Source organism: Oenanthe melanoleuca, chromosome 3 (genome assembly GCF_029582105.1).
Source record: "Oenanthe melanoleuca isolate GR-GAL-2019-014 chromosome 3, OMel1.0, whole genome shotgun sequence".
In the NCBI taxonomy this organism is placed as follows: domain Eukaryota; kingdom Metazoa; phylum Chordata; class Aves; order Passeriformes; family Muscicapidae; genus Oenanthe; species Oenanthe melanoleuca.
In genome coordinates, this window is record NC_079336.1 from 71289970 (window position 1) to 71578327 (window position 288358).

At 40.1% G+C, this 288358-nt stretch overlaps 4 protein-coding genes across 4 annotated transcripts; all 4 read left to right on the top strand.

Moving 5' to 3' along the window:
- Window positions 1-27537: 27537 nt before the first annotated feature.
- Window positions 27538-173693, top strand: RPS6KA2 (ribosomal protein S6 kinase A2). Its single transcript, XM_056487929.1, has 21 exons — window positions 27538-28084; window positions 87332-87448; window positions 91260-91341; window positions 105095-105175; window positions 105939-106018; window positions 108583-108689; window positions 116325-116362; window positions 116987-117129; window positions 123413-123483; window positions 124289-124377; window positions 129099-129163; window positions 135425-135527; window positions 140095-140225; window positions 141853-141978; window positions 156008-156097; window positions 157543-157701; window positions 158867-159028; window positions 162949-163025; window positions 165320-165437; window positions 166351-166488; window positions 166863-173693. Exons 1-21 carry the CDS (start codon window positions 27986-27988, stop codon window positions 166986-166988), a joined length of 2202 nt encoding a protein of 733 aa, XP_056343904.1. The 5' UTR covers window positions 27538-27985; the 3' UTR covers window positions 166989-173693.
- An 11692-nt stretch (window positions 173694-185385) lies between these two features.
- Window positions 185386-196302, top strand: MPC1 (mitochondrial pyruvate carrier 1). The gene is made up of 5 exons (XM_056486524.1): window positions 185386-185559; window positions 188989-188992; window positions 192676-192772; window positions 194425-194557; window positions 195297-196302. The coding sequence occupies exons 1-5, from the start codon at window positions 185489-185491 to the stop codon at window positions 195313-195315; spliced, it is 324 nt and encodes a 107-aa protein (XP_056342499.1). The 5' UTR covers window positions 185386-185488; the 3' UTR covers window positions 195316-196302.
- Window positions 196303-203155: 6853 nt separating this feature from the next.
- SFT2D1 (SFT2 domain containing 1) lies at window positions 203156-221018 on the top strand. Its single transcript, XM_056486523.1, has 8 exons — window positions 203156-203324; window positions 208456-208542; window positions 210274-210356; window positions 213681-213762; window positions 216029-216064; window positions 216812-216870; window positions 218222-218251; window positions 220308-221018. The coding sequence occupies exons 1-8, from the start codon at window positions 203262-203264 to the stop codon at window positions 220345-220347; spliced, it is 480 nt and encodes a 159-aa protein (XP_056342498.1). The 5' UTR covers window positions 203156-203261; the 3' UTR covers window positions 220348-221018.
- Window positions 221019-222132: 1114 nt separating this feature from the next.
- On the top strand, window positions 222133-224480 carry PRR18 (proline rich 18). Its single transcript, XM_056486969.1, has 2 exons — window positions 222133-222165; window positions 223110-224480. Exons 1-2 carry the CDS (start codon window positions 222133-222135, stop codon window positions 224136-224138), a joined length of 1062 nt encoding a protein of 353 aa, XP_056342944.1. The 3' UTR covers window positions 224139-224480.
- Window positions 224481-288358: the final 63878 nt, after the last annotated feature.

A 288358-nucleotide genomic window follows, 5' to 3' on the forward strand; every position in this document is an offset into this window, starting at 1 on the left:
ATATTATGTGACTTGATGTTAGTTCAAATTCACTGCCTTGAGGCACTCATCATGACCTAGCATAAGCAAGGGTGTATGACTCAAGGAATGTGTTGGCTGCCATCTGTCCTGGCTGGTGCATGCTTTCAGATGTGTCCCCTAAGGCTAAGCAAAAGAATAAAGCATCTGGAACGTTTGGACCAGCTTTAAATGCCCTCCTATTATCTAGGCATGACTTAATCTTTTGACCATTAATTTATTATGCAAAAAAGTAAAACATCTGTGGTTGAAATTCACTGGAAGTCATATGTTGCTATAACGTTATTTGAAATAGCAGTGCCTTGGTTTGAAGTTGTTATTCTTAGTAATTTTCTATGGAAAAGGAGTTGACCAATCCAATTCATTTACAGCTGCATGAATGTTAGGATATCTGTGCAGTTTCACCACCACACTCTTGAAGCAAACCCTCTGTCAGCATGATTTACATGAGAAAACTGCTTCCCCTTTGAGCTGCTCCTGTAAGGGGAGAGAAGAACCATTGCTGCAGTGAGCTCTGTGCTGCATCTCAGGGTCTGGCAGCAGCTCCCAGAAACTCACTATCTGTGTAGCTGTGCATGCCTGCCATTCATCAGGGCATTCTTCCTAGTTCCCAGCCATTTCCACTGCCTGTCTTCCCTTCCATTTACCTGTGATACCATGTGCTCAGCCTGTAGAGAATTTGGAAGCAAAAATAATAGTGGTGTGTATGCTGGATTGAGTGAAAACTGAGCTCCAAATCCTTTCTGGGAAGACATATATTTAGAATTGTACTCATTTTTCAGCTTTGACAAGCAGCACTGACAGGTACAGTCTGAGGTACCAAATGATTTGATTTCTCAAAAGGGAGCAAGAGTTACATTTACAGTTTTCCCACTTGCAGGTAATTTCCCTCAGCTTGTGAGGAGAAAGGGAGCCTGTTTGAGGACTTGTAAAAAGAGATTTCAGCAGCCTTAGGGTACTGTAGACCTGGTTCTTTCTGTCCCTGGGTCCTTCCATGTGTGCTCTTCTACAAATCACTTTTCTGTTCAGGGAATAATCCATATAGCAGCAGGTATGATTAAAGGGGCTAGGCAGACCAAGCTTAGGGTGATGTTGTCTGGCCCTGAAAATTATTTAGGTGCTTAATTGAAATTCTGAACTGTCTCCAGAGTTATTCTTAAAATAGCTGCTCTTGTTGACTGGACATCTAGACATCAGTGAGAGCTGCTGCTGTTTCAGTGCCCTTCCTCAGACAGCTTTTTTTTCTTATCCCTGTGTCTTTTCTATTTTCTTCTTCTCTACATATATATTTCACATGCTTCCACACATTACATTGCAGACTCTAAGGGCAGGAAAACTGTTTTGCAAGGGGAAAATTCAACTGTTACTTGTTTTGAACTGTAACAAGTATTGTAAAATATGTTTCTGGGTTTTACAAAAAGTTTACAAACCACTTGTATAAATATGGATGACTTTCCCAATATATTTTTTTAAATTTTGATTTAAGTTTTGCTTTCCTGAATAGTGAAGATAGTAGAATGACAGAATTAACTACAGGAAGAGCCATGAACAAAACTGCAACCCATGAATATTGCATTGACTCTGAGATGCAAGTTTAAAGAGTCCCTAAAGATGCTATTTTGTAAAGAGTGCTAGTGTAAAACAGGTTTAGGAAATAAGTGCTGTTGCTTAATGGCTTTCCAGCAACATTAAGTGCTCTTCCACCCAGAAAAACAACTGGAAATTTAAAGTGGCTTTTATTTATATGATTTGTACCAAAGCAGAATTTTTTAAACATTTAATGATCCAAGCAGTTATAATTTCATGAAAAATATTCTAACCTCGTGTTACTGACATAATTGGCAACATATTTTAAAAAAACATACTCTTGAAAAGTCTCTTCTGATATGCCTAAGTACTCCCCATTAATTTTACCATATTCACCAGTTCTGATATACATGTTCTTCCCTAATATCTCCATATTACCATACCAAGTAGTTTTGCCTTGTTTTTGTACATTTTAATTCTGTCAGCTACTTCTTAGTTCTTTATGTATATAAAGAGAAAAGTAAAATAGAATTGCTGTCATCTCATTTAATCCTTGGAGTTAACCTTTGCTTTTGGAATAGCAAGTAAGGGCTGTTCAGAGGATGGTCAGAAGTGAGGAGGTTTATATATTTGCCCTGAGAATTTAACCCATAGCAGCAGCAGCATGCTTTTGTCAGAGATGCTGTTCAAGGGCTTGGGAGAGGGTGCTGTGTGCTGCTCTTCTGAGATGCTGCCTAGAGGCTTCTTAGCTCTTTTCCCCCACTAAAAGTTGGAGTTATTCTCCAAGAGATGGTGCCCCAGCCCTCCTTAGATGGCATGATCTTACTAAGTCACCAATGCATCATAAAAATGTTGCAGAAAAAGTCCTGAATGTAATAAATCTGTTACCGGGGCCTGAATTTTTATTTTTTTAGTTCACAGAAGCATAGAATAATAATTGCAGTTATAGGAAAAGAAATGTACTGTGTGCCATGCTGAACCTGTGTTGCAGAATCTGCTGGCTGTTCTTGTGCCACCATCCTTGTGTGGGACTTCATCAGCCACCTTGCTTCTGAGGAGGCAGTGATCAGGAGATAGCTGATTCTCTACATGGTACCTCTGACACCATCCTAAATGCAGAAACCTCCCTTATTAGAAACACCCCACACCAGCCAAAACCATTAAAAAATGTGTATAGCTCAGTAAATGTGTGTGTGTATGTGTGTGTGTGCCTAGGTACCCAGCATTTCTTTTGAAGAAAACAGCAACAGCAGAACCATTTTGTCTGGTTAACAGCTGAAATTCCTTCTGCAGCTTGTGTGATAGCTGTGACTTTGCACACCAAAAGAAGCAATCTCTGCTCCTGCTAATCCTTTCAGCCTCTCCTGAGTAATTCTGGGGCTGCACAGGCTGAGTTCATCAATGTTAACATGAAATCAAATATTTTTCAGAGAGTATTAAAAACGTTGTTTATACTAGAAGTCCCGTAGTTCCCTCCTTAGTCTGTTTTGAATGTGCTAGCAGATGGAAAGCTCTCCATGCAGGCTGTGCTGGGAGAGCACCATCTGCTAGGCTGGGCCACCATCTCTGTGCCTCTCTTGCCAATCTGGTTCTGAAGTGTGGTCTGAAAACACTCAGCTTTTTGCCTCCCTTTTGTGGATCCTATTCCAACTGTTATGTTTGGGTCTTTTCCTCCTGTATCTCTGTGATTCTGCTTCTCCTCCTGCCCCTACAGATCACAGCTCTGCGTGCTCTTGCTGCCACATACCCTTAGCAGTGATGGCAATCTTGGCCCCCCAGTAGCTCTCAGGCTGTCCTCTCCCAGGACACACAATACTCCTGGCAGAGCAAGGCAGTTTTGAGACTTTTCAAGGTAGTATAGCCTATATAAAGTTGAAAAATTATTATATTTCTATTCAGCCTATTTGGTTTTCTAACCTGAAAATGTGATGGAGACAAAGAGTGTTACCAGCAAAATCTGGAGTATAAATGCAAACAATTCTCTATTTTATTCTAAAATGTAAAACTATAAATTGAACTGGCATTATATTATCCTGCTGGTGGCACAAGAAAACAACATAATGGATACCTGCTTAGAAGAATTCCATGTCTTAGAGATATCATGCTGTGTCCTAGGAAAATCTTTAGAGATACACTATTTTCTCACCACATTTACCAAATAGGACATGAACATTAGTTTCATTTTCCAAGACATTGATTAAACAGCATAAATATTAAAATGTATCAACATACTGAGTCACCTAGTTACACTCACAGCATTGTATGTTTTCATTTCTCTGATCTAGAGCAAAGCAGGGCAGCAGTAAAATTGCAGCAAACTGCTGAGATTCAGTTTCTGGCAAACGACCTTGCAGGGATACATGTTCATTAATCTTTCAGGATTATGACCCATATCCCTGTTCATCCTGTGTTGATTGGGCTCACCTAATTGCATCAGCTGTCACCTGATTCCTGGTGGCATCACAGGTTGGACCTGACATAAGCCCTGTTCTTGAAACAGGTGAGAAAAATGAGCAGAAAAGAGCAGCAACTTGAAGACAAGCTGGCAGAGATGCTTCAGTTTCTGTCTCTTTTCAGGAGTGTAGTTTCAGGGTGTTTAAGGAAGTGACACAGCTCACTGAATAGCTCTGTGGGCTTTTCTTGGGCTGTTTTGGTTTTTAGAAAGGCAGCAGGAAAGCAGCATCAATCTTCCCCTATTTACATGGTCTTGTATCTAGGTAGTCTTCCCTACCTCCAGCCTCTTCCTAGGATGCCTGCCTGGCTTCCCTCAGTACTTCCAGATGCAGTGTACACGACTTTGGCAGTGTTCTCTGGTGGAGCAAGGTGCCTAAAGATTGCACCCTAAAGGCCTGGAGACTTCCATTGTGTATTTTTGTTGCTTTTCCCCAGGTGTGAGGAGGGTTGCAGGGGGTCTGCTGGACATGCTTCATCCTTAGGAAAGCCTATACTTAATTTCTCAGATGTAGTGTTCAACAAACATATGCCTGCAGTTAGATTGGGAAATTCTCATTTTATTCAAGGCAAAGGCAGCCTGCACCTTCAGAAGTAGTCAAGGGAGTAGTAATTTTGACCTGAATTCAGAGTATACTGCTTTCTTTTCCACAGTGTAGGTAGACTCCCAGAAAGGTTTCTTCCCTTCTATGAAAACACAACAATCCTTCTACTCCTGTTCAGCCAGTCCTGGCCCTTTTCCTGCTCATTTCTCTCCACCTTGGATGGACCCAGCCCCTAAGAAGCACATGCCAGAGAATAAAGGGGCACTGGATATCTCAGGTTTGTTGTGTGTCAGCTTGTAGGCAGGAGAAGCCAACAAGGTGTATTTGCATAACTGAATAGCAAATATTCCAGTAGGAAAACATATGTTTAATGATATACAGGGATCCCAAGCAACAAAAGATTTGCTGGTTCAGGGTGGGATTTTTTTCATGCTATCTTTATTTCTTTTGAAGAAAACCACTTTCTTTAAAAATTGTCTGAATTTCTGCCCCCAACCCCACCAAACCTTGCTCATCTGGAGAATGGGAGTTTGACTGCCTTTGCAACCCCCCTTATCTTCATTAATCTTGTGGTGTTTAGTTCTGAAAATTATTGCTCTTGTTCTCATCTGTCTATATTTAAAGTATTAATTCTTGAAAATTAGTTTTCCAGCTAATGTCAGGAAGAACTATTTAAAATGTATTCAATCTGTACAATGGATTTATAGGTTGATTTGGGTACATACAGCAGGTTTAGATGGAAGATTGTTAAATGCATGTATGTATATCTAGATTACTAGCTATGAAAGATCCATTTTGCACTGCTTAAAATTGAAAAGTAAGTCTTGGTAAGCCACTTCCCAAGCAGAAAAATCTTCATTTTGGCTGCAGTGCCACAAGGTCGTTTCTGACCTCCAGACAGAACTCTTTATTTTTTATAATTCATCTCAGAAGAAAGAACACGGAGTAATCACTTCATGCCACGATGTGCAATAGAGAAGTCACTTGAAACTCTCTAGACAGATGATTTTAAATGCCTTTTCAGTATGTATTAAATAGTAATCCAGTATGTATTTAATGTAATTCCTTCATTGATTGTTTTACTTTTGACTAAGAGGTCAGAGTCCTTGAAGCAAATATTGGTTTAAGCTATTATTTTCATCGTGTTAGAAACAATAAGGAATGGACAGGCCTAAAATTGTCAAATTGTAGCTTGTTCTCAAATTTCCTCTTGCTTTGGATAGGAGCAGATTTGATTATGCATCAAAATAAAATTTAAAGATATTGCATACTGTCTGCTAGCTCATACTTTTTCCATTTTGAAAAGCTCAAAAGGTCTTATTATAGCTCCTGGCTGCACATTACATTTTAGTGTAATACATGTTACAGCATTTTACATCATCTTGGTTCCCTGTTACACAGTCTACTCTTGCTTTGCAGACTCTGACCCCTGAACTTCTTCATACAGATTGAAAATATTTCTAGTAACAGTGTAAGGTCAGCTGGTTAGTACTGGGGCTGTGCTGGGCTTGCTGAGCAAGCTGAATCTCACAGTGAGAAGAAATTACACAAAACAAGTAATGTCAGGTCTCTGATTCCCTGCTGCACACTGTAGCTAGTCCTGTCATGAGCAAGGTTGGGGAGTCCTGAGGAGCCTGTAAAATATTCCTGGAGCTCTGCCAGATGTGTAATAAGTGCTGTCTGGACTTTGACCTTCTGCTGATTTTTTTTTCACAAGTTATTAGGTCATATATAGTGCCTGACCCAGTTGTGTTCTGCAATAACAGTTTCTAACAGTAGAAACTTCTATGTTGTAAAGTTAGGGGAGTATTTTTCTCTCTAAGTTGCATTGAGGAGAAAAGGGGATAGTGAGCAAACAGAAGCAGTTTCTCCAGTTTCAGGTTCTGCCTCCTGATTTGCAGAGAGGATCGCTGCTGTCACCCTCATGTAGTCATGAGTGTTTCCCAATTGCTGGTGCTTGGACAATTTATTTTCTCTTCTGACCATTGCTTCTGTGGAGGTCATCACAAACTTCTTCCTCTTCCTCCTCATCCAGTGACTTTGTAGTGCTGTCACTGACAATTTAATTTACTGCTCCATTTTTTAATCTGACAAAATATGCAAACTGCTTATTTTTCTTCAACAGACTGGTACCAAAGAAACATGTCTGAATTGGGGTAGAAATGACAAATTTGAAGTTAGCATATTGTATACCACATGTTGATGGGTGTTAATGAATTCCCTGTTCTCCTAGCCTTGTCACCTCTGATTCATTCATTAAATGACAAGGTTCCAAAAAACAAAATAAATCCAGAGTACCAGCAATTTGTTTTCTGCCATCAGAGCAGATTAATCTCTGTGCATCTTTGGAAGAGAATCAACTCAAATTAAATTTTATACTTTCTTATAGGGGATGAAATTACAGCAGGTGGTGGTATTTTCAGGACAGGGAGGGGCAGATGATCCTGCCTGGAGCTGATGTCTGGGAATAGAGCTTGTGTGGGACCCAGCACTCTCTGGGGGTCCGTGGCCATTGTGGTACTCCCCCTTGTCCTCTGTATTTGCTGCTTCCTGTCCTTGTAGCCCTTCAGAGGTGGGAGTAGGCTGTGTGGTTTGCTCTTTGAAGTTGAGGTGATACAGATAGATCATGTTAATGGCTGGAGTGATCAGAGTCTTTGTCTTGTGTAGTCTGATGCTGTCTCTGCTTTGCTTGAGTTCCTTGTGACCAAAGACAGGACCTGGAAGCAGAACCTGGCAGTGGGGGCATGTCTGTCAGCAGGCTGGGCACATGTGGGTGTGCTTGAAAAAGAGAGAAGCCCCTTCCATGCCCTGGTGCCCCTGTTAGGGACTGACCTTTATATCACACAGGCAGATGTGCAGAGTCAAACACAGATACTATCCCACTAAACTTCTTGTTTTCCAGTTACTCTTGGCCTTGTACTAAAGGCTTAGGTGGGACCAAGGATTATTGTGCTTTGCCTTAGCCCAAAACTCAGTGTTTTCTGGAAAGCTTGAGCTCAGTCACACAGCTGGCCAAAGTAATATTTTTCTCTCTTTAGTTTGGTTTTGCTGTGAGTCAGTGTGAATACAAACTGCATTATTAGCAGCTCATATTAACACTCTTTGTGACTAATATATTATTTAAGGTGAAGATGAGACTAAATGATCATGCATTCCCTATACAAATTATAATTCAAGTGTATTAGATTATTTCCTTGTTTTAAGAGTTTTGATTACTGCGAGATAATGATGTCTTAACACTATGAATAAAACAGTAATTAATATGCAAAATAAGTTAAATTTTATTTTATAGTCCACTGATAGATACTTGGAATAATGTAGAACATAGCCCAAAGTAAAAATTCTTGTTCAGTGGTGCGAATTTATTTTCACATAATTTTTCAAGGTCATACTAGCTTTTTCACTTGGGATTTTTAAAAAAATAAATGAGGGTGAGATCATAAAATTATATTGAGTTCATATATACAGGTTTTATACATATGTTGGATGACTATATAAAGTAATTGTAGTAATTTGTAGTGTAGTCAAACAGAAAAGAGAAATGTCTTTGTGAGCACTGGGAGCTTCATCTGTTTTAACTGGCTGTTTATCTGGTGATTAGCAGTAGGTATAGCTTGGTGCAAACTGAATTTCCATCCACCTTTAGGTATCTTTCTGCTGATGGGGCAGGTCAAGGGAGGTTTTAGTTAAAGGGTAATAGTTCTGCTAATTGTAATGTTCTGCCCTGTGTTATTTTAATGAAGAGAAATTTCATATGTGAGTGTGAATTTGCTCAGCTGTTGGGGATGTCATCTATATTACCCTTTCTTGAAGAATAACCCTGGCTAATGCATGTAAAGTGCTTTGATTAGGGAAGGGGCTAAACTTGGAAGGTGCTAAAAAGCACTCTGTGATGGATGTGGCAAGTGAGTTTTATGAAGGCACTTACAGACCAACTTCTGAGCATCACACACCTCATTGCCTTTGCATGCAAATTTCTTTTGCCTGAAAATTGAGGTGCAAGGGGGAGTAAGTGCCATTCAGGATCACATCCTAAATCTGCAAGCAGAGAAGCACAGAAATCCTTGAGATCTGTTGATAAGGGACTGAGTACTGACCCTGTTTTGATTTTGAACCTCTCTATAATTGCATAGCTGTCTTTTCAGATGATGTGTCTAATTCTGCTGTGTCATCTGCATAGTGGTTTAGGGAATTAGAAATAGATTAGAGTATTACAGGACTCAGTCCTGCAAAGATTTATGTGGAACATTTTGCTCTCATTATGGGGTCATCTATGTCATTCTGTAGGAACAAAATTTACATTTGTTTTCCTTGCTATGAGACTATTGCAGGAACAATAGTGAAGAGCATCATAAGAAGGATACTTAGTATTGGTTCTCAAGTTGTTTTTTTCCCCATCAAAAACAGCTTAAGTACTATATTCTGAAATGAAGTTTTATATTCTGAATATTCTGTTATTTTCTGTAAACGCGTTTGTACTTCTCACTCTCTTTAATTTTTTTTTTTTTTTTTTTTTTTAAGCAAAACCTGCAGTTTCATTCTGGAGCAGAAAAAAGTAACCCAAAATTTTAACAACCTAGAAGTTATCCACCCATCCAGTTAATTCTTATCTGAAGCCTTTTCTAATTTTCACTGTTCTCCTGCTCTCTCTCTGAGATGCCTGAAGAAAAGTAAAAAGCACTACTTTCTCAGGAACTAAGAGAAAATCTGCTCTCCTGACTGTTTCTCTAGCAGAAAGTCCAAGTGAATTTGCTGCTGGGTAGCTTCTGAAAGCTGTGGTATTGAGAAGAAATCAATCTGACCTCCTGAGTGGGTGCTGATACTTGTTTGGTTTACCAGTCTAGTAAAATGAAACTAATATTTGAAGATGCCTGAATTGCTTATAGTTACCTCTGTGACAAGAAGTATATAATCACATAATAATATAATCACATAAATCCTTAAGCATCTTCATTCTGTGATCTCTTTTGATTTTTATATTTTTTTTTTTTAATTTTTATGAAAATGCTTAAAACTGTAAGGAAGTTTCAACTTTTGCATAGGGACTTGCTGATTGCATTGGCTTCCAGGAGGAATCTTTAGCTTCTGAACACAAGCATCATTTCCCCTGCATGCCATACCTTTTCTGGCCTTGCAAGTTTATGCCCTGTTTTCTGAGCTGGGAATATGCCTTTCCCCATGGTTGCCTGTCAGTTAAGTCCACTGATTAGCATATGTCAAACTTCTGCAGCTTATAAGGGAGAGGGAAAAATGCTCCAAATGGAAATTGTCATTTCAATGGAGGAAATTTTTAGAAGACACTGCCTTTGGTACAGAACTAAAGCACTGCTTTAACTGAAAGTCTAATTAAACTTGAGAACAATGAAAACCTGAAGCAGAAGTGACACTGCTTTTACTCACTTTGTCTGCAGCAGAGCTTTGGGGAGTGCAGGGGAAAGAGTTGTATTTGTGCATGGCTTTCCATGCAGTGACAATAACATGAAATTAATATGTGTTGGTCATTCAGAAACCAAACGAGTAACATTACTGCTCCCCTTGCTGGTGTGTGGGTTCATGTTCTGTGAACATGAGCAATGCCCTCCACTGCACTAGCTGACTTTGATTTCAAATGGACAAATTTATCTACTTGGCATAACCCTGCCCAGCTGGCAGTGTACTCAGAGTGAAGAATATAAAGCTAATTCTTCTTGTGCATGCTCCTGAGTCATTCAGCCTAATAGATTCCAGTAGTGTTCCAAGCACTTTATAGAGCCAATTACTGTTAGTGAAAAGTGAAAGCTGCAAAACTTAGGAATTTGTCTTTGAAAAATAGTTGACATTATGTGAATTCTTAGCAGTGTCACCCAAGTAGCAAGTGAGACAGCTGTACTCTGGTCTAATTAAGTTTTTCAGGCCAGGTGTGCAAAACCAAAATATCAAAAGCTCATCTATTTTAATGACTTAATCATCTTCTAATCTTGTGTTTACCAGTCCTGTGGGCTGAAATTAAAGTGTTACCTTTCTTTGTTCTGGACTCTGTCTGATCCCCTCCTCATTTAATTTGGGCATGTCTATTTTACACATTCAGCTGTTGCTGTTGGACCACATGTGGCTGTGCATACTCAGTGTCTGTCATATCTATACCACTGGGCAGAAATTCCTATTAAAGGAAGAGTCCTTAATTCATGGATCCTTCACAACAAAACAGGCACTTCTGTGGGGGCAGTGGCAGTGAAGTCTTTGATATGACAGAGAATGAGGACTCCACTCAAATATCCAGCTTTACCTTTGGAAAAACCTAGTTTAAAAGGGGAAAGGATGATGGTAATGAAAATTGTGCTTAGAGGCAAAGCAAGCAGTAATTGGTAAATGTGTGTGTGTCATGTTATCTGTTGTTAACTATTGCTGTGGAAAGATTCATTGCAAAGTAAATGTGCAGCATCTTACCTAGGTCCAGGAAAGAGTATGGAACAGATAAAATTGACAAAAGGCATTTTAAACAAAAGGCTAATCAAAATAAGCTTTAAAATTAATTATTACCATTCCATCTCATTTTCTAGGTATGACAGATACTACTTTTCACTTAGAGAATTTTGTCTTTCTTTTTCTGACCTTTCTCAAATATATATCCTTCTAAACATTGAATCTCTAGTGCCTGGATTGTTAAGAAAGTCCCCTAGGAGCTGTAATGAGCTGAATGCTGTGATGACATGAGTCTGGTATGGCAGCTGTAGAGTGACTCTATATCTCCTCAGACACAGTGGAGTTCACATGTATGTATATTGCTATATGAGGAGGTCATATGCTAAAAATACAAGAAAATAACAGTCCTGCAAAAGCTAATTCTTTCAGAAATTTATGTTAGAGCCTTTTTAGCATGTCCTGACAAATCTCTGTGAGCTGACAGAAGCAGTGACATAGGAAATCTTAAATACGATGTAGAACAATAGAAGTATGCACGGATAATGATTTCTCATGGTAGATTTAGTATTTTTTTTTTTATTTTTTTAATTTTTTTTTTTTTGTGTATCTCATGAAGAGATTAGGAAACTAAACTAAATTATTTTGGAACTCCATGTTTACTCAAAATTTTTATAGACTGAAACATAGGGGCACTTACTACCACTTATTTTCTCACTTTTAAGTTTACAGGACCTAAGACAAATTTTGGAAAATTGTTTATAATGAAGCTGAATCATCAGTTCCTTACACGAACTTTTTTTTTTTAGTATAAAATGGCTTTTAAGGGAAAGGAAAAAATGGTTTTTAAGGGGCAGTGCATAAAAGCAATGATTTCTTAAGATCTGAGAGATTTTTCAGGCACCTAAGCTTTTCACTGAAAAAGGAAATTCTTCATTTGGAGTATAACAAAGATTCAGTGATAAATGAAAAATACAGCGATGATTGTGCTGGTTATTGAGCCTTAGATGTGCTTGAAAGCTGAGTATAGCTTACACTCCAGCATGCTTTGATTATCTTGGACTTCTCTGAATTGTATTTAGGTGGCTGTTAACTTAAAGAGAGATTTTCTTTAATTTGGGATCTGGTAAAACTCAGATCAATGAATAAGACAAAAAAGCGTTTGAAAGCATAATCAACCACTATTCTAGTGAGTGAAAAAAAAGGAAAGATAAGCTCATACTGTTAAATATAACATGTTATTATTAGATATACAGTGAAACCAGCTATATGAAATGCAAATTGTTGAAACATGCAATTATTAAATAATCTGTAACTGTTTTCCTATATTTGAGATAATTAAAGGTTCTGATTTCTTTATCTGTGCTTTTACACATTAGTCATAATCTTCGATTAGTTGTTTCTATGTTTTGTGAAATGTTGTTGTTTCTCAAATTAGGTTGCAGTAATTATTGATTTTTACACTGTTATTTGTGGGTTACTCAAGTACCTAATATGTGCTTAATGCTTATATAGAGAACATGTGTCCTCTCTGAAGAGCTGACAGCTTGATCCTGGGAACACTGAATGATGCACATAGCTTTGGGCAAAGCTCTGCTGGCTTATATTTCACTCTGTTGAATTCAGTGAAAAAATGACACTGTGTATTGCCATGAGTCCTAAATGAGAAGTAAGGCTAAATATTTGCATTTATGTTGTGTACTCTCTTTTCCGTCCACTCAATTTAATCCAAGATTTAAATCTGTGTGTGTTTGGGGGGGAAAGGAGATGATGGTGTTTGATGTTGATTGGTTTGGTTTGGGTTTTGTTGGTTGGTTGATTTGTTGGCTTTTTCTGCATACACTACTGGATGAGGAGACTGAGAGGGAGGTTTAATTGTTTGCGTTTGGAGGTTTAATTGTTTGAGTTTTTCATCAATTAGTGCTTTTATTTTCCCTCAGTAATTCACAATATTGAATCCTGCAAATCTATATAATCTTAGGGAATTTTGTGGTGAACTTTCAGATGGCCAAATGCCATTGCTGCTTCAAGATATCATTCTCCATTCCTTCTTTTCTAAAGAGAGATAGAGGTGTTGTGTCATTGCCTGTATCAATTGGCAAATTAAGAGCTTCTCATCAAGTGTTTAGAATGCAGTAGTTAATGTCACTTTCAGGTCATGGCAACCCTGCAGTTCAGTGATGTTTTGCAGCTGCCTGGGGTCACAGGAAGAGACCTGGTGGCAGAATGGACAGAAGAGGTTGCTGTTGGTCCTGGTGTGTGTGATTGCACTCTCTGGATCTCCACTGTGCATCAGCACAGGGTGCACACAGTGAATTGTGTGGCTGGTGTGAGCTCCTGTGTGCACACACTGTACCTGGCCACGTGTGTGTATTTGCCATGGGCAGTCCTGGAAGGAAGTGTGGTAGCCCCAGCATTGCTGCCCTAGGTCAGCACTGGGTTCATCAGGGCATAGGGCTACTGACAGCTGCTGGCATTATCCATGCAGCTCTCCTGTGAGCTGCTGGCATTATCCATGCAGCTCTCCTGTGTGCTGCTGGCATTATCCATGCAGCTCTCCTGTGTGCTGCTGGCATTATCCATGCAGCTCTCCTGTGTGCTGCTGGCATTATCCATGCAGCTCTCCTGTGAGCTGCTGGCTGCACAGGCTGGCCTGCCTTGCCTGTGGAAAGCTTGGCATGGACCTCTGACAGCTCTAAAACAAAACACCATGTTTTTGTCAGTGATGAGGGTAATTATTTTCAATCCAGTTTAAAGAAGGCTTCAAGTAAAATAGATGCTGAAAAAGTGAGATCCTGTTTAGCAGTGCAGTTAAGCCCACCCCATGGTCAGTTGTTCTGAAGGGCACAGACTTGCCATTCTACTCCTGCATGTGCCCAGCATCTCCTTTTGCTCAGGTACTGAAGCTCATCCAGATCCTTGGACCAATTCACTGTAAGCTCCCCAGCAAAAGGCAAGAGAAGGTGTTAAGGGAAATGAAGAGGGAAAGTGACAGAGCATGGAAATCCCTTTATCAGTAGCAGTGGGTCATTATAGTGTCAAACAGTACCACTGTAATGATTGTAACTAAAGCAGTGAATGCCCATTGGTGTAGCAGATGGTGTCCTGTGATGAGGCATGGAGATGTAAGGGGATAATCCTGTATTTAAAATGAACCTAGTTCTGTTCATTACTCTATCACAGACTTGCTGAGAGGCCTGGAGCAAGCAGCTTCTCATCCCATTGTGTGCTTCTCCAATTAAAGAGACAATCATATTGCCTTCTTATCAACAGCTGCTATTCAGGTGCTTAGCTGTCCTCTGGTAGGGAACATTATGAAAGTAAAACTATAAAGTGCAGCATTCTAAATATGGAAAATTAGTGAAATATGCTAATTTTCTGTACTTCAGTATTGCTTGGACCTACAGGCTTAAAAAAAAGCTTTCTTTTAATTAAAATTAAAGCTTCATTACTCCTGAGTACATAAGAGCTCAATATGAAAATATCATTGCTATTCAGAACTACCATAATCTATTGCAAGTCATCTGTGAATCATCTCTAATTAACAAGGTGCTCTATTACAGGGCTTTCTGAATAATGGCAGGCTATTCTTTGCAACCCTCTAAGCTAAAGCCTATTAGCTTTTCATTATCTCAATTACTTTTAATATTCTGGAAAAACTGTTTGTGGGGTTTGCCTGATGAAAAACTCCAAAAAGTAAAGTTCCACTGGAAAACAAGAGCAGGAATTTTGCCTCCCAACTCTCCAAGAAGGATATACAGATTCCCTGAAATATCTAGAAATCAAAGTTGATGGGAAGTTTTTGGGAAATCTTGATGCATGAGCCAGAGACCCACTATTTATTTTCAGATGGTATCATCAGAAGGTGGGCATCAGAAGTAGTCACTGAAGGCTTAAGGCAGCTGCATACCCATTGTGACCCACTTGGTAGGAGTCAGATGTACCTACATATGTTGCTCTTGTATTTTCCAAACTTTGTTTGCCCAATCCTCATGCTGTTCTTCACAGATGTTCTCAGAGTTTTTCTGAAACTTTACAGGAAATTTTGCAAATGTCTCTTTTGACTGTTTTGTCTTGCCTATTTTTTAAAAATACCATTTTAACCACCTCTGACCGAGGGTGTTCTACTGAGCCACTGGGTTTGAAACATCAAAGTTTAAACAGTGATTTAAGAGTTGTATGTTTATCTAAGAAGTATTAGATGATATTATTTATACTGTAATTGCTTAGTGTCATTCTATTTCAAATGAAAATCCCCAGGAAGTATCCAAGCAAAACTCAAATCAGGGTTAGGGAAAAATTCAGGTTAAGCATTAGTGGTTGAGCAAGGGAATTTTCTTGGGGTTGTCAGCAAAACAACCACTATTATGTTAAAGTTAGTAGTATGCTGAAAAGATATGGTTATTTATCAAGGGAAGAGAATGGAATAATAGAATGGTTTGGGTTGAAAGGCACCTTAAAATTCGTGTAGTTCCAGCCCTCTGCCACGGGCAGAGGTGCCACCCAGTAGATCAGGTGCCCAGGGACCCATCCAACCTGTCTTTGGATGCTTGTAGGGATGAGGGAGCCACAGCTCTGGGCAAGCTTTTTCTGTGTCTCATCACCCTCTGAGTAAAGAATTTCCTCCTAAATATCTAACCTAAATAGTTCCTCTCTTAATTTAAAACCCTTTTGCTTTGTCCTATCACTATCTGCTTATGTAAAAAGTCCCTCTCCATCTTTTTTTACCAGCCCTCTTCAGGTACTGGAAGGCTGCTGTAAGGTCTCCCCAGAGCCTTCTGTCCAGGCTGAACAATCCCAACTCTCTCAGCCTTTGGAGGGGAGGTGCTTCAGGCCTCTATCTACTTAGTGGTCATCCTCTGGACTTATTCCAGAAGTCCATTTCCTTCTTATGTTGGAGGATCTGGAAAGGGGACCAGAGAACTTTGTCTTGTTCCATTGAGAACAACTTCTAAACAACAGGTTTAGAAGTCCCAGTCAGAGTATATCACCAAGAAAGACTGACTAAGTTTCCTGATTAGTTTACAGGACAACAGTGAACTAAAAATTTGAAATAGTAATGGAAAAGTTGAAGAAAATCCTAAAGCATTTCTTCTGATGATGAATTACTTATTATTGATACTACTGAGGCTCCAAGAAAAACTCTTCTGTTCATGACATCTACAAAGAAGATGAACATAGACATGGTCAAGTCTAGGACAGGGCTGTGTATTGGGACACAAACAGGGAGAGATGGCTGAGTGAAGGGAGGTTAAAATCTCACTCTCATTTAGCATGGGCAAGTCAAAACTGTGAGGAGAGGACTCTGAAACAGAATCTGCCTGGAAGGGTGCTAGTATAAAAGATTTTAGCTGTGGTGTGTGCATCTAAGGTAGGCCTAGAGGGAACAGGAAGGTGACTTTCTAGACAGCCTCCCAATGGGACCAGTAAGCACTGAAAACTTAAATGATGCTGATTTTGTGATGGCATTTAAGCAACTTCATAAGAGTTCAAGAATGTTGTGCTGCCTGTGGTTACATCCATGTTGCATTTGGTATTTCTCAAATTCACTGAGAAACGTGCATCAAACATATCCAAACTGTACAGTTCAGGTCATGCTGTTTGCATCCACACAGGGTCTCAGACCTGTAGCATCCAACCTGAACTCAAGTTCTGCATATGTGCTGGCACAAATACTGCATACCTACAGAGATATGTAAGAGCTGCATACTTGAGTGTGCAGTTATATGGTTCTGGGAGAACATGGAGTTGCCTGACAGGGAAAGCATTAGCACCTACAGAAGATTGAATCAGATAAGTGTCAGAAAATTCTGCTCAGAAAAGCAATTAAAGTGGAGCCAGTTAACACCACTGGAACTTGCAGTCTTAGTTCTAGGAGTCTTACTACACTCCCAATGGTTGGGCTTCAACACTGAAGGGAAGCCCAGTCAGTTCTAGTGGGATTCTTGACTTTAAAGAGCCTTCTGAATTTCTGCAGTGCAGCTATAGGTTACTCTCTCACCCTTTTTGGGATCTTTTTCCTTTTAAACAATCCAAGGACCTTTTATAGACTCAACTTTTTGGAAAGCACATTATCTTAAAGCATAATTCCAAGTTTTGCATCTTTCTAGCTGAATCATTTTGGCCAATTTTGTAATAAAGAAAAATACTTTAGGACATTTTAAAATGTCCTTTCTATACTAGGGCTTTTATTTTAACCTTCACTGTGACTGAAAGGGTAGTTTGACATGGCCTGCTCAGTGATCCCAGCTCTGCCAGGCAGCTCAGTGTGAAAGTTCTGTATCTGGGAAGCCTGCAGCTGGTGTTGGTGTTGGTGTTACCCATCCCTGCCAATGGAGGAGGCAGAGCCACCTCACAGGCACACAGTTTCCTGCCCCCACCACTGGAAAAAAACATTGAGTAGCAGAGATATTTGTTTAGTGATTCAGATGAGGGAACTGAACTGGTTTAAGCTTAGCATTCTGGGGTGGTATTTGGACCAGTTCTCCAGTTTGTTTCATTCTGTGGCTGTGGGGATACTTGTGCCAATAGAGAGGAAGAAGAAAATGATGGCCTGGAGATGGCAAAGTGAGGCCACAAGTGAAGACTTATGCCAGGACTAATGATATTCCTCTAATGAGCCAAGATCTTTTTGTCTAAAATACAACAAACCTCTAGCTACACAGCCTCCAAACCCATATTTATCTCTGTGAGAAGCAGGTGGCTTTAGCTCCATTCCTCCTTCCCATGAAGAACTGGTTTCTGCTGTTTCCCAGCATCTCATATCTGCACTCATCTTCCAGCAGGTTAACTGGACCAGGGCTGTTATATTTTCTTCTTCAGTTAAGTCAGAGAATCATTTAGGTTGGAAAATACCTCTAAAATCCTTGAGCCTAATCATGAACCTGGTTCTGCCAAGTCCATGACTAAACCATGTCCTGAAGTGGCACACTTACACATCATCTAAATACTTTGAGGGGTGGTGACTCAACCACTTCTCTTGGCAACTTGTTCCCATGCTTGACAACAATTTTTGTGAAGAGATTTTTCCTAATAGCCAATCTGAATCTTCCCTGGCAGAGCTTGAGGCCATTTCCTATTACTAGTTGCCTGGGAGAAGAGACCACACAACCTCATCTCTTCAGGTATTTGTAGAGAGTGGTAAAGTCTCCCCTGAACCTCCTCTTCTCCAGACCAAACATCAGCCACTCCTCACAGGAGTTGTGCTCCTAACCCTTCTCCACCTCTGTTGCCCTTCTTTGGACTCACTCCAGCACCTCAGTGTCCTTCTTGCCCAGAATTGGAACACAGGATTTGAGGTCCAGCCTTACCAGGACTGAGTACAAAGCATGGCCCTCATCCTGCTGGTCAAAGGATGGTCACTTGTATTCTTGATACAGGCCAGGATGACATTGCCCTTCTTGGCCAGCTGGGCACACACTGCCTCATGTCCAGCTGGCTGTCCAGCAGCACCCCCAGGTCCTTTTCCACCAGGCAGCTTTCCAACCACTTGTCCCAAAGCTTGTAGCACTGCAACAAGTCAACACTCCCCCTTGACTTGGTGTCATTTGCTGCAAATTTGATGGGGGTGAACTCAATCCCCTCATCCAGACCATCAGTAAAGATATTAAATAGGAATAGCCCCAATACTGAGCCATGGGAGACACCACTGGTGACCAGACACCAGCTGGATTTGTCAGTGCTGGTGTTTCCCATTAATCACTATGGCTCCAGAAATCAATAGATTTTAAAGCTTTGTGTGCTTAAAGACACACGGTAATGCTTCAAAATTCAGTCATGCTGCTAAAGGGATTTATTTCCATCTAATACCAGTTTAAGTGTTACTACATGACCGGGATAGTCCCCTGAAAATCCCTTTCTGATTTGTTCTGTCTCATGTTTCTTCTTGCGTGTTTTTGGATCTTCTGAAATCCAGATACATGTCAAAAAATAGTCCCTAAAAATCAAGTATCAGGAAGTAATCCTCTTTTCAAGCTCAAGTTTTGCTATTTAATATTTTTTATTGCTATTTTTATTGTTTCAACTTTCTTGAGTTAAGAAGAGTGAGTCATGAATTTGAAGAGAAGATCTGGGGAACTAGGAAGAGATGAGGAGAGGACTCTGGAATGAAGGAAGGGACTAAACATGTTAATATTAAGAACATAGTAAAATCACAGTGGAAAAAACCTAAGCATTTTTCAGTCCCCAAGGCATACAATAACAAGGCTGTGCTGTGCCTTTTGGAAATGTTCCTTTATGTCCTTGCTTGCAGTTCCCAAGCAGCCCAGCTAGATCAAGATGCCCTTGAAAAGCTTTTAGGAAGCTGTAAAAGTTCTCTTTTGTCTGTGATGATGGGAGGGAGAACCTTGTTACAAGTCTGTGTAGTAGTTGCATTATTTGTTTCTCCTATCTGATGTGTGCATCTGTTTTCTCCTTTGGGAGTTGAAGCAAGAGAACAATCTCAGACTCCTAATTGGTAGATGTTCTTCCCCACATCATGGTAAGATTTCATATGTTTCAGATGTTAAAGGAAGTATCAGAAAATGAAATCAGATCCCAGTAGCATATTAGGGCACAGGTGTCACATTCCAGTGAATGTATATCATGTGAATCACACACCATACACTACAAACTTTATGAATTTGAGATGATTGCTTTGTGGCATTAACAGAAGTTTATGGTTCAAAGGTAAGTGGTTCTTACAGGATTTATGATTGGCTAAAAAATATTGGAATCAAATAGCAGCATTGCTAGAGTAGTAACAAATTTAATTTTTTTTTTTGTATGTTAAAAGATGTTTCCTTTTGTTTGAAGAATGTCACTGTATTTAGGTAGACAATATTGCTTGGAAAGCATTTTATAACATCTTGGCCACAACTGTACATCTCCCCTGTATATCCTGTATATTGAAGCATATGAATGAGTATTTGAACCTTTATTAAATTGCATGGCTTATTTTAGGATAGGATTAATTGCACATTTTAATTTTTAGTTGATAAAAAATAGATAAAACTGCCACTTTTGTGTTGTACATACAGGGAGTTAGATTTTTTTTTTTGTGCTATACATTGTGTTGCTTATTTGTATATCTCATGGTAGGGTTATTTCAGGATTTGAAAACAGATAGGAAAGTCACAGAAAGATGTCAAAGGATTAAATTGACTTAATGTGATGAGTTGCCATTTTTTTTGTCCATTAGGTTAATAAAAAAATTTGATGTTGAATATTCCGCATGTGCTCTTTATAACATATTTTGCACACTGGTTAGATGAGTAGGAAGATGTTGAAATTTCTTGCAGATATTTGTTGATGCATCAGCCAGGAAAACCCACTTCCAGTGTGGGCAGGCTCAGTTAGGCAGGAAGAGCCTGAAGCACTTCTTGCTGCCTGGTGACTTCAGTGAGAGAAGAGACACTGCACTTAAGAGAAGGTGATACTTTGAGTATCTGAAATTAAATAAGGAAAAGCTCATCTAACATAATAAATGTATCCAAATAATAGTGCAGTGTTGTGATAACAATCAGTCCTAAGATATTTTATGGTTTGTCTTTCTTGCCTTTACTTGTCAGTAGTAAAACAGGACCTCAGACTACAATGTTCTGGATGAATGAAGAAATCATTTTGTGTCTTGGTGAATATCAAATGGAATCTAACTAACTTTTAGAGAGTTAAACTGATACTGTATTTTTTACCAGTTTCACACTTCCTATGTTGCTGTATTAGACATATTAGACACAGAATTTAGATTTTTTTTCCTCTGTTTCTTTACTTTGTATTTCAAAGACAGGCAGGGATAGATGTGCCTGTAATCTGGAGTTAAGTACTGTCACTACGTTAGTTTAAAGCAGTCCTTCAAAATTTGTCTCAAAACCCATACAAGTCCAACTAGAGTGAAACTAATGCTAAAGATTTCAAGAGAGATTAATAATTATTTTATTTACAAATCTTATTTTTATTGTGTCTGTTGTAAGGTAGGAGTTCATACAACCTCAAGCCAAATTTTCAGTGTGTTAGGTGTGTAATATATTTTGAAAATATTCCATGTGTCATTTGTCCTGCTAGATGTAATGTCTACCAATGAAAAGTTGCATATCCCATTGGTTTATTCTTTGACATTACTCACAGTTAATCTGTTTCTGTAAATAAAACTAGCAAAAATGTGACAGCCTTCAACTAAAATTTCAGCTGTGAAACACATAATATCAATCATTGTGTTTTCTCTGAAGGAGCTGTCATGCAGTGGCAGAACATTCCAGCTCCATTTTATGGAAGGAGATTTGAAGCAGAGTTTTTTTCTCTGCATTGCAGTGCAGGAGCAAACCTTTAGGGTCCTGAGTTTACATACCCACTTGTCAGAGTGCACTCTGTCTCCTTTCTGGCTGAAAATACCAGGAGGTATTTTCCTCACTGGGACAGGAGATGCCAGTTAGGAAGAATAAGAGGAAAATGGTGCAATCTGTGCCCCCATTCTGATAGAGGAACCAGGATGTGGCTGGATTTTGTATAAGCCCTGGAGCTAGGCATAGCTAGAGAGTTTAAGGTACTTCAAGGTCATACAAATATTTTCAGATATAAAAGAAGGATATTAATGCAGGTCACTCAGTTCAACTAAATATGATGCTTTTGTATACCTCATTAGATTTTGTACCTCTTGGGTGTGGTTTCTTTAAATAATTAAAGGGAATAATTTTACCTAAAGTTTTCCTGAATAAAATTCACAAGCCCATTACATGTTTTTCTGTTTCTCAGGGTTTCAATGACAAACAGTGGTCTGGTTTTTCTGCTCACTGCAGTGTCAGCTTGCTCTGTCAATGATTATTAGAAGTAGAAATGCGTGCTCCAGTAAATGTTCCATACACTATTTCTCCTGTTAGGTGTAGAATATCTTTCAGAGTCTATTAAGGGAAAATTGCCTATTAGCAGATATTTAATAAATGCCTCTCTTTTTAATATTGTTCTCAGCTAGTCTGAATAAACAGTAAACATATGCTGTGCATAATGAAACTCTTCCATCCAATTTTCTATTGTATAATGTTCACTCAAAGTGATATTCATAAATATTCATGTGATAAGACTGTTCATATTTCAGTCACTAAATAGCATCCTTCCTTCCAGAAAACTTCCAGTCCTTTATAGAACAGTATGACTTTCTGATTGTCCAAAGGAAAGAAAGCAGAATTTTATCTTCAGCAGTCTCCTTCATGTTGGAGTAGGAGCTTACGTAATATGAAGGAAATTGGATTTTTGGGTTCTTTTTCTGATATTTCTGTCTAAGCAAACAAGATCCAGCAAGACCAGTATTGCAGATTGCTAGGCATTGTAATCTCCACCCTAAAAGTAGTCCACAGCTGACTGATCTGTGGCCAGTGAAGCTGTTGCACGTTCAAGCAAAGCACATATGGGAGCAATCAATACAGCAGCTGTGACACTTGCCAATCTGATGTTCCAGCACTGACACAAGCACTGCTTTTGTGAGAGCAAAAATGTCTGTCATCTGGTGAAAATTCAATCAAATATTACTTTTTTTATTTCTGGAACTATTATTTCTGCAGGACTCCCGGGTCCCCCTGCACAAATAAGAACAACCCACACGTCCTTGAAGTGCAGCTCATTTGGTAGCCTGAAAGTAACACTACAATCATGAGACTGGTAGGTGCTCAGGAGGGATTGAGGAAGATTTTTAGGCAACTGAACCAAGGAGACCTCAGTGGTATGAAGCAGAGTCAGGAGAGATTTAACTTGTATATTAATAAAAGGTTTGTCACCCAGAGAGTGGTTGGGCACTGGAACAGCTCCCCAGGGAAGGGGTCACAGCACCAGCCTGAGAGAGCTCAAGAAGTGTTTGGACAATGCTCCTAGGCACGTGGGGGAAATCTTGGGCTGTCACATGCAGTGCCAGGAGTTGGACTCAATAATCTTAGTGGGTCCTTTCCAGCTCAGGATATTATGTGATTGTTCTGCTCCAGCATGGCACAGAGATGGTCCACCCTCTTAGGTGAAAAATTTTTTATTTTAATTTTACTGTTGATGTAGTCTATTGAAAACTCTTCAGGACTTTTGTCTCCATCTAAGCTACTTGCATCTCTGCAAAATACTGATTTCAAATCTGTCAAGAACTTATTTTGATGCCCATTTTGAAGAATGCTTAAAGGTGTTGAATGGAATCCACTAAGTGGAATATCACCATATCAAACAAAACAGATCTTTTTAAGGTCACTCTCCTGTATTTGATGCACTTCTATTTAAACTAATTACTCTTTATATAACTGCCAGTATGTTAGATCATGCTTTCAGCAACAAGGGAATTACATAGATGTGGGTATAAGGGATACTCTGCTTTTGCCTTGAGGTTACAAGTGCAAGATTAAACTGGCATTGTAGGACTGTTATGTTTCTCTTGGGATTAGAGAAGACTGTGTCCAAGGAGCCTGTGTTCTGCCAGTTCATCAGACCCAGTTAGATAAGATGTATGACTTTGCTTTTTCCTTCCTTCTGAGCAGTGATTTTAATTTGCAAGATGGCTGAAGGGGCCTGCACCTCCACTGGAATAATACATATACAGAAAAGGATCAAAATTACTGAAGTCTGTGATACACAGCCAGGAGGTGAGAGAAAGGGGAAGAAGCACTTTCTTTCCTGCTTATTCCCTTGCATCCCCATGCAGCCAGCATTGGGTGATCACTTGTCAATGCTGGTGAGAGATGGCAAGTCACTGCCTGTATTCTGCAGTGCTGGCAGGGCACTGTGCCTTTTTGAGAGAGAAAACTCCAGTGAAGTAAGTGTGTGCTAAAGAGGACAAGGTACTTAACTATGGACAGCAGCTGGAAAGGCTGGGACCCACACTGGTGCACTAGTGTAATGAGAGCAAAGCCCAAGCACTTCTGTGGGCAAAGCCCATCATATATTATTGAAAGAAACATCAATAAGAAAAAATAGCCACCTTAGGTATTCATTGAGGAAACAAAAGCCATTTGTTCAGCATTCAGGATGAGGAAACAGCAGTCACTGAAAGAGTCATATACAATCTAACCACCGGGGGAAAGTGTTGTTCCTTATTCAGCTGATTGGTGTCTCTTGGAAACATCTGCTCTTGCTCCTGAGCTTCTTTGATGAGAGAATAAATGGCACTGTGTAATTCACCTTTTCTCTAGCATTGTCTCTTGGGCCTCTATTGTGGGAGCCTCATTTTCCTTTTCTCTGCATGTTGTGTTCTGATAATCTTATTTGTTCTATCTGTGGTGTCTCTGCTTCTGATGCTTTCTTATTTCTCTCTGGATATTTTTTCTGGCTTTCTAATGGACTTACTGAGGAAGGATTGCTAATACTGATTGCATTTGCAAGGAAGATACTATCAATTCATAGTTTTTTACTTTTACAGTGATCACTAAATTTACTCAAGTAGCAGAGTCATTCTGGGTTTGATCGTAAATTGTTGATTCACATAAAAAAATAGAAGGCCTAGTTTTGACACAGGGCCTGATGTTCTGTGTAATACAAAATTTCTCTGGGTAATTATATCATCCAGTTTGTGGTAGATATCTTGGACTTGCATGTTCTATCATTTAGAAATTGATGACTCATCTGGCATTGGCTACTGGCATCCTTCTCACTTGGGTGCTGTTCAGGCCGTTCTGCTGCCCCCTGGTAATTTTCTAAACTGGGTCCTTCAGTCTGTTACTGCTTTTGCAATGGTCCATCTGAACATGTGAGGAAAGGACCTTTTGCTCTCATTAGATATTAATTGGGAATTCTCCATTTATCTTTTGAAAATTCAGACCTAGGCTGTATAATATCTAATTTTGATGATCCCTTTTGGAGACTTTGTCTTGAAACCTGGCTATGAGCTTTTTGGTTTGGAGTTTTTTTAAGCCTTTTTCCAGCTGAAGTAAACTTTATTTTGCTATTAAGCTCACTGGGAGGAGGAGCAGCCATGATATTATATTTATTTATTTTGTGTTATAGCATATATGATTTCAGTTAGAATAAAGATGAGTATTACTGTTTGAAGCCAATGTGTCAGTCATATGCCCCCTCCACCATTTTTATTATTTATTGTTGTCTTAAACAGAGACATTTGAAGATTTTTTTTCTCTGTCAAGTTCCCCAGCAGTTAAAATTGCTCAGAAAAGATCAGTAAATTAAAGACATTAATTCCTAAGTGCAGTTAATATTTCACATTGTAGATTGATCTGAAAGTAGTATATTTATAAATGTTATGCTGAATGTTCCAATTTAATCAAATTTATTTTTAGGCTTGCACCTTTTTATTAAAATCACTGTGAAAAGTGATTATTGTCTGACTTATGTGAAAGTTTGAGCTCATGTTTTTGATGCCTCTTATTTGTTTTTCTGAAGAAATGTTCAATTAAGTCTTGAAGTGTGCCACATGGAACTGTAGTACAATTTGCTTTTCACATATCTATCCCTATCCTTTAATTTTGCACCCATATGTATTTTGTTTAATTCCTGCTTTTGTATTTTAATGTAAATTTTAAATGTAAATTTTGTATCTCAGTTGCTTTTGGTCTTTTTCTAAAGTTGGAGTATATTCTGCAGTATTTCTGCTGCTCTGCTGCCCAGTAGAGTGAAAGAGGTTGATTGTCCTTCTGTATTTAATCCCTAATAACATGTCTGAAAGCAGAGTAAGAAAAGAAGAGAAGCATTCCTACTTCCATGCTTGTGCCATGTCAGGGATGTAAGAGTTACTTATAGTCTAACCTTTAACATACAAGGCTGGTTTTTGCTCTGATGTGCACAATAAATTGCCAGTACATTATGATGGATTTTTAAAAAAAATATTTATTTTTGTGGTAAAGAACAAGATTCTGAATGTAATAAGCATACCTGATAGGTATTAAGTCATGGCCTGTGTAATTTTATTGGAAGTTTATTGCAGTGCAGGCATATTTAATGGTGAATGCACGTCCCTGTATGTGAAATCACCAGTGATGTAATGAGAAGGGAAGGCTGTGATAAATCTGCCAGTGTAATAGTAACAGGCACTCATATACTTCATATTATTGCTCACAGCCTGTGTATTCAAAGCTGGGAAATTATCACCTCCTCTGCATTAGTAAAGATGTCAGTGACCAGGGATGGATCTGTGATGGGAAGGGTTCTGGGACCTTACCCTGGACTTGTCTGTTTATTGTTTAAGGCTCGAGTGGCTTACACAGCTGGGAATGTGTGAGGCTGGTCCAGCTTGTGCCAGGACCCCTCTTTGCCAGGGAAAAGGCAGGACAGAAGTAGCAGCAGCTGTGAGGTGTGTCAGGACAGGTGAGGGGGAGCTCAAGTAATCAGCTGAGTGCCTGAGGCCTTTGTGGCACTGCAGATTGCACTGCAGCAAGGTTATGAGGAGACACAAAACTTGACCAGAGAGGCTTTATCAGCAAGTAATTTTGGCATTGACCAACTAAATTGCCTTTTAGCCTATTCATTGTTTTGCCTGTGTAAAGAAGTACCTATACATACCTGAGGTTTTCTTCTTGGACACTTGCTTCTGCTCCAGGATCTTCAGTTGGGGAAACAAGGGAACTGTGATGGCAAAGGGCTCCTGGGCTTGACAAGTCTTGCACTGGGGCAGCACAGTGAAAGCAACCCCCAAAGTACTTTTGTTGCAAACCAAGAGAATCAGAGAAGCAATCAGAAGGTGTGCTGAGGAGGGGTAAGGAAAAAGCAGACTGTCCAGAATGTCACTGTGAAGCAGCTGCCTTAGTCTGGGGTAGCACCAGGGTCCAGGTATAGCAGAGTCAGGTTCTATGAGATTATAGAGCCCAGCACTAATGGCAGCCTTTCCAATCTAGCCTTCTTTTAATTAAACCATAAATGCCAAAAATTTTTTTCCTTTCTTTTCTCTTGTTAATACTTTGCTGGGTGCATAGTGAGCTTTAGGCAGAAGAATGGGACAGAGAACCTGAGACAAAAGCAGATGCTGACAGGCATTGCTAGCCAAGGTAGTTCACAGTAGAGCCCAGATATGCAAGTAAAGCAAAATGCAGTTCTCTTTTAGAGCAGATGGACTTGAGAGGTGGTGTCATTTAATTTCCAAGTCTTCTCAGGCTGCAGTGATATCTGCTCTCCCTGAGCTTATTTATCTCAGTCATTAATAAGTCATCAGAGTAATTCCCTTTTCATGTGAGGCTATGGGAGAGAGGCATGTTTGGGTGCTCCTCAGTAGTCAGAAAGGAAAGGCTGCCATGGAAAAGGAGCCTGAATTGTGTGCAATAGGCAGAGGAAGCTCTTTGGTCTCTGGAACACACTGAGATTCCTTCATTTTTGAAGAAAAGCTGTAAAATGTGATTTTGTTGGGGGAGGTGGGGGTGCAGCTGTAAGTCTGCCCGCTTGCCATGCAGCTCAAAATTACAGCCCGTAAATAGATGTACATACTTAACCTCCTGGAAGGGCTGTAGCTCCCTGCTGTAGTACAATGAGAATAGTAATGCTTACCATTTAGATTGTGATTTCTATTTTCAGGGCTGTGCCTGTGTTAGGTATTTCAATGTAAAGCGGGTGGGTGATTGTGAGCAGGATGGTGAGCTTTTCAATTTCGGGGGTGGGAGGGGGGACTGCTATTTTGCATACTCCCCGGAATAAAAGGAGATTCAAACCCTTCTGTTCTGGCAGTGGGGGCGCGACATCTTCCAGGAGCGACTCTCACCGGGGAGCCGATTCCTTCTCGAGTCTGACCACCACAGCCCTCAGTAATTATAGCAGCGTCTGAATTCTGAGCTAAAAACAGAAGTGCAGCATGTGCCTATCCCCCATGTGATTCAGCGAGCAGGAAATTGAAAGAGCCTGGCGGCGAGCGGAGGGAGCGCAGCGCGGGCGGCGGGCAGTGCCTGTGTGCGCGCCGCTCCGCCCGGGACGCGGGGCTGGCACCCTCGGGAGCCCGGGATGTGACACCGCGCCCGGGGACACCGAGCACAGCGCCTGCATGCTCCGGACCCCCGGCACGGCCGGCTCCATGAGCAGCGCCGGGGCATCTCCCGCCTGTGGATGCGAGCGGGGCGCGACCGGGATGCGCTAGCTCTGCTCTCCTCCGCGCTCCGCGCCGCCGGGACAGGGCGATGGACATGAACATGAAGAAGTTCACAGTGCGTCGCTTCTTCTCCGTCTATCTCCGCAAGAAGTCTCGGTCAAAGAGCTCGAGCCTGAGTAGATTTGAGGTAAAATTCGCCTTAACTTTGTTAAATGCAGCAAATGCTGTTAGGAGCAGGTAGCAGGGGTACAAGAGAATGCCTGCGTTTACTGATGTGATAAGTAGTTAAAGGTGCTCTTTCCCTTCAGGTGGTGATATTCGCACCTAATGTTCTTTGTTTCAGTGTAATTCAGTGCTTTTTCTCGGTAGCATTCAATACATTGCATAATATATTTAGTGTGTTGCCAAGAGTCGTTTTATCAGCCTTGCAGGGGAGGAGGAGGCTGGTTCAGGACATCATGAAGTTGTAGGAAATAATTACAGATCCACTTAAATTAGCACAAATGACACTACAGTTTGAAATAGCCTCATCTTTTAGTCTTCACCTGCATGCATACCATTCTTTCTTAGTGCTAGGTTTCCAAATAGTTAATCAATTTGCTAGTAGCTTTCATATATATGTGGTATGTAAGACAGGGATTCTCTTGATTATTTCTCCATAGGTTCTCATGTTTGCACATATTTTGCATTTATCTTCTCTCCCCATGCATCTCTCCTGGTATTTTTTCATTTACTTGGTTTTAGGAGAAGTTGTTCTTTAGGAGCTGGGGGGACAATGTCAAATTAAACCTTTCATGATTTAGCAGTGTGGGGAGATGAAGGCAGTTCAAGTAGGAGGTATTGGCAAATTCGAATGTGTGAATGGGTTAGAACCCGGATTTCTGCCTGCCTTCCTCAAACCATTGTTCTTCAGCCCAGTATTTGGAGCTGTGAATAGTCGGCAGGATGTGAGATCAATTGAATAGATGTCAGTTATATTTATGTTGCTCACTTTACCATTGCAGATGATCTGCAACCTCTGCATTAAAACAGAGGTAGATGGGGCCTGATTCCCTTCTGTCTCACATTTATTTTGTGCTGGTGTACTTCAATTGACCTCTGAGGAGTTACTCTGATTTGCACTGGTACTCCCAGGAGGAGGATTAGTCTTATGCTGTGTGAATACATTTTGAAATGTTATTCCCTTAGTGTCCTATTTAAAGCACCAGGTAATTGTTTGAACATAAAGTTCTTCATGTGTCATTGCTTAAGCAGAACATGCCAAAAAGCCAAGTTTTTACCTGTGTGTTTTGTTGGTTTTAATTTTCTTTCCTAAATATTTAAAATCAACTTTCTTGGAAAATGAGCACGTAAAAATTTATTTCCATCATCAAACAGGCATGCTATACATTTAGAACAAGCTAATAACTCCCTCCTTGGAACAGTGGCATCCCAATAGGACTAAGGGGAGAGATGGGGGTACCTCTCCTTTCCTGATTGTGTACTCAGAATCACAGAGTTTAACTCTGTGTAACAGAGTTTAAGCTAGAATAAGTGTTCCTTGTAACACATTGTAAATTGTCTAAACTCATGCTCCAACAGAGATCTGGAGTTACATGAAAGAGTTCTGAGACAAATGAGTGTCTTCTCAGGCCACCAGTGTCAGGATGGGATGTTAGGAGGGGAGCAGAGCCCCACCAGACCTCATAACATTCATTTGACAGTGCCATACTTTGGGAGAAGCAGATTCCACCATACTAATTATTTAACTTATCTAGTGAATGACCAGTACAACTTAGCATTTGTATCAGGCTAGACTCAAGCTTCACTTACAAAAAAAAAAAAGCCAAAAGTGAAAGAAAAAGTCTTTGCAATCCCTTTGACCACCAGTGTTAGATTTACTGGACTTTCTCAATAATTATGAAATAATTTTCCCTTATGTAAGTTGTATTGTAATGATTTTTTTTCTCATTTTAAATCATTTCCCGATACATATCCTGTCACACATATAGCTTCAGAGCATTTAATCCACTGCTCTCCTTTCTTCCCTGGCTTGTCAGTAATGACCAACTTGATGCAAAGTGACTCAGTATTATAATGGAGTGGAGAATAGGGTCTGTTCCAGCTATGAAGAAAAAATTATTCATAAAATCTGTTCTGCTATTTAAGTGTGAAAATCATCAGAGTTGTTTCTTCTTTGGGCGGGGGGTGATGACCAAACATGAACATCAAAACCTCTGTGGTTTCCATCCCTGAGTACTCTGTGTATAAATTTGTAATTGCAGGCTAACAAGTGCTTATCAGACAAACAGAAAGTGTGAGGAAGCCTGTTGGTAGATTTTTTTTTTTTAGAAGTGACAATATTCTTCACCCCAGTAGGTAGGTATTTTTAAAGATGCAGTAAAATGGTACAGGTTGTTACATTATGGAGTAAGTAAAAGTAAAATAAAGAAATTTGGAAAAAACCCCATGGGGCATTGCTTTGCTTAGTGTGCTTTAGCTAATGTACCTGGCAGAAATTGTGTTGCACGATGTCATTTGAAATTTGGAAGGGAACTGTTTTCACTGTTGTGTGGGATTTTTGTTATGTTGTTCTTTTGGCAAGCTGGGAAGAAGGGTTGAATGGTTTAAGATAGATGCTCCTAGGCTCAGGCATTTAATATGTTAAAATATCACTATTAGAGTAGATTCAAAAATAATACAATATTAGTTATTAATATCATGATTAATTACTTTTTCTACTGTGGTCTTCTACATTTCAAATTCACTTGTAATGAGAGTCATAGTTTACAGAGCCAGTATACAGCTGCAGAAAAGGACTTAGCAGATCACAGCTTGTAACCCAACCTTTACTTGATTGTTTTAGATGCCAATGTCATTGCTATACCTGAAACAACAAGATCATCACCTTGTGTAAATAGTTGGGTTTCACACTTTGTCCTGATAAAAGAGGCAGAGTGCACTCTGGTAAATTAGATGGTATTAGGGTTTCATTCCATCTTGCCTAAAATGCATGCCCTTTTTATTATTCTGGAAAAACCTGGCTGAAATTTGAATTTATTTGGCTGCAGTTTAGGGGTTTCAGTTTATATTATTTTTCAGTATGGTCTGCATTGCCCTTCATTTAAAAAGTATCTAGTGATGTAATTTTATTGAATGTGCAGAGCCAAGTTTTGCCCTTCTGCATGTGCAGAGTTCTGATTGAAGTCAGCTGAAAATGCAGCAAAGTCAATGGGAACTGCATGTGTGCATCTGAGGGCTTTGTTTATGGCTCTTGCTGAGTGTTGATGAACATGAATGTGAAACCATCAGGATAAAGTACACAGAGTGGGGATCTGCTAAAGACTTTGAGACCCAGTGGAATGCATCTTATGGCTGTGAGCAATATCCCTTGATTTATAAATCAAAATTTAAGGATGCCATTGGAATAAGCTAGGAAATACCTAAGCATATAAAGAATTTGATAATATTTATTCCAATGATGCAGGAGCATATTTTTATTTTTTTTCTTCTGTAAAAACAACCAATTAAAACATTGCCTTTTATTCTTTTTGGAGATGTTTCTGACTTTTGTATTCCTGACATATTTTTAATTCATTATTCTTACACTTTAATTATTCTAATTAGCTCTTAGTCTTACTGGTAATGACGAATCCAAATTATGTTTAATCTGTGTGTGGGGCTTAGAGCCTAGCAGAGTTCTTGGAAATTAATTCAGAATTAATTTGGAGCCTGTTGTGCCTCAGCATGGTCAGCTTGAGAGGCAAGATCTCCTGTGGATGATTCAAGCTTGGGTCCTCCTTTGGCTCCAGCACTGGCACACAGGAAATGGAGGTGAGCCTATGCAGGCTTGTAAGTAGTAGTGCAAAAGGACTGGCACTGGCTTTGTAATATTTTACAAAGGGGGATTTTTGGTTCTAATCCTAGGCTCTGATTCTGATTTCCTACAAGCTAAAGTTACAGCAGCCTTAGGAAAGGGCCCAGGAAATGCTGAGCCAGACTGCTCCTTTTCCACAGTGGGCTGGAACAACAGCCCACTTCTGCACTTGTGTGAAGAGCAGTTCTGCTCCTGATCAGCAGTATGTCCTTCATTCTGTCCTCTTTTTAAATTATTTATGGTTACTCACTTGGTAAAGGAAGAAAGTCTCTCTGTCAAATGTTAGCCAGAAGGAAGGCAAGTTAAAGAAAGGAGATGGGGCTCATCAGCCCAAGGACATCTCTGCAAGGTGTGAGTCCTGAGGCAGTTTAGTTTTTATTTACCCCCATGGTAATGATCATCTTTGTGATGTGTGTTCTTGTTACAGCAGAAGGTACTGACACTGTTGTAGTGTCTAACTTTCCCCAGCTGCAGGCAAGACTTTTATGAGGAAGTGCTGCAGTTCTTGTACTCTGGCTGGGGGGAAGGGAGGCAGGGAGGGGAGAGGGAGCAGGAGGAGTGTGTAGTCCCTCAGGTCACTTGAGGAGCCAGGAAATCCATTTCTCAGGCTCATTTTGACAGCTTGCTGTGTCATTACAGATGGTTTGTGCTTTGCATTTCCCATTTGAAAAAAGAAAAATGATGATAAATATTAAAGTCCTTTGATACTCTTCTACCTATTTACACTGGGTTTGAGGGCAATACTCATATGTGTACACTTTCATAATAAAGGAATTGCTCCCAATTCCCCAAGTGCTTCTTACTTTATCCCATAGAATCTCATGTGCCTCAGGCTTGATATGTGCTCCTTGCAACAAGCCTCAAATTAACTGCTGAGGTACAGAAAGGGAAAATTAAGCAGGTAGATGTAGGGATAACTTGTACACAGGAAAATCACAGAAAATTGGGACTGGAAGGCATCTAAAAACCCTTAATCTGGACTCCTCTTCCTCCTTAGGCAGCATCAGCTATATCTAAACTCTTCCACCAAAGACGTTTTCTGTATGTGATATATTTTGCATTATTGTAAGCATCTGAGGGTTTTCCTACTATCTAACACAAGTTTTGTTAACGCAGTTTAAGCCTGTGTCTTTTTGTCCTCCCCATTGTAACTGTGAAAAGGAGTTTCCTTTTCTTTCCAGTAGGATTTTTATGCAAAAGCTGTTCAGGTCTCTTTCCTCAGTCTTTCTGGCAGGGTGAGAAAAATGTCTCTTCTCCTTTCTGAAAGTTAGAGACTTCCAGGAACAAGACCCTGGGCCAGTTACAGTGACACTGCTAGGCAGTATCTCTTCCTTTTTTGGATGCTAATTGTCCCTTGTAAAAATCAATTCTATCTCAAAGGCCCCTACCCTGCCAAATACCAATCCAAATTGTCATTTTATGCTCCATTTCCATCATCTCAGTGTCTGCATGATTCCTTGATCTGATGGTATTTGGCATCCAAGCCAGGGCTGGCAGAGTTGATCCATGGGCTCTAGTGTCAGATGAATTCTGGCACAGATCACACAGCTAAACCCAGGCTCTGGTCACACAGCCAGGGTACACAAATGTTTGGGCATGGAGCAGGGGCATGGGATCCTCATATAACAGAAGAGGGCTTCATGTGGCTGAGGGATGAGTGCTGTCTGATCCACTGGTGGGACACACACATGCCTACAAACCAACGATGGAATGACTGGAAGGGAGAGGGCAGTGCCCTTCCACTCTCTGAGCCAGGCTCCCTGTGCCTGGAGCATCTGTGTGTGGGTGTGCAGAAGATGCAGAGCTGAACCTCAGGGACTGGCTGGAACCTGTGGGCAGCTGAGCTCCTGCCTAGCATTTATTTGGAGTAATGTAGCTTTATGCAAGTGAAAAGCATGTAATTTAATTTTAAGTTTTAGCTCATAGTGTAATGACCTGTCTGACCCTGCGGCACAAGAAGTCTCTTCTCAGAGGGTTTAGCTCTCCCACATCTATTTTTATTATTAGTAGCATTTGCTTCATGCATTTTTCTGCTAGCCTCAGAAGACTCCTTTTGTGTGTGGTTTCTGCATTTGTGTCCTCACAGGTAACTGGAAGTATTTCTAAAGACAGAAATCAGAACAAAAACCTTCCTTATGTTGATTTACCAGTTACTCTAGTACAAATAATTGTCATCTAAATATTTGCTAGTCGTTTTCTTTTGTTCACTTAACAAGACTTACTCTCCCAGTTCAGCAAGGATTCTGTATTTGCTGTTAATAAAGACTCCAAGTACAGCAGAGAAGCAGCAGTTGGTTCTGCACACAGGACACACTCTGTGTGTGTAACCATCAGCTCTTACAAAGTACAGTTTTTCTTCCTGGAGAACAAAGCTTCAGGAAATTACAAGAAAAAAAAAGATCAGATCACTAAATCTGCCTTGAAAATAGCTTTCTGACTGAGGATGTGTAAGGAAGCAGGTGATCCATCCATTCAAGGTCCAATTCACACGCAGGGAAGTGCCTTCCAGGCAAACAGGTTGGGGTGCACGTTTCCTCAGTGAGTGCATGGATGGTGATGGGCTGGCTTTGGAAGGCTTTGAAGGGAGCAGTCGTGCTTTGCTGCTCAGTCTCTCTACTTTGAAGTGTACTGTATTTGAAAGGTATCAATATTTCAGCAGAGCTGCTTTTACTGTGAGAGGTTAGAGAACTTACAGCTCTCTTCTAGCTGAGAGCCAGGAGTTCAAGGGTACTGGAAATGCAAACCTTTCAGAGCACAGAAGACAAAACCACAAAGTTTCTAATGAAGAAAATATTTTCATCAGATTGCAGTATATTACTAGGAATAGTGTGGCAGTGCACAGGCAAGAAGGAAGATGCAGTTTGCCAGTATGCCTTCAGGTGGTAGGTAATGATACTAATTGGCAAAATGACACTTAACTCATTAAACCTGAACACATGAACTCATATAAAGTCTAGATGTAATTCAAGGGTGTCACGCCTCTTTCCTGCAGGGAAATAATGATAGTGTTCTATTTTAGTTATTTAATCCTCTTTTGTTCATGGTGAAGTTTTAGCAATTGTAAGAAAATACATAAAGCTAATAAAGCAAGAGTTGGGTCAAACTAAGCTGAGGGGGATTGAGGGGAGGCTTTGCTTTCTCCTTTAAAAAGTTTTAATGTGCATTTTCCTTAGCTTCGTGGCTAAATTAAGCTGTTATGTCATAAGGATGAGCACTTTGGGGGCATTTGCTCTGGTCTGAAAACAGAGAGTTGTATGTACCATGTTAACTGCAAACTGATCCAAGACAAAAAAAATCACCCATGATAGCAGAGCTGGAGACAACCCAGTTTCTCAAAATCAGTTGCTGAAATTTGTTTTTTTCCCCCCATAATTTCAAGTTTTTTATGCATTTGCAGAATTGAAGAATCCATACTAAAAGCATAGTTCAAGTACTCCTACTTTTTCTTTTCATGATTTTGTGGAAAAATTAATGTCACAACATAATATACCAATGGGCAGTGCTGATAAGGATGGTAGGCCACAGAACTTACTCTGCAAAGTAGATAATATTTATTCACCCACCTTCCCCTGTTCCACCAGTACAGTTATGGCAGCATCCAGATGGTTTCCTTTCCTATGGCTGTTACTGCCATCAATGCTACAGCATCCCTTCTCACACACCAGAGAATTTCATCTGTATTTGCTTCTCTCTCTGAAAGAAAACTGAAAAAAAACCAAAAAACCCTAATAGCATCTTTTGCCTGATAGTATGAAATGTATTTCTGAAAGTCTTCTCTACAACAGGGATTTTGTGTTCTAGCAAACAAATGTTTCATTTTTCCCAGACAGGAAAACCCATATGGGACGTTAGAAGAAATACCACTAATGATTCTGAGGATTTTCACTTCCAAAGCACAGACTACCTCTTGTGATTATCTGCCAAAAGATACATGTTTTATCCCTACTGCCTTTTTGAAAATCTCTCCACACATCAGAATAAATCTTACACAGCAATTTACTCTTAGAGATGGGTATTGCACTATGAAAGAGTGTAAGTTACCCATAACAAAGATAATTATGTGAATGATGCCAACTGCAGTTTTTCCCTTGCTTGATTTAAAACCATTTTCTATCTCTGTTGAGAAAGAGTTGTAAAAGAAGCCATAAAATTAATTTGAGTAATGTCTGTATTGAAAGAAATGCTATAACAGGTAGGCATTTGTGATGTTATGGGAGAAATTGTTTCCCTGGAGTTGTAAGGAAAGCTTTAATGTTTTGACTTAGTATTTCTGTCTTTTTCATAATGTGTCAAATGAGTGAATTAAAACTGAGATATTTTCCAATGCAGATGATCTGGGTCGTTTTGAAAACTTAACTTTTTTGAAGAATCTTATTTATGAAAAATAGATCATCTGTTTTGCTTCTTTACTTCTGCTCTTGACCACTTATTCTTCTATTGATCAGCTTAGGGTTTGCTTTTTGCCTCATTTTTTTGTGTTCATCTCTTTCTCCTTGTTGTTAACTGCAGGCACAACCATGGTAATTATAACCAGTCCTCAGGGAAGTGGGGACTTACAAAACATCTAACAGGCTGTATGCACCACAGCCAAGAGAAAGTTTGCCCTTTTACCCTATCTTTTAAAATCCTTCTGCTGGTGTGAAATTCGTGTGGCTGAGAGAGAAATAAGAATAGAGCTCTCTCCATGGAGTACAACTGTGGTCTACAAGCACTGATTTATCTTTCTGTGGTCAGAGAGCTGCTGTTGTCTGGGATTTTGAATCGTCTCTTCAGGGAGGCACATCAACTCCCCATTTTTCAGTCACTGAAGAGAAGAAATTAAGTTGTTTTGCCCTCCTGGGCTGTGATTCTTTACTCTTGTCTGCAGGCTTTTCTTCCCCCTTGTAACTAAAGGCTGAAGATTTGAATGTGCTGGTGTAGAATCACACAGCTGGACTGCGGAAACGCCGAGCTCCACACTCATGGAAACTGTGCCCTTGAGACCAGGCTCTTGCCTCCTGGTGTCCACTGAAACTCACTTTGCCTTCTCAGATGTTTCCCTTGTAATGTTACAGTTCTGCTTTTTCCTTCTCCTTCACCCTATCATTCATCTGGTTCAGCTTTTTTTGTTTTACACTTTAGCCTCAAACAATGCAATCACATGTGTTTGCTTTTCTTGTGCTGCCTCTGTTTTGGTGCTTTCCACCCTCACTTTACTGAGGTAACTGGGCAGTCATCAGTAAAAGCAAAGCTTTGTTTGAGGAAGTGCTGATTCAGAGATGATACTCACCTCTGAGGCTGGCCAGTGGTCAGATGGCTCTGGAGCAAATCCCAGATGCAGTTCTTACCACATATCTCATAAACGTCCCCATCTCACATACTACAGCCCTTCCCTATTTCTCTTCAAATACCTCTGCATTCTGGCTTTCTCTAGTTTCTTGTGATCATTTCTCCTTCAGGGAGACCAGCATAAAAAACTCCTAGGGAGTCTCCTTGTCTCACAGCTCCCGAGTGTGTTGCTGAGGGTTTCATCCCTGTGACTCAGCTCTGCTCCCAGTTAAGCACGAGTGTCTGGCTGGCTGGGGTTTCAGCTTTATATAGTACCATTTACACAGCACCTCTACTCTGAATTTAAAGCAATGTTACTATGACATCTACAATAGCTTAGAAAATAGTGCAATAAAGAGATCAGTGTTGACATTCTGTGTTGCATGACAGCTTTTGTGCCTGTTTTGCCTCTGTGTTTTCACCCTCTATGGTTTCTTTTGAACCTTAATGAAAAAAACTCACAGTGAAAATGAGATGATGATTTGGTCCCTTGTCATTCTGGATATTTGAAATCATGTAAAGTTTCATGGTTTCTGCTCAGTCATCATCCATTTCAGCTTTTTGAAAGAAGTAAACTTGTGTAGTTGTTCATCTTGGGATTTTCATGACAAAGTTAGAACTAGCCTGTGTTAATTTAGTAATTTATGATAAAAATATCTTCCATTGGAAGCACCTTACCTTTGTAGTTAAGAGCTAACTCTGTTATATTTACAATGCCATAAAGCCTAAACCAGTGCAAACCTACATGATTCAAATGAAAAGCAAATCAAATTGCTCTTTTTCCTTCCCTGGAACTGTAATGAGATCTGAATCAGAAGAAAACTTGTAATGCTTTTGTTGGAACACTTAATACCATAGCAGACTGGCATTGTTTCCAAAAGCTTGTAGTTTAAGGTTTAAGCACATCTTGTATTATTGCCAACTTTTGAACTAGCACAAAATTAGTGTCCTCATAACTGAATGTGTAAAAAGTGTTATCCCCTGGCCAAGCGTGCGAACCTAGAAGGATAAATTTGGTAGTGTTGGAGGGTAAAGTGCCCATGGCAATACATCTGGATCTGAAATCACAATATTTTATCCATGTGGACTCTGAAAAAAAGTATATTGAGACTGTCAAATCAGGAATCTCTCTTTTTCTCAGTGTAATTCAAACTCTTGTCATGGATCTTAAAGAGTGTCTTGCTCTTTCCTCTTAAACTAAATTAAATAAAACCAGCAAAGAATCTTGAACTGCTGATGTTCCCAGCTAGCAGTGGGTGAACGAGGCATTCTGTTACTCCTGCAGGGATGCAACCCAAAATGTCAGAGTATTACACTGGTTTTCCTTTAGTTTTCTGAAAAGGTGACTTGTCAGTGTGCTGTGTGTCATGTAGTCATCTGTGTGAGCACAGGAAAAACTAAATTGTTGATTTGGATTCATTTTTAGCCTAGGTTCCTAAAAAAAAATGGGGCTTTGTACATGCCCCCACACTCATTTCTGGCCCTTTGCTTTGAAAGCATTGTCAAATTTAACAGAGAAAGGGAGAAAAAAATGGTGTTCTTGAACACATAATGTTCCTGTAAGATTCTTGAAAATGGGGTCCTAGATAAAGGACAACAGAGCTGCCCCAAAACGAAGGAATAGGGAGTGGGAGCATATTTCTTTGCCACTGAAGAAACCAAACAGAGGGAGATGATGGGAGAGAAGGGGGGCAGCTTGGTAAGAAATGGGGATTTCTCACTCCACTCTTTTCAGAACATCACTAGACTTTGCCAGGAAGCAAAATAGGATCATTTTTGTGTGTGTGTGTGAGAAGTGTATTTGGATTTGCTGCAGAAACAAATAGATTAGTCTATTTACCTGTGTAAATATTTGAGCTTTTAAATACTATTGTCCCAACAATGATGTCATTTGTCATAACAATGTTGCCTTTTACTAATGTTTTTCCCTCTTAAAGCTCTTTTGCTTTAGCAATTCCTGCTTCTAATGTAATGGCTGAGGCAGGAGAAGTCACTAGCAGTGCTATTTTATCAAGGTTACTGAGATGCTTTTGCTATGAGGGGCAGGCAATGTAGTATAATACTGGTTGTTTTTCCCTTTGGAATGCAGTGATCATCTTTGGGAATATATTAAAGATACTTGTTTGAAGTCACTTAAAATGTGATGTACCAAGGGGGAAAAAGAGGCATTTAGCTATAATTTATGGAGCAAAAAACTCAGAGAACTTAAAAAAAAAAACCCAGACTAATTTATCAGTAGAATAATTTTAAAAATCCTATGGAAGTTAGTAGAAAGTATAAACTGACAAAGAATTCATGAGAAAAAATTATCACGGTATAATAACTTACAAGGTTTCAGAATCCTTCAGAATTATAATAGAATATCAGTGTTTGCTTGAAACATCCTGTCTTGCTAGCTGATTGTTGCTTTGATGACATGAATAATTAATTTCTTTGGATAAAAGTGGATATTTAGCCTGGCAAGAAAGGCTTTGCAGGTGCAATGAGGAGTCCTCAGGCAGGAAAATTTGGAGTAAGGAAGTCTGGGGAGAATATTATTGTTTACTGATGCTGTAATTGAAACAGTACATTATAATAATTGCTTTTAAATTCTGTTGCATATAACTAAACACTATCACATCACTTATTACTTAGTTTGGTGTTTCACATCTGCACGCACAGTCAAGTGGGTCAATCTGCAAAACTTTGACATTTTCTGATGTTTGCAGGATGTTTAAATAGCGAAGCAAGATTTCTGCTTGGTGACACTTCACTTGGTGAAGCTGCTAAATTTCTTAGCCAAGACTTGACTACACACCTGTGTCCCACAAACAGGAGTGAAAACTGACCAGTTTAGCACAGCCTCCTTACACTTTGCCTCTGAATTGCAAATGAGACATCAATACATGCAGGAGAGAAGGGGACTTGTGTGGGCACATATAACAAATGTTTTACACTAACCAGATTATGCACATCTTTTTTAACAGACAGTCTGTTCTGTTGTTTGCAACATAAGCAAATAATGTCTAGTGGTCTTTGCTCTTTTTCAGGACAGTTTCTGAAAAGGATTCAGATAATACAATTTCTAAGGGATATGTTGTAATTACAGCCATATTTTGTGTGTATATATATATATATGTCATTTACATGAATAATGCATTTAACGGTGTAAATACATATACTAGGGCAGTTTTTCCATGGAAAATGCTACTAAGAGGATTAGAGTTTGATCTCATAATACTGTACACAGCCTCTCATTGACTCAGAGTGGAGGATTGTTTAGTTCTGGCAGTCACCAAACAGACCATCAGCTCACATTCTTGTTGAAATTCTGTTTGAACTTAAATTGCTAAAAACATAACATCTTTTTTTTAAACTCAGTAAAAACTCTCCCCAAACTGATATTATTTTAAGCATATTTTAAAAGTATTTTTTTCCATTTCAAGGTTTAAATTCCTCTTTAAATGATTTTCAGGGCATAAATGAACAATTTCTGATCTTGTTCTTTCCCTTTTGTTCTCAGGGTTGAGCCATTTTTCTATATTGTCTCCTGTCCCCACAGGTGTAGATTTTTCCCTTTTGGTCTATAAGAGGCTCTTCCTGTCCCTGAAAAGTGCTTCTAATGAAATCATATTTTTCCCAGCTGCTTCAGATGCATCTTCTGTTCCACTGCTGAAGCCCATCCTGTAGACTAAGCCTCTTACCTCTCCTTGTTTAAATATCTTATAAACAACTATTCTTGCCACTAGCTGAAGCAAACAAGCTCAGCAGAGCATTTCATGCTGCTAATGTACTTTTCTTGAAACTTCTGAGGTTTTTCTGCTGCCCTCACTTCTACTCTGTAGCCCTTCCCTTTGTCATTGAATGGCAGAATGCCTTGGCTTGGAAGGGTCCCTAAACACCATCTTGTTCCAAGTTCCCTGCCATGGCCAGAACACCTTTCACTAGACAAGGTTGCTCAAAGCTTTATCCAGCATTATCTTTAACACATCCAGGGATAGGGCAACCATAACTTCTCTGGGCAGGCAGTTCCAGAGCCACAACACCCTCACAATAAAGAATTTCTTCCTAATATCTTACCTAAATCTACCCTCTTTCAGTTTAAAGTCATTATCCCTTTTTCTGTCACCACATATTCTCCCTCCTGGTGTTGTACCAGACTGAGGACCCCCTTTGACCAAGGAATGTCTGCAGGTCAGGGAGGGCAGCTCATCATTCATATTTAAGTCCTAACCACTGAGAGTTGTTTTTGCCTTTGCACTGACATTTTTCTATACACATTGCACCATCTACTAGTGACACACATGGCTTAAATGAGATCACCAGTTGCATACCTCTTTGGTTTTTCAAATATTTGTGCTGCTTTACAAAGCCTTCTTGCTTTTCCTTTCATAGTTCATCATGCTAGGGAAGTGAATGGCTTGCACCCAAAATTCTCCCTGGGCTGCCAATGCATTTATTAGCATAATGTTAAGGACTATGAGAATTTTTGATTCTGTATGCTAATCAAAATGATCTGCATGGATTATAATGGTAAAACTCCAAAGCAAAATTCAGGCTTTTTTTCTGGGTCAAATAATAGATGTATGTGCTCTCCACTGGGCTCCATTTCTTACTGGTAAATAGCTCTCACTTTCAGAGATACCCACACTATCAAGCTTCCCCAGTGTTAGTACACCTGTGCTTTATTTCACAACTGTCTGTTCACAAGCTCCTTACTTTTCTTAGAAACTTGAAGATGGGAAACACTCCATTTATTTGTTGTGCAAGTGTCCCTCAGACCAGCCAGCCACTCCCTGGTCACTGCACTGGAGTTCTTTCCTGTGCCAACATGGTGAGCTCTTGTGCTCGTGTCTGTCCTGATTTCAGGGGTACTGCAGGCACCTTCTAGAGAACCAGGTTTGTGCTTACTGCTCCTACACTAAAACCACTTTGGTTCTGGACCAACCAACACTGAACTCCCCAGCAGTCTCTAAGTACACTTTTCCTAGAGCTTACTTCATGTATCACTCTGGGTTCATATTCGGGGCTTCCTGGTAGTTTGAGCAAAGAGACACAAATACTGTAAGGTTTCCAAACCCAGAGTTTTATCTTACTGAGGCAAAAAAAGCCCAACATGCAGTGTCAGAATAAACTTTGCATGTGTTTCCTTGCCTTTGTTCCTTCCCCTGCTTAGGTATTGTTGGATTTTGATCAGGGTCCTCTAAGAGGATTTATGGATTTATATTCAGATCTCTGCATCTGATTAATCTTGAGAAGTTTTTTATCCTACCAAGTCCTGCACAGCTTCCCATACCAGATACTCCTCAGAAAGGATTTGTGCTCTGACCACATTGTTTCTCTTCCTGACTAGTCACATTCAACAATACCCCTCTCTGGAGGGGTGTATAAACAGGAAAACAACTAAATATAGATCACAGAGAGAGAAGGAATAGAATGCAACAGCATGAATAAAGAGAAGGGCTGCTTCCACAGATGGTGTAGGGCCTGGAGGAAATGTGGAGGGGAGAGATGCTTGAGAATGAACAGAGATGGGGAAAAAAATTACCTGTGGCATAAACTGTTTATGAGAGAAAGGAGGCAGACAGAACCTCCCTCTGCTGCCTGGAGCAATCTGTAATGAACTGGGTTAGCATGATCAGAGAATAGAGGCCAAACTAGACTTGAAATCTTATTTCTTTCATGATTATCTGCTTCCTTGATTAGAAGCTGATCAGCAGAACAGTCTTCAGTGCTGCAGCTACCTCCTTGTGGGCAGCATGCTTTGCTGGAGCAGAAGGCAGGGGAGGTCAGCCTTCATATTAGACAGAACATAAATAGAATCTCATGGAATGGCACACCATGAGAAATTTAGGGAGGTGCTATTTCAGGCATCTCCCTGCCTTGGTCTATTACATTTTTTACTTTTATTCTCCTACGTATTAATGCAAGTTGCTGTCCCAGAGCAGTCTAACAGCCTCTGATCAACAGACTGGCTCACAGGAGAAAGAGGAACCTTGCATCTCTCCTTCTCCCTCCTGCAGCCCTTATCCAGCTCTTACCCTGCCTGCCCAGACAGGTGGGATGTGACTGTGGCACACTGCTGTGCCCTTACATATATGCAGCAGGACCCATCTGTATTCCCAATTTCCACTTTCTCTGCAGGCATTGTTTGAGTGCCTCTGTAAATTGGGAAGATGAAGTGTTTCTGTGGTCAATTACCCACTTTGCAGCAGTGGCAGCAGGGGGGAATGGGTGGCTGTGCTTCGGCAGCCTGCAGACAGCACCTTGGTGTCTTGGCTCAGACCATGGAGGAAGCAGGGCTGGCACTGGTACCCCAGCTGTGGACTAGGGCAGAGATGGGCAGATCTCTGTACCACTGCCTCTGACATGGGAGCAGTCATTTCCAAGGGAGATGGAGAGACATATTTGATTGGGAAGCAGAAACATATGAGATTGCCATTGCTAAGTCTGCCAAACCCTGATGGTTGGAGCCTTGGTTCATTTTTGGAAGAATACACAGAAATCTCTGTAAATTATGGCTGGATTCAAAACCTTCTGCTGCTTCTTTCTGTGCACAAATAGCCTCTCAACAAATAATGTGTTGTCTGTCTTTCTCTTTCCCATCATTCTTCTGAACAATCTGCACAGGCTAGACTGTTAGTTGCTGATGGCCTCTTTTTGGAATTGATGGTTATGTGCAGATTTTCATATTGGCAAGCAATTTTATACTGTTTTGTTTTCTGTTCTATGTATAAGTCTGCAATTACTCATATTTTTTGTCTAGAAATACATTTGGAAAAAAATTGTAGTGATAGAAAATAGCCATCCAATAACCCATTTAAGTGGTAAAGTCATTCATCATTCTACCTTTTATTTGTGAAATGAGGCACATGTTAATTTGAGGAAATTTTTTCTAGTTTGAGAAAGAATGAGGAAAAAGAAAGACCATTGTAGAAAACTCTAAGGGGTCAATTTTTCTGGAAATTAAGTAAACAGCACATTTTATAGTGTCCCAAAATGGGGAATAAGTCTGTTCGGTTTTTTGTTCTTTGTTTTTTTTTTTTTAATTTAGCCAACTTGTTTAGAAGAATATTGTTGGACAGTTAATTTTTTTTTTTTTTTTTTTTACAAATTAAATATAACTGTATTAGTATTGTTGGATTTAAAGCACCAGAGAACTAAGTCTGATATTCATCTGTTTGTGGAAAGATCATCTTTAAAGAGATTATACTGCTAGTTTTTTGATGAGAAATGCTATTTATTATTGAGAAAGAGACAGTAATTGCATTTATATTAAAGCAGAAAATTATGGGCAGTAAAATCAATGTATACCAGTTCAGTTGTCTTCAAAATGCTGCAGACTGACTCCATCCTGTATTCTTCTGCAGGGTAAAATCTATTGTGTGTACCTGCACAGTTTTGGATTAATTTTGTTTCTTTTTCTGACTGTCAGGAAAGGTGTCTTACTGTTTGAAAAGATTAGACTGATTATAGAACAGTCATGAAAGATGGAACATCTCACCCCTTCTGTCCCCAGTAAGACCAAGGTGGCCCAGCAGTAGAAGCAGTGCAGAAAAGGCTGTACAGACATTCTGTACCCCTCCAGTGCCCAGTAGAAATATGCTCTTGGTCCTTTAGAGATGGGGGTCTGGTGCAGACTCCAAATTGTCCTGTGAGTTTTGTTCTTTTCCTTTTAACAAGGAGGCTCTCTAAGGTAGAATTGGAATTGTTTTTGAATATGGTATTATCTGGCATTACTTCTCAGGTCAAAACTCTTTAATAATAACACCTGCTATGTACTTCTAACCTAATGCTGGTTAGACAAATAACTGTGAATTAACAAATAGGTAAATGGCTAAGAATGTGTTTTGAATCTACCAAATAAAGGCTATTGTCAGTTACTGTTAATGGAGATCTGCATATTTGTGGCTCTATATATTATCTGTTATACTAAAAGTATATAATGTCTTATGCAGCTTTAAATGTTCTATATTTATGAGAATTGCACTTCAAATTGAGTGGTGATGAGTTGAAGACTTCAGTTTCGTTATTCAGCACATACAGAGAGCTGTAGATTCTCCATAGCCCCTGCCTCCTTTCCCCAGTTCTGGCCCCTGATGCCATCAGCAGTCCTGGTGCAGTCCCTGGATGTACACAGGCATGTGCATGCAGATTAACACACATATATATAACATATATATATATATATATATATGTATATGTTATATAACATATATAACATGTGTGCCTGTGCTACCTTGTCCATGCTCCAGACAGCTCATTTCACAGATTTCAAGCTTGTCCCCACCTGGGGATCACAACCACCACAGCCTGACACCTTTGGTCCATAACCTGAGCCTTGAGTGTGTCTGAGAAGAGGCTGTGATGCCTTTCTTTTAGGGATGCAAGAGGAGCAGTGGCCTGTCAGACCAGTTGAGGAGCTATTTCTGTGGCTGTGGCTGCTCTGTGTTGGTACCCACCAACAGGACACATCTGTGCCAGATGCTTTGATTGTGAAGATAGAAAATGCCCTGTGGACTTAGTAAGGGGTGTGATGGTGGGGCTGGCAATAGCAGAAAGAGGAGAAGTTCAGCAAAACTCAGACTAAAGTTTCAGTGCTTCAGAAGAGAGGAAGGCTCCCTTTGAGCTCTATTTAAAATGAGAGACGGAAGGAGAGAGGAATGTGGCAGAGGGAGGAAAGGAGACACACTGAAATAGAAGACAGAGAAACAAGGGTGTGGAGGTGATTGAACACTCAACACAAGGCTGAGAAACGTGTCAGAAGCTTACAGAATGCTGGATGTCTGGAAACCTGTTTTGACTGTTTCTGCAGCTGTTCCTGCCAGCTGGTTTTGTACTCTGCAAGCCTTCCCCCCTCCCCTGCACCTTCCCCAAAGTGCACTGTGGTGAATCACAGCTGGTAACTCCTCCAGTTTGAACAGAGGAAAGCTAATATCCTCTGGTCCTTCCAGGTTTTGGCTGGAAATCCTGTGAATGATAGACAATCTACAGGGTCCTGGTTTTTCTAGCATAGCAAGGTCCAGCAAAGAACATGCAGATTGCACCTGCAATATTACAGAGGAATGCAACAAAAATCTTCCTGGAAGAGGAGTCCTCCAACTGGAGGACTGTGTTTGGTCAAAGTTACATCTCTGTACCAGACAACATTTCTTTTTCATGCTCACAAATAACAAAGCTAGGCAGCAAAGGCTTGATGTTGCAGATCAGACCTTAAATAATAGTGACATAAGCCCAGCAAACTCAATTTCCCATTTTCAATGACATCTTTTCCAAGTTAGATACTACTGTTCTGTAATGCCTTCAGTAGAGCATCACAGGCAATCTGCCATTTGAAATTTTGTTTAAGGGCTTTGCTGGAAGAATAACCTGTCTTTTGCAGCATTCAGGGCACATGTATGGGACCTCAGTCACAATCTGGAAAATATCATTATCGTGACGTTACTAGGTTATGATCCACCTTTGTTTTTCTAAATTATATTGTTATCCTTCTGTAACACAAAAATACTAATAATTCTTACAATCTCACTATTATTTTTGCATGGTTCATGTACTTTGCATTCCCCAAAACTTGGATAATGAACCTAAACTGACAGATCTGGGGTTGATTTTGTTTGGTTTTATTTTTCTTCAGAGTCAAAAGTTCCCTGACTTAATTTTCTGGGGAAAGCCCACAGACTGAAAGGCTCATTTGTCACTATATGGTCCATGCCAGTTTTTAAAAAGATGCTGGGTAATTTCTGTAGAGTATATGGGATTAGAGAGAAAAAATATTTATGTACCTCCGTTATTGCAAAGTATTAAAAATACGCACACATGCAAAAAAAGTTCCTTATTTAACACCTCAATAATTAATTCATTTATTAAAATTTCCACCAAAACTTTGAAAGGCAATGCTATTTTTTTCAAAGCTACTTGTGCTGACTTTAAAAGTCCATTTTAATATAACTTCAATTTATACTATGTTTAAGCAAAGCCTTCAACATATAATTTTAAATTCAAGTTGTAAATTTCAACATGCATTTTCAAGACCTAAGCCAAAACTACTTGCTGAGACCAGGCTGCATTTAACATGGAATATTAAAGTAGTACTTTAGGGTACAATGAAAACTGAAGCTCAAGCTCAGCTATTACAAATTCACTCTGAGCCCTTGAGTGAGACTTGGACCAACATGATGGCCTTTGGGATCAAGTTTTCATCTGAAGGGAACTTTTTTCCTACTTTTGTGGACTACTGCAAGCTGTGTAAAGCAGCAGTGCTAAATTACAAATGCATGCTCCCAGTCCTGGGTTTCCAGTGGCATGCAAGGCAATAAGCAGCTGATAGCAAATTGGGCTGTGCACAGAGTGATGTTTGCAATTTCAAGTTGGAAGAATGAGTTCTTTTCAGTGTGCATGAGGTGCATGCAGATGATCAATTTTTGTTTGGGATGGCAGGTTGAGGTGAAGCTGTTCACTGGGCTGCCCAGGGAAGCCCAGGTCAGGGCTGCTGATGTGTGAGTTCACTGCCACAGGCAGCATGGGCTGCGTTTATCTAAACCTTCCTCAGTACTTCTAGCAAATATGATTCTCTTCCTCTGAGCTCTATGTCTGTAAGATCATGAGATCTATAATGTCATGTGAACTAAGAATTAGTGTGGAAAAACAAATCAGTAACACACAGCACACTTGTGCAAGCAAACAGCTGCCCAGTTCTTAGGCTGTCCTGTGCACTAGATTTACCACCAGTTAATGTAAAAGCCTAATGCATCCTCTTCCTGGTAGTTTTCTCCCTTCATTGTTGACAGGATGTGCTAAAAATAGTCTCCAGTCTATAGATATCTAAACAATGAAACTACAAATACAATTTTGGGAGTGGGGATGTTTCCACAAACTATTTATTTACACAAAGCAGCAGCAGGAGGCAAAACTAGTTTCTGTACATGTAGCTCGGTAGTAATTTCTCCTGAGGTTAGAATATAATTTATTCCTCATTTTGTTTTCAGAAAATAGTTGAGATAGGGTAGAAATATACTTTCCCCCTGGGGAGTGGAACAATTTGTTTTAAATTTCCTTGGTAGTCTGTACACAGATCAGAAATTTATCTAGAAGGCCTGAAGGAAAACTCAACTCCAGCATGCAGAAAGTAATGGACTTTCGAGTTATGTTTTGGACAATTGTGGTTTTTCCAGCTATGGTGCCTGATTAAAAGGCTGTTAGTCTTAAGTGGTATGAATAAATTTACCCTAGAATTAGGTGAGTTGTTCCTGCATCATATTCTAAAATTAAGTAAGGTAGGGATGATTACCTGTGGTCACCTCCAGACATAGAGTGAGATTCTGCCTTCTTAATGTTTCCTGTACCAGTCTCTGTTGAAGAAGTTCGTACTCATTCCACTTGTTGTATTCCTACTACTTGCAGTGAGCATGACTAAGACTTGCAGCCTCTATGCCAATGTCCCCAAAATGGCTACAGCTGAAGTCTCTGGCCATTTCCCACCACTGCAGGTCAGTGCTGGGGTATGTCAAGCTATTATTGAGAAGTATTCATGGAGGAGGGGAGCACGTGGGAATGGAAGCTGTTACCTGCTAGATCTGCTGGAAGGATGTGTGGGGTCCAGGTAGGACAGCAAAGTCACCAAACTGTGGCCATGGGACAAACATAACCCACATTGAGTTTATGAGAGAGGCAAATTGGTTTCTTTCCCCATCATATTATAAAGTGGATGTAATGTGTGTTGGAATGTATAATCTGAACTGTATTTATGATGGTGAACAGGAGATAGCAAAATGTTTTACTGTGAAAAGCAGTCTGTGATCGTGTAATGCTATTTTCATGCTCATTATTAATGACATAGCCTGTTGCATACTAGGAAAAGAATGCAGATTTTATAATGCTGCATTTGTCATACAAGTCATAATCCCTAGACAAGTCCAGGCAAAGACTGCTAATATTTTTATGAATAATGCAGAACTATGTCTTAGTTGTGTCTGTCTTTCTACAAAAATTTTCACTAGTTCGGGAAAGTGAACGAGCTGCCTCTTAAACAGCACTTGCTGGTTCTCAGAAAGAAAAGGATTTGTTGGTCTGCACATCCTGTAGCTCTTCTTGCTGCCACCCACTACTTTGTCCAAGGATTGTTTTTTTTATTGTTGATGGTTTTTTGTCTTTTTGGGTTTTTTTTGGTTTTTTTGGTTTTTTTTTGTTTTGGCATTTTTTGTTTGGTTTTGCTCCTTTGTTTTTGTTGAACTCAGGCTATCTTTTCTGCTTTGTCTTCTTCCTCTGTTACCTTCTGAATGGTGCCCTGTGCATTCACCACTGCTGATTTCTCTGGATTTCCAGTAGGTCAAAATCACTTTCCCTCTTGCATGGAGACACATGCTGCTCAAGCAAGGAGACTGCCTATATGGCATGCAAGCTTCTTACTGTCTATACCCATGAATACCAGTGTAGACATGAGAGGGAGAAAGATATCTGGGAATTTGTTTTAGACACACAAGCAGTTGGAAACCAGAAGCCTCCTCTCATCATTTCTGCTCCCAGATTAATTTATGTCATGAGGCTGAAGAGATGCAGTGTCACCCTGTGCCCCAAAGCCCCCTCTAGCCATGACTGTGCACAGCTTGGTGCCATGCCCCAGACAGAGGCAGGAAATTTCAGGAGCCCTCCTTGCCCAATGGAGTAGGCATACAAACTGTCCTTAAACATCCTGAGCTTTCTTTTCAGGCAAGATAGCAGAAAACTAAAACTGAAGAGTTTATTTTAGGAATAAAACAGTAATCTGAATGTAAATGAGACTGAATTCTGGAAGCAGCCTAAAAAAAGGAATGTTACAAGAGGGGATTTACATCTTGATGTTGGATCCCAGTGTTCTGCTTCTGTAGTTGTTTAAGGGATTTCCTGCAGCATGAGTCAAAAACGTGCTTCTAAGCACTTGGCTGGTGAATTGTTCCTTCGTGATGAAGTGTGCCTGGAGTGTTTTACTCTCCTGCTATCCTTTGGTAGAACGGTGTTTGTGGGGAGTGGGTACCAATTGTGATGAAAAGCTGACTTGAGAGCATCTTACAGTGTCAGAGATGGTCTGTTCCACTTGGCCTCATTGCCTCTGGCAGTGCCTTTTACAGCTCAGGCTCTTCATGCAGGAGCACTTCACGTGCCTTGCTGTGGTCTCGGTGTGGATTCTGTGTGCTGTGGTGGAGTTCCCCTGAGGGAGCATGAGGAAGGAAGCCAAGTCATGGGCTACTTCACACCTTCCACCCTGAGGAAAAGCACTCACTTCCTAAATCAAGTGACAAAAATTGCCATGGACAGCTTCCCAAGGTAAATGAAATGATTTGCTGCTTTATCTAAAGTTGTACACAGGACTATGACTGTTCAAAAATCAGGTGAACTAACTTTAAAAGTATGTTTGAGAACATCTTAATTCTGAAATGGTCAGGTATTACTTGCAGGCCTCATCTTTTTTCTCTATTACTAAAAACAGAACTTTCCTCAGTAATAATTGTCATGAATCATTGAATACAGGGATTTTGCCTGACAGACAAATAAGTATTTATAATATTTTCATCAATAATAAGGCCCATTGTTTTCTACTGTGGTTTTTTTTTCTTTTTTTCCTCTTGTCTTTTGTGGAGGACTGCAGCAAGAAGAAACATTTTAATTGAATTTTCTAGGTGCCATGTCACATCTGACTGCCTTGCAACATGTTGGTTCCAATAGACATATGAGTAGTAGCACAGTCCAAGACTGCCATAACAGAATGACACATTTTAATACATCATTTGGGAAGTGTGAAAAGGGCAGCAGTCTGTGGAGCAGACAATCAAACAACTTGGGGTTTCAAAGAAAGAATGACCTTTAGACAACCATGCCTCTTGTTCTTGGAAGGAGTTGGAGTGGAGAATGTAGCTACTCAAATAAGTTGGAAAGTGAAGGAGATTTTTACTCTTGCAATTTCTTTTCCATTCTTCATCCTTTTCTTGGCATTTTCACTCTCATCCTTGTGATGCCTTTTACAATTGGAATTACCATCTGTTTAGGAAAAAAAACTGAGCTAAAGTGGTGACCTCAAACAAAAAATTACCCTGTGCATAGATACTGGGTAAGTCCAGGGCACAGAAGACCTAGTACAAATGTGCAAACTGACTTGCATGTTCATGGATTAACAGGCTGAATCTTGTCTGCTGAACCAAAAACTCAGCATGGCCGAGTGACAAATGGAGAGGAGGCAGCCTGTGTGTCACTGTGCCATTATTAAAGCTCACACAAGCCAGTGAAGCTGCCTGCACAGGGGCTGTTGTATTACAAGGGTAAATATGTGGTTTAGAAAGCAAGCTGGTGATGCTGCTGGCTTTTTCTCTGTCTTACAAAATATCTGGCATGCAAAAGGCACTGAAGAACTTTGCCAGCTGCAACAAGGTGGAATTGCCACTCAAGCTGTCCCATATTTCTGGAAGTGATGGATGAACATCAGGACATTTTGAATTGGCCTGAATGTCCAGCAGAAGACAAGGAGGATGTTCAGGTGCTTTAAGTTGCCTTAGCTCACATCACTTCCCAGAGGTTTACCCAAGCCTTATGAACAGTGACTGTTTCCTTCACTCCTTGGAGGAATTTAGTGTGGGGAGGAAAATCCATGGGTTCACAGCTTTGGAAACCAACAAATCATTTTGTTTATGAAGGGCAGAAACAAGCATCTCTTTGCTCGGTTACCATTGCCTTCTAACAGAAACAAGACAATATAGCAATTCAGTTTTTTTACCCAGTTGTATAGCTGCTGATCATATGCCATGTGGTATTGGTGTTTAACAGACACAAATTTACAGGGAATTCATTGCAGAGCATAAAAGTCATCTCCACAGCTCAGTTTGTTTCTGATAACTACAATCTGTTGGCATTTTAATGAGCGATAAAATTAATATCACCAGTCAGTTTTGTAGGTTTGGCCTCTGAAGGTAGCAGTCTTGCTTTATATATTATATTTCTGTGTTCAGGAAGGGGGAGCTTGTTCTGCGTCTCAAAAATAGTCAGCAGCTGCAGCTGAAAAAGTAATAGAAGTATTAGTAGTATTAGAAGAAAAAGTAGTATTAAAGAAGTATTAAAACTGTTTCAGAGGTTTTGTTCTCTCTATTTTTTTCCTTCTGTTTCCCTTCTTGCATGTTGTTACTGTCTCCCCTTACCATGGTCTAGGGATAAACCAGCTGCTTATGGTAAGCTGTGTGCAAACTGAAACAGGACCTGGAGGCAGCTGCCCATAAACATCTGGGGGGGGGTTAGTTTTTTTTTTTAAATTTTACTTTTTTTTTTAATCTTCCTGACAGCTCGAAGGTACCACAATTTTATTTCAGAGAGTAGATAGCAGCTCATTAAGAGTCTTCTTATAAAGGCAAGTCATATGCTGCTGGTGACCTCTGTCACAACACTTTTGTTCTTTGTGACTACTGTCTGGGTTTGCTAATGAAATAAGGCTTTTGAAGGCGTATACTGCACTGCTAGCAGTGCTTCTAAGGTGGCAGCAATTACAATCACAGAGCAACAGCAGCCAGAGTGAAAAGTTTGGGTTTGTTTTTCATCCTTTGTTAGTGCCTCTTTAATGAAGTTGTCAAGAGAGATTCATAATTATGAATAAGATTGTTGTATTTGGCATCAGGACCAAATTACAATAAAAAAAAAAAAAAAGGAAAAGAAATGTGGAAATACCAATCTTTCACGTGGGCAAGAGCAGTAAGAAGGAATAACAGAAGCCAATTGTATTGGACAAGCACAGTCATAAAACTGCAGAGAGAAGGGCCCTCAGTTTCCTCTTGCGTCACTGGAATTCTTTATCTGCTTCATGGCACTGAAAAATAGTAAAAGGTCATGGAAAAAATGTATCTCTGCTCTCTCTCTCTGTTCCATAGATGAGAAGGATGAATGGGAGGTGCCCCCTCGGAACTGATGACTGAATTTGACTCATTGTATTTACTTAATTTTTTCAAATGTTGGTTTAGTGGTGATTTTAACAGTTTACTTGAAGCACGCAGGGACTAGGGATATTCTGTCAGAATTGCTGAGCTGTGCCTCACCCTCTTGGTTCCCATGAAGTTTTGGTGTGCTGAACATTTCTGCCTCTCAAATATACCAAATTAGGCAGAATTGGGGAACTGTTTCTCAGTACATTTTCTTTCTATTTATCAAATTTATGTTATAAAGTCTTGCTTCAAGACTGTATCTGCCATTTCCTTTTATGAGACAATATACTACCACACTCTTTTCCACCAATTGATTTGCAATTGATCGCTTTCTTTCTGTGAGGCTGGAAAATTAACTTGGATACACATGAGAGTACATTTAAAAAATAATACATTTCTGTTTCAGTGGATGGGAAAAAAGGCTGAATGAAATTAGATAGAGTACTCTCTGAACATGTTTTTTACTAAATGCAAAGCCTTTGTTTTGTTGCAACAAAGATGCAAATTTTGCATTTTTTTTGCTCACTTATTAAGGCTGCGGATGAGGAGGCAGGAGTTGGGCATCCTATTGCAAGACTATGATAAATATTTTCAGGCATATATAGCAGAAGGCACAGTGTGTTACTGTGTTCTTGTAGTGGCTGGAGTCTCAAGAAGGCTATAAATCATCAGCACAGGCCTGCACAGTCCGGTATAGAGACAGGATGAATGGCTCTGGTGAAGTGCTGGCAATAATGTGATCCCTGCTTTTCAGGTCCCAAGCTGGAATCTTGGTTTTATCTCCGTGTTATGTGAGGTACTCGTGTCCCTGACTCTCGTGTAATTGTTCACAGAGTGATTTGGCACTCTGGTGTACTGTGAGTGACTGGAGTTACTTATTTTTGTTCCAAAGTATGGATGTGAAATATGAGTGAATTGAAAGGAGACTGGGAATTAGGCCCATGTCCTGCAGATATTTCTGCAGATGAGTAGGCATGCTTATATTTAATCATGTGTATAAATGTTTACATGAATAGCTCTTCAGTTTCTGTTTTTAAAGACAGGAGGAACATTTAAATTGTTGCCTTTTCTTAATTCGATACATATATTCCAAAAATTTAATACCTTTATAGATTCTTGAAAAATTTGCTTGTAGCACAAAAAGTCAATTCAGTTTTATTGCAATATCAAAGGAACTAGAATAGAGCAATGAACATTGTACTAAGTATGTAGTGGAGATAGCAAAATTATCCAATATAGTAATTTTGGTCAAATCAGAGTCAGAAATCAAATACATTTCAAGTAAGAAGAGTGTTCAGCATATACTTTCTGACTTTCTAAATGAAAGCCCTAAATATTTGCAAATACAGACACACAGGATGCAGGTAAGTTGCTCCCTTGAACTTCAGACTACTGTAAATTGCTTTAGAAGAGTCAATTTGGAACATCACAAATATGTGAATGTGGTGGATGGACCCTGGCTGGATGCCAGGGGACCACCAAAATCCCTCTATCACTCCCTCTTCTGCTGGAGAATAAAGAGAAAATACACTGAAAAAATCTTATGGGTCAAGGTAGAGGCAGTTTAATAAAAGCAAAGGCTGCTTGTTGAAGCAAAGGAAAACAAAAGTTGCATCAGCAAGAAATGTAAAACCACTTACTTCCCTGAAAGCAGCACTGCAGTACATGTAGTGGTTGGTCTGAAAGACAAATGTTGTGATAATGCAACCCTGGGACCAAAGTCATTGTTTCTGCTCTTCTGTGACTGCCTTTGCTTTGTAGGGAGGATTGCACAAAGTAGCTAGTTCCATGTCTTCTTCCAATAGAAGTGGTCCTAAACATCTGTAATTACTTGGATGAGAGAGATCAACAGGTATGTTATTAAATAAACATAGCAGTTTTTCATCATACTGCATAAACTGAGAAAGTTGATGTTTTAGCCTTTATATCACAGCTGATCATGGGGATTCACTTATTCTGCTAGTTTGAATCAAATATGTATGTATGAAACAGTCTCTAAACTTCATTTGTGGGTTGGTGGGCAGGCAAATATTTGCGGAATTTATTTGGTTTTAAACATTAGGGTTTAAATAGAGGAAGTTGACAGCATGATTTATTTTCCTACAAATAATTTTTCAAAGATATGAAAGATAAGGGAAAGCAGCAGACTTGAAGCAGTAAAAGTATGAGCTATGATAAGTAGACACATTGTCTGGAATTTACAGAGGATTCCCAGGAATTAGCTAACTCCATTGAAAATCCTGGCCATTGTATTTATATAAGCTGTTGTATACTATATCAGCTTTATTTTTTTTTTTTTTTAATGTATCTTCTATGACTCATCATTCTTAAAATAGTTCCTCTCGTAATTCAGCAAAGACAATACATCACTGAGAATTTTTTTTTTCCTGCAGGTCTGCAGGATGGTAATGACAATGTAGGATTGGTTTGGGGGAAATATGCAAATTTACAGGTCTGTCTATAGAAGAGAGTAGGGCTGAGGCTGGCTGCAAGGAACAGTAAAAGTTATGTCTCCTGAATAAAACACACATTAAAAAAAAAAAAAAAAAGTCTCTTTCAGTATTTAAAAGAAGAAAATTGAAGTGTTTAGCCAATGGGAGACTGCCAGACAAATCAATATTTACTTCTGGTATCAGTCCATCTAAAGGAAGAATATGCAGCCAGAAAAAAGAAAGAGGACTTGGGCTGTTTTGTGATTTTAATAATCAAAATACCACTGAAGAACATGCCCAAATCCCATTGTACTCTGATGAACTGCAGAAGACAGCAGAAGCAGTAGGAGAGAGAAAGCCAGCAAGGGCAGAGTAACAAGTTACAGGAATGAAAACTATTTTCAGAATCACATATCCAGTGAATGAGTTCAGCTCATACAGGGACAGGGGAAAACCAAGGGATTAAAAAACCTCTGTTTTTTTCTGTTGTTGATACTGTGCAGGATATTTAAGTTACTAGCATGTAATAGGACCACAGTCTTGATGTTTAAAGCATGCAATATAACACATATGTCTATCAGCGTGTATTACATTCACATTTTGTTTTCATGTTCTGGCTGTATTTGGAAAGACTTTTTTTAATGAAATCTTTATGAAGAAGTGAAATCCGGATTAGAAATTACTGTCAGCCAAAGGCAGGGACTTAACCAGATGTCCAGCTACTGCAAGAGGCTTAGAGAAAACTACCTAGTGTGCCAACTTGGAGTTGAGGGGTTGGCCTTTTGTTTGTCTGCAAGTTTAAAAGCTCAGGAATTTGATTGAAGTTACCTACTATAAATTAAAATAGATCTGTTCCTGCTGTGAAATTACTGTCAAATGTGCTCTTTCCAATGTCAAATTAAGATTACTACAGCCTGTAAATCATAAAATGTATTAAATATCACAATTGCCACTTTTTTCTTCCTTTTCATAAGATGTAGAATCTGGCCAAAAAGTCTTTGCTTGGAACTCAAATGCCTGGGTATATTTAAAGTATGGTTTACAGTTTCCTATGTTTTTGGAGGGGTTTTAAACAGTGTTATTTCTGCTGTATTAAAGGGTGTACAGTCTTTGAATATCTTCAGGACAAGCAGGAATCTAGGTAGTAGTCACAGTCAGTTTCAACATCACTTTTGAAACCACAGTTTGAAAACCTATCCCCCCCTTACTTTTTTCCTAACTGCAGGTTTCCACCTGGCCACATTTTGAGATACAGTGAGTAATTTTAACGTAACAGAAGGCAATTTGAAACCAATTGAACTGTGGAAGTCATGACATTCAAGGCTTGAGCTGCCCTAGTCTACTCTGTTGGACCTATTGAAAAAGACCGTGAGAATGTATTTGTGCATCATCCACACTTTGCTGTGATTTTCATTCCTCTGGATGACAATGCTGGTGCAGTGAGCAGGTGTGTGTTAAGGGCCAGCTTATAGTGGTGTGTAACTGGGTGTAGTGTACCTGCTTCTAGTTCTTGTGAGCTTGAGTACTCCTAGCAGGTAATAATACAAAGTCCTACAGCCTGCAGCAAGCACTCGAATCAGTCTCTGAATCCCTTATTTAGGCACTTGCTTGAAGATAGATTTGACAGTAGCAGCAGCTATCTCCCTGTAGTTAGTTGTCAAATATATTTTTTATTTGCTCGGCTACAAGTACAGCATTGCACTACATATTGCTTCCTCTTTCCCCACTTCCCCACACTCATGAGAAGTGGCAGACTGTAAACAGTTATGACATTTTTGTGAAAAGAGCTTGCTTAGAGGATGAAGCTGCTACCTCACCAAAGTATTTGAGTTCTTTATCGTCAAAATACTGGATTATTTTGTGGATTGACTTGCCAAATGCATTTACAAGTATGTATCTCTCACTAATAATTCGAGCCAGCCTGCTGCTGCTGCCCTAATTGTCTTTGGTTCCAAGTGTACAGGACAGGAAGTGCATCCACATCTCTGCTGAGGAAGTGCTAGGGCTGAGTCATGTGGTTGTCTTTTCTTTGACTCTGTAGAAATGTGTTGGTGGATAGCATACACCAAAGTGATTTATTCACTCTACATTGATGGCATATTTGTATACACACAGGGTGTAAATGAAAGTTGCCTGACAACGTTATATGATTCCATAATTTCCCAGTCCAAGGTGGAAACCTTGGAGCTAAGTCAGAGATGGAGCTTGTGAATACAGGAGCTCAGTATGACCCCAGATACAGATTAGGTTTTGTTTGTATACTGTGGCATTTCTTTACAATAAAGGACTAAAACAGAGTTTAAGAGGTTAGCAGCATGTGTCTTCCATGGAAGCCAAAAGGAGTACACAGTGGAGACTTCCAATGTCTTATACATTGAGAGTGTCTGTTTTTGTTTTTGTTTTTTTACCTCACCCTGAAATGCAGTGCTTTACTTGGGTCTGAGTTTTTGCAAATCATAGGGCTCATTTGTCTTTCAGGTCCTTTGTTGCCACCTTTTTGTATATGCAAAGTGGTTCATGTATTAACTTCTTTATCATCATTCAGAAGTGAAAATAAAACTAATGTTTTGTCAACTAATTGTACTCTTTCCTGGATTACCTTGGAGTAATAAAAAGCACTGAGGTGTTACTAAACAAATAAATAAACATGCATATGTGTGTGTATATATATGTATATATATATATATATATGGAGAAGGATTTAGAAGCTAATAGATGCAGAGTGCAATGGCAAAAGTTAGGAAGTGTTTTGCATGTGGTATTTTAATTGCTTAGGTGGATTCCAGGAGCACCTAGTGAAGTACCTTGGTTAGGCTATATAGCCAAAGCAAACAGGATTGCCAAATACAGTCCACATTTTTCATGCTTTTCAGATGAAAATCAGCACAGGAGAAAGAACACTATAAGAAGATTAAAGAAGACTATTCTAAGTCTTGTTAATCACTGGAAAAAAATAATTTTTAGTGTTTTACCCTCTGAGAACTACTTTCACCTTTTAAAGAAGAGGAGAAAATCTCATTGAAGCAGATGCAGAATGACTCTGGTTTTCTACTTAAATACTGATATTTTGTCTCATTAAATCAGGACCAAGAGCAGTGCTTGGATCTTGATTTAAATCTATATGCAGGTTTGGGAGAAAACAAACAAAATAAAAGATATTTAAGTAAGGTAAAGTTTGATGGCCATTTGGGTTTTGAGCCATGGGGTCTTTATTTGAGAAAGGAAATGTATAGCATTTGGGAGGATGAATAAATAGTAGATGACCCAGCAATGACTGAAAATAAGCTTCATGGTGTCAGGTTAACTAAGTATATTAGTAACAGCTGCTTTTCATGTATGCCAAACAGGATCCCTGACTATCAGCTATCCACTTTTCTAACAGGCATCTGCACTTCCCAACGTGATATGCAACAGCCCATTAGTATTTTGAACAAGACCTCATATTTCTCCTTCTGGTGATATATGAGAAACTGCAGTTCTGGTGACCTCTAGGAGACCTGTATGACTTAAGCACCCAGGATCTCATTTCTTCCTTGATAATTGTTTTTATGTTCTATATCTCCCTTGAAAATTGAAGGTATTAGCTTGTTTCAATCATGTGTGACAGTGGTACTCTCTATGCTCTGCATTAGAAATCAGTGATGTGAAGCCATCCTGGCTCGCCACAGGAGATTCTAGGTGATGGAAAGTGGAGGGGTCTTTGCTCAGAATCCCTCCTTGGTAATCCCAATCAGTAACAAAGAACTTGCTGAAGTGGAATTTGTGTATAAATTAGCTCAGTTTTTAGCATAGAGCGTGTACAGTAGAGTAATACCAGAATACTTAAAGCAAGTAACTTACAGCAACTACTTGTATAAATACCTTTCTTATTCTGTGCTGAAGTAATGAGAGAAGATGAGAGAGTTGCAGCAAAACAGAGAAACATGAGTTGCTTTCCAATGGTTGATTCTCTTGAGGCAGCCAGTGAGTTCTCTTCATGGGCCCAGACCATACTCAGAAAAAAAAATTATGTTGACTAAGGCACAGATGTGTGTCTCTAGCTCTGGGAATAACTTGTCCCAGAGTGGCACAGAGGATTTGCATTCAATTTTTATGAACCCTCATAAGGCCATTGTTCTCCAGTTTCTGATTGATTGTCTTTATGTAATAAGGACAACTAATATAGAATTGTCAGAGTGGCTGAGGAAGGTCAGCTGCTACTGGTTCAGTTTAACACAAGCTGCTAAGGTTGCAGGGTGAATTACGTTTTGTTGCACACTGCAAAAAGCACATTATTTAAGAGTTTTTTTTGGTTTGTTTTTTTTTTCACTGATGCCTGATGACTTTTCTCTTTAGATCTTATTCTATCATACAATAGTCCTAATCACAGCTTAACTTAGGTTGATGGATGTCCTCTGGCCACAGTCTCTCTGTCAGTTATGGAAAGCTGATGTGGAGTAAATATTTTCAAAAGTGCCTGATTAGGGGTTTTTATGAGGAGGGATGTCCATTTTCAGAGCAGGTAGTCAGTCACAGCTATGAATGAACAGGATCTGTAAGTATTTAGCATCTCAGAAAGTTAAGCCCAAGTTTTTTCTTGTGGGCACCTGATATTATTAATTGTTTGTTCTGGCAGGGTGTAGGGGTAGGAAGCTTGAGAGGCCATAGACTCTGCAGCAAAGTTGTGGTAATCCCAGCTCAGTTGCATTACATTAATTAGAGGGTAATGCCAAAGGGTGTTTTAATGTGGGTGTGACAGTGGTGTTTGAATCACCTGTCTGGACTTCCACAATAAAATAATTCCTCACTTCTGCCAGACTGCCTTGGTCACTGACCCAGAGCCCATTGCATCAGCCCTCCACAAAACATAAGAACAAAGTAAACAGTTCTGCAGGAAGAAAAATAGTCTTGGGTGCACCCCTGTTCCCAGGCTGCAGTAGCAGAAGGAGGTAGTGGCTGCAGTTAAGCTCCAATGAGATTCCCAAAAGTCTTTTCATGGAGTCTTTTCTGTTCCTTCCCCTGCACAGTTCAGTCAAGGCCCCCACAGCAGCCCCAGAGCCTCCCAAAACTTCCCCACTGATCCCAGCTAAACCTCTTAATAGTCCTTGAGCCACCAACCTCAGCTGTTGTAGGTCCCCCCAGCTATTTCCACCCACTATTGTCCCTTCCAGTCCCAAATCCCTGCCCACCTACACCATCTCCCCAAAGCCAACCTTCCTCTTGCATTTCTCTCCATCCTCATCTCTATTTCCCTAGGGTGCTACACCCATCTCACCCCTCTTTGCTGCTGCTACTACTGTACTCTTGGTGGCCACTGCTGCATTGCTGTGGCCACTGTGAGCTCTCTCCTGGCCACCTCCATTCTGAGCTTCTCTTTCAGAAGAAAATCCTGTCTCCTGCTGTGAAGCTGATTACTTGGAAGTTGGCTTTTCTTTCCATTTGCTCTGCTTCCTTTTCATTGTGCACCTCAGAGAAGTTTGTTTGGTGGGCCACTTGTGACTGTGGAACAGGTGTCTCAATTCTTGAGGCTCTACAGCTATCCCACAGGTCTCCCCAGTTTGTGAGCCCTTCTACTTCAGCCTTAGTCTGCCTGTCCAGTGGGCAAAGCCACCTCTTGGACAGGATGAGAGCCACACAGTCCTAATGTCTTAAAGGGAAGGGATCCTTCCTCATTGAAACATTTCTTTCCCTTGAGGAAAGGACTCCTGAAGTCAACTTTGCCTAGCTGTTCTTCACACCAGCAGTGAAAACAGCAGCTGTTCATGGCTGGAGCACAGACAGAGAATGGTTGGGCTTTGTTTTTTTTCTGATAATGACTATAAATGTCATAGTTTTGTGGGCACCAGTCAGCTGTTTTTAGCAGGAAATTACTCTAGATGTGGCAAAAAATACTGCCCATTGCAAGTAGTTCCTGTTTTTCAAGAGTGGCCAGATAAATTTGCCTCTCCCAGCACATAGGAATAGATTGCATTGCTTTCTCTGGTGACATGCTGCTAGGCTTGTGAAAAGCATAATAACTTTGTCTTTCCACACTTAAATTTATGGTTCTGAGGCTATTTTTGGGGATCTGATTTAGTTTCCAACCCTCGGAGCAGAGAAATTGGAAAACCATTCATGGAAGTCCCATCAGGGAATGAGGCTTTTCTAAGTGGATAAAGAGAGAGTTTCTTGTGAAAGGCATGTTACTGTCTCATTTTTATAGCTGACTGGATCTTGATTCTGTTGTAATGTGAATTACTTTTACAATATAAATTCTGCTGTTAGAGGTGGTGCACATTTTGGTGTAAGCTGGCATTCAAGTTGGCTTTTTCTCTAGGCCTGTGGCAAGAAGGATTTAGATTTATTGCAGTGGTGGGTAGTGACTGGTACCCTGGGGTTTGGCAAGAAAAGCTTTGGAAACCTTCTTGGACACTGCCTGTACAGCATGGCTGCTTTTGTGTTTTTTTGACACCTAGTGACCACAGCATTTCTGTCTGGACTATTTCTCTGTCACTGTAGAAACCTTTGGTGGGAGTCATGTTCACACAGGTGAATATGAAGTTTAACTACTTAAAAATGAACCATGAAATAGGTACTGCCTGTAAATGAAACCTCTGTTAAAATAATGGGATAAATAACTCCATGGATTGCTATTTGCAAACAAAGCTCTGCAAAAACTGCCTGGATTAAAGTTGCATAATCCATGAGTGTGTTGTGCTAATTTTAGAATGAGAGGTGATGTGTTCTGTACTGTCATTCTTTACTCTGTAAATAAGGTATGAAATTGTGAAGGTAGATGTTAAGAACAAAACATTTCTAACAGTAGGGGAAAGGTTATTGTGTGGAAATTGTTGTAATTTAGATGGTGGGTGTTTTAAAACATCCCTTTGCCTCACAACACCTCTGTCAGTATCATGTCCATTCCAGTCTGTGACCCTGTCTGGTCACAGAGGCTGTTCAGTGGAAACACTGTATTTTCAGCAGTATTTCACACCAGGCAGCTTTTTGTTTTATGCTATTTTGTATTTCTCCTGCCTAAGAGGAAATTTAGTTACAATTCTGTTGATAAATTTAAGTTTTCTTTAAAAACGAATGTTCCTATTTGGTATTGTTGCACTCTTGTGCCATCTGTAGCTTTTCTTTGTTGGCAGGATAGAGGCTGGCTAGAAAATCTGATTTAGGATTAGGGTCAGTTTCTAGCTAAATTTGACCTGATGGCACTGGACACTTTAGGATTCATGGTTAATAAAAAAAACTAACAATTTTCTTTGCAGAATCAGGATGAACATTGTCCATCAGAGGATTAATTAGTTATATTAGGTAAAGAAGTTTGTAATGGAAACTTCGAAACAAAAATTCAAGTATGTTTTATACATTCTCTATTTCTACATAAATTTAAGAATTTTGCTAACCAGTAATTTTATCATTCAAAACAGAAAAAAAAGATTATTGATAAGTTGATATGAAGTGGTTGTCTTTACATCTTTGCAAACCTATCTATAGAAAATGTTTAAAACACAGAAAACACTGTAAATGCAAGGCATATCAAGTATCCTGCCCAGTATTGTGTTGTCTCATAGAATAAAATCCATGGATTTCAGAAAGATGTGTTGTCATTTGATGTGGCTGTTGTTTTGTGGCCAGAAATGCAGTTCCTGCAGCACAGGGCCTGTTCTGCACATGTGACTGGGTATGTTTGTAGGTGTATGTGCTGTTCTCAGCTTTACCTCTATTAGACTTAGGTGCCTTTGAAGCACAAGAGGAGGGTTTTAATGAGACTTAATCTCATTATTTGCTTTTATCTGATCCTATCATTGCTTGTTGCCTACATAGTAGGAAAAGAAAAGCTCCCTGGAAATCTTGTTCTCAAGTGTGGAATTGGTGTGAAATCAGTCTTTCTTTTTAACAGGAGGCTGGCAGGGAGGGAAGGGGGTGGATAACAGATCAGAAGCAGAGTGTACCAGCATTTGGCTTTGGTTTGGGGTTTGTTTGTTTGTTTTTTTTGTTTGCTTTTCCCAAAGCTGCATGGGTAGAGGATTTCACTTTTGTTATAATTCTCATTAATTGCCTTGTTAATCTCTGCACTATAATTTAAAGCTCTGGTTCCTCTGAAGCTACAAACCAATTTTTGATTTATCCATCGTGCTTGCTCAGGATCTAACTATAGCAATTTTCCTGTGTTATTGCTTGCTCTAGTTGTGCTGAAGCCTGCAGTGGAACAGAGATATTACTCAGCAAATTTCTGTGGCAACAGTGGGTTGTAATTGCTTAATTAGGCAAATGTATAGCAATTTAGCCAGTGAAATATTTTAGCCATCCTTGATTTAATTCTGTGCTGTATGAGTTTGAATAGCACATGAAGAACTAAAGGGGAAAGTGCATCACAAATTGATCTGAATGCTTTGTTAAACTGAGTTTAGATTTTCCTGAGGATACAGCTGTAATAAAACAGTTTAAGCAGACTATTTCCTCTAGGAATTGGAGCATAAGTCACTGTCAAAAAAGTCATTAATTATTCACAGGAGGTCTCAGTCATTGCTGCACTTTGGTCCCTACTTTACAGGGCACTCTCTTTCCATGTGTTTGTATTGCTAGAATTCCTGCATGTTTTTTTTCTGTAGGCAGGGAGCACTGCAGATTTGTTGAATTTATATATTTTTATTTCCTCCTTACATATATAACTTGTGAAATACATATAATCCATTTAAGTAGTGGGTGTATTCTTTTCTTCCAAAATATATTCATGGTGTGTGGGGGGACAGGAGAAGGAAGAAGAGAAGAGAAGTATCATGATCCATTTTAATTTAGCAACATTTTTTAATATAGTGAGCTGGGTACTCCCAGAAGTTTCTTTGCATGACACAACATGGTGTGTAATGAAATGTGCAAGACAAGTGGAAATCCTCATGGAAAACTTCCCTTTTAGGGGCATGTTCATCTGTGTAGAGTCTCCTCTATAGAGCATCAACTTCTTTCCTCCTCTTGCAATAAGCAAAGCAGAACATGTGATAGAAGGATATGGTTTCTTTAGTGGTGCTGCTATCATATTTTGTCAAAAATGATGTTTAGAGCTCAGAAACCTGCAAGCAAACCTTTCTGCTTCTGGGTCTGCTGCTTGCTAGGTTGGAGCACAGCTTGAGCAAAGGAGAATTGAGTGTGTTGTTAACTTCAAGGTATTGTAGAAGGTTTGAATGTTTTCTAGCCATGAGGTGTCATGCAGGGATGATGGAGCTGCACCTGCCAGCACAGCTGCATTAGGGCTTCCCACATCACAGCAAAGTCCTGCTCTCCTGCAGTACAGTATTGCCACCTGCATCTAGTGGGTAAAACGTGACATTTTAATCTTTGCCACTTTGCAGGGAAGTCACAGCAGAATTGGGACAGCTCAATGCCTCACACTCAGTGCCCCACTCTTCAGCTGCCCTTTGGGGAGGTCCAAAGCCCTGGGTTATGCATGGAGTCTGAGCTCAGGGCAGGAAAGAGGAAATTGAGAACAGATTTTTGTTCTTAAGTTGCCAAAAGGTAACAGTATTTTATGCTGCTAGTTTTATCTTCCATGAAATGCATTTCCTGTAAAAAGTTGTTATAAATTATTTATTGCAGAAATCTGTTATCCCAGAGTTGTATTCTCTTCCCCTTTCAGAGAGTATCCACCTTTCTCTGCATCTGAAGGATGCTTCATCCTTATTCATGAGCAGCATAAATGAAGCAAGTGTATAATGTAATTTTACTTGCATAAGAATTACCTGCCTATAGTATTCATAGTTCATTCCACTGGGGAAGAGGCATTGAGGTGGATTGTTGAAAATTAAACCTGTTCTCTCTCCTTCTGGAAGGTTTACATAGGTTTCAGTATTAAACAGAAGAACCTGATTTCAGTAAATAGTGGCAGCAATCAACCCTGAGAAGCAATTAATTTATACAAAAATTAGGAATCACTTTCCCTGATATGGAAATCAAATATGGAAATCAAAGGTTAACAGCCTTTCTCAAACTCAACAAACTGAACTTTGGCTTCAAAGACAACTTCCATGTCCCAGCTTCAGCCAGGTGAAGTTTTCTCTAGCAGGTTTGCTGCCAGACACTGAGGCTGAGTGACAGCTCCTTACTGGCTGCAGACCTGCATATTCTCTTTCTCAGTGTTTTCAGTCATACTATTGTTTATGCTTCAGCTTTCTACCATCTGTTTACTCCTGTCGGAGAGAATTTATTTGTCTTGCTGGCAGGTCACAGGTAGATGGCTGGGGTTAGTTAAGTGCACAGGGCAGGTCACCTGAGTGGTACAATTTTAGGATTTTGAAAGGTGTTTCAGTACTTGGAGCATGGGAACTGAACTTTTTCAAATATCAATGCACATCTGCGAAACATGACACATAAAATCCTGTTTAATGATTCATAATTGCCAGGAGGTTGTGATATTAAGATATAGGCAGCTATATATTGTTAAAATATATATGTGTTAAAAATCCAGCTAGGTGCCCTAGTAACAAGGCTTCATTCAACCTGTACTGGATAAATTCAGGTCATATTTACTTTAGATTGACTTCCAGAATGATGTCTCTTGGAGTGTTTCCAAAAGATAATCAATACACATGATGTGATAGACTGTTTTTAAAATGTGCATGACCATTTTCCAGTTCCAGATTGTCATGATAGGCAGATTATCAGCTCTCAGTGAACTCCTAAGCAAACTAAATAATGTAGCACAATAATGGGGGAAATTCCTACACAAAGCACCAAGGGGCTGCCCAGGACATTTGATGGCAATAAGCAAGAGGTTGCCCAACCTGCCAGGTTCCTTAGGGACCTTCTCCCTTCCTGCCCCCCTCAGCTGTGCTCTGAATGGGGGTTTGGGCAGGGTTTTGCCAGGGGACAGGAGACAAATATAAACACAGAGGAGTAATAGTCACTGGCTGCATTGGATGGAGTGGAATTTTCCATCATTGCTGTTGCTTACTGCAGATGCTGCCAGAGTGAAGAGCATCCCTGGCCAGCAGCCATGGTCCTCCACTCTGCTGCTCCCAGGGGACACAGGATGACCCTGCCCAGGAACTTGTCAGGCACCCACAGGACAGTGGGAAACAAGGCAAGGCAGACAGACAGAGAGGCAGATGAGAGCAAAATGAAACAGTGAGAGAAAATTGAGCAAACTGAAAAGCAGCCTGCACAGCTGCCAGTAGCCCTAATGATGGACAGTTTTGATTTCCTTTCTTCCTCTCTTTTTACTGTCCTTTTTTTTTTTTTTTAATTATTTTTTTTTTCTTTCTAACCATAAAGTAGGTGTTTGATACGCTTCTTACTTTTCACTAGTGAAATGTTAATCCTGTCAGTAAATCTTCTGTGTCAGTTCCTACTAAGCAGATTTTGACACTTTTCCAGAGCACAATGCACATGATGAAAAAATGAAAATATTAGTCCGGATGTGGGGAAAACTTGCATACTTGACCTTAAGAAAATGAATAAGAAGATGAAAACCTCAGTAAAAAAAAAAAAGACATCTGGCATGTTTTGGTAATTTTCTCAGGAAAGAGTAGATAGTCAAGAATAGGGAAACAAATGTTTTCACCCTCTGCATCCTAACCTTTTCTCATCAGTGGCTTGCTTGAATATTTCTCAACATGTGTGAGATGCTGTTAGGGGCTGCCATGGTTGCAGAAAAGTTTGAGGGCTGTTCTGTTTTGCAAGTGATCTTTTAGTTTTGACAACTTTTGAAAGTCACAAAGAATTTATGACATCATATGAGGAATGTCAATAGTGAATATTAAGAAAATATTTCGGGATATTTGAGGAATTTTTTCTGGAAGGGGTAGCTGCCTGCTGTGGAATGTTTCATGCCAACCTTTGTGGGTGAAAAATGAGTCCAAGAACAGTTAAATGGTTAAGAGGCATCATACAGGACTAAAAGGCAAAGAGTTCCCATTCTCTTAATTTGATCCTTGATGAAAATTGCAGATTCAAATATTAAAATATTTATTCTTCAACCATGGGGAGTCTCATAGTTCTTTAAATTTCTTTAAAGTATTTCTGCAATGTGAAGTATAAATTTTCAATGGTGAATTTTTCTTTCACGTTAAAAAATGATAGTGACCCATATGAATGATTCACAGATCTAACATTGTGGATCTTTTCTATCAGATTCTATTTCAATTTCAATTAGAAACTCTTACTCAATATATATTTGAGTATGCATGTATTATTAAATAAAAAGAGACTTTCCAAGATGCTTAGGCACTTGATAGTGAATAGATATTGTTAGGAAAAGCATAGCCCCCAGTTCTAAAGTCTGAGGGAGTGATCTGAAAATATTATAATTTTCTAAAAATGAGAAATAAAACTTGCTCATAGCTTTCAGCTTCTAACACTGGTGGGTACTCAGTGTGCAGGGGTGATTATCAGCATAATAAGTCCATTTTCTATGTTAAATGAAAAAGAAAGTTACTTTGCCCTTGATGATAACACTGCTAGAGTTATCTTTAGAGTTTTATTGAATTTATGAGCAATCATCTAAGTAACTGCACAGAGCTTTTAAAATTCAGTAAAAATTTTTAATTAGCTTTTTAAAAAAATTTTGGTCTTTTTTTCTCGACAGGGAATTGAATTTTAGTACAAAATTGGCATTTGTGTGTTATGTGTTATTTAAATGTTACTTTACTGAGAAGTTACCAAAATATTTAATTCTGCTAGGAGTAAAGATAGATGAGTTTCATACTGATTGACTGGAACAGATAAAGCATTACAGCATTGTGAACATTGTGCAACTATACCTGGAGTAAAATTTAGACTACAGTATTTTTTCACATGTGTGTTATGCTTTGCTCTCTGCTTGTTTATAATTTTCTGCATTCTATATAGCTCATATGAAAAATTAAAAGTTCGATTCTTCAGGAGCTCTACTGCATCAAAACCAGTGTTGTGCCAGATTCTTTCCTATAACTTTGGTTCAGACCTTAATTGTCTGACAGTGCTGGAGTTTCTCGCTGTGGTGGCACTCTGCTGTGGGCTGGAGCATGGAGCACCTGCCCCTGAGGCTGGCAGGAGGGGCTGGGGATGGCAGGGCTGACACAGCCTGGGGCTCCTGCAGCCAGGGCAGCCCCTGCTCAGCTCCCACTCATCCCAGCCTGCCCTGGCAAGGACAGGGAGCTCAGGGGTTGTACCCAGCAGCACCAGCTGGTTTAGTTCATGGTGCTGTCAAAGTGCATGTCCTGACTTTGTTTACTTTGGCCCTAATATGAGGCATTGCATAACTTTAATTTTGTTCTTTTTGCAGTGGCACTTCAGGCTGGGCGAGACAGTGTCCTTAGCTGCCTCTATATCTAGGTTTTAGGGCACTGGTTTATGTAACCCACTTAATGTTTTTTTTTTTTTCCTTATATTGTTGCCAGATGGCACCCCTTGTATGTTTGCCCTTTGCAGCTCATTTAGCTTTCCTTGGTTGGGGCTCTGCCTCTCTGCTGTGCTAGCAGGGCTTGCCCCCACCAACACAGGGCAGACAGCTCAGAAAGGGATGCTCTGCTGGACTGGAGAAAGGGCAGTGAAGCACAGTCCCACCAGCCCTGGCAGCCCTTCCAGCTCCAGCCAGTTCATTCAGCTGGGAGGGAGGAGAGTCTGAATCTTCTCCAGGCTGCAATGTGCACTCCTGAGCAGGAAAGAGCTCCTGTGCTTCCTGCAGGGGCTACCTGCCCACATCAGTCTGGTGGGAAAACCTCTGTATGTGAGTTTCTGAGTGCAGTGACTCGTGTAAAAAGCGTGTCTGTTGTGATCAGTGCATTTTGTTTATCTTAAACAGGTGTGCTGTTACGATGATGCTGCCACAAAATTTTCCAAGAATTGAACTTCACATAGAGCTTTATGATTGTCACTTTTATAGCCCATGCCAGGTGCCTGTGTCCCTGTCCTCAGCTGGTGGGTGGCTGAGTGCAGGGTTGCCAAGTGAACATCCACTTTCCTGGGATAAGTGTTCAGTAACAGGCACAATCCAAGTGATTCCATCAGACCCCAGGTGTCTCCAGCAGCAGCCTGGTCTCCACCAGGGAAAGAGGCTTTGTCCAGTCTTATTTTTCCAATTTGGGAATGAATTGGTCTCTACTGTGCTGTTTTTCATGTACAGAGAGGTGCTGTGAAGTCATTTGAGGTAACAACAGGACTGGTAGATTTGTGTGTGTGTGGTTTCCATCTCAGCTGTAGCCATGTCTCCTTATCTTTACTGCTACAATACCAAATTTAAATTGCAACTACCTAACCAGCGTGGCATTCCATTCAGAAATTTTTCATTTAACTAGGAGAGTCATCGAGTTAAAGTTTTTAGTCACCAAGTCAAGGTATTTCTAACAGTTTTCAAAGTTGCTTTAATTTTACAAATGCTTCCTCAGAATTTTTGCTTCAAAACTATATCGAGCTTTTTGTATATTGTTCTTCAATATTTGTTTTAGGATGTTCTTGAAAAACCACATCCTAGTTTTTTGAACTTACCTTCAAATTGAGATGAAAATAGAATTTTAAAAAGGAAGGAAAACAAGTTTTTACAGCATCTTTAAAAGATTTTTCATAAAATTGCAACTCAAAAACTGTTCTCAAAACATACTTGATAAAAAAAATCTAGTTCTACTTTTATATATCTATATTTATATATCTCAAGTAACTTTTGTAATGAAATCCAAATAGTTAAATAAAATTTCAATCAGATTCCTGGTTGAATACAATATTCCTTCCAGTGAGTTGATGTTTCCAAGTAAAAATGAAATGGGATGAAATCTAGTAGCTGCTAGAAAGTGATCTAACATTAAAGTTGAGCTGGAGTTCCTCAAGAAAGAATGTCTTTATTTCAGCATTATCCAAGTAACCAGGATAACTGGATGCCTCTGGCTCCAGTATAAAACACAGTGCATGCCATTGTACATGCAGGTACTCCCAGACATTCATGGAGAAGTGATTGTCATTAAGAGCATCAGCTGGTATGGTCTAGATGATTTTGGTTTTCTTTCACTCAAACTAAGTAGTCCTTTGTTCTAGAACTGGTTAATCCCTAGATATATAACATAATTTACATTTAGTGGCATTGCAAGCACAAATTTCACTGTTTATTTCCTGAAATACTTGAGATGACATTTTTGGAGGTAGAGGAACTTATTTCACTGTGTGTTCTACTTATAAGATTAAAATACTTTTTCTATGCAAATGCTGCCTTCCTGTAGGATTACTGTAATTGATGACTCTGTCCACTGGATTTGTGGAGATGGCTATTTTCAGAATGTCTGCAGGTAATGACTGTTCCCTGACTTGTTAATCTCTTCTTTTCTGATTATCTGAGCAGATGTTGCTTAACCCCCAAAATGGCTAGGACCACTAAGAGCAACAAACCATGCAAGTCAGGGGAAAAATTTGAAATAAAATGTGGGGAAGCTGCAGTCAGTTAGCAAGAGAAACGAAGGCACAATAAAGAAAGGAAAGATAAAAAGAAATTTTGAAATTGCATTTTTCACGTGAGAAACTTTCTGGACTGGCAGACTTTGGTTTTGAGTGAGTACTGGAGGTAGTTTCTGGACACAAAAAGGGATTGTCTACTTGTATGGTCTGAGGCATGTATGCTTCTCCCTGCTTCTTCTGTGAGCAGGGCAAATGATGATTTTCCAAAGAATGGGTACCTGTAACTTATCTTATCTCTCCACATCCATGTGTTGTTGCCACCACTGGAAAGAAACAATTTGGAGCTCTTCCAGAGAGATGTGTTGGGCGCACACTTGGGTCAACAGAAATGGGAGTGGGAATTGAGGCAGCTGAGCCCTCTGACAGTTCTGATGAGCCACTGCTTGATCTTTTGGAGCCAGAATATCCTCTGCCTGCAGGTAGCCCCCTGGAGAGCCTCCCACCTAGTGAGGGTGTGCTGAATCTGATGGGAATGACCTCTCTTGGTGGCATTTCAGGCTGTGCCAGCAAGGGTGGGTCAAGGCTGTATGGAATTGTCCCAGGACACCCTGTGCCCAGCTGGGCTGGGCACTGCATTGCCAGCTGTGATGATGGGTGATGGAGCCCAGGAGCTGCATCCCAGCATTCCCATACAGTTCTGTAAGCAGCAGCATGCTCCAAACAGCTCTGTGTTTTGAGATGGGCCAGTTCACTTCCATTAAACTATAAACAGCTTTTAGTGTACATTGTACTTTTGAACCTGAAGTAAAGCATTAATACCTGCTGGTACAAGCTCTGGAGATTTAGAAACGTGAATTGTACAGACAATTAAATTAGAAATAAGCAATTACATCAGTGTTGCCTTATGATAGGGCTGGGGAACCAGGAAATTTGGCCTCTGTTTCTGATCTTGTCAAATTCACTGTGCGACTATGGGCAAGAATCTTAACCTCCCAGCATCTGTGGTTAATAGTTACCCAACTTGCAGGATTTTCTGAGGCTAGATTAGTGTTTCTGTTGTTTCTTTGGCATCCTGCAATGGATGATATTTGCAGTGCATATGCTGTTGATAATAGCACAAAACAAAATGAAATGTAAATTACTTTTGAATTTGTTATAAGTGAAAAATGCAGAACTCCCAGCCTGTGTTTTTGATAAAAATAATTGCAGACCATTAAACAAGTAAATTTGCATAAAAAAATTTTGTTTGTTTTTAGGCATGTGATTAATCCTAGGTTTTTGATGACCCAGATTAGGTCATCATTGCAGTTACTTTAGCAATGCAGTAATACAGAAACTTTCCTATGGAAAATTATGGCAATGTATTCCCTGAGGAAAGAAATGTACAAAGGAGCCATTTCTATGGCAGTCAAAAGGAAACCATCAATTTTTCATTGCTTCATAGATGCAGCTCCAAATTGCAAAACTCATCTTCTCTCAGTGTAAGTGCTTTTGGGGCCTTTGGCATTAGTGGTCAGTGGAGTAAATCCTGTATGTGGATTGTTGAAACATTTTTTCAATGGCCACAGAAACTCTCAAGGGAATTTAATTTCTCTTTCACAGAGAGAGAAAGCAAGATGAGGGGACATTGCAGGACTAATGCACTGCTGGGCTGTTCCTCAGGCAGTTACCTTATGCATTTATAAACAAAGGTTTTATATTCATCTTCTATAGTCAAATGGTTCTGTTTGGCAAATCATTTTACACTGGATTACTGAAGGTTATGGGTTTTCATAAACCAGGTGAAGCGTGCAGCTTCTCATTTAGCTTTCAGCTGAACCAGTTTTGAATTACTGGATTTTAAACAGCTCTATTTTATTGAAAGATTTTTGTATACATGGCCATGTCTACTGGCATCCTTTGCAAGGAATTTTCAAATCTGGATGAAAACCTAGATTTTTTAGTTGTTTTCTGTATAAACATACAGGCCTGGGGTTTTTGTTGTTGTTTAAGTGATCATGTTCAAATCTGTATCACTTAAAGAAAATTTCTTTAAATACCTAGGCCATTTTTAATCCAGGTTTTTATGGTTTTTTATGGTTGTTCTTTGCAAAGCATTATATTCTATAACTGAGGTTTTTTACACTGAGGAGTGCTAAAACAGAAATGGATATGGTTCTGGAGCTCTTCTGAGGGGGTGGGTGTTATCAGGAGCTGTGGGAATTCCCCATTGCAGATTTTCATGTCAGGGATACATGGCCCAAGCAAGGTGCCACCTTCTGAATACCAAAGGAGTTGGCATTTAGTTATTTCAGAGAAGATTTGCATTCTGAAAGAAGATAATCTGGTAAAATTCTGAATTTTCATTCTGCTCCCTTTTACAACAAGAGGTAAAATAACACAACATTATCTGGTTTTTTAGTCAAGCAACAAGTAAAATACAGGCCTAGCTCCTCAGACTTTTGTTCCTTCATCAATACAGTGAAGTCACACTGCTGGAAATCCACAATTAGGATCTAATAATATACTATTTTTTCAAATAGCTTTTAAAAACCAAGTGATGAATCTGTTCTTCATTCCTGACTTTTCTTCATGGAGTGATGCTATTTATGTGTTTTGATGATGCTCTAAAGTCTGTAGGAAGTCCTTTGATGGTCTAGCCAGTATTTTGTTAACAGGATGTTTCCATCTTCTTTTACTGCTTTAAACTTACCAAAAACAAATTTAGAAACTCTCCCTGTTTATAAAGGAGATGACAGTGCTAGCTGATTAAAAGGGGCATAATTTGTTGTCCCACTTATCTCATGTTGTTGATGAGCTGCAACAGATATTGATGCCAAATTCACTTTTTATACGAGTAAATATGGCACATATGCATGACAGTTCTTCCTCTTGTTCCATCACTAGCAGACTCTTAACTGGCATTCTGCCACTGGGGAAAAGGAGAACTGTTTTCACTCAGTGTGCATCTTGTGATCACCATCTGCATCCTCTGGTTTTAGGGCCTGATCCTGCAAAATTAATACAAGTTAGTTCTCCAATATCTACTCATGTTGCTGGTAATTAATTATGCCTGTTTATAAAGAGAGGGGTTTTTAAGAGCTGGGGCTTGTATTTGTAAGGTAGATTCTGAATATCTGTTGTAAATCTTGCAATGGTCACCATTTGTTAATAGGATTAGTTGCATTTACAGCCATGTGGGGATCATTGTGGGTACTTGAAAAAACACAACAAAAGAGTGTGGTATCAGGATTAAACAGAACAGGGGCAGTTGAAGGGAGGTGGGATACAAGTTAGTGACACATCAAGTGCCATCTGTTCTGAAGTTTTTCTGCCCTTCCCAGGGAAGGATTTTCCAGACATCTAACCTGAATTTTTCATTGTTAGGTTTATTGCCCCTGACTGTATCCATAGTATAATTTAGGTTTGGTACATGTCTCCAGCCTTGCACAATTGGCAAAATACTGCAGGTAGACATTATAACAGGCTTGGCTAAGGGCTTATCTTTCCATGCACACATTAGATGGTGGAAAACAGCTTTTGTTTAGGCCAGCAGAGTCATCCCCAGGTCCCAGAGTGGCCTGGGAGAGAGTTGCACGACCAAGTCTGAGAGCCTCCCACGTGCCTGTCTGCAGAGCTCACATGGGTTGCAGACTGGTTTCTTGCCTTTGCTCAGAATTCCTGTGGCTTTTGCCCTGCAGTGTTGCACGGTTGTGTGGCTGTGCCAGGCTGGGAGATTGTCAGCTTTGCTTAGCGTGACTTGCCACAACCCAAACCCTTCAGTCCTCACCTCAAGGGCTCCTGCTGGAGCGTGCCCTGGGTGTTTTGCCTTACATCTCCCCCAGAGCTGGCCACAGCTACAGAATAACCTGGCTCCTTCCCTAAACCTGGTGTGAGCTGCCCTCCCTCGCCCAGGGCTCCCTTTCACGTTGGGATGTAAGACTCCTCATAACCTCCCAAGAGCAGAGCAGCTGGAGTCCTTCCTGAGGCAGTACCTGTCTGGGTTAGAGGAGCTGAGGATGGGCTGAGGGGCAGCAGCTCTGCTCATGCCCCCATCATGTGTGATGATGGTGTGGGTCCCAGGAACATGCAAATCCCACCTCTGTTCCTGCCCAGCCCAGCCCTGCACTCCCCTTGGCACTGTCCCAGACTCTGCTTAGCACCCAAATATTTGGGACTTGGTGACTGGAAGGCAGGCAGGAGATTTTCAGGTAGCATGGGCAGTAACTTGGTTTGCTTGTTTGTTGGTGAAGGAAATGCTGCAAGGAATTCTGCTTTTGTTGGTGCCTTTCTAGGAGACTTCTGAGGGAGAGAGAGATCAGCTAATTTGGATGACAGGCAGTGTTTAGTGTGCAATGGACTCCTTAGGTCTTCAGATGAACTTTGGTTAAAAAAAAATAAAGGAAAAAAATTTCTTCTGATTTTGCTCCAGATAAAAAATCCAGCATATTTATGTGGCTATACATCATGTATTATTTCCTTGTTAATAATGGGAATAGTGTCCTGCATTTTCTATAGTGCATTTGCATTTGGTATATGTCACCCTGGGTCAAGTTACAGCATGTGTATTAAAGACTGATTCTTTTGCTCTCTGCAGCTCCTGCAATCTTAGTTTTAACTGTACCTAATCAACCTTCACTGTCCTTAAAACATACAGTTACAGCTTTTTGGCATAGAAGTTGGTACAGAGATGAGAAGCTGATGTGAAATTTTTGTTTCTCTTTACTCTTAACCTCCAAATGAAGACTAAGACTATTTACACAGCAGTGTTATATGTCATCCAGCTTCACTTGCTACTTCATAGATCTGGAAGTTTAGATACTGCAACTATGCAGAACTGTAATTCTTATGTTACTTGACTTTTTAGATGGTTTCAGTAACATGGTTTAATCCAAACTCACTGATGACATCCATGTGTCTTCACAAGCATAAGGAGCTCTATGAAGACAAAAGATTTTGGTATTGACCTGTACAAAAAAGTTCCAGTTGTAAGTTCTGGATAAAATTCAAAGACAGCAGATGACAATTTACTCAGCCTTTGTGGGTAAAGAAACATTTTGAACATTAAAAACAAACCAGAAAAAGCACAGTCCAAAAATAATGTTCTTTGGACATCTGAGCTTTTAACAAAGCAAGTTGGAACTCTGCTTTGGCATAGCAGGACCCTGCTGTGTAGTCAGCAAGAAAAAAGAATGGTTTAAAATGCAAATAAATTTAAGAATACAAACAAAGCAAAATTTGTGGCAAATTCATAATCAGCTTTTCACTGTGTTTTACATTAAAGACGTTTTTTCCTTACAGTATTGTCTTAAATTGCAGAAACTTTACCTCCCATGGTCTCTTGGAAACACTGTGGAATTGCTCTTCTTTTATGACAAAATGGGGAAAACAAATGAACATTGGACTTGTGTATTTGATTAAACACTTCTTTAAAGTATCACTTTTGTGTGGTTTCAGCTTTCCTCTTTGGCTTTCACTTGTCATCTTCTGGTTGTGTCCTCTATTTTTCCTATGTCCATAATATTAATTTCAGCTTCCTGTCATTACTGGTTGATTGAATTACTTCACTTACCACTCAGTTGTCTTCTTGCTGTTGTTTATAAAACATCACTATAGTTACATGTGATACATATATGGTTGGCTGGCCAGGGTTAAAAAATAAGACTCAGTATAAAGACTATAATACACTGTGGGCACAATTGTCTAGGACTGCCTGACAAGCACAATAAATGCCTTATCTGTAAAGGAACAGGAATAGCTGTTTCTTGGTGTCCTGCATTTCATACACAGTTACTGACTTCAAGTGATTTTCAAATTTTTATGTAGCAAAAAAATTGTTGGTGATTATAGTGTGTCATCAGATTCTTCTTCAGAATTCTGTCTCCCAGCTTCATTAAGGATTTCACTGACACTGAAGCCCAGTGGAGCCAGCTGGTGATTTTGAGTGTCAATGGGATATCATCCACCATATGGAGCACCAAAAAGCATTTTTATTTTATTAGCTTGATATTTAAAAAAATAGAAATTGATTAAACAGAAAGAGCTCCTTTCCACTGCCTTCTTTCATCATGATCACTTTGTTTTAAGTAGAGGTTTTGTGAATAAGGTGGCTGAATAGAACCAGGACCACTTGATGTAAATGTCCCTTTACACAGTAGGGTGAGAAAAAGAGCTGCAGGGCAGGTGAAAGCCATGCCTGGCAGTCTCCAGGAACTTGGAGATGAGCACTGCAGCTGGGCTCAGCTTTCAGCTGTACTGACATTTACTGATGCCAGGTGATCTAATGGGTCAAATACTACAAGGACTGTGCAAATAAGTCTAAATTCTTTTGAATTAAAAGACTGAAGAAACTGTTTTTTCCCCCATACCTGTTAAAGTTTCTCCCAGTGTAAAAGTTTGGCTGGTATCTGACACAGGGCTGTGGGTTTGCCTCCAGTTTCATGGCCAAGAGCCCTGATTTCCCTGACTTGTTGTGCCAGATCATGGCAGTAGCCACACAGGGTAAGAAAGTCTCTGCAGAAGGATATTGCAATTGTTTGTACAAGTATACATCAGGCCAGAAAAATGAAACTGTGAGAGCATCATGCATTGTCTGCTGGAGACTGTAGAAAATCCATAGTGAAAAGGTGGGTTGATCAAAAGCTGGCCTGGAAATATCCAGCATAGTTCAGTATATGTGTTTTGCAAAGTGCATATGCTCCATCTAATGCTAAAGGAGTCACTGAGGCATGAGAGAAGGAAGAATTGATATAAATCTGAACTAATTAGCTTGCTTTAATTAGACTTGCTTTATAGTCAGCAGAAAGAAGCAAGCTTACTAAGTTCTGGTTTAGACTACTAGAGAAGTACTGTTGTCTAAAAGAAAGAAAAGGCTAAAAGCCTTTTTTTTTTTTTTGTCAGCTGTACAGAAGTTTAGAGAGCTAACTCAGACAGTGTTTGATTGTTGAACAGAGTGTGGACATATGTTTTGACGAATCCTACCCTGGAAATAATTTTCAGTAGATTTCAGTAGACTATGGATCAGCTTTGGCTGAAGTTTTGCTGCTGTGAAGCTGTCATGATCAGTTTGTCAAGATCCTGGTCAGATGACAACCAACTAACTTATCACTTCCCCCCTTTTGTTATACAAAGTCACATTATCCCTTGTAAAACTCTGCAAAGCAGATTGGTGCAGCAGTTTGACCTCTTCTAAATAAGATAGTCTTCTGAACAGTGTTGCAAAGGTGTTCTTTGCATCCAGATGGATCTTTTGTGTTTTGTTTATTCTCATTCTCAAAATACACATCTTTTCAGTCAGTGTGTGTACATAATGTATGCTTCTGTTTAGTACAGCAATTGTAAACACTTATTCCCTTCACAGAAAAGAGGATGTGTGATAGTTATTTAGCAGCTTCTTCCTTGGAGATCAGCCGTGTGAATCTCTGAAGGACATGACCTAAACTAGAGGTTTCTTAGTAGATAAAAAAACCACAAAATGTTATGGGCCTTTCCCTGGCCACATTTTCAGTAGACTGAAACTCTGAAGAGGTACTTGTGCATAGTAACAGTCCTTAGGCACTGAAATATGAACGTCTGCAAATAATGACCTGGGTCTTAGCCATGGTTATAATAAAAGTATACAGCTGAAGAGATAAGTTTTAGTATACCTTGCTAAATGCTTATCTATGAAACTGGAGCCAGCATGAGATGAGGTATTGCCAGGTACTTTGTGTAACTTTTTTTTTATTTATTTTATCAGTGTGTTTTTGTATAACTTAAAAAACTGAAGCTGGGGTCTATATAAATAAGTAGAGTCTCCATCCACTGCATTCATACTGTGCTTTGGAGGCCCAGTTGAGCTGCTGGAGAAGGCTGGATGCCCAAGGCCATTGACCAACTGTGCAGCAAAGAACCTCTGGTCCCCATCGTGCTCCCCCCCTTTGTTTTGGGAGCAGTTTTGAGTGTGCCAGGACTATTCACCAGCTTCCCCACCAGATCACTCCAGTACACACATGCATGCCTGTACTTTCTCCTCATCCCAGATGGCTAGGTATTTAAATTGGATTAAGCTGCTGCATAAAAGGGGAAAATTTGCATTTCAAGTAATTTAACATTGCAGCTCTTCTCTTGGTTTAATTCTCTCTTGGCATAGGCACAAGCCAATTGCCCTTGTCTTGTGTCCTTTTTGATACCCCCTTGTCTTTCTGCCCTTCAAATCTTATTCCTCTGTCCATGTTGCTAAATTTGTTATGTTGTCTCTTAGAATTTCCTCTTTTGCCATCTTCTCTTTGCCTCATCCAGCTGATTCAGCTTCTCTCCAATGCCTTCACTGATGCTCCATGTTGTGAACAGTAGCATTAAAACTAATTTGTATTTGCTTTGATTCCATAATGACCTCACATTAGTCCATTTCCCTTTTAATACTCTGCCTGTAAAATGGCATTGAGATAATGAACATCATTACAACACATTTTTTCCCTAACATAATGCCAGCAGGACTCCAGTTTGTGAAGTACAAGCTGGTTGAACCCTTAGTGGATGCTTGATTTAATTAATGGGAGGACACAAAATGTGCAAGCAGGTCAGTATTCCTGTTGAAGACAAAATGATAATTGCTAAACCCTACAAGTGATTTGTAAACAGCAGAAGGGCATATTTCCTAAATTGACTAATCCAACACTGCAGTAATTCTATTATCTCTTATTACAGCTTTTGTCGACTCTGCCTCACATTTCAAGATGAAACCTGGTATTTTTCCTGTAGTATGTGTATTAAAGATGATTCAGTTCTTTAAAATCACCATGCAAATGCTCCAGGGCTTTGTATTTTCTACTTACTGTGTTGTGGTGCCATTTACACTGCTGTGGTGGGCAGTGTTTTATTTGGATCACGAAACAGTGAGGAAATGGTTCAAAATATGTTTTGCTTAAGCAGTTTATCTTCCCAATGCAGCTGGAGTTTTTATTTCACACTGAAATGCACTAGTAAAACATCAGGCACCTTTTTCTTCTAGTCTGTGAAGCAGCTGAGTACAGTAATGAGGGAATTGGAGTAATTTAGCAAGTACTTATATTTCTTGAATAGTATTATTAATATATAGATCTTTTTTCTGTCTTCCTTCTTTTTCAAGCCTAATATCATAATATCTGAGCATTTGGTATCTTTGCAGTGTGCAGTGCCTAACCACACAGAGAGGACAAAGGTCTTACCTGCATCATTACCAGATGGGAAGCTGGGACAGGGGCTGTGGGGGCTGCCTGTATTCTGGCAATGTGTGGAGCACAGGCTGCCATCACACTGGGGCTGTCCCAGTAGGGCTTTCCTGCCAGTGCTGATGCTCTGCTGAGTGGTGGATGGGGGCATCCCTGGCTGTGAGTCAGACCAGAGTGCACAGGGAATGATCCTGGCCTGGGAACCAGCCATTGGTTAATGTAGAGCAGTTATTTTTCAGTGCAGCTGTGTGTATTGGCCCCTACCATTGCATGTAACCCTGTTTAGGTCCCTGTTCATAGCCCTGTCCAGTGGTGGCACAGAATCATCATAAGGAAACAAGAATGCTTACCCTTCTAAGAGTCATGTTTCCTTCCATGCATTGGCTCCAGACTCACTGGGAGTTAGCTCCTTGATGAATGAACAGCAAGTGTTCTTCTTTTGCCTACCAGCAGAAACAATCAGCAATGGACCTTGCAGCTCTTCAGAGTTGTAAAGGCCAGTGGCACACACCTGGAAGCCACACCAAGTAAGATGTTGGTGCAAACATTCCCACTCTTACTTATTGTAGAAAGAGCAATATTGCTGAGTTCTTTGTCCTTTAATAGTGTGACTCATTTTGAGACTGTTTTTGGTAAAGTTCACAAATGTATTTGAGTGTTTGTACAAAGCTTCCCTGTGAGTAAGGGTGGACAACTGTTTGTATTTTTTTTTTTTTGTGACCAGATGGTCCTGCTTTTGTCTTTTCTTTTTAACCCCTTGCTTTAACATTTTATTAGGCACTCTTTCTACTCACCACTCCTATAAACTATTGCAGTATGCATAAGAAATAACAAAAAAATTAGTTTCCCTGGCTAGTGATTTATGTCCAGGGTTGAAAGTTAGATCAAGAGTTGGTGTCTCCCTGTACTTAATGCACTTGGAACAGGGAGATTGTTCTCATGTAACTTTGCAGTCATAGTGTTGTATATATTTGTCCTAGTCAGGGATTGGGTCTGTTAAGACACCAAAGTCATCAGATAAAGAGCACCAGACTTCAAAATGTTTCAATTTGAGCTAAAGGAGAAACCAGGCTGCCTGATATCTCGTGTATACTGGGTATATTTCAGATAATTTGTCTATATATTACTGCAGTATGAGAACTCCAAATTTCTTCTGTGTTAATTCTCATGGTACTCCCATGGGATAGCAAAAAGCAACTATCCCTAGTTTTGAGTTAGGGAGCAACTATAAAAAATGCCTAATTTACTGAGCTGCAAAATCCTGACCAGTGGACTATGTCCAACACCTTAGAGCATGTTTTAATTGTCTAGATGTTTCAAGTGTACAAGTTCTTTTGCAAAATCTTCCATTTCAATAGAGGTCTCATGGCATTTATTAGCAAACATCTCTCTTGTAATGGCATTAAAAATCTGGCCACAATATGTCTCTATTTAAGTGTGTTTCAAAATCAAATGATAAATGGGAATTAATCTCATGCAACTGCAGAAGCCCCTAACTCACCAAGTTATCTTAGGCTTTCTTCATAGTCATCAGACAGAAATGTGCACTTTTCAGGATGTGATTTCTTTTAAGGATCTGATCTCTTTTAATCCTGAATTCTCTGCTTCTCTCTATTGATTGCAAAGTAAACCTAGTTCAAAACCTTGTCTCCTGCACTATAAATCCTTGCATTTATTTAGCTGAATTCAGTCTTAAGTGATTCATCAAAGATACACAGGATGCCTTGTAGCACAAAGGATTTTACCCAAATCTCCCTCAAACCTCCACCTCATGGGCTTCACTGTCTATCCAGCAGATTGTATTCACTGCCTTTGCTCTCTCTGATTCATCTCTTCCCATTTAGTTTGTTGGACTTCAGCTGAACCCCAGCTGTACAGGCACATATTAGGGAGAAGAAACTAAGAATGTAGGATGAAAAATTGGAGCTGGAGAGAAGTGTCAAAGCATTTTAAAGAGAGCTTAATAGTTACCCTCTCTAGAAAAGGGTCTGCTGGATTTAACAGCTGATTTCCACAGAAATTACTCTTAAGGTTCTTGTTTTCCAGTAAGTTATGGCATACTTGATGGAATTCCAAATTCAAGTTAGCACATTCTATTCACCTTTGTGAAAGATCTGGGGAAGAAATCCCAGTCTCTCTTAAAATTGTAATGGATTATTTAAGTCCATATGACCTTTTGAGGAGGTAGGTAAGCTTAGCAATGTCCAGTGAATTCCCTGTGAGTTCCACATGCTTCTTTCAGGACTCAGTAAGTCCAGTTCATTGTTGTTAAAGCAAATGTTTATTTGACAGAAGAGAACAAAGCAACCAGACCCATTTATGGCATTATTGCTGTTTACATCTCTCCAGATGACAGTAAAGGCCAGAACTTGGATTATAATCCATTTATAATGGAAGATTTCTTATTCTTTTTTTCACTCCAGCTGCTGGAGTCTGACTTGGGAAGAGGCTAATGAAAATGCTCCTATACTTTTTTTCTTTAATGTAGATACTTGTCCTTAAAGAACTGAATGCAGGCCAGCAATTCATTTCCTGCCCTAGGCAGCATTTGAATAGCCTATTATGTCTGTGACACATATTACTCTCCTAGGGGTTGAGCCAGATTAGAAACTGTGAAACAGAGGTAGAAACCTGGCCTCATATTTATCAGACACATCCTGTCCTAACTATTCCCATATCAGTGTTTTAAACGTGCTTTCTTAATGAATCACATTGTTTTGAAGTGTTGTGTTGCCTGTGATACTTGGTAGTTAAATAATTGTGATTTGGGTTTATGTGAGGTGGTAACCTGCCAAATGGGAAGATTGGTAGCAAAAAGTCTTTATCCTGAGCATATCCTGTAGAAAAATAATGATTAACTCAAACAACAGTAAAATGTCTTCTGATTATCATTATTTCATATTTCCTCATGTCACATTTCAACATCACACATGTTGATTCCTTCATTGACCTCAGATCCTAAAGCGTGCAAACCTAAAGATGTAAAACTTGCAGACCAAAAGTGCTCATAGTTTTGTTGGAAAATGAATCTTACCCTTTACAGCCATACCTGTACACCAGCCTTGAGCCTCTGCAACTGAGAAGATGACCAGGCAAGGAATAAAACTAGGAATCCTTTCTTATAGATTTTTCAAAACAATAATCATATAAAATTATCTCCATGGCTTTTTTTGCATATGATATGGTAGCATAATTTTTTCCATTGGTAAAAGCAGCTGATTCTTGAATAATCCCCCCTCCTGATATTTCAGGAAGTCTTAGTGAGGAAAGTTTTTTGTGTCTGGGTGAAATACATCTGGCAGCTAAGGTGGTCTCTGTTTGGTGACCTTAGCTCTGCTTGTTCAGAAACTAGTTGGGGAGTAGCCAGACAAGACTCCAATAAGTGTTAAACCTGTCCATTTTCCAGGAGGTATTCTTTCCATAATGTTTGCTAAGGGGCTGTGGAACGGGCAAGACAGTAAATTGAAGAGTTGCTCTCCAGGAAGGCCTGCCCTTTTGAATGACTTTTTGTACTCCACTGCCAAATCCATACCTGTACACTCCTTGATCCTGCTCTGACAGGTCACAGTGAGGCAGGAAGTATTGTTGCAGTTAGAAGAGTTTTCTGTGGTTGCTCTCAAGCAGCCACTGAGCATTAGTGCTTCTTTCTCCAAGGTTGCATAAAGAAGTCTTGGAAGAGAGCTGAGACCAATGCTGCAGGGAGCTGTTGCCTTCCAGAAGCCCCAAAGCAGATATGTCTGTGCTTCCACAGTCCCAGGGCAAGAACAGAGACTCTCTTCTCCTATGTCCCAGAGGAGAAGAGATCAAAATGGTCTTTCCATTTTAATAGTGAGTTATTTTATGTCCAAGTCTTCTGCCAGCTTTGGGGAAAGCCTTTAAGTGAGTAATGCAGTACCTGGAAAAGGTCTTTCTTGTATTAACATAGAGAAGCACTCTCCATTCCTCTTTCATCCTTCCAATTTATTGCCCTCCCTTCTCTAGTTTATCCTGCTTGACCACGTGCTTTCTTCAAGCCACGAAGAACATCCATCTCACTTTTGTCACAGGATGATGTTCTTTGTGCAAACATAAATATTTAGAGAAGTTTACAAAAGATTAAGCTTCATCAAGTCAAGAATTCCTGCTAATGCAGTGTGGGGCAAGTCAGCAGGGAGCAAGAGCCTGGGCTGGTGTTCACAGCTGTTGCAAGATCAAACTGTGGAACATTCACTTTTGATTCTACTGACTTCACTGATCAAAACCAGTTTTGAAGTTGGCTGGTTTTTTTTTCCCAGACTGAAATCCTTTCCATCAAAACAGCTTCTTCAGTGTGCAGGCTTTGTCTGTATTGTGATTCTTTTGTCTCAGTTTTATTGTTGCATGCAAATTCCCGATGCAGATATGGTGCACTTGCTGGAACAGTGAAAAATAAATCTGTGTTAGAGAAGTCTCTAGGATGCAACCCAGACCAAAATAGTTGGGAGACCTGCCCACAATACTTGGGCTTTGACAGTTTGAGTTTCACTCTGATCAATACCTGAGAAAAATGATGCCAGATTCGATATTAGCATAATACAGGAAGACTTCAAATGAGAAAATCCCATGTAAGTAAGAATGTAAATAAAGACTGGTTTGTGTTGGGTTTTTTTTTTTTTGCTGGAAAGGTAAAACAAACAAATAGAAGTTATTCTGTCATTTATGCAGGCAGTAAGTGATAAAATTATAGAAATACATTCAAGGCAAATGGGTGCATATGTGCAAACAAACCAGCATGTATTTCCTTTAAGAAGCTGTGTCTGTCTTCAGTCTCAAGCACTGCCAGTTTGCCAGCTAAAACACTATCTACCTCTTGGACAGCTCACAAGTGACACCACTGTGGTGATGATGGGTGAAAAAGCAGCTGTCTGGCATGCTTTGGCTTCAGGGCTGCCTTGCTGCCCCTTTCCAGTGAGGTGACCACAGGAAATCCACAGGAAATCCTACCTTCCTAGAAAAATATCCTGCTTCCTGCTAAGGGCACATGGATAACCAGCTCAGCTGGACTGTGGGCAAATGGAAAGAGGATAATCTTTTGTAGGAAGTGGCTCAAGCTTCAGCATTTGAGGTACTAAAAACCAGCTGGTTACTCTGATTAAGTGTCAGTGATATTTTGGGCAGGACTGTTGGACCCCTAGAAGCCTCTTCTAACCAATGTTTTCTATTTTGAAATACATAAAATCGAACATGATTTTTCTGTCTTTAAAATCCGTGCCTCTCTGAAAAACATTGCTAGGCCTTGTATTTGGTTCCATTTTCTGTAAATACCCTTTTTCCCCTGAGCTTTTAATTAAAGATGCAAATAATTAAAGTACTGTTTTTATTGCATGTTATAAATTATTCATGCTATTTTGTGGAAGTGCAAGAAATTCTTAAGCATTCTTCCAGCAAGCTGAATTTTCATCATTTTAATACTTTCAATATATTCCTGTAACTGAACATGTTTCATGAACCTAAAGAGGTTATATTAAATTTAGTAATACAATGAGAAATATGCTTAGGGTTGTAGGTCTTTGACTTTGATGAGTAATATGAACGGGCAAATTGAAACTCACTCATCATTTAAATTGCAAATGTAGCTGAAAGTGACTTCATGGTTCAGGCTGGAATACAAAATAATTGAAAAAGATTATATATTTAATATCAGAAAGTTATGCTATCTCGCCCAGCAATTAAAGTCAGAAAAACGAAAAGAGAGATCTTGGCAGTTCTGTACTTAGAAATCCTTCAAATATCCCTGTGAAAATTGTTCACTGGTTTCAAGCATTTCCTTTCAGGCAAACCTTAAACTGTAAGAATTGGGATCAGAAAAAGGAGTTGCTCTGAGTTGATGATTATTTTCCATGATTGTGGCAGCATGAATGAACTACAGGAATCTTTCCAAACCAAGAAGAGGATATAGATATAGTTCACTGTTCCAAAGTATGTGAGTGCAAAGGAGCAGGGTAGGGAAGAGGAGGGATGAAAATACAATATAGAAAGCAATCTGGCTAATGCAAGCTATGTATCTGACAAATTATAGCTGGTAGAAAGTGATAACAATTTTTCTGGAGTAGAAAAGAATCAAATTTATTCTTATTTAGCACAGAACGTGTTTTGGTCAAATGTTTTTTTGTTTGTTTTCCTGGGGTTTTTTGCATTCATTTTCATTTCTAGGATGTTATTTCTATTTTCTCAAAATTGATTTTTAAGAGTGGGACATAAATGTTATATTTCTGGGTCTTATAAAGATTTTTTGGGAGGAGAAAGGAAAATGCAGGAAAAGTCCATGTAAAAATGTTTGCAAGTTTGCAATTATTTCTGCTGAGTGCAGAAATATTCAAACTTATTCCTAAATGAGTAAGTTCCTTCAAACTGGGGGATGAAAAAAAGAAGTTTGTACTGCAAATCTGTATTTTTGTTGTGGAGAAGTTAGAACAAGTGGTTTGGAAAAAAAAATAGCCACATCAAACAAGACAAAAAGCTCAAATGTATGTGTTCAAAACAGTACAGAAATAAAAGGGTGTTTAAGTATTATCTTTCCATATCTTTGTGTCCTTGAGAAGCAGGTTCATTCTTGCAGGTTTCTTTTCAGTTCATTGACTTTCTGGGTTGCTGCAAACTCTGTGTAGTCCCTCTGGGTCTCAAATGACCCAGTTGCTCTCTTTTTAGAGGAACATGCCAAAATAACATGGAACAAAAAGACTGAAACTAATGCCATATGTCACAGCTTGCAAGACAAAGGTCCTGGTTCAACTGATGTCTTTGAGGAACGTGCATCTATTGACAGAGGAGAGATTTGAACAGAAGAACCTGGACAAATCCAAAGTGTATAAAACTAATTATTGCAAGCAGCAAATTGTGTGTCAGTCTTCTCCCACCACCACCTCATTTTACATCTAGTCATTAATTTGTTTTCTATTTAAATGGTTACTAGTAGAAACTTTGCTATTTTTGGGGTAAATAGGAAGAGGCTTTTCTTTGTTTCCTACTAATTAGAAAAATTGCTGCTTAAGACTAAGGAAGTTTTTAAAGATTGATTTAAATGATGATTTGAGGGGAAGCTGAGAAAGTACGTGGAGAGAAGTGTGATGGAGTCTCTCTAGTACAGATTTGAGTACATGCCACTCTGCTAGCAAGGTCTCTGATGGGAGCACCAAGCTCTGCAGTGTATTTTTGGCTCCAGCTTGTATAATCTGTCATTATCTACTCATATCTTGAGGCTCAATACACAGAAGTACCAGGTTTGGATGTCCTGACAATTACCCTCCCCAGCTGGTAACAGGCACGTGGAATATTTAGACAAGCATTTTTTCCTATTTTCAAAATTTGCTACGTGATTGTAGCACTACAGAAGACAAGATTTTAATAAACAATATGTTTCCTTAAGATAATGGCTTTGATTTGGGGATTTTGATTTTTTTTTTGTTGTTTTTCCCTCTGCAGGAAGAAGGTATCGTGAAGGAAATAGACATCAGTCATCATGTCAAGGAAGGTTTTGAAAAAGCAGATCCTTCTCAGTTTGAGCTGTTGAAAGTATTAGGACAAGGTTCCTATGGAAAGGTAATTTTTACTGTCATCTAATCACCCAGAGCAACACCAAAAATATTGTGTCCTTTCTCTGAGTTCAATTACACTGCTGATAATTTATATTATCCTAATATAAATTATATTGTAAAGGCAGATAAGGAAAGTCCTGCTATCTCCATTTCTAGCTGGATTCCTGCATATGAACCAGTTTAGAAAATAGCAGCAATGGCTCTGGACCTGGACTAATGAGCATAGGTGATTGTTAGTAAGCATCACTTTTTATAAAGAATGATAAACAATATTTATGGATTCTGACCTACCCACCAGGGAGGTGAGTGTGCCATTGCTGCTTAGTTTGAAGGTGTAAATAGGAACATTCAAAGACTTAAAGAAGTTAGCTGCAAAATTCCCACTGAGAACAACCTCAAGCACATTTCTGAGTTCCAGGCTGCTTTTTAGCTCACACTCAGAGACCTTGAGAGGCCCTGGAGATAAACCCCAGTGCAGAATACAGTAATTATAATTGCAAGAGCATGGAGGAAAAAAAGCCTGTATGGCCTGTATGACCACGAGCTAATTTGTGGAGAAATAACATTCTCCACATATCTTAAGACAAAGGATTTTCTTAATTCCAAAGACAGTCCTTTAGCAGAGCATGTGGGTGGAAATGAGAACAGGAAGGAAAGATGGAGAGAAAGAAGGAAGAGTCAACTCAGACTTAAAGTTTTCTATGGTTTAAATAAGACATTGAAACCTTTGGAACAGTGAATCTAGTTGAAACTAGGAATCAAAGTCCTTATTAATACAAGTATATTATTCTGTGGAGTTTTAAAAACATATTTTGCAATCAGAACCTTTAGTTTTTCTCCTAAAGGAAGTTATATTAAGAGTATTTATCAACTTCCTGGTTACTCTAGAATTATATTGATAATTAAATCTATTAGAAGTTCCCTGAGATGAGAGATCTCAATCAAGAAAGCTGATATGCAATACCAAGCCTTGAACTCAAGAATTTCTTCAGACTACAGTGCATTTAAGTTTCAAATATTAAATGAATGTGAAAAAGCAAACAGCTCAAAATTAGGTTTACTATGGGACTCAGCGTAAGAAGGAGAAGAACAACAAAAAGAAACATCTTTGATAAAAGGCAGAATAGTCAGTTTTCATATATATCTCACATATATCTTATGTGAGAAACATCAGTAAATTCACTGGAGCAGCCAAGACATGTAGAAGAGAGGTCTGCTCTGTGTTTCTTATTCAGTCCCAAACCACCTACCAAGGTTTCATCACCTTGGTGTTTGAGCTAATGGTTCAGATCTGTGCCTCTGGGGGTGCAAACCATTAAGTTTCCAAGGTGCTCACCCAAGGCCTAAATAATTTCTTGCAGAATTAGAGAGCATGTCTTTGGTGTCAGAGGGAGTGTCCCCAACACTCTTGAGATGCAGAGCACTTGCTTAGTTTGTTATGTCAGGTTTTGGGTGATGCACCAATTTCTCCAGCTAAGGGAGTTTTGCTCGTTCAGGTGTCAATAACCTGAGCTGTTTGCAAACATATCAGACTAGAAAATTGAAAGTCATGCTCAGCCCCATGCATGTGCTATTCTGGCAAACTAGCATAGGCCAGCTGATATAACCTGCCAAGTTAGCATTTCAGGGCTACTGGTGGTTTCAAGAATGATTGTAGCAGTACATTTAAGAATAATCAGAAAGGTGACATCATTTTGCAATACAGTGCATTTTCATTTGTTCTGTTCCTTTCTGGTTTGGTGGTTATTTTGATGTCCTCTGAAACAGAACACAGTGTTCTTGACTCATCTCTTTTGGAGGGAATGCAGACAAGTGTCCTATCCCATGCTACAGTGAACAGCTGACTAGTGACTGGCAATGTAAATTGATAATTTTGCTTATTACAGCAATGTTCATATTACAAACTTTGCAAGATTATATGGCAGACAAGATATTTCTAGAACTGCAGCCTAATATTTCTGCAGATGAAGCATGCTGTGCTGTTTTATGTGCAGTGCTGCTGAAAACCATTATCTTAAGGGTTTGGGTTCTTGGGGTAAAGAGCCCATAAATTTAAAAAAAAAAAATAACACAGTTGAAAATCTAGTGACTGGACAAGCTTGCTTTTGACTTTCTTCTTCTTTTCACTGAAATATAAAAATTAATTTTTTTACTTGACCTGGACCCAACTTTTCTCTGTAAACTTCTAAATCAATTGACTTCCTGTTAATGCTGGAGAAGCTGATTTATCATGAATAACAACAAAAAACACTTTAGAAACTCTTTCGTGTACCTGTTGCATCCAGATTTCATCATTTTTTTCCTACAGTTGTGAGCCCTGGAGGTATCTCTATGCTCCTGAGATAGGAAGCAGGAGCTGGGAGCAAGCAGTGTGTGCCCAAGCTCAGCTGGTCAGGGCAGCTGGGATGGAGCTGTGCTTGTCTCCTGGGCACAGGAAACATCCTGAGAAGGGCAGTCCCACCAAAACCCTACCAGATCGTGTCACAGAAGTGCTGCAGCTGTGATGCTGTCAGCTGTAGGAGTTCTGAGGAAGTTGTGCAGAGAGAATTGAGAATTTAGCTTTTTACCTTTTCTTTTTCCTTCCCCAGCTTCTGTAACTGCTTGATAAAAGTTGTTCTCCCTTCCCACAAACTTTTCTTCAAATGGGTTTGAGAAAATATAATCTCTTTACAGGTTGGAGTTTTTAGGAGGAAGAGCCTTTCAACTTGCAAAAATTCTGCTAGAAACATACTTCCTCCTTCCTTACTTTTTGGCTTTTTTATATTTTAGGTGGAGACAGTTGATAAAGATGCATGCTTCCTGGTGCCAATTAATAAAATAATTGTAATGGAATTTTTAATCCAAATAGACATTCATTAGGTAGATAATTTCACCTAGTCTTACTTAATTTGTATATTAATGCATATATAGGACTGTATATATGTGGGGCTGTGTTTTTATTTCTACATTTGGCATTACTTCAGCTTCTGTCCAGTAATGCAGGTGCTGAAATATAAAAAAAGAGACACTGTTGCCTGCTACTTCAGACCTCAGCAGACAGAGTGTGTCCTGGGAACCAGCTAAAAGAGTTATTTATCTTATTTTTTTCTTTCCAATTATTAAAACACCGAAGGTTTTATAAAGACCAAACTATACCACTGACCCTGTTGTTCACTACCCCTCCAAGTGTTCATTTGCACTGAAGGGCAGATAAGAAATATTTGCATGTAGTACAATAAATAGAGTACAAGTTTAGCTACAAATTTTATTTTATTTTAATTAAAATTTTACACTGTCAGAAATGAAGTGTAGGAGACTAACAGGAAAAACTGTCTTTTTTTATAATGACAATAGATTTTCAGCTGCATGAACTTTCTGCTTCAGCTGCATCTTAGGCAAGCTGCTATTCATGACTTATGCATGAATGGCACCAAATTGATTTTGTTTTTCTTTAATTTAATTGATGGGAATAATTTTAATACAGTGCACATTCCCAGATACAATTGAGGCAGAAATTTTTGTGTGTGTGTGTAAAGCTGGTCAGAATATGAAGAGATATGTGCACACTGGTTCTAACTTTTCACCCACCTTTAACTGAATATATGAGATCAATTAAAAATGTTGAAAATGGCTTTTGTTGTGAGGTGGTAAAGGCTTAAAACTGAAAATTTCCAGATCTAGCTCAACCAATTGCAGGTGAAATAGATATGAAATGCTTTCAGCTAGTAATTTTCATTATATTTCCTGAACCATAGTATCTATTTTCCTGTTGAATGCAGTAAGTCTTATGAGTAGAAATTCAGTACTCATCTATACAAAACCTTTGTTTTTTACAGGTATTTCTAGTCAGGAAGATAAAAGGATCTGATGCAGGCCAGCTTTATGCCATGAAGGTACTTAAGAAGGCAACTCTGAAAGGTAAGGACTGGGACAGTGGCTGCAGTCTCTATTTCTGTGCTACTGTGTAGTAATTTATTTTCCTTGCTGGTTTTTACATTGTTGCTGCCTTGCAGTATATGAATGCATAAATATGTCTCTGGCACAGTCCACAATTTTGCCTCACTGTAGGTGAATGTTCTAAAAAGAACTTAAACAAAAATATGTTATCAATACACTGTGAGAGCAGGAAAACAGAGGTTTGCAGCTTCCCAGCTGCATGTTTTCTTTATTTTCTAGGTGCTATTTTTAGGCCTTCTATTTGGTATATATTAATTTGTATTGAAGTGTCACTATCTTTCTGTTGCTGAAATAAAACCCGGCTCCTACTGGGCAGAATGGACTTCCCAGCTGGTGCTTCTCACTATGTGTCTGAAATCCATGGGAACATGTTTCCGAGTGTGAGGAGTCATTCTGAGGACGTTCAGATCATGCTGTTTCCTAGCTCAGGGGCTGGGGGAGGCTGGGGCCAAATGACTGATGTTTAAAGCTGGTCATTCTCTTCTGGGGCCACTGCCTGCTACAAACAAAAAAGAAATTGGTAATCAAACCCAGGACTTAAAACCAGTTATGGAGGAGCTGGTTGTTCCTCCACAGAGTCAGGAGGATGCAGTCATCTTCTTGTTTCCCTGACCAAGCACTGTTCTGATCTTTCAGAGATAGAGAGGAGAGCATTCATTCTGTCTGGAGCAGATATTTTGCACAGCATGGGTTTGTGCAATGCAGTGTAGTGTCTAAATTCATGTCCTAATGTGAAGAATAATCGTGTTAAAACCAGACCAGATAGTTCTGATCATTTAAAAATACAGATTTCTTCAGCATGCCTTGCTTTGGGGAGCCAAAATAAAACAAAAAGTAACTGCAAACTAGAGCTACTTCAGGTGGTGTCAGGCAGAGCCAGCACCCCTTATGAGTACTGATTAAATGGGGAACAGGCACACCAGGCATTCAGACAGCCCTTTCCCTAAGAAAGCCTTTTCAGGGAAACAGGAGTTTGAAGCAATGCTGGAGTGTGTATCTTTCTGTTTGGAATCCAGACAGGAATGTTTGTTCTAGCAGAACAGCCCAGTGTAAATAAACACTTAAACAGCACAGGACACAAGACATGCAAAGGAATAGGTCAGGCCTGTGCACACCACGTGTGTGACACAGTGATTCTCTGGCTTCTCAGCCAAGAGCAGGGCTGGGAAGTGCCCAAACTGAGCTGGACTCAACTGGGGAGCATCATCCTCTGATGGTGTCTGAGCAAGGTCTCTGTAACCCCTCAGACATCAGGATGTTCCAGAATCTTATTCTTGTTCCTTTTGACAATACAGAGTATTTTTACCAAAAGGGAAAACAGGGTGTTCCCTCTTTTTCTGTATAACTCTGAGGAATGTTTAGCAGGAAAAGCTTTGGCAAGGGGGACAGGGTTTTTTGCATCCCCAAACATTTTATTGTTACTTAATGTGTGATAGTTAAATATGTAACATTAGATTCCACTGTAAAAGAAAAGATCTTTATTGTGGCAGTATTTCAGGAAATGTCAAAATTTAGGTTGCTATTTTAAAGTACCCAAAGTGTTCCATCAAGTTTCTATTTTGTCAAGAACATCTTTTCAGTCCTGTGGTTCCTTATAGCATAGGAAGGCTATTTACTGTCTTCTCAAGTGTGGGGCACCAGAGCCAAAAATTGAGGCTACTTTGTGATTCTGGTGGATTGCATTTCTCTCCCATTCAGACTACTTACCCCTCTGACTGCTAGTTCTGGATTTCCCATTAATCTCAAGATAACCAGCACAGGGCTAGGAACTAATTTGCCCACACCAATTTCTACAAATAAGTTAAAATTGACAGCTGCTGAACTCAAAGTACAAAAATAAAGACAGAACCCCACTGGCAGCAGAGTGAGTGAGACAAGCAACAACAAGGATTGCTGTCAGTAAGCTCCTGTGTAACTTTTGACACTGAGATAATATTTCTGACAGCTTAATTTCATCTTTTAAGTGAGAGTTCTGAATTGTTGCTGACTGCCTACACTTTAAAAGGCTGGAGGTCACTCCAATGTGAAATATTTATTACCTTGTCAAGCAATGGGAGCAAAGCTACAGGTGCATGTTAGCACTGCATTCAGCATTTGCTGACAAAAGGCACACTACAAGACAAATTTCTGAATGATTTTGCTTCCTGAAGCACTCTGCACAAGTACCACATGGAGATGGAAAGTCAGATCTCTCCATGCCAATTCCATTGCCAATGGCCAGACAGCCCTAAATGTTATAGCAGTTATTTTCTACAGTGAAACAATTTTGCAAAGCCTGTAAATGGAGAAGTCAGAAAGAAAATAAGAGAAGATGGGATCACAAAGCTGATTTCTTTCCTGGATTAGTCTGAAGAAAGAAAATTGGATAAGTAAGAGACCTTCAGGAGTGATGGTACTTGCTCTGAAGAACAACCATAGCAGGTCCTGCTGAGGGATTTGCTGCCTGAGAGCCTGACTGTGGCTGTGGCTGGCTGGTAATGCTCAGGAAGAAGCAGAAGCACAAAGTGGTGCTTTCTCCAGTGGTGCTGCTGCCTCCTGCCCCTTTCCAGGGGAGTTGCCCCTTGTCAGCATGATCCCAACTTCACCAACAGCAAAGGTTAGTATAAGAAGGGCACAGCTAGCAGCAGCTGGATTCTTCAAGCGTTTGCAGTTCAAAAATGGTTTTTGATACAAAAGAGACTTTGTAGATCAATCACATATGTAGATTTGAGGTTGAAAAAGATCTGCTAATCAGCAGGACCACTCCTGCTGTGAAGGGAGAATTAGGCTCCAGAATGTTGCAGTTTAGATTGCAAAAGTTTCCAGAGGCAGAAGCTGTACACATGAATATTTGTGAAAATTAAATTAATCTTAAACTCATGAAGGTTTATTTTAAACACAGGGTATATCTGAATAAGCACCTGTAACAGCATGGATCCTTGAAAGGGAAAAAAACACTTATTTTATGTTGTAAATGAGAGTATCACACATAAGATTTTTTTTTTCTTTCTGCCTCATTTCCTTTTTTGTGAGCGTGTGGTATCTGATTTTAAAGCAGAAAGCTTTCTGAAGAGAAACTAGATAAGTGTTTCATTCTAATTATTAGCTTTAGGAAAACCTTCTTCAAAATGTTTAAGGATGTTATGTGTGTTAGGTGCCAGATAAGGAATACACCAGATTTAAGGCTGCATGTATGTGTAACCCTAACTTATCTGTCTTTCAAATGCTGTGTATTAAATTACATTACCTTAATAGCTTCATTTGCAAATATAAACCCTTTTTGGGGCATCTAGGTAAGTGAGACTTTTGCCCTTCAAAATGTCATTAAATAGTGCTCTTAAAATATCATCTTAAAATGTTGCTTTCACATCTTTGTTATACTCTCCTTTTTCTTTAAAATCAGAGTTTTAGATAAAAAGTTGACAGATAATAAAGTTGATCTATATGTTTAAATGCTTACAGACATGTATCAGTGTCCATCCTGAACATATTGTAAATCTGAGGGAACCAGAAATAAACCAGGGGTGTTTATTCTGTGTATGTGTGTGTCTGATATTCACCAGCAAAGCTGGAACAGAGATTCAGGGCAAGCTGATTGCTCTGGTTCATTCAGTGTTTCTCTCGAGGTGTCTCAGGCTCCATCAGCTTTACTGAATATGCTTCAGAATCCCATGATCAAGAGTGGTTTAGATTGGTTAGGTGTAAGCCTCATTAAACATCCAGGAAACACCCATAAATCCCCAGCAGGTTGCTGTGCTGGAATGTAAGGGAGATGGAAAATCCAAGAGCCATTCCTCCAGGAGACACACAATCTAAGAAGCCTTAATTCACTGACATAATGCTCATGAACTTTACAAATATTCCAGTGATGATGTAGCAAGGGTTATGTGATGGATCATGAGATGCAGTTTGCCTCTGCCCATCTGGTTGGCAATGGGGTGTGTAAGTCTTTGCACTGGAAGCTGTTTGACCCTGAGAATGCAATCTGCCTTTTTGTGCTTATGGGTTTTAGAAATGATAATCTCTTTTGTCAAAACCTCTGAAGTGCTTTGCAGCTTATGATCCCCTCAGTTTAAGCCAGCAGGCTTAGGGGTTTGCTTGTGTGGTGGTTACAGGTGCAGCAAGCTGTGACAGCAGCTTTAGTGACTCACAGAGAGCTTGGGTGTTCTCAGGGATGTAGGATCAATAATACATAATAATATCCAAAATCAAACAACTCACTTAGATGTTACCAGGTGAAGTGTGATTTCTGTCTAAACCACTGAGAAAACTGTAGTAGTGGTTTCCCTGATTGGACACCAACCAATGTGGCTTCCTCAGTTCTCCTCTGTATGTGACTCTGTTTCCCTGTAAAAAATGGGGTGAAATATCCTATACAGAAATCTAGTGATTTCCCTTTGGTTTAAAAGGAAGAAAACGTCAACAAAAGAAGAAAGTGTAGAGAATTTTACCTTATGAAGTGGGACTCAGAAAGAGCCTCCACCTCAGGTAAAACCAGTTGTGTTGTGCCAAGGTTTTCAAGATGTCTTTTTCTATTTTGTACAATCCTTGTATTTGGTGAGAGGCCCTGGTACTCATCCAGGTTCATCATTTAAATTTTGGTTTATTATCTTTTCTTAAAGTATTCTGGTATATTTTTTTATATCTTCTTGAGCCTCTAATTACCTGCTTCTGTCCACAGGACAGTCCACACCCCACAGCAGAGGTCCCCTTCCCTGCAGTTTGGAGGAAAGGTTGTGTGCTCTGCATCCTTGGAACTGTTGCCTGTGCATGGCTTCTTTAGTCTGAGAACTGCAACCCTCCAAATGTCAGGGCTCTGAGCTCTGAAAAACACAAACATTGCTGGACCTTAAAGATCTGGCTGAGATATAGACTCACCCCTCTCCACAAATAGCCACACACTTATTTTTCAGTCTTGGAAACAAGTAGCAACTTCTGTGTGCACAAACACAAAAATATTTGATTCCTCTGTATATTTCCCAGTGTCTCTAAAATGTAAAGATCAGTCTAGTGAGTATGTGCTGAATCAGACAGCAATGCTCTTTGTCACCATCTAGACCTGGCCCATTCACATGCCCACTTTGTGTGGGCTAGGAGTCAAGAAGTGCTGCAGAACATGCCAGCCTTCCTCACAGCTTAAGAGCAAAGTGGATTTAGCCGCTGTCATCTGAGGAAGCAGAGCTTTCTTTCCTCTGTGGAATTTTGAAATGACACCAAGAAGTTGGTCACTTTTGGTCTGTGTTTCTCCAGTGCCTTTGCAAATTTACTTCCATCAGACCACCTCTTCCTTGCTCCCCTAAAAAGTCAGCTTGCCTGGGGCTTGCTTTCTGAAGGAAGGAAGGGTACAGTATGTAAGAGAGGGCTCACTTAGGCTGGCTCTCCATCAAAGTTGGATGGACAATGTGGGAGACTCCATCTGGGATTTGTTTCTACAGGAGCAGAATTGCTCTGTTTTCACATTCTTCACGTAGGGCACACGTCAGTTTCAGCTCCCTCGTGTCTGTGCTGTTTGCTCCAGGATGAAGGTTTTGATGATTTCAGAGAGACCAGCAATCAGCATCAATGGCAGCCTCTCTATTTTCTCTACAGCATTTTCTATCTGCATGCAATAGTAGTTGATACACTCAAAAGGTTTCCATGGCACAGTAATTTAACTGACGTTTTCTCAGCAGCAGTAGGATATTTTTGTAAATTAGGGCAAAGCCTGAGTTGTTCAGACAATTGTACTGTGTCCCTGGTCATCTCTCAGATCTTTGTTTGGGCTATGACATAGTTGCCATTGAGTGGGAATTGTCTTCATCAACGCTGTAAACTCAGAATTGATTTTGTTGAAAGAGAGCCTACATTTCCTCTTTTTCTGTTTCACATATCTCCTTCTATTTATATTCCTTTCTTTCCTTCTATTTTGATAAATAATTCTTTGTCCTGCACTTTGATATCATTTAAATATTTATCTTCCATATAGGTTTTGTCAATGTTTATCTGTTCAAATTTGGTTTCATTAGGGATATAAAAATCTCTCCAATGTAAAATGTCAATGTCATAAGGCTATCTTGATCCTTGTATATTATCATAAGAAAGAAATACTTGCAAGTGTACTTTTAGAAGTACTGTTTTATATTCTTGTTTTTACATGGTGTTCCCAGCACAAAGTAATCAACTTCCAAAGCATGTTTTGAGGAAGCCTGAAAGTTTGCACTGTGTGTGTGAGGAGCATTGTTTGCTGGCAGTCACTGGAAGGACTGTCCCAGGGCTGGTGGCCACAGAGGGGCTGCATTACCCCTCTGCCTTACCCACACTCACAGGGTAACAGCCTTAGTGACCAAGGATTCTTGATAAGGCTGTCTGATACCACAGGACTAAAAGGACTGTGTGGAAACTAAACTGTTCATGGTTGTTCACAGGGTTTTCAAGTTCACTTCCAATAAGAATTTTTGGTTCCTGTTATTTTTTTCACTTTGGTGGAATGTTCTGATTTAATGCTATTGGGTATTAATCCTGCTATTAATGCTGTGTTTCAGACAGCCTTCTTAACACTTCTGCATAACAATGAAATCTAGAATTTTTTTTTCTTTTAAGATGTCTTTTATTGAGGTGGAGTCACTGCAGCAAAGTAGCACATAGTGAAAAATGCAGTCTCATTCCCCTGCAGTCAGGACAGGCTCGTTTCTTACTAAATAGTTATTTAACTTTTTCTGTTCAGTTTTGTTTTAAAATGTGTCAGTAAGGAGGTTCCAATCCCAAGCCATTGCTCTGCTCTGTAGGGGTTGATGCAGTTACAGCTTGCCCAACACAGCTTACATTTCCTCTTTTTCTGTTTCACTTTCCTCCTCCTATTTATATTAATTTCTTTCCTTTTATTTTGATAAATAAGTCTTCTTTTTCTTCCATGTTTATATCCTTTAAATATTTATCTGCTCTCCGTCTCCCTCTAGTCATTGCTCAGCACCGTTTATGTTTGGCTTTTGGCAGTTACTCAGTAACACAGGGAAAAAAACCAATATTTCCTTTTCAGCTAGGTATTCTTCTAGAGCTCAAGCAGCTGCATATATTTTAGGGCTGCATGTAGGGACTAAGATGTAGATGGGGGATCCTCTTAATGTCAGCAGCAGTTTTACTATTGACTGTTTTAAGGCCATGATTTCACCCAGAAACTCTCTGAACTTAGTCATATCTGCCACAACACTCCCTATACAGTAGTGGAGTCCAGGCTGAAAGCCAATTCACAACTGTTTGAGGGCTGTGTCTCTCTTTTCAAAGGAGAAAACAATAAATCAGCCTTTTTTTGTTGTTGTCTGTGTGACCAAGGCTTGCTGATTGCAAAGCTTTAATGAGCACGTTGATAACAGCAAAAGACCAGGCTTTTCCTTGTGCACTAATTTAGGAAATGACCTTGCCTTGACTTCACACCCTGCTTGCTGGTGGGACTGGAGGCTTCTTCAGTGACAGACAGCCGTCTTGCAGATGCTTTTCATTTTTATGAGGCAGACATATCAGCAGAGCTATATTAAGTTTGTCTGCATCAAGCCAGGTCGTGGGCAAAGCAGAGATTTGTTTTGTCTGAATGTTAACATTAAATGCCACAATTTTACTGAGCTATTTAAATTCTAAAATCCTGTCTGTTCTGTGTGCAGGTAGCATGGAGGGCTGGGTTATGGGTAACCTGATAAACTTCATCCTGTGTGGTTTACAAATGGGATCTGTCTCAGGGCTTCCTATCTCCTAAATGAAGTGTGCCCTCAGTGTTGGATGATAAGTCACTGTCCCAGCTTCCTCAGCTGTGCCTTAAATATACTAGTTACTTGTGTCAGGAACCAAATTTTTTGCAATTCAGTAACTGAAACATTCATCCAAAAACTTTTGTTAGAACAAGTCAGATTGGGCTGGCTGTGTGTTTACCACATGCAAGCAGCCTAATGGAAGGAGTGTTTAGAGTGGGAAGTCAGCACAGTGCAGTTGTGGTCAGGACAGCTTAGGGAGAATGTTAACATTTGCCTCCTGTCCCGTGACCAAATCCCTGCAAACCTTCCCTTCTGAGAAATGAACCTCTCACTGTCCAGCCACTGCCTCATGTTACCCATATCAGAACCAAGCTGGTAAACTCCAAGTTCATCACTTCATAACTTTGTATGTTTACCCTAAACCTGGAAGGCACAGGAGTTCTGTTTTAAAACTTCCTGATGGGTTTTTTTTATTATTCCATCTTCTGAATTGACGTTACAGCTGAAAAAGAAAAGATCAGTTTTTGACAGGGTGTCTATCCACAGGAACCGGACAGTTTTTGCTTGATATTTGCAGAAATTTTGCTTGATAAAATATCAGTATTGAGCATTTCAGCAGAATTCTTTGGTTTGATTGTGTACCTTTTTAAACAATATTTTATAGTTGTACACTATAATTAGAGTTAAGAAAGAAGAGATAAAATAAAATAAAACCCTTAACAAAGAGTACTTTGATGCAGCCAAAATAATTTTTCTCAATTTAATTTTGGCAAAACCTGCCGAATTTAAGCTTTCTGTTCCAGTTTAGAGAACAAAAACCCACAGCAGAAACTTTGAAAATACTCAAAATTACAAGTTTCAAACAAGTCTACAGAACATATTTGCTAGGATTACTTCAGCCTATGACTAAAACCGCCCTGGTGGCAAATGATAGCATCCCAGTAAGAGGGATAAGAGGGAATATCTTTGCACTTTCACCCCTGAGCCAGTGTTCACTCCTCATACTTTTCAATCATAAAAACTGTATTTTTTTGCCTTTGATGGTAAGCTTCAGAAAGTATTTGTGATGAATACCAAAGCACAGACAGCTTTCACTCTTCAAGAGTAAGGTGATGCACAAACTTTATTTATTTATTTATTTATTTATTTATTTATTAGAGTTCTCTCTAAAACCCACCAAACAGGTGTGTTTTCAGAGCAAAGAGCAGCACTGCTTGATTAAACCATGCTGGGCTTCAAGCTTAAAAGGCAAGTGGTGAAACTCATTGCCCTGAGAGACACAGCAGTTCCTGGATGTCTGGATCATCTCCATCTCAACCAGGACAGGAAAAAAAAATCATTGCTTCATTGCTTCTGTTGGCTTAGCAACATCTCCATAGCAAAACACAAGGCAGACACTCATTTGATACTGGAATGCCCCATGGATAGGAAATATGAATCTTTGTGCTGCCTCTTCTTTGCAGCTGCATGTGAGTGAGCCAGCACTGCAGCAGGGCAGGAGCAGCAAGGGAAAAAGAGTCTTCCAGGGGATATGAGAGAAGTTTGATGGGAAAAAATCATCCCTCTTTAGACTGTATTTAAGAGTAGGATGAAGGAGTATATGTCCTGGTCATCTTTGTGTTACTGGTTTCTTGTATGCTGGAACTAAATTTGAAATACCTATTTTGTATGAGGAGAAAAGGCCAACTGTCTCATACACGTTTTAAACAACTTTTCTTTATTGCAAAACTGTATGAAACCAGTTTCTTCCTTCAGTTCATCATAATTTCCAGAGCTGATGATGAATAGTGTTTACTGGGACTTCTGAATTTTAAGGCCAGCTTTCTTATTATTTTGTCATTTTGAAATTATGCCCATTCCTAGAGCATAGGTAATTATTGCCTGTCAGTAAGAGTTAGTCCTGAAATTGTTATTGCCTGCAATAGTAGTAATAACAACAGAAAAAAGTTATAAGTCCTACTTCAGTACAACTGAAGCAAATGAAGTATAGGCATATGTAACATTCAAATTCAAGAAACAAATACTTTATTGATGATTTCACAGAACATCACATCCACTAAAGTAAATGAATTTAAATCAGACATATGGTTTCCATAAAAAGAAAAAAAAGTTCCAGGTGCAACTCTGCAGAGGTGTTGAAGAGTTTCAGTTTTGCACAAGCTGTAAACAGATGTATTTCCAGCTGTAGGTTTTGGATTTTTAGAGGAAGTTCCCTTCTAGCAGATGGCAGCTTTCTTTTCTCTTCATCAAGCTGTTTATTGAGTCTGGTTTTTATGAATTTAATTAGAACTGATTTATGCAGTTGTGAGGGGTGTAATTCTGGTGATGTGCATCACCATAGGATTTGCTAATTGGATAACCTTTCACATCCTTACAGACCTAGGTGGGGAATGGTTTCACCTGGGAACTATGCATAAGCACATCTGTGGATATTCAGTGGTCCAGTTCTGCTTAAAAATACACAAAAACTGAAATTTCACCTCTGCATAAGGACATGAGATTTATGTGATCGTCTGGCTGGTCTCTCAGTCAGTATTTCTCTAATGATGGGGTTGAGCCCAACAGCTAATTTCAGCCAAAAATCTAAAACACACTTAATCTCCTGCAGCGTCTGTGGATTTTTTTGGTCAAGAAGAGAGATCCAAGTTGGTGTCCCAGTGAGGAAACAGCAGGAGGTTGCAGCTGCCAGGGGCTCCATGGGTTAGGAAGGAGGCAACAAGGCAGCACCCTCAGCTCACCTGGCTGCTCCTGGCTGGGCAGGGCTGTGAGGAACACATGGCAAGGGCTCAGGTTACTGCTCTGGGGATTTATTTTCAGCTGGGTTTGTATGTCCTAGAACCCATGTTTGCTCCTGAAAAGTCTCACGTGATTTTTTTTTTTTTAATTGTTTTTCTTTAGCATCAGACTTCAATCTGTTCTTTAATTCTCTTTGTTGGAAAATTGAGCAGAGGTACTTCAGAGGGATAGTGAGGGATTTAATTAACTTTTACAAACAGAGAGGATAATTAATAGGTGATAAAGGCTATAAATGAAAGTTCAATACTAAAGTGCAGTATTGATTTAGAGACAGCTGTCACTCTGAATCTCAACATTGGATCATCACTACTACTTTAAAATACAACAAACAGAGGCAACCCTTTGATTTCTTTAAAGCCAAACATGTTGTTTTATGTAAAAGGGGGGAAAAGAAAAAAAGAGAGAAAAAAGGAGGAGGGTAGATAACATGACCTCCCCCAGATCTGGCACTCCTAAAACCCAGTCTACATTCTTACTGATTTTTTCAGAGTGCCCTTCTACAAAGCAGTGTCTCCTGCTCTGTAGAGCTGTTTTTCCACCTTTTCTGCAGAAGGTAGGGCTGAGTGGTAAAGCTATGGTATAATGGCTCTTTCCCCATCTCTAAAAGGTTGCATATTTCGGGCCACAGAGGCTCTTTCTTCCAGAAAAATAACCTCCACAGAATGATATGCATTTCAAAAGAGAAGCACATGAAGTCCCTATGTGACATTATTGGTATGCTTCTGCATCCAGTGTGTCAACAAGACTCTTTTCTGTTTTTTCTTTGTGTTGTAATAATGCTCTGCTGATGAAGGTGCAACATCAAAGGCTGCTCTTTAGAGAGGATTTGAGTTTAGGACTGTGTGGAACAAAAACACAGTAAAGCAAATACAAATAGTATTTCCAAGCAGAACCATTGAAGCAAGGCTATGATCACTTTTAGACAGCCTGTATTTTTCCATATCTCAGGTAATTAAGCACTACACACATACTTTGTCTTCTGGACACAGGCAGTGTGGATTTGAGTTCAGAATTTAGCTCTCTACTTTTGCTTACAACAGACAGTAATAAAAACAGATTAAAATAGCAGCAGTAGAATTCAAAAGGATGTTGCAGAGAGTTTTATGTATATATTCTATTTTCATTATCTTTTTTGTGTTCCTGTGCTATGTAAAGAATTTCAAATTGAGTTGCAAGTTCCTAAGCCTGAGTCCTATTTTGCTTTTGGTCCACTTGAGGCAAAGTGCTGAGTTTTAAAAAAATGAAGAAGGTCATGAAAGAAATTTAAAGCCATCATTTTGTTCTGATCTATTTGTACTTATCTATTTCTCCTGATACCATACTTTTTGATGCTGATCTAATTAACTTAGTTTGTAAGTTAACTTTTTCTTGCTTTATTAATTAATTAATGCTCTACTACTAGTTAAGCAGTGATATTTCTTATTCAAAGGTCATTTTGAAAGGAAGGGATGAGCAAGTAATTTATAATCAGTAGTGCTTCTTGACAAACATCTCTGGGTAGATTGTGAAATCTTTGACCTTATCTGTGTATTTTCTGCATGTTTCTTCCTGCAGAAACAGCTTTATGTAAGTGGCAGATGCTTTTGTCACACATGCAGGGAGATTTAAAAAAAAAAAAATTAAGGAAAAGTCACTAAGACAGCAAACCTATCATCTGACAACCCATTCCTAGTTTAAAAAAATTTAAACTTTCAAACACCAATTTGGTGACATCAAGAAGACAATTTCCAAAATCACTGGGGGAGACTGACCCACTCAGAGGCACCCAGATCACCAGGTGCTGTGCTGAGCCACCCTCACAGGACTCTGGGGAGGGACCAGGCTGCTGCACCTCAGTGCAGTCAAATGCAGGGAGGCACTTTGTTAGGCTGCCTGACAAGTTTAATGGGAAATGTCCCATGTAGCGTCAGCAATGCCCACCTGGGATCATGCCTGATGGACAGCACAAGAAACAGTCTGTCTTCACACAGGTTAAGCATTTTGTGAGTGTAGGATGTGTGATTTTTTACTTGTGGGATGAGATTACAGTTCTGCTCTAGCCTTTGTTTTGAATTTATCTATAAGTTGTCTTAGGTTGAACGAGCTAGTAAAGCTAATGTCACTATTGGCCTAAGCATCAAAATAGCAAGAAACCCAAGTATGTCACCAGTGCTATTTAAGGTTTCCAGATCAGCTGGTCTGGACCTATTTCTGTGCATCATTTTTTGAAGTACAGCAATAGATGGAGGTTTTTGTTATGGTATGTTCCTTACTTGGGTGCTGAGAGAACTCAGCTTCTGAGCAGCTCCAGAACACATGTCTGCAATGACAGAGTCTGACTGAGAGCTCAGGCTTTGCTACCTCAAATAGTTTCATAATATCTCTTGATATCAGATTCTTTAATCTGAAAAGCGTAGTGGCATTGTGAAGAGAAAGAAGAAAATGTCAGCTCTTTCAATAAAATAGTGATTGACTGAAAAATGCATCTTTAAGATTTGATAACATGGGGACTTGAATCCTCCTCAGTGTCTGAATATTCTGCTAAATGACTTGAGTATAAAATCTTCAGCATTATTTTTGTTTAGCTTGAACTCAGCTCACCTCTGAAATTATGATTTCCCTTACTCTCTATTCATCTCAACCACAAAAAGTATTTTTCTCACTGCTATCACACAATAAAGTTATCTCTAGACATAAAAATAATTAGTTACTATTTTTATTTGGAATTTTTCTTTATTACTGATTGTTAGGGTGGTGATTTAGTGGAAGTTTTGAGTATTATATATATAGATCACTTCCAGAAAGTGCTATTCAGTGATATGTCATAAATGCTGCTAGCATCAGCAAAATACAATAAATTAATTTGAACAAGATTAATCTGACTTGCTCTGGGACCGGTACATTCTGTTTCATCTTAAATGAAGAAACTAATTTTGTGTAGCTTTCATTTTCACAATTACATTCTCTTCAGAGAAGTGTAATTGCCTCCTGTAGTTGGCAATGCTGTAGTCATTTTAGTTAGGGCAGCTCTCTGTGGGGAAGGACACTGGGCCTTCCTGGAGGACTCAGCACACAGACCAGACAGGCAGAAATAGAGGACACTGGAGTGGTCTGCTTTGCCTAAGGTCAAGCCATCAGCAGAGTGAGAGTCAGAATCCAGATTGCCAGAACCTTATTCTGTATCCAATGACCATTCTGCCTCTTTACATATCACTGTTCTTATTGTTCTTCCTTTGTAGTTCGGGATCGGGTACGATCTAAAATGGAGAGAGATATTTTGGCAGAAGTGAACCATCCTTTCATAGTCAAGCTTCATTATGGTAACTATTATAAAATATAATTCATTTTTGTTCCTAAATTGGTTGGGGAATTGTGGCTAGATGTGTTACACTTCCATGCAGATACTCCTTGCCTACTTGGGACTGTTTCTAACAAAGTTGTAGAGGCAACCTGTGTGAAATTCTTCATTTATGCTAAAGGAGACATCCAGTATTTATAGGTTTCTGCTATTCCTCCATCAAAATAAATTTGTCATAAAGTCTGATGTGGTAGGTAGTGCTGGTGAATTTACATCTGCCAACCCCTTACCTGCTGTCAGGTATTGTTCAGAAAGACAGAGAAATTAAATTAAGGGGAGTTTAGTAATTAGTACCAGTCTAAATTTGTATTCATGTGTACATGAATGTGGTGTCTTGCTGGAGCTGCCTCCTGCCACACCGGCCCCATTACTACTGTTATGGGTATTCTGAGGATATTTGGGTGTGTGGGCTCCCCTCTCACAAAAACATGGGAACTTCTCTCTATGCCTCTCTCAATGACTCCTTGTGGAGTGGGAAACACTGATAATTCACAGCTGCTTAGCATGGAAATGAATATATTAGTAATGCACTGTTGTCTCCCAACTGACACTATTTTTTCCCACAGCCTAAGCTCAGTTGCTAAGTTCTGTACATAAATGTTTTTTTTAATTCTCAAAGTTTTGAAGTGAAAATGAAGCATTGGCATGAATAGTCAACAGGACTTATTTGTTGGGGACTTTATCTTGATTCAAACTTCCAACATCTCCATCCTTTTCTAATGCAGCATTTCAAACAGAAGGAAAGTTGTATCTAATACTAGATTTCCTGCGGGGAGGGGACCTTTTCACCAGACTCTCCAAAGAGGTAAGATGAAAGATCATTAACTCAGAAATTAAAGACTGTCTTGGATTTTCAAAACTCATATTGAGTTTGTGGGAATGAAAAATGTCCTTGGGAATAGTCATATATCTATCTATCTATCTATCTATCTATCTATCTATCTATATATATATATATATATATATGTATATAATAGAGATAGTTCATCTTGCATGGTTAAGTGGATTCTTAATAATTGTATTTTAATTATTCCAGAGGTAATGCAGCAGATACCATGTAGGCATCACTGCCAGAGAAAACTGCACCACTGCTAAGCCATTCCCACAGCAAAATATCCCCAGACTCAAAGCTCTCAGAATAAGACTTGGATGTGATGAGACCCAGTCTGAGAAATCAATCCCTAATACATTTTGCCCACAGAACCACACACTGCCAGCAGAGGGAAGAGATGGACATGGGTCAGGGCCAGCCCCTGCAGCTGCTGGGAGCAGGTCGAGGGACACACACCAGCCCAGACATGGGAGATTGACTGTCACAGCTCTGTTGCTCTTCTTGGGTTTGGGGAGCTACTGCTGGACTAAAAAAGCTGTGAAAAGCTCCCTAGCTTCCCCCTCCCCCCGTTCAATTCCTGATTCAGTGACATGCTGCAGGATGCTGTGTGCACTGCAGCTTGGGATCCCGAGTGTTTGCTTTTAAAGCTTGTTTGCTAATGCAAGAGGACATTGGTAACAAGTTAATTACACTGCTGAGTAATGCTCCTTGTACAAATATTCAGTCCCTGGTAGAGTTGTTTTTAATATGAGAAAAAAGATTTTACAAATTTAAATTTAAAATGTCCTTCTGCTATCATCATGAGACTGAGCTTTATCAGTGAGGCAGCACTGCCCTCTCAGCAAAGGCCTCTCTGGTTTCATGGATAGAAAATGTGGCTCTTGCCTAAGAGGACAGGTCTCTGTTCTGCACAGCCAGGGAGCTCCAAAGTAGAAGATAACAGCTCAGACCTTCTCTTCTTTAAAGATTCTTGTTTTCCCCAAAGCTTGTCCAGGGCAATTCACCATCTCCTGTGCTGTTTACCATCATTAACAAGTCATTAAGCTGACAGTAAAAACATACTTCTCTTTTTTCAGTGTTTTCAGCTCACCTTGCCTGCCTATATACTTTACAGCTGTTTGGGGGCAAGGTATTGCAAGGGAAGAAATTCTGGGAAAACTTGAATTGTTATAGATTTGGTTGAAAGGTATTGATTTCAGTGGACTTTCAGTCAGATCCCATATACATATATTGCATGCATGCAGAGCTGGCCTATTCTTGCTCTGTCTTTTTGAGACATATGACTTTACTGGGTGTATATGTATAGATTAGATTTTTCCTGGATTCTATTGATTTAAATCCTTGCCTACATTATTTATTTTAAATCTCATAAATAATTTAAATATATTTAAAAATTAATATAATTTTTACATTCAATACAATTAAATTTGAGAGCTTTTACTTGTGTATTTATTTATTATTTTCCTTGTGTTTTTATTTCTAGCCTTTGCAGTAAAATTCTTAATTAAGTTATGTGACATCTGCTCTCTGAATCATCTTTTTTTTTCTCTTAGCTGTCTGGAACTTTTCAAAGAACTCAGATATTTTGGCTGCCCCTTTTTAAGAGCAGAGACTTAATTTTAAAATTAAGCTCTGCAACTTTTACTGTAGAATTTATATTTACATAAGACAAGTAAATTTGTATTGAGCTGACTCATTTTACTTCTCTCATGCATAATCACACTTTTCTGTGCAATATATCAGCTTCTTTTTCTGCATTATTATCTCTGTGCATATTGAAATTTAATTAAAGAGAATATCTGAGGTATAGTGGAAGTTGAACCAAAGGGGTTTCCTGCCATCTGAGTTTTTTGGAACCTATTGGATTTTGATTACAGAAGTTTCTTCTCACCTAAAACACAGTTTTCAGTGTTAGCAGTATCCATATGAGCTACAGAAAGCACTGTCTTCATTGGCAGCTCATCAGGCCCTGGGTGTTAGACAACACATCACTGGTTAGGGCATCTGCACTGATATTCCTTCAACCTCCAAGGCATGAGGTTTTAAATCCCTCTCTGATTCTCTTCATGCTGTGTGTGTATTCTGCTCAGACTTGGAAGTATTCCACTTCCCCAGAGAGGTTTCCCATGCTATTTCATGGGGATTTGGTAACCAAATGCCAAGATTGTAGCAAGTTAAGGGTTATGAAAGCAATATGGGCTGCACTGGATGTGTTTAATTTTGCTGTTCATTTCCAAAGGCTAAGAAGTTATAATTTATTCCTAATATTGTGACATAATGTCATCTAAACAGATCAAACAGATGAATGAGAGCAGCATATTTTAAGGAACAGAGGTACTCAACAGATCAAGTTTTGCTTTATAGGGAGAATCTAGTAAGAATTGTTAATATCAGTTCAGACAAATTATGGAAAATTGAACCTGATATGATGGTCCTTGCAGCACTCCCAGGTTAGACAGTTCCTTCCCTGTGTCTGTTTAAGGCAAGCCAGCCCACCACTGTCCAATAAATAGATGTGGTCTTGTCCTTCTCTCTAGGTGATGTTTACAGAAGAGGATGTCAAGTTCTACTTAGCTGAGCTGGCCTTGGCATTAGACCACCTCCATGGTCTTGGAATTATTTACAGGGATCTAAAACCAGAAAAGTAAGTTACCAAGGAAAAGTGAACTGAAACATAAATACATGAACTTTCAGGTTGTTTCTGCTCCTTGTCATGCTACTAAATGAGAAGGTGCAGGGAGCTGTGCCTTCCTTCTTTTGTGTAACACTACACAAGACCATCACTAACAGGGTTTTCCTATCATACCATCTTAGATGTCCTGACTGTGCTCCAGTATGATGGGATCTCTATGTGCCTGGCCTTCAGCTTTGTGAATGATTTGAGTAAAGAGTTCAGATCCCTGTGCCTTTAACTGCAGTGGCCCCATTCTCTGGTTGCAGCATTCAGTCTGACCATCCCCTTGATGCAGTGTAAACCACCCAAAGCAACTCCAGTCCCAGCTCACAGGATATGGTGTGGCAGTGTTCAGTTTTACTGTAGCCATTGCTTAAAGGAAATGAGCACATCTGAGAACCTGTGGCCATGTTAACTCATCAGAGAAGTGATAACCAGGACTTTTAAAACACTTGCATTAAGTGTGCAAAATATTTTCCAAAATATTTGTTCTCACATTTGCAGCTATTTTTCACTCATAATGTGGTCCTAATTTTCCTTTCTCTTTTTTTATTTGCAATACATCAGTAGAGCAAATGGCACCCACGGTGTCACTGGGAATGACGTGATACTGTTTTTATTCTGTGCCTTTTTTTTGGTGCTTTGCTGGATTCTGCCATGATGACTCAAATCAGGCTGCAACATTCCAAAGTTCCTTTTTAATATGATGGTCACTAGCATTTATAAAGCATAACCAGTGAGAGCAGTCTCTTTGGCAATTGTTTATACTTTCAAAGTCTAACAGCACAGCAGCATTTTCCTTCTGTGACATCAAACTGAAAAATATGCAGCTCTTTCTTTAAAATGGAGTGTTATTACTTTCATACTCATGGGCAAAACATGAGACCAAAAGTGATGGAAGGTGGACTTTGTAGGTGAGAAGTTGAAGGGGAGGAGACTGTTTATCTCCATGGCAGTGTCATGTGATTTAAATTTTAAATTCAATTTTATGTTTTGGTTAAAAAATAGTAGTAGCAGGAGTAATACTATGTGAGTTCAACAAATGTACATAGCAAGAGCTCTTAGTCTTTTGGGCTAGAGGACTTTTTGCAGTTGACCAAAATTTCCTCTTGCCCATTTATGCAACCAAAACTGGAAGGCAGAGTCTTTGGCAAATATGGGGAATCATCCTATAAATTAAACAACTGGAGGGAGAAAAGTGTGAGTTTGTTCTTGATATGAAATGCAGGTAGGCAGTGGTGACACTGCAGCTGCCACAGCCACAGGCTCTTGCATCCTCTGCTCCTCAGTTTCAGTTTCATTCTGAATTGTTCTTTTATCCATTCAGCATCAACAAACATGTACACAACAGAATAACTCCAGTTGTAGGATTTCTGTTTTAAACTTTGATTCTGTTAAGCATTCCTATGAATCATGCACTGCTTTTCTCTCTGATGTTAGATGAGGCTGATTTTTGAGATAACACATGATATATGAATCTGCTATTGGAAGGTGTCCAGACATGAACTTGTATATGCCACAATGCCATTATGTTTTTAGGCATATGTTGTAATTTTTTACTTTAGAAGAAGTTGGAAAGCAAGGAGAAAATTAAATGTATGTCAAAAATGTTCATTGTATTTGAGATACTAAGAACCGGATTTTTCTGAGCAGAAAACACTCAGCAGAAAGTGTCACTTAGCATTTCAAAAGGCATCTCTCAAGGACTCCAGTTGCAAGTGAGAGCACTTTATATTACTGCAGACCAAGCTGCAGTGCTTCAAATCAGGAATCAGTGAATCGAGAAATTGGAGCTCATCTAAGGAAGGAAGGTGTCACTGACTTGTCATTGTCACATAGAAGCATGTTGAAAAGGTGCAGATGGAATCCAGTTTCCTCTGTGTTTTTGTCTGAGTTGGGACCAGCCATCCCCTTCACTGTACTGCTCTGCCAAAATCCCTCCCTTAGTGTTACCAGTCTGCCAACTGAGACAAGATTTCTCTGGAAGAAAATAAAAAGTATCATCACAAACTGAAGATCTTTACACAGAGAGATCACTGTGTAAAGTTAAGTTGGCAGCCCTCACTCTTGCATTTTCTAACTTTTGTATATACAATTTATGGTCTTTGATGTACAATTAAATGGTTTAACTGTAATACAGTTTAATTTGAATGCAATTGATGTAGTATAGAATTAGTTTACATGAATATAACTGTTGTACAGAAAGGGAATGACCCAGAAGTTCATACCTGGAGATAAAGCAAGGCCTCTGAACTGAAAACCACATCCTCTAAAAATAGCTCTGTAGGTGCAAAGCTTGTCTGTAGTCACACCTAGGAGAGAGCATGACAGCCCATGATTTATCAGGAACTTCAGGTTTACATTAAAGGTATAGATACAGCAGAATAAAACAAATACTCTCAGAGGGGAAAAGTGCTAAATTTTTGAGTTGCATCTGGGAAATATCTTTCTAAATAAGATGATAAAAGAAAATTAGGATCATTGCAGGATGTTCTCACCCTCCCCTTGCCCCCTGGCAGGATCAAGACCATAACAGGTGTGCTGCTGGTGCAGACTCCATGCTCTACACAGGAGGCTTCTTGGCAGTGCTCCAGCAGCTCTTCATCCAAAATGTTGCTCTTAACAGCTAGTTTGAAATTTCTTCACTGCCACTGCAGACCAGTGCTCCTTGTCCTATCCTCCTAGAAGCCCCAACCTGCTTGTCCTGCTCAGCAGCAGCCTCAGGGGACTGTGAGAGCATCCTTTTCCTTAGATCTCTTCTGTACCCTCAGCAATCCAGGTATTGAGCTCTTCTTCACTAGTCAGTCTTCACAGGGGTTCAGTCATTCTCATTACCCCCCTTGATTCCCCTCTCCTTTGAAGTGCAACGTGCAGAATCACACACACATCTTCAGCAGAGGCATCACCAGCATGACTGCAGCACAAGGTCTGCTCTGCCAGATTTGCAGAACTGGAGATAAATTAATTAATTTGTAATTTCCCAATTCTCTCTCTTTCCCTTTCTCCCCTTTATTAAAGATAGGCATTGCATTTGACCTTTCACTGTTCAATGTTTTTGCTGTTCTTCAGAAGCTCCCAAAAGTAACTGCTTGAGTTACTTGTCAAACTTTGAGTTTGCTTGTCAGCTCTGTAAGTATATTAAAATAAAGCTCATTGGAATTATGTTTAAAAAAAAAAAAAAGCAGCACTGTTCAAACCACTTAGAAGGACCGCCAGTACATTAAATTTTAAGGTTCATCTTTTTTTTTTTTAAGATTCCCTGAGCAAAAATCCATGTTAACAATTCAAGTTAATTTCAAGTGCACCTGGGAGTTGTTCTCAAGTCAGCTGTACTTACTTCAAAAAGACAAGTAATTGAGCTTTCCAGTTAAAGTCTTGTTTAGAACAAGCAGATGCTTCTCTGGAATTGTGCAGACAAATTCTTCTTGAGTTGTCTTGGTGATTTCAGTGGCCTCCCTTGTGGGACAAGGTTGTTCAGTCACACTGGGAGCCACTGAGTTCCTTACATGATGAGGCACCATTTTACTTAAGGACTGCACAATCAAGCTATAAAATATGGTAAATATACCAAAATAGAAAAATGGGAACTTATAAAGGAGCATATGATGCATATGTTATTTCTTCTGCTGTGGTTTATGGGTATGAGTGACTTAAAAATAATTCTACCATCTGAAAATGGACAAAGTATTATTAATTACTCTTTTTAGGAACCTAGATGAACCTTGAATTCTGGAATAGGGGCTTAGGTTAACAAGGAATGAAGCACATTTTAAGGCCCTCAGTTGTCTACATAAGGGACAGCTCATATAACAGCTCATCTAAAAATTTCAGATATGTTGAAAAAGCCAAACATCACTTTTTAATGCAGCATATTGCCAAACATGAATACTGATTTAAGAATGTAGCTGCCCTGTATAAATAGGGGAGATCTGAGAATCAGTAAAAGAAAAAGGATTATGCTGGAAAGTTTCCACTGATGTAAGCAGTCCCTTTTTGACTTCATGGTGTCACAGAAGCTACAGCAGAGAGGAATTTGTGTTCAGCAGGGTGAGATAGCATGGGTCATGCAGACACTGAAATGTCACAAAACACTGACAACTTGTGAGAATCTTCATCTCTTTAGCAGATATTTGACTACTTCATCTGGTACTTTCATAACAAAGTGTGCAATGAAGTAAAACACTCTTGAAAAAGTCTCAGGTTTTATTTCTCACCTGAAAATTTGGCTGCAATTTCTAATTAACATAAAGTGTGGGTTGAATCTTCTGCAAAACTGCTCTCACTTAAAAAGAAACTTTGATCATCCAGGGAAAAGAAAAAGAAAAAAGAAAAAACCCACAAAAAAACAACAAAAAACCAACCAACTAAATAACCCCAAACCAGAGTTCCAGCCTTATTAGATTTGGCAGAATTTCATATTGATTTGGGGATGTTGAACCTCAAAGTGAAGCCCAGAAGACATGAAGCCCAGAGAGAGAGAAATGGGAGAGAATTGTTCAGGCTTTGATTTAAGACATGATATAAAACAATGCCAACTAAAGCTTTTTATTTCCCTGTGATAAAGTTGTAGCAGAAAAGTTGATACGGAGTTTGCAGCCCTAGCTCTGAGACTTTTCCTGTAACTTTCACTATGTCATTCCTCTGCTACAAATTTAGCTGCCCCAGCCTCTAGCATGGAGATTTCCAGCCTTTATTTTCTCAAGTCATACTTTTAAACTGAGGTCATGAAAGTTGTTTCAATGTTTGTGGGATGATCCTGATGCTAAGATGTTCAATCCTAGAATAATAGAATATCCCCAAGACAATCCCAGGAGTTACACCATGTGTCAGAGAGCATTGTCCAAATGCCCCTTGAGCTCTGTCAGGTGGTGCTGTGACCACTTCCCTGGGGAGCTCTTCCAGTGCCCAAACCTCCTCTGGATAAAGAACCTCCTCCTGATATCCAACCTCAACCTTCTCTGACACAGCTTCAGGCCATTCCCTCAGTCCTGTCACTGGTCACACAGAGCAGAGATCAGTGCCTGCCCCTCCTCCTCCTCTCTTGAGAAACCTGTGGACTGTGATGAGGTCTCCCCTCAGTCTCCTCTTCTCTAAGAGACCCCCTTATTTTGTGGCATTTTTTGTTCCAAGCCTATGTGTGGTTCACTTATTTATGATGTTGGTACATTTTTCACCTAATAACTGTTATTACTGCTTTGACAATGACAGTATCCTGTAAAAGCACTCAAGCATTAGGCTGAACAAATAAAATGGAAAAACCTCCTAGCTGAAGTTTATCACTCAGTGTGATTGTAACCTAGTTTAACATTTAATAGTAGTCTACTTTTTTATGGTTTTTAAGATTTCAAAACATTAATTTAGATGAAAGATTATTCTCAAGCCTGAATCATATTAAGAACTACTGGGATTTTTTTCCCCTTCCATAGAATAATACTATCTTGTTTCAGATTAGTTTATCCTGCAAACCATAGCTAAAGTAATTGTGATTGCCACAATAGAATGTCTGCTATGGATAAAAAGGATAAAAAGATGTCTACTGTGGGATAAAAAGGAATTGTAAAGTGATAAAGATAAAAAGAGAGTACAGAGTATGATCAGATAACAAGTTTGTTTCTACTGTCACAGGAAAACTATTTGTTGTAGTTTGCATTCTTAGAAGCAGGTACTTTGTTCTTAATTTCACTCTAAGATAATTCAGTGCAACAGTTGCCTTTTTTTTTTTTTCCTTCACTATTAGCATATTGTTTGTTTTTTTGCATGAAATACAATCTTTGGCTAGTAGCTGTAGCATGATTTGTGCTGCCAGATGGCAAATGTGGAGGCAGCCAGATGTCCAAAGGGTGCTGCTGCCAGGGGCCACAGAGGAAGCTGCCAGCAGCTGAGGGCAGGGTGGAAGGTGATTAGGGAACATGAGATGGAGGAAGGAGCTGCAGACCATGTTTTAGGGGATATGGGATACACATCCACTGGAAGCCAGCATTATTCCTTTTGCTGCTCGTGCAAACAGTGTGAGGAAGAGTTGCTGTATGTTTGTGGCTCAGCCTCAGGCACTATTATCAGTCTGAAAGCTCTGCTGGTGTTGCTCTGTCCCTTTAATGAACCCTTTAATCAGGGCAAAGTGAGGAAAACACACATTGTGTATATACTGAAGCAGCATGGATTTTCAGTAGGAAATTATGAAATTTAAAACCTATTAACTGTAAAATCAGTGTTTCTGGGGAAATTGCCACAACCTTTGAATTGCATACTTATTCACAGGGGCTTCCTGGGTGTGGGGCAAGATTTTGAGTGATTTCTGTAAGCTCTATTCCCCCTGCTATTTTCCCAGATCCAGGTCTGGGGAGTTCATACATTTATGCTCACTTCCACACTGGCAGGTGTTTGATTCTGTTCTTTTCTGAAGCACAGAATAGTTGCAGGGGTTGCAGTCACAAAAATACATTTAAACATGCCTGGTATAGACCAGTACTTGAAAATTATGTGTTCAAGGAAGCTGTGGAGAAAGGCTAAAGGTAAGATGCCTTTATTGAGAAGAAAAGGCTTTAATTATTGGACTCATGGTACTGACTTAGTTGCTGGCCTTTGACTTGCACAACACTTTTTTCTAAACACATGAAAGACAGAAGAGCATCTTTTTTAAGTTATGTTTCAGTTCAGACACAACTTTTCACAAAAGTATAGCCCATTATGTTTGGTTTTCTTCTATCCTATTTTCTTCCTGAATAATTAGATTAAAGTGATTCTCCAATACAAGAGGAATATAAAAATAGCTGGCACCATGCTAGATCAGTTTGAAAAGAAAAATATACTAAGTATAGCTAGGGTTGAAGAAAGATCACCTTCATTACTATGTCAGTTTTTATTTAGCAAAATTGTTGGACTCGATGATCTTGAAGGTCTCTTCTAACCTAGTGATTCTGTGATTATTTTTTAAACTCAGTGTTCCTTCTTGTTTCCACAAAACCTAGCACTGCTTTTTGTGAACTACAGAAATGTTGGAGTGCTTTTGTGAGAGAAAAATATGCTGGCAGGTGGAAAATGTGAGAACACTTGAATTTGGCTTCCAGGCTGAATTTTCATCTGTGCTCTGGACAGAAAAAAATAAGCAGAGGCTGAGATCCATGCAGTTAGGCTGTGACTAGTCACAATGCTCTAAGATGGCTTTTACTACTTCAGCATGAGCTTTTGGACTTAAATTTAGGTCCAGTGAGTCCATGCCCTGATTATTTGTGTGCTTGCCTTTTATTATGACAAAAACAGGAAATGTGCAGCTCTTTCTCCTGCTGGAAGCAGGTACTCTGCATCTGTTGGCTTTGAAAACCCTGTTCTTTCTGAGCTCTGTTTGCATGCCCACCTTGAACATCCTATGGAGCAAAGAGGAGGCTCCTCATGGAACTGCCTCAGGCTGTGCATGCTTCAGACATGAGATTAAATAAACCTTTGGGGTTCATTTTTCTGTCTGGAGCCATAGAATCCACTAAGGTTTTGTTTAGGTAAGTATTTGAGTCTTGCATGTCTCCTTACCTGACTTAAGCATTTTTTTTTTTTTTTTTAACTGCACTTTGTGCCTGGCTAATGGATAAATGTTTCTTTTTTGCTTTATAGCATTCTTCTTGATGAAGAGGGTCACATTAAGATAACAGGTAGGTGAGGAACAGAAAATTTCATGCCTATAAACTGATGTTTTTTCTTCAGTATATTTCATGCATCTTGGTCTTTGGTTGGAAGGAGTTTGCTTACAAAACTTAGAAGCCAGAAGAGTTTGAGTGCTGAGTTTCTCTGTTGATTTGTCATCCCCCATGCTGCACAGCACATGGAGAACATAACATTCTCTTGGTAAAATTGTGCTCATGGCTGATGTGAAAGGTTTGGCTGCCTGCCATTGATGGAAGGATGCTCCCAATATAACTATTTAATCCAGGCAGGGGATGGCTGGAAAGACATCCCTTTGCCACTCTAGAGGCACAGTCTAGCCAACCTTTTCACTGGTGTGATCTGGGATTATTTGGTTAGCTGGGTGAGAATCCCCACTAGCACTGCCTTCAGCAAAGCTGAACTCTGTATATCTGCTTATTTAACCTCCCTTTGCCTTGAGCCAGAGCCTCATTCTGAGCAGGGGAGATGATGTGCCTGTTTTCAGGCTGTATTAGCAAGCACCAGGCAGGACTCCAGCACCGTGGAGTGTCTTTTCAAACCATTTAAGCGAGCAAAAGCACGAGCAATATATTTCAGAGACCTGACAAGCCGTTTTCTGTTGGACGTGGCAGATTTTGGTCTGAGTAAAGAGGCCATCGACCACGACAAGAGGGCGTACTCGTTCTGCGGCACCATCGAGTACATGGCGCCCGAGGTGGTGAACCGGCGCGGGCACACGCACAGCGCGGACTGGTGGTCCTTCGGCGTGCTCATGGTAAGGCCCAGAGCTGCTGGCTTCTGAAAGGTGCCTCTGCCAGGGGCCAGGTCCCCCTGGTAAAAACTGCAGTATCAGTGGAGTCTGTCTCTCCTCAAGCCAGCCTTTTAAAACTGCATACTCAGATGCTCACCTGTGTCCCTCCAGCCTCTCCAGTCTGTGTGCTGCTCTTGCTGGGGTAGGTGAAGAAAAGATCAAGGAGTTGGTTTGTGACACTGTGATGTTTTCAAAGCTGTATGAACACTGAGTTTTTGGAAGCAGGTGTTCACAATGTTCACAGCATTGTTTTATCAAGCACAGCTCTGTCCCTTGAGCCCAGACAGCAGGCAGTGCTACTCTCACAGGGACATGCTTGGACAATGCAGGTAATGGAGATAATGCAGCTGCAGATCTGCCCTGTGCCCAGGGCATGGCCATCACCAGCTGTGCCTCACAGGGCACCTCACCTGGTTGTCACAGCAGAGCCAGGGCAGAATCAGAAATCAGACATGTGCTCTTCCAATACAGCACCACTTCCTGTAGCATGGAGGCTGATTTTGGTAGCTATATGTTCCACTACATACCAAAATCCATAGAATATGTTTACATTTTGTTTACCTAAAGCAAGCAACTGATGGCACCAAAGGAAGTATAGGAAGCAATGTGAAAAACAGTGAAAATTTGGTTTAGGGAGGGCCTGCATCACTGATCTAGCAGGCTGGCAGCAGTTAATTAAATAGAAATACTGTAATTTATTGCCTGAATTATAAAAGGAGTGGAACATCCTTATCTCTTGTGGCCACAAATCCATTTGTGGATGCTCAGCACTTCTGAGCCATGTACGTTTATTCACAAAAATCAATAGGTTATGTCTCACAGCATAAATCTATCCCTGGCCTTTAACTTTTTTATTATATATTTCTTTTTGGTGAATAGCTGTGTCTTCCCATGCTTTGTCTCCCATTAAATGATGATTCATTTGGTGTATAGATTGTTCTTTCACCAGCCAATAAACTCTTAATGAACTGGACTACTTCCTCCCTGGGTTTTGCCAGGCTTTCTTTTTTTTTTTTTCTTTCCATTGCTCTTTTAAACCCTCCCCTAAGGGTACAGCATATTAGAATTAGAAAATATAAGAATTTTATAAGAATCTCCCTATAAAAGGAGATGAATTAAAGAAAGTAAACCCTTTAAACTCCAAGCTAATGCTTTAAGCCTTTAAGTGTTACCAGACATCTTAGAGAAAAATATGACAGTCAGTTCAACCTTTTTGCCTTTTCAGCATTTAGCTGGTTAGGACTGAAAAATGCATATTTCCACACACTAAATGTCTGGGAAGATTTTCTGGTGCTTTCACTCTGCTCTTTTCTCTTTGTTTTCCTTGTTCTGTCACATGTATGTCCTATTACAGAAGCTGTCTTTCTGTTAGTCTGAAAAACTGAAGATAATTAAATTGTATTAAAATTATTTAATAGCATTTCTTCCCAAGCGTGTTTCAGTACGATATAAAATAGATGAGGAAAATATACCAGTTGATGAAATATGCATGGATTCAAAAGAAGTGTATGTGATAGTGTAGTTTTCTTATTTAACATTTTTATCAAAAAGGGAACATATTAGGCAGACAGTTATGGCATGACCTCATAATCAGAGCAACCAAACACTCACTTGTCTGTTCTGTGAAGGGGGATTGATGATTCAGCAGGAAGAGTTGGGTTGTGCTGGCAGCTTCTTGCCAACCCAAATTCACCAGGGCATAGCCTAGAATCAAACTGAATGATCCTTGCACACTCCTTAAATGTGGCATGTTGTGATTATTAATAGCAAAGCAAACTTGCCTGAAAATGACTAAGTTCTGGTCTTATTTATTAATTATGTTATTAATTATATTGTGAATTATAATTCATCAGGAGTCTTACTGTCAACAACAGTAAAACTTCATTTACTGCCAGCTAGGTCTTTGACACAGGCCACACAACTGAAGCTGCTACCTGCTCTGTTTATTTGCTGCTCAGTTTATTTGAAATGTTTTATGGTAGCTTACTGTAAGTAAGGCACAGTTACACAAATCTTAAAATTTTCCCCTTCCAGCATTCCAGAAAACATGATTCTCCTTAAGTATGTGGTGATGACTGCTGAAACCCAGCTATAATTTCTGCTGGTGAATTTATGTGGTTTATCATGACCAAAGAGCTTTCCTTTTCTGCCTTTCTGTATCTTGCTCAGTGCCTTGGAGGTTTTGGATAGGGTATACTCTGCAAAAGCTTTGCATCAAGAGATCTTCATGGACAAGTGTCTGGCCTACATTGTTAAAAAGTTGGATATATAACTAATGCCTTTTCAACTGCACTGCAAGAGTCTTGATGCCCACACTGCCATCTCTGAAGCCCAGATAAACTGGTCTGCCTGATCTAACATGAACAAACCTCTTGGAAGGTTTGTCCTCCCAAAGCAGAGCCTTTGCAGTTCATCCTACCAGCTGATTCACAAGGTCACAGACGTTATGGAAGTTGTTTTTCCTTCAATTCAGGAGAAAAACACCGTACACTTTTAGAGTTGTGTGAGCAGAGAGGGGAATATAATCAGAGAAATGGCTATGATGACTTGGTAGCAGTCCCAAACAAGAAAAAATATGTTCATATGTGTCGGCAAGTAATTAAGTCTTCACAAGAAAAGAAAATGTCCCTTTGGTATCCAAAGTATTCAGCTCTGTACTAATTTTGTAGTAACTATACAGTGGCATTGGAAAAATCAATGCAAGACATCAAACTATTACAGTCTTTTACAAAATGCCATTATAGCACTTGTTTTATGTCCACTGCAAGAGATGGTCTTCATTAACATTATTTTGAATGTTTATGCTTGTTGCTATGTTAAGGGATTCAGCCCTTTGTGAGCACTAATTCATTATATTTCACACACACAGATAATAAAAAATATTTAATACATTTTGCAAGTATTAAACTGAGTGCTTGAGCACTTCAATACCTGGAAAGCGACTGGAAGTGTTGAGAGGAGAACCTGGCCATTCTGATGAGAGTATCTCTCTGTTTTTCAAAACTGAGTGGCATCAAGTTTCTTTGTAGCTTTGTGTTTTATCCTATGCTCATAATATTTCAGCAGACTTAGGCTGAAGTAGTTTGCACAACCTGCTCCCCTTCCATCTATCAGGAAGATATATCTGGTAGTTACCCAGGCTGAGGATTTTTTCTCATTCATTATCTTCCTCAATAACCTTCCTGGGTCACTTCTTCAATCCTGAATTTCCTCAGGGAATGTGGCACTCTTTTCCAAGGTCTTCCCACATGTATATCTTCTGGGAAGTGCTCATGTTTTGCCTACTGAAATTGGAGACTGCCCTGAAAACTAGAGAAAGGAAGCACTGGGTGGTACGTTGAGACCTCAGCAGAGATTGGATTATGTGACTCCAGAGACCCCTTCCCATTAAGCCTAATTCTGTGGTTCTCTAAATAGGTACCTGAACTGGAACAAAGAATATTTTCCTTTCTTGTACTTTCTTTGGTACAGAAATGAAGTCAGGGGTGGAGGCAGGTGCAGCCTTCTGAAGCAGTGTCTAACAGAATGTGGTCCTCCAAAACACCTGGGAAGTGAATTGGTGGAAGGAAGGAGCAGATGGTTCATACAGATGGGGAAGTAAGGAGAAGGAAAACTGAGTCTCCCAGCAAAACTATAGGGACTGTTTTAGTAGACAAAAGTACTGCAGAGCTCATTCACCCCCAGTCTCAGCTTCTTGCCAACCTGCTGTGATCCATACAGCTCTGTATTTATGTGCAGGAGTGTAAGCAGCTTGTACCCACTTCTGGATCTGTGTTTAGGTTTAGCAAGATTTTTGGCTTTTTGGAAAAAATAAGCAGGAAGACAGGTCACTGTGCAGTGAAATGATAGCTTGAACTGGTGAAATGAACAATTTAAATTTTTTTTTATTTCAGTCTTGTTCTTTAATTTTTAATCTTCAACACATTTAGTCAGGACTGCAATTGAGAAACTAATGCTTTCTTCCAGGTGCTGCTTAGCTAAGCTCATTGAAGTAAAAGAGCTCTGGTACACTTAACTTATGTGGGTGCCTTTCACTTCAAATATTGATGTTAAGTGCATTTCTTCTGGACCTGAATTAATCTCAACATTAGGCCTGGAGGTGTGGTAACCAAGTGCTGGCCATTACAGCAGCACAGTAAATGTTTCCTGCAGCCTCCAGAACAGTCATTCCCCCTGCTCCCTCCTGCAACTTAAATTTCTTCCAGATTCCTTCCTTCTTGTTTCTGCTCCTTGTGGCCACAGTACATTTGCAGGTATTCCTGGGATATTGGGGGGGTGGGACCTGCAGTCCCTTCCCACGTAGTCACTGACCAAGCAGCTGCTTTTATCTGCATCATCTGCATCAGCAGTGTCAAGCCCACTTATGCCAGTATAAATGAGATGTAGCAGCCACTGTTGGTGCCCCTAAATTAGATTTATTATAATAACAAAGTAACATGAGCAAGTGTAAGTGAACATTAGGTACTTACTGTGAGCATAAACACTCCAGAAATCGTGAGGAGGGCTTGGTACAACCTGTACCATTTCTGCTGCTGCCTTGGGAAGCAATGTTCTCTGCCCCTTATTCCCAGTATATCTGAGCACTTTTATCAGGACTGAGGCTCTAATAGGTCAGAATTACTTTGAAAATGGTATTTAAGCTCCAGCGTCATCTAGGCAGGTTTAAAAATTCTCCACTGTTTTGTTTACTTGTAGAAAACAAGCTGCTTTCCTCCAGGTCTACCAGGCAGTTCTTTTCTTGCCTCTTCTGACTCAAGCAGAAGTTAATACATTTCTTTTTTTCAAATCTTGTTTATATTTGGCAGCCATATACATTTTTAAAGTGGTTTTATTTCTGTTTCTACTATGTGCTTTAGTGCCTTGAGGTAATTTGTTACTAATGAAGATTAATTCTTGAATTAACTATATTCAATTAGTTATCTGGCTTCTAAACATCTCCTCTGCCCTTCTCCCAAAATTAGTATAGCGGTTTCACCATTAGTTTTCTTCTGTTTTCCATATTTTTCTTCTGGCATAGCTGTATTTAATCTGGGCAAAGGAAGAGTCAGGCTGTGGGGCAGTGACACAAGTTTTGGCAATGAAAGAATTCTTCTTAGCACAAACCTGCTTTTGGGGAGCACTGCAATTTCTTGTGGGATAAGGTACAAAAACTACATAAGCCCTGAGGAGCCTTTCCTGCCTTAGCAGGTATTTACTTATAGCAATGAGTATTAAGTATTAGATTAATTACTCTAGTTAATTAGCTGACTGTAGTAGAAGAGATCCAAAGCCTGAGTGACAGACACAAACAAGTAACAGCTCACCCTACCCTCAATGGGCACTGTTTTCCTTTGTGTCCAAGCTGAATTATGTTCTAGTCTTTTTATTTGGTGATACACTGCCTTCAGCCTCCCATGGTCAGAAAAAGGAGCTGCCACTCCATAAAACACCATGGTGAGAGCTGTGGGAAAGACCTGGTGCTGAATCCAAGTTAGGGAAGCTTCTTTGGCTGGGATTTGGTTGGGCTTTTTCACTTCTTACTGATATGAAATTCCTGTCAAATTTACTGAAAGCACTGATCTGTCTCCAAGGAACCATAACTGATTGATATCTCAACACTGGAGTTAGGCAAACAAGTGATGATGACTGTTGAGTTTTGCTTTGAAATTTAGGTTCAGTTAAATGTGACACTTGTGAGATTCACCACTGAGTACAGCCAGGGGAACCAAAGCAGGAGAGAAAAGGCACACTCAAAAGCCTTGAGGATGCAGGGTTTAGTCTTGTTTCTTCTGCAAAATATAGTAGTGGCATCGTTAAGTGGTGCAAATATAAAATCAAAGAGGTGGTTTGACTCAATATCAAAAGGTGGGGAGTGGCATATCAAATCCAGTTTCCTTGCAATGGTAGTCCATGCCAAACACCTAAGAGCCATATCCATGCTGGCTAAGGGTCCCTCCAGCCAAATACCTCATTGCCAGCATTGGTCATAAAGTAACAGGTGCTGGAGGAAACACCATATATGACACTTCTTCCCAAACATAACAAAACTTGACAACAAATATCAGTGTCAACAGTTTGTAGCATGTCTCTGGAATGGAACCATCATCCAGACTTGCTGTGCCATTTTTTTCTGAAGCACAGCTTGTTGGATCACTTTTTTTCCTCTAGTTTTCAGTTGTATTGGAAATAGAAGAGGGATGTGGTGTCTTTCAGCTATGCAGACCATCCCAATGCACATTTAATTTACCATTTTGTTGCTGCTCCACAGTTTGAGATGCTGACTGGATCCTTACCCTTCCAGGGAAAAGACAGGAAGGAGACAATGGCACTCATTCTCAAGTGAGTATCAAAACTGCTTTCATTCTTCTGAGTTAACTCTGCCCTCTGGAGACTCCATAGGGCACAAGTATGTGATGGGTAGAGAATGATTTTGTGCATAATGAACTTTCCAAAAGGTGAATTTACTAAGGCACACATAGCTGATGCCTGTGTTTAACCCTAAAACTGCCTTCAGAATAAACAGTAAGAAGTGAATTACTGAGAGAGCCTTACAAAAGAAATTTTTCTTACTTTTTATGATAATGTCATTATCCACAAAATGTGGGAAAGTCAGATTTCTGCAGGTTATCTTATATTTTGTGATTACCAAGTTTCAAATATTTTCCTTTGCTATGTCCCACTCCTTTAATGTTAAATGCACACAAAAGTATTTGAAGCTTAGCTTTGCTCACTAGTGCATTCTTTTAATGTAGTGGTGGATGGCCATGAGAAATGCTTCATTCTATTTAAACAGCATGCTGTTTAGGATATGTTTTTTAAATTCCTCTTGATTCCCAGATTTATTCCAGCAAACTAAAAAAGTGAAAAAAATTCTGTAGGAAAATGACCTATTTAGGTTACAAAAGCTTTATGAGATTCATTGAATCTGCTCCACCTCTAGTGAAGTCAGGGGTAAAACCTTCCTAAAGATCAGCAGAATAAGATCAGCTTCTCACCCTGCATTGCTCAATGCTTGGTTAGCCTTTGGTCACTGATTCCCTGTGTCTGCCCATCCTGACCGCTACAGTTCTGCTGTTTCAGCCACAGTGGGGTGGGGGAAAAGCTTGAAAAACCAATTTTCTTTCCAAGTGCTGTGTCCTTTCAGAGCCAAGCTGGGGATGCCGCAGTTCTTGAGCATAGAAGCGCAGAGCCTGCTGCGAGCCCTGTTCAAAAGGAACCCCTCCAACAGACTGGGTACGTGTGTGCTGGCTCAGGACACCTGCTGAGTGCTCCCTGCCTGTCACTGCTCAGCTGTGCCCTCAGCTCATCTTCTCCAGTGGTAATCCTCTTCACTAGGTGGCATCTGGCACTCCTTCCCAGAGCACAGTGAACCTGCAGCATCTCTAGAGAAGTTTGGGAGGAGTACAGGCAGAGCATTGGAATCTAAAACATGATATTAACTTGTGTTTCTTTTTTTTTTTGGTAAAGAGGATGAGTGAACTGCCAGCTTTTATGAATTATTTAAGACACCTATCATGTATGATAATATAGGGAACTGAGAAACAAGAGTGGTTTAAAATCTGTATAATTTAGCTGCAAATCTGAAGTTTCATCTCTCCCATTCTCAAATGTATTTCAATCCTGTCTCATTCTGTTCAAGGGGCAGTCTTGCAGTAGACTTTATTCTTAATTACCCGAATACACCATCTCCTTTCTACTGGTGTTGATGCCTTGGAGTGGCTACCTAGGCTAGACAGAGTTAAAAAAATAAAAGTAGGTATTTTTAAAGGCCTTCAATAGATACACCTTGGGCAGTGCAAAAGCCTTGCAGAGGCTACACCCAAAATGGACAATGGTCCATTTCAGAAAGATTAAGTTTGATCCATTTGCATATCAAGGGTTAATTCTCCAATTACAGCTTCAGGTAAGGAAGTCATATTCCCCCAGCTCACTCCCCCACACTTCACTTCTGTTTATACTTTTTGGGCCTGAGGCTGTGGTGTGTCCTTGGGTCTCAGGACCAGAGGGATTGTTTTGTCTAACCAAAACATGAATATAGTTAACTACACTTTGTGTGGAGTTTAGACCTATGCACTAAGGCAGTATAGGATCTGAAAAATATAAAAGTTAAAATCTTAAGGCATCAGTGTGTCTTCACCCTTTGTTAATAATCCTGTTTAGATGTATATATTGGATAATGTATCTTATGTCATCTGTTCCCTGTTTATGAGTTTTATTAAGAAATTAATTGCATTTGATGAGGTCATGGGCAATGCCTATGGCATGGCTGCCACTTCAGATTTTATCATTGCTCCCCACAGGTCCCCAGTGAAGCCCAGTGCTGGGTGGCAGTGGGGATTGTCCTGTCTCTGTGGCCCCTCTCCTGCTAGGGGGATCCCATATAGCCCACAGAGGGAATGCCTTCCCAATTGTTTTACCTCTTGATCTAAATGGGAGCCTTGTAGTCTAATACAGTGCAAAAACATGAGAGTAGAAAAACACATTTTCTCAGCAGGTTTCAATTGCTCTCAAGCAATTTGTTTTACACTGGAAAAATAGAGTATTGGGATTTCTGGGTTTAATCTCTGTTCAGAAAAAATAGGTGCTGCACCAAATATGAACTTTTTGCCACTACCTACTTCTGTTTCTTTCAGCTATTTCCTCCCTCTCTCCATCTCTTGGTTTTATTCTGCTCTGCTTGTTTTCCATTCAAAATGGAGCTCCAGTGAAGTCAGTGGGGGTCTCTGGATACCAGTCCTTAAATAAAAAGCTACTCACTAAAACTTGGTTTTAGCCATAACTGTTCTAACCCTCATATGTTAATAATGAGGAATTGCTAGGGGTCAAGGTTTTAAAATCTGAGGTTTATTGAAATACTGAGAAGGAGAAAAAAACAAATAAAGAAATTATTTATAATACAAACATCCAATGAAATAAAATCTAAAAGAGTAGCAGAAAGATAGATCTTAACATTTCAGAGATAATGGTATAAAGCTCCTGAAGGCATTCTCTGTTTTAACTGATTGAAAATCAGCACAAAGGACGATGGAAAGGGACCTGTTGATAAAAAGAGAAGAAAAGCTTGAATGGTTGGCCTAAATACTGAACAGAAGTCAGTCAATAAAAGGACTGCTACAACCTTGTGGATTTTAGTTTTCCTGGGAAAGGAATAATAATATTAAAAGAAAAGTAGGCTTAGACATACAGTTTTGAAAAATCCTTGGAAAGTTAATGAAGCATGCTAAAATAAATGAACCATATTATGAATCAAACACTTGATTTTTGCCATTGTTTCATAAATTTACAAATATGGAAAGTGCATTTAGTTCCAAAATCCAATATTAAACATTTACAAGATAAAAAGATGATTTTTGCCATTTGATTTTGGTACCTTAACAAACAGAAGTGAAGATTGTTTACGTATTTTGAAATTTTGCTTTGAAATTTTGTTTTGAAGCTTCGGATTATTAATGGAAGAAATATTAGGGTCAGAACAAGTTAGACAGGACTGAAAATAAATTTAGCAATCTGATTTACCTGGTTCTGTTTTTAAGTCTGATGCCCATATTAATATTTGTGACAAAGTTTTAAGGAACGGAAATTTTTCCTGTGGTATCCCTGGTTTTGGGCTCTGTCTGTTCTTTTCTAAACCTATTTGCTAGTGTCTTACAGTGTCTGAGCATTTATCCCAGTCCTGAAAAATCAGTCTGGCACTTGGGTTTCATCCTGATATGGTAAATAACATTTACTGCACGTTGCAGTTTCCAATCACCACCACAGAGCTCAAAGCATTTTTCACAGTTATTTCTTTCCTGAAAGATTTGCTTAATGCAATTCTCTTCAGAGTAACTCTGTTGGTTTTGTGTTTCTGTTGGCATTGCTACAATCAGAATGAATCTGCCAAGGGAATCTTGCAAATTTCAGACTGTGCATTGAAAAAAATATGCTAGGGAAGTCATAGAACAAGTCCTATTCTAAGACTTCTTATTTTCTTGTTCAGTACCCATGGACCATAAAAAACTGCCTAAGGGCATGTAAGAACAGGATAAACACATATGTTGCTTCACCCAAATTTTCTCCTACCCTATTCCTGTTTTAAGGTCAAGCAAGGGGATTCCTGAGCCTCTTGTGGTTTGTCGATGAAGTAATCCTCAACAGATTTCTTTTCAACAGTTTCCTGGCCTCCCCATGAACCCATATAAGTATTTTGCACCACATAATCTTTTCCAAGTAATTCCACATCACACAACTGTCTGTTTCCTGAGGAAACATCTCCAGGTTCTTCTAAACCTCATTCCTGCTGGCATCATTTAATGATCTATTTTATACTTGGTCATCTGTTTCCAGGCTGAAAAGCCCTGAGCTACTCAGTCATTCCACAATATTCCTTGTTGGCCTTCTTTGGTTTTTCCTAACTTTACAGAGGAGTGTGTCAGCTACAATCCATACTCCAATTGCAGAAATGCAACAGACTTACACAGTGACAAATGTTGTCCCTTTTGTCCTCTCTTCGTTTTCTAAGGTTTGATTTCATGTTGTGTTTGCCTAGAAATGTCTGTCTGGCATAACCTACAGACTCCTCAGCAGGGCTGATCACCTCTGAGCACATAATTTTGTATTGCAGGCTGGAATTGTTTACCCCCACGTGCATCACTTGTGTTTGCCTATACTGAAAGGGATGGGGAATTAATCAGATCATCCCTCTTTGCTGTTTTCCAGCAGACCTGACAGACAATCCTGCATGTTATGTTTACAGAGTGTTTGCTTCCTGTATCATTCATCTGTGAATGTGAAGCAGGCTGTAGGAAGCAGTTCCTGATCATTGCATTTTGACAAATATCAATAACAATCTTGAACACAAGGAGCACAGAAATCACATTTTACAAAAGCTTCAGTTGAAAAGGCCTTTATAAAGCTGCCTATAATGTTGATCTTCCCAAAGTACAAACATTGCATGTATACAAAGCTGAGTATCTCAGGTGCTGAGTGCCCCTTACAAGGTGCTTGGGAATCCCAAATCCCCTTGGGAATCAAGGTTGCTCAGCATGCTCATGAAGAATTAGGCTGGGTACCCTTCAGGAACTGATTCCAGAATTGCAGTGCAAAGCCTTTGCTTCCAGAGTTTAATTCTCCTTGAAATGAAAATGAAAGGTGCTATTAATAAGGTCAAATCAACCCCCAAAATGGCATTCTAAATCCTCTCTGACAGTTCTTTTAATTATTACTGAGTACCTGTTTGGTTCTGTGACAGCACTGAAGCAAATAAATTGAGCTGAAGGAATAAAAAAGTCAATCTTCAGTGAAAACATAAGGCAAAAATAATGAAGGAATTAGTTTCATTATGAGACCTCAGAAGACTTTCCCTAAATTTCCTACAGTAGTAATGTAACAGAAGTTTAATAGTGAAGGAAGCATAATGCTGAGAATGATGATTTTGGTACTCTCAGGAATTTGAAGGCAGTATGTGAAGAGGGAGAACCTAAAACCCTGGCTTACCTCAAATAATTTCTGAGCCTTTTGGCATTTTGAGTTTATACTTGCCTGCAGTGCAGCTTTCTGTGCCTGTGAAGAAGAGTAGCTAGTCAAGATTGGAAAGTCAGTGTGGATAGAAAAACTGGCACTGGTGGAGCCTTGCCAGAGCATTGGGATATCCTGGGACCTTTCCTGATCTTGCTGGTGCATGCACTCTGCTGTGGCTGAAATCCCATGTCTCACCCAAAGCCTTGGCAGCATCCTCAGTTAGAGGAAAGCAGAAGAATCTTGGAATGAGAGGCTCATTACTGAAGTCTGTATCTATGGCAGTTCACACTGTGGTGGCAGTTGCACCACTCAGAATCTCTTGACTAGAATGGTTCAGATGGGCACTCTCACCTTGTCAGAAGAAAGGTGGGGATGGGGAGGGAGAGTAGAGAAGAGACATGATGCAGCTCTCTTATAAGCATGACTTCATTTTGATTCTTTCATTCTCTTCTCAGGTGCTGGGTTTGATGGAGTAGAAGAAATTAAACGCCACCCTTTCTTTGTTACTATAGACTGGAACGTAAGTGGAGCAGCGTTATTTTTTTCTTAGCTACATTTTTTGAAGACAAACTGCCATGCATAGGAAAAAGATTACTTTCTCTGACATAGAGAGCCTAACTTCTCTAACACAGAGGAGTTAGAGCCTTTTCAGTGAGTGCCTCTGTCTCTTGCATGCATGTTGGCATCAGTACTCAAAATTGGAACAGTTGATCAAATTAAACGTGATTCAAGTAAGACATGTCAGATGTGATTAACAGAATGCTAAACAAGGATTTGTTTTATTGCTATCAGCTGCAGCTCATGAAGGTGGTGGTACAGATTGTCTGAGTATTTGATTTAGACCCATAAGAGGTTAAACCTCACATTTTCAGCATCGTATTTGTTCAAAGTAACTTATTCTTAGACAAACCTGGAGGCAAGCATTTTTCATTCTTGATCTGGACATCTGCCAGTGCATCAGAGCTGCTGCTTGCCACATCCCCTAGCATTTTCTAGTTTATCCAACTTGTGTAATGGTATTGTTGTGTTTCTTCAGTATGTCATGCATTCACTCATGAGTGCTAGTACAACAGGTAACTTTGATGTAGTTCTTATGGGAAATGCTGGTAAAACTACGTGAATCTATGTGACAGAGCCATTCTCAAACTGCTGCCCAGGACTTTGCAGTAAAGCTAATTCCTCCATGAGAGAACATTTTGTGGTGTCCAGGTAGCCTTTGAAAGGCCCACAAACCCATTTAATTTGGAAAAATTCATTTAAAAAGTCTGATTTGGGTTGCATGTTGAAGATTGTCATGATTCACAAGCACATTAAAATATAATCAATGAAGGTGGACTTTTGAGACTTTTCTTTGTAGTCCAGCTGACTTTTAGTCCCATTAAAAATGTTCTGGAGTCTAGAGTGTCTTTGCTTTTCTAATTCTTACTAACAGTGAGATTCTGTGTGAAGACTTTGCATTTATAAGAACAGTAAGTGAAAATAAAAAATAGAGAGTCCAGAGAACTTGGGTTATTGATTATGATGATAATTATTAAATAATAATATTAATACCAGTAACAATAATATTATTTTGTGTATTGCCCCAATATTTCTTCAGTCCTCAGCTTTGCCATTGAAATAGAGGTCATATGGCTACATCTTGCTGTAATAAGAAGCTCTGTAACAGTGAGAGGGTTTTTCTTTCTTCTGTGTTTGCTAGGGGAGCAGCTCACTAACTCATCATAAATAAATGAGGCTCTGCATCTTGGAAAGGTTTTCAGGAAAGTCATTTCTGTCCCATGAGAATACTCAAGACCACCTTCTGTCATGATAATTGGTGATTCTTTCAAGCTCTGCTCTTTAGGGAACCATTTCATGCCTGTCCTAAGGAAACTCTACAGTCCTCCATCATTTGAAAAAACTCTTATGGACAGGGAAATATCTACCACGAAGAAGATAGGTATGCTTGAATATGCCTTGGAGCAAGAGAGGAAGGTGGATTTAATTGCCCTTTGATGTGTTATCGAGCCCTCTAACTCTGCTGTGAAATATAGCTGTAAAAATCCATTTTAATCCAACATAATTAGTCCTTATTGCACTCTCTTGGAGACAGATCACTATTACACTGACCAGCTATCATCTTTGTAATATATTTCCTCATTTTATCCTAATTTTGCAATCACTCAAAAAGATCTTGGGAGGCTTATCTTATTCCAGCAGCTACAATTCTATATGCATTTCAGAGCAGTGTGAGCCTGGCCCTGAGCTGAAGCCAGGATTTTGGTTCTAAATAATCATCCAGCCAGTTGCTAATATGTTCTCCATGGACAGAAACAGAACAGGGTCAGAGGACAGAAATGGATCAGACATGGATGTTTAGCACTGGTCTCTGTACAGCTGCAGGAAAAGAGTCCCTGCTGCCCTCATTTTGTTCTCCCATGATGTGTACAGAATCTCCCACATCAGTTTGCAGACAGTCAGCAAACAGCACTGTTGGGATGGGACAGAAATGATGATTTACTTTGTGCCTTGGCAATATAAAGACCTGAGAGAGTAAGAGGCAAGCTCTTTTGGAGAACTACTGTGCCACCTTGGCAGCTGTGATAGACAGGACTGCTGTGACTGACAGCTCAGAAAATTTCAGCAACTGTAATAAAACAATCCTCCATCAAAAGCCCCCTTATAATGAAGGGTGAGAACAGGTTAGGGTCTGCTAGAAATGTAGTGTGAGACAGGTTTGTTTTAATCATGATTTTTCCTACAAGAGTGACGTGATAAGCAGGGACAAAGCACCTGGTTGCATCATCTAATTTTAAAGAGAGATTCAAAAGAGAAATGAGTTAGCTTCTTCCTCTAAGCCGTGTGTGAAGTGATACTAGAAGTGCAGATGGAACCCTGTGACTCAGGCTTTCATTTCACAGTTTTCAGAGCTGTTCCCTTGGGGTTTGGATTGGAGCTGGTTATTTTCTCTGTCCCTGGAGTGTTTACCTGTTGGGGCAGTCATTTCCCACCTTTTGCTGTCTTCAAACAGACACAGCCAGATATAATGTCTGGTTTGGATGAACACCCAGTGGAAATAGCAAACACAGTGCAGGAACAGCCCCTGTCAGGGTGCTGCAGATGCTGCTGCCACTGCATGCCAAGGCAGTAAGGGCAATCCTGAAAAACTTGAATGTGCCCAGGGAATTTTCCTTCTCCCAGCCTTTCATAGAAGCTGTTCCCATGTTCCAGGGTTCCATCCTTAAGCAAAATCTCCAGCCACTTAGGGTTTAACTTCTGGCTAACTTCTGCACTAAATGAACTGTGGACAATGTCCACAGAATCTGTGAACAATCTGAACCCAGACTTAAATGGTGGCATGAGACTCTCTAAGATTCACATTTTTACAGCTGTTACCCTGTAACAAAGCCCGAAATTCCCACTTTGCAGAGTGAAAAATAGCTGGAGGTCTCTGCAAATATCAGTCTTGCTGCTGTGAGGCATTCAGCAGGCACCATGACACAAATCCAATCGATCTGTTGTTAAATGGATGGACTGTCTTTGATGATCAAGGCTGGGATGCTCAGGGGAGACATGAGATGTCCAGCTCCTTGACAGTTTTACCTGCTTATTAACCTTGCACCTCCTTTTCTTCTTAAGACAAGCAGACCTAAAAAGAGTTGACCTCAGATAATTTAAGTCATTGGCTCCAAGCAAGCACAGTCTGGTTCCTGATATTTTACTACTGTTTCTTCTTTCCAGGTCATGCATAATGAATTTCTGGCTTTTCATTGAAAATGAAAAGTTAAATCCCTTTGCAGACTGCTGCCGGAGGAGTGGGCTATAAACAGTAGTTTTTGTTTGGATGACAGACTAAATTGGAACCAGAGCAAATGACATGCTTGAAAATGAACTGTCAAATACAGCTGAGGAAAGAAGTGGGAAGAAAGTGAATGCCAACTCTTTTTCCTTTAATATTAATCAGAGATCAAACTGAACTGAAAATGTGAATTATTTAATTGCAGATTTTACCAACAGCAAAAAATTAATCCTGGGGTCTGAATTCTGCCAGCTTTTCTATCATTTGCAGGCAATAACATTGAGTCATTAATCTAGGAGAGGACAAGCATTTAAGAATGTAGTCCATCCTTTTGTCTGCTTATTGGATTTGCCATGACAGGTTTATGTATCAAGGGAGTTTATTCTCATGCTACAAATGCACCACTGTGTAGGGTAGCATCTTTCTATTTCTAGAAGGTGTCTAAGGAATAATTCAATTCTTCATCAAAGAAACTCAGGAAATTATTAAATAGTTTTTAATGAAATTAAACCATTTTCTTTTTCTTGATATTTGCCAGGCACATGTAAAGAGCATTTACATCTCTGGAATTATACTGCTCTGCTTTTCCTGGTCCTCAATTATTTCATTTAGTTAACCCTATTCAAGAGCTTGGGGGGGAAAGGTGTGATTTAGGCAGTTTACTTTTTGCTGTGTTGTTGTCTAATTTTTATCACAAATGGGTAAGGAAATGGAAAAGGGAGTCATCAGGGTTGTGCTCAAAGGAAGTGCCTTTCACTCACACAAGCAACTTGTTTCCATCCCCTCCCAGAAAGAGAATTTGTGATTATAAATCTTTAGGTGGTGTGTGACTCACGCTGAATCTCAAATCCCTCCCTAGTAGTGGAGGATGTGGGTTAGGGATTCAAAATACAAATGCAGCTACAGCAGCACTTAAAAAACTACAGATGGGGGAAGGAATTAAGAGGCCAGAGAGAATATGGTTATGATAATGAAAAGAGAGTGCAATTCCTGAATGATGTACAGCTCTGAAACATTTTCCAATTTTTGGACCTCACAGGATGAGCTGTGCAGTTAATTCCATGAGGAAGCATGTGCCTGTGACCATATTGCAGTAGAAGCACTGCAGTTGTGAATTAAGACAAATAGAGGGAAGCTGGGAAGCAAATAGCTTTCTCAAGGTGAAATCCTAGCAACAGAAAAACCTTCAGTAGGTGCTGAGTTCTCTTGTAAAGTTCTGTGCAGGCAGAAAAAGATGTATGTTAATTACTAGGTTGATCTGTTCAGCTGATGAGTGACACTTCCTGCTTAAGATTGCAATTGGCTTTTAATTATTTGGAAGACTGGCTTTTCATTGTGGCTCACTGCAGTTATTCATCTCCTTTCCTCTCCAAAAATATGGAGCAGTTTTACACAAGCAGGAACTTTTTATGGTGAAATGGCCATTAATTATTACAGAGTCATTTCCAACCTTGCTGTTTCACTTTCCCAAGGAATCATAATTCAACCACAAATATATCCTTTATGTTAAAGCAAATACTATGCTACAGAATATTATGCATCAAGAACCTTTATTTATCAATGCAAAATCAAATTCAAACTATGGCAATATGTATATATCTTAGATTTGACCACATGATTTGTATTACAGAAGTTAATTCCCCAGAAAATACACAGTTAAAAAGAATCTTCCCATATGCAAGGAGCTGGACAAGCATTTAGTAATGTCCATTAAACATTTTGAAAATTCAGTTCATCAGGAAGTTGTTTTAAGGGCTAACCTAAAAATACATATTGCAAGCAGTCATAAAGTTGAACTCTCTAGTTCTTATCATGACTTGAAAGTTTGCATTAAATGTATATTTATGCTTAGACATGTTAATTATGAGGAACTGTCTGTGGCAACTAATTCAGCCTTTTGAAACCTGAGAACAAAAGCATTTCTAGAAAGGAAATGCAGTCTAAGGACTGCAACACAGGGCAGGAGTCAAACTGGAGCTCTGTTCCCCATGCTGTATTCAGCATGATGTTTGGTATTGGCCATTTCAGGCAGAGATGATGCAAAGATGGCTGAAATCAATAGGGCTCTTTCCATTAACCTCTACAGGCTTTGGATCACATCCAGACATCCTCACCTCAGTGTGTGTGTCTGTGTGTGTATGAATGCTTGCAGTGGAGCATGGTTGAAGATCTCTGAGAATGAGTAAAAAGGCCACGAAGTCCCTCATAATGAAGGCAGGATGTATTAGGATGAATTTATGGTGCCTGTTGCATAGGTGATCCCCTATGTGATTCTTCAGTCACCAACAGAAACTTGCCCACCTAGCAGTACTGTTATACACCTTCCTCTCTTCCTTATTTTTCTTTGTTTTAATCCTCACTTCAAGCCACATGTAGAGCTTCAGTGTGACTGCCCACCCATCCACAGTGCTTTCTCCCCAGCATCTTTTGATGGGAATTTCATGTAATCATCAGCTTCCCTTTTACCAGATATGCTAAAAGAACAAGTCTCTTGTTTAGGTTGTAAGGACCAGGCAGCCAAGCCTGTTGCTCTGCTCAGTCTGGCAGCACATCAAACACATTGCTGTTCTTGATAGATCATGAATGCTAAAGCAGTCATGGCTTCCCAGCAGTTCTTTGTGCTGATTGCCATTGCTGTGCTGCTGAAGTCATCCTGTTTCCTGGTCTTACCCTTGCACATCCCAGTCCTGCCCTTAGACCAGTGGATTTTCACATGCCCCAGCTGGAATACTGTTCCAGTCCATGGGCTAAATTTCTGCCAGGAACATTTGTGTTTATGTTTAGGATTCCAGTAGCTAAAATGTGTGGGGGCCATCCAGGGCACAGATTTTAAGCTGCCTGGTAAAGCAAGAGCCAGAACCACGGCTACATCATCCTTTTCTGTCAGTCCAGCAAGGATAGCATGGGGCTGAGAGAGGGCACCCTAAGGAAAGCAGGGGAGTCTATCCAGATACTGGGAGTGTACACACTGATGCTGATTGTGATCTGTTTTTATCCTTGTAGAAACTGTACAGAAAGGAAATCAAGCCCCCCTTCAAGCCCGCGGTGGGGCGGCCAGAAGACACTTTTCATTTTGATCCAGAGTTCACATCCCGGACCCCCACAGGTTAGTAAGCTGGCACAGGGGTAATATACCTTTGCAGTTAGTAAATTCATTCATCCTTTGCCCTCCCTATTCCAACACAACCTAAAAGTCTGATCACCTGTGGCATTACAGGGTTTTTCCATATCCAGCAGGAAGCAATGACTGGTTTTGCTTTTCCAGCAAAAGAAGCTCATAAGCCTTCACTGGCTTCATATTAATTCATCTTCAGGAAGAACAGATTTCACATTTTATAAAGGAAAAATAATTATTGTTTTGCTATTTTGTTACTCATCTTTGCTTACACTAGCTGAATTTAGCTATTTTAAATTACCTTGGCTTCAAAGAATTTTGTATCTCTGCAAGTTAGTATTTAATTATATATTGCACAGATGTTTCATTTAATTGTGACATCCCACAGACTGTGGACTGTTGGAAGTTAATGTGTGGTTAAAAGCTATGAAAAATCATCCAGTTCTCAGGTCAGCAAAGTTATGCCAACAGGAAATTTGGCCCACAATATTTAGAAAATGCTTGCAGAGAGAATGTTGTTCCTGTAACTTATATTTCCTGACAGAAACACCATACTTTGTACACTGTATATATATATTAAGGTGACTATTGCACAAAACTTGATCTTTTCACTCTTTTAAGTGGAAAGCAGGAATATTAATAATGTCCCAGTGGTAATCCCACTTACAAGTTTGCCTTCTGCTAGACATGGGTCAGTTGCATTACATTTCTTCCTGTGATATAGCTGTGTAAAGAAGTAGTTGTTTATACTTCCTGAAGTGTAAAAATTGAATTAGTTGTTTTTAAAACACTTTGAAGGTGGTAAGCACTGTAAATCACATTGTGGTAATAATCAAGTATAAGCTCTCAAGCTTCAACCCTCAAATTGTCCCAAAACTGTTGCAGTGAGAGGGAAAGATCTGAGCTTTCATTATGAAAACACCTGCATTGTAACACATGAATTAGAGCTGAGATTTCCTGCAGTTTTTGTTCAGGCTTATCATGACCGACACAATTTTTGCTTAAACCTTCTATTCAAAGCCTGGCTCAAATTTCCTTTCATGGCGTTTGAAATAAGGGTATCTAGTCCAGATCTTTCCTCAGTCAGTTCCTATATTTTTTTTTTCTTTTTTTCAAGGATGTGCTGGCTTTTACAAACTATAAAAATATTACATGCCTGTTTTTTCAGCTGTATCATCCAGCTGTCTCCAGTCTATGTTGGTCATGTTCTGATATTCCTATTCCACTGCATAGAAACATGATCTTTGGTTTCCAGACATCTCACACATCTGATTTTACCTTTAATTTAGATTTCAGAGGCACTGATTTCTCTGAAATATTGGAGACTGCAAGTTAGCCTGATCTTGAGGGATGTGTGCTCTGGTGCTGCCATGGGAAGTTTCCCTGATGTGCAGAGAAGCATTACAAGTTTGGATTGCTTTGGAAGCTCACACTTCATTGCTTGTACTGATGCCTGGGGCTATATTTTACACTCTACATGCTATTAATTTTGCCTAATTAAATTTGTTATTTAGTACAAAACAGTGACTTGGAAGGTTTCTTTTGGGGTGGTGGCTGGGGTGGGGAAATGGCCTGCATCAGTTCTGCTTTGGGCTACCATGGACAGTGGCCTGAGAATCAAATATTTCAAAATAGGTGTCATTGGGAGTGTGAATCCATTTACACTCTCAGAATGATGGAAAAGCCCTTGTAGACTGGTAGAATATTTTGCAGCCCCTGACTGTTGACTGGTTAGGTCAAACAAATTGGGAAGAGTATCATAAATTGGCTCACATTGCCAATGGAATAGATCAATAATGTTTTTTTATTTTGTGGATTTTCTATCAGGACACAGACCCCAAACAAACCCTGTTACTGAGAACATCCTCAGAGAGAAATCACTGTAAAAATTCCTGCTTCATGATCATGCAGTTGTGTTTTAGTGAAGCTGTCAGTCACCAGCAAGGAGGGGGTACAGAAACATATACTAATTTTACACTGTCTTTATGAATGAGTACTCCTGTCTGAAAGCAGGTTTATGTCCAAGTTTTGGATCCAGCAAATCTTGTCAGCCCAGTGATTTGCTGTACCTCAGAAACTTCCTTTACTCTGGAGGTTGAAACCACATTCAGTGGATTCTTAACTTCAGATCTGAGTGTGCCAAAGTTGTGGTTTCTGACACTTACAGAGCATTTATGTGGGTATAGTTTCACATCACTTTTTCTCAGAGATCTGTCCAAGTTGGATTTGCTTTTTCTGGCCATTTGCTTCCTAAATTCACCACTGTGGGCCCTCATCTCATTTGTGGTGACTCAGCTCCTTAGAGGGAGCCTGAAGCAGTTTAGCTTAGAAATGGTGATTTGAGCAACGATCAAACCAAGATCATTCTTGTGACCCAACTTAGATTTCAGTCCACAAATGTCTGTAATTGGTGGGACAGCAGGCTGTAACCAGCAGGGATGTTTTAGACTGGCTTTACTGCTGAGAAAAAAGTATGTAAAATTTCACCTGAAGTATCTAGGTATCCTTTGCAGATAAGATGTTTGCTAACCCCAGTGAAACATGATGAAGGAAATAAGAGTTATGAAGCCTTTGAAAACCCTTAAACTTAGATGCTCTAGTGGAACAAAGCATTATTATTTTTCACAGGAAGAAAGATAACCATTATACAAGATTGGTGCTTGTAAGTGGATCTAATTCATATAGATGAAATTATTCTGATTTAAAAGGCCTAGAAAAATGATTTAGGCTTCTGAGCTATCAGTTAATTAACATGATTTATGCATAATTTTGCACTTAGCAAAAAATGTTTTAATGGGCAAATCAGTTGTTGGTGATGAATATTTAATAGCGAACACCAAATCATCAATAGTTCTTCTGCAGCATTTGCTGAAGCCATTGGCAGTGAATTATGAAGGAACAATTATTTTTAAACAGAGCTGACCTACCACTTTAGTTTTAGAGCTGGATCACAGCTTTTCTGAAGTTCAGAAATGTTCAGATGCGAATTATTGTCATTCCTTTTTTAAAAACAAACATTCTTTCCTCTTAATTAATCCCTCGTGTAAAAAACCACTGTTATAAATGTGCCATGGTAGGAAGCAAGCAGTGAGACAAGGGGTCTGGTGTGATTCACCCACATATTTGCAAGGAGAGTGCCAATCAAAAACACAGAGATAAACAAAAAGCCCACGTCACTTTACCAAAGACAGTCTTCTCCATCTGAACTCTGCTTGCTGTGCAGTAAGAGCACGCTGACTCCTGACTCCTGTCAAGGCTGAGGCAGCTTTGTGATGAGAAATTGAATTGGCTGCAGTCTCAGTTTTGTTTATTCCCACGCAGATATATATTGTTTTGATCAAATTCTGACTTCAGTTCCTCTATTCATTTGACCAGTAGATTTATACAGGGCATGTGCATGCTAAGAACTACACATTCTTATATATTTTCAGGGCCTCAAGCAGGTGAGTCAGACATAAAGCTCAGTGGGGATGTATTTTCTTTAGATAACTGTGTATTTACACACTTTACTACAAGGAAATAGCTTTCTAAAGAAAGTTTAGCTCTGTAGTAAATCATATGGCGCATTAGAGGAAATGTGAAAGCAAAAGGAGAAAAAAAACCCCACAAGCCCCCCAGAAAACCAAATAAAATGTTAGCAAATTTTAGTAATATGGGTTTTATAATACCCAGCAAGTTGCCAAGGAATGCTTTATGTAGTGATTCTTCTATACACTGGGGAGAAAGATCTCTTTAATGCTTTTCAGAATTTAAGTGAAGCACAGCTCTGCTTGCTTTGTCATGCTGCTTCTCTCGCTGAGCAGTGGTGCAGGTACAAAGAACTGCTCTCTGCTTATTTCATTCCAGAGGTAGAAGAATTCAGGATTTTTTGAACTTTAGCTATTCCTTCCTTCCTTTTGCCATGCCAGAGGAAGGAATGGGGAGAAAATCTCCACGGTTAGTTAAGACAATCCTAGCAGCTTTCTCCACCTGAGGACAAGTCAGCCACTGTCTTCCCTGGAGTAGGTCCCAGCTCCTAAAGCTGCTCCAGGAGATTCCTATTATGCCACAAACCACCATTACTGGAGTATTGTGCTTTTACATTGGTTTCATCATTCTCTGTGGTCTCCTGACCCACACAATGTGCCACTTCAGTCTTTGTAATTTCTGCAAGGGACAGATACAGCAGCCTGTAGCTTTCTCCCACTCCCTGAGAACCTCTGCTGAGCCCTGCAGGGTACCCTGACTGAGGCTGCTGTCTCTCACCCACCCTCTGTGCCCTGTGCCTTCTCTCTCTCTGTGCACTCTTGGCAGTGCTTTGCCTAAGAATGGACATGCCCTGTGAAAAAATCCCTGTATCCAAGAGGAGACATCCTTGCAAACAATACCCCTGCATTGCTCAAATCCAGAGGAAAGGAGTGGAGAAGGCACCCCAAAGCCTTGATATGGAGAGGAATTACATTCCCCTGTGTCTGCCCGTTTATCAGATCTGCTATTGACTGGCAGGGGTGACTTTGTCTGCTGTGTTTCTGTTCTTTTGTGCAGCTCATGTGAGCTCATTTTCTCCCTTTTCCTACAGATTCCCCAGGTGTTCCTCCAAGTGCCAATGCTCATCATCTTTTCAGAGGGTTCAGCTTTGTTGCCTCTAACTTGGTGCAGGAGCCTGCTCAGCAAGACGTGCACAAAATCACTGTTCACCCAATTGTGCAGGTACTGGAGCTGGTTACATTTCACATCTGATGTGCAGATATGTATGTGCATAGTGTATTTAAACCACCTAATGTTCTCACCAGTATTTCCCAGTTACCTAGGGTAGGAAGGAGGTGTTTTATATGCAGCATGTAGGTGTTTGAAAATGAGAATTTTTTCATGAAGGCTTTTATGTATAAAACATTTTCCTCACCATCTTTGCAAAGGAAATAGGAATTGCACTTTGTCCCAACTAAAATGAAAAGTGCTTCTCAATACCTGAAACAGAATTCCAGTTGTGCATGCAGGGCAGGTAATGAAATATTTTTTTTTCACTGAATGCATTTCATTCTCAGCAGTTTTGCCTTGGATTATATTATCCAGTCTGTGCTGGCAAAGGGGTTTGATGAACTACTGTTACAGGCTCCCAGAGACAAAGCCCAAGCTCCTGGGTGCATCCATACTCCTGTTGCTATTGCACAAAAACCTAGGTGTACTCACCTAAACCGAGGTGCTTGATGGGGCAACATGCCAGACATTTGGTCCTTTGCTGCCATTCCCCTGCAAAAAAATCTATCCAGTTGTCCTTTAAACCAGAAATAAATTGCTACAAAATGTTCCACACATCAGAGGAGAAGTGAACAGGGAGAAACAACTGGGCTGCTTATAGATGCAGCCGAATTTCTCACTAGGAAAAAACTTCCTCTCCTACCACAGCCACAGGTATATGTGCCTCAAGGGGGGAGACCCTGCCTGTGGTTTTTACACATTTTCATCTCTATTTTAATTATTTACAGCGGAATGTGTCGTACTCCTAAAGATGCTCTTATGCCACAGTAAGTGAAATGTTAGCCAAGCAATTACATCCCTGAAATGTTATATATATTCCCATTATTTACTTTGTAAAAATGTATTGAATATTGACATATGCACGCCTTAAAAGGTAGCAGGTTCTGTTTGGACTTTGCTAGCAAGGCTACACTTTTAGACAGAGGATTCTGGAGGATTTTTTGAGGTGCAGGTTGTTTCTTGAGTCCTGGAATGGAATTTGCAGCAAAGCCTCAGATTTAGGGTTCACCATTGAAGCAGTATACCTGCCCAGATATTTTCCAAAGAGCATGTGAATTAATTGCTTAAAATAGTAACCTCTCTCACACAGAAATCACAGATAAATATATTCTAGACAAGACATCCAGTGATCTGGAGGCACTCCCCATATATAGGATATCTCTCTTGAATACTGTGAACCTATTAGCATTTTACATGTTATCTGCCCCTCAATAATTAGAAAACAGTTTATATTGTCAAGATATGTGGGTTGTCAGGAGATTTCACAATTTTCTATGATTTTTTAATATGTGATGATTTTCTGCATTTCAAAAATAGTTTAGAAAATCACAGTGGTTTTGCCACTACTTCTGCATGGACAATTCCATGTTGCAGACTGGAAAAAGGTAGAAAGGGAAGAGACACGTTTACTTGTTTAAGTAAAGAGTTTCAGAATTTTGTAACTGGACTCAGAAAAGCTGCTGAGGACCAGAGAGCTCTGTGGAGGAGAGGAGATGAAGCATCTCCTTCAAGAGGAGGCTAGTCCCTGCTTTCACATACCATGTCCTGATTGCCTTGTTTGTGTTGTCTTTCCCTGCAGCAGTTACATGGGAACAACATTCATTTTACTGATGGATACGAGATCAAGGAGGACATAGGGATTGGCTCCTACTCAGTGTGCAAGAGATGTGTTCACAAAGCTACAGAAACAGAGTTTGCAGTGAAGGTAAGAAAGCCTCTGGTAAATGCCAGAAATACAGCTGAGAATGCTCTGCCAGCCTGGGCAGCAGTGGGGTCACTGGATTTTTTGTTGCCTTATTTCTTGTTGCTGGGTGCTGCTTGGGGTTTCTTCTGTTTTGGAAGATGGCAGGTTTCATGATAAGTCTTTCACATTTTTTCACACTACAATCCCATCAAGGAGAATTCTTCAGTGGAAAAAACCTTTGCTGTCTTGCATGGAAATCCAGTTAATCAGCCATGCTCCTTGCAAACTGAATATTTTTAATATATCCCACATTGAATCATCATATTTTTTTTAAAATTACATAAAAAAATTATTGCAAAGTTGAAATATTATTCTTCTTTCTCAGGTTGTTTAGGTCTGACTTTCTTCTAATTAGACAGATGTTTCAATGAAAACCACGATCACATAGAAAAACTCAGATTTCCTTTGTCTCCTTCACATTCAAAACCAATTCTATCAAAATGAGCAAAAGTCAATCTTCAGCAGAGAGCTAAAATGAGCTGCTTTGGAAGGCTGTGCTCAGAGAACTGTCATCATCTCTCCTCAGTGCTGTTGAATAAACAGCATGCAGCCATTTCAGGGGGCAGTGCAGACCAGTGGCAAGTGGTTGTGAGATAACAGCTCAGAGGAAGAGTTTCAAGTGTGTACTTGTCTTTAAGGAAAAGTTTAGCAATGAAAACACTCATATATTAGAAAACTATTTCATGGTTTTGTTCTTGTGCCAAAAAGGGACAAGATTAGATTATGACACGGGATTTGAAAAGACAGGGGAAGTTATGTCAGATCCTTTCACCCTGTAGCATCTCATGGGAACAGATTGCAGTACATGGAGAAGTGTATTTACCAAACTAGCAGTAAATGAGGGGATCTAGCCAACTTCCACTCTACTTTTGCTGTTTTAAAATTTTAGAAAAGAGATTTAAATTTTTCTAATAAATGAGATTGTGTCTTTGCAGTTAAATGAGATGATGAGAGCTGAAGGAAGTGATCCAAACTGCAGTTCATGAGATAAATGATCTCCAGATAGTCAATAGAATAATATTAAACATTTTATTAGTCTTATTTTCCACTACTAGACCGATGGCAAGGCAATATCTGTGAAAATCCATGAAACTTTTCATGTTTCCTCATGATGGACACAAAAATCTGGAAACCACTATTAACCTACAATCTGTTGATGTCACTGTTCAAACAATGGTTTATTTTTCTAATCTACACCATAAATAGGAGCATGGACTCACCAGCAGATCTGTGGGCTTGCATATGAAGGTGCTACTATTTCCATTTCTAATGAATTTTAAAAATCAGAGCTTTTCAGTGCCCAGGTCATTTGTCAACATTTGTTATGTTGTAATAGGTGTGGGTTCTGTATAATTTAAATACATCCATGATGAGCAAAATGTATACTAAATATAAGTAATACCTTTAATATTTCGTTTATGTCAAGTGTTTTGAGCAGATTTATCAGTGTAACACAGCCAGTGTGAAACCAAAATAGAAAATCCTCATCCCTTGAAGATGTCCAAGTGCCCAAATCTGACAGAGTCCAGGCTGGGTGTTTCCAGAACAAAGCCAAGGCAAGGAGACACTCAAAGCTCCAGAAGAGTTCAGCACTGTGATTGCTAGGTTCATTCTCTTTCAAATTTTTTAAACATTTCCTCTCTTTACTCCTTTCTTCCTCCACCTCTTACAACTCTTTTCTTGTCACATAAATATTCCTTGATTTTGACTGCCAGTGTAGGCAACATGTGCAGCATCTCAGTTTCTGATACAGCATGAGTCAAATGTGTAGCACAGATTTGGGCTTGGAGACAGTTGGTGGATTTCTGTTTGTTCTGTCTTTCCAGCACATTTAGTGCTGCCTCTTTGGTTATTACTCCTACCAATATATTAATTCTACTTTTCCTTCCATTTTATTGTAATTTCATAATAAGATTATATCATTTTGTTGTCAGAGTAGCTCGCTTTCAAAAAAATTGCACAATGCCACCCATTTCAAGTAATTAGATAGCACAGGAGCTGCAACTGATATTATCATAATTATATATCAGTCCCTTTTGACATGCATCCTTTAAGTCTCTCTATAAAAATCCCTGTAATTAGGCTCTTTTCATTTCTGTTGGTAAGTATAATTTTCTCAGTGTTCTGTAGCACATAACATTCTCAGGAAGAAGTGTCTGCAGTGATAGTTTGTGTGATAGACAGCAGCCCCATTTGCCACCTCATCAAAAGCTCCCTCTTTCAGAGGAACTGCCAACACCACAGAGAACATCCTCCTGTCTCCCTCTGGGGAGGCTGGTGATAGGGAAGGAGTTAAGGAAATTACCTGGTGGCATCACTGCAGGAAGACACACACCTTGTCACTGTGTGAATAAATAATCCTTCAGCGGAGCCTGCCACTCACCTTGTTGACTATTGTTGTGTGGTGTCTTGCTGAGACAGGACATTACCTGGCCAGAGTAGTTTGAGTCAGAGCTACAGCCAGAAAAGCAAAACCTTTCCTAGCCCAGAAGCAAAATATATTTATTAAAATGCAAAACACTTCATCCCTTTTCCTTTTGCTGGCCATCTGCTACTAATTAGGGGGGCATCTTGTAGAGGCAATTAGATGTCCAGCAGTGCAAAAAAGTTCTTTGCTGGTGTTGTAAAAGCGTTTGAAGAGATCTGGAATTTCACTGTTTCCAGAGCTCATTGATATTAGGCACGTTGCTCACTGAGGAGCTTTTGGAATTTCCCCCAGACACCTCTCTGCACCTGTAGGCAGCTGTACTGCCTCTGTAAATCCAATCATGAGCCTGCTGAAGAAGAGAATTTTCTTGCAACCTATTCCCTCTTCTTCCATGTCATCTGTAAAAATGAAATGCTAATAATAAACTCTAAAGCTATTTTAGAACATGCCCTCAGGCTCCTAAGTGCAATATTTCAGAACTCAGACACATCTCCACTTCTGAGAGCATTTCACTACTCTGCAAGAGAAAACCCTGTAGACAGTCAGATTTCCTGCAAATTGAGTCCACCCTGAAACTAGTAACCACCTGTCTAGGTCAGTGCAGATGTTGGTTTAGCAAGTCCACCTGTCATATTCTACTTGCACGTACATACTCTGAGGAGCTTTTAAAATTTTACTCTTAACTTTCTTTCCATCTCATTCCCAAGTGGAAAAAAAGTAAAAAACTCTGAAATACAAGTAAGGATTTGCTCATTCTTCCAAATCACAGAATATTCTGAGGTAGATGCTTTGTAAATACTGGTAGAAAGAAGAGAGATGGAGAAAAAAGAGTGTTTCTCCTCTGATGGACCTCTACTGTGTTTCAGAATATTGATATATATATATATGTATAAATATATAATATATATTATTATATTACATTACATTACATTACATTGCATTATATTATATACTATAATATCTTAATATATAATAATATATATTGATCAATATAATATTGATCACCCTGACTACAGCAGGCCTATTGATTTTTAATTGCTAAGAGAATTGGCATTGTCAGTCACAGTTACAAACTTCACATGGGTATGAATGGAATGGTGAGGTCAGAAGCAAAGGAAAATCAGATCAAAGTATTAAGTCACATTGGTATCTATAGAAAATAAGTTAATTAAGTAAAAGAATGATGCTAGAGGAGATGGTAGGGGTTTTTGTGTGTGGAAGAAAGTTTGCAATGGAAGCCCAAACACATTAAGAGCTCTTGTTTGGAGTTCAGAGATGTTGGTGAATCAGATTTTTCAAAACCTTCCAGAGATGAGATGCAATTAGCATACTCCAAATGTTTTTCTTTTCTTGAAACTATTGCACAGCTTTCAAGCTTGGAGTGCTAGTGAAGCTTTCAAGCTGGATTTCTGGATGTGCTTTTTACTGATGCCAGATTAAGTAACTTAGGAAAAGACTTGATTTCATCTCCCTATTTCTAAAAGTTTATCTATTCAGATTGACTTCTGACCCCCAGGAAAGATTACTGGTGGATAATAGCCAAGCAGAAATTTCTGCTGCTGGGCCAGTTCCACCCCTAATACTGCCCCAAATATTGCAGAGGTAGGTGGTTTAGATGCCAGATTCAAGACCTTGATGTCAACTGCCTTTTTCTGCAGGTTAAAAGAATATCCAGTTAGTTAAATCTTGTGGATTTTTAGTCCCTTTGTCCTGTTAGAAGCAAGGCAAAAAACTAGATTCTATATCCTAAACATATTTTTCCCTCCTTTGAAGAAGAAAAATACAGTAGAGACAGTCCCAATTGACAAGTCCAATTTTGCAGAAGCCAATATGACAGTGGAATTTGGATCTTGAAACACATGTGAATCCCATGACTTTTTCCTATCTCTGTAATGTACTAACCAACTGTTTGGTTCCAGATGTTCCACAGTTGTGAGCAAAGCCAAAGTTTGCAGTCTGTGTCTTCCACTGGGATACAAGTTAGTTTATGCTAGAGTCCAAGTGAATCCTACAGCTCATGTATAATTCTGGCAACTGCTAAGTGCTGAAAGCACATCTATCTAACACGTTTTGGTGTGTGCAGAGTGGAGAGAAGGTGCATTTTTAATTAGCTACAAAAATTCAATACCAGCAGAGATGTCAGCATGCTGTCAATAAATAGAAATCAGTAACTCATGAGAGCCTGTATCATCAAACTGGTTGTGCATGTCTATTTATTTGTTAATAACTGTGAGTGACATAGTCACCATTTAAATTCCAGAGTTTTTTCCTCATTTCCTTAAGCTTCATTTTCCTCTTCCATTGATGTCCATGGTCTTGGTTTGGTTGTTCCTAGGTGGTTGGTGTAAGTAGGTAAAATTGCACACTGATCTGAAGGCAGGAGGTTACACAGTAATATTTAGTGGCTCTACATTTTCTCTGTAGCCTGTACAATGGTTAGGTCAGGAATTTAATGCTGAATGCAGTAAAGAAAATAGGAATCTTACTTAGTGAAATAAGAAAGAAAAAAAAAATCTGTCCAAACATCATTAAATCTCCTTCAAAGTTAAAGTGCCTGTAGATCTAGAGAGATTTGCTTAATATTGTCTCTCCTTAACCATAGAAAGTCACTGAAGTGAAACAGACAGTGGAAATTTCAGGGAAGGCTTTGTATCTATTTTTGTCTGTTTGGGAGGTACTAAGTGTCTGGTGGAAAATGGATAAATATATCAGTGCTTAAATAGGAAGGTCAATGGAAAGTTTGCTGGATGACCTCAGATTTCTTGGCCCTGAGTCTGCCAGCTTGTCAAAGCAGCAGATACTCATCCACTGCTTGTCCAGCCTTTCCCCCTCTGCCTGCCCCAGAGCATGCTACAGAGGTCAGGCCCCAGGGTACGTGCACCAATCTCCAGGTCAGAGCCACTGGCAATGCATCCCTTTCAAATGTAGCTTTTAAATTCAGCAGAATTTACCTGCTGCTGGAGCAGAGCACTATCAGGACTCTGCCAGAGAGAGGATGGGCTGAACTGGCAGGGATCAGATGCTGAGGTCCTGTCTCAGTTCTTGTTCAGCCCCCAGCAATGCAAACCCCCCCTTGACTCTGCTGGTTGGCTATCACAGTCAGATTTGTATGGATAGGGTAGCCCTCTATCACATCTCACACTTGGGGAAAAAATGGCATCAGGAAGAATACAATGTCATGAAAAGGAGCTTCTTATAAAACCTGTTAGCCAAGTGAAGGGAAATAAGAGTGCCAGCTGTGCTTCCAGAAGCCTCTAACTGTCCTTGCTCTTCCCCAAGATGACTTATCAAATTATCTCTGAAGAGCATATCTTTTGTCTCTGCAAGATCATACTAATGATACTGAAAGATACTTTCCAATATTTTATTGAGAAAGTGTCTCTGACTGCAGTCTTGCAGAAATTTTTCATTCCTATTTGCTTTCCTTCCCTGAATACATAATGCAGCAATTCAGTGTTCTCAAATAATTCACAGGATGGAAATACAAATATTTGAATACCAGCATCAGACAAGCATTTCATAAATATGTTGCTAGTGGAGTTACAATTTTATTAATAAAATTCATATGCAGACCCAAAGATTTCTATCTTACTAACATGCTTGCATATAAATGAGTTTTTCTTGTAGTACCTGAGTAGGAATACTAAACCTTGTGAGATCATGTGCTCTTTTGATATCCATGGTTTAAGATAGGATATAAGTAAATTAGAGAAAATCTATAGTAGAAAATATGCAAGAATTACAAGGCAAGCTCTATCAAGAGAGCTATAAATACATGTGATGTAAGACAGACAAGAGCTCGGTGGGATGCAATCAAAATCTATAAATATCTCTAAGGTGATATAAATGATGGATGACTACCATTTGGCTGCTAAAGACAGCAAGGGAAGACAGAATGTCTTGAAGCTAAAAAAAGGAATTTAAGAGGAAAAAGAGTCTTATTGTGAGAGTAGTTGGTAAACCAAACTCTTCAAGGATATGACCGAGATGTCTTCCCCTTCACATGCCAGGCAGTTGGATTTGTCATATTAGTGGAAATGTAGCCTTAGAAAATACAGGGACAGAGGTAAAAGATTCCTTCCTACATTGATAAACTACAGAGAACACTTAGCAGGTTTTCCCATTAAATTTGGCTTATAAAGCTGGGCATCAGGAATTAACATGGCCCAGACACTGAAGTAAAAGATGGTTTTATGTGTCTGAAGAACACTCAAGCTTTTTGGCAGTGGGACACCAAATTTGGTAGCCTGTAGGGTGCCATTTAGGAGATACAGGCTTTAGAACAGATTTAGGCACAAATCTTTTGTCCTTCTTTGAAATGGCATAGGGAGAGCTGTTTTCTAGAGTGCTCTGCAAAGGAACCAGCATTAATAGCCCTAATAAGGGCTAGTTACTGTACTGAGAGTGATTGCAAACAGCATGGAGGGTGTCCTCTAGATGTGATGGAAAGAGAAAATTATTTACAGTAAAATGGAGGAAGCAGCAAAGGGTGATAGAGTGTTGTTGTCTGTGATGATCTTAGGTCTGACCTGGGAGAGTATGTTTGAAGGCTTTCTTGGTTTTCCCATTTCAAAAACTTAAAAGGGGCCTGACTTTGATCCTGGACCAGGGTCATTCTGCACACTCACCATAACAGGAGGCAGCAGAGCTTATTTTCTATGGTATCCTCATTTTTAAAGACTTGGGCTTTCCAGAATACCTACAAAACTTCAATGGCTTCACTTTTCTATTGTTTTGAGTGTGTTCAGGTAGGAGTTGAGCTCAATGATCCTGATGGGTCCCTTCCATGACAGTGTATTCTGTGCTTCTATGCTTTCTGCTAGTCTCCCCGTGGAAATTAGTCAGTTTTCCAAGGAGACACTGCTTGAGTAGGCAGAGCCCTGCAGCTACAGCTTCAGAAAGGCTAGGCCAGTACAGAGTGCTGGGCTCTGCTGGAAGGATGTGGGAGAAGGCAGGGCAGAGAGGCAGGAGGAGCATTTCTACAAGCAGCCAGCCTGTTCCTACCAGCAAGAGCCATTGCTGACTTTTGGAGTAAATGGGGCCACAGCATTGCTTAAATTCTTAACAAAATAATCAAGCAGAAACACAGAAGTGTGTGCAGGTCAGCCCTTAATCTCAGCTTCAAAGCAAATCTTAAACGTGTAGTGGTTGTACATCTCTGGCTTAAGGATTCCTGCAGCCTCCTTCCCGTTTTGTCACAAAGCTCTCAGTGCCTCTTTCCTGGCATGGCTGAACCTCTGAAGAATGTGAGAATATGATATTTCTCTCTCCTAACTAGATCTTTTCTAAGGCCAGGATCAGCAGAAGTATTTCTACAGCTTAATAATATCATGTTTCTCTTCACTAACTTTCTTGCCAAATACCTAAAGTATTTTGGACAGAATTTGGTCCTTTGTGCCTCTGCTTCTCTTTTGGGTCTATTCAAACTCTGTTTCTTGTATTTATCTTCCATACTGATGTAATAATTTTTCCCCTTTATAAGTTCTGAGTATGACACCATGATTCCATCCCTGAAGCTTTTTGTAGAAGGTGAGAGCAGCATTGCAGTTATTTTTCAGACTGAAAACTCATCAGTCTGATCCAAGAATGTGTGCTGAGCAGAGCAGACTGAAACACAGTGCAGAGCCTTTCCCACCAAACTATTCAGCTTCCAAAACTGAAGACTTCTCACTAAAATGAGCTTTTCTGTTTCACAGGGGCTACTGAAATAAATTTGTTAATGTTTCTGCTCTGCTTAGAAAATGTGTGCAACCATATAAGTGCTAATTAACAAGAGCAGTTAATTAGCAGTTCCAGCTGACAGCTTAGGAGTGCTAAGTCAGCAAACAGTGTCAGCAAGTGGGCATGCTCTGCATGCAGAAATGTTTTCTGTCTCACCTGCACAGCTTGATCAGATGGGCAGTCCTTATTTCAGAAAAGTATTGCTAATTAGGCCTGTTTCTTCTAATAGTCATTTTTCATGATTTTCCTGAAAGGTTTAAGCGTGGATGGAGGGAATGAATTTCTGAAGCTAATCAAAACTAACAGAACAGCAAATAGTCCCCCAGAAACTATTAGGCTTGGAAAAGTTCTCCTTGGAGACCTCTTAAATGTAAAATTATACCATGTTCGTTTAAATAATATTAGCCTTTCTGCAGTGATTTTCGTCCAGCTTGAGTTATTTGACATCAAAAAAGGAACCAAATTAAAACAGATGCTTGGCATGAATGGAGCTTATTTTTAGAAGGAAATATTACTGAAATGGAAACCTGTACATTTTCCAGCAGCACAGAACTGCAGAACCCTCTGTGACACTTTCACTGGAATTAATGTTGTAGATGAAACTATCAGGTTAAAGTCTCTGTGTGCTGTCACACATCCTTTTTTCAGAAGAGAAGCAAATCCTACCTTATAGTTAGTTCCACTAGGGGTGCCCTGAATTTTCAAATACATCACAAGGTAGATATAATGTGCAAAGGGACACAAAATTAATTCTTATTTTGCTCATCCCTCCCTTCCCAGAGAAGGAAAGGATTTTTACAGAGACTATCACATCACTCTATGTAATGAATTTGTTCTTAAAGGAGATGAACCCATACTTACTCTCCAAACAGACTATAGAAAACACTGTATATAGCAGAAAATAGAGCTGCTTTAAAAAGCATGTAAAACTCTCTTCCTCCTGCATGCTTTTTTCACAAAGCCATTCAGAGTTCCCTAATGCTGGTCAAAATGAGTTTTATATCATCCTACTGTTAAACACGCTGGCAGCCTCAGGTGTGGCTGTTCAAGGTATGGCAATGCCCAGGGGTCTGCCCTGCCTTCTGCTGGACTTTGAGTTGCTGCAGATGGAGCAGCAGATTGGGACTGTACCAGTAGCTCAGCTGCCCCAGTTCACACTCTGGCATCTCAGTTCCAGCTGCCAGGAAAGGTCACTTGGGGCAGTTGAAGACAAGGCAGAGGCTGATCCCATTTGGTCCTGGTGGCAAAAAGAGCTATGCCTTATGCTCTGCAGTATGACCCACCAAAACTCCTAACTCAAAGCTCCACAACCAACTTTTTATCTGTTCCTCAGCTGCAGGGTGTACCTTCAATGCTTCCCCACGTTTGTGGGTTTTGTTGTGGAATGAATCTGTATAATAAAATGGAGAAGTTTTGCTGCAGTCCATGGTCATGGCATACACCATATGGTGTTAGGGGTTAAACCTCTGTGACAGTGTTGGGTGCATTCAGCTTCCCCAGGAAGGGAGGTGGCTACTATCACCCATTTCACTTGACATCACCAGACAGCTTCTGAGCCCCATTCCACTTAAAGAGAAAAATCAAGTCAGAGCCAAGCAAATGTTTTAATGCAGTCCTTTTTGGTCATTAAAGATGCACAAGGACCTTTCTCCCCAGCACAGAAAGACCCAACAGAGCAGTTTCCTTGCTGCTAGCTCAAGCATAGCCTGGCCAGAGCCACATCCTTTATCCTCAGGCTCTTCCCATCACTGCATCCCATGTTTCTTTTCTGTTCTTTTTCTCACTCTCTTGCTTCTCTCTCACCTTTTCTTTTAGGCAGTTCATTTTCCAGACAGAAAAGGCAGTCAAACTGTCCCTTCCCACCTCTTGCCTTTTTCCAGTCTCACAACTGTAGTGATGGAGAACTCCATGTGAGAAACACAGCCATTCTCCATTCTTCTCGTGCACAGTCATTCAGGTTAATTCCAGTGCTGGAAAAGGCAATTTGTATTAGCAGGGCTGGTTCTCTGAAAGTGGATTAGGCAGTGCTTACACATAGTGTTTCTTTGGCAGGGCTGTAAAGGCTGTAGGTCCCAGCTGGTGGGTGGTATCAAACTGCTGAAGCCTCCAACATCTGCTAATGGCATAACTAGGTCCAGAAGAAGAGATTTATCCACACAGTTGGAAGCATGCAAATACCTTCAAAATAAGGCAACAAGCAAATATATATACTGTCTCTTTAGTTTCTGTGCCAATTTCAGCAAGGCTTTACCCACACTGAATTTTACTGATAATCTCTTTTATACTCATCAGTCTGCTCTGGCAAGGCTAAATGCACTGAAAACCCATTAGTAAAGGAGAATTAGATGACTTTTTCCATGCAGAAGACTTGTAAAAGGACTTGTAAAAACTGGACAGATGCATTAATTGGGATTTTGAAAATATTCTGTCTGTCTCCTTTCTTCTTTAATAGAGAAAGTGTTCAGTATTGTCCTTTAAAGGAGCTTGACTCGTTTTAAAACATCATGAGGTTATTATCCTAAATCCCACTGAGGAAAGAAAGTGCACCTTTTCCTTTCTCTTAGTTAGTCATAAAGGATGTGGTAGTTAAAGGAAAAACATATCCCCTATAAGAACAAAGGACACTATTGATCACACTGAGTCTATTTTACTCTGAAATTCTTTCATACACTGTGACACAGATGAGTTTCTGAACAATCCCTGAGTGTCCAATGCACAGAAAAAATTCTATTTGCTTTATGGCTCAGTTTCTTCCTCTTCTGAAGGGCAATGGTGTCATTGCTCTTCTGGGCCAAGGTACAGTAGAGCTCATGTTACATTTTCAGTTAAATTACCATTGCTATGGTGGCTTTTTGAGCTGGTCTTCTTCACCATACATCTAAAGAGAGAAATAGAAAAGTAGCATCATTATATATTACTCAAATTCACAGGACTAGTAGCTGAAATCTTCCCTTATTCCTGTAATTGAGAGTGTCTATATGTACATTTTGGTTGAATTAAAATCAGAATGAGTGTCCTAAAAAAGGAGACATCATTGCTTGCACAGGAAGAGCTGCAGGAGGTTCATGGGCTCTCCCAGAGAGGAACAGAGTCTGTACTCATGCAAAATACAGTGTCTCAGAGGAAACAGGGACCAGGGTGGCAAATGCTCTTTTTTACCACAGGAAATTCTGTGTGGATTTAACAACACACCAAAAAACTCTCTGAAAATGTTAATCACTGCACAGACTGCCCAGGGAAGTGGTGAAGTCACCATCCCTGGAGGCATTTAAGAGACATGTAGATAAGGCACTTTGGTTTTGTGGCAATGCTGGGTTAATTGTTGGACTTGATGATCTCAAGAGACCTTTTCCAACCTGAATGATTCTATGACTTTGTGAAAAGAACTGTGCATACTGCAGACAGATTTCTGCTGAAGTTGCAGAGGCACCTCCTCTGCTGCTTTAGCAGCCATGGGCCAAGTGTAAGTCACAGGCACACTGAAGAGAGGCACTGTCAGGGTGACAGTCTCTTGCTGTGCAGGAGAAAGATGGTTCTGGTCTGCCCAATCAGACTGCCCAGGGACTGAGAGGAATTTTGCAGGTCTCTTCCCAGCTCTGACAGTGATTTGTGGTGCAGGTTGGGGCAGCTTGTCCATGTAATCAGTGTATCACAGTCGTGCACACATTAAAATAAAAAGCATGGATATTTAGTGGGACTGCCTTGTAAATTTAAATACCATTTTGTGAATTAGAAGCATTAAATGTCATCTGCTGCTGTTACTACTACATCAGTAGCAGGGTGCTTCAGGTCATGTTGGTTTTTGTTTTGTCAATAGCTGAGACTATTTTCGGTTTGGATTTTTTTAGGCCATATATATGCATTTATAGTCCTGCATTATTAATAGGCACTTAAAATTTTCCACAGCTCTGGATATTTCCTTTCACAGGCAAGTGCAACTGAACAGGAATCTGCAATATAGTGTATAACTTGCTACAGCAGCATAGTGAGAGTGGTACTTCACACTGGTGGTAATACCTGCCTGGTTTGTACAAGGCAGGCAGATGCTAACAGGGGCACATGTGAGTTACTCCAGTAACTTGGCAAGAGATTTATCAGTGTAGCCAAGGAAGTGGCCCTCAGGACCTTTTTGAATGGGACTTACTGCTTGAGTGGGACACATTCAGTCACTGTGGTTTTACTCACATGGAGTCAGTTGATTAAGGCTTTGTTGGCTTCTTGAGAATGTCTCAACTAAACTGGGAGAACAAGAGCAGAAATTTTTATTTCATTCACCTATTCTTGAGGTCTTCCTTTATTTATTCAAATGTGCACAACAATTTACCTGCATCAGCTGCCTGTTGCACTTTTATTTGTCACACTTCTGTCAATTCAGAATCAAGTCACTGATATGGCTTCAGAGGCACACCTGAGCCACAGACAACCACTGACCATCATTATCACTGCACATACATGCCTGTCATGATGACTATGAAACTCTGATTTATATCCAGTTATGCATTACTATGGCTAATGCATAAGATTCTACTCATTTGCTTGAATTTGTATCATTATATTTAAACTGTGAAAAATGCATGCATTTTATAAAAAAGCAGGCAGGCATTTATCCTCATTAGCAAAAAGGGTTTTAAAAGCTATTTTTTCCCTGCTTATACCATCATTTAAAATCTGTGTTCTGTGCCTAGTTCTTGGAGAAACTAACCACATTTAATTTTGGAAGCCTTGAAATCCAAGGCAATAATGGAAATGATTTTCTGAAAACGCCACCTATTCCACTTTGGTAAACCTGTTATTCAAAAATACTGCTGTTGTTTTCTAGCAATAAGACATAGAGCTGAAATAGTGTACTCCTAGTGAGTTTCTTGTAGAATGAGTCTTTCACTATTTCCTGTGCAGTTACTTTTGAGATTCCAAAGTGCAGAGATTTCCCTTAAGATAATTTTTTATTCCATATTTATCGTTTATCTGCAAAGTGAGAATCATTAATCAGTGCTCTCAGCTCTGATTAACAATGACTAAACAAATGACTAAAGCTCTTTGCCTGACATGGCAAATATAAGTACCAGAATCACTAAGGAGAAGTCAGTGCTTTTCTGATAGCTGGACTTCCATGCAGTGATGCTCTCTAAGCAGCAGGTGTCATGTTTTTCTAAGACCTGCTGCTACAAGACTAAAAAGTTTGCATGTCTTACTATATTTTCTAATAAGGCAAAAGAGGCTGACCACATAAAAGTGATCTATGAAGCAGATTTATTTCCAGCTTAGGAATGGGTAGAGAGTTTGGTTACATGGCCAAATACAGTGTCTGGTCACTCTGCTGTTCACTGCAACAGCTTGGCCCAAAGAGCCAAGTGATTACCAATAGTTTCAGTTCAAATCTCCCCTGACAGTAAATGTCCATACATTTTCATTTCTGACAAATACATATGAGAATTAATTTCTGTTGATTCATCAGCATATATACAAGCATATGCAAGTATTATGATTCTATCAATTTTTATATCAAAAAGGTCATTTTAAAACTATGCTTATTTTAAAACTCTCAATGTTGTTAGATTTCTAAATGACACTTCTTGTAAATGGCATTATTTATGGGTAAACAGAACTGTAGGCATCAAAAAGAGGGCCTAGGCCTTCAGAATCTAAACTAATTATTGCTCCATCTGGCTTTGGCAGACAGTCAGCATGGCTCTCATTGCACATGGTTTGAGCTGTCCTCTCCTAGAATAATGATTAATAGAAGAATTTTGAATAGTAATTTGTTTAAACTGTAGGAATTTGTTGGTTTGTGCTGAGTGCTGCTGGCTGGTATTTGACTACGCTGTCCTTCATTTATTCCAGATAATTGATAAGAGCAAGAGAGACCCCTCTGAAGAAATTGAGATACTCTTGCGATATGGACAGCATCCAAACATCATTACTCTTAAAGATGTGAGTAGTCTTTGAGCATTTCAGCATTAAACAATTTTCACACTATAATCAGGCTTACTTTTAATCCATGTCTGGAAAATTCTTCAGCTGAAGGTCTGAGCTAAAACCAGACCCATTTTCCCATTTTCAATGAGAAAATCATGACTTAACAAATTACTAGATAGCATTTGGAAAGACTGGTCAGGTCATGCATTCTCCAGTTACTATCTAACAAACTAAATAAAACCAAAGGGGCACAGTGCTGGAGAATGAAAAAATGGGATTGGGTTTGCAGTACTATTTAAAAGAAGATCTCCCTAGCTGGTTGCTTTGGGGCGCTGCTGAACACACACAGTGGTGCTGCTGAACAGGGGGATGATCTTTCTTGAGCAGCAGCCATTCCTGTCAGCCTGGGGTATTGGCTTTGCTGGGAAGAGGAGAGCTCACAGACTCACCAGGATTTCCCCCTGATAGTGTTTTAATGCCAGGGACTATTTCCCTTCTACTCCAGCAGCCTGAGAAGTCATTAAGGTATTTTTCTTCAGCATTTCATATGAAAAATAATCACTATGCTTAAATGAGGTAATGGCCTTTAGTCAGAGGTGTTTTACTTTAGCTGCCTGATGTCTGACCTAAGTTTGTCCACACCATGTCAGATTCAGAGTTTAACAGAACAAAATCCTGCTTGTATCAGTGGCCAGTATATTATGGTTTAGACCTTAGAGAAGTATACAAGAATCTCCTAATGACATGCCCTCAGGACGGTCTCACCTAATTCCTGCGTTAAAAAGTATCTCAAAATCTGTTTCTCAAAAACAAGTTTTTATATTCCTTTCCAAAAACATAACATTGATGACTATAACACTGCCTATTATTGCAGTCCAGATAAAGGATGATGACATGAAAATGGTTGTCCTCCAATTTAAATGATAAAATGTCTTTTACCAACTGCCATTGACATTGAATGTAAATATGTCTTGCAGTTGATATCAACAATATATTCACCAGAATTGCAAATGTAAACTACATAACATCATTAGATGCAAGTGTTGGCCAACAGCTCTTTAGCTGATCGTGAGTCAAAGGGAAATATTGATATTTGAAATGGCAAATGTTACCCTGTGGAAGTGGAAAGAGAGAACACTACTGAGAAGAATGCTTGGGTGACAGCCAGCAGACATTTGAAGCTGTGTGGAGTGGTGCTGTTTTTAACAGCTGAGCCTGCTCTGTTGGCATGATAGAAAACCAGGAAAGCTACATTTCTGTGTGGACAAATCAGCAAGCTGATTTCAATGAAGATTTAAATCATTTTATAAAGTTTTCTTTTTAGTTGTTGAGCAAAAACCAAACATTTCCCTCACATTTGCTGACGTGTTCCTCTTGCAGCTTCACACACAAGCAAGGCAGCTCTGTGACTAAAGGCCCAGCCTTTACCAAGAGGTGTAATTCTTGTGCTGCTGTTCCAGGTGTACGACGATGGGAAATTCGTGTACCTGGTGATGGAGCTGATGCGGGGAGGCGAGCTGCTGGACCGCATCCTGCGCCACAAGTGTTTCTCGGAGCGGGAGGCCAGCGCCGTGCTCTGCACCATCACCAGGACTGTGGACTACCTACACTCTCAGGGCGTAAGCGCTGCTTTTGTGCCTTGGCTGCACCAGCCTTCTTAAAATTCAACTGCTTGAAATAGCAAATAGCTGTGATTTTGCTTCTCTGAAATGTAAATATGTTTCTTCCCTCCCCCCACCAAAAAAACCATACCTCTATATTAATAATTACATTTGGTTTGTGAAATAGGGTCATTGGCTTTTCATCCATTTTTCACTGAACTGAAGCATGTCAAACTAGTGTTTTCTTTCCCACACTATAGTGATTTTCAAGTTCATGTACCTTCTTGAGATATTAGTTGTTTACTTTTTATCACACTCATTATTTATTGCAGGACCTGAACTTTTAGCAACACTGGTAGGGTAGCTGAGTCAGCCGAGAGGTAGAAAATCAAAAGCTCAGCTCTCCAAATGAAGTGGCAGTTTAAGCAGCTGATGGGAAAGACTTCTGACATGCTGTTAAAATCTGACTTTTAAAGTCTAAGCTCTTTATATGCAACAGTCTGAAAACCTCTCCTTTTCTCCATTTCAGGGACAAGCAATTGTAATAGCTAGTCAAATATTTACTGCTTCTCCTGCTTCATGGTTAAAACAAAGTGCATTTTGTGCCTTGGCTTCTATGCTTTCATGGTAATTTTTCAGTCTTGCTGTAACAAACAAAGGATGTTTTCCTGCCACTGAAATTCTGCATGTCTGGTAAAACACACAGTCACATGAAATTGTGTGAATACATTTTGAAATTAGGAAAGAAATTAATCCTTCCTTTCAGGTGTGAGCCAATCATATGGACAGTCACAAGAAGACCCTTACACACTTTCCTCCCATGATGTAATTTATTCTTCACCTTTCAGCTGAGTATTCAGGGCCATCAAGCTCCAGGAGACTGTACCACCAAGATGTTTATACAACAGCCCACTTTGACCACCCTCAGGAAGTTGTCTCAGAGCAGCAGCTTCCATCTTAATACACCCTCAGAGGCTGTCAAACATTTTGTTTCTTATTTTAACAGACTTCAAGTTTTTTCCCCTTCATTTGTCCAAGGCTTTTAGGTAACTTTTTTTCCAAAACTTAAATATTTTCGTCATGAGCTGTTGACCGACCTCAACCAGCAGACCAGAAATGGCAGCCAAGCCCAAGTGCTCCCTGACCTCCTCTTCTCACTTGTTTCTCACTGTTCTTTCTTAAGGTGGTGCACCGAGATCTCAAGCCAAGTAATATCCTCTACATGGATGAGTCAGGAAACCCAGACTCTATCAGGATCTGTGACTTTGGGTTTGCCAAGCAACTCAGAGCGGAGAACGGGCTGCTCATGACTCCCTGCTACACAGCCAACTTTGTCGCTCCTGAGGTAGGATCACATTTCAGAGCCTGCAGTAGTAAGTGCGTCCTAGGAAGCAGTCCTTCCTCCCTTGCTGCCTTTACAAGAGGAGCAAGGCAGAAACCAGGCTACTGGCACTTGCACAGCCTCTATTACCATAATTTTCCTATTCCTGGTCCTGTCACGGCAGTTGTTTTTCTCCTGACAGAAGCTGGTGTCTGTCTTGGACTGGGGCACACAATGTTTTGGCTCATTACTGGGATAAATATGCTTTTTTCTCTAGCTGCTTCTGATCAGACTGCTTTCCCTCTAGTGTACTGCATCAGAACAGGACTAAGACTTAAGAGGGAAATCTTGATGTCAGATTGCCCAGAGACATTGAGGAGTCTCCTTCTCTGGAGATATCCAAAATCCATCTGGACACAATCCTGAGTGTTTTAGGGGACCCTGCTTGGGCAAGGAGGTTGAACTACATTACCCTTCCATCCTTAACCATTCCATGATTCTGTGATAAAACTGAAAACAAAAAAATCTTTGCATGAAATCCTTACTATGCTGAAATCAGTGAGAGCTTTATTGTTGACTTCACTGTGCTAAAGAAACTTCTCTCCTCTTGGGCTCTCCTAGTACCAATCCCCCATATCATGGGGGAAGTAGGAAATGCTTTCTCCTTTTTACAGACAGGAAAGTGGGGGAAGACCAAACAGCTTGTCCCAAGCACAGGGAGAGGCGGCTCTGCATCGCTGGCAGGTGCTCCTCCTGGGCTTGGGTCATATAGCAGTTTCATGGCTTGAGCTCTTTGCTGTATTTGACCCATGAGATGTTCATATCTGCTTCCTCACAATGAAGGAGCAAGAAGTTAATTTCTTGGCTAATTACTCATTGATTGGAGTGATGAAAATCAAAAACTTTGGTACTTGCAATACACTACTTCCAATGTGTGTCTTCCTTTGCTTGTTTTGGTCCTTATATGAAAAACAAAAAACCACTGTGTTTCAGTACTTCATCTCTTCTCTACTATCAAATATCAGTGTCTCTCAATTGTTATCATCTAGCAATCTTTTTTTCTCCCTAGATCTTCTCTTTCTCCCATGTAATGTTCATCTGTGACTGGGAAGAGAAAAATAGGATGATCTTTCTGTATGAGATCCTTTCATGATACCAAAAATTGCAGGAATCACAGCCTTCCAGCATCAGAAGGAGAATTTGTTATACAGAAACCATTGCTGGGGCAGTATAAATTCAAAACAGATTTCTCTTCAGCAAAAAAGCCCTTCCATTGCCAAGATAGATTGGTTTGGGGTATTTATTGCAGTTTGGTTAGGCTTCCATTTTAGAAATGGGAACGAGCTGTTTAAAATTCATCAAAGTAGATTGAAAAAGTTGTGTGGCACCACAGCCATTCAATTTCTAAACCATAAAAATAATCATGTTTGCAAGGTTTGCAGCACCCAGATTTCCTCCAAGGTACAAGATGGTTAAAATAGGTGTAGCTATTTTTCACAATGGGCTAATTTATATAGGGTCTGTAATCACAAACATTTCAGCCAGTTTCAGATCAGGCTTTTCTGATTTGAACTGAAAGCAGAAATCACACTCCCAGGCATTAATGATGAGTAAGACAGGTCCTGCTAATGCAGCAGACATTGGAGATTAATTGAAGCATTTCCAGAACTGGCAGAGAGCTTGCATAAAGCCTTAAGTGCTTTTATGTTTTACCTGTGATATAATGCTTCCCCCAGCCTAGGTTTGACTCTCACATTCCCTGAGTCCAACTGCAATGTCTTCCACATGCTCATGAAACTAATTAAGAAGGCAGAAAGTCAGCTGAGCTGGTGAAAAAGAGGGCGGTGACCAAAGAAGGAGGACATGTTTGCCCACTTGGATCTCCCTTTATTTTGGAAACAGTCAATTTGGGGTTTAGGAGATAGCAAGAGCAAAGATGAAGGCTATCTGAAAGAGGCACGCTGCCACCTAGTGCTGCATGCCAGGAGGAGAGCCAGGCTGTTGTGCTACTCATGCAGTCGGGTGCTTCTGGATAAAGCAAAAATATTTTATTCTGCAGTTTTCCTACAGAATTCGTGAACAACTACTGCTTTTTGGTTTAGAAATTATGAGGGGTTTTTTATTTGCTTTTGTACCTATTCACATCCCTGCTTGTTATAACTGAGAAAAACCTCTCTTTGTAACACTGTTAACTCAGTAAGTCAAAGCCTTCAGAAATAAAAGTGGGTTAGACAAACATCTGAGCCATTCTCAGAACTGGATGAACCCAAGGTATCATTATCTCCAGGACATCCATTATCCCCACAATGTCCTGCTATGGTGTGGCTCTAAGAATGAATTTCTGCCTCTGTTTCAGATCCCACTAAGTTCTGGAAGTGACTAATCATTTTACGGTTGTGTAACCACTTGCTTATTAACCCACTCCACTAAGTATCATCACTGCCCCATTCTTCTGTCACTTACCTTGGGCTTGATTGTCCTTGGTTATTGGAGGAAAACTGAGATGGAATAAAACTATTATTGTTCAAAACATGAGAACAACCACAACAAAAGATAAATGTTGGGTATTTAGTCCCACAGGTGAAGGAAGAAGCAACTGAGTTTGTCAAATAGAAGTTTTTCCCATAAAAACTTACATTAAAGAGGGGAAATGAATGCAGGAACTAAAGAAATAGAAAGAAATAAATCAGCCAGAAAGCCTAGATCTTATGTGCAGAAGACAGAGGCATGATTTTACCAGGTTTGTCAACAGAAGGAACTGCAGCTTTTTCTCTGTTTTTGTTGCCGTGGGAGCTTTTTTGGCTTGTTGGTTTTTTTCCAGGTAGCAAATGTTTGCTCAGCAGCATACCTGACAGATGGTTGCTTTGCCACTCATCATTTATAAAATGTGTCGAGGCAACATTTTCTCAAACTTTTTTTCCTTAGCAGAATTTGGTCTTTTCTGTGATAGACATCAGGTACTTAAATCACTCCTGGGTAATAAGGCTGCAGGTCAGAGAAAGACTTGCTGAATTTGTACATTCTTTTTTCATGTGCTTTGCAAAAAGATCTATCTACTGGTCCATCTAAAGAGGACAAAACTCCTTGTGTGTCAGAACTGAATAAACAGAGGGTAGTTTGCTTTTATGGGAAGATATGGAAGTGGTCCCTGAGCTTAGTTGGTGGCTTCACTTTTCACTTGGACCTGCACTGACTCAATAGGCATTTCTTTCAGTGTGCACTAGCACAAATAAAATCTGGACTTTATTCTTACTGCTACAGCTTACCATCCTGTATCAGTGCTGACCCTACTGGTCAGATCTCTGCTGACTACCATGTGTCTTGTTTGCCCATGGGAAAAGGGTGTCAGCTTCTAGCCTGCTGTTGACTCCAGTCTAAATGTGCCCACTTTTCTTAGAAGCAAGAGAAGCCTTTTAGTTTTCTTTGCAGTTGTCACACCTCTTCATTAGTCTGACATTAGATATGCTTCATCCATTGCATCAAATCCAAACCAATCTCAGTTGGAATACTTACCACTGTCATTTAGCCCTATGATGCATCCACAGTATTCTTGGTAACTTTTTTGTTAGGAGGCTATGTTTCAAAGCATTAATGAGCCTTTTTCTAATTAAACATTTACAACCAATGAAATATTGTTCTGCTTTGCTGCATGTTGGATGGTCAGAGGAGCTCCCAACTCCCCAGCTCCAACAAACTGCACTTATCTCTCTCACTGTGAAGGGGAAAGGTGTGCTGAGTTTAACCAGGTCATTTCAGCCTGGGATTTGCCTTGCTCCAGAGCACTACTGGACATTTTGATCCCAAGGCAGCCACCTGTTCAAGGCAGATATGCAGCTAAGCCCTGGGAATGTCAGCAGACACAATCACTAATTAGTGCTTTTCATATATTGGAAGCTAAAAATTCAGGAATGCAGATTAACAATTTTCATCTCTCCTTCCCACAGGTCCTCAAACGCCAGGGTTATGATGCAGCCTGTGACATTTGGAGCTTGGGGATCCTGCTGTACACCATGTTGGCAGGGTGAGTGATGAGGTTCTCCTAGAATCAGTCTCCAGTGGGCTCAGTGCTGCAGAACTAACTAAGCCTCAAAGAAGTCACAGATAGGGATTCTGGTCTCCTTGAGAAGTGTGTTTAGTTGTATAAAGCAAGAAAATAGATGTCAAGACTTAGAATTAGAGTAAGTTTTTTCTAGAATGCATAAATATCTTTGACACTTGACAAACTGTTTAGGTTTTTAACAGAAAGTGCCTGTATGCACTGAGATCTAGACTCCTAAAGTGTTCACTCACCACTTAAGCAGTGGGAAAGTTTTCCATTAGGAGAGGTACATAAGAGTATAAAGAGCTTCATCATGTTCACCTTATCCGTGAAAGAATATTAATTCATTGTATTGATACATGTATTTCCTTCAGCTTCATTATTCTTCATTTGCTATATTGTTAAAGTGTCTGAGAACCTCTAAAAGCTAAATAAAAACCCCATCTAAACATAGTTTTCAGATCCTATTTGAAAAATATGATCCAGGAAGTAAACTAAGAGATCAGCTAGAATAGCAACAGACAGCAGAAACTTTTCCTACCAGTGTAGGCTAAAGTGAAATATTAAAACAAGAAATCTAGAGAAAGACACAGATTGAAACAAGCAGTGAAGGATAGGAATAAGATGTGCTGGGATGATTGGGAAACAAAGTGTGCAAACCCAATCTAGAGTCATCAGGCCCCTGCATTTCATTTCTCAGACTATGGAATGTGCACATTTGTCACACCTAAGCACAGCTTGCAGCTTTTCAGTGACCTCTCTAAACTGTTTAAGCTGATAATTCAGCCCTGACAAGAAGCCTGGATTCATTCCTATGTTTTATACAGAAAACAAAGACTTGGACTCTGACTTTCTGTTATTTGCATCTCTTGCCTTGTGGATTTAGAAAAGGTGGCAAGGGTCTCTATCTCATCTATTTTATTCTTGACCACAGATGTGTTCAAGGGCAGCTGAAATATATCAAAACTTTCTGGGGAAGTTTCCCAGTCTGCTGGATCTCCAGGAGCCTGTTTCTATTTGGCTGATGCCCTAGACTGCTACACAGCTGGAATCAGTAAAATAAAATTAACACATTACCCACAGTTACATTTGTTCAGTTTATGACATTCAGAATGCTTCTTTATTGAATATGAGAAAAAAATCCAAATATAATTGAATCAAAAATACAAATAGCACAACTTAGTGGATATTCAATTTACTATTGCTGGCAGGTGCCAGTAACTTGTATCACTTTTTCTGCCCTTCCCAGAGAAATAGTAGTAATAATAGAGCACAGGCCAGGGATCATGCTAATGGAGCTAGTGATAGACCTCAGGGTGTTTGCCAGTCCTCAACTCTTACTGCATCCCTCCTGATAGCTGTAGATTGGAATAACATTACCTATCTCTTTGGGCTGAACTGCTATGAAGTCTGAAGTGTTTTGGAAAATGAGAAAATACAGCATGAGGAATTCAATTTGCTATGAGAAACCAGCTGGGATAGGAAGCTGTGGCCAAACCAACTGTTTAACAATCTAAAAACCACCCTGGCAAGTTTGAAGAGAAGACAGATTGAAGGAAAAATATTAAAATCAAAAATACTTACTTCTAAACCTACACAGCTGTTCACGACTGCAGATTAAAAACAGGCCTGGTAGATGGTATTGATCTGCAAAAAACTTGAATATCTCTTGTCACTTTCTGAAGACAAAAAGTGTACTCTCTGCATGTGACACTGATTTTGTCACAAGCTGGGTGCATGTTAAAAATAATTTCTGACTGCCTGGACAAGGAAGTAACTTATTGCAGGTAATTTTTATTGCCCAACTGACTTGCACATTATGATTAACAAAGCATTGTAAAATAGATTACAAAGGGTTCTTTTTACTTTTCCTTTTTTTTCTGTTTCAGATTGTATTTCTTCTCCTTTATAATTTTTGTCCTTTCTTGCCATTACCAAGGTACTGGTACTGGCAATAAAGGTGTTGGCAATAAACAGAGTTAAAATAAGAGGTAAAAACCTGACTATTTTCACAAAGAATATTTCTTTCCTAAAAATTAAAAGAAAATAAAAATTTTAAAATTTTAAAAGCAGATAAGGAATCTGTCTTTTCCTCTTCTGATCAATATGAGGAATCACCAGCCTGTATAGTTTGAGTAAAAATGAAGCAGCTGCGGTACATTCTGGAACCAAATTCCTGTTGTAATCAGTGGCAGTTAATACTAGAACCTAGAAATCATGTACTTGCAAATTACATTGTTTTCTCTTGTTTTCTCTCTTTTTTTTTTTTTTAATAGATTCACTCCTTTTGCAAATGGACCAGATGACACCCCAGAGGAGATTCTGGCCAGGATTGGCAGTGGCAAATATGCTCTCACAGGAGGAAACTGGGATTCAGTATCTGATACTGCAAAGGTCAGTGAATCCTTTCTCAGATTCTCTCTCAAGATTTAAATCTGACAGAACTCTCTTTTTAGGTGCAACTGCACTTCTAAAAGAAGTGTAGGTTTGTCAATGCCACAGATGTATCATCTATGCATGAATCACCTTTTTGTTTCTCAGTTAACCAGGAGCAGGCAGTTTTAATTCCTGTACAGTTCACAGTTTAGGCTTCCTATCTATCAGAAAGCAAGGCAAATCCTGGGAGAAAAAATTCATCTGGTGCTGAGATCTTTAGGCATGAAGCTGTGCACTAGTCTGTGAGACAAGTAAATGGGCAGGAAAGTTGCTAGCTTCCAGTTGTGCAGCACTAATCAGAAGCTTTGGCAGGCTTTAAAGATTCTTGCAAGAGATTTCAATTTTGGCAACTGTGAGTATCCAGTGGAAGAACATTTGATACTTTCCACCCCAAAACTGCTAGCAATCTCAGTAACACATTAGTCTTGCTACCAGCAAGACTATGAGCCTCACAGTGGGTTTTTTTATCAGCTGCCCAGTTTTGAAATTAAAATGTTTAGATGAACTTTAGTTTCCTGAGTGTTGAGTTTCTAAGTTTCTCTTTTAAGCATGCCTTGAGGTCAGTGGGGAGATGCCTCCAGATAGCATCCTCTCCCTGGGTGCTTATCACTTCTACAAGGCCACCAGTAATTAACAGCCATTCAATAAGATGAATACTCTCCACATTATGTTTTTACTGGATTATTAGCTGAGAGTTGAACATTACACTTGAAAATTGTGAGGATAAGACCAGGTACTTAAGGAACATAAGGCCTGTCTAAAATGTATCACTCTCTCTGTTGGACATGATAATGACAGGAAGATAGTAGTAAAACCTGCACTGCTATTAATTACTTTCTGCCTTGTACTATTTTCTCCCTTTTCAACCCAGGACATTGTGTCTAAGATGCTTCATGTAGACCCTCATCAGCGTCTCACAGCAGTCCAGGTCCTGAGACATCCATGGATAGTGAACAGGGAGTACCTGTCTCAAAACCAACTCAGCAGACAGGATGTTCACCTGGTTAAGGTACCTCCTACACCCTTCCCTCATCCTTGCTTGCAGAATGAGCTGTCATTGTGTAAATAGTCTGAAAAGTGATAGAGGAGTTGGGAAGATTATTTGCCACAGAGGCTAAATTTCATATGGCACTGCATTAACTGTATTTTTGACTGTCATCTGCTCAGTATTTTTAACTTTAGGCTGCATTGTAATAACCTGGTGGCACATACCACTCTTCACCATTTTGAATCTGAGACATTCTAGCTGTCTGCCAGCCTAAATGGTATCATTTCATGGAAACTCAGCATGTGTGACAATTTTTTGGGATACTCAGTAGGGGAAGGGAAAAGCATCAAAGGACTGAATTTCAGCTCAAAGTTTTTTCTTTCTCTGTTTTACAGGGTGCAATGGCAGCCACTTATTTTGCTTTAAACAGAGCACCTCAGGCACCAAGGCTGGAGCCTGTATTGTCCTCCAATCTGGCTCAGCGGCGAGGCATGAAAAGACTTACCTCTACCAGATTGTAGCAGTACCCCCAAAAGGCCTCCTTGAAAACCCACTGTTTATTATTTGAGAAATTAATCTTTTCTTGGCTAGCTGAACTTTTTTGGACAGCCTGCACACGAAATTGCCAGAACTAGCAGAAGCCCACATAAGGCAAAGTTCTCATTTGCTACATCTTTTCTTTTACATTCCAGCCAGGGTCCTTGAGTTTAACAACTTCACAAAGATGTGCCAGTTTTGCCAGTAGCTCTCTTTCTTTACTGAGATAAAGCCAAATGAAATAGGCTAGCTCCATCCTTTCCACCCTAGGAAAGCTATTTTTGAGTCCGTAAGATGTTCCATGGGAACAGTTTTTATTTTGTTTCTCAAGAAAAGCACTTTTTGCTATGAAGAACGAGTCGGGTTAGAATGCTGTCCCAGCAGGTGTCATGATGAAGTGACTTGGCTGATCACCAGTAGACATCTACTGATCTCCACTCACCCCAGGAAGAGTGAAGGCTGCAGAGACACATGAGTAACACCTTTCTCAGAACAAGTGCTATACAACATGAGGTAGAGAGAGCTGGTGGTGGTGGAAATACCTTCTGTTTCTGAGGAATCTTTTGCACTTTGCCCCTGCCTTCTCTGGAATGAAGCTAGCACCTCTCAAGGAGAGTGTGCCACCAGTTCTGACTTGCTCAAAAGTCTCAGAGAGCAAAAAACCTCTGAGAAACTCCATCTTCTGAGGAAAAGAATGGATTGGTCTTGTGAGACTGTGGGAAGGCATTTGTGTAAAGCAGTGTGAGTAGGAGCCTGTGGATCAGGCAAGATAAAGGTCTGGTCTTGGCCAGCAAGCAGGTCTGGGAGGATGAGGTAAGGGGGCTGGGGAAAAGAACAAAGGCAGGGAGGGTGCGAGTGGTTTTGAGGACAGTAGGCAAAATAATGTGAAGGCAGCTAGAGTACAAGTGGCTGGGGCAGACTGTGGCTCCCTGTCAAAGAAGGGACAGTCCCCCTTGCAGTGGCTGGTGCAGAAGACAGAGGGTGGCTGGGCTGCCCAGGGGCCAGGTGGGTGGAGGCAGCCATCCTCCCACACATCACCCAGCCTGCTCACCAGGAGCTGTTCTGGCAGCCAAGAGTGCCAGGCTGGAGCAAGAGAGGCCATGTCCACTCATCACTCCCTGCCCTCCCCTGGCTGGTCACACAAACCTGCCTCCATCACCCAGCCTTTCATCCCTGCCTGGGTGTTCTGCTCTAGCAGAGCTAAACTCCCCATGCCACATGTGTGCAGCGAGTACCCACTTCTGAAGAGTTCAGCCAACTCTGTTACAAGCTTTAATAATAATAAATTATGAGGAGAAATGGGAGGATGCTCTGCTTTTATATTTATATGAATATGTACATGTGTATTTATATACATATAAAACAAAAATTCTGTGCCCTAATACCTGGATTTTCCAGGTCCAGGGAAAGAAAACTTTTGTTGAAATGGTCTCTGCAAAATGGACTTTTTTTTCTCATTTCCTGGTTTCATAGAAAGCAAGCAAGGTTTGTGGTGCCAGATGTGAACTATTTTTTTATTATTTTTCTTACCCATCTTGGCTTATTGGTGGTCACAAGCTGACCGGGATTCTTCTTTGTACTGCTTTTGTTAATTTTTATTTTCTGAGTGGATTTTGTCACCTCAGATGCTTCGTGGGAAAAGCTACTGTGCTATGTTAGCTTTTTTCTGTTGTGACAGGGGAGGAAAAAAAAAAAGAAAAATGTGAACATGGAGCTTCATATGCTAGACATGGTAATTTTTGCTTGTGCATCTTGGTGCTGAACTGGAATTACCAGATCACTGCCTCAGAGTGTCCAAGGGGGTTCGTTTGCTATAGTAATATTCTTCCTAAAACTATCTCTCCTTCAATGTTGAATGAAGTTTGTTTGCCTTAGTCTATTTTTAAATTTAAATTTATTCTTAATAATTTAAACTGATATTTAATGTTCAAGTTTATGTGCTGTGCACAGAGGATCACTGCAAAGCAGCTCTCCTTGAAGCCCTTCTCTTTTCTAAAATAAACAATGCTGTGAAAATTCACACAGAGGCTGAACTGGCTGGGACTGATGAGTGCAAATGCAAAGGTGGGTGTCTGTGCTTGTGCACAGCAGCCCACATTCTCTCCTCTGGCTAAGCTGTGCTCAGTGTCAGCTTTTTGCTGCCTTTAGAATTTTCTGCTTGTAAGAAGTTAAGTCTCACATGTTTCTGCTAACAGCACACTGTGAGGATTCCACTGGCAGGAATATCCTGGCTGGTGCAGGACAGCTCTGGCCAGGTCTTGTTTCCCTTGAAATTACTTCTGTCCTGGAAGAAGGCAAAGTGGGCATAAGGATGCAAAGGGCAACCTGGAGGGAGGGCTGGATTTTCTGGGGTCCCAGCTGATATGTGCTGTTTAACAAAATGTATTTTTAATGGTCAGAGGCATTGCATTGTATTGTATATGGGCAGAAAGACTATTGAAAATGCTATGCACAGTTTTTGTCTCTCTCTGAGATTTCCTGGTCATCTTGCATTGCTTTAATTTGCTTTCTCTCACAACCATTGGAAAAAGTCTAATTCCCTCTAGATATACTCAGTCTTAATTCTTTGAGCATTTTTTTCAACTGAATATTATTGTAGGCCAAGCTTACAGGATGTTGCTCTTCCCAAAGTTCAAAGGTTTTAATTTTTTCCTTACTTACCTCTTTCTAACCCACCAACAATTAACATAGAGACACATAAAGACTCATACATCTTAATTCTCACTAATTGCTTTATAAGCCTAGTAATAAGTATAAGCTCATACATAAGCTCATACATATAGTGGGCTTTGTTTATTGAGGTTTTGTTGCCATTGCATCCAGATGTGTGCACATATGTGTCTGTGTGTAAACACATGCATAAAAAAGTTGCTGTCCCAGCTTGTCCAAATAAGGGTAGAAGTGTAGTCAGAGGTTGAGGTGGTGATACTCAGAGTTTTGTCTGCAGTGTTCTTTGAAATCTCTCATTGATAATGGTAATGATTATTCTGGGTGTAGAAAAAAAGGCTGTGCCCAGCCATGGAAGAAACTGCCCCATCCAGCCTCCCCTCTGTCCCAGATGTGCACTTCCAAGGGAGATCAGTCTCCCCTCTGTAGTCCTGCCATGGGAGGTGTTCTTCTGAGGTTTTTCTGTCCTGTTCCAGTCAGGTGAACCCAATTAAACTATTTCCACTGTCAGTCTTGCTGATCTAGCTTGCTTGGACTGAAATACAAGAGTCTCCATCAGCAAATCCAAGGGAGGCAGCAAGGGAGGAATATGCCACTGGCAGTCATTATTTCAGACTGATAGCACCCACGGCTCCCCCTGGTCCAGCTGGATCCAGGAGAGGCTCCAAGGCTGTGGCCTAAATACTGCTATGGCTGCTTTTGTACCAGCATCTCCTTTCTAGACTCCTGGCCATGGTATAGCTCAGCAATAAGCACTTTTTTTTTCTTTCCTAGGAGAAAACTGAAAAAGGCTTAGCCTCTTTCTTTCTCTCTCTCTCTCTCTCTCTTTATATAACCTTAAGAGAGTTTTACTAAACGTTATGTTTAACTCCTGAAAGTCTAATAATCTCTTTGAATTACAACATACCATCTTGCAAGCTTTTATTCCATAAAGTGACCTAGTGCCTTAGGCTATTACAAATATTATAGTTACATTTTTAATCATCAAGCTGCACAATGCAATGACTGTCCAAGGCATACTACAAGTGTACCTGTCACATAGTCATCACATCTGGAGGCCCACTTCAAAATCAGTCACAGAATGGTTAGAGTTGGGAGGGACCTCTGGAGCCCATCTAGTCCAACCCCCCTGATAAAAGAGGTTCACTTAGAGCAGGTTGTCCAGGACCATATCCATGCAGGTTTTGTTGTTCACTCCAGGAGAGAAGTGTCTGCCCAGCAAAGAGAAGGCATATCCCCACATTTTGCAGAGCTGTACCTCACCTCTGCAGCTCCAGGATTCTGAAGAAGCCAAATGGCCCTGATGAAGAATATCATGGGAAGCATTATCCCAGTTCCTACACAGCACCACAGCTTGTTTATATAGCAGAGGTATGGGAGATGCTGCTCAAAGGGAGAACTCACCCCTGCCCCAGCCCCTCATGAATTTTCACTTATTTAAAATCAGTTTAACTTTTTCTAAGCAAGTTTCAACAGCAGATAGCATTTATAAAGCCTGTTTCAGCAAATGACAAGTGACCTTCACAGACACGTTGTTATAAATCCCTACATTTGAAAAAGAATTCTAGCTGATAATAGATTCTGCTTTGTTTCCTCAGAAAAAAAATCTTCTTCAGCTCTCTGAGAGCACAGGGTGCTGGGAATAGCCCAAGGACAGAGCCAACCGTGCTGTCAACACTGGAGTGGCTACCTCTGCCCCTCTGTTATGCTGAGCAGAGCCCAGGTGTGGCTCAGAGTCAGGGCTATAAATAATATTTGTACAGCAGCAGGTTCCCAGTGCCAAGCCCTGTGCACAGAGAGAGAGGACAAGTCCAGGCTTCTGAAAATTTGCCACAAGTTCATACAAACTCCCTGTAACCAGAAGGTGTAGGGCCACAGATGGCATGTCATGGGGAAATAATGTCGACTGTATGTATTTTTGCCACCATTACCTTAATAAAAGTGATAGAAAGCCCCCAGGGTTTTGTTTTTAAATCCCCATTTTTGCAAAGGAAATTCTCGATTTTGGGGCAGGCTATAGCTTTCTCAATCCTTAGGAGTAAGGCTGTCAAACACAGAAGATACAGCAGATTACTATAGCAGAAAATATATTGTAGTTTTCACTGGAAAATTATTTTCAGGCAGGTGTTTTGAAGCCCTCTCTTAGGATATGTGTATCAGAAATGCCAAAGCAAATATTTAGAAAAAAGGTTCCCTTGTTGAACATCCAGAGGTGATACCTTTAAGCAAGAGCCACGTGAGCTCCACATTCACATATCCGAATTCTGAAAGGCAGGCAAGCAGCACAATCCTTCAGATAGTCCTTATATTAAAAAAAAAAAAAAAAAAAAAAAAAAAGTCTAAAATCATGTTAATAAGATGCTTTAGTGTCATACATTAAAAAAGAAAAAAAGTAAAATGTGCAAGCCCATTTTTCTTTTCCTCTTTTGAAGTATACATAATTTTCCTTTAGAAGTGTATATTCTTACCTTCTAGCTGACCCTGATCATGAAATGTTGTGTTGCCTCAAAATACTGAAGTTAAGATTCTTCTGGTACCTAAGGTCCAGAACTCTGAACACAGTCCCACACACCTCTCTCCTTGTCTGTCCACAGCAGACACACACAATTGCACACCCTCTCCTTTTCTGAAAATCAGCAAAAACATGATAATTTAAACTCAGAAGATAAAATGAAGTTAAAAGTAAGGTTCTCAGTGTGTAGAGGACTAAAACTCTTAGTATTCAGGTGAAGGATGGATTGAAGCCTGTGCAGAACAAAAATGTTACAGAGTAAGTAAAGTTACAGTAATTCTTACAGCCAAATTTTATCTAGACTCTCTTCATAGATTTTTGTAAACCTCGACCTTGCATTTCCAGGTGCAATTGGTGACAACACATGTATATCAGCCAGCATCTGATCATGCATTTCATCACAAGGCTTGCACATGAAAATACTTTGCAGCCTGAAGTTTAGAATCTAAAATTAAGATTTTGGCCCTTTTTGTCATCCCATATTGTGTAAACCATGATATTCAGTGTTGAACCATTCATCCACTACTTCTTGCTTTGGTATACATAGTTACAGAGTCAACTTGTGCTCTATTATGTCTCCTAAATTGATGTTATGGACATATTGTTTAGCTTGAAAGAAAAATGAGGAAAATGCATGCCTCCTTTGATGAAGGCAAATTTTGAAAGGAGAGGCTGGAAAATATGCATTTGAAGTGCAGAAAATGAAAACCAGTTGCTAAAAGATTGTTTCTGATTTGCTACTGGGAGCCAAATCATGCTGCCTTCACTCCTATGTTAATTCCTTAATCCATAAGCACCTTCAGTGACTCTAGTGGGAGGCTCAGTCAGGTCCTCTTTACTGTTGCAGTAGTGGAGTCTGGCCATTAGGTGATGATCTGTGCAAGGGATTTACTTGGGTAGTATTAAATTGACAAAATATGAACCATGATCTAGCACTTTGTTTACAGGCTCCATATTCATGTTTACAAAACGATGATTTCTGAGGTTCATGTTTTTATGTTTCCTGTATGAAAAGGGCAGCCAGTGTACAGATATTTGTTATGTTTACCAGCGTTTCTGAATAGATTTTTTTTATAGTACATGGTTTTATGAAGTGTAATATTTTTATAGCAGAATGATGATCTTTGGACTTTCTATATTGTTACCTACAATTGTTTGCAAACAAGCTCCTTGCTCCCTTTTTTCTGTGCACTGTATCCCATGTTGCTGCTGCTAATGTTGCTGGCCTCAGCTGCTGCTGCCCCACCATGATGTGGGCTGATGGTATTGTGAAACTGTGCAAACTAACTTCAAAGAGCTGTGATTGTGCTGAAGGGCTGGCTGCATGCTGGGTTCCTCCTGGCAGGAGGGATGGGGAGCTGTACCCTACCAAGGCAAGGGTTTACTGTGGATGGCCCCCAAGGAGAAGCCTCAGTGCTCACCTTTGTCTGTATTTTGCCATTTTGGTTTGGCATGCCCATCCTTTCCTTTCTTTATAAAGAAATAAAAAGAAAATAAATTTAAAAAAAGATCTTGCTTGTTTTTGCATAATTCCTTTCCAGTCCCCAAGCACTGGCCAGATTTGAATGCCAAGTGTTGGTCACAGTAAAAGCACACAATTACCTGTTCAAATTATACCTGGAACTGTTATTTCTGTGCAGCCTGAATACTCAAATACTCTTTGGGGAAGTAACAAGTAAGCCTTTAATGTTCATCATTCACACAGTTCACCCACTAGACAAATTCAGGGTTTCAGTGCCAGACAAATGGGTGTTTTCACACAACCTGTCTCAGCATGAATTTCCCTTGCCCCCTTGAGATCGTCCAAGGTGCCATTCCTCTGGAAACTGCTGGTCTCTGGCAAGCAGCCTGGATAGCCTTTTCTGTTTGCTGGACTTACCAGTGACCACAAAAACAAAATCAACCTCTCCTACTTTGAGGGATTGGTTCTGCTTCCCTGCCATTACATTTGAGCCTGCACACAGTTACACTGGTATGCACATCTGGATTGTCATCAGACCTGCCAGCATCATAAAGGTGGTGAGTCTGGCTCAGGTTCCTTGCAGGAACAGCATGTGGTACCAGAGATGGAGAAACAGCATGTGATTTATGACCAAGCAAGCATAACTGAGCAAACTTGGACTTCAAGAATGTTGTTCATAGGATTTCTGCTCCAACCATAGGCAGTCTCATGCCTCTTTTTTCCTGCCAGCTGCTCCTGTCCTACTCCCACTTCTGGCCTTCCTTTATTTTCCTTGTTCATAAAATAAACTTCCTTTTCCTTTAGTCCTTATGGTCCTTCATCACTGGGACATGCATGTCCCTTCCCACCCTCTACCTTTGCACCTCAGCATTTACCATGAGCTATTCCACCTTTCTCTTACCATGTTTCTGCCCCACAGGTCCATCTTGTGGGTTTATAGCCTCTTCTAGTAGGAAGGCAAAAAAATCCAGTACACTGTCTTTATAGGTCCAGCAGTTAAAAAAGGAGGCATCTCTGGAGAGCCACAATCATATACATGAACATCCAAATAGGAAAAATGAAGAGAAAAAAAAAACAAAACAAAAAACCAATCCAGGCTTTCTCTTCCATTCCCACTTCTAATTCCTCTTGACCAGGAATGAGCCAAGTCCATCCATTTTTGGACACACATTAACTTTTCAGAGGATCTGATTAGGAAGCCATGGGTCATGCCAGGCCTTTGGCAGGCATATTAGTCTTTCACTCCAATGCTAGAAAATGAATAAATAAGATATCTGAGAGAAAGGCTTTCCAGAATATACTGTAGAGCTAATCAAGACACAGCATTTGCAACCATCTTAAAGGTCTGCACTTAATGAGAAAGTAACCATGCTTTTTTCCCCCTGAGCTACACACTTGTTTAAAATTTTTAAGAAAACCTAAACAGCAGCCAACAACTCCCCTCCCACTTGTAATTTTGCTCTTTATTCAACATTCATTTCCTTATTTTATCTTTCCCCTTCTTTATCCCCAGTTCACTTCACCCCCTTTTTATGTCCCACAACAATGTACCATGGAAATTGTCCTGAGGCTCAGAAAATCCTGCAATATGCCTGAATAGCATGATCTTCAAGGGCAGCACAACTGCTGGCTGAGCACCTCAGGCAATATAGCAGGGCAAACAAGAGGCAGTAACAATAACAACTAGTGTCTGAAGATCACAAGAAGCAAAGATTTTGCATTAAAAGCTGTGAAGAAGAGCTGAAGACAAGGATTTTAGGCTGTGTCCAGCTTTTCAAGTTACTCATAGATAACTTCAGTGCATTATCTGTTAAAGGTGCCACACTCCAGCTGTCTGGAGACAAGATGAAAAAAAAAAAAAGTATTATCTGTCCATTCATCTAGATGGACAGGAGCTATTTGGTTTTTTTCTACACAACCAAAGCTGGCCTGAGATCAACTCTGTTTTTTGTTGAGGAAATTACTTTATTAAGAGGCTGGTGACTCATATCTTTGGTAAGCTTGTGCATTGTTTTGGCTTGGCACACTCTTGTCTAATTGATTCTTCCTGTCCTTCAGGGTCTGTGGTCACTGGCAAAAACAGCTACAGCAGTAAAACCTAACTCTTTCCCTACTGTAGAATTTTGCAGCTTCACTTTTAATCACAGTCTCCTTGCATGCAAAGGAAGACTAGTGATTTCCAGTGCATTTATCCAAACTTTCTAATTGTCACATTGTTGTCTGGGCTCTTGTCTCTGTTGTAAATTCTATTATAATCAGTTATTTGCTTTACTCATCCATTTACTTATTTCACCTGTTGGTACTACAACAATTTACCCTTCAGGAACATCAGCTGTTACAATGAAGACTTAAACACAGAGAACAGAAACAACCTGCCTTTCACTTTAGAGAAGTGTCAAGTGTGACCCATCAGCTTTAAGAAACTCTTGGCAGTGCTATCTTTTGCCATATGGTCTCACTTCAGTCTGCTGCCATCAGAAGAGATTCAGAAGTATATGTTAAAGGTAAGAAAATGTCATGTAAACCCTAGCATTCAGACCTCAAGTGTCATTTTTTTAAAATTACATCAACTAATATAACTTTAATATACTTAAAGTCCAGAGCTCAGATGCAGGGAAAAAAAACCACTAAAATGCCTGTCATGGAGATTATTAAAGACCCTGATCTTAAAACATAAAAGGAGAAAAGGGGTTTGTCATTCCCTTTGTATCACTTTTAGTAGTGTCCCTTAGCAGAGAGAAGGTTAGTGCAGAAGCAAGTGGATAACTTCAATAGCCTGCAGTAATCTGGAAATCAATTTCAAATGCTTGTGATGGTCTCTTTGGGCCTCAAATATGACATGTATTCATATCACCCTACCACAAGCAGTTGGCACTGAATGAGCAGATCGAGGTTGATGGATGAACTCCACAGATGAATTCAAAGATTTTTAAGCCACAAATAACTGGATTAACTTTCCCTGTTAAAATCTGTGTCTTTACTGTGTTACACGTGGAGAATATTTGCTGTCTTTTGACAATATAGGATATCACTCTGAAATGTTGTGGTGTTTATGACTACCTACAGTGTTAATTTAGAACAACCTGTTTCCTGTTTATGGTTAAAACCTGTAGCAAGACCAGGCAAATGGTGTTCCCTAAACATACTAAAAAACTCAAAGCCTTAAAATCCAAATAAATTATTACAGTATTAATAGTGCACTAATACTATGAACCACAGGAGAGCCTTACAGAAATAGATGTCAAACACAAGTGAAACCTTTGAGAAAAAGAGAGATAAATAAGATTTTAATTTCAAATGAGACCTACAATTAGAATTAAACTTTTAAAAGAGAGTGAAAATTAGACCACAAAATCTTGAATTTGTACATGACCAAAAATTGAAGCTGAGTGAACTGACTGGCTTTATACACCTTCTGAATATCTGTGAGATGCACACTGAGAGAGAGATAGAGGGTGCAAAATTCTAATTACATGAAGGAAGGATTATCAAATAATAAGAATAAATGCTGTTCCTAATAATTCATAGTGACTGTTAAATAAGGTGCTTGTCCAGGGAAAACCCTATCCCACTCATCTCCTCAGCTTCAAGATGGTGAATATTAGCAACTCCCAGAAGAACTATTTTTGGTAAGCCTAAACACTAAGGATTACATCTAGTGAGACTTTTTCCAGCTCTGTGACAAACACTGCTGTAGCAGCCTCCTTGAGGAATGATGTGGCAGAAATGTGTGCAGAGCAGCCACTCAGTATGGAAGTGCTGCACAGCAGCTCCCATCAGGGCACCCTCCTGCAAAGTGACAGTCCCTCTTTGAGTCCAAAGAGCATTAAATAAGCCTGCATGCTGGAAGCTTGCATCACACTCCCAGGAGGTTGTGCATCACGCTCCCAGCAGCAGCCTAAGGAATGAGCAGACAGGGTTCCCTGCCCTGATCTGCAGCACCCTTAGCAAGTACGGGATCACAGGGTTCCCATGTGATGCAGAGATGATGCTCCCACTGCCTCCTCCTGAGCTTTCAGAGAAAAGAAGGAACTGCTTTCAGCAGGTTATAAAAATGTGCTTCTGCACAGCCTTCAAGAGGGACAATCTGAGCAAGAAAGCAGCACCAAAGTCACAGAGGGGGGTCACAGTAAGGGCATCGATCTGCTCCACATATCTTCTTGGTCTGGTTTTGTTGAACTTCCTGCTGTGTGTGAAAGGTTTGGCTTGCACTCTGCAAGCCTCTGGGTGCAGGGTAGACACTACTGTCCAGCCCACATACCAAGGATCAGTAGCTTTTGGATGCAGTATTTAATTTATAAGACACTTGGTGTGAAAAACAAGACATGTCTTGTTTACAAGACAGCTTTTGTGAATTGAAGTTGTAGCATCAGCAGCTAACATTAATGTTTATTGGAAAGATCAATACCCATATAAGGATGAATTCAGATGTCTGTGGGACACAACATTTCAAATCTTTCTAATAAGAAAAGATCCTCTCTACATAGTTTGGAGGCTGTCTATAACCACCCAATTCAATTTGGCACATGCACATTTGGGTACATGAGTAAAATGCATGTATTCTTCTATAAGCATACACACTTGAATTTTTTTTTTTTTCTTTTGGTCTGTTAGACCTTGTGCAAACTTCAATGGCTCTGTGCTGAGTCCTGAATGACTTTGTAGAAGTCCACCATGACCTACTGCTTATTTCACTTTGATCCCAGTAGCTTTGGAAAGGACTTTGGCATGTTTACCTTCAGGTTACTCATCATGTATGCCTGTAGTTCATTTATACACTGTAGCCTACCGAAATTTCCCCCTTTTCTTTTAATCAAGGAAAAAGGCCAAAGGTGATTTCAGGGCCCCTATTTGGATACACGTCACCAATTTAGAGACCTTTGGCTTCCACTAGTAAGTCAGGAACATCTTAGATCCATCTTGCTCTCACAGCTCTCCAGTGAGCAAGAGAAATGTCAGTCCCTCAAGAGAAAAACTGACCTGAAGTTTAACACAACTAAAGTGAGCCCTGGTGTAGTCATGCATTTGTCTCAAATGTGATAATCTATTTTTTTTTTTTACCCCCTAGGATAAGTCTACCAATATTTATGTTCAGTTTTCAAGTGGCAGCAGTTTAGGTGGTTGTTCTTTAACTGGGGAAGGGCTTAAAGAGGAGAAAAGCACAGAATTACACTTTTCTCTCAGGAATGATCCCCTACTCCTGGCCATCCTCCAGCCTCGCTTAGGTTGTTTAGACTGAGGAGAGCAAAGGTTTTAGGAAAGAGCACACAGTAAGTTAATTTTTTAGTAGCAAACCATGCCAAAGACCTATATTTTTATAATTTTCTACTAAATTAAACTATATACAGCTCAATAAAGATCCATAAGTCCTGAGGAAAAGATTATATAACTAAAATGACTGTCATTATTTACCACTGTCTCTCAGCTTTGACACCTCACTTTCTGCCATAAGACAGAACTCTGACTCTATCCTTTTCCTTATAATCATTGGGATGTTTGTACTGCTTAAAGCACCTTAAGAAGCACATACAAATCTTGGGAGAAAATCAGTGACAAAGTTTCTTCAGAAAGCACAAGTGTTTCAGCACACACTTTGCTAGGCAGCAATGGAGAAAGCAAATCTCCTTCCAACCTTTCTTGAGAAGTCCATGTCACATCACTGATAGTCCTTCCTCAGAAACTGGAAACAATTTTTAAAAATAGAATAGAAAAGTTTTTTTCATTGTCTTTTTACTCCTGTTGGATTCATCACCAAGGCAGGTTTTTCAAGATTAGGAAACCAACTCTGCTTAGCAGCCCAGTTTGGCTGGGATAGGAAGTACAGCCTGCTGAGAGAGCATCACCAATCCTCCCATTCTGCTCCTCTGGACATGATAATTTAAGCAGTGAAGTTAGTATATAACAGAAGTTTCTCCAGCTGAGTGAAGGAGGTGAATTTTCAAGGCAATTTTACAAGAAAAGGCTCTCTTACCCCAGCTGACCTGATTTAGGAGTATAAAGTACAGAGTGCATCTGACTGAACAAGCAGCCCTGATCCCTTCCTTCCCAAACACAAGATAATCCTTCACAATTGCTTCAGGGATATCTGCTTCAGTAATGCAGTGGTGTGGTACTAGAAACTGCAGTTTGGTGGTGCTTCTCACAGGGAAGTGGGTACATGATTATTAAAAATGACCATTTGTTGTAACAACTTCTTTACTGAAGAGAATTTTGTAAGCTAAAAACCAGACACTTTTAAAGGTCCATTTACTGAATAGTAATCAATATACCCATGTAGCCCAGTACCTGTACCCACATTACCAACTGCAAGCATAAACAACTTGTGAATGAACCCATTAATCAGATTTTTCCTCATGTTCAAATTTTGATTTCTTTTAAACAACCCTAGCAATATAGCTTTATGTTTAAAATTAGAATCTAAAATTATCTCATTTGAAGCAATATTATATATGAGTAAACTGCCAGAAGAACTTTTGCCCAGAAAATGCCTTTAAAATACTTAGTATCAGTCTTCATGGCAGAAAAACACACATCAGTATAGCCATTACCACTACACATATTTCAGCAGGAAGCTAGCTTATGCAATTTCAGTTTCAATTTTGTCTGTCTCTTTTACTATGCTGAGGACTGAAAGCAGTCTCACCATATAGAGGCCCCATTTTCCAGCTCTGCACTGCAAATATGCAGTGCTACTCACACAGGGGACCTCCTTCACCTACAGATGGTTGACTTCTAGGAAAAAAAATTCCCAGGAGAAAACTTGACCTTACGAATAGCTGTACTGTAAGTCTAAGCAGGGGAAGATACTGTTTGGGGTTTTTTATGTTTATTTTGGGCTGGTCTGGGGTTTACCACCCCTCACACAAGGTTTGGTGCTGGCAACGAGCCCAGCAGTGGGGAGCTGCCCCACCCTTGAGCAGTGGCTTCCAGCCCTCCAGGCTGCTTCTCAGGCATTGAGAAAAAGAACAGCCTCACTACAAATCCAGCTGCTTCTCTGCCAGACTGCTGTACTCTGCTTCCCCTTGTCTATACAGTTTTGGACATGACAGTTTTTTACAGCACGGGACTAGCTGTTTCCTATGCATGTGTGATATAGAACAGAGCCTAGAGCTTGCGGTTTCTACCTACAGAGTTTATAATAACAGGAATAACTATGCTAATAAAAGTTGCAAGTATTCAGCCCCACCCATCTGTAATCTAATCACGACAGACAGGCTTTTTCGCAAGTAAGGCCAGGGAAAGCAGTGATAATTGCAACAACTGCCTTGTCTTCAATGCTGAAAAAAACCTTTCATTTTTCATTGTTATAGGTAGCATCCTTGCTTTAGTTCCTGCTGCCCAGCTGTTGCTTGGCTTGCCTACAATCATTGTTCATCACAATAGTTGCTAATTTGCCAATATTTATGTCTTGGCAATCAAAAATTTTTTCCAGATCCATTCTGCATCTTTTTTACTTTTCACTTCCTGACTCTGTCCATTGCAATGCCCACATCATAGCACTCTTTCAGCCATTCATAGAAGAGGGTCTTTTTCTAGTGGTTTTGTAAGACCATTGTCTTATTTGCAGGGCCCCAGCTAGCCAATATATGTTCTGTTTGCTGTTTGATCCTACTCCAGATCCTACCAAAACTGCAGATGATGGAATGCCTCTAGCTCCAAAATATGATAATTTATCCTAATTGATCAGGTTTTACACAGAAACTGTGGATGTCTGAAATGATATACGCTGATTTTGTGCAATAGTATGCTCCATGGTCAGTAACAGTGAGAACTGTTACCTCTAGGAGCTGCAGCTATATTTTTCAGCACCAAGTAGCGAATTTCAGAAAGTGTTTTTTAAAAAGAGGTATTGCTTCTGCTTGAGTTATTTAGTTTTCAGGCACTTATCTCAGTTTTCTTTAGACTAATACTAAAGTCATATTTCAACTAGCATGCCTTTGCAAACGTGTCAGCACTGAGCATGCATTTTACAGATGTTATTCATTAATTCTGTAACACAGACTCCCTTCTTAGCATTCTCAGAAGCCCAATCTACTCAGCTACTGCTGTGTGCTCCACATGGAATAAAACTGCTCAAGCATTATGCCAGCATGTAGGGATAATGTATCTGTAATCAAAGATGCAAAGAGAAATGCAAGTGTCACATCAAGCTGTGCTCTCACTTGGCTCAGTTTGAGATTGCAGCTGATTAAATGTCATAGTGGCTCTAGTCAATTTTGCCTACCTACCATGGGATTTCTGCCCACTTTAATGAACAGGTATTTCATTACAAGGTCTAGGAAGACTGTACAAGCAGTCTATCTTTTCTTCATATTTTTCTGCAACTTTGGAGCTACTGCAGCAGGGAAATGTTAACTCCTTCAGTCCTGTAGTCACAGTTTCTTCAACAACTTGTTTAATCGTTGTTCCCTTGTCTGTCAAGCAACATTCCAAACAATGTTTAATTAATTAATTTAACTGCAGTCTACAGAAAGCCTCTGTTGTTGGAGTATCTCATGCAGAGTAACTGCTGCACAGCCATAGAGTCCATCAGCTGAAAACACAGAAGGGAACTCAGGCACACCAGCTTTCAAATCCAGAGAGGAAAAGTTGTAGCTTAATGACTGACAGTAACAAAAGTCAGTAAGTGAGTTAAAAATGTAGTGACCCGGCAAAAGGCTGAGGGAAAATAAGGAGAATAACTAGACAGCCAAAGAAACTTCAAAAGTACCTCCTTGCAAAGGTCAGAAGTACATGCCTAACAAGAAACAAAAGAAAGCAATGAGAATGTCAGGAAGAAATTCCAGGAAATGGCAGGCAGAGTATTTGTGAAGATAATCTAAGGGATAAAAGATTGCAGGAGACCTGTCTGTTTGAAAACCAAACCAGCTACAATTACTTGTTCTGATTAGAAGAAACACAGGAGCCATCCTTTGACATACATGGCTTGTCTTATTGAAAAGCACATAATGACCCAAAAATTAAAAGGCAACAAGTAAATAGCCAAAAGGACATATGAGTAGATGAAAATAAAGAAATGGTGTCAGCTTGCAGAAAACAGAAAGGTTGAGTTATGAAATCAGTTTCAACTATCACAGGACATAAAAGACAATTAAAGGAGTTGATAAAAGCATTAGAAAATAAAATGAGACAAAAGAAGTTGCAGTCATTAATGCCAAAAGAGTTCATGACAGATAAAAGCAGAAGTGTGGCAATAATAACCCAAAATATTTATGAATTTAGTGTGAAAAAGATAGAAAGAAGTATAGTTCAGACTAGAGAAAAAACAAGTGGAATATATTTTAGAAAAAAAAGTGTGGCAAAACCTAATGAAAGTTGCTATGAAATCCACCAGGCCCTCACAGAAGCAAATTGAAATTATCAATTTGAAATCATCAGTGATTTTCTTCCAGGTCATGGAAGGCAGGGCAGTCCTGCACTGGAGAAAAGCACATGTCTGAAGAGAAGGGGTCCACAAAAATCAGCAAATTATAAGTCAACTGGCCTAACTCTGAATTAAACAAACAAAACAAAGCAAAACAAAAAAACATCATAAAGAAAAACCTGCTTCAATAATTTATTAGACTACCAGTTAATGTTCACTCAGGGAACAACACACTCAAAAGTACACCTAATATGGACTTCTCATGAGCAACTCATGTCAAATCCAATCTAATTTCTCTATTGAACAAGCTAAAAGGGGTAAAAGAAAAGCTATGGGTACCTTAAGTTTTTGATATCCTTACCAAAAAAAACCCTGAAAACCACATGCAAATAAAAGCATTATAAATACATACAGAACAAAAGCAAACTTCAAATCCTTGCTAGCTGTTTTTGTTGTGTAACTGGTAGAGCCTGTCATGTGGGACTGCTTTCTTCATGTTTCAGGTTAATGATTTTCCATTAACTACTTTGAAAACAAAACAAACAAAAAACTGAGATACCCTCAAAATTGGAGAAGAGTACTGCACTGCTGGTAAGGCTTCAACTGAGGCATGATGACCCTTGGCTATGCCTTAAGAAAGCTAAACCCAACTGGAGTAGGCAAAAGGTTAAAAAATGTAATAGGCACAGCCTGTGGGAAAAGGCTAAAAGAACTTGTTTACTCCAGGAAGAAAGAGTAAAGAACAATGCTTCCCAATGCAGACAGATTATTGTTGTGCTTCATACATGGAGTTAAGAAAGAAAATTACAAATTTTCACTAAAAGAGAACAAGACTACATTTTTAGCCTTATTATGTAAGGCTAAAAATTAGTTCTAGAACTGTAGCTGTAATGTTAATGACTGAGCCTGGCCATCTAGGATATGTGGAATCCTGCCACATAAGGATTTTGTTTCAACATACAGGACTGATTTCCATAGACCTTCCTTGCATCAGTGCATGTTGAATCAACTGGAATAAGTGATTCCTTGAGATCTTGTTTAGATTCACATTGCTGCTTTTAAATAGGATTCTGAGTAGTCCACAGAAATATACTGGGCTACATTTTGGCTTTTCATAATGCAGTATGCCAAGGGGATTAAAATTCTTCCACTCACACAGCAAAGTGGGGCGTCGTTGTGGGTTGTCATATCATATGCTGAATATATATAGAAAAAAGAGAGGTTACCCTGTGCTTTTCCTCAAACCTGCTGCTCTCCAAACAAGCAATGAGGGAAGAAGCATTCTGAGTTTGGTGTGTGTGCTTTATGGGGTTTTGTGGCTTTTTTTAAGGGGATTTTTATTTGGTTGGTTGGTTGGTTGGTTGTTTTTTGGTTTTTTTTTCTTTTTGTTTTGGGTTTTTTTTTTTTTTTTTTTTTTTTTTTTTTTTTTTGTGATGTTTTGTTTTATTTTGTTTTTTTAAACTGAGATCCTGCAGGGAAGAGGAAAACAGAAGAAAACAGCCATGGTGTTCAGAGCTTCTTGCAGAGTGTAGCTGTGCCCCAGGTTGCTCTCTCAGCCCAGCTCTGGACCTTAAAGCTGAGGCCGCAAGTCTTTGGAAAGCAGATAAACATCCATTTTCACTATCTCTAGTGCACTGAGCAAAAACATAAGAATTTGTTTGTATGGCCCAAATTTTCTAGAGATAGCATTTGCAAGGTTAGAGTTTATCTTCCCTTCTATGTAAGTAACCTCTGCTGAGGTATGAAACAGAAAGTGCAGGTGAGATACGGGATCTCAGACCACTCCAACTAAAATTACTGAAGTGCTTATCACAGAATCACAGGACAGCTGGGGTTGGAAAGGACCTCTGGAGATCATTTAGTCCAGCTCCCCTGCCAAGACAGGGTCACCCAGAGTAGGTGACACAGGGACACATCCAGGTGGGTTTGGAATGTTTTCAGACAGGAAAGCTCCACATCCTCCCGGCCCCGCCTGTCCCAAAGCTCTGCCCGCCGCCCGTCTCACCGGGCCCCGTCCCCTCACGCCGCGCTCGCGCCACCGGGGGCGGAGACACTCGCCCCACGCGGCGCGGCGCGAGCCAATGGGGAACGACCTGCCGCGGCCCCGCAGCCAATGGCGGCCCGCGGAGCCGCCGCGCGACGCTGCGCCGCGTGCTGCGCAGGAATGCCGGCGGCTCGGCCCACGGCGACCCCTCCAGGCGCGTTTTGCGACGCTCTGCCCTCCTCCTCCCGCCGCGCTGCTTTACGGCCCCCTGCCTGTCCCCCTGCCCGTGACCGTCCCCGCCGGCCGGGCGCGCGCGGGGGGCGGGGCCGCCGCGGCCAATGGGCGGTGAGAGCGCCGCGGGGACGGGGCGGGGGGGCGCGCGCGCTGCCGTAAAGCGGGCGGCGGGCGGCGCGCTTGTCACCGGCGGCGGCGGCGGCGCGGCGTGAGGCGGCAGGGCCAGGCGGGCGCTCCCTACCCCACAGCCGCCGAGACGCCATGGCGGCCGCGCTGGGCCGCAAGGCCATGGACTATGTGCGCAGCAAGGAGTTCAGGGACTATCTGATGAGGTGAGCGGGGCGGCGGGGACCAGCGGCCGCTCCCCGAACCCCTCGGGGAGCCCGGGACGGGTCGGACGTTGGCAGCGGTTGGCCCCTGGCGAGCTCGCCCTCGCCGGCGGCTGGGCGAGGGGAGAAGGCGGCGAGGAGCCGGCCCGGAGGTGTCGTGGTCTCGTCGCTCCCTTTGTCTCGCCCGTCGTCGCCTCGGCCCGCGGGGACGGTCGGGGCTGTCACTGTCCCGGCCCGGCCCGGGCGAACCGGCCTTGACCTTGAAGTGACGCGGCGCGCTCTGAAGCTGCCGCGGCAGCTGCGCCCCTCGGTGACCTTCCCGGGCCGGCTGTGACAGCCGCCAGTGCCGCCCTGTGCCGCGGCACGGCAGCCCGGACCAGGACAGCCTGACCGCTGCCTGCCACTAGGGCAGAACGAGCTTTGCTCTGCCCTGGGCTGGAGCGAGCTTGACCATGGGTGCAGGCTGAAGATCGGGTATTTGAATCTCTGAGTACCTGTACGTAGGTGTCCCTTTCCAAAGGCTTGTTAGAGCCCAGCTGTCGTGGGAATGTGTCACCTCCCAGGCAGCTCAGTGCTTGTGACAAGCTTTGTCTTCATGCTGTGGTAAAGGATATGGCACTCTGGACTGAAACTTCAAGATTGCCTTCATAAACAGTGTTGGCATACTTAAATCTTGTGGAACCACTGTGCAGGAACTGTCTCGGGTAGGCAGGCTGAAGTTTCTCTGGCTGACAGGCTGTTTGATAAACTAAACAAATAAAAATGGTCCCTTCTAATAAAGGTGGTTGAGCAATCTTTCCGTGTAGCTGTTGCTTGCTGTTTTACCTACATCTATTGCAATTGGTGTTTGATGTTGAGCAAGCACGTAGGAGGGCATCTGTTTATCTGAGAAACATAGTCTTGGTTAAAGTATCAGGAGATGCTTTAAGGCTGTGTGGACAAGGGATCATAATATGCAAAGCTCAGCAAAGCCTTAAATTTCAGGAGGATAGACTTCTATTAGATATTAGGAAGAAGTGCTTTACTGTGAGGATGGTGAGGCACTGGAAAGTTTGCCCAACTTGTTTTGTATGCCCAAAATCAAAATTCACAGAAACAGTGGGACAGAAATATGAGTAGGAAGAGAGCAACCTTGAAGCAAAAGAAAAAAGTCCAAAACTTATTTTTGAAAGTGTTGAGGATACTATGTAAGCTTGATAGATGCCTGTTAGTGCTAAGATATAGTTAATTGTAACAGGATTCATATGAAGCATGTAAACGGCCATTAAACCACTAATCTGCTTCATAATTAGAAAAACAAACATCCAGATGAGATAACAGCTGCTTCCAAATGTTATCACAATTACTGGAAGTATCTCTATCCTCACCTAAGACTGAGGTTTTTTAAAAAAATAAAAACTACCAGATGTATTGCATTTAATCTTCAAACAGGCTGTATATGTGACTGTATTGCAGTAAAATGAGCATTCCACAGGTTTCTGCCATTGGATGGAATGTGTTTTGCCTTGCCATATAGAAAGATACCTGCTTAATTTGTACTCCTGTTACTGAGTGTGTCATGAAGAGCTTAAGTCAGTTGCTCCATCTGCTCTGGCCTTTCAGCATTGTTTCTTGTTCACTAGGAGATAAATGTCTAAGTTACTGGCTTTTGGTTGAGTTTAAAATTTAAATAGCTGCCAGTAAAAGACTTCTCTGTCTTCTGCATAGAAGAAATGGAGACTTACCTCTTTGCATTTCTTCGTAAAGGTGATTTTTTTTTTTTCCCCAGACTACAGGACTCTACCCAGAAAAAAGTCCTTTCTTTCCTCACAGAGCAAAAGCGTCCTTAAAGCTCTATGACAGTGGTGTCCGTTCTAAAAATCAGCATGTAATAGCTACAAGGGATTAAGGCTTTATAAACATGAAACTTTTGTTAGAATTAATGAGTTAAGGTATTGTTTGGGATACCAGTGTTAGGCTTTAGATTACTTGACCCTCAGTAGAATAACTGAAGCTACCCAAAGTGGTGGATTAAGTGCTCCATCATTACAGCTTGGGGCAACCAAAATTCGCAGACATCTATTGGAATAAGTGGCTTGGATTTCAGCAAACATGAAAGCAAGAATAATGAATCCATGCTGCTTTGCTCAGGTGGATATATCTGGCATTAGAATTGTATTATGTCATGGGTTAGCCTTTGGATCTTGCACAAGAAAACAGGAAAAATTGCTTTTAAAATTATAATTAAAAATTAATTGTTCTGCCGGTTTTGCATTTGGCTTTTCTCTAGTGGTGATTAATAGGGATCTGAATGACTGTAAATCATATATGTACAAATTTACCCTAACTGTGTCTTAATGCTTTAAAATGAGCTTGGTAAGAAGATAAGCTGTAGGTGGACTTTTCCTCCTTCTTGTAAAATGCAGCAGTAATGTTAAAGCTAGCTGATTAGCATGTTAGAGCCTGGTAGCTCTATGTATTGTGAAACTGAAGTTGCATTTTTTTCTCAAGGTTGTAAAAATGGCAACTGTCACTATAGTCGTATTACCTAAGCCACTAGCAGTAGGCAACTGCATCCACTTACTTCCTATTTTATTTATTTAAAAGATCTCCTGAAAAACATCCAATAAAACAGCTTCCCTCCTCTTTTAAGAGAGTAGACATAATTCTAAACAAGCTGCCATTTTTTCGTGGTAGAAGCCTAAATTGCTTTTGTCACATAATGAATTCCAAAGAATCCAGAAATCTTCTGGTAACATAAAATAAACATGGACATTGCAGTATGCTGGGGCACTTCTGGAATGTCTCTTCCTGATGACTTGGCACTAATGCAAATGTAGGGACTCTGTTAATATAGAGGGCTTTGGAATAGAGAGTTATTAATAGAGAGTCATTCCCTTGAAAGCCTGAGCACTTAAACTTATGTGAACTGTCTAGGAACTTTCTTTCAATTTAAACAAACTTCAGAGAAGTTAGCATTGGTAATAGAACTAAAATTAGCTGATCTTCAGTTCTCTTTAGTAAATTTTTAAACATGAGAACATAAGAACTTAAAAATAAAAAGTCCTTTAGTGATATGTGCTAGAAACTGAAGGACACAGCACCTGCTTGTCTTGTGTGCTCTGAGACTGAACAATCTGCTGTTTTGCAGAAGGGTAATGCCCTTTCCACTTAGGGGATGGCAGTATGGGGAAAACATAGTGACAGTTCACCTATTTTTGCAGAATAGCCTATTAATATTCTTATTGCCAGAATGAGGAAAATATGTGCAGAAATTTTAGACAACTGAATCTTTCCTACTATAGCCTTTTTGGAAGGAACTTAGTACCAATGCAAGGTATTGAACAGCCCTGGGTTCCTCTTGTCATGTCTAGACATTTATACAGAAAACTGACTCTTGGAAACTGAATGAGTAAATCCAACAATTGTTGTCAACAGTTCTGAAAACATTAGTACAGTGTTTTCTTTGTTAAGGGACTGAATTTGGTTCTTGAAGTTCTTGGAAACTACTAGTTCGGAATGGAGTCACTAAAGAAATAGATGAGTGCATGTGGTGCAGTATCCCCACTATTGGATGTGGTGCATTTGTTGCAGCTCTCTTGGCTGCCAAGCTTTGAGGCTGGATGCCTGTTTCCTGGAAGAGTCTGTTGCCCTTGGTTTGCCCTCTCCTATAAGTGTAATAAGTGTTCCACTCCCACGTGATTGTAAGGACAACCTTGTAAGACCTTAGCCAGAGCTGGCTACTCTGTTAAAGTATTATCAGTTTGATTCTATTTTAGGCTTTCACTTCCCTGGAAACAACTTACACTTTAAAAATTAAGGCTGACTTCAGTTGGCACAGGAATGTGGTGCCAAAAGACACATCTGAACTTGTTTAGTTAAGGTTTTATGAAAAAATTTAAGTTTACATTTGTCTTGTGAACTTCAGCCAACTGTTGCTGCAGATCAGTTAGAGAGAAAACAAAAAACAAATGTTTAGACTAGTCAAGGGCATCCAAACTAAGCACCTTGAACCAGACTCACTGAAACACAAATCCTATGTGATTTTCTAAGTAGACCTGGCTGTTCCCTTACCATAGCCATTTATAAAATGGTATATATGAACTTGGAAATCGGTGTGAGAGAAGTGATAGTTAAAGTGTTATCCAACTTGGAGCAGTTCTAGGCTTTCTATAAGCCTACCTATTTCTCTTAAGAAATGCTTTCTTGTAAGTCATAATTCAGAACTAAATTTTATCAGTATCTTTGTTAGAAAGTGATGGTTAAAAGTTAGTAAGCTTTTGTTACAAAAGCTTTGAAACAATCTTAAATTTATGCTGTAGTCTGTCTTTTGTGCATAGGTAATCATCAGGTACCTAGATGATCTCTGAAATGAACATGACTGAAGTGAAATTGCATATATCAGTGAGAATGTATTATAGCTCATGTTTGGCACAGCCACAGTTGCCCCAAATTTAGTGACAGGAAGATATCTGGCAATCTTTGGTTTGACCTACTTAGAGGTACACAGAGAATTCCAAGTGACTTCAAAGCTTTCACTGAAGAATTTTAGCTGCTTAGCTTTGTCATGACAAAGCCTGATGTCTTTTTGCATCCTTTAAACTAGTTGGGGTGGGTTCTTGGGTGCTCTAATGGGTTGAATGTCTTCCACTGACCATAATGGGTTTTTAAGTGAGCAAACATTTGTCACAGTGGGACACTTGTCATAGCTCTTGTGGGAAATGGTATTTTTTTAACACTAATACATTATTCAGAGTTAATGTCATGACAGCTTCCTGACTTCGACCTATTTTCTATTTGTGGTATGCTTTTGTCTATGTAGATTATGAAAGAAACTAACATTTTTTCTTTTCTTTCTTTCATATGTTTTTTGAATGGAAAACAATGATGGTGCACTTAAACAGTACGGTAAGAAAAGGGAGGGGATTTCTGGTTTCACCTTCTTCCTCACTTCAGTAACTTGCTGTCTTAGTTCTGATATGACTTTGTCTGTACCTGAAAGGCATACTGCAAACCTCCAGGAGTGATGCACTAGGAATATCTAATTGCAAGTCTGAGGTTAAGGTGACCAGGTGTTAGCTCCTTCAGAATGTCTTAAATTAAAGGGGCTTTGTTTTTTCCATGCTCCTTTGCTAAGGAGATCAGAGCAGTTTGAAACACATTATTCTACATAACAGCAAAACATAACCAAACTACCTGGCTTATCTCTAATGGCCATCAGGCCAGGTAATAAATGTACAGAATAACTCACACGGCACTCTTCTGTCCTGGACCCTTTCAGTTTGCCCCTGAAACTGGAAGTGGGAATTTTATGCCTGTTCTTAATGTTTTGGAAGATTTGCTCTTCTACCTAGACAGAAGAGAAACTTACATATGTGCTTTAATTCTTGTGAGACTTCAAAGGGCTGCCTCCCTGGAAGCACTTAAAACTCAAGGCATCACCATCTCAAGGTTCCAAATAAAACTCCTTGTCAGCAGAGAAAAGCTACTGCTGCAGTACTTTTGTTTCCTGATGGGTCTTCAGCTTTCACAGCCCAGATTTGAGTGGTAATCTATGGTGTATTATTTCATTATGTTCTAATGGCAATTGATTAAGCAAAAATGCCAAGAAAACTTACTTTTCAAAACAGAAGCTGTCACTCAGATTCTTAAAAGCTGTAAATATTTCATAGATTGAAAAAAAAAAAAAAAAACCCTTATTTTTCATAAACTACAGTTGTTCAAATGAGGCCCATTAAATGACTATAAAACCATCACCAAGCACAGATAGTGTCTCTCCACTTGAAGTTTGCTTTGGTGTGGTGGTACAGTGTAAATACCATGTAGTCATGCAACTCTCCTCAGTTATGCCATGTTACATCTGATGTGCTTGAGGCTTTAACCATTACAGATGTCAATTTTCCTGTCACTAGGAATATAGCAAACAAATGCCTTTGTTCTGTTCTTCAGAATACTGTTATAAATCTGAATTTGCAAAAATACTGTATTTTGCATATTGCACTGAAGTTGAATCAAGACTGTGTGTGTGTAACTTAAACTCACTATTTTTCTATTTAAGTTTCCTCTATTGCAACTGCAGGAAGCAAGTGTGGCTTTTAGTCTGACTGTAGTGTTACAAAGAAGATGGCACGAGTATCTTAGAATTAAAATTGTGTGAAATTTAATTACCCCTTGAGAATTGCCAAATCATTGAACATGTTACAGTTACAGAAAGTGCCAAAAGAATGGATATAGCTGGTATCTGCAAAGCTTTTTATTGCAAGGTGCATCTCTGTATCTGGCCAAGTTACTTTTGAGGATGAGTTTCTGCTTAGAAGCTGAGGCAAATACTGTGTGCATCTTCTGTGGAAAGAGTTGTGGTGAAGCCTTGTTGCTTATAACAGTAATAGAAATTGAACTTATGGCACTATTTTTGTCTGTTTAGAGTCTTTTAGATAGTGCCCATCAAAACAAACTTATCAGTTTTTCTGATTAGCTCCTCTCCCCTTCTTGTCTGTTTTTGTGTACACACCTGTTGCTAACTGCTCTCCTCTGACGTTAGTTGAATCACTGAGTTTTAGGTAATCACCAAATCGTTTCAGCAATTGCAGATGAATCTCAGGGTAACAGTTTGCTTGCTTGCTGGCCCTTTGCCTGCTGCTCTTTCAAAGAGAGGGTGTAAGCTCTCACAAGAAGATGCTTGCTGAGTTTTTCTTCATCCTCAGCATAAAATGAAAACAGCTTCAGTTCTTCACTTCATCAAGTCCTTACCTTTTCATTATATTTTTAAGGAGTCTTATTTAAGAGGGAAATGCTAATTCTTCACAGATGTGAGCTATAGATCTGAAGTATCTGACAATGCCAATCACATGCTTAATGTCTGCTAAGCTATAATTACACAAAATTCTGTTTCAATGGCTTTAGATATTGCTCTCTTTTCTGAAGGGAGATCCAGAGTAGGTTTTTTTCCTTTGCTTCTGAAGAGTAGATCCCACTAAAAGAAAAGTTTAGTTTTTCTCTTTCATTAAAAATCATCTGTCTTTTTTTAAATTTTACCCATAACCCTGCCTTCTAGTTTTGAGTGGCTAGCAAAAAACTATAAGAAAACTGCTGGAGATTTTTGTTTCTGTTTAACTTCATTTTTGTTTTCCCTCTTCACAGCACTTTTGGGGGCCAGTTGCCAACTGGGGTCTTCCTGTTGCTGCTATTAATGACATGAAGAAATCGCCAGAAATTGTTAGTGGCCGAATGACATTTGGTAAGATCTGAGACAGTTCTTCTTGGTAGAAAACTGACTCCAGAACACAGCTTCTGTCTTTTAAGCAGTGATGTATTATTAGTTGTCTGTAAATTTGTGATCAAAGCAGATGTAGATATCAAATATCTTATTACATAACTTCAGAGGCCATTTAAATTGAGGTACTGAAAAACTGAAGGGCTCTTTTTTGGAAAGCCTTCCACTAATTTGGGAGGGGAAAGTGAAGCAGCTCTTGAGCATTAGCAGTTGACAATACCAGACTGTTTCCTGAAGTATAAGTCTTGTTATCTTACATTTTGAACGAATGTATGCAATAGTATATCTCTTTACTCAATTTTATTCTTTGTATAAAGAACAATGATCCTTTGTGGTTAGTGTGAGATTTAAGTATTTATTGACACTGACAAAGTGAAGAAATGGTAATGCTTGATCAGCAGGGTGTGAGAAGCAGCAAAAGACTTGAACTCCTTGCAAAGCAGTTGTCTATGAGAGACTATTGTGACTCTTAATGAGAAATTCTTTTTAAATGAGAAATTCCTTAAATGCATAAGCAATATTTTTCCTCTCTTTGGAACACGTATAGTTTTTGCCTAGATGTGTGTCTCTATGTTCAAATTGTTTTCTAGGATTAGAAGTATTGCAGTTTTAATTTATTAGCTTAACTTTGGCATTATGTCTCTTCCTCAGTTCACTTAATTCTGAGTAATTCTTCTTCCCACAAGCAAAATACCTTTGGCTTAAGAAATTTTACAGCCTCATTATCATTAGGCTCTGCTTAGAGTAATTCAGTCTCTTAATCACCTTCCTTGAGACAGAAGATTAGTTTAAATAGTCTCCCATACAGCAAAACTGTTTTGAAAATAGTGTTTTGGTGGCAGCTACACAGCTTAGCAATGTTGAGACGTCTTTTTAAACTTTTGCAGGTGTGTATATATAGTTAGGTGTGTGTAGGACACTGGGAGATGAAAAAAAGAATATTTGTACTTTTCAAAAGGCTGTTTTCCTTCCATAATTAGTTGACCAATTGTTTTTTCCTTAAGCCTGTCAGAACTTTACAGAACTAGAGAACTCTTTTTGTAATTTCTTGTATTTAAATTTAATTATGGTAGGAGAGCAGATCAAAATAGTTTTTCTTTCTAGAAAGCAGGTGACCAAGCTTTGTGTTTCTGAATGTTCATGATTTCCTGGACATTGAATTCTGGAACTTGAAAGCTCTTGATCTTAAGTCTGTTTTAAAATGTTCCCAGAAAGAACTATATTTAAGCGATTAGTGTCTTCAAAAATACTTCATCATAGAAATTGTCAGAATAATAGTGTAGGACAGACTATGTCTTATTAAGGCAAACTCTTATTTTCTGGCTGAGATAATTATATGATAAGCTAAAAATATTTCAGTTGCATCACAGGATAGCGTATGAGTAAAATGAATTTTATGGAAAGCTGCAGCCATGTAGATTTTCTTGGGTAGTGGAAATGAGTGCTATTTTCTTTTCTTGCATTGGATCCTCAAAGTGGACATGTTTGTAGGGATGTTGGAAAACTCATAAGCAGCAACAAGTCTTCTACCTGTCATAACATTTTACTAGTAGGAAAATTATTCAACAAAATGCAGATATTTACATTCTCTTAACAAGATCTATCATTTTTTGCAGCACTGTGTTGTTACTCCTTGACTTTCATGAGATTTGCCTACAAAGTGCAGCCAAGAAACTGGCTTCTTTTTGCATGCCACTTCACAAATGAAATCGCACAACTTATTCAAGGAGGACGACTGATCAAATACAGGCAAGTTACATTTTTAAATTAGGAAGTCATGAACTGATGGCTCCTGGAATATTCTGTTAATGATTTTTAACTGTGGTTTCTGAACTTGTTTAACTTCACTGCCTCTTGCAGACCTTTTTAACAAGCTTGTTGTCAGTGGACAGAACTTTCTACTTTCAACCTTCTGAGGTCTGCACATAGAAAAGGGAGGAAGCCCTTATGGTCATGAGAGAGTGTAGACAGGGCCTTCAGCAGCTGCTGGCTATTTTGGGAGTTGTTTTGTGTAGTCTGTTGGTTTGTCTGTGTGTGTCCATCTTGGTAGCTAACTTCTGAGATGGAAGCATCATAAAACTGTAAAGGAGTTGTACATCTGGAAGAGAAGCCACACAAAAACCTATCAGAGCTGACTGTTCCATACGTGAGGTAGAGCCAACTGAGTGTGCCTGGGGAACAGACTGCCATCAGTCTCACACCTTGATTGTGTGGCAAGCAGTTCAGACACTGCCCCAAGCAATCCTGGTGAGTCAGGATTATGGCTTTTCTCTCTTCTGCCCCAAGAAATTACTGTTGAGCAATAGAGGATGAAACCTACTGAACTATAAATTAAGAAGTTTATGTGCAAAACTGCTAGTGGACTTGTCATTGTGCAAATTACTGACCAATGTCCTTCATTCATAAAGTTCTACTGTAAGTTCAGAGGGTTTTAATAGCAATTGTATTTAAATATTCACTCTTAAAAAAAGTGTTTTTCTTTTGGCAGGCTGGAGAAAAAGAACTAAATCTATTACTTGAAATAAGCCAGGGAATGTATTCATCCTGAATGACAGCCAAGGAAGACATGCCATCTACAGTTGCTGTGACAATTACAGTGGGGATTAAACAGAAACACCCATTAGGAATATGATCCCACCAAGAATTCTTCTAACAATTTTTATATCTTGCCTTTTAAAAAGTACTATTCAGTAATGTAAACCATTACATTTTAAGATTTGCTGCCTTACTGACCTTTAATAACTACCTTTTTATTTAAAAAATTAGCCACCCAAATAACAAGCAGCATTTGAAAACAAACTTTATCTAACAGTCTACAAAGTGGCCCATGATGGTTTGACAAAACTCATTTTATAATCAACATGAACAGAGGTCAGTAAACAGAATTGTAGGTGGTATCATTGTTTATGTATTAACATATTCTTAAAAGCCATTAAACTTGAGTGCATTCATTCCTATTATATTTTTTTTTAACTTAAGCAGTGGCTTGCTGATCTGCAAGAACAAATGTGTAGATAGGCAGCCTGGAAGTGAGCAGCCATCCCTCTTCTCTCACTGCATGCCTTTTCTCAGTAGAGAGACTTATTAACATCCATCTTTGTCGCACACTATTTAAAGAAGGCTTGGAAAAACAAAAGCATAGCACTGAATGAAGGAAGGCAACAAAGCCTGATACTGTTCATTAAGAAGTTCTAAGTGGATTTTATTTTTTTTTTCCTACTGTTTTGAGTTATTCTAGATGTATGTAATTCTTACACAGGCAAAAACTAAACTTGTTTGGAGTTTAAGATCTGAAAGACACAAAGTGCCTTTCAGTAGTTTTTGACTTCATTGTGAGAGTGGTTTTCCTGCATGATCTGCCTGAAAATTACATTGCTGTAAAGATAAAATTGACAAAGAATGTGAGAACATATGTTACAGGTTTTTTTCAGTGCAGTGTTTTTGAACAATAAACATGTTCCAAATGGCAATAAAATTCTTGAACACTTGGAAAAGTTCTGTTTTTTGTACTGTGATAATGGACTAAAAGTGGAATTTTATTATGGAGTGTCACTTTATTACTGTAACAGCATGAATCAAAAACCAGCTGAAAAAGTAAATGGTATGTACTGAATTTTAGGTAAGTTCCTCTAGATTCTAATACCTAAAACTTCTTCCCCCAGCAGGAAAGAGTGCGTGGGTATTTAGATTGAATAGTCCTGCTGTGATAGGCAGGGCTGAATTCAGAGCTCTCATTATGTCAGTCACTATTACATATTGTCTTCTAGCAATTAGAGCAAGTCTTAATTGACCATCTTCTAATTCTATTGTGATGGCAACATTTTTTGATGGTCATACAAGAAAGAGGCTAATAGGGCATGTCTGCTGGGTGGCTAAAGTTCATACTGATTGCGGCTTCTTGCTTTAGAAAAATTACTGCATATAGCTACTCCTTAAGTAGTGCTGTCTTGTCACAAAAGTAGTCACACACACACACCCCCCCATCCCCTGGAATAGAAGCTTTGTTAGACTTCTGTACAAATGAGTAGCAAGAGACAAGCAGCTAAGGACAGCTGATTATCTTGGCACCTTACAGTTATATTACTTCTGGAGAGAAAAATGAGCTACAACCGAGTTTGAACTTCAAAGGAGTGAAGTGTGTTATGCTGCTCTTGCATGAAGCTTGGAGTACAGGCTCTACTCTCTCCTGCTTTGGTTACTGTTCATTAGTTCCTGATTAGTTTTGCTTCTCTACCCAGCGACTACCATTTGCATTTTCCTCGTAGCTGCACCATACTTTTATTACCTTTCTCCTTCTTTCTTCCCCTTAGCCATTCACTGTGACAAAGGTTAAATTATTTCATATGGGACAAGAGCAAGAGTGAATTGCAGGGACAAAGTGGGCTTTACCTTGAGATGTTAAACCAGGGCTGCTTACTGCAGTCCATATAGACTTAAAAAGGGGGAAGGTGTGGCAGCAAAGCATTCTCCATAGGATGGAAAGGGACTGGGCCCTGTTTGGGAAGGGAAATACAGTCTGGCCTGGATTTCCACTGTATGCCAGTCTACCTAGTGAATAAAATAGTTTTTATGGGCAGAGTGCCACCAAGTGGCTTGTGCCCTGCATCAGTCAAAGCATTATTTATCAAGCTATTTACATACCATTTCTTTGTTTAAAGGTGCTTGGGAGTAAGAGGATTTTTGGAATATTATTTAAAAGGAATTATTGCAATAAACAATTGTATGATTAATCTGCACCCTACTCCTATGCCACAAAACACTGAAACATAGTAGCATATGGCCATTTTAGGAGGGGGCTGCTTGGGATAGTCCAGAAAGCGGAACAATAGCTTAAAGAGGACTGGAGATCTGTATATTCTTTAGTTTGAATACCTTAATGGTACTAATGGCTTCCTTTTGTTCTTTTCATATTGCCCTCAGGTAGCACTGGATGCAAGAATGGGGCTGTGTGAGTTTGATTAATTATAAGCTGGAGCTCAGTATTTGCGTTTGATCTGTAAGATTATAGGGCTTGTCTGTACTTGCTATTATTTTGAAATGCCTACTTGGTTTTAATTTCACAGCTTGGTTAATAACAACTTTCATCTGTAGGATATGTCCTGTCACTAGAAACCAGTGCTGCTGTGCTCCCTGTGTGTTCTGCTTCTGTTCCACCACAGTAAGACTGGGAACCACGTGGCCTTTCCTTGCTTGCTGCAGTGGTTACTGCTATAGCAACAGCTGCTGTCTTCTTTGATGTCTTCAGAAGAAAAGAATTTCTCACCTTTCTGAGCAAGTCCTGCTGCACTGTTGGTAAGGAATGCAAAACCCTTAGGAATTCAAGTGGGAGAGAGTACCAGCTAAGCTCTCAGTCTGTCTTTCCCTCTTCTCCCTAGTTTGAGCTGGAGATGTCTTGAGTCACTTTTTAAAGGGAAGACTCAAGACTGTAACTGCCTATGGTATCAAAGTAGCTCACAATGTCTTCTGCTATTGCAAGATTGAGTGTCCTTGATCTGGAAGCTTGATGATTTATGTTCAAATGTGGAAATGATTTGCTAGCATGGTAATTACATGATAGAAAGCAATAACCATAATTGTATGGTTGGAAGAAAAGGAATTAGTTGCAAGGTTTCTTTAATGAGTGTAATAACACCTACTGATAGTGAATTTTGTTCAACCTTACACAACTGTCTCATGCTTTATAATTATTTTAGTCTATGCTGCTATATGGGGGGGGGTGGTGTTTTGGGGGGGTTTTGGTGTTTTTGTTTGGGATTTTTTGGTTAGTTTTGGAGATTTTTACTTCTAAGACTTCAATAAAGGTGAATGTTCCCTACTCTAAAACCAGCAGAAAAATCTCTTGGCCACCGTGCTACCCATACAGCCTGCCAGCTCTCAGAGAAAACACACTTGAGGTAAAACATAGTTCTCCATAGCATTGAGGGTTACCTTTTGTTCTCCTTACAAAGCACAATGGTGTCATGTGAGCAAGTACAGCATATCAGAGAATTGGGGGTGGGGGGGGGTAAGTCTTAGTAAGTTTAGAGACAAAGAAGGCAGTAAAAAAGGGAGAGTTTTCTCCTTGGGACCAAGACAGGTTTTGACATGGAAATAAAGTGCTTAGAAAATGCAGTCCTAGACTAGGACAGACCAGTCTTACAACTACTGCAGAGTTTTCCCTGGGTTCTTGCATGAATGCTGGTACAAACTGTATTATGATCCAACTAATATATAGAGCATCAAACTACCAAATGCATTTACTTAAACTGTGTGTGTTTCTAGTGTACATGAATCTGCATTACACTGTTATGGGTGCAGACACAGGTTATTGCTTTACATGCCAGCTCTAAGAATGTGAAGGCAGTCAAAAAGAGCAGGAATAAAAAGATGGGATAGAGACAAGTAATAAAAAAACCTATTAGAGTGATACATTCATATCACTTAGTCCAAAGCCCTTACTGAATACAGTCTGTTTCTTCACACTCACGTGACAGACATTAAAGTTAGCAATAGAATATAAAACAGTAATACAGGAAATATTCACAAGCACAGTTACCAGCTCTCTTAGGTTTTCAGCCTGTCTCTCACAGGGTGCATTGGTCCTTTCTGCATTTGAGGGAGAACAGTGCTCACTGCCTCATACAGTATGACTGCAGTTCTGCTTCTATAGAGCTGGAGTATTTCTGCTGCCAACTTACACAAAGGCTAAAAAGTTTATTGTGATTGAGCAAGACATTGCTGCAAGCTTTATAATGTCTATAAAGTAGAAAAGCCCTCAGTCTAACGTTTAATATTAGGCAATTTCTTTACTAAATTAATTGTGGAGAAGTCAGTCTCTCCCCACCCAATCCCGTTCTGCCTTTGCAGATCTAATACCTACCAGTGCATTGCATGTAGTCACTGTGGTAACCACTTAAAAATAACCAATGGAATCAGCTCAATAGCAGCCAGAAGACAGGAATATTGGTTTTCTGGATAACCTGCTCTGAGTGTCATCACTGGGGCCCTGCTCCTTCCAGATCATCACCTCTCTTTATTACATGGCCTAAGCCTAATCATGCTATTGCTCTCTTCTTCTCTTACTTTTCATCCTTCCCCCTTTCTTCCCACCTTCTTTAACAGCAGGTTTCAAGTAACTATGGCAACAAGGCTAGGAATTTTCCGCTTATTCGTTTTGTCTGAAATCTGGGTCAAGTCTTTCTCATTAAGTGAAATTTATATGGAAATAACTGGTCCAAACCCAGCCTTTGGTGCAAGAGAAGGCAGTGTCAGTTATGGCAGCACTTACATGGTGGCTGTATTTGGTCCATTGCATTAGAAAAAACGTAAAGGTACAAAGTAAATCACTTAAAATTTGGAAGGTATTTAGTAATTTCAAAAGCATTTAGTCCATAACTTACTCGGGGAGAACCATTGCTGTAACTTGCTCTAATTGATGTTGATTTACAGACTGATAGAAATAATAGGATAAATAATAATGGGATAAAAATAGAATATAGGCTGATGGGAATAATTTCATATTGTATTTCTTGTCCTAAGGTATGTATTAACTGAAGAGGTGCCTTTTCAGAATGGTATCAAGTGATGTAAATGATAACAGTAGCCTCTTTCAAGAGGAAAAGTGGTAGTGTGAAACCTTAAAGGTGTCTCCTGACAGGACAAGATATTAATCTCCTCTAATCTGTCACTGCAGTCTGACTGGATCTGACATCACAGTTTCAGGACAAAGAGATCTCCAGATTTTAATTTGTTTCAATGCCAAGGGAGTGGCAAGTTTATCTAAATGTTCCTGTTTTACGATTTGGCTATACCACATCTCCTTGCATCTTGGATGACTTAAAATCCTAAAACAATTGCTGCGTTTCTTCATGGGGAAGCCATGCAAAGCAACAGTTACAAGGTATTTTTGTACACACTTGATGCTATGGGTCACCTGCAAGCAAAGCAGAAAGCCAGCAGTGTGATCAGTAACCTATTATTTTGTGTGTTTCACTGTAACTTGGTGAACATCAGCATCAGCTCTCAGCTGAACTATTGTTAGTAACAGGAATGTGTTCAAAGATTTGGCAGGGTATCCAGTAGTGTCTCAGCTGACCAAGGACCTGCACTACCTGATCTGAGTGCATATGATGCCACACAGAGATGAGCTCACAAGGCTGTTTGGTACTTCTTTGCATATGTGTAGTTTTCACCACAGTGAGCCAATAAATGCTTTCACCTTTCCCTCCAAAGTTTTGCAATAGCTCAGTGTTCCTGTGAATCACACACACACGTACTACCAGGTGCCTGCCAAGCACCACTGGGAAATAGCTCATCTGTACCTGGCTTTTGTATGCCTCAGTTTTCTACATTAGAGACCTATGAGTGAGGTAATTTAGTGTCACTAGAGAAGTGATGACTGGATCTGGGAAGGTTTGAATCACAGCAGAAACAATTACCATGAAGCTGGATGGAGCCACCATGTGGTCTATGATTTAGGCTGCTCTGCAGACAAATTAGAAAACGTGGGTTTCCTGAACTGAGGCAAAGAAAGAGGATATCTTTTTCAGCTTTTGCTTCCTTGTTCCTTGTTTTTGGATCACCACTACCTGTCACTATCAGCAATGAGGGCTTGTTGGAAGATGTTAATTGTTGCCTTTGCAGGACTAGAGGATCTTTTGAAAAAATATGACGGGCATTCATTCCCCACTGTTAAGCTCCCTTCCCTTCAGAGACCTTCAGAAGCTGCTGCTTTGTAACGTAAGATTTTTGCACCATACAGCAGGATTGAGGTGGGGATCTCATCAAGTGCAATAGGCAAATCCCCAGAGCAGCTCTACATTTTGTTTTCTACCATGCTCCCAGTAGGTCTCTGTAAGACCATTTATTTAACATTCCTTACAATCCTGGACCTTAACCTTTCAGCAGTATTCATTCAAATATCCCATTTCCAAAGGTAAAGAATACAAACGTGGGGAGGGATACAGGACATTAGAATCCTACATATGACCAGAGCAATCACAGAACTGTTATTTTTGTGGAGTAAGTGTTTACAGGTTTACAGCTGTTAGAGCTACAAGACTGAAGGGTACAGACACTCCTCTGTGTACATTAAAAGTATGCCACCAACTGCATCAATTCAGTAAGCTGGCTGAATTCACACATTTTTCAGGAAGAAATCATTACTTAGCGGATTTTCTAGTTAGCTTCAAGTTTAGATGCAGATATATGCAAACCAGTCAGGTCAAGAACCAGTGAAACTTGTAAGCAAACCACACCATCCCTTATGAATAGAAAAACTGAGGCTTGCAAATCCATAACTGTCATCATAAAAACAGAAAATATCTTCAGCTAGGTAGGTTTGTGATCTAAAACCATAATGATACTTTGTACCAGCTATTTTGACTTATGCTAGCAAAATAATTTTACCTTTTTAGAAAAGCAGAGTATTTTTTTGATCCTGCTGCCTTATCAGCCAAAGTTCATCAGTGCAGAAACACTGAACAACATATGCCTTCCAAACTGCCTCTTTTTCGTGGCAAGGTAATTATTATCTCATGGTATTTCATGATTGAACAGAGAATTAAGAATTTCTGTTGAGCAGAGAAACTAGGAAAAATACATTTGGGGAACTATGATGAGCTTCTGCTCAAGAAAGAAACAATCGCTTTGCCTCATTCAGGAGTGAAACAGCTGTGTGTTCCAGGCAGTGCACACTCAGACACACCCTCATATACCCTCTCCATTCTTTCTCCTTTTCTTGCAGGGTCATGGTTATGTTGTTCCCTTACACACTGTCCTCCCTGCGCAGGTCCTCGCGATGTATGGGCAATGCTGTCTGGCTCAGGTGACATTTTGCTACTGTTTGGTTACTTTCATGCAAGTATTTCTTCATTTATTAATTTTAGCCTTGACCTAAAGCTTGCTGAGATGCCACAGGACCGCACCAGGTGGTGCTTGGACACATCCAGTGAGGGAGACTGCACAACCTCCCGGGACAATCTGTTCCACTGCTAGGAACCTGCACAGCAGAGTTCTTCCCTGATCCAAGTGGATCTTCCTGAGCATCATTCGAAGAGCCAGGCTGTGCTCGGTGGTGCCGAGCAGCAGAACCGGAGGCAACGGGCAGAACTGATGCTCCAGCGGCAGGAGGTGCCCCAGCACCAGCGTGTCCCACGCGGTTCTGCCGGGGCCCTGCGCACCCGCGGTGTGTTCAGTCACGCGGCTGTGCGCAGGCCGGTCCCCGGGCGGCGATGGAGCCGGGCTCGGGCGGACACAGCCCTTCCTCCTTCCCCGGGCTCGGGCGGGCACAGCCCTTCCTCCTTCCCCGGGCTCGGGCGGACACAGCCCTTCCTCCTTCCCGGAGTCCGGGACCCGGCGCGCCGGGGAACGCGCAGGCGCGGCCCCGCCGCCGCCTCGGGGCGCGCGTCACTTCCCGGTTGGGCCGGCGGCCCGCGGCGGAGCGCGGCCGTTCCCTCCCGACCCCCGGCCCGCCATGGAGAAGCTGCGGCGGGTGCTGGCCGGACAGGACGATGAGGAGCAGGGGCTGACGGCGCAGGTACGGCCCGGCGAGGGCCCGCTCTCCCTTCCCCGCGCTGGAGGCGCCGGGCCCGGCCGGCTCCGTGTCTCGGCGCTGCCTTGCTCCCCGCGCTGCCCCGCTCCCCGCGCTGCCTGCCCCTTGCCCCGGCCTGCACACCGCGCTGCCCCGTTCCCCGCTCCCCCGGCTCCCCGCTTTGCCCCGCTCCCCGCTCCCCCCGCTCCCCGCGCTGCCTGCCCCCTGCCCCGGCCTGCACACCGCGCTGCCCCGCTCCCCGCTTTACCCCGCTCCCCGCGCTGCCCCGCTCCCCGCTTTGCCCCGCTCCCCTCTTTGCCCCGCTCCCCGCGCTGCCTGCCCCCTGCCCCGGCCTGTTCCCCGCGCTGCCCGCCCCACCGTGTCAGAGCGGGCTGGCAAAGCAGAGACCGAAGTGTGCGCCAAGGGACCAGGGTTGTGGGCAGCGGGCTCTGTCCCGAGGATGAGTTTTGGCAGATTAACTCTTGTGTGGTGTTTTGGCTGTGTTGGTGGCTTGGGGTCCTTCGGTTTCTGCAAGGTTTTCCTGTGCTTGGGCAGGGAGTTTGGACCAGGTAAAATACTATGCTCCCTTCCAACCCGACTGAGTCTGCCATTCAGTGTAAATTGTTTCTCCATTCCCTTATGCCCTTAAATTTGCAGAAGCAAAGGTTTTCTTTAGACAAACATAGTTTTGTATGCATTCTACTGAAGTTACTTTTTGCCCCTTACTTCTTAAGTGTGGCTTTTTTTTCTGTTTCCTTCCCACCCTCTTCCTCACGTTAGCAGGTTTTTTTGTTCCGTTTTTACTGTGTTTGAAGACCATGCATTCCTGAGAACTAATCTCTAGGATGAAGCCAAGCTGAGCATGCTTACAAAGAACCATTTATTTCTTTAGCTCCCTCTTAATTCATGTGACTGCAGGTCAAAGTGCCCCACATCAAGGAAGATCGTGCCACTGCTTGCTACTTCCAGGCTGCTGGAGCATGGTGGAGGAGGCTGGAATGTGGCTGGGATCTGAGCTGTGGCTAGCAAACCTTGGGGAACCAGCACAACCTGAGCATAGCTGGCATAATGTTAGTTGTAGCAGCTTGCTGCTGGCATGCTTCACTTGCTTTTGCGCTGAGTTGCCATTGGTCTTCAAGGTTCATTAATTTGGCCGCTCTGCCACAGCAAAACACCTAAATTGTGTCCCTGATCCTGGAAGATCCAGTGTAGAATCTGTGCCTTTTCACACCAGAACTGGCTGCCAGCATTTGGGAGGGATGCCTTCTGCTCTTCTCAGCATTATTAAAGAAATACTTACATTTCTGTTAATCTCCATTCAGTTCCAAGAGAATTGATTATTCTGCCATCACCAGGCACATTTCACACAAGGCACATGATAGTGGCACAGAGTTTTCCTTTACTTGATGCTGTGATAGTTGTTTTAAGGTGGCAATCAGTAGATAATTGCCTACATATTTAATGCTTTTATATTTGAGGTTTATATCCTGTGGAGAGAACTGAGCTAAGAATGTGTTTAATTTTATTAATGTCAGTAATTAAACTATACAGGATTTCACTATTGCATGTAATGATGCTGTTATAGCCAGAAAAGACTTTAAATAAGAAAAGTCTGCCTATACTTACAGCCTGTCTGGTACATGATAGAAGAAAACTTATAAATGTGTCTTTGGTACAGTGCAAATGAGCTTTGTTCTGAGATGAACCAGAAAGATCTTTAAAATAAATAAATACCTTTTGACCTTAAAAAATGTCAAGTGTTTAGGTCAGGCAATTTCTCAGCTGTGTTTTTCTCTCAAGCTAGCAATGTGTTTGTAGAACAGAGGAGATAAAGCCTCTTTTTAGAGAGGAAATTCATATGTGACATTCACAAAATCTAGAGCTGAGTGCTGCTGACTATTTTTAAAGTGTGTGTATTAGAGCAAAAAAGTGTGTGCACCCATGCAGAGAGGAACACTTGGTAAGAGGTGGGGCTGTGAAAGAAAGCATGAGGTTATGCATTGTGTGTTTAAAATCTTAAGCTGTTTTCATCATCTTTCTGCAGATGAGTCATGTGTCAGGCTAAAAACAAAGGCTCTCTCTTTGGAATGCCTGATAGTTGTGTAGTAGCCATCATATGGTTCTTGTCCATAGATATCTCTGTATTCTTTCCCTTGATTTTTGCAGAACCATTTTCATGAATTCACAAGTCATTCCTGCTAAGTAGAAGACAAGTCTATAATGAAAGAACTGTGTGATTTATTCAGTGAAGTCTTTCCATACTTTCTGAACTCTTCAGATGACCAGCTGTTGTTCCTTGTTGCAATTAGATCCATTACTCTAAATATATTTTTTAAAAGGGAATTCATTACCGAAAAGATCAATAATAAATAATAAATGTAACAGTGTTAGGATGTTTTCATCCTGTTACCTTGGGGTGTCTCATGGTCCCTAGTATAGAAATTACTGCCTGCAGCACGTGTGGCAGGATAGTGCAGTGTCAGAACTTCAGCTTCTAGAGTGAGCCTGGCATTTTAGCACATTTTAGCACAAGCTGGTGTCTGTGGTTTATGCAGCTGAACTGTGTATCTGTAACTCAACCTCTGCAGCAAGGTGGCTTCTCTGCAGCACGAAACGGGTGTCTTGGAAAGCCAATTAGTTCCATTGCTTACATGAAACCCAAAAAGTATAAATTGTAGAATATCCTGGCTTGGAAGGGACCCACAAGGACCATCGAGTCCAGCTCCTGGCCCTGCACAGCACCATCCCTGAGAGTCACACCATGTGCCTGAGCACATTGTGCAAACCCTTTTTGAGCTCTGGCTGGCTGCCCTGGGGAGCTGTTCCAGTGCTCAAACACCCTCTGGGTGAAAAACCTTTGTCTTACATCCAGCCTAAACCTCCTTTCACAGCTTCAGCTGTTCCCTCAGGTCCTGTCTCTGGGCACCACAGAGAAGTGATGAGTGTCTGCCCCTGTGCTTCCTCTCATGAGGAAGCTGTAGACTGCAATGAGGTCTCCCCTCAGTGCCCTCAGGTATTAGGGACTAAGAAAATGTATTGCCAGATCCCCAGTTTCAGGATTTCAAGCACTGCATTAAATAGGTCCAGCTTGAAAACATAAATGGTGACATCATTGGGAATGGTTGGAAGAATGAGCCTTCATTTTAATGCTATTTAATGTATTTAGTTTTATTATTACACAGAATGCTCTGGCAGCTCTCATGCCACAGCTCATCTTCCTGTAGTTCACGTGCATATATTGTCAATCAGTTTTTAAGAGTTAAATCCATAAAAGATGTCAAACTTTTTGGGGTTTGTGGTATTTTTTGCTCCAAGCCTTTGTGTTCTTGTTCTTTTATTTCTTGTGCTGGATTTTTATCCCACCTCTTAACTGTTAAGGATTTAAATTAAGATAAAGGTGTTTTCAAATTTATTTGAAGAATGAAATCTCCTGGTAGTGACTTCAGGAACACTGTTAGATAATAAGATTAGAAGTAGAAGAGCAGTAAGTGGCAGCAATGAGCCTGATGTACCTGAATAAAGGATTTATCTTCATCCTTTCCCTGTTCTCTAGTCAAGCTATAATGTGTGTGTTGGTTTTACTTATATTTTTGGCTTATCTACACTTCATTTCTGAACACAGATGGAAAGGATTTTTACTCTTGTGTGTGTGCTTGTGATTAGTTGCATGAATAGGTGTAACTAAAGGCATGATTGGAATGGGTATCTTCAGCTGTGTGCTACCAGCTATTCTTACTCTTCTTAAAAATGCAGGAATTCACTATCTCTATTCACTCTGACTATCAAATATGATTTTAAATACTAAACCATGGTTCAGTTACTGTTTTTGTTTGTTTTTTTAATGCATACATAAGGATAAAGTGTTGGACCTAACAAGGTAAGCTGCACCTTCTGACCTTTGGAAAGTCCTGTCATCACAGCACCTTTAGGTGTGCATGCATATGGCAATTTTTTATTAAGCTAGATACAGATTCTTTATTTGTACAGATGTGAAATTGTTCTAACCAAATTTCCGTGGTTAGTTTACCACTGCCTGAAAGAGAAATTTCTCAAGAGATAAGGAGAAATGTCATACTCATTGGCTGGGTACCTCATCTGTCAGGTATATTTGGTTAATAAGACTTGATTAAAATGCCTGTTGACTAGATAACAAGAGAATGAATTTGCCTGTGACATCTGAATGCACAGGAAAGTTGGTTTTTTAAAGTAATTTTATCTAAGCTGCTAAGTGAAGCAACAGTTCACTTAATAGGCCAGTCTAGAACAGAAAGTGAATTTAATTGTGACTTGGAGTAAGATGAAATGCATTGTTTTTACAGCATGGGTGGAGATGAGCTGAGTATATCTACCAAATCACTTCTGCTGAAAGGGGCCTTTCTGCCAGGTACATGGCCCTGCCTCTTTCCTTACATCAGCCCTGCTGCTTTTCTGACAGCTTGCAGAGCTGGCTTGGCTCATTAGACAAGTCATCAGAGTAGAAGGAGCACTAATTCTATTCTCATGTCAGGAGTTGTGTCAGGGGGCTCAGCTCATTATGTTCTGGAGTCACTCTGGAGAAGCAGGAAGTGAAATATTCCCTTTCAGCAAGTTAGCCTAGTTTGATGAGACAAACTGTGTTAATCTGCCTACACCTTCAGGAAGGTAATATGAACAGTAATTGGTGTTGTAATGCTTGCAGTGGATACTGGCATTAATATGTACTAGGGATCCTCTCTAGTAACAGGAAAAGGTGGCAAATAGTAACCTGTGTGTTGCACAAATGGATTAATTCCTCAGCAAATTGCTGGAAGGTCCATTCATTCTTTTGATTTGGTACATATGTGACTATTTTCAGTTGTGTGGAGATAAAAAAATCAGTTTGTAAGCGAAGCAACATTGCTTGCATGCCAGGATATACCTTTATGAGTTTTGTCTTTTTTGTTTGTTTGCAAATATATTTCCATATGTTCCAGATAGATAATATGATTTTGTAATATGAAAGAATTAATACACAGGCAACTGTTAGGCAAGGTAAAATAATTATTTCCGGCTAAAAATTATTTTGAAATTAAGGATTATAGTGATAAAGAAAAAATTGTCCTTTAGATTGTTCTAAACTGGATTTGTAATATGCTCTTTTTCTTGTCTTCTTATTAAGGTCCTTGATGCCTCAACACTCAGCTTTGGTACTCGAGTCAGATGGTTTGCCATATGCTTTGTTGCTGGCATTGTGTGTTCTTTTCTTGTAAGTAAAGTTATTTTTTTTCCTTGTGCTTTATTACTGATCTACAGTTGAACCGCATTCATATTCCTTTTATGTGTGATTCCATGTTTGTTTTATCCTGCATTCTAAATATTGTATTTATTTATTTATTTAACTGGATATTAAATGGATAATTGGCTCTGTTGATCTGTAAATTATGATTTTGGCCATTTTTCTTCCAATTACAGAAGAGAGCATTTTTACTGTAGCATAATACGTTTTCTTACTAAAAGGTTTGAACACTGACAAAATACACTCTTTTTTTGTAACTGGTGTATTAGGAAAGAGGTGTGTACCCATCTTATTTTTATTCTCTCCAATAAAAGGTAAAAAAAGGGAGGAACCTTGAAAGGTTTGTAAAGGCTGAAGAAACCACAATTGTAGCATGTCACACTCAACAAATCAATAGATGAGGATTGTGGTTGTGTGTTGACACTTGAAAAACCTGCTGCCCTCCTGGCGGTTTTACAGTCAGCAAATCATTTGTTCATTCCTGAATTTCAGGGGCTGGCAGGAGTCTGCAGCCTGCAGTTAAGAGTTGAGATCTATTAATTGCTTGGCTCTGTCAAAATCTGACCCAGGTAACTTGCACTAGAAGGCATTTTTTCAGCTGCATGGAAACTCCCAGGAGCAGCTGAAAAAACATTGGGGAAGTCCTCCCCTTTTTTTTCCTCTTTCTCTGTTTTCCTTCCTTCTCCTCCCTCCCTCTTTCACTTTCTTTTCTCCACAGATTTCCACTCAAATTGCAATTCAGTAGAATGCAGTTGCTTTTTTGTTTAGTTGGGTTTTTTCAGGACACAGTGTGCAGATCAGTTTGTTTTGCTTTTAATGGAGGTTCTATTTAGGCTCTGGCAGACTGAGAAAATTGGGTCTGTACAGCCTGGGGAAGAGAAGGGTGCATGGAGACCTCATAGCAGCCCTCTAGTGTCTGAAGGGGACCTACAGGGAAGCCAGGAAGGGGCTCTTTCTCAGGAACTGTAGGAGAAGGAGTAATGGGTACAAATTGAAAACAGGGATATTTAAGTTAGATATAAGGAAGAAGTTCTTTATTGCAAGGCACTAGAACAGGTGGATGCTCCAGCCCTGTTCAAAGCCAGGCTGAATGGGACTTTGAACAGCCTGGTCCACTGGAAGGTGCCCTGCCCATGGCAGTGGCAGCTGTATCTAGGTAATCTTTAAGGTCCATTTTCTATTATTCCTTTTCTCCCTGATCATCAGTAGGGAACTGTGATTAGCAGTAGGCTTTGGATTTTTTTAAGTTCACTGGAAAGAAGAGGTATCTGGAAATAAGAGTTCTAATATGTTTCTTTTCAGCCTCAGTGTGTATTTAGGCTGCAAGCCCAAATGGTTGATTGGAGGAGAATATTAGTGCAGCTTTGTGATATTTTATCTTGTGCACAGAGGTGTAGGGTGTACAATGGGGCATTGTAATGAAAGTGAAAGTGTTGTGAAATAGGATATAAATAGTACAAATAAATGTGCTCAGACATTGCCTAGTTGTAAAAATATCTAGAAATCCAGTGAACCAGCACATTGCCAGCAGGTGGCAATAGAAGTGTGCTGGGTAGTGACTGCTGCAACTCTGAGAGCAGTGTGCTCTGTTAGTGTGTCACAATGATGTTATTCATAGTATGAAGTTGTATTTGTAGACTATAAAATCTAAATAAATTGAATTAACTAACTGCAAATGCATCAATAACCTGTCTTTTATAGGGAACAGCATTGCTATGGCTCCCAAAGGGGATCAAACTTTTTGCAGTGTTCTACACCCTGGGAAATATTGCTGCACTCGCCAGGTATGCTTTCTTAGTTATTGGTTTTAAAAAAGTACTCTCCTTTTCAGCTACATTTCCATTTTCTTTTACTCTAGAGTGCTGTCTATGTTGTGTACAAGCAACATTGTTTTATATTGAATGCTAATAAGAAAAACTTGTTTGTTTTTAGGTTTTGTTGTTAAACTGTTGTTTAACAGTTGACTTACACGCCTCTTTGTGGACACATCACAAATGCTATCTGAAGTATGAATAATAAATTGCTAGCTGAATGTTTTGTACTTTTTACAAAGTAAAAGTCCTTAATAAGTCCTTTTGCCAGGTACAGAAGTACCTCTGCTTCAGGGGCAAACTGGTTGTCTGCCCTCTGTGTTACTGGAAGGAGCTTTTTGCTTTTAAAATAGATCATCCTGCTTCCAAGAAAACTTTCAAAAAGGAAACATTCAGGAAATCCTTGTTTTGACTGTAAGGCTGAAGACAGAATCTAAAATTTGCTCATAGTGTATTTTTAAACTCTCAGATTCTTTGAAGTGTTCCATGTTACGGTTAGTCCTAAAAGATTTGCAGAATGGGGCCTCTTAAGATTGAAAACTTTCATTTCACAGTTTGAAAGACATATAAGAAAGAACTTAATATCTATAAGGTATTTTCAATTTCTGTTTGTCCTCCTATTATTATCTTAGTGTAGTTGAGGCATGGTCATGGGACTCAAACCCCATGGAGTCTGGTCTTGACTTTCATGGACTCTGATTTTAGTCAAGTAACTTAATTGTTGAGTCAAAGCATTTTTAATCTTAGAACTCAGGTAATGTGACACTAACATTTGAGAAATGTGAAGATACTGCTTTTCCTCAATAAATTTCTTAGGAGACAATAATGTCTATACTGACATTGAGTCTCAACTGTAAAACTATTCCATCTCATTCTAAAACAAGACAAAATGTGTTTACCTTTCTCTCCCTTATCTTACTCTCTATTCTTTGTTGTTGGTTTAGGGAGAGGTTTTTTGGTTGTGTTGTTTATACCTGTTACTTTGAGTGTGTTTTCACTTCTTCAAATTAAATGAGCTTTTTAGAAACATAGTCTACTTGAGTTAAGAGGAAAGTTTTTACAGACTAGTATTTCATTGAGGAGAATGCTGAGAAACTTTAGTCTGCACTCCAGCTAAAATTAGAAGAAAAAAGAGGCCCATTTTTCCTTCAGTTGTCCTTCTGGATATAAAAAACAGGCAACTGTGTTCTAAGAACAGTAGGAGATAACAATGAAGTCCCAAATTGGCAAGCACATTTAAACTTTTCCAGGCTTGTTTGCAAGTCTGTATTTAAACCAAAACTCTTATTAGCCTGTTTAGTCTCTTCTAGCTTGTTTTGACTATTGTTTTCAAACTATGAACATGAAAACAATGATACTTGATTATTCTCAAGGATGATGAGTATGTCTCCTACAGAATGGTGTATCTAAAAGAATTATTCTGTTTAACTGGAGGATGTCTAGAATTTTTTTCCAGCCTTTCTTTCTGCTCTGTATGGAATCTCTTCTCATCTCTGGAGCAGCTCTTGTACTGTAGGTCTTCTCAATATGAATCAGATTACAAACAAAGCATTTTGCTTTCTATATTTTTCTGCCTATTTTATGTGACCAAACTTAACTCCTTTTTACCACTGTATTTTCCTTATCCCTATCTTTCCACTAGTTAACTCATATTTTCTTCTAGTTCTTCACATCCCCCTTTTTTTGGTCTTAATTTAATTTTATGGCTCAGCACAGGATGAAAAAATACTGAGAAAAAAATAATTTGCATTGCAGTGAATTTACAACTTTTCTTTTTCTATTGAATTGTGATAACTTTTTTCCATTTAATATAGACATTTGAGGTCTGTCTACATCAGATTAAAAAAAGTGAAGGAGATACAAGTGCAAAGGTGCTGATAGGAGAATATTTGGATGTGAAAAATTGAGTTCTATTTACTGCCTGGAATGTGGATTCCCATATTTTCTCTGTCATAGAAGGCTTATGATTGGTTTCAGAAGGAAGCTCTATCAAACTCTTCCCTGTTTTGTTTCATGTAAAAATGAATGACTAGAAAAGAAATTAGACAGGTTTTCTGCTCTGTAGTAAAGCATTCAGACCACCACAAGATTACAGGCATTTTAACTCATTAAATTGTTGTGTTTTCTACAAAGCAGAATGACAAGGAAGAGACTCATCTCAAATATTTGAAGCCAGAGAATTGCTCCTGAGGTTGTGAACTCTTAGTTCAGATGGCATTTCTTTGCATGAAAAGGTACAGCATGTGGTGTTGCTGATGGTTTTCATTCTGCCTTCAAGTTAACTACAGAGTAGGAAAAAGCAGGAGGATTAATTCAAACTACTGAATTTTTCTCTGCCTTTCTCCTTGCTGAATTTGACTAAAAGAGGTAGAGCTTCCCTGTAATCTTGATTGTAGCTACATGCATTCTGCCTGGGTAAAAAAAAAATTATTGTTGAACAAAAATTTTCTACAGCAGGTTGGTCTTTATTATGTGACATTGTTTTTGCAAGTCAGTTATTATAACAGCTTCAACACTAGACTTCAAAATTCACTGGACTTCAACTTGATAACTCTGCTATACTTACAATGTTTTGTTTTGGTAGTGTAAAAAGCTCTAACCTCTATATTTGTTCCCATTATCTTTCCTGAAATATTGGATATGATCTCATTTACTTCTGCAATTGAGTTTTCTCATGGTTTTTTTTCTATCTATTATGGTGCTTGCCATCTTAAAATAACAATCAAAACATCTTTGACCACCCACCCATCTCTAAATCCATGTAGAACTGCTTATAGTCATTGTTTAATCTACCCCCATTTTGTATCTCTTAACATGATTTAAATTTAGCTGTAACTGCACTGCTTTCTTAATCATCTTTATTTATAAATGGCATTCAGCACAATCAAACAGATTATTAGTGGAAATGTCTTATTATTTGATGAAACAGTTCATGAAAACTGATTTGCTTCTATGCTCTTCTGTTATTCCTTAAGTATATCCTTGTCACACTCTGTCCTCTCTTATCTTAACCAATATAAGTGTTCTTATATTTGCCTGTTACTTTTTTTTTCACTATGGTAATATTTTGGAAAGAATTTCGTGACCAAGGGTGACTCATAAACTGTTTCCAGGGCTAAATTCATGGAGTATTTCACCTTCTGTTCTAGTTAGTCTCTGTTGCTAAGCACTGAAATATCTTTTTTTAAAGCCTTTGTAGTCATCTGTCTGTTGGAAAACTGGTTGATTACCTGCAGTCTTTTAGAAAGAGTTATTTGAAAGTGATTTACCATTTGTTTTGTTTTTCTCTCCTATTAGTACGTGTTTCCTGATGGGGCCACTGAAGCAACTGAAAGCAATGTTTGATCCAAAACGATTAATAGCTACCATTGTGATGTTGGTAAATATACTGTCTTTGTTTCTTTTTATCAAAAAGTTTCCCTTTAGCCTCAAAGCTAAATTTGATGCTTTTATAAAGGAAGGTTATTTCTCAGTCTGCCTCTTCCTTCTGCAGAGAAATGACAGTCAAGCTGTATATCACAAAGATCATCTAGCTCCTTTCTATGAACATGAGTGTTTTTGTTGTTTATGATTCTTTAATTAGTATTTTGGATTTAAATGTTACTTATAAAATATCTCTTAGTAAATGCTAATAGCAGGTTAATTGGTTTTAATTTATTTTCTAAAATATTTTATTCAAGAACATGGGAAGAGACTTTTTTAACTATTGTGAAAAGTCAGTGCCCCCAGGTACAGCTTGACAGTTGTTTTTTGGCTGCAGCTTGGTCTGTAAAGGTCAGTGGTTCAGCACTTTCAAAGCAATGGAGGAAATTAATTTATTTCCCCAAAGTCTGGGCAGCCACGTGTTCAGCTTTGAGATTCTCCATTGTGACAACCCTGGCTCCTCTACTTCCATGACCATCATTTCTTCTTCCAGGTGGGAGGATGGGAAAAAACTTTCTCCCAAAGCTGTATATTAGGTAGTTAAAACAACCCTTTGGTGCTTCTCTGTTTAATAATTTTTTTCTTGTTCCTACTGATTTGTTTCAACTTTTATTTTTGAAATGTACTTGGCTTTCCTATTCTCACTATCATATAGCTTGTTTTTCTAGTTTAGTGGATAAGAAAGTCTTCATAAATTCTTTTTGGATGGCTGTTATATGGAGGTTGCATGTTCTTCCTCTCACACACTCACACAAAAAAATAGTTAAAATCTCATTTGAGAAGCTTACATTTGCCCCTGTCTTTTGGGGAGATCACTTGATCATTGCTTGGACTCCAAACTTTGTTCAGGGAATTTGTTTTGTTTTGTTTGAGTGCTTTTAATTTTTTCTGTCATTATTTTCAACTCATAGCAAGTTACAAGTCATAGAAAGGTTACATTTTGTAGGTGTGAATTAAAGATGTCCAATATCTCCAGTTCTCCTAGAGAGACTACTCTCTGTAGGAGAGTATTTGCTGAGCATGAGTTCTCCAACACTTTACAGCTATGGGCTTTTTCCAATGAAACAGAGTCCAAGACAGACACTTAAAAACAGCAGGCACAAAAATCATTTTGCTCTGATCATCCTGTCATCCACTGTGCTCCGACATGGTGACAAAGAAAATAACATGCTTTGAAGGCTGTAAAAACAAAACACATCAGGGAAATGGAAAGAGAACAGCTAGCAGAGCAAGTATCACAGACCTACCTGTGCAGAGAGGCTACCAGCAAAGTTGGGAAGATGAGAATGAAAGGTTTCATCTAACAGTGAGCATGAACATTGAATAAGAGCTAGGACTTTCAGTATGGAAATTTCAGTAAAACAGAGAAGAACTGCTAAATTTAAAGTTTTGGAAACTTCAGATGAATTTTAATCTTCCTTTCAATAAAAAAAACCAACCATTTTTTTTTTCAAGTGAAAATTAATTTGTTGTTTTGTTCTGTTTTGTACTATGTGTAATGAAAAATGGAGGAAGCCAGATAAGATCTTGTGGAAAAGTTCTAAGTGATGGTTAAGCTTGCACAAATGGTGTGATTATTTGGCATAGTAAATCATATCATTGTAATGTTCTATCCAAAGTGTTTAAGGACCTTGAACAAAGCTTCATGTGAGCTTTTTCACGAGGCAGCTGCTCCCTAGTGGACTCTTCGTTAGTGTCAGATGAAAAAACATTGGCAGATGAGGCATAGCCTGTATTTTCCAGATCCTATAATTGAAAATGGATGTTTTTAATAAAGGTTGTTCATAGCAATGCACACATCTTGTCAGAGACAAGTGTTAAGAATACCAGGTTTACAATGATAGTATGTACTGGAATAAAGGAGTAGCCATTATCAGATTTCTTGATTTCTTTCAATAAAGCTTTATCATCTATGCCCACCTCTTAATAGAGCCAACACATAAGGGTGCACACATCAGCTTATACTCCTGCTGATTCTGCAAGTCAGCTCCCAGATTTGTCCCAGCCCTTCTAGCCATGCATACCTCATACTGTGCTTTGAAAAACTCCATGGAGTTAATCACACAGTCACTGTGCAACAGCTTTTGGCTCTTCTTCTTTCATAAGTCAATTTTCAAGTGCTGCTTGCCCATTGAAAACGTGGAAATTGTTACTGTACTTGCTTCATTGTGTATTTGAATATTGATTCTTTTTTTTTTCTTTGTGTCTCCTTCTCACTCCAGCTTTGTCTAATATTGACTCTGTGTGCTGTATTCTGGGTAAGTGAGAATACTTTTTTTTTTGTCTGAAAGGCAATCTTGGTTAGTTTATTAATTGTATTGTAGCTTTAAGATTCAGTGGTGGAGGAAAGGTGAGTTCATGTGTGTGGTGTTTTTGTTGTGAACTGCAGTTGAGCTCAGGTGGTGTGATGAGCCTGCTGGCCCTAAAGCAAATGCATCCTTCCACCTGCATGTGATGTAAATGAGAATACAAAATCTAGAGCATAAGGTTCAGTCTGCAGAACTCTAGAATAAAAATGAAGAAAAGCCAGTTCAAATATTGTTTTGTTTCAGTGATGCATAGTTCTGTCAGAAAATATCAGAGAGTGTATAGCCATCTTTAGAAGCCATGGATACAGAATATTAAGCTGGTTAAGACAGTAAAAAAAGCCCAGAAGTATCTTCAAGCATTTTCATTGAAAACTAACTGTAGTTGCATTCCTTAGAAGTAAATATGTCACTGGAATGAGTTTCCATATTTGCAGAAGTACAGTGACATGAGTGTTAACACTGATGTTGTTAGGTGTTTTCAAAGCTAGAAAAGATTTACATAGTGTGATGCTAATGGAATGATGGATCAAATGAATGGAGAGTTGGTGGGAAAGAAACAGCAAATTAAGACAAGGAAATTCAGGCATTGTCAGTTAACTCAATTCTTGATTGAACAGTGTGTGTCAATTGCTTTTAGTATAGACTGGTGTGGTACAAAAGGAACTAACTTGCAGTATTTGCTTTATTTTTCTTTAGTGGAACAAAAAAGGTTTGGCGATGTTATTCTGCATATTGCAGTTCTTGGCAATGACCTGGTAAGATTCTTAAAATCCCTTTTAATTTCTTCTCCCTGCCCCTGCACCCGCATGATTATAAACCTATATATGTATGATTCACATGTAAGTGTGCCCAAATGCTAGCCTCAATCTGTTTTTCTCAGCTAGGTTGTGTAACTCCAGCAAAATCTATATTCAATCATCTTGCAAAAATGGTAATTTGAAGTATATTCTGCAACGTGTGAAGCCCTATGAAAGGAATATATATGGAAAAAAAATTGTCATGCTTTTTCTGTGTTGTAAAAGTAACAGTATACTCTCCTCTTTTTCGAATTCTAACTATTTTTTCATTTTTGAAGTGAAAGAAGCTAAAAAACATTTTCATAGGATGTGTCCTGCCCCAGGAATATACTGGGTAAAGGGTGGGTGGATGTGAGAGGGTGAGTTGAGTGCAGCAGGTACTGTGATGACCATGAATGCACTCAGGGGCTGGGTTTGGCAGTGTGTGAGTGCAGTCAGGTGAATGCTTGCAAGCCTGGCAGAAGTTCTGGAAGTTACTGCTTTTTCCACAGAGATACAGGCTTTGTGTCCTTGTCCCAGGTGAGTTACTTGGTGCTCACTCTCAGGCAACCCAAGGTGACCACAGTTGTTGTTTGAACTTGCCCTGAACACACAGAGTCTGTACTGAGCGTGGGTGTGAGGACAAGGAACCATTTGTTCAGGACAGGGACTGTTGGGCATGGTGCTAGATAGAGGGAAGAACACTAGCTCAGACTGTGCTTGTGTGTTTGCAGCAGACAGTTCTCATTTGTTAAGTGTCCTGGGGTTTGATCAGGCTGGACATGAGAGCAGAACACTGCCTGGAGGCTTGTGAGAAGCAAGTTTCAGAGAATAATAGAATTATCAGCTGTCTGAGTGTCACAATTGTGGAATATTGTTCATCCTACAGCATGTATCTGTATTTAGTTACATAAATAATATGATTAGATGTATATTTGCATAGTAATTGAGATTGTCTTTTAAGCTGGAAAAAGTTAGCTCTATCATCTTGAGTACTGTTTTCCCAGAAATCTCTATTCTTTTTAGATTTGGCAATAGTAAGTCTGTTTTTTTAAGTTCATGTGCAGTAGAAGGTGTGAACTACATTAAAAAAAAAGAAAAAATCCCAACCAAACAAAGAGAAAATAAAGCACCAAATCCCTGTCACTATGTTTAGTTCTTGTCCAAACACGTCATCTTTTCTCGGGTAAGAGTTAAATTGAATAGGCAATCTTGTTTCAAATTTTGTTACAGCAGGTTGCTTTTATTAATGCTGGGCTGAAGTGAAGTAATTTGGTTCTATGACAGACATGAACACTGCAAATACACTTTTTTCCTCTTTTTTTTCCAGGTATAGTCTGTCTTATATTCCTTTTGCAAGGTGAGTCTGTGTAATAATTTCCATCTTAACAAAAGTCAGTTACCTTTATGCTGGGGAGGGGCAAAAAATACTTTGCATGTGTGGAAAATATAACATCCTCCCTTTTATTTTAATTTTTGGAAAATGGTATCACTGAACCTAAAAGTCATGCTTAATATAAGGTTTAAATAGAAGTACAATAGATAGTATTTCTCTTTAATAAATTTCTCTCTAGTTTCCACCACTGAAAATTAATCAAGATTTTGTTTAAATATTGTCTCCAATGATTTAATAGTAGAGTGATGCAATAGTGACTTTCTGGTACTAAAATTAAAGGTAACTTATGGATCTGAGGTCCTAGTTAAAAGCAAACAACATAGTGACAGTTTCTGTGTCTATTTCTGAGTTCCTCCATCATTTTTAGGAGGGACAAAGGGAACACTTTGTATTTTCATTCTGGCAAGTGTCTCTCTTTTCTTTCATTCTTGTGTGTACAAAAAGGGAATGAAAGCAGACCAAACATATAGTGAAAACACATGCAAGTAATCAAATGTAAGAATCTGTTTTATCTATGATTCATGTAAAATGCAGTTCAGTGTTCCTGACAGTGGTTTTTTTTTAAAAAAAATAAGCATTTCCATATCATTGGGTATATAGAGGTGTGGGGAAAAAGAATACAAAGTACTGTCTATCCCTTTCATCTGGTATTTTTCTGTAGCATTGCCAAAAAAATCTGTACTTTTTTTTTAAAGCTTCAGATTTAAGATAGTCATTGATAATTACAGTGAATAAAATTACTGAATTCAGGCTTCAAACTGTCATTTTACTATTCCTGACAGCTCAGGCTAACCCAGTCAAAAGTAGTATTCTGAATTTTTATAGTTCCAGTGGCTGTGAGACAGTCTCAGTTCATTCCTTTTTTTTGTGTGTTTTTTTATTTAATGGCTTCAAGTTGAGCTGGTCTCTTGACTTTTTCTTCCCTACTTAGTACTTCTAAGTTCTTGATAGAAAAACATTAAGTTATATGCATCAGTTAATTTCTTTAGGTTTATTTATCTATTACATTTTATGAGCCAAAGAACTGAATTTCATACAGACTGCTTTTAGTAATATTGTGATTTCTTTAGGGATTACTGAGTTATTTGCTTATGTGGAGTGGTACTATAAAATTGTAGATTGTTGTATACACTGCCTTTCTTATGGGAACAATGATCTAAACCATACTAAGTGCCAGAGAATAGTCTTATGTCATTGTTTAAAGTATGCCTTTTGCTTGATTTCATGAAATTATCATTCCTTGGTTTTTTTCTATTCATGGTTTGCTCTTCAGAACATTTTACTTGTTCAGAGGTTTTTTTTGGGGTGGGGCTTGTTGGTTTCTATTTGTTTTTCCTAAATTAATGGTAGCTCTCCTGTTGGCGTGGCAACGAAAAGCCCCACCAAACCAGACCCGAATGAAAACAACAACAAATGGGACAAAACCAAAACCCATATAGCTAAGTGACTTTAAGGAGTGATGATATATGTTTCTTTATTTTTGAAACTGACTAGCAACAAATGCAAATTCCACTCCTTAGTAAGTTGTTACTTTTCTGGGAAAAGGGAAAACAAAGGAGACTAAAGCCAGTGATCTGAGTGCAGCAGTCAGAAAACAGTTTGTTGTTGATTGAACAAATGGAACCCTCCAGCTCTTCCAAACCTTAAGGCTGAACCAGCTCTCTCCATGCTGCAGTGTCAGTGCACACTTCAAGCCCTGCAGCCTGTGCTTTATTTCTGCAGTGTGGTGGTCCAGCTCCCATGTGGCTCAGAGCCCTGGCAGCTGTGTCTGCATTTCAGCATGGCCTGCAGTGCAAACAGCATGGGAAACCCTTGGTACTGACCAGGCTTGAGCCTGGGCTTGAGGCTGTTCTGGTTTGGTGGAGGCACTCACACACAGATCCTGCATTTGGTCAGCTATTGATATCTGTCTTTACTTTCTGCCATTTTCATAATTGTAAATAGGTAATGGTTTAGGTATATATAAACAGAATAACAAATATCTTAACTGACTTTTTTTTTTCTTTTTTCTTTTTTAAAGGGATGCTGTGATTAAATGCTTCTCATCCTGTCTAGGGTAAATTAAAACCAGGAACCACTGTCCTCTTTAAAAGGCAACTTTTTTCCACTGTAAATTTTGCTCAAAAAACTCTACTTTTCCACTTCTGAAATACCCAGTAGGAATTTAGTACTTTCCTTGCCTTTTGCACTTGGGAGATTAAATAATTTTTATTAGAAACTGTTTTTAAATAAATTTGGAGAATTGTTTGTGTTTACCCTGGAACTTCCAGGCTTTTTTTTAAACAAGAAAGTACATTTAAATACTTCATGCAGAGTAGTCTTAACACTACTTTGTATCCAGTAACAGTTTATTCCCCAGTGGAGGCAAGTCACTAAGGTCTGGGTAGTATGCATAAAGATTTCATTTACAGTTCTGTCTAAAACTTGCAATGTGCCATTTATGTTTGTATATTATCCATTGTATGCTTTTCCAAAGACAGAGTTTTATAAACATTGTAAAGATTTGGAAGGTTGTAATTAACTGCTCCTTTGAAATGTCTGTACATGTGCCTTATGGAAAAAACTTAATGAGAATGTGAAAGGTATGTTTAAAACCTGTTGGATTCTATTAAAAAAGTTGTGTTTTAAATTGTTTTCTTAAAAATACTTTCATACCTAAATACTTTTTTACTAAAAGAACTTATGGCTAATGTATAAATGAGACTTGTGAAATAAATTCATTTTAAAAGTGCCTGATGCATTTTATGTAGGAATCAGCTACAGAGGGCTGAAAATTTCAGCATTACACTTGAATAAATATGAAAGCATAAATGTATGTATATGACTATATCCAAATTTGTTCAATAGATTTGCAGAAGTGACCTTAAAGGTTCTTTTAGCATTTAGACAGACTTCATCTGGTAATAGATTGAAGTACTCTAACACTTTGCCTAGCTCCAGTAAGAGGCTCTCATTTCTAATTTTTTCAGCTAAGAACTCTCCAGTTAATCTGGAGCAAAGTTAAATCTTCAATGTTTGATAGTTGGTATTATATTGCAGGAGGTTCTTTTTCGCACAGGATGGATGTGCTTACTTATGTGTGTTCAAAACTGAGTTGGTTTGAATCTAGAAGAAGAAATGGCTTTGAAAAGATGTGATCAGCAGTGTCAGGAAGGGGAAAACCTCAGTGTTTTTAGTATTCAGAGTTCAGGCTAAAGAGATAAATTGAGGTACAGTATGTTCCTGTTAAATCTCTGTGTATGTTGCAAAACATAGCAACAGCTTTTGGGGAAGCTGTGCACAGGGTGATTGCATTATTTTGTAGCTAGACTTCCAACCCTTTAACTGTTTAGTAACAATGAATTAATTGCCAGGGAGGCATCCTCCCTGCAGATGATAGGGGGCCAGATAGTCCTGGCCCCACAGCAAGCTCTTGGGCTTGCTAGTGCAGTGTGATGTAGGGACAGCTGTTCCAGCTCTGCCCACAGCCCTGGGTGCTGGGGCACCCTTGGGTGAATTTTTAGTTCCTTTTAGATTTTAGCTTACACGAAGTAGGATGTGTGTCGCCAGCGGTGGGTGTCATCTGGGAAGTGACTAGCCCTTCCCCAGTCGCTGCTGCTGACCTCAGCTGGCTGGGGAGATCCCACCCCATCCCACTCGTGCTTCAGGGCCAGGCCTTCATTTGCTCCAGAGTTGGTTTTGCCCCATCACCCACCAGTTCTGGTGGTACACAATCACCTTCACTGTAGTCTTTAATTAGAATGACATTGGTTATTCAAAATCTATTTATTTATTTATTTATTTATTTATTTATCCACTATGGTAAATGATGAAGTTACCACTAATCTCTTAGATCACCAGGAGAGATGGGGTTCAAGAACCCAGAGTTCCGTGTGCTGGTATGCTTTCATATGCACTTTGCTCTGTCACATCATGTGCCTGCCCTGTTGTTTTTTACTCTCCTGAACGTTTAAGGGTTTACTTCCTCCATCTGCATACAGAGCACACAATTTGTGTTGTTTTGACTGTATCTTTTGCTCCTTTGCATCCTGTCTTTGTTTACTTACATGAGTGAGTATTCCAAGAGCTCACAGTTGGGGAATCTTCACAGTGTAGTAATACCCTTTATGATAATGTGGAAGTATGGGTGTGAAGATCTGTCCCTGTGGATTGCATACATGCTATCCATTTTTTTTGGTAAAGTTTTGGGACTCTAATTAAAATCGTACTTTGAAGTAAATGCTGTAGAAATTATATGTCATGACTTCTAAGGCTAAATTTTAGAGTGGTGGTAATCATCTTGGATCCATAGGAAATACATGTTTACTTATTACTTCTCCATGAAACTTCTCCAAACCCCTGTTGTTGGCTAGGGTACTTGAAAAGATAGAGAATTGCTGTCTTGGACATCACAAAAACCCAAACCAAACCCCAAACAAACAAAATACTGGGGTATGTGCTTTAGCTCTGTCACAGACGGCAATGCCATTAGAAGAAGGATCTCTGGACTGTACTATTTATTACCAAACCAGGCAGTGCTTATCCACAAAGTCCGAATCAGCCCCAGGTCTAAGTGTGTCTGTCTCTAGTCCTGTCTCCCTGCCCTTTTTCACGATTCTTCATGCAGTCAAGGAGCTCAGCGTATCATTCATGTTTTTAAGACGGCAAGACAGTTTAACATGATTTTAACATATTGCCTTTTTACGCTTGGACGCTTGAGGACTGCGGGAGGAATTTGGAGCCTTTTTGCCCTCGGGACGTGAGCCCCGTCGTCCCTCCCCTTCTTTACTTCGGCTCTGCTGTAGGGCGGGCGGGAGAGGACCGGGAAACGGCCCCGGAGTAGCGGCGCATCGAGCCCGACCATCGCGGCTCGCTCGGGAGGGCGGCCAGTGCCGGCACGACCCCCGTCCCCGCCCGCACGCCCACCCCGCGCCGGGGAAGGGTGTTCCCGGGGCGGGCGAAGGGCGGGAAGGGGGACGGGTTATCGAGAGGGAAAATCGGCGGCTGTCGGCGCAGAGCTCGCTCGCGTTCCGCGCCGGCGGCTGGGGCTCCCGGTCCGCCCGTGGCCATGGGGCTGCAGCCCCGGCGCGCCGCGGGGCCCTGCCCGCCCGCGGGGAGAAGCGCCGCCCTGCCCTCCGCTCCTCCCTGGGCCCGCAGCGACGAGCCGGAGGGAACTCCCGGGCGCCCCGCCGCGCTGCCGCCCCTCCTGCCGGCCATCCTGCCCACCCCCTCCGCTTCCCCCGCCGCCGCCCGGGCGCAGCCCAAGAAGCCGCCGGCCGCCGCCTCGGCCCCCAAGAAGGCGGCGCCCCGGCCCGCAGAAGAGAAGGCGGCGAGGAAGGCGCGGGGGGCGCCCCCGGAGCGGCCGGGGCCCCTCTCCAGCTCCTGGCCCTGCTCGTCCCTGCAGCGGCCGCCGCCGCGCAGAGCTCCGGCCGAGCGGGCGGCGCGGCCCCAGCCCGCCCCGCCGCAGCCGCGGGGCCGCCCGGGGGCGCCGGCGGCGGGCAGCCGCTCCTGCGAGAGCCTCGGCGGGGCGGCGGGCGAGGCGGCGGGGCGCTTCTCGCTCAGCCTGCCCCCGGAGGCCATCCGCGTGCTGCAGCGCCGCAGCCTGGAGCGGCAGCGGGGGCAGCCCGCGCCCTCCCCCGCCGGCAGAGCCGCCCCGGCCCGGCGCGGCGACCTGCGCGCCCTGCTGAAGGTCTCGCTGCTCAACGACCGGCACCGCTACGACGACGAGGAGTACGAGGAGGAGGAGGCGGGGGCCGCGGCGGACGAGGGGCTGGTGCGGAAATGCACCGAGTGGCTGCGCGGCGTGGAGAGCGCGGCCGGCCGCGAGCACCCCGAGCGGCTGGAGACGCTGCCGCACCTGGGCACCCTGTGAGCGCCGCCGGGAGCGCCCGCACCGGGGGAGCTGGGGCCGCCATCCGCGGTGCCGGGCTCCCCGCGGCGCTGGCGGCGCCTGGCAGCCCGGGCAGCGGGGCTCTTGGCCCGGAGCCCATCCTCGGGGCGCCGCCGCCGCCGGGGCGAGGGACAAAGGAGCGGCGCCGGCCTCCGGGTGCTGGAGGGAGGGAGGGAGGGCGCCGGCTGTGGGCGTCCTGCCTCCACCCTCGCGGTTTTTTTAAAGATTTCCGACTACTTTATAAAATGTGCGTAATGGTTTTGTATATTTGTACATAAAAGTTCATTTTTATTTATTTGAATAAAGGACTCTTGTGTTGCGTTAGCCTTTGCGCCTTGGTGGCTTCGCGTTGGCTGTCCGAGGCTGGCGGTGTCCGTAAGGTAAGGATGGCGGGCTGGCAGCGCGCCGAGAGCCTGTGCCGCTCCTCGGGAGAGTCGCCGACGCCTCGGCTCCGGGGAAAAGGCCGAGCCGCGGATCCGGCCAGGCGGGGGGAACACGGGACGGAGCAGCGGGGGCGAGCCCGTGGCTGCCGGGGGCAGATGGCAGCAGGGCGGCGGGGAGCGGTCCTGCCGGGCAGAGGGACGGGGACAGCGGCAGGGGCACGGCGCGGTGCGGGCGGGCGCGGCGTGGGCAGAGGAGCGGCTGGGTCTGTGCACGGGCTTGGCCATTGCATCCCCACCCAGGCAGAGATTCAGGTACACCCGACCCGAGGTGGAATGGAAAGGAGGGAGGGAGCGAGCGCAGAGGCAGCATCCTTTGTCAGCATCCCCCGGCTTCCCATCGCCGGGGCCCGCTGCATCCTTCCCCGCTGCGGGCTGTGGCCGTGCCTGGTGCTCTTCCGAGCTCACTGTGTTGGGGGAGGCGAGGAGGGGCTGGAGAAATTAGGGGCGGAAAAGGGAAGGGTAGGTCTTTACCAGCCTTACAGTGTCTCGGCCACCTACTGTTGCTCTTGTATTGTTGTTATCCAGCTTCCCATAACAACAGCCAGACCTGAGCATTTACTCTGATTCTATAAGTATTTTGCAAATGAATGCTTGAACACGCAGGAACACATTCAGTTGAATTTACTTAGCGGAGTAAAACAAAGTTTAGTGCCACAGATTGGGTATTATAAATTTCACTAAGACGTCAGTTGTTTACACCAAATGATGTTTGTGCTGACGTCCATTAAATCCTATGAGATAAGCCTTTCTGTATATTAGTTGCACGATGTAGCCATGTGCTGCATTTTATTTTGCTCCATGTTTGTTCTAGTACCTTTTTCCTTTTTTTCACCTGAAACTTAAGGAATGACTGGGGAGATGGTTTGAGCAAATTTATTTATTAAATGCATTGATACTGCCATTGGAAAAAAAAAAAAAAAAAGAACCAATATAAGGCAATTGTGAAATAGCTATGCTCAAAGGCCAGAGACAAAAGCATGGGGCATGAAAATTTATGGAGACTAATTCTATTTCATTTAAGCAAGTGTAAGTGTGGAATAATTTGTAGTGATAGCTATGAAACACGTGCATTTTCATATCATTTTAGCTGAGTTTGCATGTAATTCTGTAATATTACCAGTTTTCATTAACATTTTCAAGTAAATCTGCCTCAACAATTGCAGATTTCCTATTTCCTGCCAAATTTAATATATGCTGGAGTGATGTCAGAATCACTTTTTGTTGTTCTTTTTCCCCTCTTCAAACAATTATGGAAATGCTAGTAGTTGAGCTATTAGCTGAGTTTTCCTTTTGTTTCACTTTTTGGAGTGAGAGTTTATAAATGAGCATCTTGGACTCTTAACTTTGTTCCTTAAACTTCATATTAACTACATTCAGTATCTCCAGTTGCAATGAAGTGTGATTCACTCATTAGGGGCTGAAATATGTTAAAGCTTACTTGTGAGGCTGAGAGCTGCTTTGTTCAGAGTCTGAAGTATGGCAAAAAAAATCAGTAAATTTGAATGCACAGCTGCAGCAAATACAGTGTGAACTGGGAGCAAGAGGGGCTGGAACAGAAGGGCTGCCAACTTTGAAAAAGAAAGAATATGCTCCTAGAATGAAGAATATGAGAACTTGGAAACTACCTGGATAAATTTTATTTATTTATTTATTTATTTATTTATTTATTTATTTATTTATTTATTTATTTATTTATTTATTTATTTTCCCTAGAGAATTTATTTGAACAAAACTGATCATGCAGATAAGATCTTTTATGTTAGGTAAGTCATTGTAAGTCATTGTACATGGCAACTGGAAGTGGGCCTGGGATGAGCTCATCCCCAAATGACTGATTTTGGGCTGGATGCTAAGAGCCACTGGATTCTCTGGAGTCATATAACTAATGTCTGCTAGGAATAGTATCTCTTCCCTAAATGGTAACATCAAGATTTATTGTTTTCAGTATGGCCAGCTTTCTGCCCTCTCTGAACGAGAAATTATGCCCTTAGTGCTCTGGCTACTTTCAGCTGAAATGCCCAGAAATTTTACAAGTGATATTAGAATAGACAGAGGAAGTTAATTCCTACAAACCAGCTGTAACTTCTGTACCTTTTGCATGTTGCTTACCTCTCAGTATTTTTTTCCATTTAAAAGAAAACTCTTGGGTTCCAGTATCTAAAAATTGTAGCTAAACATAATAAAACTGCTTAATTAATTCATTAGTAAGTGTTATAATAGAAAATTGAGCCCAGTAGCAGGTTCCACAAGACAAAAATGCCTGTAGAAATTCAGAAAGTGGTGGAAACCCTCAAATAAGTCATTGCATTGTTTCAGTGCAGAAGAGTGCTGTCTAAGATCCATTATTTAATTACATGGCAATAGGCATCATATAATGAACCAAACACTCTTCCTTTCCTTGATGAGAGGGAAATGCCTTATGAATTGTTGAGAACCAAAACTTCCTATCCCACTGATCCCCAGTCAGCCTGAGCCTTCCTCCATCCCACACTCATGGGTTCAGGACAGGTTGTGGTTGGCATGACTGGAAAATTCGAGTGGGATGCTGTGAAACAGCATCTTTTCTGTCCCTCTGCTGCACTGTGCTCAGTCAAGGTGAGAGAGCTTTCCCTGGACAGATCAGGACACTGCCAGATCCCTCCAGTTCTCAGCCTGTGGAGCTGCACCCAGTGTAAGTGTTGCTGTAAGTAAAAACCCTTCTGGCTCTGTACTGGTGACCAGATCAGGTGTCTGCAGGAACACTTTTCAGCTGGTATAGATCTGATTTTGCCATAAGAACCAACAAGCAGCCTGGAAGTCTCTACATTTGCTTTTTACAGGATATTAGCCATCTTCAAATTGCCTCAGCCTAAGCCTCCCACTCATAACCCTTTTAGCTGTTGAGAGTTAGGAGCAGCTGGTGCTGTCAATGCTTAAAATAATCAATAATTCCTTTGGGGTAGATAGCTTCTTCCTCCAACATATCAGCATGATTTACAGTGGAAAAACACCCTGAAGCAACACATATTCTGGGTATTTTTTTAAAGGTAGCTAATAAGTAGAGTTGCCTTCCTGCTGCTCCTGAGCAAGGCTGAGAGGCCAGACACAGGTGAAGCCTGTGTTTTTCTAACTGAACAACCTTTGCCCTGTGCATTTCTGAGTTTGCCCTTGGGTTCTAGCCCATCTCTCAGCTTTCTTGCTCCATTGATGCAGTTAGTAACTGTTTGTTCCAAGGTTTTTTTTCCAAAGCATGTTATTGCCCAGCTTTTATCTTTTGTGATCCTCCTCACCAGCACGTTTATAAAGTCCTGACAAACAGTATTCCCTGAGCTGTTGTCACATCTCCACCATCTCACACCCTTCCCAGCTGTCCATAATGGATCTGACACAGCTGGGTGAGGGCATCAGTTTGGGGGCTGCTGTCCTGAGAGGACCAGTGGAGCAGTGTCTGCCTTGACCACAACCATCCTTTTGTTTGGGGGAGCTCTTTCTTTGGTTTTATAGGTGATTTAGGTAAAGGCACGTTCAGTTTTCTCTCTTAAGAAAAGCCTCTTTCCAATGACGATTTTGTAAACAGGGGAAGAGATTTTTGAGAAGTTTTGGCACTTCCTGGAAGAGTAGTCACGGTTTTGCAGTGACCAGGTGTGGCAGTGTGCGAGCTCCCAGCTGGCACTGCTGCAAGGAGGACAGCCCAAAGCAGTGCCAAGTACTGCCCTTCACTGCATGGCCTTCCAGAATTATGTCAATGTCCCTTTTCCCTTCCCACGGAGGAAAACCTGCAACAACAGTCTCTGGAAATAGTAATTTGCTCTTCACAGGTGCTCTTGCTTCTTCTGAGAGCATGGGGAAAAGGCTGTGAGCCTCACTGAATGACAGCCTGCAGCTGATGGGCCCCAGCCTGGGTCTCACCCAGCTGCAGGACCAAGCCAGCAAATGGATGAGCTGTGAGTTAGGAGCCACTTCCAGAGAAAGAGGCTGGCTCCCAATGGTAACAGTAAGTAGATGATGCAATGAGGTCTTTTAGTACCTTTTAATTTTATTGAAAGAGCTGTTACAGGTTATGTTTGAAGGACATTATATTAGAGCAGTTTGCCCCCCTTCTTTGCAAAATATAATGAGGGATTGAGAGCTCTGGAATGGCTTAAAGATTTCTTGGATTGGTTTTCAATTCTTTTATAAAATCAAAAATATATAAAAAAAATGCAGTCTGTGTTTTGCAGTCAGCTGTCTTGAGTTAATGACTGTCCTGGTTTTGGTTGAGATAGTTATTTTCTTCTCAGTACAGCGCTGTGTTTTGATTCAGCATGAGAATAATACTGATAACACACTGAAAACTTTTGGTTTTTGCTAAGTTGTGCTCAGTCTAGTCAAGAACTTTTTTTGTTTCTCATACTCTGTAAGTGAGGAGACACAAGAAAGGAAAACTGGGAAGGAACGCTGCTGGGACAGGTGACCCAAACCGGCCAAAGGGATGTTTTCATACCCTAAAACATCCTGCCCAGTATATAAACTGGGGGAGTTACCTGGAAGGAGAGTTGATCTGGGTTTGGGGATGGAGTCTGGCATTGGTCAGTGGGTGTGAGCAATTGCATTGTGCATCACTTGTTTGCTTTGGCTTGGTTTTGTTATCATTATTAATATATATTTTTTTAATTTCTTTTTTTTTATTTTTTTAGTTATTTAGTTATTTAGCTATTTAGCTTAGTTTCTATATCGACCTACAAGTTCTACTGTTGATTGTCCTCCCCATTCCACTGGTGGGGGCAGGGAGGATGATTGAGTGGCTGTTGTGATGCTTAATTGCCACCTGCAATAGTGACTATAGGTCATTCTTATTGTCAGGGCTTATTGTGGGTGGAAGTGTTAGGTGTGATAAAAATTCAAAGAATTACTTCTACATCCCCAATTAGTTTTGTTTTTTGGTTAAATGAACTGTTCAGTGAGGGTCAACTGATGTTCAGCTCTCAGCACTCTGACTAAAAGGAATGTAATGCTTCCATTATTTTTCCTCTCGCCATCACAGTTCTAAATGAAAAGGGAAAAAAGGTTCCTAACTAAACATAAAAATAAATTAACACTGAAGCTGTTGCCTTCTTATCAATTAGCACAGAGGAGAGCAAACTGTACTAAATTCTGGTACTCCAAATTTATTTTTTTTTAACATTCTCTTGGCTGGCAGAGTTTCACCCTCCAGCATGGTCCCAACAGCCGGGCAGGTGCGTCACGCAGTGAGGGGCTGGGAAATGAATCACAGCACTTGCTTTGCCAGGGAGCTTCCAGAATAGCAAAACCCACGTGGGAACAGCACTAAGTGACAGAACTTTAAATGCTTTAGATTAAAACCAACAGAGGCTGTTTAGGACTGGGACAGAAATAGGAGCAAATAAAAGCAAAGTTCTGCAGAAAAGGCTCTCTGTGCATGAAGCACCTGAGAGGAATTGTCAAGGGAAAAGCTGGTGAGGGGGAGCTTTCCCAAGATGGGGGAGTCTCCCCTGGAACAGAGAATTCTGCAAACCTCACAGAGATGCCCCAGGGACTGAACAGGGGTTGCTCTGCCCTGGCACCACATGGCCCAGCACAGCAAACAGGTCACAGTCCTCAGTAAGAACCTGTGGTTTCAATTTTCTCTCTCTCTTTATTTTTTTTTAAGTTTTTTTTTTTTTCTTTAATTTTTTTGTGTGTCCTTTTTGTTTTTTTTTTGTTTGAACACAATCCATGCAATAATTACAGCTCTGTTCTCTGAAAGCATTTTGTTTGCTTAGTGCCTAGTGTATGAAGATCTTAACAGAGATCCAGCCATTTCAATAGATGCTCCTATAATACTGTCCTCCCTGTGCTTTTCTCCTGCAGCAACCATTATTACAACTTCTCACACAGAAACTCCTGACAGTGAGCTAAACCTCTCTCCCCTTCTCCCCTGAGGTGCAAAGTTTCAAAGCAGACAGAAAAAGAGCCAACAGTTAAATAAATGTTCTTGAGAGTGTGGGGCTCTGTGTCACTGGGATTTATTCTTTTACCACCCTGTGAAGTGCTGAACAGATCTTGAGAGTGAGTTTAGAGCCTCTAACCAAGTGGTCTGTCTTACACATCCACGTGCCTTCCCCATGTCGGTTTGCAATGCCTGAGATCTCTTCTTGGGACTGAAATGCTCTGCACACCCATCATTAAACAGGAACACTGATGCCCTGGCATTAAGTACTTGTTATGGGGATATTTTGTACTGATCACTGTATTCAACCATGTGGTCTATGGAAAATGGGTATTTTTCAATTCATAGTGGCCACTGAGCTTCTTTAGCTTTGAGGAAAATGTTTGTAGACTTCTCTCAGGTAATTTTAGGGTAGAAATAATGTAGCTTGGCAATTGTATCTGAAGGATAATGCACAAGATGTCACTAGCAAGCAATTCCTCTAAATTACAAGTACATGGAAAATGTTAATCTACTGTTTCCAATCTCATGGCTTCTGATTTTTTCCCAGTGAGATTAGAAAAAGATTCTGTCAAAATAGGAGACAGTCTGATCCAGATACTCTTAATGATCACCATGATACCTTTAATTTAAACTGGCAATAATGCAGGGTGCAATTACTGTGAAACAGCAAATATTGAATTCATATTGATGCTTACAATGCCTTTTGGAGTGCTTTTTGTTCCTGGCATGTTGGGAAAGTTTACTGTGCAAGATATGTTATTCACATTGGTAACCTTGTTATGGGTCATACTGACAGTTTACTGCTGGGGTGTCTTTTTCTGTTTTTTTTCCCCCTGGAGTTCTTATGTAATGTGTACTACTTTATTACTTCTCTCAGATGTCTGAGATAAAAATCTTGCAATTTGTGGATTATTTGGAATGTGCAGGTTATATGTAAGGGTTTAATGAAATTAAATAATTAATGAAATAAGCTTAAGTGTGGTAACCAGGAATCTCCACCTCCACTGGCAAGATATTTTTAAAATGCTGAAAGCCAGAGGAACATACATTGAAAATGTGTAGCTGTCAAAGCTATAGACTTGGGACAAAGGAGAAAGAAAAATGGGTTGTCTAGGGCAGTACTGAAGTGTCTGTAGAACCATGGATTGCAAAAAGTTGTCTGCTGAATGGTGCTTACGCTGAAATGAGCAACTGGAGTGTATAATGTTAGAAATCCTAAACACACATTTCATTTCTTGAGTTTGAAGAGCTGATTTTTTTAGGGAAAAATTGTTCCATTATTTTTTTCTTTTTCTTTTTGATAAGTCTGAAAACATACTATGCAGATATTGAAGGCAGTATCTGCATCTCTAACCTCTGGTGGATGAATACAGATTGTAAGCAGAACAAAAGGAGCTGAGCAAACTGGCTGCAGCCACCCTGTGCCACCACTGGCTGGTCCCCAGCTGTGGCAAAGCTCCCGCCTTGGCTCAGCTGGCTGAGCAGCTCAACATGCCTGCCTCCCTGCCCATCACAGCCCTGAGCTGGAAACCTTTCCTCCTGGGGTTTGCTTTGACTGAAACAAGCAGGGAGAGCTTCCACAAGGGGCGGGGTGAGGAGATGCAAATGAGATGTTTTGCTGTAAACCTTGGGGGGAGTTAGAGCGGAGGGCTTAGACCATTGCTGGTTAGAAACAATTGAATAGAGATGAGCTGGTGTTAGCAGCCATGCAGGAGCCTGTTTCTGTTGCCTCTTGGATGGAGTCACATGAAAACCAGGATTTCATTGCAGCTGACACAGACAAATGTGTCTACATTGACTGGTTTAGTTGTTTTCAGGGGAAACAGCCAGTTATGTGAGTGATCCTTGCTCTCACTGTTGCCTGGGTACAGCTAAAGAGCAAAGGGGTTCAGCATTGCTTGAGAAGCAAGCAGAGTGGGTCACTAAGGTTTCTTTTTAATTTTTTTTTTCAAGAGAAAAAGAAAAGGCTTTGTTTGCAAGAACATATCTTAAGGTCTTTGGTGTTTATATCTCATTCGCAGACCTACAATTTATCCTCAGTTGATATAACAACAAAGTTAATGAAATAACCTCTGTTTTGATTCTCTGAATGGTTCACCATCCCTCTTTGTGGCTGTTTTGTTCAAAAAATAAAGGAGGGGAGGGGGGAAGTGAGCATATTCTAGGTACAAAGGGGGAAGATAAAAGCATCAGTCTGTTTCTGTACCTCCTATGTAATATTGCCATAGTAACGAGGAGCTGACTGTGGCTGTTCATCACTGAATGCTGAGGTAAAGCAGACACTCTTCTTATTCAAAGGAATATTAGCAAAATACAGATTTTTTTAAGGTGTCAATAAAGAATTAGGAAAAAATTATCTGCCTTACATAGCACACTGTGAAAGCTAATAAAGAAGTGCCACTTTGAAAGAAGACAGGGCAATTAAGGCATTTAGCAAACATCTATAATGCTGTAAATCAGAGCAGTTTATCCTCCACACAAAGCCATGCTGAGGTGTGATGTGCAGTCACAGATGATATATTTTGACATGAAATGTGCATGAGATGAGCAGCTCTCTTTTCTTCTGCTTAATACATTTCTGGCATGGCTGTGGCCATTGCCAAATATTTGTACTGCAGCACTGACTGGCCATGCTCTAACCCACATTAAAGTACAAGTGGGTAAAGTATTTTATGTATTTAGAACTGCATGATGTCTCCTAGATCCTGGTGCTGTTTTTTAACCATTAAGCCACTTCAAGAGAGAATTAAATTCTGTTCCAGGTGTGTGCATCAAAAAAATCTATATTTACGAAAAGAGGAATAGTTCAATTGCTCTTGGGAAAAATTTGGGAAGGAAAAAAATGTACACTGATTTCAGTGCATAATTACTAACATAACTTACTGTTACTATTGTAACTTCTCTGTGCTTTACAGCAGGATTTTGACATTTAAGTTGTTGCATTTGTGTCCAATAGCAACCTTTTTTCCCTAAGTCTTCTGTATTTGATCAAATGAAAGATTAAACAGGATGTTTTATTCTGCACACACTCTCAAAGGTCTTATTAAATTGAAAGCTGCAGGTTCTGGTTTTCTTCTCTGAAGGCTTTCTCAGTCTGAAGCATGTTTAAAATGAGGGCTTGAGCATGGAGCAGAACTTTGCCAGCAGCCACAGTTGCCTTCTGGGATCAGGAGGTCAGAAGGGGCTGCAGGAACAGATTTTCCTACACCATCAGTGCTCTTCTCTGCCAGCCTCTTGTGCTGGTCGAGGTTACAATAAGGACAAGAGCTTGAGGCAACAGCTCTGGGGAAAGTGGTCTGTGCTCAGTGCCTGGGAAAATGATACAGATTCAGGTCAGAGCCAGGCTGAAGGGATGGAAAGACTCAGCCAGGAGGAGCAATAGCTGGAGGCTGTCACTCTTGGAGCTTGAGGAAAAGGAGACCGAGCTGAGAATGCTGGCAAATGCCTGTGAAATGCCAAGGAGAATGGATGTACCAACTCTTCCTGTGATTGACTCAGGTAGCAGGTGACAAAGTGGCTCCACAGACAGAGCCACTTTATTCACCCAGCCCTGTGCTGGCAGGAGGAAGGCTGGCATTCACTCTTTCCTCTGAAAAAGCACACAAGAATGTACACACACCTGCACACCATGGTTGTGGGGCCAGTCACATGAAGCTAGGTATGAAGTAGTTCATCCATCCCCCTATATGCTCACACAGGCTTCTTAAAAGTGGTTTCAACATCACTTACTGCTCAGGTCTGCTCTTCCTTGTGCAGCCTGGTTGTGTTTCTAAGTTTGCTGTGCTGTACTGTGATGGGTTTTACAACAGATCCCTGCAGTGGCCACTGGAAAATGCCAGAACCTGCCTAATTATGCAGCCTGTTGGGCTGCACATTGACATGTTCTGGTTGGTGCTGACTGTGCTGCCTGGTAAGAGGCTGGCAAACCCAAGCCTTCACCTCCTGAGCATACTAATGGGGGCTTTCTTGTGTTTCATCTGCCAGGGAGCCTGGGTGTGGGGAGGGAGCAAATAGAGATCATGGAACTTGGTCTCTTTCCACAGTTTGAACAGTTGTCTGAATGGTATTTTTATTGCTTGGTTATGGGTAGTAAACACTTTTTTTTTTTTCACTGTGAAACTCTGTCCTATCTGGCTTGTGGAGCTCCAGTTTCAAAAACAGCTCTTAGGGTTTCAAGGGCAGCTTTGTGTGTGTGATAAACTGTGCTCATAACGAGGTAGGAAGCAAGGATTTAGAAGAGGGAAAATTTGTGGATTACTGTTTCTTGACAGACTACTATAGTTAAAAGAAAAAGCTGATTGTTTTAGGAACAAATGAAAGGCAGGATTCCTCTTTACCTGGTTCATGTCCTTGTCTTAGGGAAGAGTTATTGCATTGTGGACATCCTCTTTGCCTTGTGTAGTAAGGTCATAAGAGAAGTTAAAAATTCTCCCCCAGTATCATCAACAGCCTGGTTGTTATGCTGCTCTCCTGGAAGGTGAGGGGATGTGGGTGTGAACTCCTTCATACAGAGGGCATGAGTGCAGTGACCACTACTAGCATGCTGTGCAAAGCTTGCCACTTTGTGGGAGAGTTTTCACCATCAGAGGGATGACAGTGAAAGGTTTCTGCTTGTAAAAGAGCCCAGCTCTTATAGATAGTAACAAATTAATAGTTAATTCTCTCCAAAGATGTTGAATGCAACATCTGAATGCAGTTGTGAGTAACATTTTTATTGGGTCCTTCTTTGTTACTTTATGGGTTTTTAAATTATTTCCTCCTCACCTCTGCAGCCAGAGTATGAAAAAAGTCATTGTGCTCCTGTGAGAGGGCAGATTTCAGCCCTTAAGCCCCAGGCTCTGCTGGATTTTGTCTGGCTTGGACTTGTGAATGCTGCTCTATGAGCTGAATGCCTCAGCAGGATGGGGCAGTGCCAAGTGTTGCCTCACTACAACTACATCCCTCTTCTGACTGCTGTGGATTCAGGCTCTTGTTTTAATTTATGTGTTGTGATGCAGGTGCTTTTGCACAATAGAAATGTTTGTGTAGGGGAAAAAGATAAAGTACTGAGTTTGGGATATAATGTGTGCTCTCTGTGGGTCTTTGTTTAAATTCTTTAGAGAAAGTAGACAATGCATAATCCAACAGAAGGATGAAGCAATGTTGACACAAGGAAGTGTGGGTTCAACACAGTGTCTCATGTACAGCCAGCAATTGATCCAACAAGTGAATGACCAGTTGAGACCATTAGCACACAAATAGGCAGATTTGAGCTTGGATTTAGTAGTACATTTACAGTGGCTTCTCAGCAGTTGTGTTCACTTGGAGTAAGATTTGGGTCACACATGAAGGAAGCACTTGTATGCCAACGTGGATCCTTGTGGGTCCTTCCAACTCATCATATTCTGTGATTCTATGATATGTCTTTGATTAAAGGAGTCTTAGACTGTCTTGTATCAGAAAGTTTTCTCATAGTAGGTTAATTACTTCTTTGTTTCTTTCTGCACTCTTGCTGTGCTATCTTCAAGCCCATTTGAGGTTGGATCAGAAATAAGCTCCAGGGCTGTGTTGGTAGGGAAGAGGTGAACAGCCACTGACCCACAGCAATGCCTCTTCACCTAGGCTCATCTGTATGTCTGCTCTGTGTGTTCACTGCAGACAGAGCTGTGAGCTCAGCCACAGAGAGCTTCCTGAATTGTTTGAGTGGTGCTGCTGGGGAGCTCTCTGTGGAAAAAGGCAAATGGGATGTCACCAGGGAGCTGCTGCAAGATGGACTGGGGGAGGGGGAGAAAGAAAAATAAGGTTGATGTGAAGAGGAGCAGACAGGAGCTTAGGGATATGGCACAACAACAAAATACCTCAGTCTGTGGCATGGTTCCATTTCTCTCTTATAAATCTTGCACTGCCAACATAATTGTCAGTAGCATCATCTTGCCTCTAGAGACCACGGGCACCTGCACCATCTGTCAGCCCCGTCCTCTCTGAGGCAGGAGATCCCTGTGCTGCTCGTGGTACCTGGGGTGTACATTCATCTGAAACCACAGCATCATCTGTGCCTCTCCCCCTGCTGCTTTGGACAGAACTGTGAAGGTTTGCTGCACTTCTCTGCTCAGGATGCTTCAGAGGCTGGATTTGAAAATGAGAGGAGAACTGGCATGGGTGGAATTACTGCTACTGACTGAGTTTCTCTCTTTGGCCCCCTCCCTTACAAAACACTGTCAGTGCCATAAGCTATTACTGCTGTGGCTCATCACCCCAGGCAGTGCTGCTGCCCCATACTTGCAGGGTGAGGTGGGTGCCAAGGCTGCCTTCCACCCTTCTGCACACAGGGAGTGCCTGCAGGCCCTTCTGCAGGCTGGGATCCACCAGGATTGTGCATGTTTGCTCGTGTCCTTGGTAGCAAAGGATTACTTGCAATGAAAGTGGGATTCTTCCCACTGTGAGCAATGTGTCTCCTGAGCAGTGCTTTGGTGTTTAACCAGTGAGATGGATTTTGCAAATAAGCTGGAGGAGGAAGTAGTGGCACTTTATGCTTATGTTTTTGTGTTTTGTTTTTGTTGTTTGCTTTTAACAAAATGGAGCTTCTTTTTAAATGCCAGTCATTTTTATTGAACTGTTGTTCTGCTTGTTGTCACATCTGCCTCATTTTGCTGCTTATTAGATACACATTAGATATTCACTGACTTTCAAAATCAATCACTGGCATTCTTGAGATTTCATAGCAACAGATTGTACTACAGAGAGATAAAGAGGGAGAAGTGATGTTGTGCATGAATGATGTCAGTAATGCCAGGTATTTCTGTGAGATGGCAACTGTTTTCTTTGTAGTTGTCAGTCTCCTGCAAACAAGAAAGATGTGATCAGGCTTCATCTCAAATAGCACTTGGTAGTGGTGAGTGAATGTGCATATTGTTCTGTGTTGCCTCTTGACCTCAGGTGAGGGAGCCTGTGCCACTCAGAAGCTTTGCCACAAGAGCCATGGCTTCTGTAACTTGGATTGAGAGGATGCTTTCTGTATTTCTGTATTTCTTGGAATGGCACTCAGAAACTTGGTGAGCCCAGGAAGGTATCAGGCTTAATCAGAGTTGGATGCTGAGCATTTGATAGTTACAGTAAACCAAAAAACCCCAACATGGCATAGATAGAATATGCTAAATAGCATAAGTTTATTCTGTGTCTGGTACCCAAATACTTTAGTTCCTCAAGCCAGATCTGAGGTCACAGGCCAGTGCAGGACAAGGAGCTGATCTGTTTTATGTTCCTGCTTGCCTGGAATACTTGCCATTTCCTAAAGCTTAGAGAGGGTCTGGCAGATACCCTCTTCTGTCAGTACAGTTCTTCTACAGTAGTCCAATTTTAGACATTAATGAAACATTTTTAAAAACTCTGGGGTTTTTTGTTTGTTTGTTTGTTTGCAGTTTTTTGGTCCATATTCATAAGAATTGCTTTGATTCTTTGATATCCCAATAAAATGCTGTGTGCTTTTAAATGTGTGATAAACACTCAACCAATTGACATAGTTTACTTCTTTATATCAAAGCTTTGAGCAAGTCTTGCACACCTGTGAGCTACCAGAGCTGCTGCTCTGCCACAGGCCATCCCTCCAGACCTCCAGCTGTCCATGACCTGCAGGTCATGAGTTACAGCTGCCTACCTGGTATGGATGTCCCTGATACACTAATTGCATCACACATGGAACAAGAAACTCTGCATTCCAACAGGATTTATAGGTTGGTTTTGGCATCTTTATGGTTTGCTGGTGCAGCATGTAGGATTTCGGCCGTTCAATTCTGTTTTGTGCAGCAAAGATTGTGTCAGAAAGGATGCACAACATCCACTCCAGTTTACTGAGATGTCTGAGAACCAGGTGCATGTTCTTGGTATCTAAGTATGTGTAGTGTGGTTAAGTGTGTTATTCTAGCTCCATTCATGGTTTGAATTATATATTGTCAAAGACAACCTGAAGATATCCATTGCCACAAGTGCACAGCCTCTCCTTTTTGGCACCAATTTATCTTAGTACAGAATAACCACAGAAGGTGACTGTCAAAGATGGCAAACAGAGAGGATAAATGTCAAATCAGCACTTAGTGAGGAAGATTAAGAAGGTGTGATGAAACAAGCCCTAATGCATCAGGTAATGACATTGTAGAAGGCACCTGGTAACAGACAGTACTGAATTTAAGGACTTCTGGTTAAGTAACAGGGAAATCATACAGGTGACCAAGGTGCCAAGACAGTTTCTGTATTGGTGGAGCACTTTGGTTTAACTGCTAACAGAATGGAATGCACCATCAGTTGTGGTTGCTCTACTGGCATTTTTAATTCTTTTATGAATTTATTTTTATTCTTTGTGTTTGTCTGTGTGGGCCAGAGCAAAAATTGATTATATAGCCTAAAATGCTGAAGGCAGTCTTCAGAAAATCTCCCATGTACTAAGGGAAATGAGATTTTTAGGTTTGGTGTTTTGCTGTTACTGTGCTGCAGTGCCCATTGTTTTCATCAGCTAGCAGGGGAGAGTCTGCACAGCAAGGCTGGAAAGGAGTCCTTTGGTCATTTTCAGTATGGACTATTGTGCATCAAATGAGAGTCCACCCTGATTAACCTAGATATTAGAGGGATGGTATGGATATTCAACAATATTTATTTGCATAATGGCATATGAAAATACATGCTGTGTCAGAAGACTTTTCAAAAAAAGCTTTTGTAGTGGCTGTTGTGAGATGTTCTCAGTGTTTTCTCACAGCTCTAGTATTTGCTCCATCAAGGTGCAGTTTGACACAGCTGGGTCTCAGCTCATGCCTTGCTGATAACAGAGAGATTTGTTTGCACTTCAGGATCCTTCCTGTCACTTGCAGGACAGTGCATACAGCAGTGAGACAGCTGTAATTCTGTAGTGCCAGAGACAGTAATGGTACACAGCTGAAAAGACACCTTGTATTCAGACTTGTTAGCAGGGCCTGTTGAGATAGACATGGGGTAATGGTCACAAACTGAAGGAGGGTCAAGTTAGGTTAGATGTAGGAGGAATTTTTTTACAAAGAGGGTGGTGTAACACTGGAACATGTTACCTAGAGAAGTGGTGGATGTCCCATGCCTGGAAACATTCCAGGTCAGGCTGGCCAGGGCTCTGAGCAATCTGGGCTAGTTGAAGATGTCCCTCATTGCAGTGGGATGGATGAAGTGACCTTGAAAGCTCCCACCCAGCCCGGACCATTCTATGATTCTGCAATTCCACTGCTGGCTCGAATGTCCTTTTCTTCCAGAAGGCTGGCTCCTGTGGCTTTTCTTTCCTCCTTTCTCCGTAGCTCGGCATGCTCTGCAGAGCAGCAGGTTCTCTGCAGTACCGCAGCTGCTGATCCGCGCTCCGGAGCGCACGGAAAGGAGGAGCATCTCCCAAACCCTGCACGGACTGCAGCCCGAGGACACTCAGGTCAACGTTGCCATCTACTGGGGCTCTGCAGGAGCTGCCAGCTGCCTACAGCTGGGAAATCCCCGGAAATCCCGGGAAATCCTGCCTCCCGGTGCCCCTAGTCTGTGGCTGGATAGTGTGCGGTAATAGCGAGTGTGAGTGTCAGCCGCTGAAAAATACACACCTCCCGCCAAGGCTGTTTCAAGATGAGTTTGGGGAAAAGAGGCTTCCAGAAACTGGGGAAGGAAAGGGATTCTTGGACTAAATCTGCCATTGCCTTCTCCTTTCCCCAGGAAAAAAGCCACCACTGCCATGGACATTTGCTTCATGCAGTTACTACTGGCCTGTGCTTTACAATAATTGTATTCTGTACGAGGTGCTTCTGCTCATGTTCATTCCTCTGTGCCCTACGTGTCTCAACGTCCAATTTAGCCAATCTTGCATCAAATACAAGTGTTGGTATGTTTGTGCTCTTAAGAGGTCCATAGCACTCTGAGGAAAGTTAAGCATCTTCTTCTTTGCTGCTTAATTAAATTCTTTTAACTAAATAATGCAGGTAAATTTCTTAGGTGTATATCAATGACTAGACTATCTCTTCTATTTTAAAGATAAACACAATAAAACAAGTTGGTGAACTGACATTTCAAAGGGCTTATTATTTAAATAGTTTCAACTTGCCAAAGAGCTTGAGCTCCTTTAGCTTTTCCTTTTATTTCCCATCTATCCAGGATGGAGCTATATATATAAAGATGAAAAATACACTTTTTAAATTAAAAAAAAAAAACCTGCAGAGTGTAAATTAGTGAGACTTCTCCTTTCTCCCATCTCCTCAAGTGTCAGCTTAATATGTAATAGGATCTCTACAGACACAGAAATGTTATTTATGCTCCCTGGACTTGCTGAATAGGGAAGTTTGAAAGCAGATAAACCAGATCTCAATGTCTGATTTTAGTATCAAATGAAATCTTGAACAGCAAAAGAAGAAAAAGATGTGAAGTTGAGGAGCAGGAGAATGTTGAGAAGAGGGGTAGCCAATATTTATGTATGAAATTCTTTAAATTACAAAAATAATTTTTTCAGAAAGATTTTATTTGTATTTTCTCTGAGAGCTTTCTTGGTGCAGGAGGGATTTTCTTTTTCCATTTCAGCTGAAATAAACCACTTGGTGCTGCAGGCTAGGATTATTAAGGTGCAACTTCAGCATAGATGCATTATAATAGTAATTTCCAGATTTAAAAGAGGAAAATAATGACTGTACAAAAAGCACAATAAAAGAAAAATAAATCAGATGAAAGGAGACTGTAACCACAACTACAAGTATAATTATTTTTCTCCAGTGATAGGTGCAAAGAAACCTGAGATATTAAAACCACTTTTCTAGTTATACAATCATTGAAAAAATAACCTAGTAAAAAGTGTGATTTGTTCTGTTTTCTTGCTTTACTTTGGTATAGGAAGAAATTCTGAAACAAATAATATAAATAAAATAAGATCTTTGAGTAATAGACAGAATTAAATTGCCGTCCCCAGAAACTGCAGACAGCCCAGCCAATCTCCAAAGAGTTTTTATAGCTTGCAATTCACCAAATGCCAGTTGTGGAAATCTCCTTCCTGTCTGTCACTCAGGTTGCTAACAGTGACATCCCTTTATGGACTCTTACCCTTTGCAGTTGCTATTTTTTTCTTCCCTTCAGAAAAGGAGGAAGCCTTCCCAAACTTTCCCGGGTGAGGCATGCCATATTTTCAGGAAGCACTGGGGAACAGTCCTGCCTGGAGTGAAATAACACATTTATTTTGGTGACTTGCCAGTCCCCAAAAATCCCTGTGGGTATCAATATCTAAATGTTAGGAGATTTTGTAGAGGTTTTGTAGGTTTGGTCTGTCAGCTTGTCCGTACAACAGCTTTGCTGCATGATAAGAATTCTCCCCTCTGTTTCAATCAAAGTTTTTGCTCCTGATGGTGTTATTTTGTTTAGCTGTGGATTTCCACATGCTGCCTTGGTCTGTTATTGCCCAGCTTGCCATTCTGTTTTTACACAATGTTGCTAAACTGGCTCACTGACAGGAATATAGTCAGAGCTGTGAGCTGAATTCTGTTCCTTTGCTACTAACTAGTCTGGAGGGAGAAAGAGTTCCCATCCTCTCCTCTGTCTCGTGTGCTGTGGCTCCTGTCAGCTGGAGGGTTTTGTGCTGAGGTGCCCTTTAGCTCCTCAGCAGAGCTTTCCCTGGGGTACCCTCCCTTCTTTACACCCTTTTCTCCTCCAGCAGCATCAGTGAAGACATGAATGTGTTGGTCTCTGGAACAGATGCCACAAATCAGTCTAGCACTTCTTTCTAATTTTAATGGAGATGAGCTACTTGCTGTAATTTCTTGAATCTCTCATTTAGGATGTAGAGAGACCATAAATCTTAAAGCAACAAACATTCCCAAATCCTACACTTTGAAGTGAATGGGAGCTCCTGGGTCATCAGCACTTTTCGGAAACAAGCTGCTTAACTAGGTGTCTGAAGCCATTACAGTCTTTTCTTTTTTTCTTTCTGAAAATTTGGTCTCAATATTTGAGGGAATATACAAGAAGCTTGCACAGTGTGAGCAGACCTTCCCTGAACAGCCTCAGACAAAGCTGTTGGATGCTGTAGTGTCCAAACTCAGCACTCCTGAGTGCCAAGCCAGGAGTTTGACTTGAAGATTACATTACATTTATTATTAGATTTTGTTTGTTGTGAGGGATTTGATTTTTTGTTTTTTGGTTTTTTTGCTTTCAATGTTTTTATTAAAAACCCAAAACAAAACCAAGAAAACACAACCCAAATATCAGGCTTGTTGTGATTTCTTTTTTTTAATTGGTTGGGTTGTTGTTTGTTCATTTGGGTTTCTTTAAGTTTATTCTATCAGTACTTTTCTTAATTCCCTATTTTACTTCTTCTTCTTTGAAAACTTACTTTTACTTGGGTGTGATGTGGGATATTTAGAGCAGTTGTTTAGACTATCTGCTAAAATTTGTATCTCTGTAGAGTATAATATAGCTAAATGTATGCAATATATTGTTATGTTCTTATTCTTCCTCCCTCATTTTTGTCTTTAGCTGAAAATTCAGTGTAACTCCATAGCCTCTATAGATAAATGAGTTAACTGAGCTGTGTGCTGTTACTTGAATTGGAGACTATTTTTAAAGAGCAAGTACAATTTTTCCAGTACATAAACTATGTAAGCAATATATTGAAACATAGATTAAAAAACAGGACAATTTCTGGAAAATGCTTGCAAGTCAGGACAGGAGGGGAAGAAACACGAAGGTAGCACTGTTGATTATTGTCTATTAATGGATCATATCTTGGCACAAGGGTTCACATTTCACCTCAGGGTAAACTCCAGCCTGCTGGCTGACTTTTGAGGGCTGACTCATCCTGGCAGCAGCCTGGCTGGCTGGGTAGCCCATGTGGTGTGGGGCTCAGGGGTTAATGGCACAGGAGAGCTTCTGTGGCAGCACTTCTGTGGTGATCTCATTGTGGGCAGGTGCTCATATTCTGTACTGGGGGCTATTCTGCCTGGATAATCTTGTATTATTGTCTCTGTGCTCACAGTAGCCCAGTAGTTTGGGGGCTCACAGGTGCCCAAGCACTGCAAAGAAGTAGGTGAGAGCTGCACTACCCTAGTGGAGGAGGTGAGGGGCATTCCCTGCTGGAAGTGTGGGGCTGTGCCACTGCATTATTTGTGTGCTGGGTCTTTGACAGGCAGAGCTGTCAGCTGTCTGAGTTCCCCCTTTGTATCCACACAATCCAGAGCTTTACTGAGTGGACACCCAGGCTGGAGCAGCTCATGAAGAACTGCAGCCCATGAGGACGACACACCTTGGAGGAGTTCATGGAGGAGTGTCTCCTGAGGAGGGGATCCATGCTGGAGCAGGGAAAGAGTGTGAGGAGCCCTCCCAAAAAGGAGGAAGAATTGGAGGAAGCAACATGTGTTGAACTGACCACAGCCCCTGTTCCCCAACCAGGAGTAAAGTTAAGCCCAGGAGGAAAAGGTGGGTGGGGGAAAGGTGCTCTTAAAATTTGGTTCTATTTGCCATTATCCTGCTCTGACCTGATTGACAAGAAAATGAAACTGATTTCCCCAAATCAAGCCTGTTTTTCCATGACAGTGGGAGAACTGAAAAATCAAAGGAAAGACAGTCAGTGTAGGGCAAGCTAGACAAAATTCATCACCTCTCACTGGCAGCCTTATAGTGGTCAGTAAAGCATGGTTTACACAATTAAATAGATTTAGGATTTGTTTTTCTGTTTGAATGTTAGATTGATACGTGGATTGTCATCACAGAAAAAAAAAAAAATCACATTGTGGGTTTCACTTATCCACTATTCCCACAAGAGAAAAATGTACTTGCATGATGCAGGTGAAAGCAAGATTGTTGTTGAAACTTAAATAGCCCCAGATCAAATAAGCTAAGTTGTTGTATCTTGGAGTCCCTTTTCCCCCTTTTTCCCTTTTTTTTCCCCTTTTTCCCTTTTTTTTTCCCCTTTTTTCCCTTTTTTTTTTCCCTTTTTCCCTTTTTTTTTTCCCTTTTTACCTTTTTTTTTTTTTTTTTTCCCTTTTTCCCTTTTTCATTTTCTTCCCTTTTAAAAATTTATTTAGCTTTATCCTAGAAAGAGTAATACAGTTGTCAGTACTGATCATGTAAGGTTCTTCTCCTGGGACACTGAACTTTTTCTCCACTGGTAAAAAAAGTGTAGGTTTGTGTCAGGGCAGTTAGCAAATTTGCATTGTCTTAAGGTGCAGTGCAGTGAATTTGCCAAGGTTAGTTTCCTTGCTGAGTTCATCACATGGACCTCAGGGTAAATCAGCATTTCATCTTCCCAAAAGTAATGGTTTGTTATACCTTGGGATGGGCCCTGTATATGGTTTACACTGAGAGAGTTCTGTGCTACAAACCAGTCCTGAGTGGGATGATGGAGGGAGGAAGATGAGGGTGAAGATGGCTTGCTGAGGTGTCAGAACCGGTGAGAGGCAGCAGAGCAGGACTCAGGTTGTGGCTAGTGATAGTAGGACACACACAGTGTCCCAGAGGAGCTTTCACAAATCTCCACAATGGTGAAATTGTTGCAGCCACTCTGATATTTGGGACCCTGACAGCAGAGATCAAAATTAACTTGTGTTTGCACAGAAATGCTCTCATTTCAGTTTTGACTGCAGAGCTGGCCATTACCTTCAGATAATGTGTTTCCTTGGACCTCTCCCAAAAGGCATGCAATGGATTCTGTTACTCCCATGAGACCTTTAGCAGCTGCCACATGTCAGAATTTGAACTGAGACTGTCAAGGTTGATGTCAATGTTTGGTAAGCCACTGGAAGAAAGCTGGCTTGATTTTACACACGTAGGAAGCTCCTAGGCAGAGGGTCATAAATGCTTTACTGGATTCAAAGATAGTGCTTGAACCATGAAGACAAAATGGCTTTGGAGCATTGTCTGAACATCACCCAAAGGGTTGCAGGACAGCTGCCCAAGGGCTGCAGCACAAGCTGCCCTTCACATCTCAGAGTCTACAGTGCAGGATGTGACCAGCAGGGCATTTATATCTGTTCTGTATGGTTCACCAGCATGTGCATTTATATCTGTGTGCAGCCTGTACAGCAATGCAATAGATTGAGCTCTGGTTTATGAGTTTGTCTGCTGTGTGAAGGTTTAGATGTTCCTCTTTTGACCCTGGCTTTTTAAGTCCTGCAGCTGGGAAACCAAAGTAGATTTGCAAGAGGCAATAGTAGTTACTGGACTTGCTGCTATCCTTTCAGTGTCACTGTGACTAGATACACAAATATCAAGGCACAGCCACCAAGACACTGTGCAGTCCCCTAGACCTCCTCCCTCTGCAAGAGAAGCCCGTGCCTGAAGCTCTGGACCTTCCTACTTGTCTTCTCAAATCTGCATTTCCAGCTTTGCCATTTGGGTGGCACTTCGCTTCTTGACCTTGAGGAGAAGGTCAAGTGAACAGATGAAACTCCCTAAGCAGAAATGGCAGGAAAGGGAAGGGGAATCCCATTCAGTCAACTTTCAAATTAGTAAACTATTCTCCTTTCAGAACTATACTCATTTATTTCACATTAAGAAATAGACAGGCTGCATTATTTTTTTCAAGCTGACACAAGAGCAACTGATGAGTGACAATTATTCATTTTTTTTGTTGATGGCTGAAGTAATCCTCAGTAGAGCCTTGATGATAGAAAGAAGTTTGAAACTGAGATCATCCCAGGATAGGAAAAGATATTTGACACAGTTTTACAAGTAGCTGTATATATACATGCTGGTCAAATGACCAGACTGGAAATATAAATTTATTGAAAAATACATATTTATATCTATTTCTATATTTTTAAAAAAATGTAAAATGCTTAAGCCATATCTAATTTTTTAAACAACAAAAAACCCTTATTGTTATAACTTTTTTAAGTTTCATCAAAGCAAGAGTTAATAAAAGGGAGAAGCTTCTGTGTCAACAGATTAAGAACAATCACACTTTTCCAGAATTTTTATTTCAAATTGAAAATTAAAATCATCTGTGCATTCTGGGATATATTTTTAGTTGTTTTTTTAAAATTACATTTTGCATGTGCTGTTCAAGCAAAAGGCCTTTTTTAGTATCTGAAAATGAAAAAAGTTTGTCCTAATCTATTTTTTGTTGTTCAAGAAAGAAAAAAAAATCCTCAAGTTGAAATATTGAAAATCCCCAAGTTGAAAATTTTTTTGGGGAAGAAAGTATATGGAAGCCTTGCTTGAATGTGTGGCATCACATATAATAGATGTAATATCTGGATTTTTTTTTAAAATGGTAAATAGAAATTAGGATAAATACATGGATGGTATTAATCTTACCTACTGTTTTTTATTATTTATTTTATAATTTTTTCATTGTTGTTTCAAGAAGATTTAATTTTGAGATATCTCTGCAGTTTACAGCTAGATAGAATCTCTCTCCAAGTTTTCCATGGGATGCAGCAAGCTGTTGAAATAAATGCTGCCAATTTCTGTGCTTTTGATAGCAGGGTTGTTTTCATGACCTGGTTATTTACAAGGGTTTGCAACTGAGTGGCCTCATTTTGCGTGTAAGGTTACCAGTGAAGAGCAAAAGCTGCTCCTAGTCAGTCTCAAAGGCTTGGGCTCTATTTCTATGTTTTGAAGGTTTACTTTAACAGAGAAACATTACAACTAAAACAACAGCCTAGCTTTGCATGACATTTTCATCTGAACTTGCAATTAAAAAATATGTTGTCTGATTCACCCCCTGTGTGAGAGGGAAATAAATCTCCTGCTTAAGACAGCTATTATATCTGGTGCCACATATCAGGTTGTCTCTACAGGTCCCTGTCAAAGTAGAGTTGTAGGCTTATTAGCATCCTATTAATATGTGCATAAAATGTAGTCTGTGTCTGAGCCCAAATACACAAGCTGGGAAATCAAAGAGAAATCCTTCACACCTTTTGCTGGCTTCATCCTGAACTTTTATTTAGCTTAAAACAACTTCCTTAAGAGAATTTCCTCTTCTAAAGGAAACACTTTTCTCCATACTTAGCAGGGGAAGACTGCATTGAATTATTTTTGGAGTGACACAGTCACCATTGGGAGAGAATTGCTTTAATCATGACATATGAATCTTAATTTTTGTGTTATGTAAAGTATCATTCAATTTGAAAAGTATTGTCCCATTTGGGCCATTTTTTCTTTATAGGTAAAGGTTAGGGAAACGTTGAGCAGAGAGTATTTTCACTTGTATTTTATCCAAATCTTATTAAGAAAGGTCTACAAAGGTCTGCTCTGTGTTACAAGTTTTGTTTTATTTATAAAAACAATAGTAGCATACTTGTTTCTGAGTACTTTAGGGCTTTATGTATACTACAAAATTATCTTTAAAATTCAGGTCAGTTTCATACTGCATAGATATTGCTGTGGAAAAAGCTTGTCTTTAGCAGTCATTGTAATTTAGAATTCTATCTGTTTAGTTTATGTTAATATGCAGTGGATTTAGACTGAATTAATATAAATCACACTAATCTGACATAAAAGGTTTGCACAAGTTTAAAATTCAGTGTTCACTTTAAGCATGAGCTGAGAGTTGCAGGTGGGGAAGGAATAGGACAGATCCTTGCATGCACCCTTTTATCTGGTGCCTAGTCTCAAATGTGCCTCATAAACTATCAGGAACTGTTAAAAAAAAAACAACTTAGGTGATTTTGTTAAAGCTTGAGGGTGAAGAAAACTTTCATTTGGTAATGGAGACTGAAGTGCTTTTAAAATCAAACCAGCTATTTACGTTCTTGAAATAGATCTTATGTAACAGTTCTAACAGTTCCCAGCAGCTTTATGTTGTTCAAACCATCAAAAGTCTGTTTTTATATTTTGTTCTTTGAGATTTTTTTTTCCCAAAGTATTTTTTCCCTTTATTTTCCTGACCTGCAGCTGCCAGTGAAAGTGTCCCCTGGATTGCCTGCAGGTACTGCAGCCTCCAGGCAAGCTCTTCCCACACTCATGTGCCAATAGGTCTGGAAAAGTTGCTGCATCCAATTACTAGGTTGGCATAACAATTTTTCAAAGTATGTTAATGCTTCTTTTTTCAGGAGTGCCTCACACATTATTGCTCATGGCTTGCACAGCATTATTTCCCCTTATATGTTATGTCAAATAAACTGGAAAATGCAGACCTCCTCCACCTGGGCCTGCACACTAAAAATGGTTGAACTTTTCTAGCTTTGTCAACTGTGTTATGTAGACCTTGAAGCCTAAGAAAAAACAATAGCTCAAGTTTTCTTCTCTTCTAATATCTTAAGCTTTTTTTAAATTGCATGTTTTCCACAGTGAATTATACACATGGATTTAATACAAGTATGGAAGTTAGATTAGATTTAAGAATAAAAATGAACAATTTCTTTTCTGCCCAAGATCTACCTGTAAGAGAGACTACACTTTTAGAAATTAGTAGCTCAGTTCTTTTGTTTTAAAGGCCTGTAGATGTCTAATTTCCCTCATGTTCATTTGCAGGCAGGTCTGCATGGCTATGATGTGCTCTGGAGTGTTTTGGGTATAGTGCAGTGGTGATGGAAAAAAACATATTTAATTAAGTGGCCATGGTTGCTGACAAACTTTAAATTTGCTTTATCCAACTATTTTAACCTGGAATTACCTGAGATACATTAAAATAATATTATTAATATTTACGTAAAAGTCTTTAGGGCTAATTACCTCAGACCTACTTTGAAGTGAGCCTCCAGCTGCTCCCCTTTGGCACTTGGGGTCTCACATCTGGAAGTGGGGCTGAGGCTGGCTGCATGGACATGCTTTGCCTTGTGTGTGCCAGCTGCCAGTGGGTGCTTTGGTTCACAGTTCCTTATTAGAGGTAGCTCAGAGTGAAAAAACCTGGGTGGGTGCTGGGTCCTCAGCACTGACTTTCATTCTGCAGGTTCAGCTTCCTCTATTCTGTTCTGTGCTAATGCAGATGTGGACAGAGATGTGCTCCCAGATTCTCTTTCATTAATCTTAAATTGCCCATAATGCATATTATGAGGTTGAAACTCCTGGTTCTCTTGAGTCATTTGTACTGATGAAGTCTGTAAAACTTAAAATCTTTAGATTGGGTATGCAATTCATTGGTATATTAGCAAATAATCACTCATTTTTAATCTTGACAGCTATTTACTTTGAGAAAAAAAAAGAATAATCTAAAGACTTCAGGCTTGGTTATGCTAGACTGTATTGAAAAATGAAAGTGTGTAGGACTAAAGGATGGTAATTTTTGATTTTTTTCTCAGATGCTTTATTCAGAAGAAAAGAATTTGGAGAATATTGAAGAGGAAAAGGGGAAAAGTGACTGCAGGAGAAACTGAGAGCTGGAATCTCATCTAACAGAGGATCTGCATCTTTTTCTCTGTTGGATGTAGCAGGTAGTACAAGAAAACCCCCATAAAGTGCTTCTGCAGTGAAGCAATGCACCAAGAGACATGCTTTAATGCCTCAAATTCACCCCCTTTGTGAACTCACATCTCACAGCTGCTCCATGTGGAATGGATATGTGAGATGGGCTATGGAGAGTGGAGACAAGTGGGTGTATCCAGGGAGCCACTGCTCTGCTCCCCTCACTGCCTGCACAAGGCTTGGGCTGTCTGTGAGCTGGCATGGCTGCAGCCTGGGGCTGTAAAACTGCACTGTGTGACCTGGTGAGCTCCATGGTGTCTCCTGGTGTTTCTGTTTTACAGTCCTTTCACACCTCTCCAGCCTTCCCAGTGCTTGCATTACTGGAATGCAGCACCAGACTCTGGGACAAGACAGGTGAAATGGTTGTAAAGTGACTAGGAAATGAAAGCTTCTGCTCCCCTCCTCACCCACTTTGGATTTCCATGGGATTCTTAGCATGACAGGGTTATAGTTATATTTGAAGGAACACAAGGTGTCAGTGACTGTATGTAGGATGACATTTCAGTTGCTGCTCAACTCCTGAATATCATTATAGTGCTGGTAGATATCTGTGGATCTTTTCAACTGGCCACAGCAATCAGAGAAAGGCAGATCTCATGTCTGTGTTTTGCTTGCTTTCTAGCATCAGGCTCTGACTTCTAGAATTTAGAGCCACTTTTTATCACAATGTCATTTAATCATGTCTTTATGCTTTCTCCCCATTTTGTAAATAATTGACACAGAAAGGGAAACTCTTAAAAGGGGTGACAGTAGAAAATGAACAGAGAAAGACAGTAAATGCAATGTCTGCCCCTTTGTCAACCTATTTCTGAGTTTAGTTTATTCAGGGCTTGTGAAGTAGCACACAGTTTTTCCATACAGGGAGAAACTGACTGAAGATTGTACATGTTACTAGTAGGAGCCTGAATTTTTCAATTTCTTTAAAAGTTAGCTTTGCAAGAATGCCAGGTGTGAATCTCATCAAATTATTAAATATTTTCCCCTATTTAATGTAACTATTAGTGGTTTAAAAGAACTTGCAAACTGTGCCCAGTTGTGCTGAGCAGGTTTATGTTCTGAGATACTTATATGTGGAATGACATGCAATTATAGGCAGTAAATGCTAACATACACTTAGCTGGCATGGAGAAAAATAAATGGTGCCACTGGTTTCAGTAGTACAGGAGGCACCTTTGAGAAATACTGCTGATGAGAGATGGTTTTACTGTCTGCATGGATGCTGTGCAAAACCTAAATGGAACCTTGAACTCCTGAAAAACAGAGATGTGGAAAAACTGTTGTCTCAAACTCACACTGCAGTGTCAGGTGAATGGGAGCAGTGAGCTAAACAAGTTCCTTCTCTGGGTTAAGTTCCATTTCTGATCTCAGGAGTGATGGCATGTTCTCACCACCTTTCCTCTTTGGCAGCACTGACAGATCTGTCCTTTACTTGGTAACATGCTCCCACTAAGTGTTTCAAGTTTTTTCTGTATCTCTCTCATGTTTAAATGACTAACAGGTTTGCAGCAGACAATTTCTTAATATTCAGAACGTGAACCTCATTTTCTTGAGAAAAGAGAACAGCATAATTTCTTTAGGAAAACACACAAAACTTCCACAAATCTCTGACTATAACAGACATAGAGATCTACAGTTTGAATGATGGAGAGTGTAAGATGGTTTTGTTTGCCTGGGAAATTTAAATTTTGACTTTCTTTGTAAGCCCAATATAATGGGAATTTTCACAAGAGTGTGAATCTTTATAATCCTCCCTAATCTTGTCGCATGGGATTCCTCTCAACATTAGCTGCTAAAAGTTAAGTATCTCTCCTAAGGGAGTAATCTAGGAAGTAATTCCTCAGCAGATACCATGCCAGGGATTCATCTCACCTGTTTTACTCACCTATCCTAGAATGGGATAAATGGCAATCTGGAGACACTTATCTCTCTTGCTTGACTACAGAAGGAGCCTCAGTGACTGGCTTGGATGAACCACCTGATTTCTAGGTGGCTGTAGAGCAAGGGGAACTCCCTCTCTTGACTTTAGAGCATAAGATGCCGTTTTCAAAGATATATTCTTAGTGCTGGAAGGGCTGCTTATACATATGCATTCAGTTGTGCAAATAACACCTTTCTTAGTTGGTGTTTTGTGTATGGATTTGTGTGCACTTAGATGCACAGAGTATTTAGGTGTGTTATTTTGTGTCCCAAATTTCTTTCTGAGAAGTAGCAGGACAAAACTGAAATGTGTGTATGCAGATAAGTTACACAGGCACAACTGCTCCCTTCCCACAGAGGAACAGGGAAGCTGTCATTGTAATGGGTGAAACTCCCCAACCAGTCTGGTACCTGGGAAAGGCCAGTCTAGGCTAATCTCAAATGGAATAAATAAACAAACCTCATTCTGAGAATTCTGTAAATGTCTCCAACAGTCATAGTCTTTTAGCAGTGGAGGAGGATGTTTGAGTTCACTTGTGTGCACAGAGCAGCACATCAGCAGAGCCCACTCAACCCAGCTCTGATAAGCCTAGATCTGTGGAAATGGGCAAGCTGGTCTGCCTTCCTGTGCTCAGGCTTCCTCAGTAGCCCTGGGCACACACAGGGACTGTGGGTTGTTTGTCAATGGTCTTTCTGGATTCTGGGCTGCCAATATTTGGGCATGATAAGGACCTTCTGTAGCACACACCTGTAGGGCAGTACTGAGACACATGACACAAGGCTCAAGGTATACATCTGGTTATTCCTCAAAACTCATGGGATAGGTGTTCTGGGAATTCTGCTGCAGAGTTTATCCCTCTGTGACAGGATTTTCAGCAGTGGTTATGGGGGCTGTTCCAGGCAGAGGCTGCACAGCTCTGTCATGCTGCTGCAGGAGCTGGGAGCTTCAGTGAGAACACTCAGCAGAGGCAGTGAAGGGAGAAAAGAAATGGGAAACTGGGCACACCCTTGCCAAAAGACAGTGGGGATTTAACATTTAGTACCATTGGAAAGTAAACTGCTCACTGCTGATGTTTGCTTTGATTTTTTTGAAATGGTAAAAAACAGTGGAAATGGTTATTTAAAACAAAGGAAAATCAAAGAGAAACATGGAGAGCTCTGAATTTGCACCACTTTAGTCTGCTTTCCTTGTTGTCTTGTAATGCCAAAAGCAGCAAGAAATTATCAAACTTAATTGATGATGCTCTGGTTAACTTGCATCTAGCAGTGATGATAGAAAGAGAGATGGCACATGAGAGCACCCTGGCTGTGGATGGTTGTAAGACAAAGGTGGATTTAGTGGAGTTAAATAAGTTGTTTCACCCATATTGTTTTATATTGTGACATTCACTAAGAAGATTTCTCAGTTCTCCAGTCTGGGCTCTGCAGTTCTATAATGCCATGAAAGTACTTTTTCATTTCAGAAAAGCAGTGACAAGCTGGTAAAATCTTGGTTTGGGAGATTGCAACCTGCTTTGTTATTTTCTATTTTCCAATCTCAAAGTAAAAGTGAGAATCTTATTTTGTGTTGCATTTCAATAAAATTCTGTGATTCCTAAGGGAAGAAGTAAGGCACAATCTATGAGTGATTTTAAAAGGCTTGGGTAATTCATTTAGTTTTTTTGGATAGGAGATACAAAATATTTTACAGTTGATATAAGGATCTCAAAACTGCATATATTTTGTGAAATGGTTTTCGCTGAAGTAGAATATATTTTTTGCTCTTTTTTAATTCTTGCCAACTTTGACTTACTTTTGAGAACAATGTGCTTTTCACTCTGTTCTACTGGAAAATTTGTGATTTGAAAAAATAATATCCTTGTTGCAAAAATCTGAGAATTCACACATATTTTTCTCAGTGAGCCCATTTGCCTGACATCAGCCATTGTGTTATGCATTCTCCTCCAAAAGAAAAGTTGAAAAGGAGTGAGAGAGAGACAAAGAGGAAAAGGATCACAGTATCTCAATTTTATTTTCTTTCCTGAAGAGTATTCTCTTTGGACAGACAGTAATTGTAGTTTCTAATGACACAAACTTGAAGGGAAACAGAAGAAGACTACAAACAGGTTTATGGGCCTATCAGCAGGAATATGTGGCTACAAATTGCAGAGTAAATGAAACAGCCTGTTGTTTCCTAAGCCTGAGTTTGTGAGTGTTATGCCAAAGTATTTGAGGAGGAGCTAGAGCACCAGGCGGTGTAAAGGATACCTGCTGGGCCCTAATTGGTGCCCACTGTTGTTAATGGCTTCCTGTGGCTGAATGTTTACTTGTCATTTGTTTTGTGCTTTGTTTCCCAGCTACTGGAAGGAGAAAAAAATACTGGCCAAAACTTTATTTTGCTTTTAAGTGGGCATCCTTGGACATCAACTGCCACACTGCAAATTGTACTTGAGACTATTCCTCAGTCCTCTTAGGCTTCTAAAGTTACATTTTCCTTGAAAATTGTTTTTTAATATGAAAAGTCAACAGATTTTTAAAAATATATATTATTTATATATAATATAGAATTAATTATATATTATATGCAATATATATTTATTAACTAAGAAAATTAAGCAATAACTATGTCTTTTGCCCACTGCAAGGCTTTGCATGGTTGAACATTTGAAAAATACTACAGATAATACTGGTTTATTTATAAGTATCTGTTTTCCTAAAATTTCTCTTATAAATCTCAAATTTTTTTGGTGGGTTGTCTGTTGAAGATGAAGAATGAAACCTTGCATGCTCAGAACTTCCATATAGAGGAGTCCCCTTTCTGTATATGATACAGCTGCTGTCTGGTTTAGTGGGGGGGTTTTTTGTTATTGTTTTCTTCTAATCAAAAGGGACTAAAAGAAAATTATCCAGGTCAGAGTCTCAGAACCTTTGCTTACCCTGTTCTTGGTTTCCCTAACAGGAGAGCCTGTTATATCAGCTATGGTGTGAACACCTCCCTGCTGGGAAAAAGGAGTGAAACTGCTGTTTTTAACTAGGACAGAGAATAGTTTGTGGTGAATATCCACATATATACATTACTCATGGAGAAGGAATTAGAATAGTAAAAACATCCTAATCCTATAATCTTAAATCCTCTGCTTCTCCTACATTGGATTGTGATGTTGGGTTTTCTTCTGAGCGGCGTCAAGGGAAATTTAGTTTCAGAAATCCTAGAGAACAACACAGACTTCAGAGAAAAAATACCTCTCTCTCAATTTAGCAATTAATTATTACTGTAAGAGTGTTTAGGTATTTGCCCTCTGTTCACAGGGGGGACAGTTTGATACACACAAACATAACATGGTTGCAGACCTGAATCAGTTTGTGATAAGGCTGTGGCTGAGAGCCAGCTCTCTAGCAGGCTTCAGACAGTTTGGGATACCCTCAGAGGCAGACAAGACAATGTGGGACAAGCTCTCATTGAAGGGCAGGGCACTTTGTCTGGGAACATAAATCTAATTCCTTGATTACCACTGGCTCTCGTTTCAGCTGTTTCACCTATGCATCTCTCCCATATGCATTTGGCTCATACACCTTGCAGGTGCACTGTCCACAGAGTATTATCTCATGCTGTTTTGTGTTACCAACCTAGATAACCCTGCCTGGAAGCCACTTGGATCTGAAGGAAACTTTACACAGAGTAGAAGACCAGGATTTAGGTACAGAGTTCCAAATAATTAATATTCCGTGCTGTCCTGGGTGCTGGAGAGAGGGGGAAGGAAGATGGGGTCAAAATGTCCTTAACATATAGCCAGGCAGATTTTCCACTTTGCAGGCTGATCTCAGGAGAAGCACATCTAAATAATGTGGGAGCCCTTTTCAGTAATTCCTGAAGGATCTTGATCAGTGAGAAAAAAGTGCTGCTTTCCTCTGAGTGGAAAGATGATGCTCAGAAAACAGCAAAGGGAGGAATAAAGAGATTTGTCCCATCTTCAAGAGGAAGCTTAGTATATTTCAGGGTATTCTCATTCCTAATTGTATCTTTAGAACATATTCTAAAACTTAGCAAAATATTTGCTCTCTTTGATTTGTTCTTGGATTTGAGTATTAACTAATCTAATATTTTCATATCATCCTTCTCAGACTGGAAGACTAAAGAATAAACTACAGAACTAACAGGTCTGTGAATACTTTTGGCTGCTGTTTCCACTGACTGTAATAGTTAATATCTCAAAAGAAAACCTGAGGATATAAAATCAAAAACTTGAGTTTCTTACACGCTTGGTTGTAGCTGAATATTTAGGAAGTTTAGTTGGGGGGAGGAGAGAAAGGAGGCCCCAGATTAAAACTGATTGCAAAAAGTGACAGCAGGAAGGCAGCAAGAAAAGAAGCCAGATCTTTAAGTGTTGTAGGAGTGTGTAACTCATTAGCATCAACGGATCAGTGCTCATTTGTGTCACTTGAGAATCAAGCCCTGCAATATGGTATTGTCCCTTTAGTGTAATTATTCTCTCACTGTTCCCAGTCTCTAGAAAGAGGAGAACTGAACTAAATTTTGAAAAGGCATGTGAAATGCTAGAATCTAAAGTAATCTTTCAATTATTTAAATTAAAAAGAAGCCTCTATGCCAGAGTATGGTTTGTACCCTAATTTTTACAAAAATCCTGAAAATATGGACTTGGTTTACTGCAGCTCTTCCATTAATCTGAATTTGCCTGTTGAATCAAGGCTACTAAATATATAAATAAGGGAAAGCAATATTAGTTGATTAAAACTGTTCCTTTGATTTCTACAGAGGTGTCTCAATTTCCTTCAGTCGATCTGGAGCACAGCTTACCCTGCCTATAGTATAAAATGTCTTACACAGATATATGAGTACTGTGATGGTAAAGAATTAAAAAAAAAAAAAAAAAAAAAAAAAAAAAAAGAGAAATGCTACTCTACAAACTGAGTACCCAAGTATTGGAAAACAGTTAAAATGGAACAATTTTTATTTCTTTCACATGTTACCAGTAAAATTCTGATTATGGTTTTTCTTTGACTTTAGAGTGGTGTCTTCCAAAAGTTTGCCTTCTGGTGCCTTTGTAAGATCCATTATGGAGCAGCTGGCCCTGGTTTCTCTAAGCAAAGGATGTGAGCAGCTGAAAAAGGCAAGCAACTTATGTTATAGTTAAACAAAACCCTTGTGCTTTCAAACAGTGCTACTCAGACTGTGCTGTGCCATCCAAAGTCATTCCTCCCTAAGCTGTGCTTGTACAGGACAGCAGTGCAGGCAGCTGCCAGGATCTGCTGTGGCAGGAGACCTGCTGCCTCATTCCTTGTGGTCAAAATGCTTATAATAATTCTTTCACTGATAGATGTTCCCTGAAAAAAATAAGATCTTCCAGCAGAACAGCGTTTTTACCTGTCAAGCTTGCTGTGGCTTTACTAGAGTAGTTGTGCCCCATGCTGGTGGGATTGCTCCTTGCCTTCCCTGCAGTATTCTTCAGGCAGATGGCTGCCTGGAAAGGCTTAAACTTGACCCTTGGTTTAGGAACAAGCTCATCCAGTGTCTCAGCTCTTTGTAACTTCACAGTTGTGAAGAATGAAGTTTAACACCCTTGTGTTTTTCTTGGAGGGCTTGGGATGATCCTTTCATTTTACTGTAAATTTGAGAGCGAACTCATACATTGGGAATAACATAAGGGGGAAAGGGGCTATAGGAGGTTGGAAGAGGGAAATATTAATTATTCAGACAGTGGTTTTAGGCTAGGAAAGTTCTGTGTCTGATTTGGGGACCTGCTGCTTCTGCTAAGATGGAAACCAAAGAGCTAAAGGAAATAATTTTGGTCAAGATATCCAGGTTTTTGATGTTTCCTACAGGAACTAAGTGGCATGAAGGTGGTGAGAATGTTTGGAGGTGTGCAAGTTGGAGAATGACACAGAGATAAGGAGGGTGAAAACGCTTAGAAAAAACTTCATTGGTGTTTGTCCCAGTCTTGCTAGAATACCTTCCATTCCAGCTCGTTGTGTCCCTGTGCAAAAGTGCTGTAAACTGAAAATGCAAAAAAGGCAGGTTTAAAGCATGGTGATGAAGACTGCTTGAAAAGACTCAGTAGCACACCCAGTCTTAATTACATTAATCAAAGGGATTCCTTCCAGCATCTGAAAACTATTTTGGTAAGAAACCCCTTTTCATATAAGTTGGCAGTGAAAAATGCTTGGCTGAAATAGCAGCAGGATATGAAGGAAACCAAACTGTCTCCCATGTTCTGGGCCCCTTCTCACCTCCCCCTGAAAGGCCCTTGTTTCCCCTCTCTGTGTACAGGTGCCCTGCAGCTGTGCCCCGTGGGATGAGCCGGGGTGGCCGCGCTCCTCGCACCTCCGTGCGATGCTCACGTCGCTCCCCACTCTGCCAGACTTGCCAGAATTTCTTGGGACAGACTCTCAGGTTGCTGAGGATAAGGGAGGGTTTAATTTGCAGTTTGCATTCTTTTCCCAAGTAGTACATGCTCTGGAGAGAAGTCAAAGGCAGTCCTACGATTATGAGCTCAGTGGTTCCATCCATCTGTCTTTCCATAAGGTCAGCTCTGTCCAGAAGGTATTTCACATGTTGGGCCTACTAAGCTCATTTATATGGCAAGGGACAAAAATAACATCATTTTTAAACAGCAATGAAAAATGTGGTGACCCTTGCTCTCTTCTAATCTTAAATCCAGATATTTTTATTGTGTAGGTATACCTGTGGTCACTTCATCCTTGGATTTACCTGTTCTGGGTGTATAAGTTGCTGTATAAATTGCCATGCTTGCAATATAACACACATAATAAGGACACAGTTCCAGAGTAGAATTTTTAATTTATTGTTTTTTACAAATTTAGAGTTACCAAATGATAACCTGGACAATGAAACAGTTGGAAAGGAAAGAGAAGTTTGCTTTTTTGGGGAGGGATTACAGAGTAGGAAACCAGGACTTTATCTTTTACATTTGGCAATATGGCTTAAAGTTGTGTTTGTAAATACAAAAAATGTTATTAACTTTGAACCACTAACCCCAGCCTTTGAACCACTTGGAAAAACTTAGCATTGCAGTATGAGTACAAGTTAAAGAAATAGTATAAATAAGGACTGGTCTACCCAGTCTTCTAAGACCATTTTGCAGTAAATGAAGATGAGATTTTGAAATTATTTCTCTCCTATTTTTCCACATTTTTTCCCTGTGATTCTAGTGATGGAACAGGAATCAGAAGATAATTTTTCTTTCAAATAAGGTTATTTGGCTTAAAAGAAAAAAAGAAAATGGCTAGGGAGTGTTGTGAGATGAAACTTTAATCATCTTTCAGTTTAATTTTAATACACCTTTTTAGTTTCCTTAACATGAGGCAAGTGTTCTTAAGTGATACTGCATTTGATGTTGTGATATGATACCACTTTTTTCCCTCTTCTCAGAAGGGCTTACACCAAACACTCAAGTAACTGATCATCAGAATCACTTTTTCCCCATCTGCAGACTTGAAGTGTCATATAGATCATATCATATAGACAATGTAACATCATCAGCAATTTTAATAGCGTTTGTGCAAAGGACTTTTCTCCTCCCCATCACTCATCCATGATGTGTGGGTTGCTTTCTGTTTTGGCTCAAGAGAGAAGCTGCAGGTTTTGGCCCCATGCCACAGAGGGGGCAGAGCTCCCACACTTGCCTGATGTCCTCATCTCCAGAGGTGAGGGATGGGCTCGCCCATGCCCTGCTCTTCCTCGGACAGCTTCAGCTGGGTCCCTTGCAGCTGATGTCATTGTGGAGGCTGCACCTTCATCCTGTGGCAAGGATGCAGGTGACAAGCTAGATTTGAGCTAAGGGATTTAAGCTACAAGGCTGAGGCTTTAAAGGTGGCTTCTAATGTGAGAGGAAGAGATGACTGATCTGATATGATAAACACTTTTCTTTTGGTCAAGAGTGCTTCAGCCTCCTGTCCAGTTCAAGACCCAGCCCCTCTCCTTCCAGTGAGACTAGAGTGAAATGTGCTGTGTGGAACTCTACATAATGTGGAGCTCTTGCCTTTGTATGCCCACAGTATGGACAACACCTGATGGTATCTTTGGCTGTAGGCTGGAAAAGGGCTTGGATGAGCAAATTTTACTCTTTGCACCTGACAGCTACAGTCTCCAAGCTAGGAGCCAGGAGTAGCTTGCAGTGAACCTCTGTGGTGAGAGGATCCTACAAGGAGGAGGAGGGCTTGAGCCTGCTCCATGCTATTGTGTAGGCTGACAGGAAGGCTTGGCACCCATGTTTGACTAAAATAGATTTATTCCACTGCCATTAAAATCATCTTCATTTCCACCTTCACTGTCCAGGCAGACCTTGTCTCTATAAACTTCACCCATTCTTAAAATTACTTTTCCATAGAATTCAGCCATCAGCTGATGCCTTTATGAGGATTTAGATGAACTGCTGTGCAGTGTGCAGAGCTGGCAAGGAGAGCATGGAAGAAAGTTGAAATTACCCATTAGCAGAGCAAAAGTGAAAACACACAAGTATAATAGTTGTCACTATTTAAGATAAAACCCACATGTGAACTACTGCCTAGCAGAAAATACGTCCTGAGTGCTGGCAGTGAGACAGCAGCTTTCCTCAGCTCACGGAAAGAGGTTTATTTGCAGCCACTTCTGGGTGACTCTGTAATTGCTCCCAAAGGAAGGGAGGGCTGGCTGGGTGTCACCAAACCGTGAGGGGACCTGGATGGCCCTTTCATCCTGCCCCAGGCCAAGGGTGGCCACACAGACCCTGTTTGCCTGAGCCAAGACAAATATGGCTCAGGGCTGGTTTCTGTGTGCTTGGCTGGGGCTGCAGTGATTGTTCACAGACAGGTGAGAGAAAAGTAAAGCAGAGAAATGAAGGGACAGCCTTTAATGCATGAAAAGGGGAAAAAAGCCACTTGGAAATTACTTGGAAACTCCTGAGCATATCAGGCTATAATACTGACAGGACAAAAGAGAAGGAAATGAAAAGCAGTCAAGGTATTTTTAGCACAGTTATGCTCTATGGAAAATAGAAAATTCAGGTCATGAGTTTAGATGGTGTGGTTGCAGTAAGTTGGCTCCTTTTGGCATGTCCAGCCTGGAGCAGCTTAGCTGGGGAAGGAAAAGCAAGAGGGAAACACAACACACATGCAGGTTTGCTTCTGGATGCTGGCTTTCCTTCCTCCTAGTATTCTGCATTTTAGGAATATATTCCTAGTCACACAAGGAGCTGCAAATATTTATGATACTGAGCCACTGTATAGTGACAACCTATGCAAGGCAAGGGTATAGGCAGCCACCTGGGTGCAAGTCTATGAAGAATCAGCCCAGAAAGCTTTGGTTTTTCTCTATGAAATGCAAATGGAATTCAATCAAAGGCCTGCTCACAAACTAGTACTAATTTAAATGTATCTCTGTTTTTTTAACTGATACAAGCAATTGATGTGGGTTTTACATAGACATTGCCTAGAGCATTTCCTGCATTGCTTCCCATCAGGGTTACAGACATATATTCAACCATTGTATTAATATTTGCTTGCACTCTTAGGTGCTTATGCTCTTAGTGCAAACTTCCATAAATGTTAGTTCTGTTGCATTTTCCTTTCATTGCCTGCTGCCATCATAAAAAGGCAAGTCTTCTTTCAGTTTTTAATTGATTCTGCTGTGCTCTTTGGCATTGGCTAAATGAGGATCCTCTGCCTCATGAAGTTAAAAAAAATAATTCTTTAAAATAACTTTTCTCTCCAGTTCTTGTGCTCCAGCTCTGGTTGACAGAAAGGCCAACTTCTTGTTATTCTGAGAAAAGAGAATTTTTATGGAATTGTTGCAGGGAGCAACACCAGACTAGAGGAAGACCAGAGTTCACATTTCAATACTTATCTTGAGTATTAAAAAGATAGAATAGAATAGTTCAGCTGGAAAGGATGTAGAGTGGTCATCTGTTTATGAATATGAATGCAAAAATCCATCTGCAAACTATTTTACAAAAAAAAGCTGTAATTCTTGCAAATTTATCCCAAATATCTATTAAAACAATTACAAGGTAGGTACAGAGGAGATAATTTCTTTTTTCCTGCAAGATGCCACTAAATCTAATAAACTCTGGAAGGGAATGAAATTTGACTGAAACAAGAAAATAGATTGAACAAGAAAATAGATTACTTTTTCAAATGTTACTTGTACTTGGAACACTGTTTATTTCTAAGCAAAATTGCATGTATTCAACTGCTGGATGTCACATCTTTAATAAAACCCATCTCAGGCCTAGAAGTGCAGTCTGTAATCTTGGTTTAGGTGAGGACCCTGACATTCTTGGAGATTGAAATGTGCCAGACACTCCTGTTGTGGAGAACAGTGGCTGCGGTGCTCCAGGAAGGGCTGCAGGTCAGCAGATCTGTAAATTAATAATTTCTTCACTCTTGTTCTAATGAAATTAGGTGTGTTTGTAGTTCTGTTGTCTGTCCCTCTTTCTGCCCTTTCTTCTGGGCACACTATATGGATTTGTATCAAGGCTCCAAAAAGGGTTTGTGAAAACTGGTATCTGGGAACAGAAGTGGGAGTCAGGCACAAATCTGAAGAGGAGATTTTCAATACAAGGCCAAGTTGCTTTTCAAAATGTCACTTTGAGGTTGTGCTCATCATGGGCTCTGTGATAAGCCAGCAAGTGAGAGCTTTTACCCAGCTTTAGTATAGAACTTAGGTATAACAGGGCAGGAATTGAAAATTCAGCAGTACAGGAAGGGAAGTCACAGAGGAGATAGAGCAACAATTTTTGTTACTGCTGCTGCATTTTATTTTTAATGTAATTAAAGTTTCTGTGAAGTGATTACCTTACTATATCTAAGTGCAACAGGTCCTGGGAATGTAATGTATTTGTATCACTCAGTTCATCACTGGTCCAAAAAGACAGAAGCAGTGAAGAACTGAAGAAGAAATGGATCAAGATGGCCAAGATGAGGACAAGCATAGTGTCTGGATTTATTTCTTCTATTGTGCAGGAGAATTTGAAAGGCAGGAAATATTCCAGCACTGGTAGGTAGAAAAAATAGATATTAAAAGTAGGAATTGAAAATTGAAGTTTTACAAATGGGAAGAATTTTGCTGCTAACAGAAATGGAGATGAGGAAATAACATAAAAGGAAATAACATCAAAGGAAAAAGACAAGCTTCTCAGTAATAACTGCAAAGTTTAGTTTTAAACAAATAGTCATCCTTCCAGGGCAGAGATCAGAAGTGTTATTAAATGTGTAGTGCTAAACTGAGGGAGATTACTTTGGTATTGAGATGCAGATTTGTGAGCCATTTACCCAAAGGTAATAGTTATATCAGTGTGAAGAGGAGAGGCTCCCTGAGGATAAGATACAGAAAATGACACCTAGGATAGAGCTTTGAAGAGCTCTCACAGACAGGGCAAGAGATAGTGGAGAATGAGGAGCCATTCCAGGGTGATGGGAAATCCATGTTTGTGCTGGGCTGCAATGGAACATAGAGGGTGATTTGTAAGGACTGAGGGGCATTAGAAGTGCCCACAGTCTGCTCCTTGCAGCCTAGATCAAACTTATGACTGTTTGAGCTTGCATGTTAAAATAAGTGGGATGTCACTTCCTTACAGAATGACATAAATCCAAAAGCTGTGGCCAAAGCCAAGGTAAGCTTTAAAGGAGAAAAAGGGTGACAAGGAAGGGTCAGAGTCAGGAAGGAGAAATTTAGTGCAGACTGTCACATAGCTGAGAAGGGGACAAAACTGAGTGAGGTTCATGTAGTGGTCAGCATAGCAAAGGAAAAGGAAAAAAGGAAGGGACCAGGTTGGGTCAGTGAGGAGGTGCTGATTGTGAATTTTGGCTTCAGAGGGATGAGACAGAACTTTAAATACCAAGGAGGGCCTGGGACCTGGAGTTTTGTGTTTGTGTCTGGTGACTACTTGAATCTTAGCAAGTGAAGACTATAACTCCCCTATCTTCTCTCCCACATTAGTTTCTAATAAGAACTAAATAAATCCCCAAATTGGTGCACTTCATGCTTCAGCCAGCCTTTCTTTCCCAGAGCAGTACCACTTTCTGTGTGCCCTGAGATGTCCTGAAAGAGCCTGGCCTTTCCTCCTCCCAGGAATGACTGAAATGCACCTGCCTTGGGAGAAGAGGGGCTGTGGGTGCTGAGGCATGGCCCCGGTGCAGGACAGGAGGGGAGACTGTGCCTCATGATGGGAAATTTTGAGGAACTGCATGTTCTGAGGACCCACACCAAAATTCTTTCACTTCTTGGTAATGAAATTTCAGAAAAAGCAGGTCCTGATAGGCAAGAAATTATCATGAGTCATACAAACTTCCTTCTCTTTCCAATCCACCTCCCACTGGCATCCACAATTCCTAAACCAGAATCTCCTGGATACCAGCAGCTCCTGTTTAAACTCTAGCTGCTCCTGTTTTAACTCTAGGCACAGAAGCTGAGATTAATGTGAAATTCTCCTTTCTGAAGTTATATGTGTCAACATTCATTTCATTCTAAAGTTATTGTTAACTTTAGCAGCAAATAGAGCTGGATATGGAAGTGGAGGTGCCAGAGAATCCATGTAAAAATCAGGTACTCTATATAATTTCTAGGAATGAGATGCAAGTGTATAAGATAAATCTCTAAAAACAGTTTGGAGTTTAAGAATGAAAAAATCAGTATTTGCTTAGAACATTTAAGGTAGTTCATCCTAAAACAAAATTGTATTTCATCAAAGACTAATTTGTTTTTTTTCCCTGTGTCAGAGACAAGGCATGGATTTGAAATTAATTTTTGTCTTTCACTAGGAGCTTCATGTGTTCTTAGTAAAAGTACTCAAGGGGGATCCCACAGTAGTGGTTTTCTGGTTATTATGCAGGTGAGTTATGGATGGGAAACTTTCTATGTGGACACTGGTGCAAAGCAGATGGTGTATTGTGAATAGACAGATGACTATTCTGACAGGGTTTTTTTCCCTTCACACACTTAGCAATGCTAAGGAATAAGCTTCTTTACACAGAGTGGATACAGGTAGATAAGCTGAATACAAGTTCTATAAGATTGTCCCTCAAGAAGTTATTTCAGATGAAACATTTCCAGTAATCTTTGGAGCAAAACTTGATAATCAGAAAGACATCTGGAGTTCTTAAGCACAAATTCTTTCATGAGTGGAATAGTCTCAGATATGGTATTTGTGATCTCGTGACATCCCACTGGGGGTGATTGATGTGTAGAATGATCTGTGCCAGTTCATTTTTAGCAGCACAGATAAGGAAGGCTGGCAGCACCACAGGTCTTTGTGCTTTTCAGCAAACTCACAGTGAACCACAGGATCACTTCTCTCTTTGACAATCTGGGCTTGTTCAGCCATGTAGTTTACAAATAATCGTGGCTGAGGCTGCGTGCCAGTGTGATCAGGGAGTTTAATATTTAATCACTTAGCTGTCTGTGTTGTGCCCTTGAAGCTGTGTCAGAGACAGATACCTGCCTGTGGGAATTGGAAGTGCTCTCCAGGAACTGTGATGCCTTGGGCTGACAAGTCCTTGGTGAGTGTGAACTCTCACTGTTTTTTTCATCAAGGTGGCTGCTGGGGAAGCAGGTCCTGTGTCAGCTGTGCCAAGGAACAAATCCTAATTTATTTTACAATGTGTTTAGAATGTAACATGTGAACAGGGATGTTTCAATGTTGGTGTATATATCGGTGAATATGAAATATTTTGTAAGGCTGTGTATAAAATATCTAATATTTTACATGTGGTTCCACAGAGCTTAGTAGTGTTATTGTAGTATACAGTAAATTAGACAGTGCAATATATGGTTTGCTCTGGGAGAGGGTTGCAGGTGTGTTTGGCTGAAGCTAGACATTGCAGACCTGTTTTCCATCACCTTGCTCTTGTGTTGTCGTTTATATCAGCACAAGTAGGTGTAAACTGTGGCTAATTCAGAGAGGTGGCAATAACTGCCCAAAGTGCAGAGACACAAACTTTGTATTTCTTATAGTGGATATTGCACTGTGAAATGTATTTCCTGTTCATTTCTCTTCCAGAGCACATTTCAAAAAATACCTCCATCTGGGAGAAAGAGGTGGTGGTGTGTGTTTCACTGTTTGGGAGTTTTGTGTATTTTTTTATTATTATTTTTTTAACAGAAGAGCATACAGAGTTGCTTTATCAAAAGTCTTTTCAAAATTTCAAAAATAGTGCTGAAGACATATGGAAAAAGGACATTTAAATGAACAGTTATTGAAAGTTGTTTCTGTCTTTTTAATTCCTCCTTGAAAGCATCCTCAGTTTTGTCTGACATGGACCTAAGGCCCCCACATCCCATTGTGAAAATATCCCTAATGATGTGCTAGTTCTCAAGGATGTATCAGAGTGCTGCAGCTAACACCCGATAACACTGCTCACTCCAGTGCTGGCACACTTTGCCTGATGGGTGCAAAATCTCTCTGAAGCAGATCTGAGGCCAGAAGTCAGGATCTGCATTGACTTGCAGGACCATGCAGCGAGCAGCAAAAAAATCAATTCTCACTGAGTCAGGAGGCTGGGCTGAATGCCTGCTCCTTTCCCTCTTTGGAGCTCTGCTTTTCCCCCTTGTTTTCTTCAAGCAAGAAATGGAAGTGTTGTCTTACAAGAACATAGCAATTTTCCTTTTTTAGGCCAATAGTTAAGCATTGTGGAAGGTTTTCCTTTTTTTTTTTTTTTTTTTTCTTCTCCCCAGGACTGGAATTAAAGCAGAGCTCCTATGTGTAATACATTAACAAAGGCTAGATGAGTTATGATGAATATCTTTGCTCTGAGACTTATCCTTCCTTAAATTTCATTTTATCAAAATTAATGTTCGTCTGACAAAGAGCTATAGGAGGCACACAGTTGTGGAGGTTGCTGGAAATAACTCTCTTTCCTTGCTTTAACTTGTTTGCAGTGTTTCTGCAGGAGGAGGGCCACAAGGGCTTTGTTGTTTACAAAGTACAATATATAGCTAACCTCTGGCACCAGGTCCAGGAGGCTGCTCTGCTGCCTTCTCTTTGCTCAGCTGGCCTCCTGCCTAATCTTCCTGCTGTAACAGGGATGTTTGCAGTCACTTTCCCTCTCAGTAGCAGTTTGTGTTGAATTGTGTGGTCAGAAAGACACAGACAAGATTGTTTGTAGGCTTCTTAAATTAGACCAGCTGCAAAAAGGAGATGGTCTCTGAGGTACACAAGCTCTACTCTGGGCTAAGACTACTAATCTTGTAGTTTGAAGAATGCTAGGCTTCAAAGAGTGCTTTTTCCCTGACATCTCTTCATATAACCCAGTATTTATTCATTACCTTCTAAGTCCAGGAGGGCCTAGCTGATTATTGACCCTGTCTCCTGTTCAAGGGTCCATTATATTTCACTCAGCTGTCACACAGGGCAGTGACTGATATTTGGCCAAAGCAGATAGCCCAGAGAGGTGCTCAGTTTTGATAATGACCATGGCTGCCACTATTTGTAAGTGCTCTTGGTTAAATACTCAAGAGAAGCAGGATGCCTCTGCTAAAGTGACTGGATCAAATCCACTGCTGTAAGCACTTAAAAACATTGAAAAGTATAGTTGCAAGGGATCTCTGGAGGTTTCTCATGCAACTTCTGCTTCAACTTCAAATCTAGATCATGTTGCTCAGATATTTCTAAGTTGAACTTGGCCTGTCTCAATGTACTTATTCTGAATCTTCTTGTGCTGCCAAGTACAAAATCTCAGGGAAAATTTTTAATCAGATCCACTACAAAATCCAGGTGTATCTCCTCCACACAGTCGTTATTGCCAACCTAACTTGTCAAATAATGAAAATCTGCTGATGGCATTCATTGTTTTTCTTCAGTAAATCATTATCATAAGCTCTTTCATCTGAGAGCCTCAAAATTGACTGAGGCATTGATGTGAGCTTTTGTGTGACATTTGCCATCAGTGGATCCACCTCATGGCTGAGGTCTCCTTTGCTGCCCCAGTTGTGAACCTTTGCACCTCTGGCTCATGCCTGGAAATGAAAATGTGTAAATTCCTTACACTTAGGCTGCTTCCAGCAGAGCCAGATCCAGGCATTTCTGAAACACCAGTGCTGTGCAGCTCAGCTTGAGTGCTGCTCCTGGGGGCAGCTGCTTGTGGTTTGGGGCAAATGGAGGAAGATATGGGAGCAAACAGGGAACCAAAGTTATTGCACTTCTCTAAGGCTTATGGAAATATCATAATAGCTTGGAGTAAAATTGCTGTGTTTAAGGATTTATCAGAACAGCCTTTGTGCAGAACTTGATAGAGTCTTCTCCATCCCCTCTCTTTCTATTGAAGGAGGTGTTAGGTGGCCTGAGCAAAGCTTTAAATCTCTGTTTCACTTCTTGATCTCTGACAGATTTTGTATTGTTGTGTATAACTGCCTTTTATGACAGATCTCAGAAAGATCCACTGAAGTTTTTCTAGCCAGCAAGAAAAAAAGATAAAATAATCTCAAGTGTTTTCAAGTTTTAGTGTTGCTAATGATCAGCTTGCCACAGAAGCTGTAAATGATGGGTTGGTGCTACATCTAAGCTGACATAACAGCTATAGCTGCTAAGTCAGACCCCCTCCCTTTCCTGTCCTTGGTCTTCTGCTAGTGCTTCTCTTTTTTCTTTTTTTTTTTTTTTTTTTTTTTTCCCTATTTTTTTATTTATTTTGTGTCTATATTCTTAATAGTTAACTGCCAGGACTTCAGTTTCATAATAATTTCAGATTGATCTAAGTGTGCTGTGTAAAGTGAAGTTCTCAACTCCAGCTCTTCCCTGCTTGTGATCCTGCTGGACCTCTTGCCCCTCATGTTGGGAGGCAGATCTTGGTTCTGATCTGGAGGAAAATCATCTCCCCATTCCGCTCTCTAATTTTTCTTAGTTAGTTAGTTTAGAGATGCTTTCTTGATACTGCTGATTACATAGCTGTACAAATACTAGGAGGAGGGGACAAGACCTCCTGTAGCTGGTAATTTCCACTTGTTTTGGCTGAGACATAGCAGAGAAGGGTTACTTCAGATATGCCATAGTAAAACTGGACCTGTTTTGCTGACACTAAACCATTTATTCTCTACTTCCATTGAAGGTAGATTAGTGAAGAACACAGCCTGATAGAAAGAAAATACATAGGATGAAAAGAGTGAAGCATGGTCCTCTTCAGAAGTCTTTTCTTTCAAAGAAATGGAGGTTGGCTTCAATAAGGAAAACATAATCTCTAAAACATTCCTGCATTTTATATTAGTTCTTTTTTTCCAGGGGAAGATGAATTTTAGGATGGCACATCAAGGGGCAAATAAACTATCATGAGTTGAATATCCCATTTATAAAATGCATCCTTCTGGCTTTGTTTTCTTTCTTCTGCCCACAGCACCCATCCAGACTGCTGGGATCAGCACCCTGCCAATGGCTGCCTCGTTCTCATAAACACACAGAGCCCCCAAAAGAAACAGAACAAATATTTCCTATGGTAAGTGTGAAACCAGCCCTTTCTGGCTCCTTTCAGCTGAATTTTGCTCTATAATTACTAAGATGAGTGTATGAAATTAAAGCTGTGTTTTTTCAGCAGCTTTTTCCACTGACCTTACCAGAACTGCACGTGGTATCCATTTCTGCAGAGTTATTATTATTGTACTGCCATCATCACCAGAGAAGAGAGTTGTGGTGCAAAAAGACTCTCTAGTATGCATGTGGCTAAAGAGGAGTCCTGTGGCACAGAAAACAATTTACCACTCTGCAACATCTCTTCCCCACCCCATACCCAGTCTCCCTCAGCTTTTCATTTTCTAATCTGCTTTTTTAAAAAAAATATTTTCTTGTGGGTGCACTGGCCCATAACCCTCCAGAGCTACAAGGTTAGAGCTGCTTTACTGAAAAGCTGATGGCAGAGCAGTTGGCATGAACTATGATACATACAATTGGGAAGACATTTTGAGGCATCACAGACATAAGGAGAAAGGCCAGTTCATGTTATGAGGTGATTTGTGAGTGCAGCACAAAGGCTATCGATTTTTTTGGTTTTAAAAATGATTTTGTTTCTTGTGCTTTGCTGTAAAAAAATCTATCTGCTGACACACAGTGGGAAGGTTATTACAGACTGCTGCAGGATGGATAGCTGAAGATTAGTCTGGAGGTCAAGGGAACCTGCAAAAGCAATTATTCATGAACTCACCTCACTCTTCCCTCTGACAGCTGGGAAATAAGTTTCTAGTAAAAATACAGAGAGTGGTTACCTTCTCTATGTCTCTTTCCATATTTCCTTGCTCTCCAACAGTACTCTGACAGTTCTGTTCCTGAGTTAGGTTTCTGTGCTTTGGTTGCTTTTTTAGGTCACAGACCATCTTGCCAAGTCCTGGGTTGGGCAGTTTGTGTTGCATTTCCATGCTGAAGGTCCTGGCACTGTTTCCACAGCAGTTACTGGAAGATAGGAGAGACAGCATCTTACATGTACCAAGTTCTCTTAGAATTCTACTAACAGAAGTGGATTTAGGAGCAGCATGAAATCCATGCATATCATTCCCTGATGCAGAGCCATGCCATGCCACTCTGACTTCAGGCACAGAGAAGACCACACTGCATTTTTTACTGTTGCAGACACTAAAGTCCATTCTGGTTCCCACTGGTCTCTCTTGAAGAGATGTCCAGCTACCTCAGAACTTCATAAGCCACTGAGTGTCAACCAGCTGCTGAAGCAGTTGCAGAAGCATCATGTACCTGGATGGTTGGCACTGCTTGACTTTAGGTTTGTGACTGCTCCCAGTCCTGCTTTGAGTTTAGGAATTGCTGCATCAGAAATAGTTGTTAGTGAAAATAAAAGCATTAGTAAAAAAATTATGTGAGCTGGTCAGGAGCTTGAAATTCATCTATAGCTGCTTGTCAGAGGGCACATCCATCATAGAGGTTGTGCTGGTTTTGTCTGGGGTAGAATCAACTTTCTTCACAATGGCTGCTATGGGGCTGTATTTTGGATTTGTGCTGAACACAAGGTTGGTAATACTGAGGTGTTTATGTTATTGCTGAGTAGGGCTTGCACAGAGCCAAGGCCTTTTCTGCTGATGAGGAAGCTGGGAGTGAGTGGGGGCTGGAAGGAGACACAGCCAGGACAGGTCCCCAGTTGAGCAAGGGGACATTCCAGACCACATGACATCATGCTCAGTGTATAAAGTAGGGGAAGAAGGGCATGGGGAGATCTTTGGAGTGATGGCCTTTGTCTTCCCAAGTAGCCATTGCATTGATGGGGCCCTGCTGTCCAGGAGATGGATGAACACTGCCTGCCCATGGGAAGTGAATTAATTTCTAGTTTTGCTTCACTTGCTTGTGTGGCTTTTCCTTTCCCTATTACACTGCCTTTGTCTCAACCCACGAGTTTTCTTTTACCCTTCTGATTCTCTCCCTGATCCTGCTGGTGAGGGAGTGAGTGAGTGGCTGGTGGGGTCTGGCTGCTGGCTGGGGTTAAACCATGGCATAGGTCTGGATGGATAAGCAGCTGCAGACCTGAAAGTGCACCTTTGAGATCTGGGCAACGCCCAGAACTTTGTGTAGACAAATCTCTCCCTCTCTAAACTTTTGCTGTATGAGCAAACAGCAGAGATGACAGTGCAGCTGCCACTTTTCTGACTCACTAACTCCTTTTAAACCTTCCATCCCCTTGCAATATGTTCCTTGCTTGCTGCTTCTCTCAGTCCATATTTGCTCATTCTTTTTTTAGCACCAAAATGCTGCCCAGCATTAAAACATTGGTGTAAAGGCCCAAGGTTAAAATACAAATGTCTGAAGTTTGGGTGGTAGGGAATCTAGAACCTAGGGGTTGCAGAAGTTCTGGCATCCCACACCTAATTAGGGGCTCAGGGACAGATTTAAAGCCCACAAGCAGCTGTTCAGGCTCTTTCTCCTACAGGGAGATAGGGACACTAGTTGAAGTTGTGCACTAAATATTTTTGTGAAATCCATGCCATGCCTTGGTGCTTGGATGATCTGAAAATTCAAGTCCCATTGATTCTGAGTGGTGGACAATATCACATGTCATGTGTGTTCTGGAAAATGGTTCCTGTAAACTATTAGTTTCAGGCACCCATTTCTAAAAATCTTGAGCTGGAATTGCTAAAAGTTGTTCTTTAAGCCCAGTCCACAGCTCAAGGACTGTTTAAAATAAAGCAGACTTTTAAGGGACTTTTATAAGATAAGATTTTTAGATATAGTTTATTAAATTGCCCAGTTATTTCAAGCCAAACAGAAAATCATTGTGTTTTTTTCTGTTTTACTCTTTTTCCCCCTCAGCAGTTGGTCCCCTCTGCCTTCATTGCCCAAATGTAAATGGCTGCAGAAATTTCCAGATGAAAGTTTATGACATAAATGAATCCCTAGTGACTGATTTTTGTTTTCCTCTGTGAAGTCCACACAATGGGAGGTGGCTGCTTATCACTGAGTAAGATCCCTGAATGATTTAATGGGGGGCTAAATGAAAAGTAAGAGTTTTCATACTGGTGTGATGTAAATCCCATGTCCAATTAAAGCCTCAAAGCATTTTTTAAAAGCTGTATAAAAGGTGAATCATTTCTGTAAACAGCCCTTAAAGTGAAAACCCAACACCTTTGCTGTGGGAGAAGTAATACAATCTCAAATACCTCTGCAAACAAAGAGTCCCTTGCCTTCTGCGAGCTGCTCCCTTTTTTTTTCTTTTTTTTTTTTTTTTTTTCAGCAGCTCAGCATGGGGTGCCAGAAAAATCATTAACGGGCCCATCTTGCCCTTCTGGCTTTCCCACACCTGCATATCATGGTCTGTGCTGTGACTTTATGGACCGTGAGGAGGCAGGTTTGACGCCAGGAAAGACAGGCTCAGCCAACAGCTGCAGGATGGGCAGAGAGCCAGACAGTAAAATGTAAAGAGGAGGAAGGAGAGGGATCACCTTTGAAGTTTAAAAAAAAAAAAAAAAAAAAAAAAAAAAGCATGACTTTGACCACTTCCTTTTTTAATTAGCTGTCTCAGGTACATTGAGCCACCAGCTTGAATGGATATTGGCAGGGGGTTGCTGGAAATGTTGAAGGTAATACTGTAAAGGTTTCATCACAACATGACTATTATGTTTTTAACTTTCTTTTTCCTCTCTTTTTGTTTGTTTGTTTGTTTGTTTGTTTTGTTCTGTGTTGTTAAGTTAAACATCCTAGCACAATGTCAGGGAAAAGAGCTTATTTCACTTGGGAAGGCCTGAACAGCTAAAACCTGTATCTTTTGCAAGTGTGAAAAACAACATTAAAGCTATGTTGAAGGGTACTTGGAGCCCATACTAGCCAGGAAATTGATGATTACCACTCCCCTAGCAACAAGGACACACCTCCAGGGCTCACAGGTTGAATTTTTTTATTATATGTATGTAGTGTTAACTTCTGCTCAATATCCATGCTAGCACCAGGGGATTGCTTTTGATTTGTGCTATAGTAGCTGAAAACTGAATTGGAGGGATCCTGTAAAGGAACTGCAGTTGCTGCAGGAACTAAACTTTCCTATGCCCCCAAGAGGCCAAAAGCTCACTTTGAACTAGTTTGTCCCTACTCCTGTCTATGCATGTTAAAGTCTGTTCAGAGAGAAAATGCAAACTACTGTTGTCATCCATATAGGAGCTGTATGCATTTAATTTACAAGGCTTAAGAGTAAGTATTTTGATGTTTATAATCTATGTTAAGGTGAGATCCAAAGGTAAAACTCTAGTAATTCAGAACTGAATGATCTGTCTGCCAGGTAGAGAATTTCTGTGGGGTGATGGAAGAGTGATGCAGTCAAATCCTGAACAAGTTCAGTGAGTATTGCTCCAGACTCAGAAAATTAATTTTGGAATTTACTGGGGATACAAAAAATCCTTCAGAGCAGGGGAAAAAAAGCAACAGAATTATCTACTGTCCTGCTGTAAAGTGCAAAATGATCTCACAGTAAAGTCCAAAGATGTAATATCAATGACATAAAATTTCATTGTGCTGTGTAACTGCAGTAGGCTTGACTCTGTTCTCTGCTTGAAAAGGGAAAAAAAGTAACACTGGATATTACTATAAATCCACCAAATTCAGGTAGAAATTTAGCTTTATGCAGGAGTTGAATGTGGTCCAGTGTGTCAGTTTTAAAAGTTTCAAGAAAGGGAAAAAGAGGACACCAAACTGAATTGTGTTATACACAGCTCATTTGCATAATTAAAAAACAAATTGTTGGAGCATGGAGTAATTATTCTCATGTGATTTTTTTTTATACAATATTTTTAAGCAGAAAATTAAAAAATTCTTAGATTCATACTGATAAACTTTAGTTGAAGTACATAATTTGATATATCATAGGTAAAAAAGCATTTATGTAAATTATTTTAAGATATTATTTAATTTACTTTTACATAATCTATTTTTAGTAATCTAGTATATATTCTAGTATAATAAATAAGTCTGTCATTCCTTGATTTTTTTTTTCCATCTCTTGACTTAAGAATTAACAGAAAAGCATACTAGGGAGCTTGCAGATTGATGGTTCTCTTTAGCTGAAATCACCCCCAGTTTGAGTGTTAATTTAATTTGTTAAGATCAGGTACTGTAGATAGACTTCATGGTGTTTTCAGAAGTAATTTCTATAGACTAACAGCCTTAAAAATGTCTGTCTAGAGTTGATGGTTTGTTGCACTCTCTGCAACAATTTTTTTTTTTTCGCCAATATATTGCAATAAAATATGAACAGATAACAGCTTTTTGTAGAGAAAAGGAGAGGTGAATCAATAGCATAGCTGATAAATATTTTGGTTTCTTTTTATGAGACTGTCTCAAAACCTGTACATTTTTTTAAGGGATTGGATCTTGGAAAATTCTGTTAATTGCAAAAGCTTTAGGCTGATTAAGTTGTTGGAACTGTAGAACTGGAAGGTTCCTTTCTTTTAAAGAAAAAATAATCTAAGCCACTTGTCTTCCCAGTGTAGCCTCAGATAATACCCACTCATCATTAATAGGTATTTATATAACTTCTTCTCAGGGACCTGCTTTCCCTGTCAAACTTGGTCTAGATTCCCCATCTCCTTACCTTTAAAATGTGTATTTCTCAACCTGGAACCTTAACCTTCTTCCTGCAACTAGAGCCATTCCTCTTTTTAAAAAAAATTTTAAGTGATTTTTCAATAATAAGTAAATAAGTAGGAAAAAAACCCTATAAATTCCTTTACACAGACTAGCAGATCATAATTTCTTCAGTTTTGTGTTTGTTTTTTTTTTTTTTAAGCTATCACCAATTTAATTACTTGCATTTTCAGAACTTCTGTTGACCTTCGTTGCTCTCTTCACCTGTTCACTGTCCCTCTTGAAGCAGTCCACACACATCTGGATGTGGTACTGAAGATGTAACACAGCTTAATGACTGGATTATCATCTTTTTGTGATTTCCAGCCTGGATGTATGCTTCTGGTTCCTCTTGCAGTGTTTGGGTTTGCAAGGCTAGCTACCCTGGGTAGTTGCTCAGCTTTCATCTCACGCTCTAAGCAGCTGCCTGGCAGCCTGGCTCCATGTAGTGCATTACTCTTGCCTCTGAGCACTGCCTTGCATTGTCTGTGCTGGACAGCCTGCTGCTGCTGCTTCAGACCATGCTTTCAATTTGTCCAAATCATTTTGTATTCTAAACCCAGCTTCCTGGTAGAGTCTTCCCACCAGGTGTCATCCACAGGTTTAATGAAATTATCCACTACTCTGTCACTGGGTGATGTATTATGGACTCCAAGATTAAAACAAGAGGAATACAAATAGGGTTTGTCAAAAGGATTAAAGCTGTGTCTAGTGGTTCTAATAGTGGTCCTGAGAACACTAAATCAGGAACCTCACTAATGAGCTATATGGATGTACAAGGACTTAGGGCCTGGAAAAGAAAAGGAGCTGGGAAGTAATGGGAGAAAAGGAAACAATGTCTAGACATACATACATACATAGAAACAACAATAGAAATACAGCCTGACTTCCTAATAATATATTAGCACCTCTAGCAACAGAACTAAATATTGAATTGGTAATAACAGAAATAATTATTCTGATGAGGCTAGGCTCAGTTTTCCTGCGTGTCTTTGTTCCAGGTGATTTATGAATGTCAGCAGGGTAAAAGTCAACCCCTGTCATAGGTCTGAGTTTTAATGATGGCTGTGGTGCCCTCCCTAGCTGATTGCATTTTTCTGTACTGACATAAAGGAGAATCTCTATAAACCATCCCCAGATGAACCATGGCTGAAATTGTGCTGCTCTCAGGAAAGTAGACCTGAGTTCTGTCGTGTCTGGATCAGATAGAGAACTTTTCATAAAGGGCCCCAGAAATACATTTATTATTTTTTTGGTGCCTTGCACCCCGAGCAACATGGGGATCAGTAATTCCTACAAGTTAAGGAGAATGGGTTGGTTTGGGGTTTGGGAACTGTCCAGGAAATCCAGTGAAGCCTAGACATATGGAGGGAAAAAATTAAAAAGCATTTTTGTTCACATCAGCACTGAATGAGTGCTGAAACACACTATAAGCCACCAGGCTGTTTCACAGTGTGATGCTTTGAATGAGCCTTTACATGGGTTTTTCTTCTTTTTAAAATTTAAACTGTTACCATGTTGTTTTTTAGGTAAGAATGGTGAAATCTTTTGGAAGAAGTCAGAGTATGGCACACAGAAAGAGCTGGAAGCCTCCAATTCCTACTTATCCTGTTAGGCTCATGTTTTGGTATTTCTGTTTTATGCTAAACATGGATGTTGGATTATGTCCCACAGCTGCAACTTTCTGGGCTCTCAGAATTGCAGAGAAGACCTGAAAAGCCTTTGGGAGGAGGTGAGTTCTTCCAACAAATCTTCACAGCATCTCTCTGTTATCCATGCCTTTTCCTCACTCCCTCACCTCCCAGCCCAACAAAAAAACCCCAAGGTTTATTTGAACTCTTGTAATTAGATCTGTCTGGGAGAACGACAGAAGTGTCAAGGTTTCAAAGAGAAATTTAGAAAAGTCAAGAGCAAGTAGAGACTTGAAAAGGGAAGTCAGATTAAAAAAAAAAAAAAAAAAAGGCTGGTCTTTATCATGGTAATAGTAATGCAGCCAAGCAGGAAAAGCCCAGACGAGGGGCTGGGTTACTGTCCTGGGAGTGCCAGGGCAGCATCCCGAGGAGGATTAGAGAACCACGCAGCCGGGCGCTGGCACCGCGGTGACTCGGGCATTTCTGGGGATCCAGGGATGGAGCCATGGAGGAGGGATGGAGCAGAGATGTAGCAGGGATGCATGGATGGAGCAGGGATGGAGCAGAGATGCAGGGATGGAGCAGGGATGCAGGGATGGAGCAGGGATGGAGCAGAGATGCAGAGATGTAGCAGGGATGCAGGGATGGAGCAGGGAGCGCCGCAGCAGCAGACTCCGAGTGACGGCGGGTGGGGAGCGCTTGGGTGGGCAGAACAAGGTTTGGAGCCGCTCCGCAGGGGGCTGAGCGTGTTCCCGGCCGGGATGGGCTCTGTGCCCGCTGGAGCCCGAGTGACACCCGGCAGGTGACGCCGGGAGGTGACACCAGGGCCCCCGCCCTGCTGCGCCCCTCTCTCCGAGTCGGGCACGATGGAGATGTGGGGTGCCGATCCGCAGAATGGGTGATGGAAAATGATTTCCCAGCGCAGGAGCCCCCATTCCTGTGAATCCTCCGTGCATGCACATCCCCCCGGGTATCGCCTCCTTCCCCGCTGCAATCAGGCTTCTAATCAATTAGGCAAATTGGCTGCCGGGGTGAGCTATTTCCTACCCCTGGCAACAAAACCGGCTCGTGTTAACTCCGTGTTTCCCGGGAGCCCTGGTCTTCTCCACCTTATTACTTTATTTTCCCAGGGGCTTAAGGGACTCAAAAACCAAAAAGCAGAGGAGTTTTTAGTAACCGTGAGCATGCTCTGCTACTGCAGACACCGAAATAATTTCGCTAAGTGTGGGAGGACTTTGGTGATCCTTTAAAAAGCTGTCAATTTGGATTCAAAGGGACAAATATTCCAGTTAAGCAGGTGTGGGAGCATTTGCTCTTTAAATCCCAGTCAGCCAAGGACCCAGCGCACATGAGCAGATTCACATATACTCAGAGAAGTACTGTATCTATTTAAACCTGTAGGTGCGGATATGAGGTGCCACTCAACAAATACAGCTTCAGAAGTCCTGAGGACAGAAGTTCCAGGTGAAAACTGAAGCTGCACTTTCCCTTGCCGTCCTTCTGCATAGCAGGGAATTATTTCTACCGGGCTCTGCAAGGAGCTCTGCATAGACGAGTCACCAAAGTCCCAAAGACTGCACGCAGGCACAGATGTACTGCCAGGTCAGTGCCAAAGGATGTCAAATCTGTTCTTAACCAATATTTTACATATAGCAAGCTAATGGTATCGCAGATTGTTTCCAAAGATGTCACCAGGCTATGCTGTTCTGTCTGATTTCATTGTTTCAGGAGCTCAGTTCACTGTAACTTGTAACTAGTGTTAGGTATGGGACAGAAAAAAACCCATCCCCACAGCGCTGTATCAGCTGCTTTCCAAAATGTTGTTTCCAAAATGAGCAGCCGAGCAGCTCACCAAGCCCATGGCCCTGCTCCTGTTTCTGTACAGTCACACCCATTGCTTGGGTCTCACTCTAGTGGAACACAGAATGCTAAAAGTGTTCTAGAACGAGTCACCCACACTGGTATTTTATACATTGAAAGTGGACCCTGTATTAAGAACGATTCCTGAAATCCAGAGCCTTAGCTTACACTTGGTACTGAATTCACCCAGGAATTTTAGACATCAAATAACTCCTTTTTTTCCTTTTTTTTTTTTTTTTTTTTTTTTTTAGGATTTGCTTCCTTGAAGCGGCAGGCAAATAATTCAAGCTACTGGTTTCACAGAGAAAAGCAAAATAAAGATCTCAATGACTTTGCCATCTTACATACATAAAAATTAAAGACTGTTGAGATTAAAAATTGCTGCTCAAAGTCATTGACAATTTATGACAATTTATTCATTCATTGTAAATTACAGGTAAATATACATTTCATGCATGAGGAGTGCTGTCACACAGTAGAATAATGAAAAGCAGAGAGTGTTAGTGACAAGTCATGTTTTCTTGCTGGACCAATCAGCAGAAAAAGGGAAGTTAAAAGCTATATATTTTCAGATACATAATATAAAAATTACACTTTAAAAGGAAAATTATATCTTTCTACAGCTGTTCCAATATGGTAAAAAAAACCCTGTAATTAAACCAAGGATTTTGTTACATTGGATCTTTTTTTGTTATAGCATTTCTGAGTCCAATACAATGCTTCATCAAATTAATTGAGTGAATAGGAATTTCAGGAGGTCATCAAATGTCCAGTGTTACACAGTATTATACAGACAATGTTTATCTCCTGATTTAAATATGAAATTTCCTTTGAGTAAGCTCAGTAAATAATAGTCACAGTGTCTAATTTTTTTTTAAATTACAGTGCAAAACCTATAAAAGAAGAAATATTTTCAACATGAAAGGTACATTTTTTATTTGCATTCCTACTATGGCATTGTCCACGAGGTCAATTACTGTTATTGTGTATGAACATATTTAATCTTGCATTGGTCTTCTGAGTTTTATCTAAAAGAGCAAGTAGCTTCACTATTTAACAGATTTATGTAATGTTTTAAAAGATGCTATTACACTAACTTTAGATTTACAAGTGTTTCCTTTTGTTTCTCCATTTGCAAAAATGTTGGCAGGGTGTTATTCGCAATTGTTGACCACCAAAACAATGGGAAAAAAATATTAAAAATGGTTAAAATAACTGATGCTAGTTCTCCCATGTTAACCATGTGCTCAAAAAAGAAAGAGGCCAGATAGTAGGTATCTAAAAAGCTGATTTAATTTCAGATTTATTTCCCCATCTACAACAACACACTTTGGCAAAGGAAAATTATAAGTCTGCTTTGTTTCATGCTCTGTGTTACATGGATGAATACATTTCTGTTGGACAAAAATGCCTTAGGGACAGAGAACCAGACCAACACAAAGAAAATCCCAGTTGCCTTAAGGCTAGATCACTGTTTTCCTATTTCCAAGTCCTTCTCCAGCTACCAGAACAAAACAGAAATGTAATGAACCTTGTTCTAAGAATGTGAGCTGGAGGATCAGAATGGTGACTTGCATTTGTTGTTGTTAAAGAAAGTCCTCTCCTTGTAGAACCCAAATTTTGTTCAGGAAGCTGATGGACCTCCTTGCAAACTTCTTGCTTAAGCTTCACTGAAGCCTTTAGGAATACAGCTGGCTCCTTAAAGGAGAGCAGCCTCAGTGTTGTGATGGGTCTCTAATGATCTCAAGGACAAAGTCACAGTGAGGCTCCATTTTAGACAGAAAGCTGAGCTATTTATAATTTACCCTGACCCATGTGTTCTCTCCTGTGAAACAAAACCTGTTTCCATACTTGAGCTCTGATGAAGCACTTGCTTTTATGACAAAAGACTTTCAGACCTCCAGAAAAAACAGTTTGTACTGCTGGGAGAGAACTCTAACAGTATATATATATATATATATATATATATATATATATAATAGTATATAAATAACAATATATATATTACTCTGCCCCAGTATGCAGAGGTGCAGTTTTTCAGTGCAGAGCTAACTCTAACCAAAATTCTTATTTTAAGAATTATTTGCAAAATAATACAGTTCTGGTAGATCAGTGGGAAATCTGCCCAGAAGACTGGAGGGACAGGAGTTCACATCTGTTTTCAACCTTTCCCTCCTCTGCATGACTTTTATTAAAAAAAAAAAAAGTATTAAAATAAATTGGTGGCAAGCATAAAGTAATAAATTTTAAATAATTTTTAGATGTACATTTCATGTTTTTGTTACCCTACGAGTTAGAAATGCTGTATTCTCAAATATGAAACATTAAAAAAGTATATTTTTTCTAGATCTCCTAGACTTTGAAACTGGGGTTTAATATCTCATGATATCTAACACCTACAGATAAGCTTTTCAAGAAAATGATATCAGGGCTTTTACAGACTACCAGTTTTCAGGTATGAGTCCAGAACTGCAGTAAAACCAGGATTATTAAGCTTTTATTATTGTAGTACACCATAAAAAGAAATGAAAGTCAATGGGAAAATCTGAGAGTAAAGACCTGTTTTGTTTAAATTAATGTCTGATTTTTTGGATATATCAATGACAGATATTTGACTAAAAAATCATTATTTCAAGACATAAAATAGAACAAAATAATAAATAAATATTTAATTTATTTAGCTAATACTTTACTGAATATCAAACCCAGCAAAATCCATTAATGGCTTATGACAATCTCAGGCTGTGGGACATTCTTACTGAATTCAGGGATGTATGGCTCTTGAGAAACAAAGCCTTTAAATACTATTCTTTCACTAACTTCTTTTGCATTATTCCTCCAATTGCTTCTTCATACTGTGTACTTATCAAGCAGTATGCTTGGAGGCATTAAATGCAAGTGTTACTCTGGTACAGAAGCACACATAAAATAGTAGTTGATTTTGACAGCATTTTTCTTACCTATTTTTAACCACTTATTTAAGCATTTCACCTTCTCCCTATCTAAGCTATCCTCTGTCACTTGTGATGAATCCAGACTGGTGAACTCAGAACTGAGTTAACCATGAACCTCACTCCCCATGCCAATTGGCAGCAATGTACTTTCTTATTCATCCCAAAATTCAGTCTAAAACTATGGTCTAGGCTAAAAGATGGTGAACAGAAGTTAAAGGCAAAGCTTGAAAGATGCATTCAAATCCAAGCATATTATTGATTGTGCCCTTTAGCTTTGTTCAGTATTCTGCTAAGAGCGTGCAGAATTGTTTTTTGTTACTCAGTTTTGTTTTTCTCTCATCCCAAGGCAAATTATTTATTTCCAAGACAGCATAAATCATCAAGTGTCAGTGAGAAAGTGAGGAGAAAAACACAATTCCAGTTTTGGCCAGAAAGAAGCATCAGGCACAGCACTGTGAGAAATCTTCAAAAACAAAGTTTTCTATGAATTGAGAAATTAAGATAATGGAGCCACAGAAATGTGAGTATATTTTCTCCACATAATGGCTTGAATCAGCATATTTCCTAGATCACAGCCTTTCTTACAGGAAGCTCTGTCTAAAGTTTATATCTACAAGAGTAATAGTAGTTCCTGTGAGTAAAATGCCTATATTCTTTCATTCTCTGACTGAAAGCAGAAACATGATTTATTATAAACACTAATGTCTCCAACGTCCTTTTCTTTTTGTAACTGATTCAGAACAATGCAGTACTGAAAGTAATCACACATTCAAATACAAGTAGGTGTGAGCTTTCAAATATACTGAAAGTGAATATTCAGAACATCACATCCTGGTGTTTGCTTCTGATGTTAAAAACCTGCTGTGCAAACCAGGATGCATGTTTTCAAAAGTCTGTAACTTTGCCATTTTGAAGATTGCTTCAAACAGAGCAAGGCACACATTTACCTTCCAAGGATTTGTGCCATTTGTGCTGACTTTGGTACCCTTAATAGAAACTAATTTTTAATTTCCTTGAATGCAAAAGTACATGCAAATAAAATTTTTCACAGCTTGTTTTTGGATAAATTTGTTTAGGTGTTCTGAGAAACATTTTGCTAATAGTTTCTCTTTGTTTGAGGTCAGGAAGGTTTGATGTTATCTTACCAGAGAAGAGATGATCTAAAAACAGATGAGATGGAAATTAATTTATTACAACAGAAAAAGTGTATCTAATATAATTGTATTGCAAATATAGCACAAAGTTGTAAATATTTAAATTAGGTCTATGAAATGTGTTGTTTATAATGAGCCTTTTCAGAGGTGTATTTTACATGTCTTGCAGAAATCCAGTGCCAGGGCTTTAGCCTGACAAGAAATGAACCCTTGACACTTCAGGACATGGCTGTGAAGCATCCAGTGCTGGTATGTTGCTCCTCATTGATTCCATACAATTGTTTTTGGTTCCATAAGTCTCTCGGACCAAGTTTGGAAGCTTTGTCTAATTTGAAGGGAGACTCAGATTTGACTTTGTACTCGAGTCTGAATGTAGCAACACACAAAGACTTCAACTCTACTGCTTATATAGGCATGCACATACTGTTATTGATACCTTTTCCCTAAAATTCAGTACTAGGAACTTTAAAAGTACAGGTTTTGGGGATCTGGTTAGGAGTAGACTTGATGAAAATGAGAATTCATGAATTTTGAAACATATTCTCCTTCCTGAATAAAAAAAAATCCCGAACAACAAAAAAAAAAGCAAAAAAAATAAAACTAAACGAAACCAACAAACAAACGGAAAACAATAACAAAAAAAACAAAAAAAACAAAAACAAAAACAAAAAAAACCAAACCCCACAGAAAACCAAACAAAAAAAAAAAAACCCAACCAAAAAGAAACTCACCCCCCTGAACAAACAAAGTAAAATATTTTCATCTCGCTCAAAAAAAACCCCAACAAACAAACAACAAAAAAATGCCAAAAAAAAAAAATTAAAAAAAACCAAAAAAAAAACCAAGCCCTTCAGTCTGGCAATAAGAAAACTGTATTTTGACTTGAAAACTCAAAAGTTCCCTCAGTAAATCACTGATGTTCTTGGCTGTGATAGTATTATTTTAATTTGCTGTAATGACACCAAGTGCTCTGGGTCAGCTCAGTTAACCTGTATTCTTCTGACTCAGAGGGCTGTAACTCAAAAAAGGAAACAAAGAAAAGCACAGAGTGCCTCTGTCAGGCTCCCACATCACCCCATGCTCACTCAGGAATCCTCCCTTACAGAGGGGGCATCTCCTTGCACCACACATAAAATAGGATATGCAGTCCAGCCATCAGAAATAAGGCACCATCCTTATGTAGAATCCATTACAAGGCAGGTGGTGTACTTGGCTCCAAACATTTAGACTGGATTAACAAACAGTAGAACTGGGACTCAGATTTGCCTTAAAACAGGATTATTTTTTGTATTGATTTTTCCAATTCAAATTATACATATTTTGTGAAAATGCTTACTTTTGCAAATTCTGCATTTTTCTTCCTTCTAAATTAAATAGCAAAGTACTAAACTATTTTTAAATAAGCTGATGGAACTAACTACAATGATGACACATCTCTTGTTCAGGACTGACTGATACTATTAATTTACATAACTTAATTCTTCAGCAGAATGGTGAAATTTTGTTTGGTTTTTTAACTTTAAGTAGCTAAATCAAGACTTACTGATTAGACTAATCAGGCAGATAAAGAAAAATCTCCTAAACTGGAAAGGAATTACTAAAATATAGAAGCAAGGAATTACCTTTTTATTACTTCCCCAAAAACTACATCAGGTACACACTATCTATAAATACTTAGAATTTTTAGTATTAACAATCACCCTGGCCTTACATGAAGCAAATCTCTGTAGTAATTTTTCAGAATGGTTGGTGTTGCTACAACTCAAAGCTTAAACTGCTGTAATGAAACTTGAGCTCCTCTTCCAGTACCACAATACCAGTGATTTTTTTTTTCTTTATTTTGTACCACAGCTAAATTGGAAGGAAAAGTGTAAGACCTTCCATGTACCAGTATGGGCCAGGAACAAAACTGAGTACAAATCAATAAATTCACCTTTCCAGGAAACAGTAAAAATAGGCTTATTTAGAAGTATATTCATATTCTTGGTATGTTGCAAAGCATGGTTTTCAGTGTCATTTTATGGAAGTCCTCATATCACCTGCATGAGTGGGCTGTTTTGTTTTACACTCTGTAGTTGCTTATGGAAATAAACAGACCATGGTAGCAGAGATGATACCCTCAGCTGTATGAGAGAGCACAACTTTTGCAATGGGAGAGATGAGAACACTGAGTAATCAAAGATGGTTAGTGGAGAAGGAAAAAAACCCCTCTCATAGATGAGTCACTATTTTCAACTAGAAATATCCACTGAGAGCTAAGAATTTAAAGAAATTAAAAATTTAATAATTTGTGGTGGAGAAAAAATATGTAAACACCAGAAAACTGTGTGAGATAAAACACAAAACTTTTACAAAAAATTCATCCATGATCATGACCAATCAAGAAAGTTTTCCAGCTTTTACTAATCTCTTAAAATAAAATTTAAAAGAAATCTAAAGTTTTAGCAAAATAAATTATCCTGTTTCTCTGCCTTACAATCCAGGCAACAAGTCAGGGAATAAAAACGCTGCTTACAACAGAGATGCAATCTTACAAAAGAAATTAGTAAAGACACATTTTGTGGAAGTCACCTAAAACCCAGAACAAAGGTTGTAAGATTTTTAAATGGTATATTTCTGCACTTAACTGATAATAAAAGTGGGTACTAATTGTTAGGCCCGAGAGTTATATGGGAGGGACAATTAACATGTTGTTCTGTTTTTGAAGTATCTGTCTGCATTAACATAGGGCATTGTAGTGCAGATTACATTGAAATGCTGACTACTCTGCTGTAATATTGCTAGGAGGAAAACTGTCCTACAGCAAAGAACTGATATTAGTTAACTTGGGAAAGGTGAGTACTGCTCTGGTTTTGATATTTTAGATGGTCTGCTTGATAAGTAAATATATATAGTAATTTCTCACGGGGATATGGCATTTCTTTCCACAGATAAATGGTTTCCATGAGGAGTTTTTAACCGAAAACAAAGCAGTTTTGTATACAAACAATACAAAAGTTGCTACATCAATGCCAACTTCTCCCTGCTAAATCTCCCAGAATACAAAAAAAAAAAAAAAAAAAAAAAAAAATTTAGAAATTAGATGTAGGGCAAAATCATATCACTGTTGATCAGATTAGTTTTGTTTGCAGCCCTAAGAGAAAGCAGTGTGCTGATAAATTACATTTAGATCAATGTGTCAGGATCAGTGAAGGCAGTATTTTCTACAGCCTTGCCATATCAGGTTTTCAACTTTACATTTTCATATGTAATTGGTTTTGTCCAAAGTGCCAAACAAAGAGAGAAGAAAGGAAAAAGAGACAGTTAATTGTCCCAAGCAGAGCACAAGAAGCGTGTTTGCACATGCTAATCAGATCCCTCTCTGTGTTTTCGTTTTCCCCTTCATGGGTGCGGGCGCAGAGTGGGTAGGAGCAACTTCTAACCCGACAGCTCTGCTTCTTCCATCATTTCCCCTTCCCCTTTGTTCTCCCCAGCAAACAAAGAAGTTTCTCCAGCCGGGCTTCTCCTCATCTTACCGGGTCTGGCTCCTTTCTGCTCCCATTCCCCCACTGCCCCATGGTCCCTTCCCCCACCGCCTTGTCTGTCTCCTGCCTGTTCCCACTGCTTTCCATCCTCCCTCCTATCACTCCTGGCTCTTTGTTCCCACAGGGCTCTGGAGATGTGCAGCAGGACCTCAGCTCTTTCTTTTTAATTCTTTTTTTCTTTTTTTTTTTTTTTTTTTTTTTTTTTTTTTCAGGGAGGAAACATGGAACATTTGAAGCCCCACTGATTGCATACAAGAAGATAGCAGAGAAAAGAAGCAAACCATCATATGCCTTAAGAAAAGGCTATCATTAAACACAGCCACGTTTTCCTTTTGAAGAAGGTACAAGTCCCAAGAAAGACTGTATGCAACTTGCATGCAGCTATGACAGATTGCTGTGTAAGTGATCTGTGCAAAACTAAAACTTTTCTTTACAAGCTTAACAACATTATAAGAAGCACCTTTATACCTGTAAAGGGAAGAGCAGAAGGCAGGATGAAGTTGCCTCACAAGGTTTTCAGAGAGGTCTTGCACATAGGAATAATGAGTATATTTTCAAATCTGTGTACAGATGTTCAGCAGGGGACTAAGCTTTCTGTAGTGGAGTGCAGCAAGGCTTCAGGTGCACAGTATTAACCTGCTACCATGAAGGTGATCTGGATAAGAGTGTTAAATTCTCTTTAAAAAGTAAGAGAAAGCACTGCTATAATTTTCCCGACTTTGGCATATGACAAATTTTTTATCAAAACCATAAAAAACAACTTTCACCACCACCATATTTTGATTAGGAGCATAACTGCAAAAACAAGTTTAAGCAACCAAGAGAAAATGTTTACAAAGTGCTGTGTCTCTCCTCACCTATTTAAAAATTAGCTCTATCCTGACAGAATCCAGGACATGAACTGGAAATGAAGCCCTTTTTATTTCTAACCATCTTGTTCAAAAGTCCTGCTTCCAGGCTATGCTTGAGATAATCATGTGTTACTTTAAACTGATTTAATGGAACAAGCAGCAGTTGGACCAGTCCAGCTTAGATTGCATGGCAGTGCTGAGGAAGCTGAAGGTGCCTACAAATTCGTTGTCCCTAATATCAAAGATCAAAAGAGTAAAGTGCTGCTCTGCAGCACAGCTCATAAATTACTTTATAAGGGAATTCTCATGCGTCCTGATGGATCTATGAGAACTGGCAGACACTAATAGGCAGTAAAATAATTTCTCTAGAAGTTCACTTCTGCTGTTTGTTTGCATACCTCTCTGGGACAGAAGTGAAATTTGCTAGTGTTTCCCCCTGAATCCTCCTCCTATGCATTGGAAACAATGAAATTCTATTTGAATTAGGACAACAGGAGAGGCAATTTAAAGGGGCACTAAAGATTCAGTCTCTTAATCACAACTGTGACAAAATGCTGTTATCCTTGCTGGCAATTCCCTGGCAATTTACAGTACACTGGTGTAAAAGGAGGAGACCTTGCATTGCAAGGAACCTGACTAGATACCCAGATCTCCATCTACTGATTCCCCTTTCCTTGCACTCCTGCACACCTCCTAGGGATCACCAGGTACTCTGCCATTCAGGAGCCATATTTTGACCCTGACATTGAATCTAAAGGTATTTAGAAACCCAAGCCAGTGCAGAGGTTGGCTCCTGAATAACCCATTTAATGAGGAGGGCATTTCAGTAGCACTGTGTGAATGCACACCAGCAGCCCCATTAGGCTGCAATGGCAGCCCAAGAGTTTTTACTGCAGGGACAAACTAAAGCCACTCTGCCTGAACTGTGGTTTCTGCTGCTCCCCAGAAGGGACTCCCTTCTTGCATGTAGGACAGAAATTAAACTGTTGGGCAGGTTTCCCCTGCAAGGTCCTGGAATTCTAGGTTGCTCCAACTCTAGAAGTTGATTTAGGGTATAAGAAAGGAAATACATAATTAGGAGTTTGAGAAAGATCTGAGGACTTTGAAGATAACACCCCAAAAGCAAAGAAGACCTAAATAAGGAGTTAGGATTTTTTCTTTCATGTCATTGCTGGGCTGATTTCCATCTGAACAATTGCTCAAATGTGAAAAAAAAAAAAAGTTGGACTGAGAATGGTAAGTTACATAGAGTCAGATAAAGACTTATTTTTATTATCTGCATATAACTGAAGGTAGTTTAAAATATGATGAAAAACAGGTAGTGTAAGGGCCAGAAAATATCCCAAGGATCAATATGGTCTTCAAGAGATTGTGATGTTTTTAACAACTTGTTAATTGCTGGTATATCAGTAAGTGCCAAACCCATATCATTGTTTCAAATTATGTTCCAAAGCAAAACACATAGCAATTGCCAGCCTCTGTTAGGCAGCACAAATAAAATAGACTCCACATACTTGTGGGTGATTTTTGAATTATTGTAATTCTTGTGACTCTCATAGGTTGCACTGACTCTCAAATGAATCTCTACTTTC

Bases quoted from the DNA above. Each gene is read 5' to 3' on its own strand.
- PRR18 (XM_056486969.1), top strand. From the start codon at position 222,133: ATGGGGTTCAAGAACCCAGAGTTCCGTGTGCTG. The intron at 222,166-223,109 runs GTATGCTTTCAT...GCCCCGGAGTAG, and splicing joins ACCCAGAGTTCCGTGTGCTG to CGGCGCATCGAGCCCGACCA.
- SFT2D1 (XM_056486523.1), top strand. From the start codon at position 203,262: ATGGAGAAGCTGCGGCGGGTGCTGGCCGGACAGGACGATGAGGAGCAG. The intron at 208,543-210,273 runs GTAAGTAAAGTT...TGTCTTTTATAG, and splicing joins GCATTGTGTGTTCTTTTCTT to GGAACAGCATTGCTATGGCT. The intron at 218,252-220,307 runs GTGAGTCTGTGT...TCTTTTTTAAAG, and splicing joins TCTTATATTCCTTTTGCAAG to GGATGCTGTGATTAAATGCT.
- MPC1 (XM_056486524.1), top strand. From the start codon at position 185,489: ATGGCGGCCGCGCTGGGCCGCAAGGCCATGGACTATGTGCGCAGCAAG. The intron at 192,773-194,424 runs GTAAGATCTGAG...CATTTTTTGCAG, and splicing joins TAGTGGCCGAATGACATTTG to CACTGTGTTGTTACTCCTTG.
- RPS6KA2 (XM_056487929.1), top strand. From the start codon at position 27,986: ATGGACATGAACATGAAGAAGTTCACAGTGCGTCGCTTCTTCTCCGTC. The intron at 123,484-124,288 runs GTGAGTATCAAA...GTGTCCTTTCAG, and splicing joins ACAATGGCACTCATTCTCAA to AGCCAAGCTGGGGATGCCGC. The intron at 129,164-135,424 runs GTAAGTGGAGCA...TTATCCTTGTAG, and splicing joins TTGTTACTATAGACTGGAAC to AAACTGTACAGAAAGGAAAT.